This window comes from Rhinoraja longicauda, chromosome 12 (genome assembly GCF_053455715.1).
Source record: "Rhinoraja longicauda isolate Sanriku21f chromosome 12, sRhiLon1.1, whole genome shotgun sequence".
In the NCBI taxonomy this organism is placed as follows: domain Eukaryota; kingdom Metazoa; phylum Chordata; class Chondrichthyes; order Rajiformes; family Arhynchobatidae; genus Rhinoraja; species Rhinoraja longicauda.
In genome coordinates, this window is record NC_135964.1 from 34931505 (window position 1) to 35219862 (window position 288358).

The 288358-nt window shown below is 40.9% G+C and overlaps 4 protein-coding genes across 9 annotated transcripts in view; 2 read left to right on the top strand and 2 right to left on the bottom strand.

The window, feature by feature from the left end:
• Positions 1-6650: 6650 nt before the first annotated feature.
• Positions 6651-19201, top strand: LOC144598896 (eukaryotic translation initiation factor 1A, X-chromosomal). Its single transcript, XM_078409466.1, has 7 exons — positions 6651-6807; positions 14090-14173; positions 15488-15591; positions 16655-16705; positions 17761-17842; positions 17931-18022; positions 18936-19201. Exons 1-7 carry the CDS (start codon positions 6792-6794, stop codon positions 18939-18941), a joined length of 435 nt encoding a protein of 144 aa, XP_078265592.1. The 5' UTR covers positions 6651-6791; the 3' UTR covers positions 18942-19201.
• A 358-nt stretch (positions 19202-19559) lies between these two features.
• sh3kbp1 (SH3-domain kinase binding protein 1) lies at positions 19560-164122 on the bottom strand. 3 transcript variants are annotated; one of them, XM_078409464.1, is made up of 19 exons: positions 163843-164122; positions 159919-160076; positions 126667-126790; positions 99044-99150; positions 84237-84366; positions 82386-82588; positions 59001-59076; positions 56588-56682; positions 53918-54019; positions 51857-51908; positions 48089-48187; positions 41638-41803; positions 39629-39720; positions 29609-29718; positions 28613-28759; positions 24150-24385; positions 23065-23128; positions 22766-22827; positions 19560-20042 (listed from the first exon to the last, which is right to left on the bottom strand). In XM_078409464.1, exons 1-18 carry the CDS (start codon positions 163844-163846, stop codon positions 22801-22803), a joined length of 1992 nt encoding a protein of 663 aa, XP_078265590.1. In that variant the 5' UTR covers positions 163847-164122; the 3' UTR covers positions 19560-20042; positions 22766-22800. The 3 variants fall into 3 exon arrangements, with proteins under 3 accessions (XP_078265590.1, XP_078265591.1, XP_078265589.1); XM_078409463.1 differs by lacking the exon at positions 22766-22827 and having other exon boundaries at positions 19565-20042; XM_078409465.1 differs by lacking the exons at positions 22766-22827; positions 48089-48187 and having other exon boundaries at positions 19562-20042.
• A 21010-nt stretch (positions 164123-185132) lies between these two features.
• On the top strand, positions 185133-196360 carry LOC144598558 (retinoschisin-like). Its single transcript, XM_078408737.1, has 6 exons — positions 185133-185185; positions 185575-185600; positions 188542-188653; positions 190106-190247; positions 194800-194995; positions 195542-196360. Exons 1-6 carry the CDS (start codon positions 185140-185142, stop codon positions 195692-195694), a joined length of 675 nt encoding a protein of 224 aa, XP_078264863.1. The 5' UTR covers positions 185133-185139; the 3' UTR covers positions 195695-196360.
• An 8070-nt stretch (positions 196361-204430) lies between these two features.
• The window catches only part of LOC144598897 (cyclin-dependent kinase-like 5), a 97698-nt gene continuing 13770 nt past the window's right edge, over positions 204431-288358 (bottom strand). For 3 of the 4 annotated variants that reach the window (XM_078409467.1, XM_078409469.1, XM_078409468.1), the window contains exons 2-19: positions 282119-282342; positions 279087-279121; positions 270511-270556; positions 259265-259401; positions 257570-257690; positions 254779-254838; positions 241238-241328; positions 238605-238794; positions 232081-232161; positions 231642-231790; positions 229309-230335; positions 224973-225074; positions 223280-223391; positions 223093-223201; positions 217195-217297; positions 210321-210443; positions 208366-208476; positions 204431-207448 (exon numbers count right to left, since the gene is read on the bottom strand). In XM_078409467.1, the coding sequence (XP_078265593.1) occupies positions 207062-207448; positions 208366-208476; positions 210321-210443; positions 217195-217297; positions 223093-223201; positions 223280-223391; positions 224973-225074; positions 229309-230335; positions 231642-231790; positions 232081-232161; positions 238605-238794; positions 241238-241328; positions 254779-254838; positions 257570-257690; positions 259265-259401; positions 270511-270556; positions 279087-279121; positions 282119-282182 (3048 nt within the window). In that variant the 5' untranslated portion in view covers positions 282183-282342 and the 3' untranslated portion in view covers positions 204431-207061. The remainder of the gene's footprint in view (positions 207449-208365; positions 208477-210320; positions 210444-217194; positions 217298-223092; positions 223202-223279; positions 223392-224972; positions 225075-229308; positions 230336-231641; positions 231791-232080; positions 232162-238604; positions 238795-241237; positions 241329-254778; positions 254839-257569; positions 257691-259264; positions 259402-270510; positions 270557-279086; positions 279122-282118; positions 282343-288358) is intronic. The other variant, XM_078409470.1, reaches the window with a different exon arrangement.

Below are 288358 nucleotides of genomic sequence, written 5' to 3' on the forward strand. Positions count from 1 at the left end.
TCCGGCTCTACTTTTAGAATAAGAATATATTTAAGCTATTAACTGATAAAATATTTATTTCCTTTCCCAGCATTTCTGTTCTCCCCTTCCATTAGTTTAACTAACAGCGGTTACGTATCTTTGATATCTTGCGTGGTGTGCTTTATCTGTGTTAATGACATCATTATTTGGCCTCAAACAATCGTTCAAAAAAATGTTGTCTTCAAGGGCTTTTATGAAAAATAACTCTTGCTACCTCAGCAACTTATCACAAGTCTGGCCAAGACTGAACCAAACACAAACTACATAATCCAGACTGAAAAGGCACTGCCGTATGGAGGGAATAGTTATATCTCAAAATTGACATTGCCCTCACCATTGACTTATGAGAAAGACTCGATTTAGCTCATGCTGCTGTCCCATTGGGAAATTGCTGCACAATTGTGGCAAATTGGATACAGAGTTTTTTCATAAATCATGTCATGTTGATGTGGAGGTATTGGGGAAGATTCAGAAAAGATTTAAAGCTCCCTGGATTAGAAGGTATTAGTAATAAAGTAATTTATTCACAAAATGCTGGAGTAACTCAGCAGGTCAGGCAGCATCTCGGGAGAGAAGGAATGGGTGACGTTTCGGGTCGAGACCTTTCTTCAGTAATAAAGTGAGGTTGGTTAAACTTGGATTGTTTTCCCTGGAGCATCAGAAACTGGGGAGACTTAAATAGGTATATAATTAGAAGAGGCATCAATAGAGTAGACAGTCGGAACCTTTTTTCACACTCAGAGTAGAAATGTCAAAGGCTAGAGGGCATAACTTTAAGGTGAGTGGAGCAAAGTTTAAAGATGATGTGCGTGCAGGGTAAGTTTTATTTTAGAGTGGTGGGTCTCTGGAAAATGTTAGCTTCAACTCCACATTCCTACCTGATCCCAACTACACATTCCTACCTGTTCCCCCCTGGTCCTGAAACTATCTTGGCATGTCCTTACAGTTTAAGAGTTTCAACCTTTGAGCTTTCTTGAGATATGTTGAGAATGCCAGTTATTTTTAGCCTGAAAGTGAAGTTGGGTTAGACTTTGTTACTGAGTCATGTTCCTAGCATTGGACAATATGCAAATCTGGATGTAGAAATAAGGAACCGCAGATGGTGATTTACAAAAAAAGACTGTTGGAATAACTCAGCAGATTCAGGCAGCATCTCTGGAAAACATGGATAGGTTATGTTTTGGGTCGGGACCCTTTTTCTGACTGTTTGGGGGGGGTGGAAATAATGCTTGAAGAAGGGAAGGGCAGGACAAAGCAAGGCAAAGTAATAGGTGAATACAGGTGGGGGGGGGGGGGTGGGATTCTGCTGGGCAGATGGTTGGACAACGGCCAGAGACTGAATGACAATAGGTGTGAGACAAGGATTGATGGAGTTACAAATTATGAAAATAGAGCAAGAATTGTAGGTGGGAGCTGGAGAAATAGATGCAAGTCACCTAAACTTGGAGAATTCAATGTTCATACTATTGGGTTGTAAGCCACCCAAGTGGAATATGAAGTGCTGTTCTACCAGTTTCTTTGTTGCCTCACTCTGGCAATGGAGGAGGCCCAGGACAAAGGTCAGTATGGGAATGGGAAGAGAGGGTAAAATGGGTAACAACCGGGAGTTCCAGCAAACCTTGGCAGAGCAAACTCAAGTGTTCGGCGAAACAGTCGCAGAGTCTATGCTTGGTCTCACCGATGTATAGGAGGCTGCATCAGGAACACAGGATGCAGTAGAAGAGGTTACAGGAGATGTTTGTGAACCTCTCTCACCTGGAAAGACTGCTGGGGTCCCTGGATGGAGGTGAGGGGGGAGGAATAGGGACGGTGTTGCATCCCCTGCAATTGATGGGGAAAGTACCACGGGAGGGGCTGGTTTAGGGGGTAAGGGAGAGTTAAGGAGTTGCAGAGGGAGCGATCTCTGCGGAAAGCGGTAGGGATGGGAAGATGTTGAAGGTGGCGGAAATGTGTTGGATGCGGAGGCTGGTGGGTTGAAAGAGGAGGACTATCCTTGTTCTGTCTGGGGGGTGGCAGGGGGAAGGGTGAGAGCAGAACTACGGGACATGGGCGAGGGATCGGTCTATGAAAGCAAGGGGGGAAACAAAATTTACTAAAGCGAGGACATCGTGGATGTTATGGAATAGAAGGTGTCTTGGGAGCAGATGTGGCGGAAATTGAGAGTAGGGTATAACATCTTTGCAAGAGGCTGGGTAGGAGGAGGTGCAATCCAGATAATTGGGGATAAGGGAGAATTGGGGATATGATGACTGTCACTGCAAGTTTTAAATTATGCCAATACACATATTTCCTTTGATATCTATTAAGTAACATTACTAAATTTTGTACCACTAGATATAAGAATGTTCCATTGCATAGAGAATACACAAAAGAGTTATTGCTATGAAACTACAATCATATTGCCAGCAACACTATAAATGAATCCACTGTGTGGAGCTGTGGTTCAGATGGCTTTGCAATATAAGGGAGCAGTGATGGCAAAGACGAGATTATTTCTACCAACTCTGCTAAGCAGTTGTAAGATGTTATCATCTGGTGACCCCTTGCTAACAAGGAGAATGCTAGAAAGAGAGTTGGAATTGTGCTGCTGCATTGATAACTGATAATCCAGTACTCTAACCACCAAGGTAAGTTGCATGCATCTGTTCTGTTCACGGCATGATAACCCGCAGCCTGGTACGTTTACTGGAGGTTATAGGCTATAACATCAATTCCACCTCGGATATGTTGGTGGACAGCAGTCAGGAACTTCTAAGGCTTTTTACTTGGCTCCAGTCTGCCCTCCTACAGAGCTGCAGGGCTGATGACACTCCACCTTAGAGAGCAAAGATTTAAACTTGTCTATGCCAACCGAGATACTCTAAGCTGTCCCATTTGTCCATGTTTGGCCCATATCGCTCTAAACCTTTCCTATCCATGCACCTGTCCAAGTGTCATTTTAAATGCTATTATAGTAACTGACTCAACAACCTTCCCTGGTAGATCGTTCCAATACCTACCACCCTCAGTGGAAAAAGTTGCCCCTTGGGTTCATAAATCTTTCTTCTCTCACCTTAAACATATGTCCTTTTATTTTTAATTCTCCTACCCTGGGAAAAGGTCTCTGTGCATTCACCTTATCTATCCCCCTCATGATTGTACATGGCTCTATAGGATCACCCCTCAGCTTCCTTCATTCCGAGGAATAAAGTCCAATCCTGCCCAACCTCTCCCTACAGCTCAACCACTTGATTCCTGGTACATATATGTACCCTACATACTGGCATCCACATTTAACAGATATCCCTACTCAATTTCCACCAGCACCAACAAGGTTTCATTGCTAGACTGCCAGCATCTTGAAGGGTTTGTTCCTCAGGTTGGGACTCTTTTTCAGACTGATTGGAGAAAACTGGAAAAGAAATGAGAGGATAGGACAAAGTCTGACAAGTGATAGGTGGATGCACGTCAGGACGGTTTGATTGGCAGATGGGTAGAGCAAGTGACAAAGGCTGAAGATGGAAGGATGTCAGAAGGAGCAGGGTGACTGGGCAGGGAAGGAGTGGGAGAAATGGGAGTGCAACGGGGGGGGGGGGGGGGGCATATTATTTAAAGTTGGAGAATTCAATACCTTTTGGCTTGCAAGCTACCAAACCAGAATATGAGGTGCTGTTCCCCCAGTTTGGGTGTGGCCTCATTCCTGCAAATGTGACGACCTGCTGAGCATTTCCAGCATTTTCTGATCTTATTTCAATTGATGGTCGGCACAGATTTGGGAGGTCGTGGAGTGTGTTTCTGCATCTGATAATACAATGGCATAGGGTATGACTTGTTTTCTTCCACAACACGTGGACCTTGTGGATTTAACTCTGTAGTCAGAGGGATTTTGAATAGTGCAACACTTTGAGCACTACGTTGGAATGTTGGCCTTGTTTTTTGCATTCAACCTGGGGGTAGGATTTGAACTCACAAACTGACTTTAAAAGATGGTGAGTGGAAAATTATACCTTGAGTGATAATAGCCTGTTCCTCTGGTAAAATAACCGTTCATTAGTTCAAGGAGCAGAATTAGGGCATTCAGCCCATCATGTCTACTCCACCATTGTTGGATCTATCATGGCTGATCTATCTTTCCCTCTCAACCCCATTCTCCTGCTTTCTCCTCATAACCCCATATACAATTCTTAAAGGATTGGACAGGCTAGATGCTAAAAAAATGTTTCCGATGTTGGGGGAGTCCAGAACCAGGGGTAACAGTTTAAGAATAGGGAGTAGGCCATTTAGGACTGAGATGAGGAAATTTTTCTTCATCCAGAGTTGTGAATCTGGAATTCTCTGCCACAGAAGGCAGTGGAGGCCAATAAGCGAGTTCAGTATCTCAACCGCGCATGCACAGGTCATAGGTCACAGGTCACTTGTGCTAAACATTCTCGCCGGCTGAGCTGCTGCATGTATACCTGTGTTTCATCTGTATTTTCCAGTTTTGCTATTTCGAGGTAAGAAAATACTGCTTTCAAAACTTAATTAGGTGTATTTATGGTTAATTTGTGTAAAACTACGATAATTTTATAGGTTTTATATTGCTTTATGCTTCGGTGAGTGAGCGAGATCGTGACGATTTTCTTTTACATTGTAACTTGTACTGGTATTTAATGGACATGCTTACAGGACCCTATTTGAATTAACATACGATTGACTTTTTAAATTTATTTTGTTTTATATGTTACTGGGCAAAGCCATGAGCATTTGTGCAATTTTGGGCTGTGGGAGTAGCACGTATCACCTGAATAAATGGATGCAGAATGTGTGTGACAGTCACAACTGTCAATTTGCAATGGAAAACTGTTTCTGCCTACCTCCCTTCAATAGACAATAGGTGCAGGAGTAGGCCATTCGGCCCTTCGAGCCAGCACCACCATTCAACGTGATCATGGCTGATCATTCTCAATCAGTACCCCGTTCCTGCCTTCTCCCCATACCCCCTGGCTCTGCTATCCTTAAAGAGCTCTATCTAGCTCTCTCTTGAAAGCATTCAGAGAATTGGCCTCCACTACCTTCTGAGGCAGAGAATTCCACAGATTTACAACTCTGACTGAAAAAGTTTTTCCTTATCTTGTTCTAAATGGCCTATCCCTTATTCTTAAACTGTGGCCCTTGGTTCTGGACTCCCCCAGTTGTCTCTAACGTGTCCAACCCCTTAATAATCTTTTATGTTTCAATAAGATCCCCTCTCATCCTTCTAAATTCCAGTGTATACAAGCCTAGACGCTCCAGTCTTTCAACATACGACAGTCCCCAGGAATTAACTAGGAAAAAAAACTGCAGATGCTGGTTTAAATCGAAGGTGGACACAAAATGCTGGAGTAACTCAGCGGGTCAGGCAGCATCTCGGGAGAGAAGGAATGAGTGACGTTTCGGGTCGAGACCCTTCAGAAGTCTGAAGAAGCGAGATACCGAACTCGCTTATTCTCCAGACTTCTGAAGAAGGGCCTCGATCCGAAAAGAGTCGAGATGCTGCCTGACCCACTGAGTTACTGCCTGACCCGCTGCATAATGCTGAGTTACTCCAGCATTTTGTGTCTACCTTTGATTTAAACCAGCATCTGCAGTTTATTTCCTAGAGTTTGAAGGGAGGTGGGCAGAAACAATTTCCCATTCCAAATTGACACTTGTGGCTGTCACACACATTCTGCATCCACTTATTCAGGTGAAACGTGCTACTCTCACAGCCCAAAATTGCACAAATGCGCATGGCTTTGCCCAGTAACATATAAAACAAAATAAATAACAAAGTCAATCATATGTTAATTCAAATAAGGTCCTGTAAGCATGTCCATTACATATCGGTCACAAGTTACAATGCAAAAGAAAAACGTCACAATCTCGCTCACTCACCGAAGCTTAAAGTAATAAAACCTACAAAATCATAGTAGTCTTGTACAAATTAACCATAAATACACCTAATTAATAAAGCAGTATTTTCTTACCTCGAAGAAGCAAAACTAGAAAATACAGATGAAACGCAGGTCTGTATACTCAGCAGGCGAGAATGTTTAGTACTGCGCATGCACGGTGGAGACACCGAACTCGTGTATTCACTGGATGTTTTCAAGAAAGAGTTAGATTTAGCTCATAGGGCTAAAGGAATCAAGGGATATGGGGAAAAAGCAGGAACGGGGTACTGATTTTAGATGATCAGCCATGATCATATTGGAGGTGCTGGCTCGAAAGGCTGAATAGCCTACTCCTGCACCTATTTTTCTATTAGTAGATCAGTCATGATTGAATGGCGGAGTAGACTTGATGGTCCGAATGGCCTAATTCTACTATCACTTACGATCTTTAGATAGCCCCCACATCCTTATGGTGTATAGAACCTGAAATGTTAATTCTGTTTCTTTCTCCACAAATGCTGACTGGCCTTCTGCGTTATTTTTGCAATTCATTGCAGGCGGAGCTATGTATGATTGTGAAGGGCAGCGCTGTGCACCTCCTTGGCCAAACCCGCGGTGGGTGGGTGGAAGGCGGCGGCGGCGGCGGCGGCAGCAGCAGCCTGAGGTTGTTACTCTGGCTCTCCGGGAAGTGCCGCCCACGAGATACAATTATCGCCGCATTGTCGCCGCAGTGGCCACGTGACTTGACGTCACACGCGGCGCCGCGTTGGTCACGTGATCGACCCCTCCGCGGTTCAGGAGCAGCTTTCAATGAAGTTTTCTTGCGGCGGCGCGTGCGCAGTGCGGGGGTCGCAGAGGCCGGAGTGAGCGCGCAGTCAGAGGCCCGGAGCCGGAGCCATGCCCAAGAATAAAGGTGAGAGCGGCCGCGACGGCTGCCAGCCCGGCCCCCGCGGGAGCGCGAGCGCGACCATTCTGTACCGCAGTGCAATTGTCGGCGGCCCGGTGAGGCGGAGGCCCAGCCGCCCTCCCGTCAACACGTGCGGACCCGGGCAAGGCGAGGCCCGCCGGCTTCACAACGCAGTGCGGCCGACCGGCCTAGCGTAGCCCATCCCATCTGGTCCAGACCCGCCCGGGCCTAGCGTAAATCACCCTGGTCCAGCGGAGCCCACTCGACCTGCCTCGCCCCGGCCCAGAGTAGCCCATCCCACCTCTGTGTAGAGAGTGCAGGAAATAACTGCAGATGCTGGTTTAAATCGAGGTAGACACAAAATGTCGGGGTAACTCAGCGGGACAGGCAGGATCTCTGGAGAGAAGGAATGGGTGACGTTTCGGGTTGAGACCCTTCATTCAGACTGATCTGCGTAGAGAGTACGCAGTGGGCCCGGCCCGGCCTCGATGTTCATCGAAATGTCCGGCTGCAAATAACGGTAGAGCGTGGGTTGAAGGTCTGCCGAGTGCGGAGACTGGATGCTGGGGCAGGTAGGAGGACACGAAGACAAATGCTGCAACAGACCGGATTTGCTTCAGGTCCGAAGTAAAATGATAGATTAGGAGAAACGTCATCGGTGTAGAATTTTGCACATAGGTTGAAAATACGATGTGAGTATTCCCTGTGGCTTTAAACATTTAAAGGAAGTGCAATAAGCAAAGAAGATAAGCAAATGGTAGGTATGCTGGCTTTTATTAGAATATTTGCGTACTGAAATAAAAATACGGTGGGAATGCGCTTAGAGACTCTTACTGCTTTTGTCTCTGCCATTTAATGAATACTTCGCCATAAGTCCAACAGCATGGAAACAGGTCCTTTGGACCAACTGATCAAGATGTCCCATCTGATCAAGATGTTCCATCTCTACTAGTATTGCATGCCTGTGTTCTATTTTCTTCTAAACCTTTCCCATCCATATCTGTCCAAATGTATTTTAAGTTATAGTGCCTGCCTCAACTATCCCCTCTGTGCACCTCAAGTTCCTATTAAATCTTTTCCCTCTCACCTTAAACCTATGACCCCTGGTTCTTGGTTCCCCTACTTGAGGTAAAACATTCTGTTCATCTTCTACCCTATCTATTCTCTTGATGATCTCTGCACTTTTTCTAGCTTAACATTTTCCCTGCAGCAGGATGACCAAAACTGAACACGTCACTTCAAATGTGGCCTTACCAATGCCTTGTGCAATTGTGACCTAACGTCCCAACTTCTATACTCGATACCATGATTAATGAAGGCAAAAGCCTTCTTGATCACCCAATCTACCTGCAACACCACTTTCAAACAACTATGTGCCTGCATTGCTAGATTCCTCTACAACACTCCCCAGAGATCTGCCATTCACTGAAGGTTTGACTTCCCAAAATGCAACACCTCACACTTATCATATCATATCATATATATACAGCCGGAAACAGGCCTTTTCGGCCCTCCAAGTCCGTGCCGCCCAGCGATCCCCGCACATTAACACTATCCTACACCCACTAGGGACAATTTTTACATTTACCCAGCCAATTAACCTACATACCTGTACGTCTTTGGAGACGTCTGTACTTATCTGCATTAAACTCCATTAACCATTCCTCAGCACACTTGCCCAACTGATTTTGAGATCCTGCTGTAATTTGTGATAACCATATTCCCTGTCTAAAATGCAACACACTTTAATGTCATCCGCAAACTTACCTTACGCAATCATGCCTTGTACATTCTCATCCAAATTGTTGATATAAACCACAAGCAGCAATAGGCCCAACACTGATCCCTGAGGCACACCACTAGTCATAGACCTCCAATCTGACAAATAACCTTCCACAAAGACTATTCTCTATGGTTCTGATTACTCAGTACTGATTATCCTAGATCAATCCCTGCCTTTCCAAGTGCTGATGAACCCTGTCTGTCGAGATATCTTTTGAATAATTTCTCTACTGCTGACGTGAAACTCTGGCTGCCCTTCTTGAATAAATGTATTGCTTTTGTTGTCTTCCAATCGTGTGGCCAGAGGAAATTTAAAGAACTCCATTTGGGCCCCAGCAATTTCCCCTCCTAGCCTCTCATACCCACTGCCCTTCTGAAGGATGTCATTGTAATAGCCGATCCCAGCATTCTCTCTATCATCAACAGTTCTCTGGCCACTGGCACTGTTCCAACCTGTTTCAAGCACGCGGTGGTCCAGCCCCTCCTGAAAAAACCTAACCTAGACCCCACCTTGCCTAGCAACTACAGACCCATTTCCAAACTGCCATTCCTGTCAAAAGTCCTTGAAAAGGTAATTCTAAATCAATTACTGCCTTACCTACATCAAAATACCATCCTGGAAAGTTTCCAGTCAGGTTTCAGGGCCCACCACAGCACAGAGTCTGCCCTGTTGAAGGTACACAATGACCTGCTTCTCGTCATCGACACTGCCGACTCTGCAATCTTGCTCCTTCTCGAGCTCAGTGCAGCATTCGATACAGTGGACCACATCATCCTTATTGACCGTCGTACGGGGTTGACGTTGATGGCACTGCCCTCAGCTGGTTCGTTTCCAACCTCAAAAATAGGAGTTTCTCCATCAACATAGGCAATTATTCCTCTTCCCCAGCTAGCCTCCTGCGGGGTTCCACAAGGCTCCTTCTTAGGCCCCATTCTCTTTATATGCTCCCCCTCGGCCAAATCATTCAAAGGCACGGCATTTCTTTCCACTGCTATGCGGATGACACACAGCTTTATCTCCCCCTGAAACCCAACAACCGGTCAAATTTAATCGGCCTCATGCATTGCCTTGAGGACATAAAATGTTGGACGGTACAGAACTTATCAAAAATCTTCTAACCCACCACTCAATCTCCAGGTGCCTCAGGTAGGCCGATTTGGGGCTATTCGCTATCCCGCGGTCTAGGCTTAAGCTCAGGGGTGACCGCGCTTTTGTGGTTGCAGCTCCTAGACTGGAACAGCATCCCTCTCCCCATCAGAACTGCCCCCTCCATCGACTCCTTTAAGTCCAGGCTCAAAACCTATTTCTACTCCCTAGCGTTTGAGGCCCTCTGAGGGGGCGCTGTGAACTGTTTATGTATGTGCTGTTATGTGTTTGTGCCATTGTATGTTCGTTTCTTAGTACCTGAACTGATGTGCAGCACTTTGGTCAACGTGGGTTTTTTAAATATGTGCTATACAAATAAAATTGACTTGACTTGACCCAGGGACACATCAGGCACTGGGGATTGTCTACTTTTATCCTCCTCAGATACCCACCTTCTCCCCTGGTACACTCATGTTATTAATGAAGTTATAAAAAGCCTTGGGATTTTATTTTACCGGACTCACCAAAGCCATTTCATAGCCCCCTTTGGCCCTTCTAATGGCCCGCTTGACTTCTGATATTCTGTTGTTCCTCTTATCAAATATTTTTACGCAATGGCAATCCCAATTAATAGAATCATACAGCATGGAAACAGGCCCTTGTACCCAACTTGTCCATGGCGACCAAGGTGCCCCATCTAAGCTAGTCCCATTTTCTTGTGTTCAGCCTGTATCCTTCTGAACCTTTATCAAGGCTCCCATAATCTCCCTTGCCTCTTTCAACAACCTTAGATAGATAGATCCTATGTATCCTATCCATGTAGCTGCCCAAGTGTCTTTTAAATGCTATTGTAGCACCTCACCCTCACCATAAACCAATGTCCTCAATTTCTTGATTCCCTAGCCTTGGTTAAAAAAAACTGTCTATTCATTTCATGATTTTATGCAATTGTAAGATCACCCGACAGCTTCCTACGCTCCACGGAATAAAGTCCTAGTGCCAAACATTTCCCAATAACTCGCCTTCGAATCCTGGCAACATCCTCATAAATCTTCTCTATACTTTTTATAGCAATGACATTCTTCCTATAGCAGGATGATGAAAACTGAATGCAATACAGTTAACTCTCATTATTGTGGACTTCTTTATAATGGATTTTGGTTATATCTGCCGACACCATCCCCAGCCTGCACGACCACTTCCAGGCCAGGCTGCTGACCTTCACTGCCAGACTGGGCTATGGACGCCATTCCTGGCCGCTACCAGACCGCACCTACTGACCTTCACTGCCAGACTGGACAGCCGACATAAGCCCACACGTCTCCCCGGCTGCATCCAGGCCGGACCGACTGCCGTCACTGCCAACCCTGACCTGCCCGCAGGCTGCGAATAATGACTTCGCCGATCCTCGCTCTCCTCCAGGGCTGGCAACTTACCTGGCTTCTAGGCCCCGTTCCAGACCGAGAGTCTGAAGAAGGGTCTCGAATTCAGCAATTTGTGCCCTTTTGTATATTAACAAGCATCTGCAGTTTGTTTCGACTACTTATAGAATGATAATCCCTTATTCGCATATAGCGAACATCATTAATGCAATAACGGACATCATTTCTCTCCGCTATGATCCATTATAACTAGGGTTTACTGTACACCAAATGTGGCGTCACCAACATCTTGTACAACTATAACATAATGTCCCAACTTGTATGCTCTATACCCTGTGATGAATGCCAATGTACCGAAGGCCATCTTTGCCACCCTATTTACCCAGGATGCCATGTCGGAGAAATATGTATCTGTGCTCCTAGGTGACTTCCCAGGACCTTCTATTCACTTTAAGGGTCCTACCCTGGTTTGTAGATTTCTCAGGTGTATCCATTTGGCTTCATTTGAAATATTTTAAGAGATCCTTGCTCAGCCAGTTTATCACATCACAGTCCCAGCTATTTTTCACGCAGCCTCGGGAAAGCAGCCAATATGATCACTTGCACTCGGTCATTCTTTTTCCCGTCGGACTGAAGATACAAAATCTTCAAAACTGGTACAACCAGATACGGGATCAGCTTCTTCCCTGCTTTTATCAGAACCCCCCCCCCCCCCCCGTGCCCCCATCAGATCCAAAACCTCCATACCCTGCAAGGTTTGTTTGCCAAGTCCTTCCTTCCAATTGAAACCAAGTTTCAATGATGCAACAATGTCATATTTCCTCACACTGATCAATACTATGTTTATCTGCCTTGCAGTTCAGTTTCTTTCATTAAAATGCCAATTAGCATTCCAATCCCCAGCATCTTTCTATGCCCATATCTTTTCTGCGTTATGATCTGACCTGTTTTCAATATTAACTGAACTTCTTCCACCATCTGTATGTCTGCTCTCTGTCACATACCCTTTCCAAAGTTGTTTAAAACTTCCCAGTAAGGACGTCGGACCAATTCTAGTTCCAATTACCCCAGAAATATATACGATCCAAAAAAATGAAAGCCCTCCCTTCTACACCCTCCCTTTAGCCATTCATTCATCTGATCCATCATCTTATTCCTACGCTGTGTACTCGCCTCATGGAATGCCTGTAGTCGGGAGGCCATGCGACTCCCGATGTCGTGAGGTCTTGTGGCAGCAGTAGTTCGAAGAGGCCAGGTAGTCAGCAGCTAGTCCATAGGCAACCAAAATTATGGCCATACCTGTAAACTTCCCTGACAGCTCCTTTCATGCTTCCTTGAAAGTGGTGTCACAGGGCGACAGGGTGGTGAAGAGGGCTTTCGGCAGATTGGCCTTCGTCAGTCAGAGTGTTGAATAGTATAGAAGTTGGAAGGTCATGTTACAGTTGTACAAGGCATTGGTGACCCAAATTTAGAGTATTGTGTTCAGTCTTGGTCACCCTGTTATAGGAAAGATGGTGAGAGAGAATGTAAGAATAGCAGAGGATGGTTTCAATCCATCCCTCTCCTCTGGCTCTCAGTCGAAGAAGGGTCTTGACCCGAAATGTCACCCATTCCTTCTATCCAGAGATGCTGCCTGTCCCGCTGAGTTACTCCAGCATTTTGTGTCTCTCTATAGGAAAGATGTTGTTAAGCTGGAAAGGGTGCTGAGAATATTTACGATGATGTTGCCAGATTCAAGGGCCGAAGCTGTAGGGAGTAGGTCTGAACTTTATTCCTTGGAGAACAGGAGGATGTGGGGTGATCTTACCGAGGTGTGTTAGATCATGAGAGGAATAGATAGGGTAAATGCATCACGTCTTTTACCCAGAGTAGGGGAATCCAGAACCTGTGGACAGAGGTGAGGGGGGAAAGAGTCAATAGGACCCCGAGGAGCAACTGTTTTTTACACAAAGGGTGGCAGGCATATGGAACGAGCTGCCAGAGGTGGTGGTTGAGGCAGGTACTATCACAACATTTAAGAAACATTTTGACAGATACATTGTTAGGATAGGTTCAGAGGGATATGTTCCAAATGCAGGCGAGTGGGACTAGTAGTTGGGACTTGTTGGTTGTCGTGGGCAAGTTGGGCCGAAGGGCCTGTTTACACACTGTATTACAGCCTTTTGACTTTTTGTGGTGCCCTTTTCTAAATGTGGTAATTGATGACGCAGGGAGTTGCGTACATCTAAATATTTCTCTTCAAAATCATTTCAATGAGTAAAATAATTAAAATTATAAATAAATTAAAAATGAAACAAGCCACTTGACTTTTCAGTGAAGATTGGTGACTCCATTCAAATAAGTGGTGTTGTGCAAGTTATTTAACAGAAACAGACACAGGTGACCACCCCACCCCTCCATCCTCCTTTGTTACAGCTGTTTAGGTTACAGAAATTTGCCCATACAGAACTCACTATCCAGTTTATAGAATTTCTAAAGAGGGGGAGGTGGAGTAAATCTTTTTTTCAACTCTCATTTCTTGAACCAAGCACAGATGATGGAAATCATATTATAGGCAATTTTCTAGGAAGGCTACCCCTCGCTTTCTCTACCCCCTCCTACCACTACTGTCTTCTCTGCTCCCTGTATTGTGGGGGAGCCTTTCTGGCTTTATACAGCTCCTTGGCTCAGTAATTACAGGAGGGCTGGGGACACTGCCAAGTGCAGCTACAAATTGGGAGGTTAGATGTGCTGCTGTGTTAACATCTAGCAAGCCCTGCAATCCTGTGTTTCAGCATTTGGAAATAGAAGTTCAGAATGCATTGGAGCACACTACACTTAAATGATGTTACACCATAGAACCATCAATGAGCTGCCAGCATGATCCGTCCCAATATCACATTTTAGAGTCTCTATGGGTTTAATTTGACTTAAAAATACATTAGGGATCATAAATTTTAGCTGTGTCTGTTTTAAGTGAGAGTGTGCAGTGCCAGGCATATGGTTGTAAAGCCAGAATGTCTTATGCATGGACTGATGTGTTATTTATTCAAACCAGGTAAGGGAGGTAAGAACAGGAGACGTGGTAAGAATGAAAATGAGTCTGAGAAACGTGAGCTAGTCTTCAAAGAGGATGGCCAAGGTGAGTGTGATGTACTTCATCCTACTCTTCCCACATCCAGCAATGCTCAGGCAATGTGCCTGTTCTTCGTCTGTGGAGAAAAGTGGTTTTAAATTCAATATTTAGTAGTTCCATCTTTTAAAATATAATTTAGCCTTGCGCAGTTTTAGGCCAGATTTACTCAAGTTATTTTTGAAGATCTTGGTTCCCAGAATTAAAATTGGTTCATCTTGTTTTTTGGATGATAAATCAAAATTACTTGAGATTCTGAGCATATAATTTAACAAATGGTAAATTTAAGCTTTTAATTTAACTTATTTTACATAAGAGGTCATAAGGAATAGTATAATTAGGCCATTTGGCCCATCAAGTCTATTCCGCCATTCAAACATGGTTGATCTATCCCTCCCTCCTAACCCCATTCTCCTGCCTTCTCCCCATAACCTCTGACACCTGTACTAATCAAGAATCTATCTATCTCTGCCATAAAAATATCTCCTGATGGCCTTCTGTGGCAAAGAATTCCACAGATTCACTATCCTCTGACAAGAAATTTCTCATCTCTTTCCTAAAAGGTCTAATTCTAAGGCTATGACCTCCAGTTCTCTCCCACTAATGGAAACATCCTCTCCACATCCACTCTATCCAAGCCTTTCACTATTCTGTATGTTTCAATGAGGTTAAAACAAACAATTACATTTTCAGTGCCACAATGGACATTGAATTCCAGGTTAAACTATTATACCCGCACCTTTGCTTTAAATGAAAAGTCATGTGTACTCTGCACCACTGACTGATAAACAGAGGATAAGCTAAGTCATTGAATTGTGTTTGTTAGTCAAATATCAAATGGGATAGATCTTCTTGTTTCTAAATCATTATCCTCTGTATCATGTGGCCAGTTGCAATGTGACCTCAGTGCAGTCTTCCACTGAAGAGTCTGAGGAATAATGTCTGGTTGGTTATGTGGCCATGCATTACCCGAGGAGTGCATCAGTGCCGCACTGTACCATCTGGCAATGCAACAGAGTCACTGTTAATTTAGGCCACTAGTGTTCTAATATGGACTTTTGTGGGCATACCTTGGTACGGCTTGGCATTGTGACAAGAGATATATGCCCTATTAAAATTCTGACTCCCTCGGTGGATGTAAAAGATCCAACATTATTCAAGCAGTATTAGAGATCTTTAGAGCCACACAGCACAGATATTTTGGTCTGCCATGTCCACACTGACCTTCAATCATTCACTTTTGATGGATGTGATGTTTGATATGTTAATGTTCTATGATTGTTTAATTAAAGTGAATGGTCTCCAATCTGTTTTAATTTGTAGAATATGCCCAGGTGATTAAGATGCTGGGAAATGGGCGCTTGGAAGCCATGTGTTTTGATGGTGCGAAGAGGCTTTGCCATATTCGAGGGAAGCTGAGAAAGAAGGTGATGACCTTTTGAATTTTAGTCCCCATTCCCAGTCAGGTAGTGGTGCGTTTAATTATGCTGAATATTCAATTTAAAAAGTCACAGATGTATCCATAATCCCGTAAGCAGCTTCTGCACTCTTGTTATTTTATGGCATAGTTACAATCTCACACTTAAGAAATTTCAAAATTAATTTTTTTAAAATCTCCTCTGGGCGGCACGATAGCGCAGCGGTAGAGTTGCTGCTTTACAGCGAATGCAGCGCCGGAGACTCAGGTTCGATCCTGACTACGGGTGCTGCACTGTAAGGAGTTTGTACGTTCTCCCCGTGACCTGCGTGGGTTTTCTCCGAGATCTTCGGTTTCCTCCCACTCTCCAAAGACGTACAGGTATGTAGGTTAATTGGCGGGTAAATGTTAAAAAAAAATTGTCCCTAGTGGGTGTAGGATAGTGTTAATGTACAGGGATCACTGGGCGGCACGGACTTGGAGGGCCGAAAAAGGCCTGTTTCTGGCTGTATATATATGATGATATGATATGAAAATGTCAAGATTCCTCCCAAAATTATTCTCTTTTTTATAAGGCTAATATAGGACAGTTAATAAATCACATTATTGTATTTGGGTTCAGCTGGTTATTTTGTCATTCAGAAGCACACGCTGACTCTTATTCCAGTGGATTGTGCGTTTAAGATTCGGCTTGTTTGCATTTCGGACTGACTTATTTTTCCTTTTTTTTTGAGGGGGTGCTTCTTGTTCTGTATGTAATGACACCGTTGCAGTACTTAGAACTTATCACCATCTGTTCATCTTGGTGATGTTAAAATGTATTCCGTAAATTGTTTTCCCCATTTATTCAAGTACACTGCTACCTATTAGTTCCAAGCCAATATTAAATCCATCTGTTAAAGGCAGGCTAACTTTAGAATTATATGGTTGATGTGTGGCTAAGAGGCTCTTGCATTTTGAATGGTTAAATGGCTATTTATCAAGCATGCCTATTGGATAGTGCGGATGCATCTGGATTTTGAATGTAAAATATTAACCAAATCCTGGAATGATTCCATTATAATTTGTTTCAGGTTTGGATAAATACATCAGACATTATATTGGTTGGGCTGAGAGATTACCAGGTGAGAATTTCCCTCTTATTATGAAGTCTTATTAAGGAAAAAAATATTGTATTTACTAACATAGAATATACTGAATGTATTGGGGCCATGTCTTGAATCTCATCAGAAGTTTAACTGTGACTTTCTGAATAAATGAAATTTTAGTTGTAAGTGATGTTCAGTGTGCTCAAGATATTTACTCTGATTGTAAACCATCAAAGTTGTCGAACATGCTTCTGCATTATAAGAATAAAGAAAGGTGATACTTGGGTAACAGGAAAAAGTCAGTAAATTAGACATACCCATAAAACTTTAGTTAATTTAAGTGGTTCAGGAAAAAGAGCCATAAATCCTGCAGCTGTATAAATCCCAATTAATATTCATTCTTTTAATAATGATTTTTAGTAAAGAGGAGCTGCTTTTTTTTTTAAAACCACCCTGCACCTTTCGTGAATGAGCTTAACTTGTTCTGACCTCTGCTCTTGTGCACGAGTTCCCCCTTCTGGTCACTGAGAACCTTAATTTTGCATGGTGTTTCTGATAGCATGTATCTCCCGTTTTGGTTTTGTACTGTCACTTTCCCACTTTTATGAACCTCTCTGCAACAGGGTATAACTGGGTAGATTTCCAGCAATCCTTGTTATGCTTTGGATGCCAGGATAAGGCCTACCTTCCAATAATGCTCCCTGCTTTTGCTGATCAGTAAGAGGCAATGGTGCTGAATCCTGGTTCCAGCAGCATCCAACAGGCAGGTAGGCTCTTGGAGCAGTTTTCCTGAAGCCATAGATGAAATTTGAGTAATGGTTATGCACTTTGTGAACTGGTACCAATGAAAATGAATCATTAATGAATGATTAACTCCTTTTGTATTGCATTTTCCACCAAGTGACCTGTGTGTGTGCAGTTTGCAGAGAGCAGGTTTGAAACTTACTTCGCTGTTGCACAAGGTGTATAAAAATGGAATTGAAGATGCTTGGTTAGCTATGCCTGAAACTGTTAATGTTCTTGAATTGTTGAGTTGCTTGTGTGATACCACATTTTGTTGAAAACAAATTATTTTCTTGCCACCTCCAAAGGATAACAAGGCTGATGTCATCCTGAAATACAATGCGGATGAGGCCAGAAGTTTGAAAGCATATGGTGAACTTCCAGAACATGGTACGGACTACTTTGATAATTAAATTCTCACATATCTAAAATTTCAAACAGAAATTTACTTTTTTTCAATCTTTTCCTTTAATCTCAGCCAAAATCAATGAGACTGATACCTTTGGGCCTGGTGATGATGATGAAATCCAGTTTGATGACATTGGGGATGATGATGAAGACATTGATGATGTGAGTACGAGTTGTCACTGAATAAATGCTAAGATTTTTTAAGAAGCTTGTTTGATGTCAGTTACTCCCTGTTTGCAGTGGCAGCCAAATGCGCTTGGAATGTAAAAGGTGAAACATGCAATTTTTTCTTCCTGCATTTAATTGATAATATAATGGACAGTTAGTGGTTTGCAAGCAGATCATTTGCAACATTTAAATTCTGTCTTGGTCACATTGTGCATGTTACCTTGTTGCATTTCACTTTTGCTACCATGTTTTGGAAGAAGTTGGTATAAATTTAATAATCATGCAGAAGTTAAATTGAGGCCTATAAAAGCTTCCTCCTTTCCAGGAGCAGGCATAAAATGTATGGTTCCTTGCGTCACCATTTAACAAGACCAAACTAATCTTGCCTCAGAATCACTTTCCTGCCCTCAACTCCACATAGACCCAGAATTTGTGTGAATGGATATGAAGAATTCCAAAATTTCACTATGGCATGAGAAGAAATTCTTCTGCTCTTGATTGGCAATCCTTATTCTGGAAGTATGCCCTCCTAATTCTGGATACATCACAAGAGGAAACATTCCCTGTAATTTTTCCTTACTTATTTAAGTCAGGTAATTTTTCATTCTAAATTCAAATTATTGCATACCCAAGCTTTTGTCATTAATAAAACCCTTTGTACCAGAAATCAAACTAGTGGATCTAATAAGAATGTCAGTATACTTCTGAGGCAAGTATATCCTCATGAGATCAAAGGTTGGGCTGTTCAGTGGTATTCTCACCTGTACCTTGCTTAAAACTGGTTGATTGGGAACAAACCTATTTTGAACACTGCAAGTATATCACTGACAAGACAACCAGTGTGTAATATTTGCTTCTGTAGTGTAAATTGGCCAGTGGTTTATAACCTCTTAATATTTTCTTACAGATCTAAATTGGGATTGAATGTGGATTCCAACATTGTACCGAGCTTCCTTTTTGAAGCGAATTCCTTTTTTTGGATTTGGCATCAGCATTTTGTGTGGATGAATTGACTTGTTAATGCCTAATGTATCTTAAATTCATTCTGCAGCAATTTGTTGAAAAATCTATGTTTTAGTGTATTTATATTCTTCCGTCAAAAGTGAATAAAAGGATTTGTTGTGAAGAGTTTGTTAGGAAATGCAACCCTTTCCAATAAAATGTCAAATCTCATGGATCTGGTTTTTGTGTCATTGGTGAGTAATAAAATAAGTTTTCTTTTTGTCAGTATTCTATAATGCTGCTTTGAAATATGGTTTATCTGAGACCTGAGTATTAACAATTGTGTATACTATTTTCTTACACAATCAATAAATCATGAAGTGTAGGGAAAATAGCAATCATTTAGGTTACATCAATTCTTTTTAATAGGAATTGCAATTCTAAATCTATCCGAAATCATTCCTGCACAAGTACATTTGTCAAGGGAGGTGCTGAGGTGAGGAACATTCTTTAAATAGTCTGATACACACCAGATTTAATTCCAAACGTTCATGCAGTTATTTAGTTGAAAGAATGTTTTCACTACACCCACTCGTACATTGGGGGAAGAACCAAAGCACATTGTATGAAAAGAACAAAAATCAGGCACAAACTGGCAATCAAACATTACATTCTTTATTGAAAAATAGCATCAAATAGTTACCAGCATAGGCTTTTATGTGCCTGAATTACTTTGCAAGTGTGTGTTCACACATGCATATATACATACATAATGTATATATAAGCCTCTAGCATTAGCCATTTTGGACATCAGTGCATTTAGTATTGGGAAAACAGTAAAATCATTCTGTGTTTACCATTGTGAACAACAGTTTTTGCATTACAAAACATGAAAACCTGTTATAAAATATGCGGTGGAGGAAGAATAAGTTTAATTAATTTGGCACAAAACTAAATTTGGCTGTGTCATAACTGAAGTCCTGGAACTACCAGAGGTGTAATTGCAGCATTTTGTCCAGGGAATAACCAATCATTTTGATTGAAGTGCTTTCTTAATTCCTTCCACTTCCATCTGTAAATAAGATTGGAAAAAGAGTGGCAGCTAAATCTTGCATTAATGTCATGATCCAAAGTTACCTCTCAAGAACGATATGAGTGCCTGGCCTAATTCCCCCAGATCTGATCACTAACATAATATGTATAGGAAGGAACTGCAGATGCTGGTTTATACAGAAGATAGACAAAAAGCTGCAGTAACTCAGCAGGACAGGCAGCATCTCTGGAGAGAAGGAATGGGTGACGTTTTGGGTAAGTCTGAAGAAGGGTCTTCACCCGAAATGTCACCCATTCCTTCTCTCCGGAGATGCTGCCTGACCTGCTGAGTTACTCAAGATTTTTGTGTCTACTAACATAATTTGTATCAGTTACACACACACACACACAATGTATCGCAAGTCCATGTTTAGGCTAGGATTTCTCCCAGTCTTACATCCTTTAAACCTTTCCAGTACAATAATTGTTGCCCAAAAGAATAAATATTAATGTGTTTCTTGGATTTAATAGTGTTTCTAATTCCCCTAAAAGAAAGCTTCACTCTAATGCTATAAGGTCCTTTCAAAATCAATTGAATCTAGCTTTATATTTCAGGGAATACAAGTTTAGTTCATATAATCTGTTGCAGATGTAGATGTAGGTACACCTATCAAAATAATGTCCATAGACTTTACTGAACAGTTCATTGCTTCATACAGTAATAACACTGGGCAAAACTTTAAAAAGGCCTGAAATTAATGGTAAATCAGGAAAATGGAGTGCAATCTCACTTGGGAAACGAAATAAGTGTTCTCTGCATTGTAGAAATGACAGGTAGGATGCCACTTTGAATAAAATTAGATTTTCAGCTTTAAATTAGAGTGAGGAAAAACAAGACCCCAACCAAATATAGAAAGCTTATAACAATGAAATCTAATGTGTGATAATTAAGTTCATTCACATGGGAAAAGGCAATGAGCTATGAACACAATGTATAGACTAATTTAACAATAGTTCACCTTGACAGATCCATTACTGTAGTGTCCATAAGAATTGATAGCTAGCCTATTACTTTCTAAAAAGATCTCCGATAGTTTGGTCTTGCCCTGTCCACAAACTAGCCAAACTGGCATGGTGTGTTCACTGCTGATGTTCCTCATTATTCAGCTATGGGGAGTTGTGCAAGAGCAGGTCCTTGAGGAAGCATTGCATGTACCATATTTTACAATGTAGGAGGCTCACTGAATCTACACCAGCTTAGAGCAATCCATTCTCCATTAATTCTCCCTGTGACCTATTGCCATCAACACCCCCAGATTGTAATATCCACTTATATACCTGGGGTGATTTACAGTGACCAACATACCACCTCTTATTTTTGGGAAGGAGAACGACACTGGAGCATCCAGGTGAAATCCACAGTCACAGGGACAATGTGCAAACTACACACAAGGCAGCACGAGGTTGGGATGGAATGCAGTTTGCTGGATCTGCATGAGGCAGCAGGTTTACTTGCTGCATTATGCTGCTTGTAGTCTTCACTTTCAAAGACGCAGGCTGATATTGTCAACATGTTGAACCAAAACTTTGAGCACCACCTTGTCACTGGTACAATGCACTTACTGATGGAAAACCCTGCAGACTTTGCTGGATGTGGGAGAAAACAGTATAGGTGGAGTATGTTGAAAACAAAGAGGTCTTGGTTTGCAAAGTATATGCTGCACTTCTTAATGACAGATCATTATAGCAAAATGGAATGTATTTCTTATACTTTGCCCTAAAAGTATTTTGGAATCTGCTTATTATTATTATAAAATTGTGTCATTTAGCTACAGTATTTCCAAACAAAATGTTTTGGAGAGGGTAGTCAAGAGATAATTTTGGCCTGGAGTGGCTATTTTTTGACTTGTTCCATGTGATCTTGTATCTCATTCGGACTCTGATTTAAGGTCTCTTGACTAGGATAGCTATGCAAACAGCAGCAGTGTGGAACTGCCCCCAAACCTTAAGAATCTCAAAACATAACTGTTGAAGCACAGATAAAGAAAGCTAAGGTGGATGGTCAGTCATTTTCCCTGGGTAGGGGCGTGAAAGGTGGAAGATTTAAAGTGGACCCAAGAGACAATTTTTACACACACGGTGACATGTATATGGAGTGAACTGCTAGAAAGGAAGTGGTCGAGGCAGGTACAATTAAAATATTTGGTAGACGTAGATGGGTTTATGGATAGGAAAGGCTTAGAGGATGGGCCAAACGTAAGCAAATGGAATGAGCTCTGGAAGGCATTGTCGTTGACATGGATGTTTTAGGAGGTCTACGGCATAACTGATTCTAAGAAAGAACACTGATGGTTAAGCCACTGTTGGAAATTTGTGGTCACCATACTATCAGAAGGACATAGTGGCACTGGAGAGAATGCAGAGGAGACTCAGCAGAATGTTACTTGTTAGGAGGACTGTTTGGATTTGTTTTCCGGTCTAGCCAGAAGTGGCTTTTGACATGGGGGGAGAGACACACCTAATAACAGTGTACAAAATAATAGGCATTGATATTGTAGTTATGAAGAAACTCTTCTCCATGTCAGAGGGTACAGAAGTGAGAGGTTCAGAGGATAGAGTGGAGCAAGAGGTTTCATGGGTGTTTGGAATCTAGAATGAAGTGCCCTGATACACTCACACCACTAAAATTACCAAGGCCAAGTAGGCTACACAACAAATGCTGGTGAATGGGAATAGTCAACTTGGTCATGTGAGTCAAATTACCTATTTTCGTGTTGGATGGCTCAATGTTCATGACCTCAGGAAGTTACAGAATGTTTTAGACACTGTTTGAAATAATAATAAAAATTACAAATTGATTTTCACTAAGTAAAACCCTAAAAACAAGTGTGCGAATGCCTGCTTTTAGGTATCTGTAAAAGTATAAATAATGTTCAAAATATTAAAATGACATTTCATTCAGTATTATTCATTGATATCTATATATACTCATATTTATGAATTAATATTGTACTTTGATAACAGTGCAATGCATCTCAATACTAATTAAAGATACAACTCACTTGTAATGAAATACGAATCTTCTTTTCTTCATCTAACTCGTTCATCAACTGTGTGATTTCTTTTCTGTCAAAAATTCAGTATTTTACTCAGGTTTGTACATTGCAGGGCTTATTCAATTTAGCAGTAACTTTTTCCCCCACGCAAAACCATTTTCAATAAAAACAGAAAATAATGGGAACGTGGAAAGAAAAGCAATCCACTATTCATATTAGTGTCCAATATAAATAATTCACCAGCCACAAATGTTACTGTATGATGTTTTAACCACACATACTAATCTAGCAGAAACCCTCTTATACATATTCATATATATTCAAGTGTACATTTTACTAAACAATTGCCACAATCCAACAACCAGAAAATATTAAACATTAATCTGATAAATATACAATTGTGAGATTTATAATTTTACCAATATACATTAACAGCTAATATTCTAATAGAGGTGGTGTGGCAGAGTACTGAGAATATGGCTAAAAATACTGTATTGCTCATTATTTAATGTTAAAAGTAATCAACAACACAAATTTAAAGAAAAAAATCAAAATCTTACTATTTTTCCTCTAGAATAACATTACAAATTCACATTATCAGAAACTCAAGATAAAACCCTTGGGCAAATTGCACGTTGCAAGACTGCAGCTTATTGATATAATCCCTTGAGTTACATTTCTCTTAGATGAACAGTATGCGTGCTGCTATGAACTCAGGATGTTTGTTAATTAAATCATTTTATGTTCAGTTTTATGTTAGTAGTGTCATTTAACCAATTATATACAAGGCTGTGGGGAAGATAGATTGGTGAATTATACTGATTAAAACATGAGAAGCTTTGTAATGAAAAAAGGAATCATCGTGTCACATCTTAGCTACTAATTTATCTGAAAATGTGTTATACACTAAAGTCGGGGAGGGTGTCACATAGTTTAATTATTCTTTTAATGGTTTATGAAATGCAAGCAGAGAGGCAATACGAACATTTTTGATTTTAGTAACTAGGATGCTTGCAGATCCTTTCAGTTTAGTCAATGGTTTCCTGCATTTTGAGTGTGTAATTGATACCCAACAGATAAAGACAACTCACTTGTGCTGTGACTTCATCATTTCAATAAAACTTCTCAATTCTTTCACTTGTGCTTTTAATTCATCAATTGGATCTTGATTCTTGTCACTCTTTGGCTTGAGATCAGTACTGTACTGTACCGGCAAGTTTGACCTCTGTCCTCCAGCAGAGGTGAGATTGTGATGGAATGTGTGGATATTACTTCCAGATGGCAAAATTGGAATTCCTGGTTTCGGTGGCAACGTTTTGTCAGATCCCTAGGATAATGTAAGTGTAGAAAGACAATGAATTTTGCCAAGTCAATGCTCTGAAATTGCACAGATCCCAATAGCAAAACATGTCAGGCATGAAACTTTGCAAGATTTACAAAGATATGGATAAGATCCGAATCAAATCAAATATTGAACAGCAGATAGATTGTTTGAAATTAATCCCATTCCTTATGTTTGAAATAAACCCTTAAAAAAACACTAATCTGGCATGACCTTCTGATTTTTCAGTACAAGATTTAGATGTCCAACACCAATTTGTTACCAACTTCTAATTCATAACATTATTTGGTGGAAATGGCAATAGGGTTATGGGATACCTCTTGTAGCAAGATGCTTTCAGAAGACCATACATTTTAGATAGGATCTGAAAGATTAAAATCGGGTATATTTTTAAAAGACAATAGACAATAGGTGCAGGAGTAACTCTTCGAGCCAGCACTACCATTCAATGTGATCATGGCTGATCATTCGCACTCAGTACCCTGTTCCTGCCTTCTCCCCATATCCCTTGACTCCAATATCTTTAAAAGCTCTATCTAGCTCTCTCTTGAAAGCATCCAGAGAATTGGCCTCCACTGCCTTCTGACGCAGAGAATTCCAGATTTACAACTCTGACTGAAAATGTTTTTCCTCATCTCCGTTTTAAATGGCCTACCCCTTATTCTTAAACTGTGGCCCCTGGTTCTGGACTCCCCCAACATTGGGAACATGTCTCTTGCCTCTAACGTGTCCAATCCCTTAATAATCTTATATGTTTCAATAAGATCCCCTCTCATCCTTCTAAATTTCAGTTTATACAAGCCTAGTCGCTCCAGTCTTTCAACATACGACAGTCCCGCCATTCCGGGAATTAACCTAGTGAACCTACGCTCCACGCCCTCCATAGCAAGAATGTCCTTCCTCAAATTTGGAGACCAAAACCGCACATAGTACTCCAGGTGCGGTCTCACTAGTGCCCTGTACAACTGCAGAAGAACCTCCTTGCTCCTATACTCAACTCCTCTTGTCATAAAGGCCAACATTCCATTAGCTTTCTTCACTGCCTGCTGTACCTGCATGCTAACGTTAAGTGACTGATGAACAAGGACACCCAGATCTCTTTGTACTTCCACTTTTCCTAACTTGACACCATTCAGATAATAATCTGCCTTCCTGTTCTTACCACCAAAGTGGATAACCTCATTTATCCACATTAAACTGCATCCGCCATGCATCCGCCCACTCTCACAACCTGTCCAAGTCACCCTGCATCCTCATAGCATCCTCCTCCCAGTTCACACTGCCACCCAGGTTTGTGTCATCTGCAAATTTGCTAATGTTACTTTTAATCCCTTCATCTAAGTCATTAATGTATATTGTAAATAGCTGCGGTCCCAGCACCGAGCCTTGCGGTACCCCACTAGTCACTGCCTGCCATTCTGAAAGGGACGCGTTAATCCCTCCTCTTTGTTTCCTGTCTGCCAACCAATTTTCTATCCATGTCAGCACCCTATCCCCAATATCATGTGCTCTAATCTTGCCCACTAATCTCCTATGTGGGGCCTTATCAAAGGCTTTCTGAAAGTCCAGGTACACTACATCCACTGGCTCTCCCTTGTCCATTTTCCTAGTTACATCCTTAAAAAATTCCAGAAGATTAGTCAAGCATGATTTCCCCTTCGTAAATCCATGCTGACTCGGAACGATCCTGTTACTTCTATCCAAATGTTCCGCAATTTCTTCTTTTATAAATGACTCCAGCATCTTCCCCACCACTGATGTCAGGCTAACTGGTCTATAATTTCCCGTTTTCTCTCTCCCTCCTTTCTTAAAAAGTGGGATACCATTAGCTACCCTCCAATCCACAGGAACTGATCCTGAATCTATAGAACATTGGAAAATGATCAGCAATGCGTCGACGATTTCTAGAGCCACTTCCTTGAATTGTAGTGTTTGTCTCCATCCTTGAGCCGTTTACAGTTACATAAGGGGGCAAAAATGAGTGATCCCTTTAAAAACTAAACCATGTGTTTTCTCCAAACAAAACTATTGTGCTGGTTTTCATTTGAGTCTCCTTTCATGGAACACAGAACAGTACATGACACGAAACCGCAACTGCGGAGACCGCACCTGGAGTACTGTGTGCAGTTTTGGTCTCCAAATTTGAGGAAGGATATTCTTGCCATTGAGGGCGTGCAGCGTAGGTTTACTAGGTTAATTCCCGGAATGGCGGGACTGTCATATGTTGAAAGACTGGAGCGACTAGGTTTGTGTACACTTGAATTTAGAACGATGAGAGGGGATCTTATCGAAACGTATAAGATTATTAAGGGGTTGGACATGTTAGAGGCAGGAAACATGTTCCCAATGTTGGGGGAGTCCAGAACCAGGGGCCACAGTTTAAGAATAAGGGGTAGGCCATTTAGAACAGAGATGAGGAAAAACTTTTTTAGTCAGAGAGTTGTGAATCTGTGGAATTCTCTACCTCAGAGGGCAGTGGAGGCCAATTCTCTGAATACATTCAAGAGAGAGCTAGATAGAGCTCTTAAGGATAGCGGAGTCAGGGGATATGGGGAGAAAGCAGGAACGGGGTACTGATTGAGAATGATCAGCCATGATCACATTGAATGGCGGTGCTGGCTCGAAGGGCTGAATGGCCTACTCCTGCACCTATTGTCTATTGTCTATTGAAAGGACCTGCTGAACATGATGCCAGATTAAACTAATCTGCCTGCAGATGATATATATCCCAACATTTCCTGCATATCTATGTGTATGCATCACTTTGTTTTCTGGAAAGATGGCAGAATATACATTATACATGGTAATAAATACACAAGATGCTCTGTTAGCATCCTTAGGCCACACTCATTTAATTAAAAAATAATACTATATTTACTACAAATTGCAGGGACACAAGATCTGTCATCAGATTTCTGTCCTAAGCATCAAAAGTAAATGAAGGCAGAAATCTAACAGTCACACAGCACAGAAACAGACCTTCCGGCCCAATGTATCCATGCCGACCAAGTTGCTCATCTATGCTAGTCCTCTTTGCCTACATTTGACCCTATCCCCCTAAGGTTTTGCTATCCATGTACCTATCCCAATGTCTTAAACTCTTGATATAGCATCTACCTCAACCACATCCTTTAATCTTTACATGGACTTAAAAGAATTTTTAATAAAGTTCAGTCCCAAATATATTTTACTATTACAGTTTCCTAGTCAAGAAAACTGCATTTGCTCCATCGCATGTTCTAGACATCATCCCTTCACCAATTTCCTTGACGTTTTGGGTCATGACTCTTCTTCAGACTGAGAGTCAGGGAAAGAGAAACAAGAAATATAGACGGTATAGCGAGAGATATCGAACAAATGAATGAAAGATACGCAAAAAAGTAACGATGATCAAGGAACGGTGAAGCCCACAGTGGTCCATTGTTGGCCGTGGGCTAGGTGATAATGAACTATATAGACAATGAAACTCAACAGGCCTACAGTGAAACTAGTATGACGACTTGCCAAACACTTTAACTCCCCTCCCCATTCCCACGCTGACCTTTCTGTCCTAGGCCTCCATTGTCAGAGTGGGGTCAAATGCAAATTGAAGGAACAGCATCTCCTATTTTGCTTGGGCAGCTTACAAATCAGCAGTATGAATATTAATTTATCTAATTTCTAGTATCCCTTGTATCCCCTCTCCATCCCTCCTCCACCCTAGTCGTTGTAGTAGTTTCACCATCATCCTGTTGAGTTTCATATGAGATGAGAAAAAACTTTTTCATCTCAAACTTTTGTAAATTTGTGGAATTCTCTGCCACAGAAGGCAGTAAAGGCCAATTCACTGGATGAATTTAAAAGAGTTTATCAGATAGAGCTCTAGGAGCTAGTGGAATCAAGGGATATGGGAAGAAGGCAGGCAAGGGGTGCTGATTGTGGATGATCAGCCATGATCACAATGAATGGCGGTACTGGCTCAAAGGGCAAAATGGCCTCCTCCTGCACCTATTTTCTATGTCTATGTTTCTAAGTTTATGTTCGTGTCCAGGAAGTACCTTTTGTTCTGTAAAATATTCTCTGTTCACACTACCATTCCTAGCTCCCGCAGTTCACATCAATACTGATATAATCAGATGACTTGTAGAAATATTATTTTGTTCATGTTTTAAAATTCACTATTCCAAAGTGTAGCTGCAAGAAAAACACAGACACACACCTCTGATAACTCACCGGTAACAAAGGAATGGGTCTGTGAGCTTTCTTTATGACTTCTTTTACTCTTGCTGTGTTGGATTCAAATTCAATTCTTTCTTGCTCTTCTCTTTCATCCTCTTGCGAAACTGGCGAGTCCAAGTAATCAGGGCTGGAAAGTGTTGGCTGCAACAAGGGAAAGAAGAAATAGCAAGAATTGGCAGTTGCTCGGGAGCAGCCCCAACAAACAACTTGGGGTAGATCAGAATTGAAAACAAATTTAATCCGGTTATGGTTCCCTGTCCTAAAACTTTAACTCGTGTTTCTCTAGCTAAAGATGAAGCTGACCGACTGAGAATTTTCTGGTTTGTTTTCCAGGTCTGTGGCCACCACATTATTTGCTTTGCTTGGAAATATATCTTTCAAGTAGCTTCATTCATACTGTGGATTCAAAATGTAAATTCCTGTGAAAAATATGCTTCTGCAGATTTATTTTGTATGTGCAGTGCAGCAACAACACTACATTTAAGCACAAAGCAATTAGAGGGCAAGATACATTGGGTGGCAGGTAATGGATACAAAACATTGCTCATATTTTCTATATTCTGCTCTATAGGTGCGAGCTTTAATAGTGTGAAAATAAACATGCGCAAGTTCTAATTCTGTTTCGATTTCACGTTTGTTTATTTCAAGGACAGCATTTAACACCTATCCCTAAGTGGTGAATTGCCAAGCATTTTTAGTTTAGTTTTAGTTTTTTTTTAGTCTAGACACAGCACGGAAACAGCCTCTTCAGTCCACCGTCCGTGCCGATCATCGATCACCCGTTCGCACTAGTTCTATATTATCCCGCTTGTTCATCCATTCCTTACACACTGGGGGCAGTTTATTGAGGCTAATTAACCTATAAACTCGCATGTCCTTGGAATGTGGGAGAAAAACCAGAGCACCCGGAGGAAACCCATGCGGTCACAGGGAGAACATGTAAACTGCATTACAAGACTGCTTGTAACTGTTAATAACGTGACCACGTACTGATGTAAAGACTTGTGATGGTGGTCGCCGTCCACTGGCTTTCGGTCTGGAGGTTGTGGGATGGTTGAGTTTCTCAGTGGAAGCGACTACACTGTCAAAACCTGTTACATCTACAAGACAAAAGAAAGCAGTGCATTATTAGAAATGAATGCTTCAGACAATTTATACATTGTTTTTGAACATGAATAACTGAATAACCGCAAAGTGCTTATTGGCAATCATTGCACCTGATGAAATCAAAAGATAATATTGCTAAGTCTCTGCTCCCTCTCCAGAAGTATAATGAGATCTCTTTCCCACAGCAGTGAAATACCTCATCAAAATCGGTTAATATGCTGATCAGCCAAATCAGGTAGATCACGCTATCTTTGTTCAGAATCTACAATTCCAAATTCTAAGAGGCGACAGTGGCTGATAAGGGAAGTCCAGGACAGTATAAAAATAAAAGCAAAGACATATAACATAGCAAAGATGAGTGAGAAGCCAGGGGATTGGGTAACTTTTAAAGATCAACAGAAGTTAACTAAAAAGGCACTAAGGGGAGGAAAGATGAAGTACGAAGGTAAGCTAGCCAAGAATATAAAGGAGGATAGTACAAGCTTCTTTAGGTATGTGAAGAGGAAAAAATTAATTAAGACAAATGTGCGTCCCTTGAAGACAGAAACAGGTGAATTTATTATGGGAAACAAGGAAATGGCAGACGCGTAGAACAGGTACTTTGGTTCTGTCTTCACTATGGAAGACACGAACAATCTCCCAGATGTACGGGGGACAGAGGACCTAGGGTGATGGAGGAACTGAAGGAAATTCACATTAGTCAGGAAATGGTGTTGGGTAGACTGATGGGACTGAAGGCTGATAAATCCACAGGGCCTGATGGTCTGCATCACAGGATACTCAAGGAGGTGACTCCAGAAATCGTGGACACATTGGTGATCATTTTCCAATGTTCTATAGATTCTGGATCAGTCCCTGTGGATTGGAGGGTAACTAATGTAATCCCACTTTTCAAGAAAGTGGGGGGGAGAGAGAAAGCAGGGAATTATAGACCAGTAGCCTGACATCAGTGGTGGGGAAGATGCTGGAGTCGATTATCAAAGAAGTAATAGCGACGCATTTGGATAGCAGTAACAGGATCGGTCCAAGTCAGCATTGGATTTATGGGGAAATCATACTTGACAAATCTGGCATTTTTTGAGGATGTAACAAGAAAAATGGACAAAAGAGAGCCAATGGATATAGTGCACCTGGACTTTCAGAACGCCTTTGATAAGGCCCCACACAGGAGATTAGCGGACAGAATTAGAGCACATGGAAATGGGGGTAGGGTATTGACATAAATAGAAAATTGGTTGGTAGACAGGAAACAAGGAGAAGGGATTAACGGGTCCCTTTCAGAATGGCAGGCAGTGAATAGTGGGGTGCCGCAAGGCTTGGTGCTGGGACCACAGCTATTTACAATATTAAAGATTTAGATGAAGGAATTAAAAGTAACATTAGCAAATTTGCAGATGACACAAAGCTAGGTGGCAGTGTGAACTGTGAAGAAGATGCTATGAGGATGCAGGGTGACTTGGACAGGCTGGGTGAGTGGGTAGATGCATGGTAGATGCAGTATAATGTGTATAAATGTGAGGTTATCCACTTTGGTGGCAAGAACGGGAAGGCAGATTATTATCTGAATGGTGTCAGATTCGGAAAAGGGGAAGTACAACGAGACCTGGGTGTCCTTGTACATCAGTCACTGAAAGTAAGATGCAGTGAAGAAAGCTAATGACATGTTGGCCTTCATAACGAGAGTTGAGTATAGGAGCAAAGAGGTCTTTCTGCAGTTGTACAGGGCCCTAGTGAGACGACACCTGGAGTATTGTGTGCAGTTTTGGTCTCCTAATTTGAGGAAGGACATTCTTGCTATTGAGGGAGTGCAGCATAGGTTCACGAGGTTAATTCCCGGGATGGCAGCACTGTCATATGATGAAAGAATGGAGCGACTGGGCTTGTATTCACTGGAATTTGGAAGGATGAGAGGGGATCTTATAGAAACATATAAAATTATTAAGGGATTGGACACGCTAGATGCAGGAAACATGTCCCCGATGTTGCGGGAGTCCAGAACCAGGGGTTGCAGTTTAAGAATAAGGGGTAGGCTATTTAGAACTGAGATGAGGAAAAACTTTTCCACACAGAGTTGTGAATTTGTGGAATTCTCTGCCTCAGAAGGCAGTGGAGGTCGATTCACTGGATGCATTCAAAAGAGAGTTAGATAGAGCTCAGGGCTAGCGGAATCAAGTGGTATGGGGAGAAGGCAGGAACGGGGTACTGATTGTGGATGATCAGCCATGATCACATTGAATGGTGGTGCTGGCTCAAAGGGCCGAATGGCCTACTCCTGCACCTATTGTCTATGTATCTATGCATCATTTTCACTTTGAGCAGCTACAGATTTGTCAACATAATTGCACATAAATGACATGGCTGATGGGCAGCCAATTTCCAACCACACCCAAGTTACCATTCCACAGAGGTATGGCTGAATGCACATGGAAAAGCACAAAGTAACAGATGCTTGAAATCAAAAAGAAAAACAGAAAATGCCAGGAATATGCCAAAAACAGATTTAATGGTTCAGGACATGGCTGGTTTTCCTTTTCACGGAAGCTGCCTGACCTGCGTGTATCCCCAATATTTGATGTTTTTAGCAGTGATAGTCCACTTCACACTGCTATCAAACATTAAAACTACCCCCATCCAGTAACTGTTCAAAGCGGTCATTTATTCTTTAAAAAACTTATGTAGAAAAGTATATTATTTTGCAACTTGATGAAAAGCCCTTTACAGAATCACAAAATGGCACCAGGGAAGATGACATTTGACTTTGAGTCGAAACAAGCTCTATGTTGGAGTAATCAAGGGTGTCCCACACCTCACACTTTTCTTTTCAAATCCATTCTTTTCAAATATTCACCCAGCCCCCTTTTGAATGCAACAATGGAATTGGTACCCCAGTAGAAAATTCCAAATCCTAACCATTTACTGTGTAATCATATTTTTTCATGTGTCACTTGATTTAGCACACAAGGCAAGGTATATATTTTGATCTTTGGTGGGTATCCCCTAAATAATTGTTCACATTATATTCAACGGGTGAAAGTGAAGATCAAGCAAACAGAAACCAAAACTGTTACCAATGATAAAAATCATGTTGTTTCAGACTCAATGCAAAATAATCTAGAATGATTCTCAAAATTATCTAAAATGAAACAAGGAATTAGGTGCTTCCGTTAACTGCTGGGAAAAAAAATCAGAGAATACGTTATTGTTCTGTTCACGGTAGATAAATCAGATTAGAAGTATTCAAAATTACGTAACGTTTTGAAAGAGCAAATCAGAAGAAACTTGTTTCTTTTGCAAATGGTTATAAATTGCTTGGCTTTTAAACAGCAGTAATGGAGAGTTTTTTGCCCCAGATGTTAGTTTGAGGGTGCGATTGTACAGAGGAGCTTCACTAACATATTGCCTGGGTTTAGTTATGGGGAGAGATTGAAAACGTGGACCTGATTCCCTGCAGCTAAAGAGGCTGAAGGGTGACCTGACAGAAATATATAAAATGAGAGACATTAATAGGGTAATCAAAATCTTTTTCTCCTCGGATAAGAGTTTAAAAAAACAAGGATATATTTAAAGATGAGAGAAAGTACATTTGTTGGGGATCTGGGGGGTTGATATCTGTATATCTGCTATCCGCCACCGGGAAGTGGTGCAATTAGTTCCAATCACTACGTTGAAGAAGGCATTTAGATGTTTATAGTTAAATAGGCAAGGCATCGAGGAAACATTCCTAATGTGCATCAATGTAGATAAGAACAAAAAATTGGCATGGACACGGTGAACTTAAAGGCCTCTTTCTTGCCTTATGACTCTGACTCAATTACTCCAACGTGTAATTTACCAATACTATTGTGCAAAGAAGATAATATTTTTTCACTGAAACAATCTGATCAAGACAAAACATGCAAGAAAAGTTGGACAAATAAAGGCGTAGGTAAAAATGGAAGCGCACCATAGATCAAGTTAAATGCACCATTTTAGCAAAGGTTCAATAATGACACTGCAACATTGAAATTTCCACACTGTGCACATGCATAACTATTCCTTGAGTTAACTTGTATATCTCAGATTAACCTCAGCTGGCAGGTTTAAAATGACAGAATAATTCTCTATTTGGCATCCTTTTGTGATTAAACCATCTTTAATGCTGTGAGTAATTGCTGGAAAATGTATGGAGAATAATTGTATTACAGACCGAAACAAGAGATGTAGATATAGTTAGGGTGTTCTAACAAATAAGTAGGCTCTCTGAGAATAAGAAGTTCCAATGGAAAGATTATAAAGCAGAAAGATGTTTCAGCTGAACCAATAAGCAAATCACCAGCAAATAAAATACCAACAAAGAACTGAAGTATACTTAGACGTTAGGCTGGATCATGCTGATGTGCAGTCTGAAGTTCCACAGAGAACAACCAGTCAGCCGCAGTGAATGCGTCTGGACTTCCACATCCAAGTGCTACAACACACATCACATCCAACCTCGTGTTCTGCCGCAGGAGTCAGCACCAAGTCCAACAACATATCCTCATCATACTGAGCCGAGGGTTCAGGTACACCTCAGATCAGCTTTACACCATCCATGGCTGGGGTATCCAATGCAATGCCATTCATTAAAAATGTAAGTGAGGCTGAGTGTTTAAAGCCTTTAATGAATTTACATAAGGAAAGTGTTTTTGGATACACTTTGCAATTCTAAAATAATCTTTATATTACTTAAAATATTTAACTACCTGAATAAATATCAACATTTCTAAATATTACACGTCATCCAAGAGATTTAGAGATACTGGAAATAGATCAGAAGGCCATCAACATGGTCTAGAGGCATGGGGTTCAGGATCTGCTGCCTACTTTGTTCCTGACATTCATGGGCCTCTCCTGCTCAAAGAACTGCTACGACAGTAATACCATCAGCACATTGGGAGCTATGTGGCACAAAGGGTAGGTGCAGCCTGAGGGATCCTACATGAAGCAAACGGGAGATGTATGCCGTTTTCCTTTTCTTAAAACAATCAAATATTACAAATCTCCCACTTAATTTCCTCACCAATTTTCCTTTCTCATGAGTAAATGAAGTTCTTGGATACAAGGACTCAGCACTGCTTCTACTTTTCCATGACATAGCATAATATCAGGAGACAATGGAACTGCAAGGAAGCACCATTTAACTAAACATTGATGATGGGGGTTTGATTGGGTGATTGTTTGACTTGAATGCCGCGGTCTTGGCCTTCATCTGGAAATAGACCTCACTGTTTGTCCATGGCTTCCGGTTGTAGAACTGGAGAAATTGGAGAATTCAATGTTCATACTATTGTAAGCTATCCAAGTGGAAAATAAAGTGCGCCCCTAATTACAGCAGTGGCTGAAAAATACTTAACTGGCTGCCAAATGCTTTATGGTCGTGAAAGGTGCTAGAAAATGAAAGTCCATCGTTTCATGAGGAAAGTGTAATTGGCATAATTAGATGATCTGAAAAGAACAATCGCCACAACTCGCATAGAGAAAAAAGCACAGCAACAATGCACCATGGTGGTTGGCAGGAAGATTATCAAACAAATTATTACAGTAGACATGGTCAGGGACAATTTCTACAGGGGTTCTTAAAAGAGAAAGGAGGATTTGTGCTTTAGGGAGGAGATTTCAGACCTTTGCCCTTGATAACTGGAAGCATGGCTACCATTAGTGAGGCAATTGAAGGTAGATATGCAACATGGCTAGAGATTGTGTAGATCCTGGAAGAATTTTAGTCAATTTCCAATCAAGGTATTGCTTCACTGGACGTCAATGCAAGCCAGTGAGGACTGGATTGATAAGGATCCTTAATGAAAACTTTGATATAAAAACTAGGTTTTCTGATGAATTGGCAGTTTATGAATAAAAGCCCACCAAATGTACATTGGAATAGTTAAGTTAATAGATGTAAGAGGGCTTCACACAGATGAGTGGAGGTGGGGTTGTGCAATATAAGAGTGATGGAAATAGATGCCCAAAGTGCCGGACAGTGGTTAGTGCAGGTGTGTAGTCCAAAAATCCTCACAAAAATATTTCAATTTTAGAAGCTCAATTTTAGAAGATACCAGAGCAAGGATGGAGTCAGCGGCTAAGGAACAGAATAGTAGAAACATGAGCCATTCCAATATTTAGTTAGGAGGAAAATTTCACTTATCTAATACTGAAGACTGGGCTGACAATTTAGCAACAGGATGTGAGGGTAAAGGGAATTACAAAGAGAGAAACATGCTTTACAAAGGTCTGAACCTTCATGAGAAAATAGTCGATTATACTTCTATAGTATAACTCACTTACATCATTGCTCAATAGAGTTTAATCAGAAAACCGATCACTGTAAGCGATCAAGAAATTAAGTGTCTTTTTTTACAAAGGTTGCCTTTTCATTTCTGGATCCTCATGAATTTGACACACTGAATGGAAATGAGTAGTATAAGATAGCAGATGTGGCTGATGTATCTGGATAAGTGCAATGTCTCAAGTGTACAATTTGCACATTTCCACAAAATTCAGTTATGCATGTGTAGCTAGCAGATGGTGAGGGTCACTCATGAGATTTGTTTCAGTCAGGTTTGGAATGGAATTACTGGATGGGTCCACTTGGTCTGGTATAATACTTTAGCTCTTCCCTCAAATTTTCCCTGCCATTTACTACAATCTAATCTGGCCCCAAATTCACCTCCCAACCTCACCAGATATCCACCATACCTGATTATGACTCCAACCATGCCATGCCATGCCACACCCCACCCTCCCCCTCTTACAGCCAATTATAACCAAACACCCCCAACACTTGATCCTGACCTTGCTAATTGACATTTACACCTCTCACCAGTGAAAATGTTAATTAGCAAGAAGACATTTCTCCCACTCCCAGGCCTCTTCATCACAGTGCCTTCCACAGTTTTTGCTCTATTGCAACACAAATAAAGTAAAACATTTGAACATCGTGCACAAAGCTTCCAAGCAAATGGCATGTACCTTTAAAGGCCAGTGTCGAAGAATTTCTAGGCAAGCATTTTTGCAACAGAATAACTCTTTCCACACCCATTAAAAAACCTTGAAGCTGACCCAATTACTTTCAAAACAGTTATATTAAAACTTGTAACAGTTCATTGTTACTGTAGAATAACTGGAATAGTTAGACATTCCTAATTTGACATTTGATTGCACTGAGATCTGTCTAGAAACTACTCATTGCGATAAATGGAAAGCGAAGAAGCAGAAATAACTCAAGATCTCGAATGGCTGTCAAGAGGAAGTCAGTCTTACCCTCAAAGGGCATGGAAGTGGAGTTACCCATGGTAAATAGAAGTGAGAGCTAAAAGGCTTACAAGGAGTGATGGGAAAGGAAAGCAAAGTCGTCACATGAAAGGAACGTCTGAAAACAATGAGAACAGAACATAAAGTTACTGAAGCAGTTTTGACATTTAAATGTGTATTTGTTATATCGCTACAAAATTCATGCTTAATGTTAAAGTTTATCATTTCATAACTCAAAATATTTACCAAACAAAATGGAAAAATTGATAGATTTCTCTAACTCTCAAACTAACCATTTAATTAAATTAAATAAAAATTGTGTATTTGGCCTGGTTTTGCAAATTTGTATTTTAATTCCTCTCTGAAGCGAATAGAGCGACTTCTCACCATATTGTGTAATGTTGACTAAAACAATTGTAGAATCACCAATTTTTACAAGTTAGTCAGGGAAATTTGAAATCTTAACAGTGAAAACATTAAAACTGTAGTGTTTACAGAATGTTTTGTAGATTATATTTAAATTGTTCTCAGCTGGATTAATGGCTGGATTAAAACCAACTTTCTAGCCACATGTTGTGAATGAAACCATTTAAAGTCATAAATATAATAAAGTTGATAAACACCTTCCTTAAATTTCATTTAAACAGAGGACAATATCATTTTGAATCTGTAATCTAATTTATTTTTAAAAACAATCCTGCTTCACCTCTTAGACCATGTTAGCTACTATTCACTCGATTCTTCCTCTTCTTTCGTATGTCAACTACAACAATCAAAAGTGGCAATTGGTGCTCACTCGATTCTAAGGCCATGCAAGTAACAAATTTCTAGGATTGAGACTGAAAGTTGAGCAATAAACTCTACACAGGCTAATTAAGGTATCTCCAATTTTTCATATTTTCAGAATTGCAATTATGGCTGGAGAATTGGGAGGGACTATCCCATCCCCCACTTCTGTACTATCTCATCCGTTATAGTGGCGTACAGAAAGATGAGAAGGTTTGATAGCTCTCTTCAGCAATTGTAATGTTAATGAGTTATGGATGGAAATTCTACTGTCTATTCTGCCACTGGCCGAAGCTTCTATACTGAGAAGACATTGATTTAAAATAACTGACAAAGAGGAAATGAAAGGAAAGGACGCACAATATTGTTATAGCCTGGATTCCACTGGCTGAAGGGGTAGTGTCAGGAATTTAAAGGGACACAAGACATTTTAATATGCCCACACTTACTTCCGTGACTGACAATGATTACTGGAGAAGGGTGTGGTTGCTAGACCCCTCTGTACCACATTCCCAGCTGGTGGGAATAGATTCTATAATAATTCTAAAAGGAATGTATATTCTGCAAGTAATTGTTCTTTCTGCAAGGAACAATTACTTGCAGAAATCGGTGAAAGAACAGAGTAGAATTAATTGTTTTGTTTGTTCAAAGAATTTGTACAGGCATAATAGGCCAATGCTACAAGGCCACCTTCTGCACTGCACATATCTATTATTCTGTATAATAATGGCTCTAAAGTTCTTAAAATAAAACATGTTTTAAAACACTAGAGTCAGGAATAAATGTGTAGCAAATTGGTCTAAGGCTGGATTAAAAATCTACTATTTATTATCCATCAAATACCATGCTACAGCAGTCACAAGGAAATGAGTGAGAGTGATAAAAGTTGCTGTATATGTGAAGGATCACAATTTATCACTATTTTGAAAGAAAAAAGATTTTTCTCTACAACTAGTTTACGGATGTTTTACCTATTAGATCTATTTAAACTTAATACTATGTAAATTTCTATTAACAGTTAAATTCACTTATTGTTTGCAGTACTTAGCTATAAATAGTCTCAATGCTTCTTGAGGCAAAACCCAACTAATTTTAAGAATAATATTTAAAATCTGGTGTTTTGTTAACCAATGATCTAACAGCAGTAAAAGAAAATCAATAGTAAGTTGAAAAGAATATAACTTGATTAAATAAAAAAGATTTAACATTAAAAATGTTTATAAAGAGACTAAAAACTTACTAACTTCACTTTAAAAGAATTATGAAGAATTTCTCAGTGCTGATAGAAAAACGAACAACGGCAACCAATGCATTCATTACATTATAATAGTTTCTTGAACTCACCGATGCATGCGAGATATACTGACCACTCCAAGGGACTGCAGCTTCTCCCAGAATATTAACATGTCATTGTACTGTTACTTTACTTATATGAATTTTAATTCTAGTGCACATAAAGAACTCCCATAGTTAAATAAATCTTATTACAAACACAAAGAATAAAATCGGTAAAGTTCAAATTAACTATATTGCTACAAGACACAAATTTGAGCTACTTGCTTTTCTGTGGTGAGTCGTTGTCATAAGCCATTTTGCAGTGCAGAACTAATCTGCTTACTTTACAAATATGCAGCTCCTTTGAAACAAAGCTTTCTGACTTGAATGTTCACTATTGTTTGTAATAAATCCCATTTGGAGTAAAGGTCCATTATCAAAATACGTACTGTGTATTGGTTCACTGCTGCAGATCAATATGTCGATGTGTGTTATGATGCAGTGTGCAGTTTCACCATAATGCAGCTATTTATAGATAATTAGAAACAGCAGCTGAACAGGACGGTGACTTCTTACCAATGTCATTGGTCTTTTCCAAGGTCTCTCTCTCCGATGTGCTGAGAAAAAAAGCTGGAGATCCTAATTCTGCCTTTAGGTCACTGTCAGACCTGCCCAAATAAACAACATCATGCACATAATTACTTTAATTAATTCAAGTTATGCATACTAAAGATCTACAGTGACACCTTTGTAGAATGTCAAAACGCAAAAGCGTATTTATTCAAACGTAAGCAATTCAGCCTTTCTAAAATACTTTTAGAAATGAGACATTCATGGCAGCATAGAGGTTTTTAATTATTGTCACATTGTTTGGTTACTATCAATAGTGTAGGTTCAATAATTATTTAGAAAACCTACAAACAAAACCACCAGATTTCCACAATTGACCAATTTTACTACGTCTGCTTGGATTATGCCCGGACATTTATTTCCGCTAAATACATGATTGCTAAGAATGATGATTGACATGATTGTCAGGTGCTATGATTGCTATAATTGTCACCTGCTAAGAATTTTGTTTAAAATCACTGTTCAATACATATAAGTCATTAAGTGCAGAAAGAACATGCAAGTAATCCTGACATAAGTCCTCCTAAAAACCATTTGGGTACTATCACTTTAATAAAAATTAATTTGTCCAACAGAGATCACTGACTCATCCCAGAAGTGGGCTGATCCACACCAGTTTAGCCATTTGTGTGAACTTGTCATAATGAACTTTACAATTGGCAGACTTCAGTCCATTGGAATTGGTAGCATTTCCTTCACCCCGTCTCTCCACACTGGTGCTCCTCAGGGTTGTGGGCTCACTCCCTTGCTCTAATCTCTGTACACTTGACCAGGTGGCCAAGTACCATGCCAACTCGATCTTTAAATTTGCCCACAATACCACTGTTGTCAGGTAGATCAATGGTGAAAACTGTTTTCATATTACACTATAATGTTTGCACCATTACATGTTTTGCAATCAGTGTTGATTTTATTGTTGTACACATTGTATTTAGTGTTTACTCCATGAGCTTCAAACAAACTAGCACATTGTAGTATGATGTATACAACAATAAACTAATCTATACATAGCTGCACAAGGCAGCTAGATGCAGTCGATTTTTGTTCAACTTAAACACCATTGAAGTGCAACGGAATATAGATTAAAAAAAAGATTTTATATTTTAAGTGTTTTAAAAATAATTATACAAACTGAGATGAATGAGAGGATTAAGCATTGTGCATTTGTTGATCAAAGGTATGTAAAAACGAAAAGACAAGCGAGGAGATAATATAAAGAGGAAATAAGGAAAAGACAAAAAAAAGGAAGAAATACATTATTATAGCGTCAAACAACACAAACACAGGCCTTTCAGTCCATGTTGATCATCAAGTGCCTATCCAACGTTTACTACATTTAGTCAATCGTCTATGCCTTGGGACTCAAGTAGTTGTCTAGATACTTTAATGTACTGGGCGTATTTGTTTATACCATATACTCAGACACAGAAAAAGACTCAAACAAAAGTAAATGGAAACTATCTATTTCCCAATAGGCAATCAAAGCTGCAGGGTGACCAAGAGACGGAGCCAAAAGTACAAATTCGACACTTAGAAGGGTACTCAAAAGGAATACAAGGTCACATGATTATCAAAGGGTTAGGTCCACAGTGAGAAATCACTTTGGCAAGCCAGGTCAGGATTTAAAATCTATTTGGATGGAACTACGAAATTAAAATAGACCATAAAATCTTGTGAGAATTACAGGTCACCAAGTAGCAGATATTGGGCAGAGAATAAATCAGAAAATTAGAGATGCATGTATCATCTATTAATCAGGGGAAACTATTTAATCTACACAGAGATTGAACAAGTGAAATTAGGAGCAACAAAGTGAAGAATGAAATCAAGGAATGCTTTAGAGATAGTGTTCTCGATCTACAGAAAATGTTATTTTTAAATTTTGTATTGTTCTGTATTACAACAAACCGATATTAAACAAGAAGTGCAAATTGTTAAAAGCTGGCAAAAAATACCTGGTATGAGCTGCAGGTGCCGCTGGTCTTTCTGGCCTCTTGGGAGGCAATGCATTTGGTCTGTTCAAAGAATTAGTCTTGGGAGGCAAAGGTTTCTTCGGTGGTATTGCAGGTACTGAGGGTTTGCACAGTTCTACGGATTTCTGATCTCTCTCTGGCTTTTCTTCTGAAATATGTAAACATTAGGGCATTTTATTGCCTAACAATATTCACAACACTGAAGAATTTCTTCCCTTATAAAACATTAAAATTCATAAATATATCTTGATAAAAGATATCTGACATGTTCAGTATAATCTCGGTTCAAGCCAGCTTCTTAAATAATCTAACAGCTGTCCAAAGTGGCATTTACTTACAATGACTTTCACACAGTTAAGCACGAGGAACGGCACTATTAAAGCCTTAAGGAAAAAGCATTTACTTTATACCATAAGTATATTTTGAAATTCCCAGCTGTTCTTTCCTTAAATATTAGACTAGAATATTCTGCTCAAAATAGGCAACTACAAAAATGCTGCTCGACATAGAAGTTGGCAAAGTTATAAAGCTTCAGCGACTTATAAAAGATGACGATTGACAGCAGTTTGCCTGAAAATGTTAATAACATGTGACGAATTTTGTGTTGCCCAAGTAGAACACAAAAATAGCCCATGAAAGAATTTATGCTGACTGGTCCCATTGACTTATTAATTAAAAACAAACATACATCTTCCCAAATGGTAACTTCCCAATTTCAATTGTGTAACAAAAAAAACAAATGCAACTCACAGTATTTGTCCATGAAAAAAAATAGAAAGCAATTCTGACTTTGAAGTCCACAAGGCCATTCAATATTATCATTGGTATTCCTCTATCTCAAAGCCATATTGCTGCTCACTTTCCATACCCTTGATGCTTTTTATGTCTTGAAATCCACTTTCTTAAATTAATTCAGCGACTCGGCCTACACACCTTTCTATGGTAGAGAATCCTAAGGTTCATCACCCACTTGAGTGAAGAAATATCTCCTCAATTCAGTCCAAAACGTATCCTGAGACTATGATATTTTGTTCCAAATTCCCAGCAAGCAAACACATCCTTCATATATGTAATTTGCCTAACTTCGTCAGAACATTGTACACTTATTGTACACTTCATTAAGAGATCCTCTAATTATTCTGAACTAATGAATATAGACCTGGTCATAGAATCTCTTATAATCACAATCTCGTCATTCTGGGAATCAATCTGGAGAGCATTAGTAGCACAACCTCTATGGCGAATATTTACTTTCTGGGACAATCAAACTAAAACTGCACACAATACTTTTGGTGTGGTCTCACTACTATAGCAAACCATCCTTACTTCTACTCTCAAGAACTCTTGCAACGAAGGCCAATATACCATTTACTCCTTTAACTACTTGCTGCATTTACATGTGGCTTTCAGTGACTGATATAGAAGGACATCTGGAACCCTTTGTAAATGAACATTTAATACATTTAATGTCTGAAGAATAGCCCTGACCCAAAATGTTACCTATCCATGTTCTCCAGGGATGCTGCCTGACCACTGAGTTATTTGAGCATTTTGTGTTTTATTTAATACTCTCTTTTTTTTCAACACTTCATATTTAGGAGACTTTTAACTTTAGGAGAGCTCCCCCCACTCACCATCAACAACACCACAGTCACATCTGTGGAGTCATTTAAGTTCCTTGGAACCATCATCTCCAGGGACCTTAAATGGGAGGCCACTATCGACTCCACAGTCAAAAAGGCCCAACAGAGGATGTACTTCCTGCGGCAACTGAGGAAACACAATCTGCCACAGGCAATGATGGTCCAGTTTTATACTGCCATCATAGAGTCTGTCTTCACCTTCTCCATCATGGTCTGGTTTTGCTCAGCCACCAAGCATGACATCTGATGGCTGCATTGCATCGTTCGATCAGCCGAGAAGGTTGTTGGCTGCAACCTTCCCCCCATTGACAAACTGTACACTGGAAGGGCCAGGAAGCGAGTGGGTAAGATCATCTTTGACCCCTCTCAGCCTGGCCACAAACTCTTTGAAGCACTTCCCTCTGGAAGGCGACTCCAGACTGTCAAAGCCACCACGGGCAGACATATAAACAGTTTTTTTCCACGAGCAGTAGCTCTACTCAACAACCAAAAGTCTGTAGCCTCTTTTTGCTCTGGTATTTTATTTCATTCTTCACATGTTTAAATTATAATGTTTTATTCTTAATTGTTTACTGTATGTCGTGTTTTTACTTGCGAGCAAAGCACCAAGGCAAATTCCTAGTATGTATACATACTTGGCTAATAAAATTTATTCAATTTAATTCAATTCAATTCAATTCAATTTATTCACACCTTTCTTTTGGCCCATCAAGTCTTGGCTTGGGTTTGCATTCATCCAAGCAGCAGAATGTAATTCATCTGCTTTTCCATATATACTCTTTTTCAAATCATGTTTAAGTATCTTGTAAAAATATTTATCAAGAGTCAATAATGTTTTATTGTCATATGTCCCAGATAGAACAATGAAATTCTTACAATGGGTTAATCATTGTAAATTAAAGAAATACGCTAGAATCTTCCAACATTGCTAATACCATAATACCATAATTGGTACAAATATAACACAATGCAACGAAACTAGGGTTACAGTGCCCTCCATAATGTTTGGGACAAAGACCCATCATTTATTTATTTGCCTCTGTACTCCATAATTTGAGATATGTAATAGAAAAAAAATCACATGTGGCTAAAGTGCACATTGTCAGATTTTATTAAAGGCCATTTTTATACATTTTGGTTTCACCATGTGGAAATTACAGCTGTGTTTATACACAGGGCACCATAATGTTTCGGACACATGGCTTCACAGGCGTTTGTAATTGCTCAAGTGTGTGTAATTGCCTCCTTAATGCAGGTATAAGGGAGCTCTCAGCACTTAGTCTTTCCTCCAGTCTTTCCATCACCTATGGAAACTTTTATTACTGTTTATCAACATGAGGACCAAAGTTGTGTCAATGAAAGTCAAAGAAGCCATTATGAGACTGAGAAACAAGAATAAAGATGTTAGAGACATCAGCCAAACATTAGGCTTACCATAACTATTTAGTTCAACTATTTAGAACATCATTAAGAAGAAAGAGAGCACTGGTGAGCATACTAATCGCAAAGGGACTGGCAGGCCAAGAAAGACCTCCACAGCTGATGACAGAGGAATTCTCTCTATAATAAAGAAAAATCCCCAAACACCTGTCCGATAGATCAGAAACACTCTTCAGGAGTCAGGTGTGGATTTGTCAATGACCACTGTCCACTGAAGACTTCATGAACAGAAATACAGAGGCTACAATGCAAGATGCAAACCACTGGTTAGTTGCAAAAATAGGATGGCCAGGTTACAGTTTGCCAAGAAGTACTTAAAAGAACAACCACAGTTCTGGAAAAAGGTCTTGTGGACAGATGAGACGAAGATTAACTTATATCAGAGTGATGGCAAGAGCAAAGTATGGAGGAGAGATGGAACTGCCCAAGATCCAAAGCATACCACCTCATCTGTGAAACACGGTGGTGGGGGTGTTATGGCCTGGGCATGTATGGTTGCTGAAGGTACTGGCTCACTTATCGTCATTGATGATACAACTGCTGATGGTAGTAGCATAATGAATTCTGAAGTGTAGACACATCCTATCTGCTCAAGTTCAAACAACTGCATCAAAACTCATTGGCCGGCAGTTCATTCTGCAGCAAGACAATGATCCCAAACATAATGCTAAAGCAACAAAGGAGTTTTTCAAAGCTAAAAAATTGTTAATTCTTGAGTGACCAAGTACCCCTTATAATGTAAGGAATGGGTACTGGATCTCAGGAAGGTTAGATTGACCTTGGAGAGGGTGAAGCACAGATTCATCAAAATGATACCAGGGATAAAGTCTTAGATTACCAGGTGAACTTGTGCAGACCACATTTAAGTTTATAAGATTAAAGGATGATCTAACCGGGATGATTAAAATAATTAAATCTTGATAAGTACAGGTGTCAGAGGTTATGGGGAGAAGGCAGGAGAATGAGATTAGGAGAGAGAGATAAATCAGCCATGATTGATTGGCAGAGTAGACGATGGGCCGAATGGCTTAATTCTGCTCCTATTACATGATCTAAATGAGTGAACAAGATAAACAGAGAGTTAGGTAGGAAAGAAAACTGCAGATGCTGGTTTAAATCGAAGGTATACATAAAATGCTGGAGTAACTCAGCGGGTGAGGCAGCATCTCTGGAGAAGGAATGGGTGACATTTCGGGTTGAGACCCTTCTTCAGACTGATGTCAGGGGATGGGGTGGGACAAAGATAGGATGTAGTAAGAGACAGGAACACTGGTGGGAGAGCTGGGAAGGGGGAGGGGATAGAGAGGGAAAGTAGGGACTATCTGAAGTCAGAGAAGTCAATGTTGATACCGCTGGGGTGTAAAATACCCAAGCGAAATATGAGGTGCTGTTCCTCCAATTTGCGCTGGGCCTTACTCTGGCAATGGAGGAGATCCAGGGCAGAAAGGTCAGACTGGGAATGGGAGGGGGAGTTAAAGTGCTGAGCCATCGGAAAATCAGGTTGGTTAAGACGGACTGAGCGGAGATGTTCAGCAAAACGATTGCCAAGCCTGCGCTTGGTCTCGCCGATGTAGAGAAGTTGACACCTGGAACAGCGGATACAGTAGATGAGGTTGGAGGAGGTGCAGGTGAACCTCTGCCTCACCTGGAAAGACTGTTTGGGTCCTTGGATGGAGTCGAGGGGGGAGGTAAAGGGACAGGTGTTGCATCTCCTGCAGTTGCAGGGGAAAGTACTTGGGGAGGGGGTGGTTTGGGTGGGAAGGGATGAGTAGACACATGGCAAGTATTGGGGTTGGGGTCGGATGAGGGCAGGTGAGTAGATGGAGGCCGAGGCGATGTCTGGTGGGGGAAAGGTGGATGTTCAGAGATGAGGGGGCATGAGGACTATTGTATGGGTGGGGAGTAGCTGGGGGCATCTGGCTAAAGGGGGAAGGGGAAGACCCAGTGGAATCCCTACTGAGGTTCCCTGTAGGAGGGGGGGAGCAGTAGGACCCAGCACAGTCAGACTACGTGGTATTGGACTCTGCCTCGTGGGGACTGAGGGCCCGGGGTTGAACCTGGGACTCAGGTAAGGCTGGTGGGCGGCGTGGTGAGGGTCGGCAGAGTCGGTGGTAGAGGCTAACTAACGCAAGGTAGCATTTTTCTTTCTCCCTATCCTGCCCCTCCCAACAAAGTGGAAATCTGAAACAATAGTTACAGTTAGTTCTATAATGTGATAGTTATGTTCTTAAGAAACTCTACTTTATAAAAAATCGTGTTATAAAAACAATTATGTTAACAGAGAAAAGAGAGAATTTCAGACTCAGAATAGCAAAGTTATATTTGCCACAGGATTTTTGTAAATTTATTTTTGTAACTACAAGTTAAAGATACCACAGGCTGCAATTTATTTAGTAGCGTATCATTGCACAGATGTTAAAATAGTTCCCTAAACTATTCTTTTACCTGACAACTTTTATTCTGCTTGTCTATTTCTGATCAAAATCATGTCTTACCCAATTCAGCCCTTGTAAACAAATAGTGTTCCCTAATTTATCAATTGCATTTTATCAGATTAACATTATGGAAATATGCGTTGCAGCAGAACTACCTGTATTGAATTTGAGTTAAATGAACATTCTTATTTTATGAATACAAACACCTGCACATTCACTGTGTCAGTCTTTTTCATTTACAGAATCAATACCGTGATAAAATGAATTTTTTTTTTGTCCTATACTTAGGAAATTCAATGTCCAGGCACAAAAAAAACAAAGAGGCAACACACATTATTTTGAGACTCTGCTCCTATAAAAAAAAACAGGGTTCCCTGGAAAATACTACAGGATGCGACTGAGACCGCAGCTGTAACATGTTCATTTGCTGTATTGAAGGACCTAAGGGCCTTTTGCCCAAGCATATTATATTACACAACCAATAACTGAGCAGCCCAGACCATATTCAAGGTATTTACTAGACGAAGAACAACAGCGTCAGTCAATTTTAACAAAACTCCTTAGAGTTTTTGGATGTTCTTTAAGGCTGAAGTCCCTCCTGACTAAAGATGAGCACATCATCAGAAAACAACATTGATAGTTGCACAGAGACTTAACTGCCATTCAGAATACTTCAATCATTGCGTTCACCATGCAATTCAAACCGGCTCTAATCCTGCAGCCACAGACTATTTGGCAGGTCGTGCCTCAATTTCTCCTGGGCCTGTGCCCCTGGTGCACTAGATCATGCAAGAGGTCACAACGGGAAAGGAATATGCCACTACCTATGAAAGGAGCAGTCCATGTGTCAGACATGAACTTAACATATAAAGAGATTAATCGGTCACCCCCTGGGGAAGGTAGCAGTTTTCATACCTCTGTCCTCTATCCTTGTTGGCAAAGACTCTGGTCTTTCTGGGGGTACTCTTTTTACTTCATTCTTTTTGTCCACAAACGAACCATCAAATTTGGGTCCTAACAAACCAAAATGTGATGTACTATTAAGAAAACTACAGAAATAAAGATCTTACAAAAGAAACATACGTGTCTATTCACAGAATAGTGCTTGGCAGTACAGTAGCCTTCAAATAATGCCGGCTGGCCAACAAAATCTCCCACTGAACAAGTTTTTCTTCAGTTCTATAGAAGTCTGTAGGCAAAGATTACCACCAGAAAAGAAAGGAGACTGTTGAATTGTAATGTTTCAGGTCAAGAGCCTTTTTCAGATGGAGGAGGGGGGGCGGGAGTTGAATAGGTGAGGTGTTGATGGACAAAAAAATGGCAAGGGATAGGTGAATAAATGTGGGGGAAGGGAGTGGTGGAATGACAATAGACAATAGATGCAAGAGTAGGCCATTCGGCCCTTCGAGCCAGCACCGGCATTCAATGTGATCATGGCTGATCATCCACAATCAGTACCCCATTCCTGCCCTCTCCCCATACCTCCCAACTCCGCTATCATTAAGAGCTCTATCTAACTCTCTCTTGAAAGCAACCAGAGAATTGGCCTCCACTGCCTTTTGAGGAAGAAAATTTCACAGATTTACAACTCTCTGAGTGAAAAAGTTTTTCCTCATCTCCGTTCTAAATGGCCTACAACTTATTCTTAAACTGTGGCGCTGGTGGACACCCCAAACATTGGGAGCATGTTTCCTGCCTCTAGTGTGTCCAATCCCTTATTAATCTTATATGTTTCAATAAGATCCCCTCCCAAATACACAAGCCCAGTCGCTCCAGTCTTTCAACATACGCCATTGTCCCGCCATTCCAGGAATTAACCTAGTGAACCTACGCTGCACTTCCTCAATAGCAAGAATATCCTTCCTCAAATGTGGAGACCAAAACTGCACACAGTACTCCAGGTGTGGTCTCACTAGGGCCCTGTACAACTGCAGAAGGACCTCTTTGCTCCTATACTCAACTCCTCTTCTCATGAAGGCCAACATGCCATTAACTTTCTTCATTGCCTGCTGTACCTGCATGCTAACTTTAAGTGACTGATGACACCCAAATCTCTTTGTACTTCCCCTTTTCCTAACTTGACGCCATTCAGATAATTTGACACCATTCATCTGCCTCCCTGTTCTTGCCACCAAAGTGGATAACCTCACATTTATCCACATTAAACTGCATCAGCCCACTCACACAACCTGTCCGTCACCCTGCATCCTCATAGCATCCTCCTCACAGTTCACACTGCCACCCAGTTTGTGTCATCTGTAAATTTGCTAATGTTACTTTTAATCCCTTCATCTAAGTCATTAATGTATATTGTAAATAGCTGCGGTCCCCGCATCGAGCCTTGCGGTACCCCACTAGTCACTGCCTGCCATTCTGAATGGGATCCGTTATTCCCTACTCTTTGTTTCCTGTCTGCCAGTCAATTTTCTATCCATGTCAGTACCCTACCCCCAATACCATGTGCTCTAATTTTGCCCACTAATCACCTATGTGGGACCTTATCAAAGGCTTTCTGAACATCCAGGTATACTACATCCACCGGCTCTCCCTTGTCCATTTTCCAAGGTACATCCTCAAAACATTCCAGAAGATTAGTCAAGCATGATTTCCCCTTCATAAATCCATGCTGACTCAGAACAATCATGTTACTGCTATCCAAATGTTCTACAATTTCTTCTTTTATAATTGACTCCAACATCTTCCCCACCACTGAAGTCAGGCTAACTGGTCTATAATTTCCAGTTTTCTCTCACCCTCTTTTCTTAAAAAGTGGGATAACATTAGCTACCCTCCAATCCACGGGAACTGATCCTGAATCTATAGAACATGGAAAAATGATCACCAAAAAGTCCACGATTTCGAGAGCCACTTCCTTAAGGACCCTGGGATGCAGACCATCAGGCACTGGGGATTTATCAGCCTTCAGGCCCATCAGTCTACCTAACACCATTTCCTGCCTAATGTGAATTTCCTTCAGTTTCTCCGTCACCCTAGGACCTCTGTCCAATAGTACATCTGGGAGATTGTTTGTGTCTTCCTTAGTGAAGACAGATCCAAAGTACCTGTTCAACTCGTCTGCCATTTCCTTGTTCCCAATAATAAATTCACCTGCTTCTGTCTTCAAGGGACCCACATTTGTCTTTACTATTTTTTTCCTCTTCACATACCTAAAGAAGCTTTTACTATCCTCCTTTATATTCTTGGCTAACTTACCTTCGTACCTCATTTTTTCTCCCGGTATTGCCTTTTTAGTTATCTTCTGTTGCTCTTTAAAAGAGTCCCAAACCTCTGGCTTCCCGCTCATATTTGCTATGTTATACCTCTTCTCTTTTATTTTTATACTGTCCTTGACTTCCCTTGTCAGCCACAGTCCACTACTCCCCTTAGAATCTTTCCTCCTCTTTGGAATGAACTGATCCTGCACCTTCTGTATTATTCCTAGAAATACCTGCCATTGTTGTGCCACTGTCTTCCCTGCTAGGGTCTCTTTCCTGTCAACTTTGGCCAACTCCTCCCTCATGTTTCCATTGTCCCCCTTGCTCAACTGCAATACTGACACTTCCGATTTTCCCTTCTCCCTCTCAAATTGTAGATTAAAACGTATCATATTATGATCACTACCTCCTAATAGCTCTTATACCTTCCACATAAAAACTCCTTTAGTGCAGCACATTCGTAACTTTATATCTTCTGAATGGTAGATGGGTGGAGTAAATAACAAAGGCTAGAGATGAAAGGGAGACAATAGGGTGCCAGATAAGGAGAGAAGAGAAGAGGTAACATATAAAGCCTATGGATGGGATATGAATGGAAGGGTTCGAGGTGATGAGGAGGGAATAAAAGGGAAATATGGAATATAGGGATGAGAAATGAGCATATGGACGAAGTGAAAGGAGTTGGGTGATTAGGTGGTGGAAGATGGTAGGAGAAATGTGTGTGAAAGAGAAGTGGCTAGAGGGATAACATTCATGCAGTTGAGTTGTAGACTACCCAAGTGGAATATGAGGTGCTGTTCCTCCAGTTATCATGTGGTTTCATTCTGACAATTGAGGAAGTCGTTGACAGGAAAGTCGATATAGGAATGGATAGTGGAGTTAAAATGACAACCACAGTTCTCAGGTGCAGGATGCAGCAGCAATAGTTGATATGGCAGAGAAAGAAATGAGGAATGGTGCCGGGGTATATTTGGAACAAGGAATATTCAATGTAACTAAAAGATAGGCATAACTAGGGCCCATGTGAGACCCCGATAAGAATAATGTGATTAGGTTGCCAGTGTTTAGTGGACCCATTTATCCCCAGAGCCAGAGATTCGACATCCCAGCTATACGCTGGTGAATTATAAATAATTATCAGCTTGCCAGTGATTAAACTTCAGTCATACATTTTTTTTAAAATAAATCACAAATAATCTATTAATTTGCAAATCTTTTATATCAACCATCAAGCAATTTAATATACGATAAAGAGAGAACCCGAATAGTCTACAACAAAGCAATTGTAATTATACGCTGGTATCTTAAAATTAAATTTAGTGTCGCAATGCTTATAAATTAAAGGATAGTTCCATGGATCATAACTTAGGTGTAATTGATCAAGAACCTGATATAATGGGAACAAATGGTACACTGTATTTAACTGAACTTGACTGAATTATAATAACATATAACTAATAAAAATTACCTGGTGATGGTTTCACACCTGGAGCTGATGGAGGCGGAGGTTTCTTAGGTCGCTAAGAAACACAATAAGCAAGTTAATAGAGACAAGCTCACATTCATTTCAGAACTACAATACCCACACCGCTGTATCCAAAGACCAGTAGATAATGACTCACTGGAACCACTGTTACCGTAACACAGAAGATGCAACATTATGACTAGACCAGCATAAATATTTATAAAATGCACAAGTGGCAAACAAGTGTTCAATACTCCCTCTCAAAAATGCCTCAATTTGGAAAAAAGGTCCAAAATCTAATTATGGGTTCACCTCGTGTAATCTGTGAACGCAATACACAAACAGTAACTACACTGTGGGAATGTTCGAGTATGTAGTCGGGGATTAAGTTTAATACATTGTGCACAGATTATCTTCTTACAAAAGGAAACCATGAGCTGCATAAATCCACGTATTATTTCATTCGTATTGTGTCAATGGATAAAAGAGCATCCAAGATATATTCACTAGTTTGCTGAGTTACTTAGATATAACATGCTCCGTCTCTTCAAACATCAGAATACCTAAAGATGTGCATTATTGAAATCTTGCCAGGCTGAGAACATCAAAATTTCCACTCTGCCTGCTCCCTAGCTGGGCGAGATTATGAAGGTGTTAACTGGTTGCCTTTTTTGGTACCCTTGCTCCTCCAAAATAAAGCCAACTTGAAATGGATATTATAGGGAGGCTTTGGGGGAAATGGTTAATACAGAAACACTTGCAAATCATGCCTCAAAAACAAATTATTTATGTTTGAACTTTTGGTTTAACATCATAGCGTTGTACAATAAATGTTGACTAGATGTTATAGTTGATATAGTTTTCAGTCTCAGTAGGGCAAATCGGTCTGACAAACAGTTCAGCAAAATTCTTTCTCCAGCGCTTTGTTTTTTGCTTAAGCTTGCAGCACCTGCAGTGTCTCCATTGTGAAGCCATTGACTTAATTCTTTACTGCATTCTTCTCGGTCAAATGTACAACCCCCGTGGACAAAAGATTCAGATTATAGCTTTTGTTTCCTTGATATACGTGTACACCTTCTTTAACAATGTCCCTCTGCTTTACCTTTGGGTATTTTGGGTATATTTTGTTAATTCAATTTTGAATCTCAATTGTTTAGTTATTTAGCACCTTGTGCCTCAGTTACCAAAGTCAGCAGCAGCCATAAAACCAACCTGCTGAGTTGGATTCAAATATTTTGGGTCTTGGCCAACCTTTACACAATATCTTTGGGATCATTGCCATTATAATATCTGAAGTTCTCTTTCCCATAATTTAATGCCTGACAACAATGAACAAAGTGACAAACAATGGACATTTTAGACCAGGATTACTCCCATTTATTAAAACACAGTAAACTAATTGTAGTGCAACAAACAGCTTTTCTCAACCATGTGTGAGGGAGAAAGTACATTCAGATACATTAAAGCAACAAATTAGTTACAGGGACTTGATTATAATGATATTTCTGCCCTCACCATCACAAAACTTTAATTACATGAGATGATTACATTAAGCCTCAATTTCTTGCTTGGGGCGCATCGCCAGAGACCTGAGTTCGATCCTGACTACAGATGCTGTATATACAAGTTTGTACGTTCTCCCCGTGGGATTTCTCTGGGTGCTCCGGTTTCCTCCCACACTCCAAAGACGTAGAGGTTTGTAGGTTCATTAGCTTCAGTAAAAATTGTAAATTGTCCCTAGTGTGTGTGTAGGATAGTATTTATGGACGGGGATCGCTGGTCAGCACGGACTCGGTAGGCCGAAGAGCCTGTTTCCGCGCTATATCGCTAAACTAAACTAAACGAACATGAACCCTATGAACATGAACAAATAATATCATCCTAATACATCCTCAAAATTTGAAGGGGAAGATTCTATTCACAGCAGTGATGAATTTAATATGTGGTCTTTTGGGAAGAGTTTAGTAGCACAGCTCCAAATGTTTATGCTGACTTTCTGAAAAATAAACTAAGTTGCCACTGCTGCCCGAATCCAAAGTTTCAAAATTTCAGAAAGCCACTTACCTCTTTTTCAACATCAGGGGGCAGAAGCTTGACAAAATTATCTGGAAAAACTCCCCATTTACCATTGATTTCTCCTTCCCACCAACCGGCATCTGCACATTCCTATCAAAAAGAAATAAAGAACTGAAACTAGATCCAGCAATTCTCATCATCTTTTAGTACACAAAAGATTTCCAACCCTCCGAGAGTGATGAGAGATTTTCTGCGATCAGAGTCATCAGTCTGTAAGATCGGTGCTTTAAATGCCTTGCAGTACACCTCTGCTCTCACCAGCAATTCTCAGAGCCAAGAGAAGCACAAACATCATCAGTCTGAAGAAGGGTCTCGACCCGAAACATCACCCATTCCTTTTCTCCTGAGATGCTGCCTGACCTACTGAGTTACTCCAGCATTTTGTGAAATAAATACTTTCGATTTGTATTAGCATCTGCAGTTATTTTCTTACACAAACATCAAGGTAGTGAGTATTAGTGGCACAGAGAGCAGTAGTTAGTTTGAGGGAATGGCGGTGCTGGCTCGAAGGGCTGAATGGCCTACTCCTGCACCTATTGTCTATTGTCTATTGAAAGCAAAATCTTGGATCCGAGTGCAAGTGAACTATTATCTACACTGATGGCAAATGTAACAATTCTCAGGGTGGGAGGGAGAAAACTTATTGCTATGCAACCACAGCTTACTTTGTGGTAGAGTCAGTTAATTACCTTCAAGAGAAATATACATGGAATATTTGGGTGGGGTAGGGAAAATCATATTCAGGGAAATAAAGTTACAGATACTGGCAGAAATTGACCTTTGCCTGGGCTAAACTAAGTCTGAGTCCAGAAAGAAGACTCCTGCCCCCCCCCCCCCCCCCCCCACCGCCACTTCTTTATACCCCCACTCCCCTCCCTTGAACCCTGGCTGACCTTGCACTGGTTTCTCCCCTCCCCCTACATTACTTACATCTGCTACACCGTTCGCAACTTTTCTATCCCCAAGCTTTACAAATCGTAACTTTATACTTATGGGCTGACAACTGTTTTTTTCTTCTCTGGCCTTTATCCAACAATCTGCCATTTAAACTCCCCTCACGTGTTTACCTATTACTGGCCATGCTTTGTCCTGCCCCTCCTCTCTCCCAGCTTTCGTTTCCGCAACCCCTCTCCGCATTTAGTCTGAGGAAGGGTCCTGACCCAAAACATCTCCCATTCATGGTCTCCAGAGAAGTTGTGTGATCCACTACCCGATGCACTACAGCATTCTATGGCTTTCTTTGAGATTTAGCTATTGATCTTCAACATTTTCAAGGAATTGTTCCATATAAAAACTCCTTTAGTACAGCACATTCGTAACTTTACATCTTCTGAATTATTAGATGTTATCTTATTAATGCCATGTCACATATTTAATTCATATTTTCTTTAAATGTTTATATTGTAGAAAAATAAATTATCCAGTGAAGCTTGAGTTTAAAAGGATTGTGGAGGACTGGGGCTTGGCGAGTAGATGGGGAAATGTGGAAAACGAAATTTGAAGATTCAATGGAACCTTTTAAAATCCATCAGTTTGGGCGGCTGGACGTACAATTACCTCTTTTCTTGGTTTCACCACAGCTGACAGTGAATCGTTGTGATTTCTGAACAGTCAGGCAGCGGATTGTCAGAGTTATATAAGAAAATAACTGCAGATGCTGGTACAAATCGATTTATTCACAAAATGCTGGAGTAACTCAGCAGGTCAGGCAGCATCTCGGGAGAGAAGGAATGGGTGACGTTTCGGGTCGAGACCCTTCTTCAGACTGAGTTAACAGTCAGAGTTATATAGTACCAATCCCAATAATTTGCATGCAAGGTGAGAGAGCTTTGCTTGAATACACAGATGCCACTGCATACGTATATTAAAGGCTTTAAGGAACTTGCATAAGGTCCATGATTATCCCTCAAGAACAATTTTGCAATGAAAATGAATTCTGTAGTGGACAAATAAAATAAACTACATTTTCAAATTCAGGGCACAACTCTTTCCACATCGGGATCTTTAATGCTGACAAAAAAAAGCACTGGCCTTCTAGAAAAAGATATATAACATAATGGGCTGCCTACTGTCATATGGTTAAATAACATTCTGTGTCAATGACAAATTTATATCCAGAAATAAAAGGAGATAACCAAACTTGACAATGTCAGGCTAAATTGACAAGAAATTGAATATTTTTTCAATGAACCTTTACTATATACCAATAAACCATTTTTTAAAATGAGGATACATTGGAGGATATATTTATTTAATTGGCATTTAGTATTTCATGCTCAAACATACTTGCTCTCGAACAGATCCATTTCAAATGATGGTTACGAGTCAGTTAAGAATATGGAGTAACAAATAAGCTAGAATGGACAAGGACAGCATTTTCTCTTTCCCAAAGCACAGATAGCTTTTTACAACAATCCACTTATTTCAAGATCATAGATTCTCATTCAAATAATTTATTCCAGTTGAAGTTAATTAATCAAAATTAATGTTTTTCCAGCTGACATGGTGGTAATCAGTCCAGGTCTCTACGTTACCAGCACAGTAACAGAAATTCTATGCTCTTAACACTTCTCCCAACTATCTATCTGACCAAACAAAGGATAGAAAGAAAAAAATAGATTTAGGTTATAAATGTTAAATAAATAAATATCCTCATACCTTGTTTATAATAGTTACAATCTCTCCTTCTTTGATTGTCAGCTCATCTTCATTCTGTGCTTCATATGGAAATAACACTTTGCAATATTCCTTACCTTAAACCAAAAGTAACAGTGAATCAGTAAATCTATCAGCTTGTTAAGATAATGACATATTCAATTTTTTCCTCCAATATTTCATTTGCTATGCGTGACTGATGGATTACTGATGGTAACAGCTGAGATCCTCCATCGTTGGAAGCGGTAGAGCATAATAAGTGATAGGATAGTCCAGGACTAAAATTCTGAAGAAGGGTCTCAACCCAAAATGTCACTCATTCCTTCTCTCCAGAGATGCTGCCTGTCCCGCTGAGTTACTACAGCTTTTTGTGTCTATCTTTGGTTTAAACCAACATCTGCAGTTCCGTCCTGCACATTAAAGTCACTTACCTTGAGGCAAGAATTTCAACTTTTTCTGTCTCCATAAATGCTCGATCGCAATAATTTAATTAAGACAAGAATTATAAAAATATTCAGTGAGAAAATTAAACCAAGCATACAGTATTGGTACAAAACATTATACTGAGCAACGGCACATTCATTGAATAGTCTAGACAAAAAAAACATCAAGGTTTGATATGCTAAAGAACTTATTTGAACCAACATTGAATTTAACTTTGCATCTTTTGGAAGCTTTTCTTTCCATAATTATGAATTTGCATCATCACTGTTATATTGCCGAGACAAGGCAATTAATTGATAGGTGATCTAGCAGAAATTTTCAAAACGTTGAAAAGTTTAAAGTAGATACAGCGGGGATATTTCCGCTTGTGGAGTAAAGCAAAAAATGGAGCCCATAAGGAATACAACAAGGAATTTAGAAAAAAAAGTCCTTCTGCTAAGAGGAGAAAGTAGAATGCACTATCTCAAGGAGTGATTAAAATGAATAGTGGATAAGCACGTGTTGGAGGAATAGCGTGAGGAATAATAGATGAGGAAGATAAAAGGAGGTTTAGTGGATAGTGGCATGGATTGTTTGAACTAAAAGGATGCATTGCTACTAAGATACACAGCCCAAAACACGCATGGCGGTAAATTGCTTTTAAGAATAAATTCTGCTATCGAGTTAAAGTTTAACATGGGGAACTAAACCATCAACACAATCCTTCAATAAAATTATGTCAACAAAAGGTCATCCAATTTTAAACTACCCAACTGCAGATGGGAACACTTCAATTAGATCATCTGCAAATCCATGTTCAAAGCTTGTGATTTGGCGGGGTTTATACATGAAACCATTAAGAAAACTCCACAAGTTTAATGATTTTGGCTTTTCACCAAATGCTTTTAAAATTAGAATTTACTAGACCAAGTGGCCCGTTGGGCCAAAACCACTCCTGCATTGATGCAGCACCCTCTACTCCCCTACTCCCCCCACTGCTCACCCCTCCCTCCCCACTCCACCCTCCCCTCTCCCTCCCTTCTCCCTCTCCCCTCCCCTTACCTCCCTCCCCTCCCTCGGCCCCTATGCCGCCTAACGGAGGTTGCATAGCAACCCGCTTCCCAGCCCGGGTGGCCACCATCAGTGGAGCAGGGGCAGGGGGGGGGGGAGTCCTGTCCCGACCCGTTCCAGTGCGGGGATGTTCAGTGCGGTGGGTAGACTGAGGCGGCTCTCCCACTGACATCCCTCGGGTCAATGCCGCTGGACTCTCTCTCCCCCCCCCCCCCCGCTTCCCGGCCCAAACGGCCGCCGATGCCGCTGGACTCTGGGCGGTGTGGGGAAGGCGCTGAGCCGGGCGGGGAGAGGAGGAGAGACAGGGGGAGCTGAGGGCAGGTGCAATGCCAGGCCTCAGCTTCCACCTACGCCCGGCCTCACCGCCACTGCTGCTACTGCCAACTTTCCCCTTGGCCCACATCAGGCTCGCAGTTTACCCGGTAACGACCAGGCCCAGGCTCCGGTTGTTTTCCCCAGCACCAGGCCTGGCTCTCCCGCCCCCAAGAGACAGGCGGCCGAGCCCTGCTCAACGGGCCCCAACTGCGCTGGCACGGACGTGTTTGTTCTGCGCATGCGCGGATGCGGTGGCCATCTTACGTAAGTACCAGATCAACGGAACCTCACCTGCGCATGCGCGGTTTTATAAACTTTTAAATGTGAATAACTAAAAATATAACGCCAATTTCAATTAAATTTCTTCCATTAGCACCAAAGGGACGACGGTGAGTAAGGTGGGCCTAAAATTGGCGCGCTACCGTGTACCGTTTTGGGCTGTAGTTCAGGAACAAACAAACAATCAAACAAACAGAGTTTTAGTATATAGATTTTTCAAAAAATTTTAGGATTTGAAAAGTTATGAATTGACAACATGTTAGCTGAAACATTTCTCATTACATTATCGACAGGAAAATAGAATGTAATTCTCTATTATTACACTTACCCTTGGGTTTGGTGTCTGGATCAAATTTTGTTGGCTCCTGAGAAGATGCAACAACTGGTACTTTCTTTGCAGAAGGCTGAGAAAAATAAATTTCACATAAATCACTCTCATGGTTAACAATTTTTTTATTATCCACCTCCAGTTTCCTTTCATCTTTGATTATTCTCAAGCTGAACTTAATAGGTACAGTACAAAATCAAGAGAAAGATTGTGCACTGCCTGATTTCACAGAAGATTATTGCACTGACCCATCATTCTGATGTTCATTAATCTATTTCCAACTTTTTGCTCCAACGGACCAACACATCATTACCTTCATATGTTTGTACACTCATTTCAATATATTATTATTCAACCTGTATTTTTACAACCCTTTGAAATGTTGTTATTTTAAGCTGAATGTGCAAAAAAAACATTCCCAATATTCTGTGAGTTCTCATATCTGTCACTGCAGGAGTTGCAGTCAGAGTGTTTCCAATACTTTCATGCATCTTAAAGTCTGGTTAATTGTTTGAACTTATACAATTTAATGAAATACCTGTATATTACATCAGTAAGGAAGTAGAGCAACATATATTAGTTGGAGAAGAGAGTAAAGTGAGTATTAATTCAATGTAAAATTGCAACCAGTACCTTTTGGAAAAAATAACTTTTTCGGCTGTTTCTGTAGAAGGCAGGTGTCAGGGGCTATGGGGAGAAGGCAGGAGAATGGGGTTGAGGGAAAGAAGAATCAGCCATGATTGAATGGCAGAGTAGACTTGATGGGCTGAATGGCCTAAGTCTGCTCCAATCACTAATGAACGAATGAACTTATTACGATTGGTCAGCATGGTTTTGTAGGTAGGACATCATGTCTCACAAATCTGATTGTGTTTTCATCATCCATTAAAAGGATGATGAAAGCATAGCCACAGACATGGCATGAATGGAGTTCAGCATGCATTTGAGAAGGTTCTGCAAGGATGGCTGCTCTGAAAGGTCACATCGCATGGGAGGTTGTTTGTCAGATTGGAGGCTTATGACTAGTGGTGTGCCTCAGGGATCAGTGTTGGAGCCATTGCTGCTTGTGGTTTATATCAACGATGTGGATGAGAATGTACAAGGCATGATTAGTAAGTTTGCAGATGACCTTAAAGCATGTGGTATTTTAGACAGCGAAGATGGTTACCAAAAATTACAGCAGGATTTTGATCAGTTGGGCAAGTGCGCTGAGGAATGGTTAATGGAGTTTAATGCAGATAAATGTGAGGTGTTGCATTTTGGGAAGTCAAACCAGGGCAGGTCCTTCATAGTGAATGGCAGGGCTCTGGGGAGTGTTGTAAAGGGATCTTGCAGTGCAGGAGCATAGTTCTTTGAAAGTGGTGTTGTAGGTAGATTGGGTGATCAAGAAGGCTTTTAGCACATTGACTTTAATTAATCATGGTATTGAGTATAGAAGTTGGGACATTTGGTCACAGTTGGCAAGGCATAGGTAAGGCCACATTTTAAGTAATGCATTCAGTTTTGGTCATCTGCTACAGGAAAGATGTTAAGCTAGGCAATGTGCAGCGATCATCAAGAGAATAGATAGGGTAGATGAACAGAGTGTTTTACCCAGAGTAGGGGAACCAAGAACCGGAAGACATAAGTTTAAGGTGAGAGAGAAACAATTTAATAGGAACTTGAGGTGCACAGAGGATGGTGAATGTATAGAATGAGCTGCCTGAGGGGATAGTTGAGGCACGTACTATAACAACTGGTTAAAGACACAATAAGGTCGATGGGTTACAATGTGGAAACATGAGGCGATTCAAATGAATAGAAAACCCAGAAATTTTCAGTACTTTTTTGAAGTAGTGAGAGATTGAAAAATGATATTCAAAGAGATCTGTATGTTCTTGTATTCAACCACTGAATGGTAATATATACCTACAGCAGGTAATTGGGGAGGCAAATAGTACATTGGCTTTTATTACAAGAGGATTTGAGTTCACGAGTAAAGATGCTTTACTGCATACTACACAACTGGAAAACTGTGTGCAATTTACCTAATAAAAACTCCACAGGCCACGATGAAGACTCACCAGATTGTTTCCTTGAATCTGGAAACAATTCACGAAACTGGTCTGTCATACGAGAGGAAATCAAGTAGTCTAGGCCTAAATTCTCTTGAATTCAGGTGATTTAAAATTCTTAGAGAACTTTACAGAATAAATGTGAGGATATTGTTTTCCCTGGCTAAAATATCTAAATTTCACAAAATACAAAGTAGTTCATTACTGGGCCGAAATGAAGAGATAATGTTTTTACTCAATAAGTCGTTAATGTCTGGAATTCTCTTTCTCCTAACAGGCTGGAGGCATCATTCCTGTTTGCACTCAAAACCAAGATCGGCAGCTTGCCAGATATTAATTAAATTGTGATAAGGAAATGGGTAATGGACATCCAGCCATAACCTTGTAGAATGATGGAGCAGACTCAAGGGTATAAATAAACATAATCCTGCTCCTATTTAATATGTTATATTCCAATTTTAAGAGTCTATGAGAAGAATGATCCATGGCCAACCAGAGAATAATAACAAACTTAAAGTCATAAAATACTGAGGTAGGCTAAGATTTTAGAAATTAAAGGGTGATTAAAAAAATAATACTCAGAGATTAGGCTCGGAAGAAATAAAAATAAATGATAGGAATTCTAAAAATATATGAAAAGGATAACAGTACCTAGGTAAACATTGGTCCCTCTAACAAGAGTCATGAATGAATAATTGGAAATATGGATAGGAAGGAGACTTTGAGCAAATATATTATATTTATCTTTATGGTCGTAGTTACAAAAAGTATTCCCATAATAGTTTAAATTTAAAAATCCAGGTAAAAGTGGAAGGAACTTAAAACAAACTGCTATTACAAGTAAAGAAAATAGGCAACAACCAACGGGCTGACATATGCCCTGGACCTTCAAGGACAACATAGTCTTAAAAGGAACTGCAGTGATGATGCTGGTTGAACACAGTAGGCACAATTTTTGTGTCTTTATTTGATGGATATGTCTGCATATAAGTTGTTTAGTGAAGATTTGCTAGGTTGGCACTAGAAATTAAAGGGTTCTCTTATGGGAAAGGAAAATAGAAAAAAGCAGGAGTAACTCAGCGGACCAGGCAGCATCTGGAGAGAAGGAATGGCTGACGTTTCGGGTCGAGACCCTTCTTCAGACATGAGAAAGGATTGACCCTAAACATTGCAAGTTTGAAGTATAGAAGATGATCTTTTTGAAATGCAAGATTCTACAGGGGACTTGACAGAACAAATGCAGAGATGTGTCCCCTTGAACAAGATGCCGGTGATTGTGAAATCTAGAACGTGAGAGCATAATTTTAGAATGAGCTCCCTAGTTAAGATGGATGAACAAGAATTTCCTCTCTAAGCATCTATTTTAGAGAGCTGCGGGAGGCCAAATCATTGAATACATTCAAGACAAAGGCGAACATTTTTGATCCATAGCCGAGATAAGGATTGTGGGGAAGAGGTACATGTGAACCAATACAAAACTCGGATCAGCCATTAGCGTATTTAATAGCACAGCAACCTGCGGGGTTTTAGAGTCCACTCCTGTTCGTAATAAGGCCGTTTTATTTAAGAAGTTACAATTGAAAATAAAAGTAAAAACGTGTCAGGAAGCATACCTCAACGTTTTCAAATTATGGAGAGATGATCATTAATGGCATGGCTGAAGTTGAACTGTCCTGAGGAATTGACAGTGAAGCCCTTGGATTGAGATAATTGATTACTAAGAGCCAAACCATTTTTCTCGATAAATGGTTGTAGCCAAATGTTTGTAGCCAAATGTTTTCCTTAATTCTATCAGCTTCAGTTTAATCACAGCTTATTGATGCCACATTTAATAAGATGTTTCCTTATTTCACCTCACCATTGTGATTCAGGACTTTTTTCCGAGTTTGGATCAAACTCAGATGAGGCCTGGAGCTGAATAGTTCTGTCAAAAGATAGACACAAAAAGCTGGTTTAAACCAGCATCTGCAGTTCCATCCTATAGCTACCTCTACTGCCAGTTATTCAATCATAGCATCCATATCATCCAACTGTGTCTCTTTGTTCAATACCTTTGCCTCCATGTCCTATCTCCGACTAAAATGTGATGGTGATCAATAATGAAAGAGTCACTGAAGAAACTGTGATTGGTATCATCATACTCAATATAGGCACAAAGTGCTGGGGTAACTCAATGGGTCAGGCAGCATCTCTGGAGAAAAAAGGATGGTTGATATTTCAGGTTGGGATCCTTCTTCAGACTGAAGAAGGGTTCCGACCCAAAACGTCACCCGCATTTGGAGTATTGTGCAGTTCTGCTTGACCCATTACAGGAAGGATGTGGAAGCTTAGGAGATGATGCAGAAGATGTTTATCAGAATATAGACTCAAAAAGCTGGAGTAACTCAGCGGGACGGGCAGCATCTCTGGAGAGAAGGAATGGGTGAAATTTCGGGTCGAGACTCTTCTTTAGACAGGGTCTCGAAGATGGGTCTTGAACTGAAAAGTCACCCATTTCTTCTCTCCAGAGATGCTGCCTGTCCCGCTGAGTTACTCCAGCTTTTTGTGTCTATCTTCACTTTAAACAAGCATCTGCAGTTCCTTCCTACACATGTTTAACAGAATGCTCCCTGGATTAACGGGTATTAGTTATAAGGAAAGGTTGGACAAAAGGATTGTTTTCTCTGGAGTGTTGGAGGTTGACGGAAGACTTTATAGGAGTATATAAAATTATGAGAGGCATAAATAGAGTAGATAGTCAGAACTTGTTTTCCAGGGTGGAAATGTTAAAGACTAACGGGCACAGCTTTAAGGTCAGAGGAGGAAAGTTTAAAGATGATACGCAGAGCATGTTTTTCTTTTACACAGAGAGTGTGGGTACTTAGAATGTGCTGCCAGGGTTGGTGGTGGAAGCAGAGGTGGAGCTTAAGAAGCTTTTATGTAGACACATTGGTCACATGCAGGCAGAGGGGATTCATTTAATTTGGCATCATGTTGGCACAAATACTGTGGGCCAAAGAACCTGTTGATGTGCTGTTTCATTCTATTTTCTAATTTAATTGCAAATGCCTAAGAACCACAACCTGGCCAAGAAGTGGAGACAAAGCAGACAATGAAGAAAAGCACATACTATCGATCTAATTCAAACTCGCAGCCACCAACAAAGATGCTGACGTTGTAGATAAATTAGATTCCAGGCCAGAAGCAGGAGCTGCTTGTGGTAAGACACCCAACTTTACTGTTATACAGCCTGGGCAGAAGGCAGGGTTAGTGTATATGTCAGCTTTTCCAAAGGAGAGGTTACACACATTCAACTACCGGGTATTCAAATGAGAACGTCAATGCATTACTTGCATTTAATGACTGTGCAGTTACATAGTTGGTACATTAAACACAGAGTTGTAAGAACTTCCCCTATATCAATCAACTAAGATGGATCTGGCATCAACTATGACCTTGTGCATAGTTTGAAGCATAGAAGTGGCAGCAAACGATGTCACAGCTTCCACTTCAGCACAAACAGCTGCTCCCTACTGAACAAGGCGATGCAGCAAGATCTGAAACAGGCCTTCTGGATCATCCTCCATCACATCTGCAATTCCCATACACTGAAGGTGAACAGTCTTTCTAATTCTAACTACTCAGGTCTCACTATAACAGAGCACTATGATAGGCAAGGCCACAGTAGAGAAACACAAATAGGATAAGCAAGGATAATTATATGCGTTTTTCTTTTGTATGCAAAATGGCACGATTTAATTTATTAATTCCTGGCTTGGAATATGGTGCCCTTTGTTATTGTATTCTGGCAAAAGAGATGCTGACTGGGAACTGACAGAGGGAACGCAGCATGTGTGACTGTGGGTGAATGGGCAATTGGGGTTTTATTTACTGGTAAATCACTTGAATTAGCTCATAGACAGCTCAGATTTTTTATTTAAATCGGACTGATACCCCTTCACTGCTTTCCTCGTGATCCTTTCCCTCTCCAACTTCATCCGCTTCATCTATAGAATTACCATTTCCCTGTATGCCTATCAACATAAAACATAACCTGTGAATGCACTAAAGCAGCATTTCTCAACCGAGGTTCCGAGGAACCCTAGGGTTCCTCGAGAGGCTGCTAGGGGTTCCGAGAGAAATTAGTGTTTGTGTGTTTATTGCATTTGGACTGGCCAACTCCAGCACTTGTCTATCTTCGAAACTAGGAGGTTAGCTAGTGATGGTATAGGAACCAATTTTAATGACAGCATCTTCAGTGACGGCATTCCCTGAGGTGCCACGCGGCGAAGGCCTTCCCGAGGTGCTACGGCCGCGGTGCGGTGCCTGCCCAGAAGTCAAGTCAAGTCAAGTCAATTTTATTTGTATAGCACACTTAAAAACAACCCACGTTGACCAAAGTGCTGTACATCAGTTCAGGTACTAAGAACGAACATACAATGGCACACAAACATAACAGAACATACATAAACAATTCACAGCACCCCCTCAAACGCTAGGAAGTAGAAATAGGTTTTGAGCCTGGACTTAAAGGAGTCGATGGAGGGGGCAGTTCTGATGGGGAGAGGGATGCTGTTCCACAGTCTAGGAGATGCAACCGCAAAAGCACGGTCACCCCTGAGCTTAAGCCTAGACCGCGGGATAGTCAGTAGCCCCAAGTCGGCCGACTTGAGGGACCTGGAGATAGAGTGGTGGGTTAGAAGATTTTTGATATGGGGGGGGGGGGGGGGGCAAGCCTGTTTAGGGCTTTGTATGTGAATAGGAAGAGCTTGAAGTTGATTCTATACTGTACTGGGAGCCAGTGGAGAGAGGCCAGAATCGGGGTGATGTGGTCCCTTTTACGGGTACTCGTCAGGAGTCTCGCTGCGGCGTTTTGGACCAATTGCAGGCGGGACAGGGATGATTGGTTGATCCCAGTGTATAGGGAGTTGCAGTAGTCTAGGCGGGAGGAAATGAATGCGTGGATGATTTTTTCAATGTCGTCAAATTGGAGCAATGGTTTGATTTTAGCTATGGTATGAAGCTGGAAGAAGCTGGCTTTTACCACAGCGTTGACTTCCTTGTCAAACTTTAATGCAGGGACCTGCCCAAAGACTCGGCGATCGACGGGACCAGGGAGGAGCTGGAGACTTCAGGTGCCAGCAGTGGGCCGGTAGGAGGGTGAATCAGGGTAATGCCTCCAGCACCTCCAAGGTAGGTAGCAGGAGGCGCCCTTGGGACATAAAAATGGCCGGGAGAGGGGAGGAGAGGAGAGGGACGTCGGTTCGCGGGAACTGCTCCCGTATATCAAGCACACGGGCCAACCGGACTTTGAATAATAGTGGTAAAAATGGCGGTGCCCGCATGTGCAATACAAGAATTTTTTTGCCCATCATTTAAAGGATGTTATATGAATTTAAAAAATTTAAGTATGTTTATGTTTATTTTTGTTAGTTTATGAAAAGTTTGTATTTCTGTATGTTTTTGTTAGTTTATGAAAAGTTTATGTTCAAGCAAGTTTGATTTGTTTTTTTTTGCATTGTCAATCAACTTGAGAAAAACATAAGTTATTTTTTGCTTAAACCAGTTATCAGAAAAATATATTATGTTTGCCTTATGAACTTTAAGTTTATGAAAGAGAAAGAGATTAATAAAGATATATAATAATTTTTATGTAGGGGTTCCCTGAGACATGAAAATTATTTCAAGGGTTCCGCAAGGGTACAAAGGTTGAGAAACGATGCACTAAAGTGATACTACTTATTGTTCAAGGTGTGAATTCAGGAGTTCTAGTCAACAAAACATCCAGCACGTAGCATTCCAGGGCATGAGAGAAATTTCCTACATGGCAAAGGATGTGTATTATACAGAAATAAGGCGTCTTGCTGTGCCTCCCTTTACTAAAAGAAATTAAGTCCAACCACTCATTCATGGCAACAGTTAATACCAATAATTAACTCTGAGCTATTTTACTGGGTTAATTGATAAAACTATTTTATGAATTTAATAAATCACATTCGAATGCTGATCTAAAACCTGGCCTTTGTAATTAATACAGCTAGCACTCCATGTGACATATTTTCAATTGAAACCACACCGAATTCTGTTTTACCTGGAAATGTTTTTTTTAATTCAAAACCAAAATTTAGTACAGCCATTGGTCAAAATGGGATAATTTCCCTTGTGCAGTGTGTGTATTGAACCAAGACAAAAAGACAATTGCACACAATATTGATGCAACAGTTCAAGACAATCTGTTATTTGGTACTTAATCAATGTTTAAAAGATTATGTTTTAAAAATAAAAAGGACATTCTCCAAAAATGTGAAGTTAGCAATAACATAAATGCTCACAAGCTTTACAAACTAAGGAGCATTTTCCAATAGTTATTTTGTTTTTAAATTCTTTCATTGTTGAACAACCTTGAAGCAGGACAGAGATTTACAACCATTTAAAACAACTCTAGTTTGCCGAAAGTGTAAAAGGACGTCCCTCGTACGCAGAGTCTTTTACTGAATAGGTTTATTAATTGCACTACACACATTATGCCCTAGCTGTCCGTGGTCATCACTGGAACTAGAGAGCGAGCTGGGGGTGGGGAAGCTACAATTATACAAGAGACCATGGGGAGTGGTTAGTAGTGGTGAGGTCACTATGTTAAAGGAACATGCACTGATCTACATCCTTCCTCTTGGAAACAAGAGCGACCACGGCTCATACGCTAGACTTAAACTATAAGCAGGGAGCAGATAGAATGCAGCACAACACAGACTACTCGTACCCACCGTACCGGACAGGCGGCTTGACCAGTCGCCCAGAGCGGGTGCGCAACCCCCCATCCCCTTCGGTCGAAGGAAGAGCAGGGACGGGTGCGGGTACCGAGGCAGGGGAACCAGGGGAAGGAGGAGAACGGGGCGGCGATACCCGCAAACGCGCAGGCGAAGGAGGGGAAGGGGGCTGGGGCGAGCCGGGCACAGACAGCCGAGACGGCGAAGGTTGGGGCACGCGAGGATGGACGGGAGCAGGAGGCACATCAGGCACCGGGGACTGGACGGGAGGTGAATACGGGACCGCGGGAGGCGGTGCAGGCTCGTTGACCAGCATCAGGTGCTGGCGGGTACGACGGTACACGGTGCCCTCGTAATTAACCAGGTACGACCGTGGAGAGTCAGCATTGCCGACGACCACGGCCAGCCGGTGGTGACCCGAGGCGGACTCCATCCGGACAACCTGGCCAGCGAACAGAGGGGGAAGGGGACGGGACGATTTGTCAAAGGAGCGCTTCTGAACGACTTGCTTTTCGATGATGCGCGCCTTGACAGCGGCAGGGCTGCGAGCCGTTGGTTTCAGGGATTGCTGGGAGACGGGGATGGGGGGTCTAGTGGTGCGGGACATGAGGCGCTGGGCAGGGGAACCGAGCGCGGGGTCCCGGGAGATGTTGCGGAGGTTGAGGAGGGCAAGGTACAAGTCAGAACTGGCAAGCCGACAACGTTCCATCAGTTCCTTCGCGCTGCGGACAGCGCGCTCTGCAAGTCCATTGCTTTGCGGGTACTCGGGGCTGCTGGTGATGTGGCGAAAGTTCCACAGGGTGGCGAAAGCGGCAAACTCCGCGCTGGTAAACTGGCTGCCGTTGTCGGACTGGAGAGATGCCGGGGAACCAAAGGTAGAGAAGTGGCGGCGAAGCTTCCCGATGACGGCAGCAGACGTGAGGGACGGCAGCAGGTCCACCTCGAACCAGCTGGAGTAGGAGTCCACCAGGACCAGGTAGTGTTTGCCACGCCACTCGAAAATGTCGGCGGCAACAGCCATCCACGGCAACTCGGGAGCCGGCTGCTGCAGGAGAGGCTGGCGCTGCTGATGAGGTAGTAGGCGGTTGCAGGCAGCGCAGGCGGAGACCCTGTCCCGGATGTCCTGAACCATGCCAGGCCAGTAAAATTGTGCTTGGGCCTGGGATAAAGTGGCCTCCACCCCGGGGTGTCCGTTGTGGGCAGTCTGAAAGTAGTGATCTCGCAGCGCGGCCGGCACCACGACCTTGTGACCCTTCACCACCACGCCCTCGTGCAGCACCAGTTCATCCCGAACCAGGAAGTAGGGCACGGCACCAGCCGGCAGGGAAGACCGTCGGTCAGGCCAGCCACGGCGGATGACGCTCTCAAGCTGTTGCAGGGCAGGATCAGCGGCAGTGTGTGTGACCAGGGACTGCATCTGCCAAGATGGAACGATGTTGACGTTCAACACCATCAGGTCAGCCGATTCGTACGGATGGCGGGAAATGGAAGGTAGTGGGGCACGGGACAAAGTGTCTGCCACGAACATCTCCTTGCCCTTGCGGTACACGATATCGAAGGTAAAGCGCTGAAGCTGCATCATCATTCGCTGCAAACGGGACGAGGCTGCGTGGATGGGCTTGTTCAAAATAGAGACCAGCGGTTGGTGGTCAGTTTCGATGGTGAAGGTGTTGCCCAGAACGTAGTCTTTGAATTTGGAGCACGCGAATACCACGGCGAGGAGCTCCTTTTCAATCTGGGCGTAGCGCTGTTCAGCAGGGGTCATTGTGCGAGAGGCATAGGAGACGGGCAGCTGCCGGTCGTCATAGAGCTGCAGGCAGGCAGCACCAAGGCCGAACCGAGATGCATCGCAGGTGAGGACGATTGGCCTGTTCAGGTCGAAAAACTGCAAAGTGGGGGTCCGTGCGAGTCTGGACTTCAGGGCCACGAAGGTCGACTGGTGGTGCGGGAGCCAGACCCAGGCATAGTCCTTCTTGGCCAGCTCCCTCAGGGGGGCACTCAGTTCGCTGAGGTCGGGTATGAACTTGCCTAAGTAGTTGACCATGCCCAGAAAGCGCTGCAGGCCGGGCACGTCAGTGGGAGCGGGCATTTCGGTGATCGCCGCCGTCTTCTCGGGGTCTGGCTTCAGGCCCCCCGCCGTGAAAACATGGCCAACGTAGGTGACTTCCTCAACGCGGAATCGACACTTCCGTTGATTAAGTTTGAGATTGATCTCACGAGCCCTGTCCAGGACTTGGCGGAGGTGTCGGTCGTGCTCAGCGACGTCCCTCCCGTACACCAGGATGTCATCCACAATGATGGCGCACGGCAACCCGGCAAACAGCTGCTCCATTGTACGCTGGAAAACCTCGCTTGCTGAGTTGATCCCAAAAGGCATGCGGAGGAAACGGAACCTGCCAAAAGGTGTGCTGAAGGTGGTCAGGAAGGAGGAACGTGCATCCAAAGGGATCTGCCAAAAGGAGCTCTTGGCATCTAGGACCGAGAAAACTGTGGCTGGACCGACCTGTGCCGCGACGTCCTCCACCGTCCGCATGGGGTAGTGCGGGCGTTTGATAGCCAGGTTCAGGTCTTTTGGGTTGATGCAGATCCTGATCTCGCTCGCATCTTTCTTGGCAGCGACCACCATGGTGGAGACCCACTGGGTGGGGGCACTCACCTCCTTGAGGATGCCCATGTCCACCATGCCACGTAGTGTGGACTCCACGCGGCCCTTCATGGCAAAAGACACACGGTGGGCCGGTCTAACCACCGGGTTGACCCCCGGGTCAACAACGATCTTGTAGGCACAGGGCAGCTTCCCCAGGACGTCATCAAATCGGTCGGGATACTCGATCAGGGGGTCCATGGGGGCCTGCACCAGGTGGATGTCGTGGTGGAATGAAACCAAGCCAAAGTCCTGGCATGCACGGGCGCCCAGCAGGGTGACGTTGTCAGATGCTAGCAGGAGGAACGTGAGGGGCCGAGAGGTCTCCAGAACAGTACAGATAACCGTTGCCTTCCCCACGGCAACCAGAACACCTCCCCCATAGGCATGAAGGCGGGAGTCGTCAGGAGTAACCCTCTCCCCCGAGCTTATCTGCTCGAAGAGGCCAACAGACATAACATTTGCAAAAGCACCAGTATCGACCTTCGCAGGGAAGGAGTGTCCATTGACAGTAACATGCACGGAAGGATCCGTTATCAACGCAGGTGCACCCAAAAGCGAAAACACTGTATCTGGATCGGGGAGTTCCTCGTGTTGGTACTGGGAACCGGTTGCGCTATCACTGTTCGCAAGGTTGTTTAGACTCCTTCTAGGAGCAGGGACAGGTCTCCCACGAGAACGACAAGCTGCAGAAAAATGGTTCAGTTTCCCGCAGGAATTACAAGTTTTGCCCTGCGCTGGGCAAACGTTAAACTGGTGTGACGAGAAGTTGCAGTTTGGGCATCGGCGAGGGGTGACCGTAGTGGGCGCGGAGGGGGCGACCCTGGCCGGCGGGGCATTTAGCCGCCGGCGGCCGGTGAAATTTATGTCATGGGACGCCGGCCGAGATACTGAGGCAACAGCAGAGGCCATGCGTGCGGCATGTACGGCGTCCTTTAGCGACAGGTCAGGCTTCATCAGGAGCTCGTCACGCAGCTTGGAGTTTAGGAGACCGTTGACCAGGACGTCCCTGATCATCTCGTCGGGTGTGATCGTTTCAAGGCGGCACCGCCGAGCCATATGCCTCAAAGAAGCAATGAAGGCGTCAACGTGCTCCCCTGGAGTCTGACGACGCGTGAAAAAGTTAAAACGCTCAATAATGTTATTGGTGGGTATATCACACAGGGCAGTGAACTTGGCCATGAGACATGCCGGGTCGTTGCGGTCCTCCGGAGGGACGAAATCGAACGAAGCATAGCGTTCCATTGCCTCCGGACCAGCCAGGTTGAGGAGCAGGTGAGCCTGTACCGCAGGATTTGCATCAGGATGGGCAATCGCGATATAGTGTTCGTAGTCCCGCTGGAAGACAGTCCAGCGGTGCACTATGTCCCCATCAAAAACGAGCGTGTCCGGACGACGACACGAGGGAGCCATGGCAAAGTGGAAGGAGGGGACACAACTGGGAGGAACAAATAATAAAATAAAACCGATCAACAGGAGACGCAAGTCTACCGCTCTGACACCATGTAAAAGGACGTCCCTCGTACGCAGAGTCTTTTACTGAATAGGTTTATTAATTGCACTACACACATTATGCCCTAGCTGTCCGTGGTCATCACTGGAACTAGAGAGCGAGCTGGGGGTGGGGAAGCTACAATTATACAAGAGACCATGGGGAGTGGTTAGTAGTGGTGAGGTCACTATGTTAAAGGAACATGCACTGATCTACAGAAAGGAAGTTGGCTATTTTATTGAAAATCTGATTTTGCTGCTCCCCAATTATAGGAACTGCTGAAGAAATTAACTAATTGCTTATTTTAAAAGTAATATGCGATAAAAGGAAAATGCTGACAAAGTTTTGCATAGATGTCTCCTGGTTGACTTCTTTAAAAAAAAGACCTATAAAAGTCTTTCATCTGCAAAACATGAGAAGCACTGTGGGCCTACAACCATTGTGAAATATTTCCTTGCACTTCTGCAGGCCAGCTAAAAACAGATAAGGAAATGTAATTTATATTTAGTTGCAGAATTTGCAATAGTTTCTATGCATTTTGTGAACCTGGAATCAAATAACACCAGTTCAAAATTAGTTAACACCAGGACATAACAAAAGAATTACAATAAGCAAGCTCTATAATATTCAGCCATACAGTAATTAAAATAACTTTAATCTCGCTAAAACGCAGTCAACACATTTTCAATTGCTTAAAACCAGTCACTAACATACTACACAAATGAAGGGTTGGAAAGATCAAAAGATTGATCTATTGCTGACGTACTAGGATTGAAGGAAAGAGAAAACTTAATTGCAATTAAAGACTGCATTATTTGATGATTTAATCTAATAATGTTGTAAATAATAACAACAACCAGTTCAAAATTTTGAATTAAAGCAAAAGGAGTGCCGGTAACTAGAACCAAAGCATGACTGGGAAACAGTAATCAAATGAAACGTTGTTAGACAAAACATTCATTACATTCTGGCTCAGCTCATCTTCCCCATTACTGACCCGAATGCTGTGACCAAAGATATGAGGAACTCAAATCTAGTTCATACAAGGTAACTACAGAAGATAGAGATCAAATAATTAAGACATTAGACATTCATTACGATTACCTTCATAACAGCAATGTACTGTCTTGTGACTAAGTGAAAGATCACCCACTTCTCGGTCATAAGTTGCTTAAGTGTAAAACTTCACTCGCCTGTCTCATTCTGAAACCAGATAGGTCTTGAATATTTTTGGCAGTGGGAAGGGTTAGTCTGATTTATCACCCAAACTAGCAAAAATGTCATAGTGGTACATTCATTTCATAGTCAATCACCATATTTTGGAGTAACAAAGTTGCACATAAGCCTCGTCTTTTTAATAAAGTGACATAAATTGTAATTAAAGTAAAAGTACGCTGCATAAAGCCTAACTATAGTTTTAGGGCATATAATTGCAAAATATTCTTATCTAGCAGTTCCTAACCCATCTGAAAAAAAGGATTCAAATTCCAAATTGCTTCCTTAATAGACAATCTAAACTATATATAGGCAATCTAAACTATATATAGGCATCATGAAAAAATGCACATCATCAGAATGTTTCCACTGCGGCGAAGACTGTGGCTGCTGACAAGTACAAACTAGAGCATTTCTGTTTACATAATATACATGGGTGGACTTGTTCTTGTAAATTAAAAGGTTTTTGCAATAGCTTTAAACTTCAATGGTAACAACAGTTCTTCAAAAAAGTACGAATATGGATAGAACAAAAGGAATCTTAAGGAGCTTAAAAATAGAGGCTGAATAGAGCTCCCGAAACAAAACCATGCATTGTAATTATTATTTTTCAATATCTTGTCTTTCATTTTGTGCAATCTGGATACCCTTTAATCAATTTGCTTTTGGAAAAAAATCTGAACAGTAGTAAAGATTAAAGTAAAATTGAATATTTTCAAATTCCCAGAATATCATAATAAAAGCACTGAAAGGCGTCAATTGAAAGAACACTGAAAATAAATATTAAATATTTTTTGGAATTCAAACTTGCACTTGACTAAAGTGGAAAAGGAAAATGAAGTACGGTACACAAGGAAATTATTAAATCACACAAATAGACAGTCACCATACGATGTCTGTCAGACTCGACACCTTGCTTGACAATGGAAACTGTGGATGGCAATTGATCTAAGAGGCAATAGACAATAGACAATAGGTGCAGGAGTACGCCATTCAGCCCTTCGAGCCAGCACCGCCATTCAATGCGATCATGGCTGATCACTCTCAATCAGTACCCCGTTCCTGCCTTCTCCCCATACCCCCTCACTCCGCTATCCTTAAGAGCTCTATCCAGCTCTCTCTTGAAAGCATCCAACGAACTGGCCTCCACTGCCTTCTGAGGCAGAGAATTCCACACCTTCACCACTCTCTGACTGAAAAAGTTCTTCCTCATCTCCGTTCTAAATGGCCTACCCCTTATTCTTAAACTGTGGCCCCTTGTTCTGGACTCCCCCAACATTGGGAACATGTTTCCTGCCTCTAATGTGTCCAATCCCCTAATTATCTTATATGTTTCAATAAGATCCCCCCTCATCCTTCTAAATTCCAGTGTATACAAGCCTAATTGCTCCAGCCTTTCAACATACGACAGTCCCGCCATTCCGGGAATCAACCTAGTGAACCTACGCTGCCCACATCTTTAATTGCCCATTTCCCTTTATACATTGTGGGAAGAGATTGTGGTGTGCATAAGGGAAGCAGGGCAGTTGAAGGCAAGGTTGTGTATGGTAATGTGGTGCAGAAAGGCATGAATAGCGGGTTTGGTGCAGAGGGTGCGGCATCATCATCATCATCATCATATATACACAGCCGGAAACAGGCCTTTTCGGCCCACCAAGTCCGTGCCGCCCAGCAAGGAACATCGGCAGGGAAATGAAGGTTTTGACAGGCAAAAAAAAGGGGAATGAGGATAGCAAACTTGTAGGAATTGGTAAGGGGAAGAGAAGGACATGTGCGCTGCCCTAGCAGCTGCGGCTTGCCTGCAGTCCGTTTGTCTTTTGTGTTTTTTTGTTGTTTTTATTTTTATTGGTCTTATTGTTGGACTGTGGGTAATTTTTCATTTCACTGCACATTTATGTGTATGTGAGAAATACATTATAATAATAATAATACATTACATTTATATAGCGCTTTTCATATACTCAAAGACGCTTTACAGGGATTTAGAGAACATAGGGAAGTGAATAAATAGATAAATAAGTAAACGAACAGAGAAAGAAGACAGAGGGTGGGGTGACCTTCAGTGGTTGAAGGCAGTACTGAATAGGTGAGACTTCAGTGATGTTTTGAATGTGGTGAGTGTGGAGGAGTCTCTGACGGTTTGAGGTAGTGAGTTCCATAGGGTGGGAGCAGCGATGGAGAAAGCCCTGTCCCCCCAGGATCTGAGTTTGGTCCGGATGTGGGGAGATAGGAGATTAGCAGCAGCAGAGCGGAGGGTGCAGGTGGGAGTGTGCCTGTGGAGGAGGTCGGTCAGGTAGGATGGGGCCAGGTTATGGAGGGCTTTGTAGGTCATGAGGAGGATTTTGTACTGGATTCTCTGGGGGATGGGGAGCCAGTGGAGTTTGTAAAGGACGGGGGTGATATGGTCACGGATCGGGGTGTGGGTGAGTAGACGGGCAGCGGAGTTTTGAATGTATTGAAGTTTACTGATGATTTTTGAGGGTGCGCCATAGAGGAGGCTGTTGCAGTAGTCCAGACGGGAGGTGATGAAGGCGTGGATGAGGGTTTCTGCAGCTGTGGAGGAAAGGCATGGACGGAGACGGGCAATGTTTTTGAGGTGGAAGAAGGCTGTCTTTGTGATGTGTTTGATGTGTTTGTCGAAGGAGAGGGTTTGATCAAAGATGATTCCAAGATTCCGGATGTGAGGGGAGGTGGATACTGGGAGACCATCAATGTTGAGGATGAAGTTTTGGGTGGATTTGGTGAGCGTTTCTGGACCAATGATGATGATTTCAGATTTGTTGCAATTGAGTTTGAGGAAATTTGATTGAAGCCAAGATTTTATTTCAGTGATGCAGTTTGTCAGTGTAGAGTGTGTGGTGGGGGAGATTGACTTGGTGGAGATGAGGAGCTGGATATCATCGGCGAAGCAGTGGAAGTTGAGACCATGACGGCGGATTAATTGACCAAGGGGGAACAGGTAGAGGATGAAGAGGAGGGGGCCAAGGACTGAGCCTTGGGGGACACCTTGGGGGAGGGGAGCGGTGGGGGATTTACAGTTGTTAATGGCGATGAACTGGTGTCTGTCAGAGAGGTAAGATTTGAACCAGGATAGGGCTGTGCCGGTGATGTTAAAGGAGGTTTCAAGTCGGGTGAGGAGAATGGAGTGATTTATGGTGTCAAAGGCGGCGCTGAGGTCAAGTAGGATGAGGATGTTGAGGTTGCCAGCGTCGGAGGAGAGGAGAATGTCGTTTGTGATTTTGAGGAGCGCAGTTTCAGTACAGTGGTTGGAGCGGAATCCGGATTGGAAATTGACTATTGACATTGACTATTGACTATTGAGGATGGTGTCTATGAAGGTGGCTGTTGGCATGGAAGGGGTGCAGAGGAGGACAACCTGGGCAAGCAAGGGAGTGTGCATGTGCGAAAATAATCTTGCACAGGTAATTGACAACAGAGAGCATGGTGTTGGATAGGGGAGAGCAATGCAAAGTGGTTCAGAGTGAGAGGAAAATGAAGGAATATGGTAGAGGCAGTGGGATGTAAAACAGGAGAGGGAATGTGAAAATATCAAAAGAGAATAATGTTAAGACAGGAGGGAAAAAGAAAAGAAAAACATAGCTATGCAAGGAGAAATAAAGGAACGACAACCAGATCTAACTAATGGAGATTTATTTTTTACTAATCACCCTTTATCTATATTATTATATACAATTAAAATAAGTTATCACACAATGTATCACAGGTTTATAATGTGAATATTTTTGTTAAATTGGTCCATGCTGGATTTAGAGTAACATGGTTTTATTTAATTTGATGGTATTCAACTCCTGGCATCATAAACAAAATACTAAATTTAGTTTAGTTAAGAGCTACAGCACGGAAACAGGCCCTTCGGCCCACCGAGTCCACACCAACCAGCAATCCCCGCACACTAACAATATCTTACACACACCAGGGACAATTTACACTTATATCAAGCCAATTAACCTACAAACCTGTGCTGTCTTTGGAGTGTGGGAGGAAACAGATTGTCTTGAAGAAAACACACGTGGTCACGGTGAGAACGTACAAACTCCGTGCAGACAGCACCCATCGTCAAGATCGAACCCGGGTCTCCGGCACTGCAAGCGCTGTAAAGCAACAACTCTACCGTTGCACCACCGTGCCCCTTAAATCATACTGAAAATCCAATATCATTGCTTTTTTAAATTCAGTTAAATTAAAATCACAGCTGGTGTCCCTTGATCCAAGATGAAAATAATTTCTTGATCTGATTGATGAAGATTTGCTTTTGGTAATTACATTTCTGAATGCAGGAGTCCTTTCACAGTCCTTTCACAGTTGCAATGATGACATTTATGAAAGAGAATGTCAAATGTCTTTAATAAATTAATTGACAAATCGAACAAAGTCAATGTCATAATCTGCTCATGATTTTGACAATCGAAGTGATACTGGACACGAAATTCAATTTACACAACAACAGGTTATTGGTTCTGCAACATTAGGAAAATCTTTTAAGTTAAATTGGAGTTTTAAGTTAGTGTAGGAAAATAACTGCAGATGCTGGTACAAATCGAAGGTATTTATTCACAAAATGCTAGAGTAACTCAGCAGGTCAGGCAGCATCTCAGGAGAGAAGGAATGGGTGACGTTTCGGGTCGAGACCCTTCTTCAGACTGATGTCAGGGGGCGGGACAAAGGAAGGATATAGGTGGAGACAGGAAGATAGAGGGAGAACTGGGAAGGGGGAGGGGAGGAGAGGGACAGAGGAACTATCTAAAGTTGGAGAAGTCAATGTTCATACCGCTGGGCTGCAAGCTGCCCAAGCGAAATATGAGGTGCTGTTCCTCCAATTTCCGATGGGCCTTCTCTTTTAAGTTAAATGAGTTACTTAAACTATTTTACGTTAAATGGGTTACTCAGTCCAATCAGTTTGATATATACAAATACATTAACATTTTAATGTTATTCCATTTTTTGCTTGTTATTTATTGCAACTAAAAACTTCCATAACGCTGAAAACTTCAATGGGAGTTTGAATATTAAAATCACATTCATTAGCTTAAAATTCAAGCTTCCAATGATATTCTGGCTGTGCTCCAGATGTGCTGGCTCTGGAGAGGGTCCACAGGAAGTTTACAAGAATGATCCCAGGAATGAGTAGGTTAACCTATGATGAGCATTTGTCGGCACTGGGCCTGTACTCGATGCAGTTTAGAAGAATGAGTGGGGACGTCATTGAAACATACTGAATGGTGAAAGGCTTGGATAGAGTGGATGTGGAGAGGATGTCTTTCCACTAGTGGGAGAGAACTAGAGGTCATAGCCTCAGAATTAAAGGATGTTCTTTTAGGAAGGAGAAGAGGAGAAATTTCTTTAGTCAGAGGGTGGTGAATTTCTTTAGTCAGAGGGTGGTGAATCTGTGGATTTTTTTGCCACAGAAGGCTGTGGAGGTCAAGTCAGTGGATATTTTTAAGGCAGAGATAGATAGATTCTTGATTAGTACAGGTGTCAGAGGTTATGGGGAGAAAGCAGGAGAATGAGGTTAGGAGGAAGAGATAGATCGACCATGATTGAATGACGGAGTAGACTTGATGGGCCGAATGGCTGAATTCTATGTCTCTCACTTATGACCTTATGACCTAATATTCATTTGCAATGAAGTGCAGAAACATCCATTAACCAGTATTCAAGCAGCATAATAAAATGTCTATTTCTTTATTGCTTTGAAACATAGTCATTGATGTTTTCAGAATAAGCTGCCACAGTTTAATTACTAGAGCTAAAAGTAGTTTTATTGCCAAAAGCAAGAAGGAATAACCAACCAGATATATATAATCACTAAAAGTGCAATAAACAAACTATGCTGAACCATTTAATAATTTCACATTGGTAAGTTTCTAAGGATGTTAAATTATCAACAGGAAAGAGACTTTTTTTTAAAAAGTGGCCAATATATCAGAGCATTTTTGTAAAATTACAATCATTCCCTAAACCAGTGCTTTTTAACTGGTGAATGGTTCACCCAAGGATGAATGAAACTAGAGGGGTGCATGAAGGGTGAATCCTTGATATATATAAAATGATACACAAGGGAGAATAAGACGAAAATTACCACAAAAAAAAAATCAGAAAATTTTGTCGCGGGTGAATGAACTTTTGTGATAAAGACTCCAGGATGAATGAGTTTAAGAAGCACTGCCCTAAACCAATAACCATTCAAATCCTGTCATTTCGATTTGGGTTTGTTACCAGTTTATTGGCATGGTAACTTTGGCTGCTGCAATTCAGGAACCAATATAAAAAAACTGCAAATAATGTGAATGTAAATGGTTATATTACTTATGCATATGATTTCTTGACTTTTCATATTAACTTTGCCAATACCGTTGGTTTATGCAGATATAACTAGTTTAAGAAGTGAAAATTTGGAAATATGGCCACTATCATCCTTGTAAAATAATCCCAGTAACAATTCTAGAAAAGAATATGCTTATATAAAAGCTATCCAAATGTACAATGCAATGTTAGTGATAATAAATCAAAAGAGAATAAGAAAATGAAATATTAGACACTTTAGTACTTCAAAGATAAAGTCTGTTCATTTCTTGTAGTCAATTTTAAACTCTTACTTTTGCTTATCCTAATTTTCTGGTTGTCTTCATCGTCTATGAACACTCATGATTTACTTCAAGTGAAATTCCCTATTGCTAAAAATGGTTTCAAGAACCTCGGCTTTATCTTCAAAGTCAAGCTTTTCTTAACTTCTCAGTTACTTTCCACTCACTAAATTGGCTCTGCCTAAGAGTTGTATATTATTCTCAAACGCCTCATGCATTGTTCCCTCTCTGGAACAGGATTTTGAAAAAAGTGACTCCTATCTCTACTGGAAAGCCTGCAATAGCCCTTTCTCTTTCTCGATTTTGAATTAATATTAATACCATGTTTTTCTGGTGCATTTATGTTCCACTGTGCTCAACATGTTGTTTTGCATGCCGGCTGTTCTGCTCAATATGAGCAAGACTCGTTACATACTCTAACCCATCCTTTCCCAAGCTATCTAACTGGGAACTTGAAGCTCACCAACTTCTTTTTGTTTTCAATATTCTCACTCTTAATTTGAAAGAGAGATGCAGAATTCATTAAACTAATTACAAAGTGCAAATAATTTCAGAATTTTTTTGCACAAACTAAAATCAACAAATGCTGTCACAGACTCACTTGCATGTCAGGCATTCGCAAAACTGTGCATATATCAAGCAAAAAACAAAAGGCTAAAGGAACAGCAGGTCAGTCAGCATTTGTAAGGGGAATGGACAGGACCTTTTGGGTCTGAGACCCTTCTTCAGACTGATGAACAAGAGGATGGGGCAAAGCTTGGAAAGTGAAAGGTAGATACAGATGAGGTTGGTGGTTGGTTGGCAGATGGGTGGAGTAAGTGACAAAGGGTAGTGGTGAAAAGGAGACAAAAGGGCGTCCAATAGGGAAAGGAATGGAGTGTAAAGCCAGAGGGAGGAAAACGGGTAAAAGGTGATGGCGGGATATGGAAAGAAAGGGGATAAAATGGAAATATGGAACTTGGAGATGGGAGATGAATATACAGAGGAGGAGAAAGGAGCAGGATGACTATGGAGGTGGAAATGTTGGGCAAAATGTCTGACAGAAAGGACAGACTGAGAGTGGGAGGGGGAGTTGAAGTGCTCAGCCACCGGGAGATCAGGTTGGTTAAGGTGGACTGAGCGAAGGTGTTGAGCGAAACGATCACCGAGCCTTTGTTTGGTTTCGCCGATGTAAAGAAGTTGACACTACACAGCTGTAACTTGCATATGTAAAAGTTTGTTTGTGTAAATATGGAAGACATTTAATGTTTTTTAAAGCCATGTCTCTCATGTTTAAACCAGGAGGTGCTTGTTTAATAAAATCTCCAGTGTGGGAACCCCCCCCCCCATGTCCCCCCCACCTATCACTTGCCAGGCTTTGCCCCCATCTCACCTCTTTTCCAGCTCTCTGCCCCCTATTCCAACAGTCTGAAGTAGAGTCCAACCCATAACATCATTTGTCCATTCTCTCCACAGAGGCAGCCTGACCCACTGAGTTCCTCCAGTCTTTTGTTTTTTGCTTAAGATTCCAGCATTTGAAGTCTCATGTCTCCTATGGATATACCAACATCCTTTGTGAAAAAGTGTCAACATCCTTCGACACTTTTGGAGACAACGAACTAAAACTGCCATGAAAGCATCAGTAGCGCAAGCAATTTAAGGCTGTAGCCAATATTCACCAGATGCTTAGGTCACTCAGACAGATAACAAACTAATTATCTACATTTAAGCATGGAGAGACATGGTTACCAAAAGTATGAAACGCCCTGCACATTTACATATACAAGACCAAACTAATTTCCAGCAAAAACATAAACATTTATTCAAAATAATACTTCTTTATTTGAAGGTCATGCAATACTTTACTTTCATACCAGATTTTACGAATGCAAGTTCTAGTTGCGTAGCTGATTGAATACACATGCTTTAGATAAAAGTTCATAATTTGAAATGAAATCTTTTAAAAAACAGAGTCCAGAACCTTCAATTAAGGCTCCTCAGTTGAAAAGAAATGTAACATTTGTTGGTTTCTCAGCTCTCATGGGGTATTGCCGAATAGGCATTCATTGTTTAATTTTCTTCATCACGAGACACAGTGCAGATGTGAACACAAATACTGAAGGGCCAACAACGCCTACACATCACTGAGAAACATTTAACAACCACACAAAATATTCCACACAGCATATTCTGGTCAGCAAAGACCAACAGATTCTGCAATAACCATACACAGAAAAGGCAAAAAAACATTTCCATAGAAATATAAACAAATACTAGTGTATCAAAACAATAAATGAATAAAATAATAGAAAGACAATGAACAATCAGCTTCTGATAGAAGATAGTTTAAGGTGAAATTCGTCTGACAAATACACTCAAGCAAAATTGACCTATCTTTTCTCTCATTTCAAGAAAAGAAGCTTAATTTAGATCATGTATTTATCATTCTTGGGGCATCTTAAAATGTTTTTCAGCAAACCATGTCTTTTAACTTTTGTACAATCAGATCCACCTATCTCAGGCGTAACTTCAACTCACAAAAATAAACTTTTATAGCAAGTAGCAGCACCCAATTTTTTTTTCACAAAATACATTGAATTCAGTTACAATGTGTAGGTTTGTTGAATAATATAAGAAATAGAGGTTTTACCTTATCAATAGTGCTGTTATCAAGCTCAATTTCCATGGATCTTGGCCTTAGTTTGATAGGTTTATCCTTAAAAATGTCTCCAAACCCAAATCCTTTAATCTTTTTTGGCTGAATTTCAGTTGCTATCGCACCATTTGATCCTTCCACTGTTCCACTAGTTGCATCTGTAATATCGTGTTCAGGACTTCCTCTGTCCTTAACGTCTTAAAACAAAGTACATTTCAATAAGGCAGGGAATTTAATTGAGGCTCTTTTTTACTCGGATAAAACATCCACATCCACATGCTGAACCTCATATTTTCATGGAACATTGTAATTTAGGGCATCAGATTCCCTCCACAATCTGAGAAACCGCAGCAGACATACACCATGTCAAAGTCCTACTCCCAATGGGTCACTTGAAGAGTGCATCCTGTTTACTGCTGAACCAACAAGAGTAGCCAAGGAGCACCAGAAATTAGACCATTGACAGAATCCACATACCAATTCTCCTCTTGCTTCCCACCTCCCTTCATCTCGTTACCTCTTCTGATCAACAATTTACAGATGATGTAAGCATATGCCATTACTCCCACCTCTGCCACACCATTCACCATCCATTCCTGGGCTTCTGGAATCCTAGCCATATATTTTCTCCTTACAAAATGGCAAAACAAATCCAGACATTGGTTTTATTTTTGCTGCATCACTGTTCAACCAATCAATTGATTTGCCATTAGAGGCCAAAAGGTCAGATATAGACATTGTAGAGATTAAATGAGGGGCAGATGGAAGGCAGCCAAACACGAGTGAGACACAGGCAGCTAAAAGGATAGGAAAGTGCCAGCTAACTGGAGGCCAAGGTCACAGACAAGGAATATTCAGGTGAGGACTTCAATGAGGAAGCTTGCAGATGAAAAAGAGTTACTTTCCATTTGCAGGATGCAGGCATCACTGGCAAGGCCAGCATTTGTTACCCATTGTTAACCACTGATTAGCGGAGCAAATTCACGGGAAGAATGAGAAACTTTTTCCACTCCAGAACCAGACACTCAAACTTCAATCACCTAGCTGCAGCATGCAGGCAACACTTTCATTTGAGGACATAAAGCGGTACAACACCAAATATGTATCAACAACATTATCACTGAAGCCTACAGAAGAATAGGCCCTGCACTAATATTTGTAAAAAAATACATTAGTCCCCCAAAAAGGAATCACTTCATCCACTAATCTATTCCTGCTAATTAGGTAGCCCAGACTCATTTTGCTCTTGCCAACATGGTGCAGTCCAAAACCAGGTTTTCTAAACACAAACATACTAGAAATATTTCTCTATGGACACCAAAGCGGAATGGGGCAGTAAAGTCAGCAGCCTCTACCTGCCATTATGCATTGGTGCACTAGGAAAAACAAAGACATGTCAAAAGCAGTCACAAACAGGTGATCAGTTGATGTCTACATAAGAAAATTGCTTCCTGGAAGATCTTTGTTATGAGCCACTCAGTGAAGATCCTTCGCTTCCTCATCTCTCCATCTAACCAACCCAAACACCCGCCCCCCCCCCCACTCACACCCCACATACACAAACTCCCTTCTCCTAATTCTAGCTGGCTACATTGCTCTAGCTTTGTCAGCCATGCTGCATTGCTCGTAAAATAGTAATCAAAGCATCATGGATGGGAGCAACAGGCTTTGGTCAGAGCTTTTCTTTCTTCCACTGCACAATTCAGTTTGGTCACTTCCCATTCTTCTAAACTGCAGAGAATGAAGGTCAATCTAGTGGAAGATGTCCCTGTATCACAAACCCAGCAAACCAACAAAACAATCTGGTGAACCTTTGCTGCATTCTCTCTTTTTTTCTGAACATACTTGCTTTTGATGTGGTATCCTCTTGAGTGTTGACCACTTCCTCTGGTTCTTCTGGAAGTTGCTTGATAAAATTCGAGGGAAACATTCCAGTTTTGCCATTGAGGACACCTTCCCACCAACCTTCCTCAACCTTAAAAATAATACAAAATACATTGTCAACTGAAACATAAATGAAAAACATTAAATGATGGAAAGGCAGTTTACATTAAACCAAATGGCTTTAAAACTCACAGTTATGAGCCACTCAGTGAGGATCCTTCGCTTCTTCATCTCTCCATCTAACCAACCCCAACACCCCCCCCCCCCCCCCCACCCCACATACACAAACTCCCTTCTCCCAATTCTAGCTAGCTACATTCAAACTTAGAGAGATTGTTTTCCAAAATGCCATGAACAAAGTACAAAGATTAGAATCCAGCATACATTGAAAAGTACTTTAAACTTTTCCAGAACAGAATCAACTATTGGTGTTAAAACATTCAGTTGTATTAAAAATCAATGTTATCACTATTAATTGACATGTACCCAAGTGTATTTGGGAAGAGTGGATTACAAGAAGTTTTTTTATTGAAATCCAAGATCATGTAAATAATTAACATGTCCAAAAAATGGTAAAGTAGGAATGAAAATCGAGGCAGAAATGTTGCAGCCTATATACTTCTAGCACTATGCCTTTAACCAAAGAGGAATGGAAAATTATGGTCAGAGCCTCCACTGTTTCCGCTCTTGCTTTTCTTTAACAGTGAGGAACACAATTTCTCCAGCCTGGTGATTTAACCACTTAATTATACTCTTTGATGTTTCCTCTCCTAGACAATAGACAGTAGGTGCAGGAGTAGGCCATTCGGCCCAGCACTGCCATTCAATGTGATCATGGCTGATCATTCTCAATCAGTACCCCGTTCCTGCCTTCTCCCCATACCCCCTGACTCCACTATCCTTAAGAGCTCTATCTAGCTCTCTCTTGAATGCATTCAGAGAATTGGCCTCCACTGCCTTCTGAGGCAGAGAATTCCACAGATTCACAACTCTCTGACTGAAAAAGTTTTTCCTCATCTCCGTTCTAAATGGCCTACCCCTTATTCTTAAACTGTGGTCCCTTGTTCTGGACTCCCCCAACATTGGGAACATGTTTCCTGCCTCTAACGTGTCCAACCCCTTAATAATCTTATACGTTTCGATAAGATCCCTTCTCATCCTTCTAAATTCCAGTGTATACAAGCCTAATCGCTCCAGTCTTTCAACCTCTGACAGTCTTGCCATTCCGGGAATTAACCTAGTAAACCTACGTTGCACGCCCTCAATAGCAAGAATATCCTTCCTCAAATTTGGAGAATTATTTCCAATATTTCAAAATTTGTTCTCAATTACAATGCCTGCAGAATCTTTGTTTTATGATGAGGTACACAAAGTATTAATTTACAATCAGTCCTTCTGCCTAGGTTAGCTGTCAATATGCTCCACATTTACTTTTGTTATCTTCTTCCCCTTTAAAAATGTTTGAAATATTATTTTCAAAAATTATCTTTTTTGCCTTTTCTTTTGAATTTCACTCCTGCAATTTCTGTACTTATCTGGAATTTCTGCATTGTTCAGCTGTCATTGGCGTAAGCTTTCCGTTTTTTGGTTTATTCCACCATGTAAACTTCTTGATATCCAGTGAACTGCGTGCAAATTTGCCTCTGGTTAGCTGCTGTCTATGTAATCTTTTTCCCGTCATGTGTTGGCGTCTCACTATCTGTAGATCCCGTTTCTATCTAGCCCCCTAATTTAGCTTCAGTGTCACTATCTGAGCTGGTCATTCCAAATGTAAAATTTAGTGAGGCATGCCTTAATCTTAATCATTCTACATCAGTTCTGAAGAGGAAGAAAACATGCACTGAATTCTCAAAAATGCTCACTACTTCCAGTGCACCTTTGTTAAATTATATCTTAGCAAACTAAATTGTAACTACCACAAAATGGTTTTCCACTGCTATTGCTCCTGCATGTTCTGCATTCTTCATGTCCGTATGTAGTAGATAACATTAGGGTAGTTAAAACCCCTACTTCTATCACTTCCTTGAATTCATACTCGCATCCTCTTACATCCTTTCAAAATCACTTCCTTCCAGGTCAGCCACTAGAAAAAATGATGAATGAGTAACCTAGTCCACTCATTAATACACATGACCCAGCAAAGCCTTTACTATTTCCCATCATAAGCATATCTCTGCATGCTCTGTTCTTCAGTAATTTAAGTACATTTGGTGCACAAACTATTTACCCAATGGGCATCGAATCTGACCAGAGCAGCAAATCTGGCCAGACACCTTAAAAATGCTATCAGGTCTACATTCTCGACCCACTAAAACTACCCACTAATACAGGATCTTACAAAAACACAAAGATAACCATCGGCTTTCTTAACCCAGAATCCACCTCCTGAAAATCTTTCTCCCTGTTCTTTCCACCCAAAAAAAACTATTTTACAGACTTGTATCATCAATGTTAAAATCATTTGGCCAACCACCCCTTCTCAAACCTACCCTCTTTCAGCAAAATTAATCTCTCAATTCTAAACTCTACTCTCCTAATAATGAACCAAACATGTCTTTACCTTCTCCAACAATTCCTCATGCCTTCTCCTTCCCCATCTTACACACCAGGCTCACTATCTCTTCTGACTGCAAACCTTCATATCCAACCTATCTGCCTGCCTGTCAAGGTGGATGGCATCAAAAAGTGTCCCTTTCCAAAGGCCCGCGCACTCTAAAATCTGGAATCATAAAATACGATAATAGAAAATATACAATATTTAGCCTATGGCTAGGGCAATGAATTTTTGTTTGCACTCTTATTATACTTAGAATCTGGGAAAGCAAAACCATAAAACAATAAGTTTCATACTGGTGAAACCAATGTTAGAACGCCTTTCCAGCTCTTGTATAGCAAAATAGCTTTCACGCGGTTGAATAGTCCTTTTGATTTACAAACTGTAAATTAATCATCTGACACTTGAGCATTCAATTGACTACATTTAAAGTGTGGCTTCTTTTGACTGCAGACTCACTGGGAGACCAATCTTATTCATACTTCAAAACCATTCCAACTCACAATGAACTAACTGACACCCTAACAGTCTAATAGTCACCCTAACAGTCTGTTAACTTGCTTACTCAATTCACTAACTTCATACTTCAAAACCATTCCAACTCACAATGAACTAACTGACACCCTAACAGTCTAATAGACACCCTAACAGTCTGTTAACTTGCTTACTCAATTCACTAACGTTTCCCATGAATTGACCAGTAAGAGGTCATTCAAAGCCAAAAATAACTTCCTAGAGTGCAATGGCATTGATTGGTATCAATGACGATCTTTGGCAATAAGGCCAAAGATACTTGTACCACATTTAGTTTATTTTTCCCTTAGCAATTTTTGGCACTAACATTTACTTAAATATTACACAAATAGGCAGATAGAATATATCATGTCCAGCCCAATAGTTTGTATTCAAACATAATAACTATTCTTAAGGGTCTCGACCCGAAACGTCACCCATTCCTTCTCTCCTGAGATGCTGCCTGACCTGCTGAGTTACTCCAGCATTTTGTGAGTCAAAAGTAGAAGGTTGGTTTTATGATTGGAGGTCTGTGACCAACAGTGTGCCTTGTGGTCATTGCTGGGTCCACTGCAGTTTGTTATACACATTAACGATTTGGATGACAGCAAAGTTAACATTGTTAGTAAATTTGGAGATGATAATAAAATAGGTAGTATAGCAGACTGTGAGGAGGATTACCCAAGTTGATGACAAAATCTACATCAGTTGAGAAGGTGGGCCAAGGAATGGCAAATGGAATTTAACTCTGACAAGAATGAGGCGTTGCCCATTGGTGTGTTAACAAGGGAGAATTTACACAGTAAATGCTGGAGGCCTGGAGAAAGTTGCAAATCAGAGAGATCTGGCAGTACAGATGCATGGTTCCCTAAAAGTGGCGAGTCGGTGTAAAGTGTGGCGAAGAAGGCATTTGACTCATTTGCCTTATTGGGAAGTGCATTGAGTACAAACAAAGTGAGGACATCATGATGCAGCTGTATAGGTCATAGCACTTGAGGATCAGTGTCCAGTTCTGGTCACCCAGCTATAGGAAGGATATGATTAAGTTTGCGCGCTTGTCCCAGCTAAAACATGGTCTACGAAGAGCCATGGTGATCTCAGGCTTCTTCCTGCAGTTCACCCTTGCCTCAAGAGGAGGCGCTGGTATCTTAGGTTTTATCCTGGTGGCTCAGCTTTGGCTTGAAAGGCGACGCTGGTGGTCTCCGGATTATCCTGGCGCCAGTCTTTGTGTGGTCCCTTGTTGTCTGCGTGCCAGAAGAGTTTCTAGCATCTCAGGCTTTCCACCGCCACTCAGTCTTAGCCTCAACTGAGGTGCCGGGTGTCTAGAGTTTCTTCCCAATCTTGACCATACAGTGGCACTGGTGGTCTCGGGTTTGTTTCAGTGGCTCAGTTTTCCATGACAGCTAGGAGGGAGGTGCCCCAATTTGACCCTTCCTCTCTCTTCCTTCTTTCTCTCCCGCTTATTCTCTCATCTTCTCCCCTCTGGCTAGGTTTTATAGGGAGTAGGCTGACATGGTTCAAGTGGCCAACCGATATCAGCTAATTGGATTTGGTTGCTACCAATAATGCTGGGAATTGGCTTTTCCTGGTCAGTCAGCCAATGATAGGGATCAGAGCGACATCCAAGGGAGATGGCGCTTAGATTCTAGAATGAGCTGCCAGAGGAAGCTATTTATGCGGATACAGTTATGACTTTTAAAATATATTTGGGCAAATATAAGAAAAGGAAGTGTTGGGAGTGAAAACAATCAATGCAGGCAATGGGCAACTTAGTTGGCATTGACAAGCTAGGTTGAAGGGCTTGTTTCCGTCCTGTACAGCTCCATCACTCTCATGACCTGCACACCACAGCACACTAACAGGAAATGAGCTGGATGTCAGATGTTCGTGCGTCTGATCTAATATTCACAACAGTGAGCCCTGAAGCCTTCAGCAACAACCTGCTTCATGGAGCCACAAGTTTAGTCTCTGACTTAACTTTATGTCAGCCAGATGTGGTCATGTAATATAGCCCTATTCATTTGAATGAGATAACTACCCTTAATTAAAAATGACTTAACAAGTAGCTTTTGGTTTCGATTTTTTAATCTCTATATATATACTTTAAATTATTTTATCACAGCTTAATATGTTTATTTTTACATTATTTAAGTTGTTTTGAAATATCTTTCATTGTATGGGTTGACAAACTGCATTAGGGCACTGCTGGGGCAGGGACTCAAAACACAAATCTGTAAATTGAATCGTCAGTCACTCATCTTGGATTAAGGCCTTGAGCTTGTTATGAATGTATTAGCATTGGTATTGGTTTATTATTGACAAGTATACCATGATACAGTGAAAAACCTTGTTTGCATGCTATCCTTTGCAGATATGAGTTTAAAGGCCTCAATGAGTTAAGTGGCAATCGAACTACAATCTTAGGTTCTGTACTCCGATACCAGTGGGAAGAAGCTGTTCCCAGGTCTGGTAGTACATGCTCTCAAACTTTTGCCAGACTGGAGAAGGGAATAGAGGGAATTACTGGGTTGTAAATGGTCCTTTGATTATGTTGGCTGCTTTCCTGAGGCAGCTTGAAGTGTAGATAGAATCAATAGTGGGAAAGGGCTTGGGGGTGGAGGAAGGAAAAGGTTGTTTTGTGTGATGGACTGGGCTATATCGACAAGTCTCTGAAATTCCTTGTGGTCTAGAGCAGAGCTCTTCCCAAACCAAGCTACGATGCATCCTTATAGAATGATTTCCACAGTGCATCTTCAGAAGTTGGCAAGAGTCACTGGAGACATGCTGAACCTATTAGTCTTCTCAGAAAGTAGAGGCATTGGAGTGATTTCTTGGTCATGAATGTTGGTCCAGGACAAATTGTTGGTGATATTTATGGCTCGGAACTTGAAGCTCTCGACCAACTACACTCGGCATCATTGATGCTGACTAGGTTGTATACACCACCTCGTTTCCTGAAGTCAATGATTAGCCCCTTGAAACACTTCACGAAGGTGGATGCCAGAGCCACTGGAGTGTAGTCATTAAGACACACTCCCTTACTTTTCTTTGGCAACAGGATGATAGTGGTCTTCTTAAAGAAGATAGAAATTTCAAAATGGACGAGGAAGAGGTTAAAGATGTCTGTAAATACTTCTCCCATAGGTCCAGGCATTTCTGATGATGTGGCTGGGGACTCCGTACGGGGTCATTTGATTTCCACGAGTTTACTCTGGCCAGCTGATTTGACATCTGCAACAATGACTCTAGGGACAGGCACACCAAGGGTAATGAAGCAGTGAAACATATCAGCCCTTCACTAGAGCACTTTGATTCAGAGCATAGCCTCATCCAACTCAGTTTCCAGCAAGAACCATTGAGAAATTTGAATACTAACAGATGCACATTGTTTTCTTATGCTCTATACAGAGAGATTAATTATACCACTCTGACGTTATTTTCTTGGATTGGATCAGAAAATTCCCTTCAGGGATTTATTCCTGGTTTGTGAGACTAAATTCCATAATAGGCACTATACTTACTATATGATTTTAATGGATAAGCATAAAAGTACTATTGTGACAGTTTTATGTAAAGATAAAATGTCTCTACATAAAAAGTGTTCTGTTTAAAAGTACAACACAAAATATTTTATCCATTTTAATTTTAAATATTAATTTTTCCTTTTGTTTACCCTCATGCTCCATGATCCTCCATAAATTTATGCTCATCAACAGCTGCCTTGAAAGGGATATGAATGTATATTATGTTAATTAAAATCTGCTTCCCCCTTCACTTACAATATTGGAAGTCAGTTGAAAAATAAATGACACTATTCCAATTCTGCAACTCCATGGCAATGCGCATTAATCTCAGTTACAAACAATGCATTAGCATTTTAATTGTGACCTTAAACTATAAGATTTAGTTGAAAAAAGCATCTGGTTCACTAAAGTCCTTCAGGGAAGGAAATCTGCTGTCCCTACACTGTCTGGCCTCAAAATGTGTGTGTATGACCTCCAGCTCGCTGAAATAGCTTAGCAAGCTGCTCAGTTCAGAAGCAATTTCGTTTTTCCTGGAAATTAGTCATGGCAGATCGTTTCCTTCCTCAAAATTAGTAGAACCAAAATTGTTCCACAGTCTAAATCCTGAAATTGGAAACATATTGAGTAAAGGGAACACAAAATTATTCTTTACGTTGTTGTATATAGATGATCTTTAGATCTTACACAATTTGTCGACTGCACAAAATTTTACACATTTAAAGACCAATTACAATTGAGAGTTGGAAAGAAAAGTATACATTACTAACTCAAACTTCATGGTGAGTAATTCTACCGTTGTGCACATTAAGACTTGCATCAGTTTTACTAAAAATAATCCAGTAGTCTGAATTTTGGAGTTTGGATCAAAGATCAGAGATCAGAGATTTGTTGTGTCATCATATATTACTATGGTAATACTAGATTTTCTCCAAGTTCGCTGAAAAGAGATTTGCTCGAAAGGACTTTAAAAGCAATGAATGCAGAAAAAGCCATTAGCAGTAACCAAGAAATATTTTGCAGCAGTGATGGAGTTCCAAATGGAATAAAATCTACTTTTACAACTGTAATTCCCACCTGCTCTCCAAACATTATCCAATCCACTTTCCGCACTGCCCTTCCACTAAATAACACATAATAATAAAACTGGTTACAGAAGGGATGCTGGAAGAGTAGTGTTTCAGTACAGAGCTTCTAGATTTTTTGATTCTATGTCCATCTATGACATAAATGAATTCTTATTTTTGAAATTGAAGCTTTTAGGTATGTCTGAGCGTCCTTCCTTTATTCAAATGCATTGGGTTTATTTGATTCCTTGCTGCAAGCATTTTATTTAATACTACTCCCAGTTGAGATTACGTCACAAAGAGGCATAATATCACTACTCTCGCAAAACCTTTCACAAAGCTCAGTGGAATCCAAAACCCAGTTCCAGCCTTTACTTTAAAACTTTATTTTGGCAATACTGTGTGTCATGATATGAATCCAAAACAAATCTAATAACTAAAGACTGAAAACAGATGGGCAAGCTTAACTCAGTGTTGGAATGATCACGAGATCACTGGACAAAACAGCCCATGATCAAAGACAAATTAAACTAAAACTAAATTGGCAAGCTCCCTCAAATATCCCATGGGGAGGTAGGGGCTGATAAAAATAACAAGCCATACTTTAATATAGCAGATTTTCTTTCAGGTCATCTTTACTCTTCAAATTTCTGTAAATGCAGGATGGAAACAATGCCACAGAGGAAACATTCATCTGTAATCGAAGTAAACACGCTATTCAACTGTTATCTCCTTAACCAGATCACACTGAAGGCTTGAGAAATTAGCAGTACAAGAACTTAAATTATTTTTTTAATTATTTAACTTCAAATTATTATTTCACGGCCCTTGTGGAAATGCAATTCCACCTCCTATCATGTTGTGCGTAAATAACAGTGCTGTTAGGGATAGATTCAGAACAATTCAAAACTCAACTGTAAGAAGCTGAGTCACCAGCAGCAAAACTGTACTAACATTCTCCTCAACCTAGCAGAGCTGGTCCTCACCCTTCTCCTTCGACTCTTCCCACTTCCTCCAAATCAAAGGCATAGCTAAACCTGCCTCTTTGTAGGGTACGTTGGACAATCTTTGTTCCAGGCGTTCAGTGGCCCTATCCCTGAACTCTATTTCCATTACATTGACGACTGCAACGGTGGTGCACCCATGCAGAACTCATGGACTTTATTAACTTCACCACCAATTTCCATCCTGAACTCAAATTCACTTGGACCATCCCCGACACCTCCCTCCCCTTTCTTGATCTCACCGTCTCCATCACAGGTGATAGACTATCGACTGACATCTATTACAAACCCACTGACTCCCATGCTATCTCAACTACACTTCTTCCCACCCTGCTTCCTGCAAAGACTATCCCATACCCCCAATTCTTCTGTCTACACTGCACTGCCCCCAAGATAAGGTGTTCCGTACCAGGATATCCAAGATGTCGTCATTCTTTAGGGAATGGGGATTCTTCTCTTCGATCATTGATGAGGCCCTCACAAGTGTCTCCTCGGTACCCTGCAGCTCTGCCCTTGCTCCCCCTCCCTTAGAGACAACAGGGACAGTCCCCCAAGTCCTTACCTTTCACCCCATTAGCCATCGCATACAACATATAATCCTCAGACATTTTGGCCACCTCCAACGGGATCCCACCACGAGTTACACTTCCCATCTCCACCCTTTTCCACCTTCTGCAGCGATCGTTCCCTCCGCAACTCCTGGTTAACTCATCCCTTCCCACCCAAACCACCCCATCCCCAAGTACCTTCCCCTGCAACCGCAGGAGATGCAACACCTGTCCCTATACCTCCTAACTCGACTCTGTCCAGGGACCCTGACAATCCTTTCAGGTTAGGCAGAAGTTGACTTGCACCTCCTCCAACCTCATCTACTGTATCCATTGTTCAAGATGTGGAGTCTTGTACATCGGCGAGACTAAACATAGACTGGGTGATCGTTTCATTGAACACCTTCGCTCAGTCTGCCTGAACCTACCTGATCTCTCTGTTCCCTTCCCATTCCCACACTGACCTTTCTGTCCTAGGCCTCCTCCATTGTCAGAGTGAGGCTAATCGCAAATTGGAGGAACAGCTTCTCATATTTCGTCTGAGCAGCTTACAACCCAATGATATGAATATTGATTTCTCCAACTTCAAGTAACCTCTACACTCCCTCTCTCTCTCCACCCCTTCCCCCACCAGGTTCCCGTTCTCACATAGCCGCTAGCAATGGTCTGTTTCCTTTAACATCATTGCTTTTTTGCATATCTATCATTCATTTGTTCTATATCTCTCTACATCACTGTCAATATCTCTCGTTTCTCTTTCCCTTGACTAGTCTGAAGAAGGGTCTTAACCCGAAACCTCACCCATTCCTTCTCTTCAGAGATACTGCCGGACCCGCTTAGTTACTCCAGCATTTTGTGTCTACCTTCGGTTTAAATCAGCATCTGCAGTCCCTTCCTACACTGTATTACATCACAATCTGTAACCTAGTTGTTTGCCATACCATTGTCTCTAGGATTCAGCATTTCCATGGTAATAGCAGACTAATGGATGTGCCACTCACAATGCAATCAAAGGTATTTTCAGTGCAAAGGCAGGCGATTCCTCTTTTTTTTTAACATAAACTATGTGTTCGTCACTCCTACAATGGACATTTTAAATGAGCACTAACGACAGGAGAGTCAAGAAGGTTTCTTGCTTTCCTGTTAGTTACTTTTTCAAACATAAACATGTATGGTATGCCATCTATGACTCAGCCAGCACAAACAACATCACAATCATAATCAAACTTTATTAGCCAAGTATGTTTTGTAACATACGAGGAGTTTCATTTGCCATACAGTCATACCAATAAAAAGCAACAGAATACACAAAATACATTTTAACATAAACATCCACCACAGCGACTCCTCTACATTCCTCACTGTGATGGAAGGCAAAAAAAAGTCAAATTTCTTGCCTTCTTTGTTCTCCCGCAGTCGGGGACCTGGAGCCTTCCGTTGAGGAGACGATCTTACTCCCGTAGCCGGCAGCGTTTGGGCCCTCGCGTTGGGGCTGTCAAGCTCCTGCATCGGGGGGGAATCTCAGCTCCCCCCCGCCAGGCCATCAGACCCCGGTGGGGGCTGATGGAAAACCTTCTGTGATTTGGAGCACCCGACCTCGGTCTCTACCGAAGACTGCGGGCTCCTCGATGTTAAAGTCCGCAGGCCGCAGTTGGAGCGTCGATCCCAGGCAAGGGATCGCGCACTCTGATGGTAAGTCTATAGCCCCGCGGTGGGGCTCAAAGTCAGTCCCGCGCAAGGCCTCCAGCTCCATGATGTTAGGCCGCCGAGCGACCTGAAATACGATCCGGAAAACAATCGTATCGCCGGCAAGGTAAGAGATTGAAAAACAGTTTCCCCCGATCCCCTCCCCCACCCCCCACATAAAACAAACCAGAGAACATTAACATAAACATTTAAAACATACTAAAAATAACAAAAAAGACGAAAAAACAGACTGTTGGCGAGGTTGTCATCGCTGACGGCGCCACCCGGTGGTATCGCAAACAAACCAATACTGAGTGATTGATACGGTCCCTCAACCAGAATAACTTCTCTCAATGCTTTTTCTAGATGGTATTTAGTACGGAATAATTATTATTCAGCTTAGGGAGCGTGGTAAATGATAATCAGGAAAGTTGTTTGCTTATGCTTGAATTGATGCCAAGATACTTTTAGAGTAATTACTTTAAAGTAACAGGATCACCCTTGATTGCGTAGAACTGTAACACCGCCTCTGGTGGATTTGATGAAAAGTCATGATTCAGGACCAGAACCAGGACTTGAAAACGTATAATTGTATGTGTATGACCATACAAAATTGATGCTCGACCAACCTCAGAGAAAATTCAACCATTATGCAAAAGTCACCAAATGTTCGTGAAGAGGACTTCTTTGTAGGATTGTTTGGCATGGGTTACACTTTTGTGATGGAGTAATATGGCTTTCATTTGGTTCCAGTCTCATTGTGAAGTACGGATGCAAGTTAACTGGAAAGATTTCACTATACTTGAAAAAAAATGAAGGATTAGAAAAATCAAGAGATTTTTGCAATGAAGGAGAGAGGCTATGTTAGGTAGGGTGAGATTGCATTTTAAAATTCATCCTACAGAAAACAAACCTTTCAGTCGATGAGTTGCAAATCAGCTGTTCCATGTATATAATGGGGAGGAAATAATCTAATATTCTAGGTCAATACTTGCTTGGAGGCCACTTTCAAATCAGCACTTAGATCTGTGCGATTCACTAGCACACAAATGCAGCTGAACATGGGTATTGATGTTAAGTGGCTTATTTAATGCAACTTACATAGAATTACATGGCACATCAAAAACTGCTTCCAGGAAATCAGAGGCAATCTTCCTTACTGAATGCGTCATTAACTAATGAGATACAAATAGAATCAAATATTGTACATCAGTATATATCCACTTGCCATAAGTATACATCCACCTTCCAACTTTATGATGGAAGAAAGGTTGATTAAGTTGATGAAGGTAATTGAACCAAAGGCTTATTGAAGGCTGCCTTGAAGTAAGGGCTGCTACTCTACGTCCGGAAATCAACTTTGTTGTCCACATTTTGAACAAATCTGTAATAGCTCTGTGGTTGAACGATCGAGGTAGAAAGCAATTGAGAAGGTTGTTACTAAGTGTGACGCGATAGTATTGTGACTATACAATCCATCACTTTGCTGATCATTGAAGATTATAACTCAGAGTGGAGTTGTTCAGCTTTTTGTGGACTAGGTTTTCTGAATATTTTTCCACTCTTGTACAGTAGATGCCAATGTTGGGGCTGTACAGGGGAAAAACTTGTCGTGAATCATGACTAATATTGTAGCAGAAGTGTTCATGCCTAAGCCGGGGTGTTTCATTGAACAGCAACCATTCAACCATTCCTCAATTTCAGTGAACCAAATCAAATTGGCTACTGGCAAATTTCTGTGACATAGGAAGGAGACATTGATGCTAAGCACTTCCTGCTGAAGATCTATTCTATACTGACATTGAGGTGCTCTAATCAAAACTTTCTATTAGCCTGTTTAATTGCTCACCACCATTCATACCTAATATATAATTGCAGAGATTTGGGCTGATGTACTGATGTTTAGCAATATACAATATAAATTGGCAAAATGGATTAAAAACTGGCTTAGTGATAGAAGGCAGAGGGTGATGGTAGAAGGTTGCTTCTGTGACTGGAGGCCGGTGTCCAGTGGGGTGCCGTAGGGATCGGTGTTGGGTCCCTTACTGTTTGTAATCTACATTAATGATCTGGATGTCAACGTACAGGGCATGATCAGCAAGTTTGCAGATGACACAAAGTTAGGGGGGGTGGTGAATAGCGAGGAAGGGATCTGCAAGCTGCAGGAAGATATAGATGAGATGGTCAGATGGGCGGAGCAGTGGCAGATGGAATTTAATCCTGAAAAGTGCGAGGTGATGCACTTTGGCAGGAATAACTTGGAGAGGGAGTACACCATGAATGGAAGGACCCTAGGGAAGACAGGGGTACAGAGGGACCTTGGAGTGCAGGTACACAAGTCCTTCAAGGCAGCAGGTCAGGGTGGTCAAAAAGGCATATGGGGTACTGGCCTTCATTAGCCGGGGCATCGAATATAAAAGTTGGGGGGTAATGATGGAATTGTACAGAACACTGGTGAGGCCACAGCTGGAGTATTGTGTACAGTTCTGGTCACCACATTATAGAAAGGATGTGATAGCTTTGGAGAGGGTGCAGAGGAGATTCACCAGGATGCTGCCAGGGATGAAGGGCCTCGGCTATGAGGAGAGACTGAGCATACTGGGGTTGTTTTCCCTGGAGCAGAGAAGGCTGAGAGGGGACATGATCGAGGTGTACAAGATCATGAGGGGCATAGATAAGGTAGATGGCGGGGAACTTCTTCCACTGGTGGAAGGTTCAACAACGAGGGGACATAGATACAGGGTAAGGGGAGGGAGGTTTCGGGGGGATGTGAGAAAGAACTTTTTCACCCAGAGGGTGGTTGGAGTCTGGAACTCACTGCCTGGGGTGGTGGTGGAGGCGGGAACACTCACAACGTTTAAGAGGCATTTGGATGGGCACTTGAAATGCTACAACATTCAGGGCTACGGTCCAAATGCGGGAAAATGGGATTAAAATTAGACTGTGTTTTGGTAATGGGCGGCGCGGACACGATGGGCCGAAGGGCCTCTTTCTGTGCTGTAGGACTCTATGACTCTAAAACTATTATAATTGTAATGCATATAATCCGGTAATTTCAGTTATGCCTTCTTACTGTAATGGCTTGACGTCAAGGGCAGAAATAAGGATATGCCTTCCAATAATATTATAGATTGTGTGGAATATACAAGCATCCCACCTATCGCAATCCCATTTAGCTTCAATTCATCAGAACACTCTTGGCACTCCAGTCCTGTTTAATTCCATACCCTGCTGTCTAAACTCAGTCTGGATATTGTGGTGCAGGAAACCGGGGTGCCATAAAAATGGCATGATGCCCTGCCCTCCCCACTGTGTACCGCTGTGCCAAGAACCTGCCCATTGCCAGTGCTCTTGAGGCAATGATTCACCTCCAATTCAGAATGGAAAGGCTGCTGAATTGTACTCTCAGATTTTGTGAAGATTCTTTCAACACCCTCCCAGTCCCCCCTCCCCAAATTACTCAATTAAATTTTCACATCAATCTCAATCAAATAACTTTATCCTTACACTCAAGGAATAAGGATTCAAATATTTTAGATTTAGCATCAATTTGCTGAAACTCCAGCCTCGATATAGCCTTCCTGAAATGCGAATTACATCTGGCATTCAAGCTTTCTCATTAAGATCTTTTTGTACTGCAGCGTAACATGCCAGACTGCCTGAACATTCCATTTGTGCCATCTTTTTATTTTACATGCTTATCACTTGCTCAGAATAATTTTTGAAACTGAACCCATGTCTCTCTGCTCCACACTCCCCTTCTTCTCAAACTTGGCAAATTTCCAAACTGGATGTTCGTACAATAATTCCAGATAAATAGTTCTTTCATAATGCTTATGATCGTTTTACACCACTATTTATATCCAGATACTTACTTCACCCAATACTTCAACGATTTCACCAATTTTCAGCTCCAACTCATCTTCATTCTGAGGAGCGTAACTAAATGCCACTTGACATCGTCTTGATCTAATTTTTTCAGCTGTGAAAATAAAAATAGCATTTTAAGCAATTTTGTACAAGACTGAAGTGGGCTTTTATAAGAGTAAAATAAGTATATGGTTCTGACCACACAAACCGTGTATAGAGTGTACGTCTACAAGTGATACATCAATTCTATTCCAATGTCACAGAAATAATGTCGAGAAAGAAATTTGGGAAGATTTTCTGCGAAACAAATATTTGCAATGGATTTCATTTAATTTCTATTTCACTATTTCTGAGTAGTTTTACATATGAATACCATACATATCAGGAATGGAGTGCTTTAATTACAAGGGGAGATTAAATATGATGGGTTTGCTCTCACAGGAGTGCAGGAGGCTGACGGGTGAGTTGATAGAGCTTTATCAGATTATGAGGCAATGACACAACATATTCCCAGAGTAGGGGAATCTAAAACTAAACAGTCTAGGTTTAAGGTGAGTGAGAGAAATTTAAAGGGGATCAAATGAACATGTTTTCACACAGAGAGTGGTGTTTATTTAGAACAAGATGCCAGAGGAGGTGGTGGAGCAAAAACAATTCTAATGTATAAAAGACTCTTTGACAGGACTGGATACGGGCCTAGTGCAGGCAAATGGAATTAGCGTAAATGGGCATCTCATTTGCCATGTAAAATTGGGCTTTACGGCTCTATAACTTTCAGACTCCTTTTGAACTAAAAGCACAAAGTACAAAGCTGAACACTTTGTCCATTCTGATTTGTCACTGACATCAGAATAGAACTCAAACAATTAAACTATTGTATTAAATTAATGCACAATAAATTAAACTTGTAACTGTTGCTGAATCCTTGAAATACTCAAAAGAGAACAAAAATAATTTTCTTGTACCATTTATAATGATCGGCACAAAATTTAGTGAAGTTAACATTGATCCAATTCATCAGTTCTTTTGATAAATGTCTTTAAGCAGGACACAAAATGTGAATGGCAATCAAATATTCTTAAATTGATGCATGTAAAAAAGCTTTAGCAATTATTATGCATGATACAAACATGCCATCAGATTCTCAATCATTTTCATGATTATTATTTTTTTTAAATAAAATGACTTATTTTCCCCCTTGTAAATTTTCCTTGGTTGTTTACTGTAGTCAGTACCTGACCCTTCAGTCTTTATAAAACAACTTCGAGAAGATGACAATTCTAATTCTTATTTATCATCAAACAATGATAAAAATGGTGTGACAACGATATTTTAGGATCACTGTCAATCACAGGATGAGATGATTTGTACAGATTCTCCATGCACCACAAAAAGAAACAAGAAAAAAATAAGTATTTTCTGACTACGTTGGCCATGATTCAGTGAGATGACTTGGCAAAATCAGAGGTTTAAGTTCCACTCCAGATACTTGAACACAAAATGTAGACCAACATTTCACTGCTTTACTCAGTGCTAAACAGTCAGGGGCTCCACTGTTAGCATTCAGACAAGATGGGGAATTTTACCCTGGAAGTTTTCAGATGTTCATCTCTAAACCAATATCATTAAAACAAAATAGATTATTTGGTCAAAAGCACATTGCTTTCTGTCTAATTTAGTACCTCACATTCTTTCTAATTCAAATATGCTGTGATCCATGCAAAGGATGCAAAATGTTGTGTTATATATTGAAAAGAATAAACAATTACAGTTCACTGTTCTAGAACCTTACACTTTCAGCATATGTTCAGAGTGTTACATTGCAAAACATAGTTTCATTTTTTTACTCCTCTACCCAGCCCACAGATAAAAGTCAAAGAAAGGTATCTGGCATTTGTCATAGGAATGCTATGAATCACTTTTCAACTGTGATGTAAATAAAACACAATCTAAATATACTCCTTTTCAGGGGAGTGATACGATAGTGGCATTAAAGAGATTTTTGGATAGGCACATGAATATAGTTTATGTTCAGGCAGATTAGTGTTGGTCTTGGCATCATGTGAATGGCAATCAAATGGCCTTTCTCGTCGGGGCGATCAAGTTCCTGCATCGGAGGGCGATCTCAGCTCCCCCGCGCCAGCGATCTACCCCAGCGGGGCTTGTCAAACCTTGTGCAGCTTTTGGAGGTCCCAACCAGTCTCAACCAGAGACTGCGAGCTCTTTGATATTAAATCCGCAGGCCGCTTTGGAGCATTGATCCCAGGCAAGGAATCACATGCTCTGATGGTAAGTCCACGGCCTCACGAAGGGGCGCAATGTCAGTCCCAGGCAAGACCTCCATCTCCACGATGTTAGGCCGCAGAGCGACCGGAGATACGATCCCGAAAGCAATCACATCTCCGGCATGGTAAGAGATTGAAAAAAGGTTTCCCCCGAACCCCTCCCCCACATAAAACAAACCAGAGAACATTTACACAAACCTTTAAAACTTACCAAAAATAACAAAAAGAGTTTGAAAAAGACAGATAGACTGTAGGCGAGGCAGCCATCGTGCGGTGACCCCTGGTGGTATGATGAAACTTAGTTCAGCTAAAATTGTACAAAGTCCTGTTTGAATCAAGGTAAATCTGTGGCCATGAAAATAACAAAGTCAAACCAAATACCAGTACACCAGGATATAGGGATAAACATGCTATCAGAGGTCAGCAAAAAATACTGGACAATATTTGTGCCCTGCCCTATACTTCACCGAGACCTGGCTGCGTAAGTCGACCCCAGACAACGCGCTGCAACTGGCTGGCTTTCAATTACGCGAGGCAGAGGTAGCGGGGAAAATCAAGAGGAGGTGGAATATGTTTCTATACTAACCAGGACTGGTGCAGCGACATCACGGTATTGTCTCAACTTCTGTTCCCCCAATCTAGAATCTTTCTTTATCGATTGCAAACCCTTTTATTCTCCGAGGGAATTTACCTTTTATTCTCGCTGGAGTGTACATTCTCCCCCAAGTCTGCATATGTGAGGTGCAAACGCAACTCGCTGACTAGGTATTGAGGGTAGAGAGTGACTTCTGGACTTCATGGTCATTATTTTGGGGACTTTAACAAGACTAACCTCAGTCGTGAGCTCCCAAAATACAGACTTCATGTTACCTGCCCCACCAGAGGGGAGATAACACTTGATCACTGTTACACTTCAATCAAGAATGCATATCGCTCTGTTCCCCGGGCGACTCTGGGTATCTCTGATCATTGTTTAGTTCACCTTATTTCGACCTACAGACAGAAACTAAAATCTGCTAAGCCTGTGGTCAGAACAAAGAAAAGGTGGACAAGCGAGGGGATTGAAAAACTACAGTCCTGCTTTGACTGCACTGATTGATATGTGTTCAGGGAAGCAACCACAAGCCTCGATGAGTACACAGACACTGTGACATCCTATGTCAGCTTTTGCGAGGACAGTTGCAGTCCCAATAAGACCCGGATCTGGTTTAACAACGACATGCCCTGGTTCACAGCAGAACTTAGACAGCTCCGCCAGTCAAAAGATAAGGCCTACAGGAGCGGGGATGCAGACCTCTACAGGCAGGCCAAGTACAAGCTGAGAAGAGGAAGAGCTGCTAAGGAAAGGTACTCTGAGAGGTTGAGGAGCAAGTTCTCAGCTAATGACTTCTTCAGTTTGGAAGGGCTTGCAAGAAATCACCAGCTACAAGAGGAAAACCACCCGCTCCTTGGACAATCGTCAGCTGACCAATGACCTGAACTGGTTCTACTGTAGGTTCGAGAAACAGAAACAACCCTGGGACCCCCTCCCCCCTCATCACCACTACACACCTCGCAGCCTGACTCCGTTCCGCAAAGACTGGACCCTTCCCCACCCACTCCACCCCAATCACCACACCTACTCACAGCCCGACTCCAGTTTGCAAAGACTGGCCCCTTCCCCCCTTCCCCCCCCCCCCCCACCCCCCCCCACCCCCCACCCCCAGCCCCACCCCTCTGCAATCACCACTTCACACCCACTTACAGCCTGACTCCAGTCTGCAAAGACTGAGCCCTCATTCACTACACACCCCCTCCTTGCTGCCCAACATCAGTCTGGCCACTTCTCCATCTCCAATAGAAATTGAGGAGGTGGAGAGGCTATTCAGGAGACGGAAAAGCCGGAAATCTCCAGGACCGGACAATGTTTCCCCCGCTACCCTCAAACTCTGTTCCGAACAACTGCCACCGGTCCATTTGACACCAGGGACATTTTCAACCAGTCCCTGCAAACCTGTGCTGTCCCTGCCTGCTTCAAAGTCTCCACTATTGTCCCTGTACCCAAAAGGTCAAGGATCACTGGTCTTAATGCCTGTCGCACTGACCTCTGGTCATGAAGACCTTTGAAAGACATGCTGGCCCAGCTGAAAAACATCACAAACCCCCTGCTGGACCCTCTGCAGTTTGTATACTGAGCCAACAAATCGGTGGATGACGCAGTCAACCTAGACCTGCACTTCATCCTCCAGCACCTAGACCGCAAGGGGACCTATGCAAGGATTTTGTTTGTGGACTTTAGCTCTGCATTTAACACCATTGTGCCAGAACTACTACACTCGAAACTATCCAAGTTGACTGTGCCTGAACCCCTCTATCAGTGGATCATCAACTTCCTGACAGACAGGAAGCAGCATGTGAGGCTGGGAAACCACCTCCACAGACTCCTCTGTCAAGCTTCTCAAGTTTGCGGATGACACAACCCTGATTGGACTGATCCAGGATGGGGAGGAATCTGCCTGCAGACATAAAGTGACACAGCTGGCATCCTGGTGCCTTCGTAACAACCTGGATCTCAATGCTCTTAAGACAGTGGAACTGATTGTAGACTTTAGGAGAGCTCCCCCTCCCCTGCCCCCACTCACCATCAACAACACTACAGTGACATCTGTGGAGTCATTTAAGTTCCTTGGAACCATCATCTCCAAGGACCTTAAATTGGGGGCCACTATTGACTCCACAGTCAAAAAGGCCCAACAGAGGATGTACTTCCTGCGGCAGCTGAGAAAACACAATCTGCCACAGGCAATATGGTCCAATTCCATATTGCCATCATAGAATCTGTCCTCACCTTCTCCATCATTGTCTGGTTTGGCTCAGCTACCATGCACGACATCTGGAGGCTGCAACGAATCGTTCGATCAGTTGAGAAGGTTGTTGGCTGCAACCTTCCCCCCACTGATGAACTGTACACTGCAAGGGTCAGGAAGCAAGTGGGCAAGATCATCTATGACCCCTCTCACCCTGGCCACAAACTCTTTGAAGCACTTCTCTCTGGAAGGTAACTCCGGACTGTCAAAGCCGCCACAGCCGGACATAAAAACAGCTTTTTTTCCGCGAGTAGTAGCTCTACTCAATAACCAAAAGTCTGTAGTCTCTTTTTGCTCTGGTTTATTTCACTCACATGTTTAAACTGTAATGTTGTATTCTTAATGTTTTAATGCTTTAAGCTTTATTCTAAATTGTTTACTGTAAGTTCGTGTTGTTACTTGCGAGCGGAGCACCAAGGCACATTCCTTGTATGTGTACATACTTGGCCAATAAACTTATTCATTCATTCATACATTCATTCATTCATTCATTCATCCTAATCAATGGCTCTCCGTGGAGGAAAGGAATGTTTGGCGTTTTGACTTGGCATTTAAGAAGCTTTTAGATAGGCATATGAATAACCAGGGAATTAAGGGAAATGGATCATTTGCAGGCAAAGGAGATTAGGTTAACTTGGCATGTTCAGCACACACATTGTGGACCGAAAGGCCTATTCCTTTGCTTTATGTATGGAGGCACAAAGATCAACAGCTACCCAGACAAGTGAAAATTAAAAATAAAAGATGATAAAAATCTAAAGTAAAAACAGGGTGAAAATAGGATGATCATGGGGATAAGTTGTAAACAAGTTATCTGGTCAACGGGTGATTGGGAGCAGTTAGAACGCGAGAACATAGATATTTGGATGTTGTAAAACACAAACCAGGACAAGCCCAGCACGTCAGGCTGAGCATAATCTCCCTACCCACAGAGAGAGAAAAAAAAGGGGGAAAATTACAAGATGAGTTCATATTACGAATGGATGACTGATACCCTCTGACGGACTGCTCAGTGGCCTCCTGTTCTATCATAGCGAGGCCAACACAATGTTGAGGACCAAACTTGTGTGCCATTTGGGCACATTGCAGCCATCTGAACTTGATATTGATTTCTATAAAAGTACACAGTGCTGGAGTAACTCAGCGGGTGATGGAGCATCTCTAGACAACAAGGATAGATGATGTTTGAGGTTGACACCCTTAGATTCATAGTCAAACAGCGTGGAAACAGGCCCTTCGGTCCATCTTGCCCAAGCAACCAACATGCCAAATCTAAACTAGTCCCACTTGCCTGCTTTTGGCCCATATCCCTCTCAACCTATCCTATCCATGTACCTTAACGCTTCTTAAACTTTGCAATAGTACCTGCTTCAACTACCTCCTCCGGCAGCTTATTCCATACACCCACCACCCTGAACAACCTCTACCAATAGCTCAGGCCTTCAAATCCAGGCAACTCTTTGTAAACCTTAACCACATCTTTCCTTTAACATGTTGACCACAACTGAACACAAAACTCTAAATGTGGCCTCACCAACATCATATATAACTGCGACATGACCTCACAATTTCTATCCTCTAACTGATGAGGGCCAATGTGCCGAATGCCTTCTTGACCACCCTATCTGCCTGTGATATCACTTTCCAGGAACTATGAACCTGCACTCAATTTCTCTGCTCCACAATACTTCCCAGAGCCCTACCGTTTACTGTATATGTTCTGCCCATGTTAGACTTCCCAAAAACCAACACCTCACATTTCTCTGTATTAAATTCCATCAACCATTCCGCAGCCCACCTGCCCAACCGATCAGGATCCTGCTGTAATCTTTGATAACCATCTTCACTATTTACAACACCACCCATTTTAGTGTCATCTGCAAACTTGCTAATCATGCCATGTACGTTCTCATCCAAATCATTGATATAGATGATAAATGGCAATGGGCCCAGCACCGAACCCTGAAACACCACAGGCCTCCAGTCTGCAACACACTCCGTTCCCTTCCAGGAGCCAATTTTCAATCCATCCATCTTCAGGCTGAAGAAGAAACCTGGATGAGGAGAGAGGCAGGATCCAGTGTGGCAGGCGAGGACACAGCCAAGAGCCCAGGCACAATTAGCCAATTTTTAAATCAAAAATCCTTGGTTTGATCCTGGAGCCTTCTGGTGCCAGAGCTAATTAGTTAAATTCACTTACGCAAGCACCCAGCTTTAATTTAACCAGTAGAATGATTCAATAGTGTTCAAATCATTATATTTTTAAACACAAAGGTTGATTTCTTAGACTCATTAACAGGTTAGAGATGTTTCTATGGGAGACTTCCATAAATCAGTTGGGTAAACAGAAGAATAAATGGATCGAAAATATAGGATTTGCTGAGTAAAATTAGCTCATGACACAGCTGGCAGGAGTTTTTGGTCTCTTCCACCATAATACTAAATTGAGATTCCAAAACAACACCTCGGTGCTTCTTTGCATAATTCCTTATAATACACCACAATTTTCATGTCAGAATATGATGGGACAGCAAGTTTTTCCTGCAAAGGCACATAACTCCCTGTTGCAAATCTCAATTGGAAGCCACTGGAGAATTAAAACAGGTGAATGATACCCAGATGCACAAAATATTCTTGCTCTGCATGCCTGGTGATTCCGGTTATTTACACTGAGCATCCAAAATGGAAAACGCTCCACTTGAAGAAAAACATTACTTGTTTTATTAAAATTATCACAAAGTTTGATATAAAAAAGCAGAACGAAAAGCAGCAGCAGTTACAGGTCTCAGACAGAACACATTTTAACTGCTGCATATTATTCAGCGTTACTTTTAATTTGTTGAATTATCAAATTATTTATCAAATCGACAACAGCAAAGGGATACATTTTCATTTTTTCCTACATAGCTAGGAAACCTAGGACTCATGGGATCCAATGAGCAGCACAAACTTCCCTATATTTTCCCTGACTCGTGGGAAATCTGCCAGCAGAATTCTACCGATTTAATGGAAGAAAACAATTAGAAAAAAAATGGTAATTTTCTTCCAAGACCATACAATACATTTAATAACATGTATTTATGTTTAAACATTTTTAAAAAAATATTGATAATATTAATAGTTTGTGTTTTTTATTTTCATGGATCATTTGTATTTTTAGATGTTTGTGGACAAAGACATTAAAAACATTTAATCGATTTGACAGCCGTTAAGTGTGGGGGCATGATCTCACCAGCTGTTAAGTTACTGCAAGGAGATGAGCCACACATGGAGGGACTCTGCGCTGCACTTGGCCTTGAACAGTTCAGCTTTCAGCAAAATAAGGAATGCACAAGAGAGGCATTTCGAGATTTCAAGTGGTAACTCCAGGGATTAGAGCTCAACAGTCGCCAATAGTAGTGGGAAATTAAAAATCTCAAGGAACCTGAATTAGTAAACCACAATTCTCAGAAGGTTATGAAAATGGAGATTACAGATATATTCAGGGGCAAGGACATGCAGAGTTTTTGAAAACAAGAATGTGGTTGGTGAATGAGGCTTGAAATGAGTTAACGATCAAGTGGTCGAGATTCAGTTTGCTCAGAGAGGAAATTAGTTTTTAAGCAACAAATGAGCCAAGGGAATAATGTTGTTGAGACAATATCACAAAGATTAATGTAGCGACAATATCTTTGGGCAATTGTGGGAATTCATAAAGTCTTAAGTGTACTAACAGTTTTGAAGCATTGATAATCTCTACATTTAAAAAATCCTAATAGTTAATTTAAAGTCTCTAAATTAGATTATCTTCAAAAATCAAGGAGAGAGTGGGTGAACAGCTTTTTTCCGAGAAAGCTTTTTTGGAAATTCGGCAGTTGAAAAAAAAGACGTTTACAATTCAGAGGTACCCTATTTTCAAAAGTGAGAAATGGGACATTTAATAAGCAGGTGTTTGATTGCACCAGTGAGAGGCGCTGAGGCCAAAAAAAATAGAGAAGGTGTGGAACTGTGGGGGATTATTTTTATCTTAAAACATCAGGGCGAGATGGAATCTAACTCAAGTTATTAACACAGGTAACAGAGGAGAGTGGGGAACTCTTGACCAAGAGCTTGCAACTTCTCAAGCCACAGGTGAGGTCCCGGAGCTACTTTGCTCCTTTGTTTAAGAAGGGAAGTAAAGATAATCCAGGGAATTATAGGCCAGTGAACCTCACATCAGCGGTGGTGAAGCTATTGGAAGGGATTCTTCTGAATAGGATTTCATCGCATTTGGAACAGAATGGGTTATTTAGGTACAGTCAGCGTGGTTTAATACACAGATTATGATTTACTAATTTGATTGAGTTTTTAGATGAGCTGACAAAAATGATTGATGAGGATAGGGCAGTGGATGTTGTGTACCTGGATTTTAGTAAGGCTTTTGATAAAGTACCCCATGGTGGGCTGATCCAGAAGATTTCGATTCACAGTGACTTGGTTGTATTTGTTCAGGACTGGCTTATTGATACAAAACTGAAAGTGATGGTGGAAGGACAATATTCAGGCTGGAGGTCTGTGACAAGTGGAGTTCCAGAGAGATCTATGCTGGGACCTTTGTTGTTTGTGATATATATATATATATATAAATGATTTGGATGTAAACAGATATGTGTTGGTTTGTAAGTTTGCAGGTGACACCAAGATTGCTGAGGTCGCAGACTGTGAGGAAGGCTATCAAACTACAGAAATGGGCGGAGAAATGGCAGATGGAGTTTAATATACCTTTCGCTTCTTGTTGTCGACTAATACCACACAGTGGCAAGTGGGAATTCTTCCCCCACCCACCCAACCTCCTCCTTTCTGGCACCTCAGTAATGATTTCTCTGGGCCTTCCCCTTCCCACTCTTTCACCAGGTTACCCTGACCACCCCTATCCATACACTAGTCCCCCCCCCCCCCCCCGTCCCCCACCCCTCTCTGAACATCCACAATCCCTCCACAGGACCTTGTCTTAATCTCCATCCACTCCTCTGCCCTCCTCTGAAAGCAGTCTGAATGGTTTCGAAACATCACTCATTCCTTTTCACCAGAGATGCTGTCTGACCCACTGAGTTACTTCAGCTTTTTGTGCCTATCTGATGGGACAAACAGATAGCTAATTTATGAGGTTTGCTCTTTCCTCCATTTACAATGGCTTCCGTCCGAGTGCTCTCAACACATGCATTAGAGATTCTCAATATTATATTATCCTAAATGCTCTTTCTCCACTTTGAGCAGTCAGTGGCCAGAAGGTACAAGGCGTTACATTTTCTTATGATGCAGAAAATCCATTCTACTGAACTCATCTATGTTAGCTCACAAGAGTAATTCCATTCACCTTTTCTCTTAAATGCCCATTTGAACTCCTTTGATTATCCAATCACTCACCTGCATGAAGGACATTTAACAAGTCAATTAACTTAATAAATCTCACATCTTTGGAATGCTGGAGAAAACCAAAACCCTAAGGAGAAACCCAGCAGTTATTGGGAAAACATCCAAACTCCATTTGAACAACTTGAAAGGTGACGATCAAATCTAGGTCTCTAAGGCAACAGCACTATCTGTCTTGCCATTGTGTTACCTCAGTGACAAAGGCTTCGAACACACCCTTGAATGGTTTTGTCTGTTCACCCAGTAACCTTTTTGAATGACAAAACTAGAAATTTTGTGTCTCGTTCAATTTTATGCAAAAAACAGCAAAACGGAGCACTGGCTTCGGGACATTTTCCCGTAAGTTAACTGTTAAAAAAAGCACTCCATCCAGTACTTGGTCTCTTTCATTGTTTGCCCATTTCAAATATATTTTCTCCAAGATACGAATATCCACTTATCATGCTTGTGTACTAGCAACTTTCCAGTTTTATTTCGAGATACAATATTCCAAACTACTTAACAAATAGAGAATAGTCCAAAATCAAATTCTAATCTTGTGCATTTATATATTATAGAATAGGACTTTAAAGAAAGCATAATAAGGCACCTATTACAGGTCTAGTCAGTCAATTTAAATGTACAAAGATTGTATATTCTTCCCATCTAAAAGAGATTTTATGATGCAGACAAAGCATTAACAATATCTTCTGCCACATTTAACCCCTTCAGAATTTTGGACAGCAGAAGGGGTTATTTTATTTCAAATTCAGAAAGCAAGTTCTCCAATAATAGTTCCACTGAAAAGCAATGACTGTCCTTTATATCATAAATCAGGGAAGGCTCTCCTTGGTACAGAGCTGGAGCCATCACAATTATATTGCAAGACACATCTGCAGTCTATTCAATTTCTTTGTTGAATGCAAAACAGTTTCATTGTATTTCTTTATTCTAGGCCATATCTATCCACAGTAAAGAACAATAGATTAATGTAAAAACTAATTCCATCTGTTTTTTGACATTTCCTGATTTTCATGTCAACTACATATAATTTGTTGCCATAGAAAAAATCTTCAGATTTTAACTTACTGAGAAGCTCCTCCTTTCATCATTAAGTTTTCTCCCTTTTCCATAAGGGGGTTTTATCATTCAGCAATTACGTGACTGGATTTACAAATTAGAGACGTAAAAGCCTGAGAATGCAGATACAAATCCCATTTTGGCAGTGCAGTTTCAAAATGAAGGTGCTTTCTGTGAAAGTGATCAAGAAAGATGTTGGTCTGAAATTTAAAAAATAGGATTCCAAATGACTTTATGAAATGTGCCATCATTACCCAGAGTGGTCTATGTTACAACAGTGACAATACTTTAAAAATCCTTAATTTTTTGTTTGATGCTTCAGGATACGCCAAATGTATACACAGAGTATCTTGCCCAGAGTAGATGAATTGAGGACCAGAGGCCATAGGTTTACGGTGAAGAGAGAAAGAGGGGTAACTTTTTCATACAAAGGGTGGTGGGTGTATGGAACAAGCTGCCAGAGGAGGTTGTTTAGGCAGGGACTATCCCAACATTTAAGAAGCAGTTAGACAGGTGCATGGATAGGACAGATTTCCACACTGTATCACTCTATGACTGTGACTCTATGTATAAAAGTGTGATAAGGACATGAAGAGTCAATGAAGAGCCGAGGCTGAGGCCTACAGAAAAGTCAACCATCCCTTCCCCAGGTACTTTCCCTTACAACTGCAGGAGATGTACAACTGTCCCTGTACTTCCTCCCTCACTTTCAGCCAGGCACACCAAGTAGTACTTCCAGGTGAGACAGAGGTTCATATGCACCTACTCTAAGCTCATCTTGCTGGTATAACCTGCTTCCCTAGCCAATTCAGAATAAAATTCCTTACCAAGAAGGATATTAGCAAACCAGATAGATTCACCATAATTAGAACCACTAAAACAATTAATGTATGTTCCAAATGAATACAAAGTATACATCAAAAATTTCTAACCAGAAATAAGAAGCAAAGTAATTGTGTACTTCCTCACCTTTACTCTCATCATGTACTCTGTATTTGGTTATTTCTTGACCCAATATGTTTGGAGAGAAGTTCCAAAATCATCCCTGTCCTAACCTTCTAACTACCTAGAATACAGTGTTGAAGTTACTCAGAGGGTTAGGCAGCATATTTGGAAGACATGGACAGTCGACTTTCAATCAAAATCATTCTTCTAGATTGAATCTTCAACTAGATGAAAGGTCTTGAGCCGAAACAACGACCACTTATTTCCCTCTACAGATGCTGCCTGAACCTCTGAGTTTTTTCAGCTGTTCTCCTTTTTTATTATTACAATTGATGTTTTGTTCCTTGTTTACACATGTTCTGATGGTTGAACTTGTGCTTAGTCATTGAATTTGCTCCCACTGCTGGCTCTCAGCAGTATGTTTTTATACGTTCACATCTATTTATATCAAAACAATTAATTGCTTTGATTGCATTATTTTGTCATACTAGATTATGATGTGAAAGATCTAAAATCCTCTCAAACATTATTGATGTGGAGTACAGAGTGATGCAAGTCATTTATCAATACCGTGTACTTCGATGACATAGTGGTTTGAAGCCTACAGAAACTGTTTAAACATTAATTCACAGTTGTTCTATGGGGAGAAAACAGATGGAGATAAACAGACACTCCAATTTGCTACATTACTGTATTTAAAAATAGACATAATTTTGCGACCGCAGTTTGCGGACTTTTGATTGTAATGTAGACACCAGAGTCATAGTCATAATCATAATAATCATACTTTATTAGCCAAGTATGTTTTGCAACATACGAGGAATTCGATTTGCCATACAGTCATGCCAATAAAAAGCAACAAGACACACAAAATACATTTTAACATGAACATCCACCACAGTGATGACTCCTTCCTCACTGTGATGGAAGGCAAAAAAAAAAGCTAAATCTCTTCCCTTCTTTGTTCTCCTGCTGTCGGGGGCCTCATGCCTTCAGTTGACGGGACGATCTTGGCTCCCATAGCCGGCGGTCGGGCCCTCTGCATCGGGGCGATCAAGCTCCCGCATCGGGAGGACCTCAACTCCCCACGCCGGGCAACCGGACCCCGGGTCGGGGCTGGTCGATCCTCCTGCGACTTTGGAGCTTCATGACATCAGTCTCTATCCGAGACTGCGAGCTCCTTGATGTTGAAATCTACAGGCCGCGGTTGGTGCGTCGATCCCAGGCAAGGGGTCGCAAGCTCGTATGGTAAATCCACGGCCCTGTGGTGGGCCTCAAAGTCAGTCTTGAGCAAGGCCACCAGCTCCATGGTTAGGCCGTAGAGTGACCGGAGATACGATCCGGAATTTTTTTTTGAATCGCCTCTCCAGCAAGGTAAGAGATTGAAAAACAGTTCCCCCCGACCCCCTCCCCCACCCCCCACATAAAACAAACCAGAGAACATTAACACCATTTTTTTTAAACACACGAAAAATAACAAAAAAGACGAAAACAGACAGACCATTGGCGAGGATGCCATCGCTGACGTTGCCACCCGGTGGAATGAGACTAAAATAGCTTTGTGTCACTGTGCTGCTCTTCCCCATAGAAAATGCTAAAATAATTTTTATTAGAGTCTACAATCTAAATATTAATATGAATGGTAAAAATAGATTACTCAACCAGGTGCAAATATTAGGAAATTGATTTATTTATTTAATATGCATTAATGATAAATAATGATCTTATTCAATAGTTACTTTATTTTAAAGATACTACTTGAGAAACACTCATTAAAGCTCAAGCAAAACAAATGTTGCTGTTTGTATTAGCAAGTGCAGATGCAAATTTTAAGAATAATGACTTTGAGCAATTCTATTTCATAACACTCAGACTGACAAGCATTTAAGCCTGATAAAAACTAATTTTCAGTATTGCAGGATGTCATTATATCAGAAGGGCAGGTCAAGAAAAAAATGGTTTTTGAACTATGTTAGGAGTTTAGTCACACTTAAAATCTTCTGTGCATTCTTTACTAATACTCATTTCATTAAATGTGATTTTTGAGTAACATGGGTATCCTGTGCAGCAAGATTATTAGCTGTAGGGGTAGATGGAACAATACTAGTAGCAGAACAAAAACTAAAATGAACCAAGGCGCACATCAGAGTGTGCAAACAAAATTTGGCACATTGCCAAAAATAAGTTAGGATAAAAGTTAATGACAAAGCTTGGTCGTGATGATAGATGAAGAAACATTTTGGAGGATGGGCAGAGGGTTGTAGAAGAAAAAATCCCTGAACACTGGCAACTGAATGCATGTCTGCCTACAGTGGAGAAATGAAAAACAGTGATGATGTAGGAGGCATAATCACATTTGGAGAAAGAGGCAAGCCCATTTCCAATCCTATTACACCAATCAGTCTAAGGTCAAGACTGTTCTCTTGAGCCCTATTTCCAAGATTGTCTATCTGAAATCAGCTGTTAACTAACTTTTTGTCTGAAATAACAGTATTGTTGGCAGTTATACCTTTAAGCAGCCATCCTGGATTTCCAGGCAGTCAGTCTAATGCTCCAAATTGACCTAATTTGATAATGGAGGGCAAGAGTAACACTTAGCCTCTCCTGTGATTCATTACAATATGCATCATCAATTAATGCTTAATTACGAGAGGACACATTCAATTTGAAATGTTCACAATAATTCAATTTTAATGATTCCATATGAATGATAATGATCAATGCTTCAAATATTTTGCATATAAAGAAAAGTGAAATTGCATTTGTGTACCATCTCCCCGAATACAAGGACATTATGGGAGTGTTTCCAGAGTCTTTTGATGTGCAGCCACATAGGAAAACACAACAAATTATTTGTACACTGCAAAATCTCTCAAGGAAGATAATACATTTTCTCTTTGTTGGTCAAGAGATGAATACTGGTCAGAATATCATAACTTGCCCACTCTTCTAAGTGAAAACCATTGTAGCGTTCACATCTATTCAAGGGGTCAGATGACCCCTGAGCTAAACATCTCATCTCAAAGACAACTCATAATCTTGCTTACAAACTCTCGATACCACATTGAAACATCCAATGATAAATGGAAATGCAATCCTGGTAAGTTATTTTTAACTTGCTTATTGCAAACTCACATGAGAGTCTATGCTTTTCAACAATGCTTACTCTATCTGTTTACCCATTTATTCCACTTCCATTCGTGACTCCAGTATAAAAAGCTCCCCCGACTGGAGCTTTGATTCCCCCGTGCAGAGTTATCATGTTGTTCTTGAGTTGGTCGTCCGAGATATATCTAAATCCAGCTTCCTTCCACCCCTGCCTACTTCCGACTGGAGCCTAGATTCCCCTGTGCATAGTTATCTCATTGTTTTTTTGTTGGTCGTATGGGACATGTCTAAACCCGGCTTCCTTCCTCCCCTGCCAACATTTGATTGGAGCTTTGATTCTCCCACACAGAGTTATCATGTTAGTCAAATCGCAAATCACTTTATGCTGCCTCACTTTGTGGTCCCGTTATTATTTTTTTGGAAAAGATAAGAATCCTAAATGAAAGAGTGCGATAACAAAGCAGCATTTTGCAGGTTGGCATTAAGTGGAGTATTCTTATATAAGCAGGGGAACCGCAGATGCTGGTTTACAAAAACAGTGCTGAAGTAATTTACCAGATCAGGCAGCATCTCATGGAGGACATACATAAGTGATGTTTCAGCGCAGGACCCTTCTTCAGACTGATTATAGTTGGGAGGGGGGGGGTGGGTTGGTGGGTGGATAAAGCTGGAAAGAGGTGGTGACGGGACAAATCCTGGCAAGTGATAGGTGAATACAGGCAAGGGGGGGGGGTTAATGCCAGATGGTTAGACAAAGACTAGAGATAAAAAAGGAGACAAAGGGTGAAAGAAATGGGTGTACACCTAAGTGGGGTACAGGGAAGGGAGGGGAAATAAGGGAGATACCAAAATCAAAAATCTGCCAATCAAAAACTCCCATCACCTGCACTTGTCACTTACCAGGCTGTGTTCCCGCCCCTTTTTTCATCTTTCCCTCTCCTACTAATTTCAGAATGATTAAGTTTCAGGTTCTGGACTCAATAGTGCTGTGGAATATTCAAGAGTTATAGAATTATGTGGATAGGAGATATTTATTAAAATAATATGGGGAAAACAACCCATATTAACAGGTTAACTTGCAAGAGTATTTTAAGGCTATTGAAATCAGTCATCAGGTGTAGGTCTTTCTGAGCTGTGCCATCAAGGACAACAGATGAATGAGTCTGTTAGTTGACCCTCATTGAAACCTCCATGATGAGATCAGACAGGCATTGTAAAGGTATATCCCTGCTCTTTAATGCATAGTTTATCAGATCATTTAACATTCTGTTGTTTGTGTATCCAGGGAACCATTCCTCAACACTGTAACAAACTACATATATTTTGGGTGTCTGGGTTCAGTCCTCAGAAGCTTCTAGACCATCCATATAAATTACTTTGACCCAGCAAAGTAACATTAAGAGGTGTCGTGGCAACTACAGTGTACTCCCATTGTTAACTCTGCAGTTACCTGACTACAAGCAAAATGTTAAAGCTAAGTATTGTTGTCTTTTTATGCCATGGAAGCTGTAGTTAATTATTTATTGTTGACTTTGAGTTCAAAAAATATAAAGACTTGAAGTACTTTGAGTTACTATATTCTAGAGGTCGCCAAGAAAATGTTTTTCTCGTGATAAATAAAGACATTTATATCAACCAGCTTCAACCACCAAGTGGCTTAGTTCAGAAGTCACAACAAAAGGAAAATGTTTCTTTAAAAAAGTGTACTTTTGTACGTGTACAAAACATTAATTGCAAAATCTGCATAGATGTTCGGCATTGCAGGACTTGCTGCAGTTCTGTTCCTATGGTGTTATGGTAGAGACAAGCATTTATTGCTCATTTCCAGTCTAAGTGAACATGTTATTTCCATAGAGCCTATCTGATGAAGGGTTTTGAACCTGAACTGTTTAGTTTCACTTTCCACAGATGCTGCTTGACCTTGCTAAAGTGCATTTCACATGTTGTGTTTTATTTCATATTTTCAACAACTTCTATATGACATTATGGATTTGGTATATGCTATTGAATAAGATCACAAATTCATAATGCAGCATCTCAACTTAGATGTTGAAAGGAATTTTGTTGCATGTCAGTGCAAACATCCATTGTGGGCCAGTAGTAAGTGGGTCGATGTTTATAATGGTTACGAAAATCTCCTCCTACAAAGACCTTTCCCAACCCAGTCTGATCATCTATCTATCTATCTTCTATATATATATATTCCTAAAACTCTCTGTCCGTGTGTTTGTGCGCACCATAACTCTGGTGCTTCGCACAGCTTAAACGGTACACCACAGCGCCACAATTTTTGCACCACCTTACTCACCATTACCCTGGGCATAATCTCTAACAACTCTCATTCAAGTTGAAGCTAGATTTTTAAAGCTACAGACATTTTAAAGTTTAAAAAATCTTTTTCTATCCCATTTCCCTTTGTTCGACATCATTTGCTCCTCACTCGCCAAAACAAAATGGCTGCCAGCAACGGGTCGCCCGCCCGCACTCAGTCGTCTCCTCTCCCCTCGTACCTCTCCCTTCTCGCCTGTCGCCCGGCCTCGGGGGAGACTCGCACGTCGGCAGTCAGTGTTGAACGCTCGGCCAGTGGTAAGTGCCTTTCGCAGCCAACGGCTCCACAGAGGGGAGTGGGCGATGCGGCCGAGTGGGTGGAGGGGAGGGTGGGGGTAGGGGGGGAGTGGGGAAAGAGAGAGTGAGGGTGGGGTGAGGAATGGGTGGGGGAGAGTGGGGGAGGAGGGGGTGGGGGGAGGGGGGACAGTGGGGGCAGGAGAGAGTGGGGGTGGGGAGAGTGGGGGAGGAGAGAGTGGGGTGGGGGAGGAGAAAGTGGGGGTGGGGAGGAGAGAGTGGGGGTGGGGGAGGAGAGAGTGGGGGTGGGGGAGGGGGAGGGGAGGGGGGAATAGGGGTGGGGAGGGGGGAATGGGGTGGAGGCAGGGCTGGTGGAGTGGGGGTGGGGCAGGGGAGGGACAAGTGGGGGTGGAGAAGGGGGGGATGGAGTGGGTCAGTGGGGGGAGGAGGGGATATAAGGGGGATTGAGTGGGGGGGGGGGGGGTTGAGGGTGCTACACCAATACAGGAGAGGCTCTGTGTCCAGGGCTCCCTCACTCACACTCTCTCCCCTTCCTTGTCCCCCCTCTATGAGGAATGGGCCCAACGGGTCCACTTGGTCTAGTTTATTTTAAAAGTGCCACAGGCATTAGTAGCAACCTAGTATACACAAAGCAGAAATTAAGTTAAACAGAACAAGATATGATTCTTTTCTCTTTGATTTTAATTTATCTATAGAAGTTTGTATTCCCTTATTTCTTGAAAAAGGTTTACAACAAAATGCATGTATACAACATCTAATCTTCAAAAAGCAGTTCCATCAAAACCGCAATGAAAATTTTTAACCGCCTTTAATACCAACTGAAAACAGGCAACATACTCAAGGACCTATTCAACCTGGTCATTCCACCTATTCCCCTCTCCTGCCAGGCAGAAGATACAAAATCTGAAAAGAACATAGCACCAGACTCGGGAATCAGCCCTCCCATAAGCTGGGGTACAGTCCTGATCTTCGAACCTACCCCATCACGGACATTGAACTTCTTCTCTGGAACACCACAATGTTGTAATACTATATTCTGCACTCTGGTATTTTTCTCTTTGCAATACCTGTTGTATTTGTGTATAGGTTGATTGTACTCATGTGTAGTATAATCTGAAATAATTGGATAGGCTACCAACAAAAGCTTTTCAATTGCACTGCACGTGATAATAATAAATGAATACCGTCTTCTTTCCAATAAAAGGCATTTAAAATGATACTAGACCAAGTGGACCTGTTGGGCCCAAACCACTCCTGCATTGGTGCAGCACCCTCTCTTCCTCCCCTCCCCCCTTCCCCACCTCCTCCCGCTTCCCCCTTCCCCTCCACTCCCATCCCATCCCCCCCCCCCCCCCCCCATCACGCACCATTTTGGCTGTAGTTCAGGAACAAACAAACGAGAGTTTTAGTATATAGATATAATCTATTTTTTCCATATACCCTGGCATTGATAGTTGCAGCTGGTAGTTTATCCTATCAATGTAACCAGTGTGATGACAAGTGCAAATATAATCTTGTTATATATTCTCCTTCCAATTGCTGCACTTGCAACCATTCCTTTCACCTCACACCAAAATACAACACAAAAATGTAGCGTTTTCTACCTGAAAGTTTTCTAATCCATCCAAAAGACCTAATATTTTAAATCCCAACAGTTCTTTAGATGGGACTGAGATATTCATGCAAAAGTTTTGCACAATTACCCCGTTTTTAAAAAATCCCTCAAATTATTTTAAAATATAGATCTTTGTTCTTTGCAGACATTTAATTCAAGCACAGAACACAAAAAAAATTAAGTTGTATGTTTAGCACTACTAACATCAAATCGTACTATCATCATTCCAAGGAATGTCCAGCAACTTTAATCAAAAGACAACGAGAAAGATTAAAATTAATGATCTTCATGAACAAATGCAAAACTTGTTGAAATGGGATGAAATAACAGTAAAATGCTTTGTAGCTCATGCCAGCATATAGAACAAAAGACCTGTAACAAAAATAAATGTGCGTTCTTCACAGGCAGATTCAAACAAAATTATAATCTGGAATATGTAAATGACAGATATTAATAACCACTCAGTGCTTGCATTCACAGTAAAAGACAGAGCAAAAAGGAAAATTGCAATGTGTTAACAACCATTGCCCTCCAAAGTGCGAGGAGCTTTAAATTTCTGGAAAAGCAAATGGTTCCTAAAGCTAGCCAATCCCCTGGATTTGATGGCCTGCATCAAAAGGTATAAACCAAAAAGTGGTTCTGCAAAGAAAGCCAAGATCTTCCAGCTTTCAAATTCCCAGAATGGTTATTGTGGAATGAAAGGTATCAAATGTAATCGCACTGCTCAAAAAAGAAAACTGGAAACGGTTAGGCCAGTAATTCTATCATCAGCAGTGGAGAAAATGCGAGAATATATTATCAAGTATGAGATAACAGGGCACTTAAAAATCTGAAAAAGGTTGGCGAGAATAGTGATTTTACGATTGGGAGAGCACACTTGAGAAGTATGTAATCAATTTCGTAGGATTTAATAACAGTAGGACATACACGGAGAAATTAATAAATATGCACCTTTGGTTCTTCAAAGCCAAGCCTTAAGGAAACAATTTAACAATATTAGGGGCTTACAGTAATTAATATGATTGAGGATGATTGCTAGGCAGAAATTAACAGTGCTCACGGAACTTTTGGAACATCACTAGGATCACTATTTAGAGTTCAGCAATTTAAAAGCTACTCGACCAAGTAGACCCGTTGGACCCATTCCTCGTAGAGGGGGGACAGGGAAGGGTGGAGGGTGTCGTCACTGAATGAGCCCTTTTCCCCCTCCCCCTTTCCTGATCCCCACCTCCCTCCCCCCCACCCCCACTTTCCCCTCCCTACCCCACCCCCACTTTCACCTCCCTCTCCCCACCCTCACTTTCACCTCCCTCTCCCCACCCCCACTTTCCCCACCCCCACTTTCACCTCCCTCTCCCCACCCCCACTTTCTCCTCCCTCCCCCTACCCCCACTATCCCCTCCCTCCCCCACCCCCACTTTCCTCTCCCTCCCCCCACCCCCACACTCTCCTGCGCCCCACTGTCCCCCTTCCCCCCCACCCCTCCCCCCACCTCCCCCACTCTCCCCGACCCCCACTCTCCCCTCCCCCCTCCCCCCGTTTTGGCTGTGCGAACCATAAAAGTTATGCTGTGGTCAAACACACATAGATTAACTGAAGATCTTACCCCATTCTCCAAACCCCAAAAGATGTATCAATGCTATTTGGAATTCCCAGCAGTTGGATACATTGCAGGGATGTTGGAAAATGCGCCGAGGCATTTTGGAATGATGAATGAGAATGCAAATTATAAATGAAATCTTATGACAGAATGTTGTGGGACAAAGGGATGTTCTGCATGAAACAATGGCATGCGGATACAGCAAGTAATTAGGAAGGCAAATGGAATGTTATTTATTTTCTGGAAGTCTTTGTAATATGAAGTCAGTTTTATGGGGTGCTGGTGATTCAATATGTAAAGTGCCACATACCGTATTTAATATTAACCATATTTAAGGAGGGATATAGTTGCAATGGAGGCAGTGCATTGGGTTGATTCCTGCAACACACCAAGAAAGGTTGAACAGGTCAGGCCCATAATTAAAGTTCAGAAGAATGAGGTGATCTTATTGAAACATTAAAGATTCTCCTAGAAGTATTACGTAAATATGATGGGACATAATTTCAGAGTATGTATTTTCCCATTTATGGAGTATGTCAAGAGGAATGTCTTATTTTAAGAGTATTGTGACTCTTTCAAATTATCTAATCTAGTGACCTGTGCAGGCAGAGTCATTGAATACAAGGCATGCATTTGAACTACAACAGAGGCAAGTATGAGGAAAGACTGAGAACGTTCTTATGAGACAAAGGTTGGATCAACATTGTTGTATGTAACCTAAACATAGCACAAAAAGTAAGGAAATTTGTGTTTGGTAGATTATTTCTTTGTTGTAACAATGCTTCTTGGCAATAAATCTTATACCGTTGGAAAGCCTGTTTATTTCCCTTTTAAATGGTGCCACATTTGCAAGGAACATACATTTATGGGATGAGCAGCAGAGCTGAGTATGTGAGTTGCGCCCATGAAAAATCTGCCAAATCTTCTCTGCCAATGCCAAACAGCTTATTCTGCCATTGACTCTTGTTCGGTGTTGTTTGGTAGATTGGATGATTGAAGTCTGAAGAAACAAGACATATTGGGAATTTAACAATTTATTCATTTAATAAACAGGAGCCTCAGTAGCGTGTGGAAGAACCATACACAGCCACAACAGCCTGGCACCTCCTCCTCATGCTGGTCACCAGCCTGGTCACACACTGTTGTGGGATGGCATCCCATTCTTCAACCAGCATTTGTCGCAAGTCAACCAACGTGGTTGTGTTGGTCACTCTGGCACGAACAGCACGCCCAAGCTGATCCCACAAGTGTTCAATGGGGTTGACGTTAGGACTGCTGGCAGGCCATTCCATCCTCTCCACTCCCAAATTCTGGAGGTAGTCTCTGAGAAACCCTGCTCTGTGGGGGCGAGCATTGTCATCTTGGAGGATAGAGTTCGGTCCCAGACTGTGGAGATATGGGATTGCCACTGGTTGCAGAATCTCATCTCGATATCTCTCTGCATTGAGATTGCCTCCAATGATGACAAGTCTCGTTTTTCCAGTGAGGGAGATGCCGCCCCACACCATCACACTGCCTCCACCAAAAGATGTTACTCTATCGGTGCAGCAATCAGCATAGCGTTCTCCGCGTCTTCTCCACACTTTGACCCTATGATCCAACTGCCGTAGGCAGAATCTGGACTCATCGCTGAACATAACGTTCCTCCACATGTTCAGGTTCCAGTGCATGTGTTGCCGACACCAGCGCAAATGGGCCTGACGGTGAAGGGCAGTCATGGCAGGCCTCCTGGCAGCCCTATGAGACCGGAGATCGGCTGCGTGCAGTCTGTTCCGAATTGTCTCGGCAGAGAGCCGTCGGCCATATTGTCCTGCAAATCTTGACTGCAAATCTGTAGAAGACAGCCTACGGTTCCTAAGTGCTGACAGGGTGAGGAAATGGTCTTCTTCGGGTGTCGTCTTCTTGGGACGCCCACTTCGCGGCCTGTCTCTGACATCCCCCGTTATATGGAACTTGGCCTTCACTTTGGAGATGGTACTAGGGCTCACTCCAAATAATGCCGCAACTTGGTTTTGCGGAACACCAGCTTGAAGTTGCCCTATCGCACGGGCCCTATCCAGATCAGTCAAACGTGGCATGCCAATTCTTGGAGCAGACACCTACTGACCACTGTAGCAGGGCCCATGCTCACAGATGCTGCCAATCAGGCACCTGATTGTCAGCACCTGGGGGTACCAGAAGCTCAAAACAAGAGTCAATAGCAACAGCAGAATAAGCTGTTTGGCATTGGCAGAGAAGATTTGGCAAATTTTTCATGGGCGCAACCCATATACTCAGCTCTGCTGCTCATCCCATAAATGCATGTTCCTTACAAATGTGGCACCATTTAAAAGGGAAATAAACAGGCTTTCCAACGGTATAAGATTTATTGCCAAGAAGCATTGTTACAACAAAGAAATAATCTACTTTTTGTGCTGTTTATAAACACCAACCCCCTCCCCTTTTTCTTCCTCTGCCCTCCCTGTGCCCCACCTGAATGTGCACCCATCTTCTCTCCCTTCACATTTTGCACCTCTTCTATCTTTATCTTACCTTCTCAGACCTTTTCATCTCAGGCCCTTATCCAATCACTTGCCAATTAAAATCTCCCCTCACCTGTATCCACCGATTCCTTGCCAGAAGTTATCCCACCCCCATCTCTCTTTGAGCTTTCTTCCACCTTTTACAATTAGTCTGAAGAAGGGTCCTGACCCCAACATCCATGTTCACAGATGTCACCCAACCCGCTGTTACTCCAGCACTTTATGTCTTTTATTGTAAACCAGCATCTGCAGTTCCTGAGTCACCATTTGATTTAGTTCTTAATTTGTTTGGAGGATCAATTTTAGTCAGTCTATCTACTCACGAAAGAGTGCCATAGAACATTTATATCCACTTGAAAAAATAGATTAAAATCTTTAAAGTTTTCAGCCAAAATATGAAAAAAAAACACAAAAATGTACTCTCTCAACACTACAATGTTGTTTCAACCTAGGCAGTAAACTGAAGGCCCAAAGCAGAATGAAACCTATGCCAGTCAATCTCAAAAATATTGTGCAATGAATCACAATGACATAAAGTACATTTGTTTCCTCCCACGCTGGAAAAAAAGCTGCACAAAATAATCTAAGTAAATATAACCGCTGGATTTGTTCTGAAACAAACTAAGTACCAATTTAAATAGAAATTACATTAATTCATTTAGAGAAAATGTTCTCTATCATCAAATTTCAAGGATATTCTTCCAATCAAGTCAAATACATATTTCTAATACATGGTTTCTTATAAAAGGGCAGAAACATCCAATTAGCTTCCAGTTCAACAATTGTTTCTGATAAAAGAAATTATCAACGATTCTGTTTCTCTCTCTTCAAGTCTGATCTGCTGATTATTTTCAACATTTGCATTACTTTACTTTTACATTTAACCTTTCAATTCTAGACTTCTGATTTACACAATTAAATCAGCTATTTGAACATTATCACATTGACAATGTTCTTGACCTCTTACACCATTTCCAATGAGCTTTCATTCAGAAAAGGTAGTAGTTGTGGTTCCTTTAAACTATTTTTCAAATTACCCAACTAGTCGGCAAAAGGGACATATTCTTTCCATACAATACCTAGCAAACCAGAAATTTCATCCCAAATTAAGCCATTATCTTCCAAATGGGAATAAATCCTATCCTGAAGAATTATCTCCAATAGTTTCCCCACTATTGATGTGAGGCTCACCACCCTATAATTCCCTGGATTCTCTCTACCCCCATTCTCAAAGAAAGGAACAACATTAGCTACTCTCCATTCCTCTGGGACATCAACTGTGGCTAGAGAAGACACAAAGATCTTCATCAAGGCTTCTGCAATCTCCTCTCTTACCTTTCTCAATAACATGTGATAAACCCCATTAAGTCCAGAACAAGGGGCCACAGTTTAAGAATAAGGGGTAGGCCATTTAGAACGGAGATGAGGAAGAACTTTTTCAGTCAGAGAGTGGTGAAGGTGTGGAATTCTCTGCCTCAGAAGGCAGTGGAGGCCAGTTCGTTGGATGCTTTCAAGAGAGAGCTGGATAGCGCTCTTAAGGATAGCGGAGTGAGGGGGTATGGGGAGAAGGCAGGAACAGGGTACTGATTGAGAGTGATCAGCCATGATCGCATTGAATGGCAGTGCTGGCTCGAAGGGCTGAATGGCCTACTCCTGCACCTATTGTCTATTGTCCTGGGGATTTATCCATCTAAATGCTCTTCAAGAGCCCGAAACCTCCTCCTATTTAATCTCAGACTGCCCTTGCATGTTAGTATTCTCTTAAACTGCTCTTGTATATTAGTATTCTCATCAAACTGCCCTTGCATATTAGTATTTTCAGAAAGGTTAAAAAAAATAACAAGAATTAGCGGATATATTCCACTTTTACCAAAGTGATTAAATGCTCCACTGTGTGTCATTCGCAAACAAAATTTCCACATAGAGTACTCCCAGCATTCAGTGTATGTTTTAAAATACTCAGTAGGGACAGACAATGTACAATGTTGTGGCATCTATAGTTTAATTAGGAAATTCTTCACACCTTTCACAGAATAAATGCATGTCCTACAACTCTTTTTGATGAAGGTGGAATGTTTGAGATCATACCTGCAGTTACAAGCAATTGTATTTTTTCTAACTTTTGGGGAACTGATTTTGTTTTCAAAGAAATGAGTGCAAGATGTACAGGCTCTCTTGTGTTTTGTGACTAAATTAAACTTGCAGAAACTAGAAAACCTCTAAGCAAGTGAAAATATTAGTCCAGTTATGGATACATCATATCCTATTTCATTGGAAATTAATTTAATTTTGTTTTAATGCAATGGCATTCTTATTCAAATCACCTAAATATCTCTGTAGTTAATATGAAAGTAATACAGATGTATTTGCACTGGAATTTAAGTCTCTGTAGTAGTAGCTCCATGTATCACAACGAATATTTAGGTCAATTGATTCAAAATCAAGATATAATGCAGACAATTAAGAAGACGAGTGAGACAAATGTTACCAGAAAAGCAAAGCATCCTTTCAGATGCTGATTCATCCATGATGAGTGTCCACTATGTTCTGGTTTTGATTCTCATTTCCATCATTCATGTCCATGTTTTGATTATAGAGTGCTACCATTTTACTGTAGCTAATTGATGTGGACCATTGTCACATCCTGACATTCATAGCATACCATCAAAAGCCAGCTCAACAGCAAATGTCAATATATTACTTTGAAGCATGATTAATTAATTCAACAAATTTCAATTTATTTTCCTCTTGGAACATAATCTTTAGGCTGCCAGCATAATCAAGGACCAGTCTCACGCTGGACACATCCTTCTCTCCCCTCAGGCAAGAGATACAGAAATGTGAAAATGCATACCTCCAGATTCAGAGACAGTTTCTTCCCAGTTGTTAGAAGGCAACTGAACACTCCTCTCATCAGCTAGAGAGGGTCCTAACCTCCCATCTACGTCATTGGAGACTTTTGAACTGTCTTTAATCAGACTTTATCTTGCATGACGTATTGTACCATTTATCTGTGCACTGTGGACAACTTGATTATAATCATGTATAGTCTTTTCTTAGACTGGATAGCATGCAAACAAAAATTTTCACTGTAGTTCAGTGCACGTGACAATAATAAACTAAATTCAACCAAATCATTATATTCCCTTGTACTGCAGTCCTCAGGAAAAATCATTTTCACCAAAGATCCTTACAGCAGATGATCTGATCATATTTTGATTTATTTATTTTATAATGTCATTTGATGTCATCTGAGCGATGAGTACATGGGTAAATCCATTCTTGTTGCATATAGGCACTGCCTGGCTATTTGGGACTTACCAATCAATGTCTGTATATTGTCTAGTCTTGCTGTGTGTGGATATGGACTTCTTCACACCGAGAAATGAAAGTACTGAAGCATCATTCAATCATCAATGAACAACCTTCTGATCTCATGATGGGAGGCATTCTTTGATGCTCGTTGTAGAGTTGTGGCTTTTCTGGAGGTTATGTTTACTGCACTACAACCAGCACGTTCTATGTTAAATACAATGCGAAGTGAATCAAACTGGCCAATATGCTTTCTGCAACAGTGGGGATCTTAGGAGGAATCACTCAACACTTCTGGCTGAACACGAATACAAATGCTTCAATGTTGGCTTTACTCAGAAATATGCACATCCCAGATTTACCTCTTCCACGACTTTTAAGTGAAGTTTCACTTGAAGACATCGGGCTGCCATTGGAGATCTCGCCACCACTCGCCTCTGTAGGTTTCTTGGGTTGGTTTTCTTTCTTTGCATCTTTCTTTAATTCCTACAAGAAACAAAAAACATTTGTATTGCACTGGAACTTATACAAATGGTCACTATGACATTAAATAAAGTCAAACTTTAAGCAAACTCTCCTAATTAACAAATTTTCAATGTGATAACTATTCAGAACAATTCAGAAAAAATATCTTTTTGTTTTTAACATACAAAAAAGACACATTTGTTTTAAAAGCAATGTGACTGTTCAGAATATGGAAATTAATGTCACCCACCATCATTTCATGAGACTATTATGTGTCTTTTAGTTGTAGTAGTTCTTGGCTCATTTAAGGCAAATATAATTTATCAACTTCTATACAATCATTTTGGAACAGATTTCTCTACATTTGGGCAGCACAGTGGTTCAATTGTGGGTTCTGCTGTCTCAGCTCCAGCAACCTACATTAGATTCTGATGCCTAAAGCTGACTGCACACTCCCCACTTTTCCACCCATATTCCAAAAATGGAGACCCATCACATTGTTGAATGTAGATTACAAGATCCTGTCTAAGGCCATCGCCAACCGGGTCAAGTCTGCTCTGGGACAGGTGATCCACCCGGACCAAACCTGTGCTGTACCTGGCAGGAAAATCTCAGACAGCCTGGTGCTGCTGAGAGATACCATTGCCTACGTGCAGGACAGACGGGTGGATGCCTGCCTGGTCAGCTTGGACCAGGAGAAGGCCTTCGACAGGATATCGCACACGTACATGAGGGACGTGCTCTCCAAAATGGGCTTTGGGGAGGGAATCAGGAAGTGGATACAACTGCTCTACACCGATATCTGTAGTGCAGTCCAAATTAATGGGTGGGAATCAGACAGCTTCCCCGTCAGGTCTGGAGTCAGGCAGGGTTGCCCTCTCTCCCCTGTCTTGTTCGTCTGTTGCATTGAACCCTTTGCCGAATCCATCAGGAAGGATGCGAGCATAAGAGGAGTGACATTACCAGGCAGTGGGCGCACTCAGGTCAAGGCCTCCCTGTACATGGACGATGTCGCCGTCTTCTGCTCGGATCCAGGGTCGGTCCGCAGACTGATCAGCGTCTGCGACCAGTTTGAGTTGGCCACGGGGGCCAGGGTAAACCGCAGGAAGAGCGAGGCCATGCTCTTTGGCAACTGGCCTGACTGATCTTCCATCCCCTTCACCATCAAGCCTGACTTCCTGAAGGTGCTGGGGATCTGGTTCGGGAAGGCTGAGGCATGTAACAAGAATTGGCTGGAGCGGATAGTCAAGGTGGGGAAGAAGCTGGAGCTGTGGAAGCAGCGCTCCCTCTCCATCACGGGAAAAAACCTGGTCATCAGGTGTGAGGTGCTCTCGGGGCTGCTGTACTTGGCGCAAGTGTGGCCCGTCCCTCTCTCCCACGCCAAGGGGATCACCCGGGCCGTCTTCCGCTTCATCTGGGGGTCGGCGATGGACCGGGTGCGACGAGCCACAATGCACAAGTCGGCAGACAACGGGGGTAAAAGCGTGCCCAACGTCGCCCTCATTCTGATGGCCACCTTCGTGTGTGGCTGCATCAGGCGGAGCATAGAGCCAAGGCACGTGGGCACCAAATGCCACTACCTGCTGAGGTTCTACCTGTCCCCGGTGTTGCGAAGGATGGGCCTGGCGCAGATGCCACGCAATGTGCCAGTCAGCTGGACATTGCCGAACCATCTGTCGTTTGTGGACAGGTTCTTCCGGACCAACACCTTTGACCACAAGTCTATCGGGCTGTGGTCAGCACGGAACATCCTGCAGGCACTGCAGGGGAATGACTCCATGGATCCTGTGGCGTGGTTCCCAGAGCAGACCGCCCAGCTTGTCTGGCAAAATGCCTCATCGCCAGAACTCACCAACAAGCACCAAGACCTGGCTTGGCTGGCGGTGAGGGGAGCCCTCCCAGTCAGATCCTTCCTGCACCGCCGGAACCTCACTACCAACGCTAAGGCCCTGTGGGGGAGGACCACAGTCTAGGGTCCTTCCGCTGCTGGACATGGGGGGGCAGGGTGTGGTGGAGAGAGACGCCCCTCCAAACAAGGGATACTGGGTAAATGTCTAAATGTAAGTAAATGTCTAAGTGAATGTCTGTATCAAATGTAACCTCCGGAAATGTCGGATGGGCTTGTTTAAAAATATGTTTTGTGAATGATATTTATTATTTGAATAAAGTATTTTTTGATATAAAAAAAATAAAAAATAAAAATAAAAAATATTCCAAAAATGCACCAGCTGGTAGATTAATTGGCTACTGCAAATTACCCTTTGAATAGATAGATCAGTGGTAGGAGAATCAAGGGAGTTGATGAGCATGTGAGAGAAAACAGAGGAAAATAAGAGGGGAAATTGTACTCAAAGCAGATTTATCTATTAAGGTCAATCATGGCACTGATAAAAATCACAACCACTTATATCAATAATCTGATGAAGATACCCATCAGTCCTTCCTTCTTTCCCCCCCTTTCATACGCATAACATACTCACTCATCAAATTGAATGAGTGGATCCACAAATCCTTAGATAAACACTGTCTGGCAACTTTCTTCTCCAAGTTAGACATTTGAATGCTCCAGTCCCACTCAACAAAAGAGCATAAGATTAAATAAATCCTTGGATGTAAACCATAGCCAGAATTGGTCACTCAAGCTGTGGTTATACTACAGTTAAATTTAGAAAAAGGTTTACTATAAGAGAATTCTCCATATATATTACCAGCTTCCACCATTGGGAGATGAATAGCAAGGTATTAAGCAATACCCAAGCTTCTTCTCCCTTACTCGGTAGCAAAGTAAGATGCATTCAAAGATGGAAATACTCAATAGAAAACTGAAGTAATGGTCCCAAACATCCACTTATAAAGCATCAGTTGCACATCAATCTGCTAAATTTTATCCATTTAAATGTGAAAGCCCAGCAGCCCCGATTTTTAAATGTTCACCATTTTAGTGTGGATTTTGCACCATAGGAAATGAGTACCTACCAAGATTTTCTAAATGATTCTGTAATCTGCATAATCAGAAAAAAACATCTTGAGGTTTCGCTTGTATGTCAGTGAATAAAATTATGGGATCCATTCCCAACCCAAGTGAAACCAGGAAATAACTTTAATTAATTCCAGTCTGGCAAAAAAGAAACTGCTACATTGGACCTTGTATTGAATCAAAAGTTAAATATGGTATTGTCATATATTTAGGTCAGAGTTCAGTCAACCAATCTGCTATCAGATAGAAGTCCTGCCGGCTATGTAAAACTTGGTTCCAGAGAAGAAAACTGTTCTGGTTGCTGCTGGAATTCGTACAAGAGACTAAGAATACATTATGAGTCATCTAGCCTCAAAATGAGGGAGTACACTGCACAGCTGGATTTCCAATGAAGGAAAGATGTTAACCAGATGGTAAAGCATGACATTTTCTGCATCCTCAGTGAAAACCCAGCCTTCAGGAGGAAGTTCAATAAATGCACTAAATGCAATAAATGCACAGGTAACAGAGCTCCTTGAATACAAGCCCGAGAAGCTTCCATCCACTTTCCAAAACGAATAAAGTATGCTTTGGTAGGTTTTCAAAAATCCTGTTGACATAAAATGGATAACTATTGATAACGTTAACATTTTGCAAGCATCAGGCAATTGAGTCATAGAATCATATAGCATAAAAATAAAGCCTTTAGGTTCAATTTATTTATACCAACAAAGATGCCCCATCCAAACTAATCACATTTCCCTGCATCTGGCACATCCTATCCATGTACCTGTCTAAATATATTTTATGTTGTTATTGCACCTGCCTCAAATACACCCTTGACAAGTTCCATATAGCCATCACCTTGTGTGGAAAACATTCATACTAAATATTTTCCTTCTCACCTTAAACGTATACCTTCTCCCTATATAGTCCCATGATTTAAAAAAAATCTCTATAAGTTACCCCTCCAAAGAATAAAGTCAGTCTGCTCAACCTCTCCCGATAGCTTAGGCCCTATATTCCTGGGAACATCCTCATTAATCTTCTCTGCACCTTTTCCAGTTTAATGGCATCTTTCCTGTAGCCAGGTGATCAAAACCGAACACAAAATTCTAATTGCAACCTCACCAAAGTCTCCTACAACTCTAACAGAACATCCAAATGCCCATCATGCCAAAAGCCTTCTTTACCACCCTATTACCACTTTCAGGGAATTGTGTACATACTCCTAGATATCTATGCTCTACAACACTCCTTTCGGCCTTAGCATTCACTCTGAATGTCCTGCCCTGATTTGACTTCCCAAAATGTAACACCTCATACTTATCTTAATTATACTGCATTTGCCCTTACTTGCTCCACTACCCACTACATTAGCCATCCTCCAGTCTTTTTTTCTTCTCTAGCTTCCCATAGCATCCTTGGATATCCCTGATATGGTTCAAGAGATTTCATTATCTTCATATAATTTAGAACATCCAGCACTTTCTTGATTGTAATAAAGACTGTTTTCTACACATTGCCATTAACTTCCCCAAGTTCCTCTGTGTTCATGTCTTTCTCTACATTAAAAATTGTGGAGAAATATTCATTCAAGGATCTTTCCCATCTCCTACAGCTCCACACAGAAATAGCCATTTGTTTCTGAGGGACACTACTCTCTCCCTTGTTATCCTCAGTACTTTAACATACTTTTGACATCTCTTTGTATTTTCCTTAATCTTATCTACCAGAGTTATCGTATGTCCACATTTCCCCTTCTGATTTCCTTAAATATGCTCCTCAGTTCCCTGTACTCCTTCGATATATTTGATCCCAGCTGCCTACACCTGACCCGTGGGCCCTTCTTTTTTATGAGCCTCAATTTCTCTCATCATCCAGGGCTACCTGCCTTACGCTTCACTCTGATAGGAATACACATACATTGAACTCTCGTCAACACACTTTTAAAATCATCACACTTTCCAGACATCTCTTTGCTCTCAAAAAATCCTCCCCAATCAACTTTTGCAAGATTATACCCAATGCCATCAAAGTTAGCCTTGCCCTAATTTAGAACTTTAACATGCACTATCCTTTCCACAACTATTTTAAAGCTAATAGCACTGTGTCACTGGTCCTATAGAGCTCACTCACTAAATCTTCAGTCACATGCCCTGTCCAATTCTATTCAGAGTAGGTCAAGCTTTGCTCTCTCCCTTGTAGGGTTTTCTACATATTGCCCAAGAAAACTTTCCTGAACATACTTGACAAATTCTATTCCACCGAAGCCCTCAGCACAAAGCAGTATATATATTGGGAAAATTAAAATCCTATTTGAGGGTCTAAGAAACAATCCCAATAAGACGGTCATCCCCTTTTTATTTCTCAGCTTCACTCATATAGCCTAACTGAACAATCCTTCAGTAATGTCATCTTGCATAACTCCGATGATGTTCTCCTTAAATCAATAATGCACCTCACCTTTCTCTTTTACCTTCATCTCTTTCTCACCTGTAGCATCTGTACCAAGTAACAATAAACTGTCAGTCCTGTCCATCCCGTAGCCAGGTTTCTGTAAAGGCTAAAACTTCCCAATCCAACAAACGTCCATGCCCTGAGTTCATCCACCTTTCCCATAAGACCACGAGCACTGAAATTACTGCAATTTAACATAACTATCTTTCCTCTCTCCCTGCATGCTCCTTAATTTGGACTTTTATCTAATTTTGGGTTACTCTACAGATTTGTCATTGACCTGCATTGTTTGGGTTTTTTCTTGCCCCCACACAAATGTAGGTTGTTAAGTGCTCTCTGTTCTAATAGGATGGCACAGCCATAATTGTCGAGCCCATGACCAGTGTTCAATTTTGGAATTGTGAATGATTCCATTATCCAATGCCTTGCATCCTATAAGGTTTTATTCCAGAATTCATTTATAATTAGTAAAAATGTCTAATTTAGCCCACAACTTTAAAAGCACAATGTCCAAAATGTGATATTCTTTAAAAATTTCTATTTTTCTTGTTCACAAAAAAAGATTTTCTTTCACCCATAAATGATACCCTAATTATTTCCCTATGTATGTTAATGTTAATGAATAGGTGCACCTGTATTCTTTCTTCAGAGGCTAAAGAGGCAAACATAAGTGCAGCATTCCCTGGCCTGGATTATGTGCTCAATTCTCGAGTGTAGCTTGAACTGACAACCTTTTTTAAATCACAAGACACATGGCATTAGTCTGAATAGGAAAATAAGATTAATCTAGCACCAGTCCCAGAATAACTGTATTTGTGCTTTCATTTGCTATAATGCACAATAGGACAGATTCTTTGGTAAATGTTAGACAGAAGATTTATGAATAGTTTTGGTTGTGGTATCTCAGGGAGAACGTGCTTGCCTTAGGAGGCAATGTAATAAACAATTTAGTACATCCTGGGAAGAGAGGGATGTCCCATAAGGAGCGATACAATTTGTTTTTTTAAGGAGGGCAGAGGACTCAACAGCACAAATTCTGATAGGCCATTTTTTCCAGTGGAGTGACCAGATCTAGTTGAAGTTAAAGGTTTGGCTATAATGAATGGACACAAGGAAACACTCAAGGGGCTGTGAATCTTTGGAATTTTCCCAACTAAAGAGGACTTTGATCGCTCCATTGATGAATATATTTTTTGGGCAATAAGAGAATCATGAGATATGGAGATGAGGCAGTTAATCATTAATCTCAGTTTGCTTTCCTATGATTTTGAATGATACAACAAGCATGAGGAGCTTGCACATATTTCTTATGACAGCATTTCTCCTTGAGGCAAACATTCATGATTGGTCACTTGTTAACTATCATCATGAAGTGTGCAAGACAAGGCAATTACCTTCCCCTCTGAATCCTTGTGTTGTATTTGTGGCATTCTCTACTGGACATCAATAAGCCATTTCAGAACATTTTATAATATCAATTTCCATATTTTCTGGATAACACATAATGGAAAACATCTGGCACATAAATCTGCCAGGCATTAAACACCAAACGTTCTATTCCAACTACAATGCAATCAATTCAATTACTCAACTGAGCTCCATTGCATCATACACAGCATGATAAATGGGCTCACGTGGTAAAAATAGAGCAAAAATCACCATCAAGAATGTAAACCTCTTTAGTTGTCAAACATTCAATTCTCAATTAGAGTGATTTTCTATGAAACAATACTTTTAATACAGAAATTAATTCAATTTGAAAATTCTTTATGGGATAACTTTTGATAGATCAAAATTAATTCATCAGGGTGCTCTATCCATCAGTGACCAAAGGACAAAAATAACAGGAAAACAAAAATATATTTGAATAATCATTCTACCTATCAAATAAAGGGAAAATGGTACTTAGCTTGTTCACTCCCACCAATCCAGTCACCTGCCAGCATTTATCTCACACAGCAAGTAGACCAATTAAGCAAGGCAGACAGCAGCTAGACCAGGATGCAGGCTCAATCCTTCTCTAGTTTTCTCCCACATTCCAAAGACATGCTGTTAGGTAATTGGCCACTGTAAATTACTCCTTCACCCCAGTTAAAGGCCCAAAGAATAAAAGATTTTGTGAATGTGTGAACACAAATAAATTTCAAATGGTACAGAAAAATAAAGGGGAGAGAGAACAGGATGCTTCCCAAATGGCTTCCTACAGTTTAGTTACCAGTACAAAAAAAAACAGAAAAAAAGTGCATGCAAAAAACCCAGAGCTACACATAATCTCTCTATGCCTTAACAATGACTAGTAAATAATTTAAGTGCACATGTACATAAGAATGGCATCTTTAATAAAAAAGTAAATTTTTCTAAATTCATCATCATCAAATTCATCCCAGCTTAAAAATCACAACTGAATAATTATTTAATGCTTAAATCTCTTTTAATCTGCACAATATTAATATACGATATTTTCAGATATTATAGTCTATAATGGCAGTGAAAGGAAAGAAAATAAATAAGTAGAACAGGTGTCTGTTTTACCAATTCCATTTACATTCTATATTCCACATTAATCACCCACATTTGTAGATTGTCTGCCTTTGTTCACTAGACAACCAGTTGCTCCCAACATAGGCTAGCCATTCTTCTAATATGAACTTACAGTCCCGCAAGTAGAATTTATACACAGTCATATGAATTATTGGGGTAAAGATACTGCCGGAGCAAACCTATTTTGAGCATGTCATCCTTTTCAACCTCTCACCCATATAAATTCTTCATTCCCTAATAACTATAAGCCAAGTACAAGCATGTATATGTATACATGTAGATTTACAAATATAGATGTTTGTATATGTACATGCATACACATGCATGTTTGTTTGGCATGATCATGCTCACGCGTACACACACACAAGAGCACACAGGCACCCGCCAGGATAATCCAGGGGCCGCCAGAGCCACCTCTTCAAGCCCAAAGCTGAGCCGCCAGGATAAACCAGACATTGTCACAATAAACCTGAGGCCACCAGAGCCTCATTTCGAGGTAAGCGTGAACTACAGAGAGAGCCTTAAGTTGCCACCCCTCCTCCTTTGAAGACCAGGACTGAACTGCCAGGAAAAGGGAAATCGGCAGGATCACCGCAAGTGCACCCTAATGACGAGGCTCAGTGGCCCCGTGCTGTCATGGACTTACTTACCACTGTAAATAAAATATATCATGCAAGTTTACCCTACTGCGAGTGTCAATGAGGTCACTGCTGAACATGACGCCACACTTAAAAATCCTTGGCCAACAAGTAGCCTTGTGTATCTGACCCAGGTAAATGCAGGATAACAATATTTCAAATTAAATAAAGAGGATTAGTGGTAACAACTTGGTTACCGAGATCAAGCCCATCATTTCAGCTTCTTCTGCCACATCCCTTTCCTGCCAAAACCCAAAGTAGCTCATGCCCTGAATTTTTACCTTTCTCTATCTCATGTTCTTTCACATGGGTCGCACTGTGGTGCAGCTGGTAGAACTGCTGCCTCAAAGCAGCAGAAATCGGGGTTCAATCCTGACGTCAGGGACACTCTGCATAGAGTTTGCACGTTCTCCCTGTGACGTTGTGGGTTTCTTCCCACATCCCAATGACATGCTGGTTTGTAGGTTAATTGGCCTCTGTAAATTGCTGGTAGTGTGTAAGGAGTGGAACCAAAAGTAGTATAACATGGATCTAGTTTAAACAGAATTATTGTACTTTTCAGAACCAAGCCAAAGTGCAATAGATCAGTACTCAAATCATCATCACAAATGTCATCACTGCATAATTGTCCAAGTGGTTAATAACAGGAAATATAGCTTTTGACATCAGAGAATTGGTTGACACATTGAAAAGCATTGCACTCATGTGTGAGTTATTATCAAAACACTGATCAGATATATCCGAGGACATTGCGGGAAACTAGAGCGGAAATTGCAGGAGCCCTGGTTGAAATTTATGAGTCGTCCTTAAATACAGGAGAGGTGCCGGAAGACTGGAGGGCGGCAAATGTTGTGCCTCTTTTCAAGAAGGGCTGTGGGGAAAATGCTGGGGATTCTCGGGCGGTGAGCTTAACGTCTGTAGTTGGAAAGTTACTCAAGAGTTTTCTAAGGGATAGGTTATACAGGCATTTGGATGGGCAGGGCTGATTAGGGACAGTCAGCATGATTTTGTACGTGGGAGGCCATGTCTCACAAATCTGATTGATTTTTTTGAAGACTTGACCAAAAAGGTCAATGAGGGCAGAGCTGTAGATGTTGTGTACATGGATTTCAGTAAGACATTCAACAGGTTTCCGCATGGTAGGCTGTTCTGGGAGGTTAGCTTGCATGGGGATCCAAGGAGAGATAGCTGAAAGGATGGCAAATTGGCTCCATGGAAGGCAGTAGAGGATGACAGTGGAAGGTTGCTTCTTGGACTGGAGGCCTGTGACTAGTGATGTGCCTCAGGGTTTGGTGCTGGGCCCCTTACTGTTTGTCATCTACATCAATGATTTGGATGAGAACATACAGGGTAAGATTAGCAAGTTTGCTGATGACACAAAAGTGATTGGTTTTGCAGATAGTAAAGATGGTTGTGAAAGATTGCAGCAGGATCTGGATCGATTGGCCAGGTGGGCTGAGGAATGGTTGATGGAATTTAATATAGAGAAGTGTGAGGGGTTGCATTTTGGGACATCTAACAAGGGCAGGACCTACACAGTAAATGGTAGGCCTCTGGGGAGTGATGTAGAGCAGAGGGATCTAGGAGTGCAGGTGCATTGTTCCTTGAAGGTTAAGTCACAGGTAGATAAGGTGGTCAAAAAGGCTTTTGGCACATTGGGCTTCATCAGTCAGAGTATTGAGTATAGAAGTTGGAAGGTCATGTTGCAGTTGTATAAGATGTTGGTGAGACAAAATGTTGTGTTCAGTTCTGGGCACCATGTTATAGGAAAGATATTGTCAAGCTTGAAAGGGTTCAGAAAAGATTTACGAGGATGTTGCCAAGACTAGAGGGCATGAGCTATAGGGAGAGTTTGAGTAGGCTGGGTCTCTATTCCGAGCGCAGGAGGATGAGTGGTGATCTTATAGAGGTGTACAAAATCATGAGAGGAATAGATCGGGTAGATGCACTGAGTATCTTGCCCAGAGTAAGGGAATCAAGGACCCGAGGACATAGGTTCAAGGTGAAGGGGAAAAGATTTAGTAGGAATTCGAGGGGTAACTTTTTCACACAGAGGGTGGTGGGTGCATGGAACAAGCTGCCAGAGGAGGTAGTTGAGGCTGGGACTATCCCATTGTTTAAGAAGCAATGGGCAGGTACATGGATAGGACAGGTTTGGAGGGATATGGACCAGAAGCAGGCAGGTGGGACTCGTGTAGCTGGGACATGTTGGCCAGTGTGGGCAAGTTGGGCCGAAGGGCCTATTTCCACTGTATCACTCTAAAACACATGTTCGGGATGATTTTGTTGTATCACTCTAAAATCCAACAGATTTGAAATGGAATGGGAGTACAGACAAGCAAGCAAAACTACACTATATATTTCAGATTATTTGTTACAAGCTGCATAGTTTTGTTTGTGTGCAAGGTTTTGATGCACAGAAGTGCTGAAAACTGCCAACCACATTTCACCCTCTGTGAGAGTCAATCTTCTTGCAAGAAACAAACCGTGCAAATAGCTAAAATTGCAGAGCACATTTCTTTCTGAAGTTTGCATTGTTATAGAATAGTTTTCAGTTTTACTAGAAAATTCTTATAACCACCTACTAGAAATAGCAGAAAGAGAACTCGCAAGTAGAATGAAGTTCAAAGTTCAAAGTTCAAAAACACTTTATTTGTCCCCGTGGGGCAATTTACAAAGGCACGTAGAGTAGTACAAAAACTATTAGGGGGGGGGGGTGTTTAGCAGGGTGAGCAGCGGGACAGGGGTGGTTGGGAGTTGGAGCTGAACAGCCTTGGGGACAAAGGTTGCCCTTCTCCTCTGTGTCCTACAGACAATTATAATTTCATTTTTTTAAAAGACACAAAGTGCTGGAGTTATTCAGCAGGTCAGGCAGCTTCCTTGGAGAACATGGATCGGTGACATTTTGAATCAGGACTCTTTTTCAGACTGATTGAAGGGGGGTTAGGGAAATGAAAGCTGGATGAGAGGAAAGCCAGTATAAAGCGTGACAGGTAATAGGTGAACACAGGTGAGGAGGGTTTTTATAGGCAGATGGTTGGACAAAGGCCAGAGATGAAAAAACGGAAGAAGTTAGACAAAAGAATTGAAGAGTTGCAAATTGTACGGTGGCTCCTGTACATTGGCGAGACCTAGCGCAGACTTGGCGACTGTTGTGTGTTCAGTCCACCGTGTCCTACCCTGGTTGCTAACCAGTTTAAATCCTCTTCCCATTCAGATTTTTCTGTCCCGGGCCTCCTCCATTGCCAATGGGAGGCCACATGCAAACTGGGGGATCAGCACTTCATATTCTGAAGAATATCTTCGCAGTCTGAAGAAGGATCTCCCATTCCTTCTCTCCAGAGATACAAACTATCCCACTGAGTTACTCCAGCAGTTTGTGTCTACCTTATATTCTATTTGGGTTGCTTATAAACCAACGGTATGAACATTGAATTCTCCAATTTTAGGTAACCCCTACAACCTCCTTCTCCCGCCTTTTCTCCCAATGCCCTCCTACTCTCTAACCCCCCACCCCTACTGGCCCACACTTGATAAAGAATATTAATGACCTACCAAGTGTTTTTATGCTATTTTCACATCATGTCTATAACGATCAAGTACCTCCAATCAAACTATGGGAAATCACTGTTTACAATGGTATCCACAATCCAATACGGTCTACCCTCATTATTGCAGACCTCTTTATAACGGATTTCGGTTATAGCAGATGAAATCTGTTGTAACCAAGGCATCTATATGCATTGGGAACAGAGTTTGGTGTTTCACTACTAGGTGGTTGGAACAAAACTTGTCTCAGACCGTGTTTACCTTTCCTGCTTACTGTCTTGTTTAGTATAATTTTATTGGCTGCTTTTCCAATACTGTAGCAAAGTAACTGCAGATGCTGGTACAAATCGAAGGTATCACAAAATGCTGGAGTAACTCAGCAGGTCAGGCAGCATTTCTTCTCTCCAGAGATGCTGGCCTGACCTGCTGAGTTACTCCAGCATTTTGTGATACTTCCAATGCTGTACATATTTATTCCCCTTAATAGACACCATTACCCCCCCCCCCCCCCCCCCATGGTCCATTACCACGAGGGTTATCTGTATATGCATTTGTTTCCTTCATTAAAATTAATGGGACTTCAGCCTTGCTCAGAACGACAACAGAAAATGGCAATAACTCTAATTCAGTCCAAAGTTCAGTCCACGTACTGGATATACTGGAGCGTCTCCGATCCAAATAAGCCAGGTAAGCCCCAGGATGCTGCAGGGCTTCCTCCTTGACCAGCTCAGTCCATGAACCAACATCCCTCTCCTTGCCCGACCGCCTTTGTGTCCTGCGGGTGCCTCCTGCAACCGACCATTAAGGCGCTAGAGGCAACACAGTACTGTACAGTACTCCCTCTTCTGAGCCGAGTTGGGCGGCTTTTGAGCTTCCCTTGCAGGCAGTGACACGCTGTGTCCTTTTATGCGGCGGTGAGCTAGGCCTGCAGCCATATGTGGCCGCAGGTGGCCCGCCGGGTCCTTCTTTGTGAGCGGCCCTTCAAGTCAGTCTTTGTTGGACTTCACGGCGCATCCTGGGAGCCTTCTGCCATACCGTCACAATGCATCCCGAGCGCAATCTTCAGCAGGAGAGCCTAACCACTTATCCTTGACAGCATACTCTATTATCTGTTTGACTGGCAACCCAATGCATTTGTTCTCTCTACCACTAGCAAACAGTGGTAACAGTATACGATTTACAAAAAAGTACTGAAACTACTCAGTTAGGTTGCTCTGACAGCTTCCCACAAATCCATAATATCTACCACCAGACGGGATAAGTGTTTTAGGTGTATAGGAACGTAACCAACTGCCTGGTCCCTCCAAGCGGTGCATCATCCTGACTTGAAAATACATGAATGACTTCAATGACTTCATTGTCACTCAGTCTAAGTTCCACAACACTCTATGCATCAGTACTGTGGAAATACTGTTTCTTCGCCAGAAATTCTGCAATGGTTCAAGACAACACTTCACTGCCACATTCTCAAGGACTATTTGGGATGGACAATAAATGTTGGGCTTGCAAGTGATCGCCAGATCTCAAAATATTTTTGTAGGGAACTCCCTTTAGACACTGATATTTTTACCTAACTTTTCCCCACTCACGAGCACAATATAATCTACAGCATGTCCATGAAAGAGGCTGCCTCACAAGAAGGTGAGAAGAAAAAGCTACCAACTTTCTTGGAAAAGCAATAATGCAAAACCCCAAAAAGATAAGCCACTTTATTTTAAATTAACTCTATTGCTGGCGGTCTGCAGATGTTTTGAATAGAAAAATCTGGCATTAACTGGAATAGAAAAATCATCTCTCTAAATTGGTAAACACAAGCACTGAAAGTCAGTTAGCAACTTGCAACTGACGTTTTCTTACCACATCCTTTCTGACTGCAGTTGCAAATGTTATTTCATTTTAAAAATCCACACGAGCAAGTAGGAAAGTACAAAATACCAGAGTCCAATAAAATTCATAGATCAAGCCCATATTCAATAATTATGCCAAATAGACATTACACATTGCTGTACGGCAGTACATATTCCGTAACATGAAGTGAGAGGGTGGAAAATGTATTAAAAGTTGCAAGAATCTTAGCCGGAATTATGCACAGCAAACATTTAAACACCTCCAACATTATTAAAATGAACAAAAGAGAAAAATATCAATAAGGAAGAACAATGCAGAAAAAAATCTTTAAACTCACCCCTGCTGTTAGCTTGATTATAATAAATTCTTTAAGAGAAATTACATCACGATGACTTTGGGGTCAGCAATCTGAAAGCTGATCAAACTTCAAGATGTTTGTAGCAAAAATACTCAATTTAAAACACATGTTTATTCCATGTGTTCAGGAAAGCTATACTGCGCACTGGGGACCAGTGGATGCTAACCTGAGTTATTCTATCACACTTGAGGATTGACCATGAGGAATTAGTTTAGCGCTTGTACATTGATACAAATTGAACAAAAATATTTCTAATACCAACAACACTATTTCCTATAAAATATTTTCCAGTTGATTGTGCAAATTTATTGGATTTTTCTTCTTGCACACTACTTTCAACGAATGGCTTTTTCAAACTCCATTCCCATTCCTACCTGCAACCCATCACAATTTCTACAATAGCATCAATGTAAAAAATTGTCACAATGACAATTTTGGAAATACTGAAAAATTCAGAGGTTTTTTGAACATTTAAATAACTTAGTTTTGAGAATGAGTTGCAATTATAACAGCAATACACCAGAACCTTTTATAAATTATTTAAAATGAAGACGATATGCAAGCTGCACCCTTGGCTTTGTATCCATTGATCAGTATCTATTTTGAAAAGTTCAACTGACATTCAGACCTCCCATTTTAAAATATATCGCAGAGCGACGGGAGAAGCCGGCGGTGGTCGAGCAGGAAGTGGAAAAGTCACTGCCGACAGCAAGAAACAGCAGCAGGTGAAAAGAAAGAGAACCCCACAATGACAGAGCGCATCCTGTCTTTGGCAGTGGCCCAAAGAAACACCATCTCAAGGGGCTACAACGTGAACCGCAACAAGAGCCATGTCACCAGACCGTGCAGTGAGCATAGAAGGGCTCGCCGGTGCACCTTGCGAGTTGGGGGTGGGGACAGCACCCGGGGCTCTAAACAGCCAGGAAGATGGTTCGAGCTGGGGTGGCATTGGCAGCTCCATCCGCTATATCCGAAATTCGTTATAGTGATCCTTTAAAACGAGAGTTTTCTGTACAGAAACTTGAAGAATTTTTGTTTGCCTGATGTACAGTACCTATCATGCATCCAACCTCTAAACAAAGTCCTATCTCTGCCAAAGCCTTTTTACTGTCAATTTGCAGGTTACGTTTTCTAAGTATGATCCATAAAGTTTACAAATGAGTCAATAGAAATGTTTATGACAACTGAAGATATATATCATATCATATCATATATATACAGCCGGAAACAGGCCTTTTCGGCCCACCAAGTCCGTGCCGCCCAGCAATCCCCGCACATTAACACTATCCTACACCCACTAGGGACAATTTTTACATTTACCCAGCCAATTAACCTACATACATATAAGGCTGCTCTCAGTTGGTGGTGTTTGGGGGAAGTTGCCTGTATTGTTTTAATAATTAAAGCATAACTGGATATGTTAAGCAATGAAAATGTTACAATTAATGGTGAAATTATGTTTCGATATAGTCCCCAATCTTTATCAAGTCTCTGGGATTTATGAAGGCTGATAAAAGATTCAAGTAAGCAAAGAGACCAAAATGTCCCTGGGCTTTAAAAAACATTAATGCTTTGTCTTGTGCTTGCGATCTGAAAGTAAATCATTTAACAAAGTCTTATTTTTGCCTTCAAAAGTGACTAAAAATATCATTTTCGGTTGTGCTTGCTTAAAAGGGAGCATATTCCAGGCAAGCAACTCACAATATTTTGATTATAAAAATGGCTCTCTATCCATGCCCCCGGTGTGCTTTGCTGCACTCTTCTTGGACCAAGGTTGATCTCCTGTCTTGATCACAGAGTCCCACACCAAGCCTGGAAGTTAGACTATGATAGTTTACATTTCAGCTAGATGTACAGTAGAGACACCAAACCTGTTCTAACACAACTGTGTCAAGTCTGAAGGCTTGATGTCCAAACACCCTTTTCCTTCAGTGACCAGAGGTTGTGGTGGTGCATTGAAAATATGGTGAATCCTATTAAGTATTTCTGCATTGACTAAGACGTGGCTCCAAAGATATGAGAAATGGTCCACATTCTTTAGGATATTTCTATGAATCCTCAATGTCAAAGGACAGTGTTGTACAGTGGTTTGAGGCCCTTTGATTTGCAGATGTTGAATGCAAGGCGCAACCTTCTATATGCATCGATCATGGCATGAAATCCGACCCTGATTACTGAGATTCAGGTGAACTTGGCTCTGGAATATCATCACCATGGTTGAACAGTTTATCATTATCCTGAAGATTAGACCCATTCCAACTGGAATTTGTTGGAAGCAAGGTGCAGTCATGAAGCAAGAAAGATTGGAAAAAATGTCAGGCAATTACTCAATTCTGGTCATTGGTCCTCAATGAAATTGGTTTTGTGGCAGACGCATTAGTTAGGATCACGGCTGCATGCTATCATGAAGATATAGAGATCAATTTCCGTGGCAGCTCAATTTGAAAAGAATCCTCCATAGTCCCTCCCAGTTGTTGGAATCAAAGATTTGAGTGAGATTCAAAAAGTCCATAATTATATGTCCTTTCTGCTCACTGCATTTCTTTGAATGTGTTAAAGATCATGTCTACTGTGCCTCTTAATGGACAGAATCCACATTATGATTTTTGAAGTTGATCTTTGGTCACTGGTTAAGTGGCTGAGAAGGACCATATCGATTATTTTTGTCGGGGCAGATAGCAGGGAGAGCATATTCTAGTTATCTCAATCTAACTTGTTTCCTTTCTTGAAAATCATCACTATTAAAGCATTTGAGTTACCTTGTTATATTTTCATCTACCCAAATGTGGATGATCAGATTCAGGATGAATGACCAATGGTTTTAACTTCTAAATTTTAGAACTTCAGCTGGGTGCCATCTGCGCCCATGGTTTTCTTGTCTTTTAGTGGGAATATGGCCCTTTCAAATTCTTGTTAGTCAGGAGTGGCAGCAATCTAACTTTACCATAGTTAGATTGCTTTATAGCAGCTTGTCACCATATGCAGAGAGCCCTATCGCTGAACACTGCATATTTGCTTTTAAAAAAAAATCAAGTCAACCACAATTCCATGATTGAGAAAAGCCATAACAATCCAAATCCAGATTTGACATCTACAAAAATGTTCCTTGATGTGCTTAACAGTTATTTTTCAACTGTTGAACCGATTATGATGTAGGGAAACTACAGCAGGTCATGATTGGCAACCTTGCTCTCAATGTCAGTTAGACCCTGGAGCTGATCGTTGACTTTAGAAGAAGGCCAAGAAGCCATAAACCTGTCTTAGACTCTCTTTCAGTCCGAGAGTTGTGAATCTGTGGAATTCTCTGCCTCAGAAGGCAGTGGAGGCCAATTCTCCGAATGCATTCAAGAGAGAGCTAGATAGAGCTCTTAAGGATAGCGGAGTCAGGGGGTATAGGGAGAAGGCAGGAACGGGGTACTGATTGAGAATGATCAGCCATGATCACATTGAATGGCGGTGCTGGCTCGAAGGGCCGAATGGCCTCCTCCTGCACCTATTGTTTATTGTCTATAATAAACAATAGACACTAGGTGCAGGAGTAGGCCATTTGGCCCTTTGAACCAGCACCACCATTCAATATGATCATGGCTGATCATTCACAATCAGTACCCCGTTCCTGCCTTCTCCCCATACCCCCTGACTCTGGATAAATGTGAGGTTATCCAGTTTGGTGGTAAGAATAGGAAGGCAGATTATTATCTGAATAGTGTCAAGTTAGGAAAAGGGGACGGGACGTACAATGTAATCTGGGTGTCTGCAAATTTGCTAATGTTATTTTTAATCCCTTCATCCAAGTCATTAATGTATATTGTAACTAGTTGCGGTCCTAGCACCGAGCCTTGCGATACCCCACTAGTCACTGCCTGCCATTCTGAATGGGACCCATTTATCCCCACCCTTTGCTTTCTGTCTGCCAACCAATTTTCTATCCATGTCAGTACCCTCCTCCCAATACCATGAGCTCTAATATTATCCACTGATCTCCTATCGTCTTCATTGACGAGTCGGTGTTGAAGAGTCAACTTTAATTTCTTGGCATTGCATATCTCTGAAGTGAGCCCAGCACATTGATGCAAACATCAAGAAAGCCCATCAATGCATCTACTTCCTTGGAAGATTGTGGAAATACAATACAGTATGTTGATAAATACTTTCTTGAACTTTTACAGGTACGGTAGAGAGCATATTGACTGGTTGCATCTCAGCCTGGTTCTGCAAAGCGAATACCCAGGAACATATATTACGAAAGGTGGTGGACACTGCCCAGGCTATCACAGGTATTCACCCCTCCACCATAGCAGGGATCTATAGGAGGCACTGTCCAAAAAGGCAGTTAGCATCATCAAGGACCCCCACCACCCTGGCCACGTTCTCATTTCACTCCTGCCATTGGAAATAATGTATAGGTGTCTGAAAATTGTGATCCAGGTTCAGGATCATTTTCACCCCAACAACCATCATAAACCACGAACTGCCTTGGTTATACTATAAACTTCATGTTTTTGTTTTGAACTAATAGTTTTTTCAATTTATTGGACTTTCCTTTGTTTATGATATTTTCTGAGTACTGTGTTTACAGACCTATTATGGTGCTGCAAATAAGAATTTGATTGTTCCATTTCCAGTATATATGTCAATTAAACACTTGATTCTTGACTCTTGAACATCCTCTCCCATGTCATCATGACCAAGTATCAAAATTCTGATCACATTCAAACTGCTCAAGGAAGGCCACATCATCCCTATCCTTGCTTGACACAAAACGCCAAAAACAGTCACTTTATTCATAGTTCTTGATACGCCAAGAGATATCCATCAGGACAGAAGCCATTCTCGGTGTCTCTGAAAAAATGTAATAAGCTCCATGACTCATTGGAATCCTATTCCTATATCTAGACAGCACAGTGCACCTTAGGTTTCTTTGCATACAACCTCCATGTGCTCCAGTCAATTAGTGGAAAGAGCACACAACTTCACAAAAAAGCTTACCCTACCCCAATTACGCGGCAGAATCGATGGATTTCATACAAGGCTGATGCCACCTTGCTATCCACAGAAATGAAATGAAATGAAAGCTAGTCATTCACAAAGACTGCCAGACACATTTTTACCAATTTCGCATGCTGAAATTGTACTAATGTTTAAGATCTTCCTTAGCAGCCTTATTCAATGGGAAGGCATTAAATTAAACAGAGAAACATAGAAAATAGGTGCAGGAGGCCATTTGGCCCTTCGAGCGAGATCATGGCTGATCATCCACAATCAGTAACCTGCGCCTGCCTTCTCCCCATATCCCTCGATTCCACTAGCCCCCAGACCTTTATCTATCTATCCAGAGCTCAATCTATCTAAATTCTTTCTCATTTTTTTCCTTATGATTCAGTATATTGACAAAATAAATGTGGGGCAGGGAAGAAAACATGACAAAGATTAACGAGAAACTGTGGGACCCAGTAAAGACTCCATATGTAACAAAATTACTTTGAGATGAAATATTTAAAACCCATAGGGAAAATTCCAGAGCTAATGCAGAAACGGATAATTTTCAACTCTCAACTCACAGCCACACAATGCAAAACCAACTATTAATAGGAGCAAATGTTACTAAGTACTAATGTGCATTTGCTCTTAAAAGCAGGAAAGACCAGTGATGCAACAGCACATACAGATTGTTAACTTCCCCATAATTTAACCTCACCTTCCCAATCCTTCTTATAGGTTCCACCTCTGTACGTAAAGTCTATGCCACAAAAGTCAACACCAAATTTCCAATTAAACCCTGCAAGCAACCCAAATATTCTTCCCAACAACCCTCAGGCTCTTGGACACTAACATCAGCAACTATGATCTTCTATGGATTGCATCTTTGGTTGCACTATAGACTTCTGTTTTTGCAGTATTATGGTTACTTAGTATTGAGGTTATTAATTTTGGATGTATAATTGTCACAAGTATGGAGGTACAATGAAAAGCTTTGTTTTGTATGCTATCCAAACATATCAGATAATACTGTACATAAATACAATCAGTTCAAACTAATAGGGAGGGCAAAGGGGAAGATACAGATTGTAGAATATAGCTCTTAGCATTGTAGTGCATCAGTTCCTTACACAAAGTCCAATGTCCAAATTGGGGTAGAGGTTAATCAGACAGTATCCTTGCTTATAGAAGGACCATTCAGAAGCCTGATAACTGAGGGAAAGAAACTGTTCAAGCCCAGTTCAGTAGTGTCATCTGCAAACCTGTAAATTGAGTTAGAGCTGAATTTGGCTGCACAGTTGTGAGTGTATTGGGAGTATAGTAGGAAATTGAGAATGCATCCTTGTGAGAATTGTTGTAGAGGTGGCGTTGTTACCTACCCTTACTTGCTGTGATCTGTGGATCAGAAATTTTATGTATTTTCAATTATTATATATTTTCTGTGTGCTATTACATTTACAGGCCTATGAAATTGTAGCAAGTAAGAATTTTATTGTTCTGTGCTTTAGTATAACCAGACTGTTTTTGTTTTCTACTCTGATGCTGTGCTGACATTAATAGCTCTCAACCCACAACAGGAGCACATGCATAAATTTGGCAGATTCATCTGGATAGTAGCTAGCGAACCAAAATTTACCAATGAACAGGTTTAGCAAGGTAACAGATTTCTCCAAAGATGTGACTTTTTGAAAGCATATCCACAAGCTCATACTATCAAATATAATTTGCACCATTACTCCAGTGAAAAGAATAAATAGACAATAGGTGCAGAAGTAGGCCATTCGCCCCTTCGAGCCAGCACCACCATTCAATGTGATCATGGCTGATCATTCTCAACCAGTACCCCGTTCCTGCCTTTTCCCCATACCCCCTGACTCCGATATCCTTAAGGGCTCTATCCAGCTCTGTCTTGAAAGCATCCAGAGAATTGGCCTCCACTGCCTTCTGAGGCAGAGAATTCCACAGATTTACAACTCTCTGACTGAAAAAGCTTTTCCTCATCTCCGTTCTAAATGGCCTACCCCTTATTCTTAAACTGTGGCCCCTGGTTCTGGACTCCCCCAACATTGGGAACATGTTTCCTGCCTCTAACATGACCAGCCCCTTAATAATCTTATATGTTTCAATAAGATCCCCTCTCATCCTTCTAAATTCCAGTGTATACAAGCCTAGTCGCTCCAGTCTTTCAACATATGACAGTCCCACCATTCCAGGAATTAACCTAGTAAACCTACGCTGCACGCCCTCAATAGCAAGAATATCCTTCCTCAAATTTGGAGACCAAAACTGTACACAGTACTCCAGGTGCGGTCTCACTAGGGCCCTGTACAACTGCAGAAGGATCTCTTTGCTCCTATACTCAACTCCTTTTGTTATGAAGGCCAACATTCCATTGGCTTTCTTCACTGCCTGCTGCAAAATAATAATTAATAAATTGAGTTACTTCACTGCTAAAGATTCATTTTGTGAATTAAAGCCGATCAAACGCATAAATATTTTTCAATTTAAGGTTTAATTTGTATTACCTGACAATTCAATTCCAACTTTCATATTATATGCCTTCTTTAAAATAGAAAAACAATTGCAACATTTTATTTTTTGGCATAAAAAATATAATTAAAGGTGATAAGCCTCTTATGTATATAAAGTGCTGGCCATCAAGCTAGCTAATAATAAGCTGGCTAATAAGATATAACAACTTTTTATATCATAAAATACTTGGGACTAAATAGTTAAAAGTGATGTGAACACCTTTGATTTGTAAAGGAAAAAATATAACCTCCGCCGGGAAAAAAAGATGGGAACAAGAGAAAACATCAAACTCCAAGATACAGTAAAAGGAAACTGATCATCAATCTCACAAATGTGGTCCTGTTTATAATCAGAAAGGTATTACAAAAGATGTCAGGAATGTAAACGCATTAAAACGGTGTGCCCAAAGTAATTGATTCTGATACAATTTTTTTCTAATCTACTTTCTTTTCTCCTTCCCAAAACTTGGAAGGAGTTGAGACGCAAGCGACTACAGGTGCTGGAATCTGGATCAACAACAATCTGCTGGAGGAACTCAGCAGGTTGAGCAGCATCTTTGTGCAGAAAGGAATGTTTGACATTTCAGGTCAAAATCGTGCATCATGCAGGGTTTTGACCCAAAACATCAACCTTTCTCCTCGCTGTTCAACCCATTGAGTTCCTTCAGCAGATTACTTGGAAAAAGTAAATGTTGCAAAAAAGCTGATCACAATTAATTTTCATCCATATTTCTGTTTCAGACGTTATTTTTATGTATTTATACACTGCATTTAACTTGTGAAAATGCCCCAAGCCATATTAATGCATTAATGCATTGTAAGATTGAAGTCTTGAGTTATAGCTCAGTCAAGGAGGGGCATTTTAAGACAATTCTTAATGGGGAGAAAAGAGAAAAGATAGTATCTACATCACTGAGGATGCAGCCTTCATTGCGATATAAAGGGGATGCCAGAGTTCACAGAGGGTTGTAATACTGAAGGAAACAATAGAACAGATGAATCGACAATAAAATATGTACATGAAAATGGAGATATAAAAACCAAAGTGTTGACTGAACAGAGAGCAACATGAACCAGGACATGGATAATAAATGATGATAGTATATTTTTGAAAATGGTGATTTAATGACCATGTGCTTATTTGAACTGAACATGGCACACTGACCTCATATGGTCTGTCAGAATCAAGTTAGGATGTGACAAGGGAATGGATAATGGTTTTAGCAGTGGCTATATTGAGGGAGGGGAAGTGGCTGATGTACAACTTGGTGTTCAATTGGCTAATTAATAATAAGCCAACAGTACACATGGCAGTGCTCTACTATTCAAACCATTTCCTTGCTGTTCGATCTTCAGAAAGTCAATAAAAACAAGGAACTGCAGATGCTTGTTAATACACAAAAGGACACATGCTGGATTAACTCAGCAGGTCAGGCAGCATCTCAGGAGAACATGGATCGGTGACATTTCAGCTCGAGACCCTTCTTCAGTAGGACTTCAATAGAAATTCAATAGGGATCAGGTCAATCAGCTTATCTTATGTTCAAAACATATGAAACAATATTTCTGGAGAAAACATGCTATAGATGCAATTCCAGCAAGAGACCATAGCACACCATGCCACAATAAACCATCAGAGTTTAGAATAATGTTCAAACAAGTGTCCATATTTGTCTTTTAGTGAACTCTTCGGGTGACTTACTTCCTCGAGTTTTTTGAGATGGCTAATGAGATCACTATTTTATTGCCCATTCCTAATTATCCATGAAAAGGTGGTGATGACCTTCTTTCTTGAACCATGCAGTCTCTGTGGTAATGGTACTTCCAGTTTGTTAGATAGCAAATACCAAGAATCAGACCTAGCAAAGGAACAGCAGTATACTTCCAAGTCATAATAGTGTGCAACCTCGAGAATTTGGAACTGGCAAGCTTCCCATGTAAAAGCTCCCCTTGACGTCATTCAATCTTCCTGTTGAACATAAACAGAACTCTCCCCTTCATTTAATCGCTGGAGCAGTATCCAAGTGTTATCGCTCCCTTTTTATGTTTTTATATACTTTTCCATCAACTAAAACATTCTAAAGTACATTTATCGAAATCATATGCAATCTGATTATATCCACGCAATTTCTTCATCACATTAAACAGCATACCAAGGTTTTAGAAAAGTTAACCGCTATGTATTACAATATTAATCTTTATTAAGCAGTAATACAGTCATATAGTTTGTGTCTTTATTAAGCCATTATCATTCTGAAATTCCCTCTCAATTGAACAAATATACTACCAGCTTGTGTTGCCATTTTAAGACATGACACAAACCTATCTCTTGCCCTGTTCCATACAATTGAAGAATTCCCAAGTCCAGAAATATTCAACCCAACTACAGAAATATCTCTTCATCACAGTTCAATACATTTATCCAAAGACCATGCCACCCAGGTCAAGATTCTGCAGCTAGAGGAAAAAGCCTTTTGACATCTCACTAGGCAAAGTTCATAGAATTATAAACCACAATGGGATTGCTCTAATTTCTTCTAAATGCCACAAACACATTTTAGCTTAATTCAGGTTAATTCAGCTCACTTGAAAACCTTATCCCTCGAATCCAACTGAAGAACCCCAGCAGAATTTCCCCCAAAGTATAATTTTCCCTTGGTATGAAGTTTAAAACAGCTGTTTTCAGTCCAAATGACTTTACAGCTATAGCAAGACTTCCATATTCTTGATTCCCAATCTCCTGGCAATAATCATAATTATAACCATACTTTATTAGCCAAGTATGTTTTGCAACACACGAGGAATTTGATTTGCCATACAGTCATACCAATAAAAAAACAAAAAAACACACAAAATACATTTTAACATAAAAAATCCACCACAGCGACTCCTCCACATTCCTCACTGTGATGGAAGGCGAAAAAAAGTTCAAACTTCTTCCTTTCTTTGTCCTCCCGCGGTCGGGGGTCACGAGCCTTCCGTTGACTGGACAATCTTGGCTCCCATAGCCGGCGGCGTTTGGGCCCTCTGCATCAGGGTAATCAAGCGCCGGGCGATCTGACCCAGGGTCAGGACTGGTCGAACTTTCTACGACTTGGAGCTTCCCGACATCGGTCTCTACCTGAGACGGCGAGCTCCTCGACGTTGAAATCCGCAGGCCACAGTTGAAGCGCCGATCCCAGGCAAGGAATCGCAGGTTCCGACGGTACGTCCACGGCCCCGTGGTGGGGCTCAAAGTCAGTCTCGAGCAAGACCTCCAGCTCCATGATGTTAGGCCGCAGAGCGACTGAAGATACGATCCGGAAAACAATCGCAGCTCCGACAAGGTAAAAGATTGAAAAAAGTTTCTCCCGACCCCCTCCCCCACATAAAACAAACCGGAGAACATTCACACATACTTTTAAAACTCACTAAAAACAACAAAAAAAGACAAAAAGACAGACAGACAGTTGGCGAGGCTGCCATCGCTGATGGCACCACCCGGTGGTATGCCAATATACCACTTGCCTTACTAAAATGTATCCCGTACCTGCACATCAATCTTCTACATTTCAGGAACAGATTGCAAAATCCAACTGACCAACAACAATAAGCACATTTTTAACAAACTGAAAATATCTCTGTACTTCTATCATTACCATCAAAATGAACACCTCACATTTCTCTGCACTGGATCCCATTTACCATTTTATTGCCTATTCACAGCCTCCATTTTGTCCAAGCACTGGTGCGTTTAAGGCATCCTGATCTCACTGGTCAGGCTCAACCCCAGTCTTGGTTCGTGATTTTGATCAGCTGTCATTCAGCTCAGTAACCTTTCTTCTTACAATAACACCCCTGAAGTGCTTTCGGACATTATCCCACATTAAATGTGATATATAAATGACAGCACAAGGCCCAGTTAAAACTGGCAAGTATACGAAAGCCAAAATGGTTTGCAATGGAATTATATTTGCAATATGTGTCTTGCATTCTAAATGTTATACCCAATCAGCACAAGTTCAACTTGGCAGTTTCAGACGTGTTACAGTATGTGGTAGAAGGCCAAAACGTATACATTGCATTAACTGAGAGTAGTGCAGTTTATTTGAAATTAAACAGGAAACAAACTTGAGGAAGAAAGTGGGTAGAACCTAGGCTCATTTTATCTCTTGCTACTTTTGTGCAATCCATGGCACTGTGCACTGGCACCAATGAGAAGTCAATCAGAGAAGCAAATGCAAATATCAGAGTAGCTAAATGGCTACATTAAAGTTAACATAACTCCCATCAGTCACTTTCACAAACACAATCACAAACAACCCATTAGTCACTTTCATTATGCATTTAAACTCAGTGAACTACACGACCTGTGATGTATATCCAGTTATGTAGTAGAAAAAAAGTTTTAAAAATAGAAGTCAGTAGGTGCATTTTATAGTCACTGGGAATGCAGGGGCACCATTAAAAACTTTAAGAATACAGATGCTTGTAACCAAACAATACATAGAAAATAAGTGCAGGAGAAGGCCATTCGGCCCTTCGAGCCTGCACCGCCATTCAATATGATCATGGCTGATCATCCAACTCAGTATCCCGTACCTGCCTTCTCTCCATACCCCCTGATCCCTTTAGCCACAAGGGCCACATCTAACTCCCTCTTAAATATAGCCAATGAACTGGCCTCAACTACCTTCTGTGGCAGAGAATTCCACAGATTCACCACTCTCTGTGTGAAAAAAAACTTTCTCATCTCGGTCCTAAAAGACTTCCCCCTTATCCTTAAACTGTGACCCCTTGTTCTGGACTTCCCCAACATCGGGAACAATCTTCCTGCATCTAGCATGTCCAACCCCTTAAGAATTTTGTAAGTTTCTATAAGATCCCCCCTCAATCTTCTAAATTCTAGCGAGTACAAACCGAGTCTATCCAGTCTTTCTTCATATGAAAGTCCTGCCATCCCAGGAATCAACCTGGTGAACCTTCTCTGTACTCCCTCTATGGCAAGAATGTCTTTCCTCAGATTAGGAGACCAAAACTGTACGCAATACTCCAGGTGTGGTCTCACCAATGCCCTGTACAACTGCAGCAGAACCTCCCTGCTCCTATACTCAAATCCCCTCGCTATGAATGCCAACATACCATTCGCTTTCTTCACTGCCTGCTGCACCTGCATGCCTACTTTCAATGACTGGTGTACCACGACACCCAGGTCTCGTTGCATCTCCCCTTCTCCTAATCGGCCACCATTCAGGTAATAGGCTGCTTTCCTGTTCTTGCCACCAAAGTGGATAACCTCACATTTATCCACATTATACTGCATCTGCCATGCCTTTGCCCACTCACCTAACCTATCCAAGTCACGTTGCAGCCTCCTAGCATCCTCCTCACAGCTAACACTGCCCCCCAGCTTCGTGTCATCCGCAAACTTGGAGATGTTGCATTCAATTCCCTCGTCCAAATCATTAATATATATTGTAAATAGCTGGGGTCCCAGCACTGAGCCTTGCGGTATCCCACTAGTCACTGCCTGCCATTCCGAAAAGGACCCGTTTATTCCTACTCTTTGCTTCCTGTCTGCCAGTCAGTTCTCTATCCACATCAATATTGAACCCACAATACCGTGTGCTTTAAGTTTGCATACTAATCTCTTATGTGGGACCTTGTCAAAAGCCTTCTGGAAGTCCAGATATAACACATCCACTGGTTCTCCCTTATCCACTCTACTAGTTACATCCTCGAAAAATTCTATAAGATTCGTCAGACATGATTTACCTTTCATAAATCCATGCTGACTTTGTCCAATGATTTCACCACTTTCCAAATGTCAAGTCAAGTCAATTTTATTTGTATAGCACATTTAAAAACAACCCACGTTGACCAAAGTGCTGTACATCTGATTAGGTACTAAGGAAAAAAATGAAACATACAGTAGCACACAAATAGTTCACAGCGCCTCCTCAATGAGCCTCAAACGCTAGGGATGTGCTGCTATCCCATCTTTAATAACTGACTCTAGCATTTTCCCCATTACCGATGTTAGACTAACTGGTCTGTAATTCCCTGTTTTCTCTCTCCCTCCCTTTTTGAAAAGTGGGGTTACATTAGCTACCCTCCAATCCTCAGGAACTACTCCAGAATCCAAAGAGTTTTGAAAAATTATCACTAATGCATCCACTATTTCTGGGGCTACCTCCTTAAGCACTCTGGGATGCAGCCTATCTGGCCCAGGGGATTTATCGGCCTTTAATCCATTCAATTTACCTAACACCACTTCCCGACTAACCTGGATTTCACTCAGTTCCTCCCTCTCATTTGACCCCCGGTCCCATGCTATTTCCGGCAGATTATTTATGTCTTCCTTAGTGAAGACAGAACCAAAGTAGTTATTCAATTGGTCTGCCATGTCCTTGTTCCCCATGATCAATTCACCTGTTTCTGACTGCAAGGGACCTACATTTGTTTTAACTAATCTTTTTCTCTTCACATATCTATAAAAGCTTTTGCAGTCAGTTTTTATGTTCCCTGCCAGTTTTCTTTCATAATCTATTTTCCCTTTCCTAATTAAGCCCTTTGTCCTCCTCTGCTGGACTCTGAATTTCTCCCAGTCCTCTGGTAGGCTGCTTTTTCTTGCTAATTTGTACGCTTCATCTTTTATTTGATACTATCCCTAATCTCCCTTGTTAGCCACGGATGCACTACCTTCCCTGATTTATTCTTTTGCCAAACTGGGATGAACAATTGTTGTAGTTCATCCATGCGGTCTTTAAATGCCTTCCATTGCATATCCACCGTCAACCCTTTAAGAATCAATTGCCAGTCTATCTTGCCCAATTCACGTCTCATGCCCCCAAAGTTACCTTTCCTTAAGTTCAGAACCGTTGTTTCTGAATTAACTAAGTCACTCTCCATCCTAATGAAGAACTCAACCATATTATGGTCACTCTTGCCCAAGGGGCCACGCACATCAAGACTGCGAACTAACCCTTCCTCATTACTCAATACCCAGTCTAGAATAGCCTGCTCTCTCGTTGGTTCCTCTACATGTTGGCTTAGAAAACTATCCCGTATACATTCCAAGAAATCCTCTTCCTCAGCACCTCTGCCAATTTGATTCACCCAATCTATATGTAGATTGAAGTCACCCATTATAACTGTTTTACCTTTGTTGCACGCATTTCTAATTTCCTGTTTGATGCCATCCCCAATACAACACTTGCGCCTGCCTCCAAGAACTCTACAACAAGGATTACGTCCTTCAACCTTGGACTTTTTTCCTTGGCCAAATCAATACAATTGCTTGTAGCTATTGATCATAACATCGTATGATATTGGCAATTTTATCCTTATTTCTATTCTTGTGTGAAAAACACCTCCTTTGGATGACAGTTTGATGGAATCCAAACTTCCCCAATCCTCTTTGCTGACAAGAACTCTTCGCAGAGTAATTGTGAGGGGAAGCAGTTGCAAGAACTGAGCCTATATTGAGATTGTGCAATCGTTAGTTTAAAGAGACCTGTAAACTGTACTCAATACTTGTCTGTGACACATTCACAAGGCCGAGGACACCTGCCCAAAACGTTAAATCAAAAAGAAAAACAGCTATCTTTATATCAAAAACCTTCATGTAAATGGCAAATGCCTGTGAATCATAGTTAAAGCAGTCAACTGAGGATGCTTTCTTGTAAGATTAGGAAAGACTAGACCAAGTGGACCCGTTGGGCCCAAACCTCTCCTGCATTGGTTCAGCATCCTCTCCTCCCCCTCTCCCTCTCATCCACACCCCCTCCTCCCCACTCCACCCCCCCTCCCCCACTTGATCCCCTCTGAACCCCCCTTATCCCTTCTTCTTCCCCTTCATCCACTCCATCCCTCCTCAAACCCCCTTATCCCTCCCCTCCCCTTACCCCCCTCCCTCACCCACTCCATCCCCCCCTCAACCCCCAAAACTCTCCTGCATTGGTCTAGTACCCTCCCCTCCCCCCTCACCCACTCCATCCCCCCTCAACCCCCCTTGTCCCCCCCTCCTCCCTCCCCACTCATCCACTCCATCCGCCCCTCAACCCCCTCCTCGCCACACACCCTCCCCTCCACTCCTAGGGGCACTCTGGCACTCCCCCCACCACTCACGAGTTGTAGTCCGGTGAAGGTCTGGATCGCTGGGGCCAGACGGGAGCGGGAACGGGAACTACACCTCCCGGCGGGCAGCACGGTGGGGGGAGGCGCGCACACGATGGCGGAGCGGGAGGAGGAGGAGAAGAAGGAGAGCGGATGCAGGTGCTGGAGGAGACGGAGGCCATCGGTTGAAGCGGGCGCTGGAGGAGACGGAGGGGAACGATGACGTCAGTTGAAGCAGACGCTGGAGAAGACGGAGGGGAACGGAACCCGTCATTGGCCGCCACTCCCGTAACTTTGGCGGGTCTCATTATGACGTCGAACGCGGGTGACGGCCAGGGGAGATGGAAAAGTGATTTTTTTAAATTTACAAAGTGATTTTGAAAGTTTAAAAAGTGAAAAACTTTTAAAATATAACAATCATTTGAACCCTAGGTCAATGGTGAGTACGGTGAGTGTAAAATTGTTGCGCTGTCGTGTACCGTTTTGGCTGTATTTCCAGAACAAATGCGGGAGAGTCCTGTCCCATCCCAGTGCGGGGATGTTCAGTGGTAGACAGCAGCGGCTCTCCCACTGTTGCTGAGCCGCTGGACTCTGGGCGGCATGGGGAAGGCGCTGAGCCGGCCGGGCAGAGGAGGGGGACGGGGGAGCCGAGGGAAGGCCCAGCGCCAGGCCCAGGCCTCGACCAACGCCTGGCCTCATCGCCGCCGCTGCTGTCTTTTCCCTTGGCCCATCGCAGGATCGCAGTTACACGGTCATGTCCAGGCCCAGGCTCCAGCTGCTTCCCCCGGTACCAGGCCGAGCCCTGCTCAACGGGCCCCTGCGCAGGCGCGGACACGTTTATTCTGCGCATGAGCGGATGCAGCGGCGATCTTACTTAAGTACCAGATCAACGGAGCCCCAACTGCGCATGCGCTTTTTTTAAACTTTAAAATATGAATAACTTAAAAAATATAACACTGATTTCAATGAAACCTCTTCCATAGGACCCCGGTAAGGTGGGCCTTAAATTGGCGCGATATCATGTACTGTTTTGGCTGTAGTTCAGGAAGAAGCGAACAAACGAGAGTTTTAGTATATAGTATAGAAGAGAGTAAGATTCACTCTAATTTATGGTGCTGATTCATAAAGAACCATTCAAACAATTGATTTTTTTTTTAACTGAGAAGAAATGTAGATCACATTTAGGCATGGGAGGAAAAATACTACCCATTCTTTAAAGTGACACAAGGCACGGAGAAATAAGCAGGCCACCTAAATTGCAATGAGCCATCGAGTATGGGAGTGGATTTGATTACAAAAAAAGGCAAACAAATGTAGACACCAATTGGCAATGGATCTCAAAAAGTCAGGTAAACAATTGTACACACGTGGTTTTAAAAATGGAAAAATAACCTTAGACAGCATCCTCAGGAGTAATACTTTATAACTCTCAAATGTTCACTTTTGCACAGAAATTTGCTACTGCCTTGAAGGAAATATCTACTTTGAAACAAAGTAAAAACTTATGACACCTATTGGCCTTCTCCCTTCGGCTTCATTAAAACATTATCAATACAGTATCTAAAGATTGTGGCAGGTTATGCTGTGAATCAAAATAAATTGAAATCTTGTTTTGCTTTTTCTTGTTGTGCTATCTGTATGCATTTTATAAAACGGCAAAATTCCGACCATAGTGGACTCCATAATTTTTCTGCCTCAGCATCAACTACCCAAGACTATAATTTTCTTTTCCAATTTCTGCTTTTCATTTAACAAAATAATTTGGGTGAATTGAAATAAATCAGTATCAGGAACCAGTGTCATTAAAATAATGCAATCAATCTGGAAAAATACAGTGACAAAAAAATTTCACATCAAATATTCAAATTTGCACATTGCACTTCCTATTGCATATTCCCCATTTGACAAGTTCTTGAGAAGATAACCGCAATGATTACCGCATCCATTAAAGAACAGCAAATTAACAATAAAAGTTCAGGAACCAGATTCAGTACTTTCATCACTGATCTAATTGAAAAATCGGATTACTAAGCATATACCAATAAAGACACACACGATGTCTTTGACCTTCATGGCTCAACAGTTCTATTGCATTTAAACAATTTGGGATATTTTTTTTATATTAAGGTCAACATGCACAAACTATTTGATTGTACCATAACAAAAGCTGTAAAATGTTTACTTTTAAGTTTTAAATAATGATGTTTTACATAAAAGATATTGCACCCAAATTGCAACAACATGCTGAAACAGAACCTTACAAAATGAATGCATTATTTTCCTGACAGTAAGTCATTTTCAATAAAGCTGAAATCAATCAGGCATGCAATTATTTACCACAACTTCCCATCTTCAGCAGTGCAGATGTTGGTAGCAACTTGATGTTTTTGGTGTTCAAAAAGGTGTTCCACACAAGTCAGCAACATACACAAGATGGTTTTTTTCCTAATCAGATGTGCAGCACTTTGGTCAACGTGGGTTGTTTTTAAATGTGCTATACAAATAAAATTGACTTGACTTGACTTGACTTAAGTTTAAGAATATGTAACACTGAAAGAATACCACTTTGAAAATTCGGCATTAAAACCAATCCTAATGGCAAGTATAGATATAGAGACTTCTGTTTTGAAAAGTTAATTCATTTTTACTCAGAAAATTTAAGAATGCCAGAGAAAACCTGGAAGGGAGAAAGGAGCAAATAAAAATGACAGTGCGATTTCACTTCAAATAGATATTAAAACCTCCAAGCGAATTCACAGAAAATCTCTTTTAGCTATTTTGTCACAATACCCAAAAGCTTCACAATCAAACTCTTCATCTACCTACTTAGAAAAGTAATCTTCATGACAATTATCTTAAAAATATCCTGTTACGGTCATACAGAAAATTGAGAGACTCTTGGAAGAAAATGGTAACAAAGAAAAAATTAGTGATGCATTTAGATCCATCTGTTAAACATACAAACATTAAAAGCAAAGAAGCAGCAGATGCAACCAGCCTTGATCATGGGGATGGAGAATTTATATTGTCATTAGATTATGATCAATTATGATCAACACGCTGAAACACTCCGTGGCAAATTATTTTTGTAATCAAAGATCACATCAGGTTTTTCTACAAAAATATTCTACTTGTGCTAACATTAAATATTTCATAATGAGGGCAACTGATTTATGGAATATTGTACTCACTCTTACAAAGTTGTCAGGGAACAAACCTCTTCTGCCATCGAGCTCACCCTCCCACCATCCTCCATCATCTTTCTTGATGTTAGTAACAATATCTCCCACAGAGATGGTCAGCTCATCATCGTGCTGAGCTTTATAAGCAAACTCAACAACTGCTTCCACTAAAAGAAAAGAAAATATGTTACTTCACCTGTGAAACCTTTAATGTGTATCAACATTACCAAAATCTTCCTCAGAGAAGTTCTCTTTTAATCAGTCACAAATTTAGCGGTATGCCAATAAAACAATGTTCTACAAGATTTCATTCAAAATGAGTCACAAATCAAGAATTTTTGAATACCGCAAACTCAGTTTGTGTAAAAATGTTATGCATAGCATGCAGCTTCATATATACAGTAGATAGCAACCTGCATAAACAGTACACCAGTAAAAAAAAAATCATACAATAACTGAACAAAAATTTATGCTCCCTTTTTGCATGCTTAGCTGAATTGTCATTAATACAGGTGAATCATAAGCTTTACTTCAACATAAAACAAATGCCAACATCTCCCCTTTGCCAAAGTAGTAAAGCTGAAAATGTTTTTAAACCCCTTAGGCCCCAAACTGAATCCAATCCAAACCAACAGAACACATCAGCTCCTGGGCCAGGTCAGTTAGCTGAAGCATTGTTTATAGTCAGGCAGTGGCAATGGGTGGCTCATCAATGATTATTGATAAAAATGTATCTGAGTATTGATTATTGTTTATTTATTTGTTGTGTTATTGTTTTAATGTGCCAATAAAACTGCAGCATGTAAGAATTTAATTGCTCCATTGGTGCATGTGACAATTAAACATGCTTGATTCAAAAGCTATTCAACACATATAGAACTGATCAGTCTGACTCAAAATATTGTCTGTCCCTCCATAGATGTTGCCTGACCTGCTGAGTTTCTCCAATAGTTTTTTTTGCTCAATACCCCAGCATTTGCAGTCTCTTGTGCCTGAATTAAAAATAGATATACTGTATAGGAGGTTGATCAAAGGTGTACACATTCTCTAAATGTTTAAATTAATTCCAAAGGAGAAAACAGTGCCAAAATGTTTGAGAAAGTTCCAAATGTGTTGTGAGACTGTTTGGCATATGGTTTCCAATCTTCCAGATTGTCCTAAAAAGCTGCCTAATATTCAATTAGTTTAGGGAAGATTTTTCTTAAACTAAGTTTCCTTTCAACATATTATCATTTATTGTCAATGGGGATAGAAAATTGAATTGACAGTTAAGAATCTTCAATCAGGCAACAGAGTTGTTTTGTTTTCCAATTCTGAAGGGAAAGCAATCCTTTGCAAGGAAGGGCATAACACGTTGCCTGACCTATGGCAAAATTAAGTGGATAAGGTAGTCAATCACACAGGAACTGTAAGAAAAAACCCCACCAAGAATAGATAGCCCCTAGTCAGCACTTTGTTCAGACCTGCATTCTGAAATATCAAATCAAAACAATAAAATGTGATTTGACGTAAAAGGATGTTTTCTGCTTTTAAGTAAGTAGCACTACAATGGAAAATCATTCCATCAGCAGACTATGGTCACAGAGCTAAAAACAATTCAACAACAAATTTATAATTTTATCCAAATTATAAAATTGGCCACCAAGAATACCAAAAGAGCAAATTGAATTTGAGAAAAGACAAACTTTGTAGCAGCATAGTTTCTAAAACAACAAATTCTACATTTTAAAAGTACTGCTGTACATCTAGACACAGCACTACCATCGCACAATGCTGATTGCTTTTGCATGACCAATGTCTGACTTTCACACTTCAGTCTGCAGAAATTACTCTCCAAATGCAGGTCAAGCACAGGAAAGCTTGAGAAAAAGTCCCCCTATTTGCACATGCATATTACAAAACACAAATTATAAATACTGCACACGTTTAATAAAGTAAGATTAACAAATATTGATATGCACAAAAAAAAGCTGCAAAAATATTCAAAAGGCACTCTCCATTTTATGGTTTCAAATTATAATTCTGTTATGTGGTGCAGTCTGAGGTTAGCTAGCTACTTTGCAAATCTGATAGATAGCTATACAGCTTTTTGTCTAATGCATAAGTAAAGGGATACAGTGTGGTCAATGGCAATGCAAAAAAGGTCAGATTAATCAAGAACAGAGCAAAATAAAAGCATTCACAAATTCACCCAAGACACCGTAATAATATCCTTAAACAACCAATGGAACAACTTCCCAAAATACACTTTGAATTCAGAGGTAGGTACTCCTGCCCTTTGCATACATTTTGGTTTCATGCTTACATGGTTTAGTTCTGCTTACATTTCACCTCACCAAACAAAAGTTGAGAAAAAAATAGATTATAACATCAGAACTAGTTACCCAAATTTCCAATCAATGGAAATGAAATAAGTGAGTAATGAAAGCTAATAATTTTAGCTGTGTAAAGTACACAATGTAGAGTACAACTGTGAAAATGCAATCATTTGCAAACATCTTGATAACACTTATTACTGATCAATTCCACAAGACCAATAATTTTCCATGCAAATTTAAAAACATATAAATAAATAATGGGCAGTACAGTGGCACAGTTTTTTCGAGTCATTGCCTCATTGCCCCAGAGACTTGGGTTCAATCCAAACATTGGTTCTAGATGCCCATAGTTTGCACATTCTTCCAGTGACTAGATGATTTTTCTCCAAATGCTCCAGTTTCCTTCTACATCCCAAAGACATACAGATTTGTAGGTTAACTGGCCATTATAAATTGCCCATATAGTGTAGGCGATTGGTAGAATCTTGGGAGAGTTGATAAAGGGATTGGTGAAAATTGACTCAGTAGGCCAATTGCTGGTCTGTATCTATATAACTCTACGGCCTTCATGCAACTAACTCCTTTCACAACGACTGCACATTCCAAGAAACTTTACTACCAATTAATTAATTTTGGGAAGTTTTATGTCCATTTGAAATGGAAGACTGGAACTTGGTATAACATCTTATTCATAAAAAGTAACATACAAAAAAAAGAAAATACACTCACTACTGGAATGTCAGACTAGGATGATGCACTCAAATTTCCAGGGTGCAACTTTAATTTATAATCAGCTGAACCAAGAGCAAAGATTTACATGCAATTGATGCATGCAATTGGTGCACAATATTAAACATGGTTTTATTAGTTGTTTTAATCAGCAATAACTGTTTTGAATTATTAAATGCCACTGCACACTATAGGGTTAATAAACTAAAATAACATTGATCAAATGTATTTAACTTCGCGCTGTACGAGAGCCTGACAATAGGGACATCGCCAATAGTTATGAACAAGGATTCCTTCAGAATCCAACAAAAAGGAACGTTTATCGTGCAGGGGGGATAAAACTAAATCAGCTACAAAAGAGTAGGGGAGAAAAGGTTTGGTATGATATTTGGATGACTGTCCAACATTACACATATGATAGTATAGTAAAATGATTTGGGATGTCATGCAAAATGCTTTCGAACATAATCGCTCCATTGTATATAGCAGTTTATATACAGCCTGCTGCAAAGCTTGGACAATCTCAAAAATCCGGATTCTTTACTGGTGCACACTCTCGAGATATAGCCACGCCATGTCAGTCTATTGGCTTCGAGTAATCCTCGCCTCGCTTACGGTTGATGAGGAAAGAGGTGAAACATCTCGCCCGTTATACAATGATACGCACTGAAGTGACCAGGGTTGGGCAGAGGGAGGATGCAGATGGGATGGTGCTGCGGTGTTCCCACCGCTGTAAACGTGTCAGGCGGGGGCGCGCGAATGCACGCGCGCTGGCGGGGTGGGATGGGGAGGGATGGGGTGGGATATCTTAGCCCAGGCCAGGCAAAAGCTCGTCGCTCCCTCTCCCTTTCACACACGCACACAACAATCTCTCTCTCTCTCTCACCCATTTATGTTGACTGTCTGGTCTCCGGCTGCCGATCGCCTCCGAACTCGAATGAAGAGTTGGACCAGGAGGAGACGCTGGAGCTCAAGTGGCCCACCTCCCGTCGGCTTGCTGACACCTCACTCCAGCTCCAGCACTGCTCCGGACATTTTTGTCTGCTCCTTTTTCCGTCGTCAGCCCGCCAGCTAGTGTTGTGTGATGCGGGCTGCTGTGAATGCACTCGCCAGCGGACAGATTTGTGTTGGTGGCAGAGGGGAAGGAGGAAGGAAGAAGGGAGGGGGGGTTGGGGAGGGGGTGGGAGGCCTGGAGGAAGTGGGTGGGACCTCTGGCTGATGAGAGTCGGATATCGCGATGCTTGTCCCGCTCCATGATAACCATGGCGACCCGATGCCGAGCTTCCCCGTGGGGCCGGTGTCGCGGCCGCCATCTTGTCCTTGACTGAATGCCAAGCTGGCGGGTGGAAGCTGTAACGGCGCTGCCTGGGCTTTCCAAACAACTCGAAAAGTAACGGTGCCCGTTGGACTGAATGGAAATCTTGGGGGCTTTCAAAATATGCGTTTATTTCCAGTGTAGGAAGGAACTGCAGAAGCTGGATTACACCGAAGATAGACACAAGAAGTCAAGATACTGGAGTAACACACCGGTACTGGCAGCATCTCTGGCTATTTTGCCCTGCGGCTACCACGCAGATTAAAGTAATCGGAGACGTGCCTTGACCCACGTCCAATGTAAGATGTGCAGGAAGGAACTGCCGATGCTGGTTTTCACCGAAGATAGACACATGTTTGTCAAGCTAATTTCCTGATCTCTTTTGGTAATGGCCGTGACATTCTACATTTGGTGTCAATCTGCGGATCCACCTTGGCTCTGAGCAGAAGAATGCCACATCGTCCATGTACAGGGAGGGTTTGATCTGAGTGCCCCCATTGCCTGGAAACTTCATCACTCTTATACTCTTGTACCTCCTGATGGATTCAGCAAAGGGTTCTATACCCAACGCAAACAAGACAAGGGAGAATGTGCAACTCAGCCTGACTCCAGACCTGATAGGGAAGCTATCCATTTCCTACCCATTTTTATGGACTGCATTACAGATATTTGTGTAGAGCAGTTGGATCTATTTCCTGATTCTATCGTCAGAGCCCATTTGGAGAGCACATCCATCATGTACATATGTGATATCCTGTTGAAGGCGTCCTCCTGATCCACGCTGACCAGGCAGGTATCCACTATGTTCTGCACCTGGGCAGTGGTAGCCCTGAGCAGCATAAAAATGCCTGGTATTTTCCTGACAGATTTGGTCTGATCACCTTTCCCACATCAGACTTGACCAGTTGGCGATGGCCTTGGACAGGATTTTAAAGTCCACATTTAGTAATGGGATGTGGGTCTCTGATGTCATCATTTTCCCCCTTTTGTTTGCAAATGAGGATGGTGACGCATTTCCTCATGAAGTCCGACATACTGCCGGCCAGAAGCAGAGCATTGTACACTTCCAGCAGGTCCAAGCTCACCCAGTCTCACAGGTACAACTCAGCCGGCAAGCCATCACTTCCAGGATAGACACAAAAAGCTAGAGTAACTCAACGGGACAGGCAACATCTCTGGAAAGTATGGGTGGCATTGTTTGAGCAGTCTAGCTCCATCTGGTTCTTTGGCTGAAGAAGGGTCTTGACCTGAAAAGTCACCCATTCCTTCTCTCCAGAGATGCTGCCTGTCCCGCTGAGCTACTCCAGCTTTTTGTGTCTATCTTCGGTTTAAACCAGCATCTGCAGTTCCTTCTTACACATCACTTCCAGGAGTTTTATTCGAGTCAAAGAACCAGGTGGAGCTAGTCAGCTCCAACAAGGTCAGTGGTTGGCCCAGACTCTCTCGCTTGCTCTCCTCCAAAACCATGATAGAGGACAATCAGTTCTGGGAGGCTATACTGCTGTGGCCTTTCTGTAATTGTAGCATATCACAGCATGATTTGGGAACAGCTCCATCCTAGACTGCAAAAAATTGCAGAGAATGGTGGACGCTGCCCAGACCATCACACAGACCAACCTTCTGTTGACTACAACATTTACACTTCACGCTGCCTCAGCAAGGCCACCAGCATCATCAAGGATGAGTCTCACCTCTTCTCAAAGTGTGAAAATGCACACCTCCAGATTTAGGGATAGTTTCTTCACAGCTGTTATCAGGCAACTGAACCATCCTATGAACACCTAGAGAGCTGTCCTGAGATACCATCTACTAAGCAATAGCTATGTACCTAAGAAACCTCGCATTATAAAAGATCACAATATAAAAAACAACTCTGTCAATGGGGAAAAGGGGGGTTAGGGAATAGAATTTTTCAGACTGACAATAACAATGTTTTTTCTCATAGGATATTCAAAAATAAAGATCTTTTTAATAATTAAGTTTATTATTGTTACTGCAAGTTAACAAAACTAAAGGCTGTACATTGTTTAATAGAGTACCATTCACAGCTGTCAACAGAAGCGATTGCAGTTTGCAAAGACGTACAGGTATGTAGGTTAATTGGCTGGGTAAATGTAAAAATTGTCCCTAGTGGGTGTAGGATAGTGTTAATGTACGGGGATCGCTGGGCGGCACGGACTTGGAGGGCCGAAAAGGCCTGTTTCCGGCTGTATATATATGATATATGATAGCAAACTAACCTTTAACTCCCAGCACTAGTGCAAAATATTTATAGCCGTCCGCATTCGTGTAACCATAATGCACAACAATGTTTATTTATGTTTTCCAAGTCTCACATTACTAATGATGTAAGAAAAGTTGCAGGAATGTACCGGTCAAAACTATATTTCAGGAAGGCAGAGGCACTTGTCAAACTGTACGAAAATAAATATGTATAAAACAATGTCAGTGTTTAATGGCTGACATTCAGTTGATATAAAATGAAATATTTAGGGCCAAAGAATTTTAAAAATAATAATTTTATTATAGTATGTTACACAAAATTTTATATTTGCAGCCACTGTTGAAATAAAAATGGTGGATAAAAATGAAATTCACCTCACCAATTCTATTGTGATTGCAGTAGCAAAGACAACAACAGCACATTCTGTGGTGGAGCAAACCAACACTTTCAATAACTTCTGGACTTCCATATTTAACTGTGCAGCTGCAGATAGCAGAAGTTGCATTTTTACCAAGATGCTGCAGTCAATTTAGAGTTTTGCTGTCATTAATATTGCAAATTGCAGGTCATTAGATAGTTTCTAGTTAAGGTAGCCTCCAACTATAGTATTATTGTTGAGGGCTTTCACCCAAGAGAGCTGTGAAGTCTCTACAGCTGAATATTTTCAGAACAGAGTTTGATATATTTTTGTATATATAAAAAATCATCAGAAATGAGTTAAGTTTAGAAACATAAGAACATTATAAAAAGGAACAGGAGTAGTACAATTGGCTCTTCGTGAATGCTCCATCGTTCAATAAGATCAGTGCTGATCCAGTTTTGATCTCAACACTGCTGTCCTGATCTCTCCCCAAACCCGTTGACTTCCTTGTAGTTCGAATGTCTGTCATGTCTGCCTTGAATCTCCTTTGCAGCTCAATTGGGTAGGTTACGCTAAAGAGTCTAAGGAGTGGCACAGTGGCGCAGCGGTAGAGTTGCTATCTTAAAATGCCAGAGATGTGGGTTGAATCCTTACAATGGATGCTGTTTATGTGGAGTTTGTACGTTCTCCCTGTGATGCGCGGGTTTTCTCCGCCTGCTCTAGTTTCCTCCCACATTCCAAAGACGTACAGGTTTCATAGGTTAATTGGCTTCTTTAAATTATCCTTTGTGTATAGGATAGAACTAGTGCACGGGTGATTGTTGGTCGGTGCAGACTCAGTGGGCTTAAGGGTCTGTTTCCATGCTATAATAAGGGGTAGGCCATTTAGAACGGAAATTAGGAAAAACGTTTTCAGTCAGGGAGTTGTAAATCTGTGGAATTCTCTGCCTCAGAAGGCAGTGGAGTCCAATTCTCTGGATGCTTTCAAGAGAGAGATAGAGCACTTAATGATAGCGGAGTCAGGGGGTGTAGGGAGAAGGCAAGAATGGGGTACTGATTGTGAATGATCAGCCATGATCACATTGATTGGTGGTGCTGGCTCGAAGGGCCGAATGGCCTACTCCTGCACCTATTGTCTATCTCTAACACTAAAAACCACGTCATAACCCTCTGAGAGGAAATCCCACTTCATCTCTGTCTTAAATGGGTGATTCCTTATCCTGAAATATGTTCTGAATATTCCAGGAGGGGAAATATCATCACGGCATTCTCTCTGCCTTTCTGGCAACTCCCATGAATGATTTAGCTTTAATTAAAAAAATTATGCCCTCTTGAGTTGAATACCTCCCGCCAAAAGAAATAACCTTGGGAAAGCTTGGTAAGATTACAATGATGAAGCTTATCTGCAGAAATTATTAGCAATAGCTAATGCAAAGTTCACCAAATATTAAATTTGAGGATCAAAAGTAGGAGCTTAAATGTTGTTGAACAGATGGGTACTTGCCAAAGTATTGGGCCAAATGCGGGCGGGTCTCACTGCTAATTCCTAAGATTTTGAAAGTACCTATGTAGTTTAATTAGAACAGCGGGTTTTTACTAGGGCCATTTACAAAAAGGAAATGAACTGGAGTTGGAAAGATAATGAAATTGGTGTGTTTACCACATTAGAGAAAAATAAATCATTTTTCACAATCTCGCCACCCAAATTCGGGATTCATCTATGATCCTTAAATCATCTAAACCTTGCAGATGATTTAAATCAAATTTTGCTTCTTTGAGAAATAATTAAGAAATTAAGAAGTAAATTTATATTGACTTTTTCATTTCCTTCCTTTTTTGGATTACTTAAGGTTCGACTTGAATATGACATGTCAACTTGGAAGTAGAAAGTGGAAATGTTCCTGATTATTAATTCTAATTCCCAAAATATAGATTGGCATAATACAATTTTTGAAAATCAAAATGGAAAGCTACAAAAATAAGAATGAAAGGAAAGCCTTCATTCAGGGTATTGCGTACAGAAGCTGGGATGTAATGTTACAGCTGTACAAGGTGCTGGTGAGGCCACAATGAGGAGTATATTCAGTTTTGGTCACCCTGCTATAGGAAATTAAGCTGGAAAGAGTGCAGAAGATATATGAGGATTATGCCAGGACTTTAGGGCTGAGTTATAGGGAGAGGTTGGTCAGTCTAGGACTGTATTCCTTGGAACGTAGGAGGACGAGAGGTGTTCTTATGGAGGTGTATATGATCATGAGGGGAATAGATGGGGTAGATGCACAATTATCTAGGGGAATCAAGAACCTGAGGACATAGGTTTAAGGTAAGAAGGGAAAGATTTAATGGGAACCTGAGGGGGATTTCTTTCACACAGAGGGTGGTGGGTATGGAATGAGCTGCCGGAGGAGGTAGTTGAGGCAGAAACTCTAACAACATTTAACAGATATTTTGGACAGGTACATGGATAGGAAAGGTTTAGAGAGATATGGGCCAAATGCAGGCAGGTGGGACTAGTGTAGATGAAGCATCTTAGTCAACAAGGGCAAGCTGGGCCAAAGAGTCTGTTTTCATGCTATTTGACTCTAAAAGACAAGAATACATTGTCATACTCAGGTTGTGTGCTTGTCATAGAGTTGCTCATTGACTATGAAGGAAGTTTGATGTTGGAACGTTCTTATCTATTTGAATCATTGGTCTATGTACAGTTAGGCTTTTTTTGCTGTTTTTATTTTTCACCACAAAAATAGACAAACATGTTGCTTCCTAATTTTTTATTTTTACAGTTAGACAGTTAAAGTTGAAGCAGTTTGAAAACTACACATCAACTCCTTTTTTAATTACAATTTTAAACTAGGCTAAAGTTGCATTAAACAGAATTTCAAGTGACTGGATATAACGACGTCACAGAAAAATCACTCCCTACTAAAAGAGTAATTTAAATTATTATTAACAACAAAGTACTTAACCATTTTTATAGTTTTAGGCCTCAAAAAGTTGCACTGATAAATTTACTGATTCAAAATATTTTACCTTGAAATGTAAAAGATTTGGTGTACCAGAAAAATCAAAATTTCATGGATAGGGATTACATTGTGTGCATGGACATAGTTTTGTTTAGTTTAATTTAGAGCTACAACGTGGAAACAGGCCTTTCGGCCCAGCAAGTCCGCGCCGACCAGCAAGCCGTGCACACCAACACTATCCTCCACACACTGTCATGACTGTCATGATGATGAGTCATGATGTTGATATGCAAATATCGTGACCTGGGTATCAGGTGACCGGAGAGTGGGGGAGTGTGCTTGCTGTGTATGCTGGATGATGCAAGACCTGGAAAGTGGTAGTCAGTAGAAGAAATAAACAAAGAGACTAAGTAATGTAATTCCCACGGCTTCATTATTACACATCTGAGACGGAGATGTGACATTGGCGACGAGGATATTTTGGATATTCTGGATATTTTGGATATTCTGGATATTTTGGATATTCTGGATATTTTGGATTCTGAATCCGAGACTACCTGCTGGAAAAAAAAGGTTAGAAAAGGGTCGTAATGGCAGTCGCTGGAGCTGATTTCTTAGCACTTCGCGGAGTTCCACACTTTGATCCGACGGGTGATGCGAGTACTGTCAGCGTGAAATGGAAAGCTTGGCTGGAGGAATTTGAGGCCTACGCCAACAGTCGCGGGCTCTTTTTGATGAGAGTATGCCGGCACAGAAGGCACAGCGGAGAGCGTTGCTTCTCTTCACTGCGGGGCCAGCAGTTCGAGAAATGTTTAAAACACTCCCTGACACCGGAATGAAGGATGACTATAAGAAAGCCGTTGATGCATTGAACAGTCATTATGTGGTGGTACCTAATGCTACATTTCAACGCATTTATTCCGCAAAACAACACAGGAAGAGGGCGAAACTGTTGCTCAATTTGTGACGAGACTCAGACAGGTGTCTGTAGGATGCAAATATGTGGCTGCTGATGTGGAAAACCAGATATTGGATCAGGTTGTCCAGCATTGCAGGTCAGACAAGCTCAGGAGAAGGCTGCTAGAAAAAGGCGGTGAGTTAAACTTAAATGATGCTTTGTCGATTGCGGCAGCATTGGAAGCTGTTGAGGGTCAGTTTCACAGCATGAAATTGAAAGATTCCAAGACTGGGCAAGTTAATTGGTTGTCCCAAGGGAGACAAAGAAGTAAGCCTGAACGTGAGATTGAATGTTACAGGTGTGGCAACATGGGTCACGTAGGGAAAGATGCATGTTGTCCAGCAAAAGGTAGAACACGTAGGAAATGTGGAGGCAAAGATCATTTTGCAAAGAAATGTAAAAGTAAGGCCAGGGACAATACAAAGGATTACAAAAGTGAATCTTCCAAGGCAAGGGAGAAAGTGAAGTCCAGTGACAAGATAGACAGAGCGTGGCAGAAAAAGAAGAGTCACGTCCGTCACGTAGAAGATGATTTCGGAAGTGATGGGGACGGTGAGCATGCTATTAAAAGGGATTATCAGTTTGCATTTAATGATAGCCATCTGGGAAAAGGTGCAGTGATCATCGGAGGTGTTACAGTGCCAGTGATTGTAGATTCTGGTAGCGACAGCAACGTAATTGACAGATCACTGTGGGAATGCTTGAAACAGCAGAAAATCAAGTGCACGTTAAGGAGGTGTAGTAGGAAGTTATATCCATACACCGCAACTGAACCGTTGCAGACCATAACATAACACAGCTAACGTAGAAGTCGGAGATAGAAAAGCTGTTGCAGAATTCGTGGTGATAGAGGAGAAGGGAGAACCCCTGCTCAGCAGAAATACAGCTCGAGAGCTGGGAATGCTTCACATCGGAGTGCATGTCAATTCAGTGCAGTCATATGATGACATGAAGCAGGAATTTCACTCAGTATTCCAAGGAGTTGGAAAATTGAAAGGCCGGCAAGTGAAGTTAGCCATTGATGTAACTGTTAAGCCAATAGCACAACCAGTGCGGAGTACGTCATTTGGACTTCATGGAAAAGTAGAAACTAAAATCAAGGAGTTGATTGATCAGGACATTATAGAGCCAGTTGAACATTCAACACCATGGGTGAATCCAGTAGTGATAGTGCCGAAACCCAATAATGATATCAGACTGTGCGTGGACATGAGGAGAGCAAATGAAGCAATAATCAGAGAAAGACACCCAATTCTGACGATCGAGGAAGTTCTACAAGAATTATCAACCAGTAAAGTGTTCTCCAAAGTTGATCTCAAGTGGGGATATCATCAATTGGAATTACATCCAGATTCAAGAGAGGTGACAACACTTGTCACTCACTGCGGATTGTACCGGTACAAAAGACTGATGTTTGGAATCAATGCTGCCCCTGAGATCTATCAGTATGAAATCCACAGAGTGATTCAAGGGGTACCTGGAGCAGCAAACATATCAGATGACATCATCGTCCATGCATCAATTCGTGAAGAGCATGACAGGAGATTGAAGCTAGTGTTGACTAGACTTCAAAAAGCAGGTCTCACTGTGAATGAAGACAAGTGCAAGTTTGGCGTCTCTGAGATGGATTTCATGGGACACAGACTCACAAGTGAAGGGCTGAACCCGGCAAAGGCTAAAGTAAAAGCTGTTGCAGGTGCACGCGAACCTCAGAATGCAACCGAGATGAGGAGCTTTCTAGGACTGGTCAATTACTGTGCAAAGTTTATCCCAAATTTTGCTACACTGGCAGATCCGCTGAGAAAGTTGACCAGGAAAGACATACCGTTCCATTTTGGAAATGAACAGAGACAGGCTTTCAATACCTTGAAACAGAGCCTAATGAGTGCAGAAACCCTTGGATATTATGATCCAGCTGCACCAACAAAAGTCATAGCAGATGCTAGTCCAGTTGGTTTGGGGGCAGTGCTGGTACAGACACATGCCGATGGACCCAGAATCATAGAATATGCCAGTCGATCTTTAACCAGCGTGGAAAGAAGGTATTCTCAAACGGAGAAAAACGCACTGGGACTAGTGTGGGCCTGTGAAAGGTTCCATGCTTACTTGTACGGCATTAAATTTGAACGTTACAGATCACAAGCCGCTGGAAGTGATCTATTCAACAAGGTCCAAGCCCTGTGCCAGAATAGAACGCTGGGTGCTGAGACTCCAACAGTACAAGTACAAAGTAGTCAAAGTAGTCCACATTGCTGGAAAAGCAAGCACAGGTTGTGACAGAGATGCTGAAAGAATTGTCAGGACTTGCCATTAATGCCAAATCACAAGCAGGAGCAACCCACCAGAACCAATTAGAAGTACAAAGTTGCCAACAGGACCATGGGTCGACGTAGTTGTTGACTTTCTGGGACCACTTCCAACAGGTGAATCAATTATGGTAGTGATAGACTACTACAGCAGATACTATGAATATGCGGTGATGAAGTCAACTACAGCAGAAAAGACTGTACAGGCATTAGCAGAGATTTTCGTCAGACATGGGTTGCCTGTTACATTGTACTCTGACAATGGACCACAGTTTGTGTCCGAGATGTTTGCTGAGTACATGAGGACCACAGGTATTCATCATCATAGAGTGACTCCTAAATGGCCACAAGCTAATGGAAGTAGAGAGACAAAACCAGTCCATAGAGAAGAGGATACGAATCGCCCATGCCGAAGGGAAAAATTGGAAGGAGGCGCTGCTAGCAATACGTAGCTGTATATCGAGCGATCACTCACTCAACAACAGGGAAAAGCCCTGCAGAAGCCTTGTTTGGAAGGAAAATTCGCACTAAAATGCCAGAAGTACGAGTGATCACGGAAGACCAGGAGCTGAGAGACCGTGATGCCGAAAAGAAAGGAGTGGCAAAATGGTATGCCGACTTGAAACGAGGAGCCACGTACTCAGAAATAATGCCTGGTGATGACGTACTTGTGAGACGAGTTGATGTTGGTAAGATGGACACTCCTTACCATTGCCAGTCATACAATGTTGTATCGAGGAGCGGTAGCAGGGTGACAGTCAAGTCTCCAGAAGGTGTTATGTACAAAAGGATTGTATCGAATGCAAAAAAGTACATGTCGAGAGATACTCGAATCGAGGGCCAAAGTCCACCGAGATTTACCGATTCAGAGGGACCAGAAGACATCCCTGAGGTGAGGACCAGTGCTTCTGAGCCAACCAGGATGCCTGAGGTAGTGACCAGAGTTCCAGAGGCAGCACGCTGCGATGCAGGTGGTGAGCAGAGACAGCGTTTGGAGGACAACTCCTTAGCAGATTCAACAGACTCTGATGTTCTTGTGCCAGCTGGTAGACCACAACGTGAAAGGAGAGTTCCCAAAAGATACGACGATTTTGTGTTATAGACTATAGTTATAGTTTGTTTAGTAATTATATGATATTTGTTTAGAGGCAAAGGAAACTTACAAGTTATTATTTGTATGTTTGTATTAAGGGGAAAGAACACAGTAATTGTAATTTAAAGTTTAATTCTGGTAAAGGTCATGATGATGAGTCATGATGTTGATATGCAAATATCGTGACGTGTGTATCAGGTGACCATGGAGCGAGGGAGTGTGCTTGCTGTGTATGCTGGATAATGCAAGACCTGGAAAGTGGTAGTCAGTAGAAGAAATAAACATAGAGACTAAGTAATGTAATTCCCACGGATTGTGTCTGCTTCATTATTACACAGTCAATTAACTTACAAACCTGTATGTCTTTGGAGTGTGGGAGGGATCCGAACCTCCTGGAGAAAACCCACTTAGGTCACTCTCTCCCCTGCGGACTTCAGGCACAGCTCTGCAAGCTCCTATCTACAGAAGTTCTCTGACGACTCTGCCATCGTCGACCTCATCACAGGCGACGATGACAGGGTGTACAGAGAACTGATCAAGGAGTTTATGGACTGGTACCAGCGGAACCGCCTCCGGATCAACGCGGGGAAAACCAGGGAGATGGTGGTAGATTTCCGCAGGCACAGCCAGGTCCCCCCGACACCGGTGAACATCCAGAGAAAGGACATCGGGAGGGTGGACTCTTATAAGTACCTGGGTGTTTACCTCAATAATAAATTGGACTGGACCGAAAACACCAATGCGCTATACAAAAAGGGCCAGAACAGACTTTATCTGCTAAGGACTCAGGTCCTTTGGAGTGCAGGGGGCACTCCTAAGGACATTCTACAACACAGTGGTTGCATCAGCCATTTTCTATGGAGTGGTCTGCTGGAGCAGCAGTATCTCAGCGGCGGAAGGGAAGAGACTTGACAAGCTGGTCAGGAAGGCCAGCTCTGTCCTGGGTTGCCCCCTTGACTCAGTACAGGCGGTGGGAGATAGGAGGATGATGGCAAAGTTAACATCGCTGCTGGACAACGACTCCCACCCCATGCAGGACACTATCACTGCCCTGAGTAGCTCCTTCAGTGACAGACTCCATCACCCCAAGTGCGTGAAGGAGAGATATAGGAGGTCCTTCCTTCCCGCTGCTGTGAGACTGCACAACCAGCACTGCTCCCAGCAGACGAGTCAATAGTAACAGCTAAGGAATATAATTTATCCTTGTCTTTACTTTTATTTATAATGAATGATCTCTTGCTATCCACTTTGCTGCTGTAACACTGTAAATTTCCACGGTGTGGGACGAATAAACAAATATATTATTAGGTCACAGGGAGCACGTACAAACTCCATACAGACAGACGGCACCCATACTCAGGATTGAACCTGGGTCTCAGTTCAGTTTAGTTTGTCGCATGTACTGAGGTACAGTGAAAAGCTTTAGTTGTGTGCTGACCAGACAGTGGGAAGACAATACATGATTACAATTAAGCCATTCACCGTGTACAGATACATGATAAGGGAAACGTTTAGCGTAAGACAAAGCCAGTAAAGTCTGATCAAAGGTAGTCCGAGAGTCACTAATTTGGCACACTTTGGCTCTCTGGCACTGTAAGGCAGCTCCTCTACCACTGTGCCACACTGGTTCTCAATGTCATCTCAAGGACTCGTTCTCTACTTTGAGTGGTAATGGAACAAAGGTTCCCAGGGAATCAATGGTGACGTTGCATTTCTTCAAGGAGACTTTCAGTATGTTTTTGAATCTTTTCCACTGACTTGGAAATATCTTCCCACAGAATGGACTATGAATGGATTTTGCAGAGGCAATATTGATGATATCTTTCCACTACCTAAATATGCTTGGTGTAGGTAATCCAGTTCACTTATCCATATTGAACAGCAGGGATAACTGCTGACCAGTAAACCATAAGTTTACTGTCAACTCTGAGGCCTTGATCTTTAAATATCTTTTTCCTCAGTCAGCCAAAGGTTGGATCATAGAAAACTATGGATTTCATCATCAATGCAATCCTTCATCAAAAGGCAGTTCCCTCGTCAGATGGCAAGCAGACCATATTTTTCAGCAGGTAGACATAAAATGCTGGAGTAACTCAGTGGGTCAGGCAGCATCTCAGGAGAGAAGGAATGGGTGACGTTTCGGGTCGAGACCCTTCTTCAGACTGATGTTTGGGGAGGCGGCGGGACAAAGATAGGATGTAGTCAGAGACAGGAAGACTAGTATGAGAACTGGGAAAGGGGATGGGATAGAGAGGGGAAGCAGGGACTACCTGAAGTGGGAGGTCAATGTTCAAACCGCTGGGCTGTCAACTGCCCAAGTGAAATATGAGGTGCTGTTCCTCCAATTTGCGCTGGGCCTCACTCTGACAATGGAGGAGGCCCAGGACAGAAAGGTCAGAATGGGAATGGGAGGGAGAGTTGAAGTGCTGAGCCACCAGGAGATCAGGTTGGTTGGGACGGACTGAGCGGAGGTGTTCAGCGAAACAATCGCCGAGCCCGCGCTTGGTCTCACCAATGTAGAGAAGTTGACATCTGGAACAGGTGAGGTAAAGGGACAGGTGTTGCAAATCCTGTGGTTGCAGGGGAAAGTACCTGGGGAGAGGGCAGTTTGGGTGGGAAGGGACAAGTGGACTAGGGAGTTTCGGTGGGAACGGTCTCTGCGGAAAGCAGAAAGGGGTGGAGATGGGAAGATGTGGCCAGTGATGGGATCGCGTTGGAGGTGGCGGAAATGTTGGAGGATAATTTGTTGTATGCGATGGCTGATGGGGTGGAAGCTGAGGACAAGGGGGACTCTCCTTGTTACGAATAGGGGGAGGGGGAGCAAGAGCGGCGCTGCGGGATATTGAGGAGACCCTAGTGAGAGCCTCATCTATAATGGAAGAGGGGAACCCCTGTTTCCTAAAGAATGAGGACATCTCCGATGCCCTAGAATGGAACACCTCATCCTGGGCGCAGATGTGGCGTAGACGGAGGAATTGGGAGTAGGGGTTAGAGTTTTTACAGGAAACAGGGTGGGAAGAAGTGTAGTCAAGATAGCTATGGGCGTCAGTGGGTTTGTAGTAGATGTTGATCATTAGTCAGTCACTAGTTGGTCACTAGGCTCGGCGATCGTTTCACTGAACACCTCCGCTCAGTCCGTCCCAACCAACCTGATCTCTTGGTGGCTCAGCACTTCAACTCTCCCTCCCATTCCCAATCTGACCTTTCTGTCCTGGGCCTCCTCCATTGTCAGAGTGAGGCCCAGCGCAAATTGGAGGAACAGCACCTCATATTTCGTTTGGGCCGTTTACACCCCAGCGGTTTGAACATTGACTTCTCCCACTTCAGGTAGTCCCTGCTTCCCCTCTCTATCCCCTCCCCATTCCCAGTTCTCCTACTAGTCTTCCTGACTCCGACTACATCCTATCTTTGTCCCGTCCCCTCCCCTGACATCATCTGAAGAAGGGTCTCGACCTGAAACATCACCCATTCCTTCTCTCCTGAGATGCTGCCTGACCCGCTGAGTTACTCCAGCATTTTGTGTCTACCTTTGATTTAAACCAGCATCTGCAGTTTTTTTTCCTACATATTTTTCAGCATTTCGCTGTTAACCTTTCTTTCCAAATAGCAGCGTGATACAGTCGGAGCAGTTTGGTAGAGAATCTTTATCTTGCAGATGTTGAGTACAAGGCCCATAAGGCCTTCTATGTATAAGACCCATGATTTCACATACTTAAGTGAAAGCACCTTAACTGGTGCTTTCAAATACTTCAATGTGGAGGCAACAAACACAAGCCTCATCTGCAAACTGCAGTTTAACCACTGATTCAGGTAGCCTTGATTCTAGTTACCAAAGGTTGAACAATTTCCCTTTCTGATAATGCTCTGATAATTATGTCCAATCTCACAGGAAGTTTGATGGGGCTGATGTGCAACACTGTGCCAAGAAAGTTTGAGACAAATACAAGGGTAGTGATACAGCCTTGTTTGATACAAATCATTATTTAGAATGGCTCAATTATAGATGTGTTGAATGATTAGTAACATAGCTTGCATGTTTACACGGAGGAATTGTTAAATTTAAAAAAATTTGGGCAGCAGCCGAATTCGTGAAGGATGATCCATAGTCAAAGGTTTTAATCAAGCCGAAAAATATAATTTTGGTGTATTTTGCTTGGTGTTGTTTTGCAGTGAAAATCACATCCACTGTAACTCTAAGTTGATGGAATCAGACTGCAATTCAGGGAGCAGCTCTTCAATTAGTAATCTGTCAGCAGAAATACACAAATATTGTAATTGTCTATTAAGTGTGTTTCATGTTGATTCCCTGAAATCTTTTCTGATTCATTTTCAGAACTGCACTATTTCTATAGTCTGAACATTTATCCAGTTATTCAAATGTAGAAGTACTTATACCCTTGGAGAAATTTTATTTGAAACACTGTTCCTATTTTGTACATAAAATAATTCCTCTGCTGTATTTATTAGGTGTGCTCAGTAGTATGAGTTTGTAGCTATGCAGTTAAAATATTAAAAACCTATTTTGACATTTAGCATCTATTGACAATATAGTGACTTATTCTGGAGCGATCCTATTACAGAGCAATGAATAACAATAGTGTTGTTGTTTTGTTGTTGGAAAAGTAATTCAGAGAATGTTCCTTTATTTGCTTCTGCATTTATGCATTGTCACACCATCACAATGAAAAGTGGAGCCAATCATTTGAAAAAAGCTTTGATGGTCTTATTTTTGATCTACATTGTAATTCAGGTGTTCTGGATGATACATTCCGTGAAAAATCCCTGCTTTGCATTTGTTGTAAGTAATAGTTAACTGCTTTAATTTTCAGAATTGAGGAATTCAGATACACAGACCTACTCTCGAGGAGAACTTTATATCTTCGCAACTGTTTGTGTACAGGAATATCTTAATCTCTCTACCAAATTCATTATATTAAATGTTCTACCTATAGCTGGTCATAGAGTCTTACAGCATAGAAATAGGCACTTCGGCCCAACTTGTCCAAGCTGACCAAGATCCCAAAAAGGAGGAAAGATTCTAAGGGGAGTAAGAAGCACCCGTGGCTGACAAGGGCAGTCAAGGACAGCATAAAAATAAAAGAGAAGAAGTATATCATAGCAAAGAAGAGTGGGAAGCCAGAGGATTGGGAATCTTTTAAAGAGCAACAGAAGATAACTAAAAAGGCAATACGGGGAGAAAAGATGAGGTACGAGGGTAAACTAGCCAATAATATAAAGGAGGATAGTAAAAGCTTTTGTAGGTATGTGAAGAAGAAAAAAATAGTCAAGGCAAATGTGGGTCCCTTGAAGTCGGAAGCAGGGGAATTTATTATGGGGAACAAGGAAATGGCAGACGAGTTGAACTGGTACTTTGGATCTGTCTTCACTAAGGAAGATACAAACAATCTCCCAGATGTTCTAGTGGCCAGAGATCCTACGGTGACGGAGGAACTGAAGGAGATTCACATTAGGCAGGTAATGGTGTTGGGTAGACTGATGGCACTGAAGGCTGATAAATCCCCAGGGCCTGATGGTCTGCATCGCAGGATACTTAAGGAGGTGGCTCTAGAAATTGTGGATGCATTGGTGATCATTTTCCAATGTTCTATAGATTCAGGATCAGTTCCTGTGGATTGGAGGGTAGCTAATATTATCCCACTTTTTAAGAAAGGAGGGAGAGAGAAAAGGGGAAATTATAGACCAGTTAGTCTGACATCAGTGATGGGGAAGATGCTGGAGTCAATTATAAAAGACAAAATTTCGGAGCATTTGGATAGCAGTAACAGGATCGTTCCGAGTCAGCATGGATTTACGAAGGGGAAATCATGCTTGACTAATCTTCTGCAATTTTTTGAGGATGTAACTAGGAAAATTGACAGGGAGAGCCGGTGGATGTGGTGTGCCTTGACTTTCAAAAAGCCTTCGACAAGGTCCCAGATAGGAGATTAGTGGGCAAAATTAGAGCACATGGTATTGGGGGTAGGGTACTGACATGGATAGAAAATTGGTTGACAGACAGAAAGTAAAGAGTGGGGATAAATGGGTCCCTTTCAGAATGGCTGACAGTGACTAGTGGGGTACCGCAAGGTTCGGTGCTGGGACCGCAGCTATTTACAATGACTTGGATGAAGGGACTAAAAGTACCATTAGCAAATTTGCAGATGATACAAAGCTGGGTGGTAGTGTGAGCTGTGGGGAAGATGTTATGAGGTTGCAGGGTGTGGAGGAGGAGCCAGCGCTGCCCTCACAGCTGCGGCTTGCCTGCAGTCCGTTTGTCTTTTGTGTTTTTTGTTGGTTTTGTCTGAATTGTAGTTTTGATATGATGTAGTGTTTGCGGCTGTGAGGGGGGGGTGGGGGGACTGTAAAAGTGTCTCTCCCGAACGGAGACCCGACCTTTGTTTCTGTGTCATGTCTCCGTTCCCGCTGTGGCCTACCACCGGCCATGCACCTGGAGCTGGCGGCCTCCGGCTGGGACCACCTGGGCTCTGGTTCACAGAGCCCGCGGCTCGGACTCACCACCTGCGGCGCTGGCTGCCTTCGGAACCTGCGGGAGCGGCTGCGACTCGTCTCCGGAGGCTTCAGTGTGGGCCGCCTGGACGTCGGAAGCCCGCAGGCCCCTGGGTGGGGGCCGACATCGGGAGCTCCGGCAGCGGCAGCGTCTTTGCCCTCCCCGAATCGTGGGGCTTGGGTCGGCCCGCTGTAGACCTTTCACCGTCCGGCGCGGCCTGAAATAGGCCGCGGGATTTTCTCCGCCCGGCGGGGGCTTCAATGTTGGGAGCCCCGACCGCCCCGACGTGGCAACTCCAACAGCCTGTCCGTGGGGGAAGACGGCAGGGAAGAGAAAAGACATTCTGGCCTTCCATCACAGTTAGGAGAGGAGACTCACTGTGATGGATGTTTCTTTTTGTTTGGTATTAGTTTATGACTGTATGTGTTATTGCATTTTTATTGATTATTCTTATTGGTATTGTTGAACTGCGGGTAATTTTTCATTTCACTACACATTTATGTGTATGTGACAAATAAACGACTATTGACTATTGGACTTGGACAGGTTGTGCGAGTGGGCGGATGCATGGCAGATGCAGTTTAATATGGATAAGTGTGAGGTTATCCACTTTGGTGGTAAGAATAAGAATGCAGATTATTATCTGAATGGTGTCAAGTTAGGAAAAGGGGATGTACAATGAGATCTGGGTGTCCTAGTGCATCAGTCACTGAAAGGAAGCATGCAGGTACAGCAGGCAGTGAAGAAAGCCAATGGAATGTTGGCCTTCATAACAAGAGGAGTTGAGTATAGGAGCAAAGAGGTCCTTCTGCAGTTATACAGGGCCCAGTGAGACCGCACCTGGAGTACTGTGTGCAGTTTTGGTCTCCAAATTTGAGGTTGGATATTCTTGCAATTGAGGGCGTGCAGCGTAGGTTTAATAGGTTAATTCCCGGAATGGCGACACTGTCATATGTTGAAAGACTAGAGCGGCTTGGCTTGTATACACTGGAATTTAGAAGGATGAGAGGGGATCTTATCGAAACATATATGATTTTTAAGGGGTTGGACACGTTAGAGGCAGGAAACATGTTCCAATGTTGGGGGAGTCCAGAACCAGGGGAAACAGTTTAAGAATAAGGGGTAAGCCATTTAGAACGGAGATGAGGAAAAACTTTTTCAGTCAGAGAGTTGTAAATCTGTGGAATTCACTGCCTCAGAAGGCAGTGGAGGCCAATTCTCTGAATGCATTCAAGAGAGAGCTAGATAGAACGCTTAAGGATAGCAGAGTCAGGGGGTATGGGGAGAAGGCAGGAACGGGGTACTGATTGAGAATGATCAGCCATGATCACATTGAATGGTGGTGCTTTCATGAAGGGCCGAATGGCCTACACCTGCACTTATTGTCTATTGTCTATTGTCTAAGATGCCCAACCAAGCAAGTCGAACTTGGTTGCATCCGAGAAATTTCTTATCATTGAAGGTGGTGGGCATCTAGAACTCATTCTCTGGAGGATGAAATCCTCATCATATTTGAAAAGAACTTGAATATTCATAGTGTATAATCCACAAACGACAACAAAAGCAGTGAAATTTGATCAGGCAATTTAACTCTTTTTTGATTAGGCACATCATCATACTTGTCAAGACTTTCAGGTTAACCTTGTTTTTTTTTACAATTTTGCTGCCTTAAGTATAGTAAGGTGAACATTTTGCAGAAAATCACACCAGTGTGCAACCATCAGTTTTGCTGCTGCTCCCTCTCTCCTCATTGCGAGAATCCTCCAAATGCTACATTTTTTTTATTTGTTCGTGACCATCTCCTTCTATGCTATACAGTCATCTCTTTTGTTCTGTAAACTCTCCTGCATATCATTAAATAAACCCTTTTGTTCCTTCTTGTTTCCTCTGGATCTTAAAACTTGTTTTATCACTATTGCAAGTTTCGATGTAAGGTAATTGATGTGTGATATTCACTCTTATTTTCCCCCATTTATGCTGCCTGACAAGCCTGGATTTTGGGCATCAATTTAAAATTGCCATTAAGTAAATTTGGAAAGACAAAATTTCCTTGCACAGACCATTGTGCATTTGTGGCAGTATGGAATGACAAAGCAGTTGAATATTAAACCATTACATATCATTTACTTTGTGGGAAAACATCAAGAGAACTATTATGAGTTTTGTATTAATCTAACAAAAAGCTGACAAAACGATGAGTAAATAGACTCTTACTTGACTCTATGAGACGTTAAGCAAATGAAATTGAGGAGTTTTAGGTACTTAGTATGGAACAGAATACAGACAATCGAGTTTTACAGGCAATGGAATTTTTAGCTTCTAACAAAAACATAGATAAAGGCAATGGCAGTGGACAAAGTTAAGTGCAGTGACAGGAAACGGTTCTGACCATCTACCCTATCTATGCCAGTCATAATTTTATATACTTCTATCAGGTTTCCCCTCAATTTCTGTTGTTCCAGAGAAATCCATCCAAGTCTGGCCAGCCTCTCCTGTAGCTAATACCCCCTAATCCAGGCATCATTCTGCTAAACCTCCTCTGCATCCTTACCAAAGCCTCCACATCTTTCTGTATTAGGGTGACTGGAACTGCATGCAATACTCTAAATGAAGCATGACCAAATCCTATAAAACTGCCTCATGACTTCCTGTCTCTTATACACAATGCCTTGACCAATGAAGGTAAGCATTCCATATGCCTTCTTTACCATTCTATTGACTTGTGTCACCATTTTCAGGGTGTTATGGAACAGAAAACGAGGGGAAACCTGATAGAAGTATATAAAATTATGCAGGCGATAGGATAGGGTCTCGACCCGAAACGTCACCCATTCCTTCTCTCCCGAGATGCTGTCTGACCTGCTGAGTTACTCCAGCATTTTGTGAATAAATCGATTTGTACCAGCATCTGCTGTTATTTTCTTATACAGATAGGATAGATAGTCAGAATCTTTTTTTCAGGGTGGAAATATTAAATACTGGAAGGCTTAGCTTTAAGCTGAAAGGGCAAAATTTAAAGAAGATGTGCAGGGCAAATCTTATTTTACACAGAGTGTTGTGGGTGCCTGGGACGTCCTGCTAGGGATTGTGGTGGAGGTAGATAAGATAATGATGTTTAAGAGCCCTTGGTAGGCACATGGACATGCAGAAAATGGAGGAATATGGATCATGTGTAGGCAGATATTAGTTTTGCTTGGCATCACATTCAGCACAGATATTAATGATAGAAGACAGGGTTGTGGTGACGGGGCGATATTCTGTGCTGTACTGTTCTCCTTTTTATGTTAAACAAATTAGCCACGTTAGATTCATTCTGTGCAAACAGGTTAGGAACAATAGAAGATGGACACAAAATGCTGGAGTACCTTAGTGGGACAGGCAGCGTCTCTGGATAAAAGGAATGGGTGATGTTTTGGGTGGGGACCCTTCTTCAGACAATCTTCGATGTAAACCAGCATCTGCAATTCCTTCCTACACATAAGAACTGAACAAGACGGGACTGTTTAGTTAATTAAAATTGTATTTCATTCACTGATATCAAAGAGAACTAATACTATTGCAGTGCTTGTGGAATTGGTGACGGTGTGACTCTATACAGTCAATGCCTATGATTAATATTTACAGAAGTTAAAATCAGAATCAGGATAGGAACCCTAGGATTTCCTAGGGTAACTGCATAAACAAAAATGTGTCAGAAAGCCTTTTAATGACTGAAATCATTTGAGAACAAATGCATTGTACACCATCTGGGATTCAGTCCACACCAGGGACTTAAGCACATAATCCGGGCTAACAACCTGAGAGTATTTTATCTTCCGGATGAGATATTAAACTAAGGCCCATTTCTATCTCTGTCATTGCAAAAGATTCCACAACACGATTTCAAAGAGTCCAGGAGAGTTATCCTATGTGACCCATTCAATATTTATTCTGCATTTAACATGAAAAAATAGGAGGTCCAATAATTTTTACATTTCTAATTTAGGCATCTTATTGTGTGCAGACAATAAGTTCTGAAGAAGGGTCTCGACCCGAAACGTCATCCATTCCTTCTCTCCTGAGATGCTGCCTGACCTGCTGAGTTACTCCAGCATTTTGTGAAATAAATACCTTCGATTTGTACTAGCATCTGCAGTTATTTTCTTCCACCACTTATTGTGTGCAGATTTCAATATTGCCATGTTGCTTCATTGCAGCATGTTGAATTGGTTGTCAAGTATTTCAGGCATCCTCGGATACTGAAAGGTGCCAAAGAAATTGTAACAGTGCTGTAATTTTCCTTCTCATTAATCTTTTCTGTGAGCCTCAAAAAAGACTAAATAATGAAATAAGGACAAGGAGCTAAGAAGCAATAAGGGTTAAGATTCTTATGAAGTACGCTGACGTGGAGAATTAAGATAATCCTTCCAGATCTAGAGCAGTGCTTCAATTTGCTGTGTGCATAATCTTGAAAAGATGAAGGTAGAAAGCATCCTGTTTTCCATTCTGTTCTTGTCTGAAGGTATGTTGACCACTTTCTACTAAGATAAGTTCATCAAAAACTGTTCAAAATATCAGAATTTATCAATTATATTTTTACCCATTTAGTATTTTTTGATACATAAGTGCGAGTGTCCCATTACGTTCTTCGAGTTACTTCCAAGATGTGATATTTCTTCAGTGACTTCAGTGATTAGATCTCCAGGATTCATTACTGAAAATATGTACAAGTTCCAATTAGTGAGGAAAAACCTTACAAAATAGTATGTAATAGACTAGTTCAATGTCCTATCTGATTTGTCATTTTATTAAAATATTAAATAAAAGTAATTGCATTTGTGTTTGAGAAAATATTAGATTCTGTCTTTTGATCTATCTTTTTCAATTCTTCTCAAAATCCACCTGGAAAAGCTTTCTCAACTCTTTCTGCCACTGAGGTATGGGGTTCAGCATAATGTTAGCAAAATGTTAAAGTATTGTTTATCTTAAGCAAATGTTTTGATGTAATCCTTGTGTGCAAAATTTGCCATTAGAAGATTATCCTTCAAAAGCATTGTTTTGGCCATTATTTCTTAAAATAGGCAAACTAATTAAATAATCATCTAAAATTATTTAATTCTTATATAGTTTAGTATAGATTAGAGGGAAGATGTTTTAAATACTGGATCAATTGGTAATTGAGAACAAAATAGTAATTATAACCAACCATTATATCTTGTTAATTTCATTTGGTCCAACAGAAGGATTTATTCACTGTGTTGGTTGGGGGATAAATAAGTTATTTTTAAAAAGGCTTATTTAAACATGATCCCACACCTGATAATCTATGTATTATCACATGAGCGTGTAAAGATTTGATTAATTTAGTTTTTTACAAAACATTCCATTTTCATTATTCTGCTTAATCAGTCTTGTCGTGTTGTTTAGGCTAAGATTATATAGGATTATTTCATACTATGCACTACATACCACAGTGAAACATGCTTTTCAGCCCAAATTGTCCTTTCTAGTGTGTATGCTTCATTTGAATCTTCTTTTCTAATCCCGATCTATCAGCATAACCCCATCAGTTCATAGCTCCTCTTTACCTTTCCAATTATTTTTTTGCCATTTCAACTAATTATTCATGTTGTCTTTTTGTTTCTAAATCTGCTGTCTACACACAATGCATGTCTCTTATTGATTATGCTCCTTCATGATTGTCATGTGGCTTTATTCAACTGTGAAGTCCCATGATCATTTTGTTTGTTTTTTGAATTGTGGAATTGAATTTTTCTTGTTGACTGCTAATTTAAATGTTTACCATTGCTATCCCATAATATTGTTTGCCAGCATTGTTCCCATTATACTCTCATAATCAGCTTTCCTCCAATCAATCAATGTGTTTTTGTCATACATATATCTTAATCTAGTATTATCCTGAAGCATTTTAAATTATGACCACTTGTCCAGATGTTCCCCGCTTTACTTTTATTTGCATTATTTCATTAAAGCAAATGCATCCTGTTGGGACCTACTGCAGTTCCCTATTGGATTGAAAAGGAACTAGAATATAATGTTCAAATTCCATTCCTTTATTCCTTTTGTGTACTTCTTTACATTTACTGACAGGGTAGTTGAAATCCCTGAAGATTATTATTCTATTTTCTTTACTCATTTCCTAATTCATCTGCATTTCTCTGTCGTTATTACGTATCTGTAATCTCTATGCCAGTCTGATTGCTCCTGTAACATATTTTATTCTACCCACTTGGATTCTATTTTTGTTTCCCAATAGTGGTATTTCTTTATTCTACTGTTTTTATTAATCTCTGATAAGTATCACAACTCAGGCATCATCTACACTGCATTCATGATAACATTGTCCAAAATCCCTCCTCTCCTTTAAGTTTCAAAGTGTCTCTAATTTTTATTCTATCTTTGATTTTGAATAGAGATTCAAGATGGAGATATCTCCTGTACATGTATTTGCCCGAGATAGTATCAGCATTCACAGACTCCTGCATAATAACTTGCCCTGTTATATCTTACATTGCTATTTTATTTATCTAATTGGGTGGACTTTATTTAACAATTATTTATTGTTATATTTCAATAATTTAAAGTAAGCTTTAAATTTATTTCAATATATTAGACAGTTTCCTGGTATTAGTTTAAATAATTTCTCCAGCTTAGAGACCAAACTTAAACACTCACCAAACAATCCACGCACATTGTTCTGTGTTATCATTTAGTCATAAAATCTTAGCATACAAACAAGCCTTTTGACCTATAATGTCCATGCCAGCCAGCATGCCTATTTACACTAATCCCACTTGCCTGCATTAATGTGCCCCTCATTGAAGCACCTGTTCAGATGCCTTTTAAATGCAGTTGCTGTTCCTGACTCCACCGCCTCCTCGGGCAGCTCAATCCAGAGATAAACTAAGTATAATTTACCCCTCAGTTCCCCTTTAAATTCCCTTCTCTCACCTTCAGCTTATGCTACTTTAGAAACCGTTAGCACGAGAAACAGACGTTGGCTATATACCCTATATATGCTCTCTTAGGACTGCTGTAATGTTTCCCCTAAACAATACTACAATTCCCTCCTTTCTTACCTCCACCTCTGCCATGCTGGAAGCATTGATACCCTGGAATATTGAGCAGACACTCCTGTCCATCCCTCAAGCATGTTTTTGTAATCACTGTCATATTACAATGCCCTGTACCAATCTATGCTCTGAATTCATCTCTTACCTGCGAGGCCTCTTGCATTAAAGTAAATGAAGTTTAGCCTATCAGATCTTCCATGCTCCCTGTCTTAACCCTGTCTGTCCCGCCCACTGGAATGGCTTCTACTAACCTTCATATTTGCTTCAACTTTGTCCTCACTTCCTAAGAGATTCTCTGATAGGACTATTTATATATTGTTTCCGAAAATTTTCTTATAAAGCCACCTTGTAATCAACACTATTCCCCCAAATGTTTTGTGCTATAATGCTGCTGGTATCCCTTCTCATTCTCCTGGTCTTTACACTTAGCCTCTCATTTTTGCTCCTCCACCTTTTCTTTCGACCTCTTGCAATTATGTCCTTGCCTTCCTATGACATCACACTTCAGTTTTAGTCGTCCATTATTTACCCTTTATGACTTTTCTTCCTGCTCTCTAAACACAAGTTTCTCATTTTTTTAGAAACATATCGGGGTTATTCTTTCTTCCCTCTTTGTTTGATCCCCCCTCTTTGCTAAACTCCCAAATTTCATAATCTATTGCAGCAGGACCCTGTGTTGAAAGTATTTTACAAAAACAATGTTTAGGATGTTCAAAGCAAATTAACTACATAAATCATCCAGCGGCGTTCACGGCCTAAGATTCATGTACTTTATGAATGACAGGGAGAAAAGGAAGATCAGTCGTGTAACAAGACTTGCAAATGTAATTGCAATGTTGAACCTAACAGAACTGAGAGAATGGTACAAGGACCATCAGTTCTAGACTGTATGCCAGGTAAGAATTACTATTGCCAGTTTAACATGGTTTTAAAAGGCACAGTTCAATTTTGGGGAGTATTCTTGAAGATCTAGCTGAACTTTACTCTGAAAACAAGCAATTTCATAATGCAACTGTGTAATCAAATTAAATATTGATTCCTAGAAAAAATCTGACGATTTGAATGGATTATTTGGCTGGCCTGTTACACAGAACTGACCATTGGCATCTATCACTACATTTTATTTAAATGTAGTGATGATAGGAAAAGTGGTCTAGATCACCAGTTAATCTTCTCTAAATGCGATCTTCAGATACATATTGATCATCATTGAAGATTAAATAGATTATCTGTCACTGCCACCCGCACAAGTGAAACAGCACTGATCAAAATTAACAAGCTTCAGATTCTCCGTAAATTTGTAAGAGCAATTCGGTCCAGACAACATTAGGTTATCCAGGGACATTCAGATAAGGACGAGCTCTTATGTCTCATGTGAAAGGGATGCTGCAAGATTTGTCAAAAAAGATATTCCCAATTGAATCCTCAGCAACACAACTCACTGGTGACCTTCAATACAATTGCACAATCTTTTTATTAACTTGGCCTAAGTCAGACAGATCCAGGTGCTTGGCTGGTTGCGAATTGGTTTTGGTGGGGATAAAATAAAGAAATTAAAGTTGAAAGCAAAGAGGATGTGGTGTTGAAAACTGTTCAAAAGAAAAGCTGAACTTCATGTATCAACCCAAGTTTAAAAATACTGGCTCAGGCCATCACTGGTGTGAACACAGACTTGCTGCAGGAGGAAAAGAGCCAAAAACAATGGTGAGAAAGGAGGTCTAGTGAAGATAATATTACAAAGAGAGAACTGAGAATTAATTTCTGGTCTTGTTAAAGATCTTGGGATTAAACTACACCAATGGCTCTTGTTCAAACTGTAAATGTCAAATGTTCCTGCTAGTCATTTCTGCTTCACTTTTGCTTAAGTAGTTCTTTTCTTTCACCTTTGTTGGATTCCCATCAACCTTTTTGAAGGATGGAAAAAATGGTGGAAAACTTTCACAGCCCACCTAAGGTGCCCTGACCCAATGTTATTTTATTTTTCCCACCAACATTCTCTTTTTTCCCCAGTAATCTCTGAGTTTACTACATCGGGTTTTATCTGATTTTCAATATTGCATCAGTGGTGATCGTACCTTCAATGGTTTGATCCTTTTGCTTGTGTAAACATCCTGACTCTATATCCTACTTCTTTGACCAAACCTTTGGCTGGTCATCTATCCTGCAATATCCATGTTTGGCTTGTTATCAAATTTTGTGTGTTATTGTATCTTTTGGCCACTTTTGTACAAATACAAGATATTGTTGAAACATTACCTACCTGCAAATGAGTTAATTTACATTAAGAATCAGGACAACATTGCAAGAAAAAAAACTTTCACTACTTATAAATTACTTTGGTTTTACAGAGTGTCCTTATCACCGAGCACTTGGGTTTGAATCTGGACTTGTTACAAAAGATCAGATAAGCTGTTCCAATGAAGATCATTACACAGGATGGTATTCTTCGTGGATGTCAAACAAAGCAAGAATGAACAGCCAGGGTTTTGGGTAAGTAATCACGTGACAGAATCTTGCATCATCCTATTCAATCTTTGCTTTAATATTGTTGGAAATTTAGGAAATTTCTCTCCATTTAATTGCAGTTTTTGTTCTAATTCATCATGAAGTGAAATGGAAATTTCCCAATTGAAAATGAAAACCATGAAATACAGTAATTTGGCTCATCAAATTCACTCATTTCATTGACAGTTTTAAAACATGGTAAACGAACTATTTTTTGCACGATGTTTTATAAAATGTACTACTTTTATGAATACACAATTTCAGATGGTATAAGACTTGGAAATAATACTATGCATTTTTCTTATGTACAGCCTTAACAAACCTGTACAATATTCCTTTGCTAGTTGCCTTGGTTGAGAGGGTGGACCCATTGGTTAGGGTCTTAAGCTGGTTCAGTTTGTGAAATAAACCGCACAGCTGTTATTGCACAGATTTTTAACCCGAGGTCTGCTCAAATGATGGTAATCTTCGTCAATTTCCTGATGAACAATTTCCCATGAGCTAAATTGGATATCTAGGTAAAATAAGTACAAGGATTCTAATGTGTGATTAACCAGCAACTATTACTTTTGATGCAAACAGTTGACTATCTTTTTGCAGCCAGATCATTTAATTGATGACTGGGTGAATAAACAGTGTGAACTGCACTATTTAGTGTTTTAACTTCTCAGCAAGCAGATAAATTTGTTTAATGTGTGGGAACAACTGCAGATGCTGATTTAAATTGAAGGTAGACACAAAATGCTGGAGTAACTCAGCGGAACAGGCAACATCTCTGGAGAGAAGGAATGGGTAATGTTTCCGGTCGAGACCCTTCTTCAGACTGATGTCAGGGGAGTGGGCGGGACAGAGATAGAATGTAGTCGGAGACAGTAAGACTGGTGGGAGAACTGGGAATGGGAGGTGATGAAAAGAAAGGGAAAGCAAGGGCTATTTGAAGTTAGAGAAGTCAATGTTCATACCACTGGGGTGTAAGCTACCCAAGCGAAATATGTGGCGTTGTTTCCCCAATTTGGGCTGGGCCTCACTCTGACAATGGAGGAGGCCCAGAACAGAAAGGTCAGATTGGGAATGGGAGTGGAAAGTTAAAGTGCTGAGCAACCGGGAGATAAGGTAGGTTGAGGTGGACTGAACGGAGGTGTTCAGTGAAACGATCGCCGAGCCTGCGCTTGGTCTCGCCGATATACAGAAGTTGACACCTGGAACAGTGCATACAGTAGATGAGGTTGGAGGACGTGCAAGTTAACTTCTGCCTCACCTGAAAAGTCTGTCGGTGTCCTTGGATGAGGTTGAGGGGGGAGGTAAAGGGACAGGTGTTGCATCTCTTGTGGTTGCAGGGGAAAGTACCTGGGGAGGGGGTGATTTGGGTGGGAAGGGACGAGTTGACCAGGGAGCTGAGGAGCGAATGGTCTGAGGAGATGGGAAGATGTGGCTAGTAGTGGGATCCCGTTGGAGGTGGTGAAAGTATTGGAGAATTATATGCTGTCTGCGACAGCTGATGGGATGGAAGGAGAGGACAAGGGCGACTCTGACCTTGTTGTAAATGGGGGAAGGGGAGCAAGAGCGGAGCTGCGGGATATCGGGGAGACCGTAGTGAGAGCCTCATCTATAATGAAAGAGGGGAACTCCCATTTCCTAAAGAATGAGGACATCTCCGATGATCTAGTATGGAAAACCTCATCCTGTGTGCAGATGCAGCGTATACGGATGAATTGGGAGTAGGGGATAGAGTCTTTACAGGAAGCAGGGTGGGAAGAAGTGTAGTCTAGATAGCTATGGGAGTCAGTAGGTTTGTAGTAGATGTCGGTCAATTGTCTGTCTCCTGCGATGGAGACGGTGAGATCCAGACGGTAAAAAGATATCAGAGATGGTCCAAGTGAATTTTAGTGCAGGATGGAAATTAGTCATGAAGTTGATGAAGTCAGTGAGTTTTGCATAGGTGCAGAATGCAGCACGGATGCAGTCAGCAATGTAGCGGAGGTAGAGTTTGGGGATAGGGCCAGTGTACGCCTGGAACAGTGATTGTTCGACATACCCTACAAAGAGGCAGGCAGAGCATCGGCAATACCAAGCACAGGCTCGGCGATCGTTTCCCTGAACACCTCCGCTCAGTCTGCCTTAACCTACATGATCTCCCGGTTGTTCCACACTTTAACTCCCCCTCCCACTCTGACCTGGGCCTCCTCCATTGTCAGAGGTCAGGCGCAAATTGGAGGAACAGCACCTCATATTTCATATGGGTAGCTTACACCCCAGCGGTATGAACATTGATTTCTCTAACTTCAAATAGCCCTTGCTTTCCCTCTCTCCATCCCCTCCCCCTTCCCCCACCAGTCTTACTGTCATCGACTACATTCTATCTCTGCCCAACCCACTCCCGATATCTGTCTGAAGAAGGGTCTCGACCCAAAATGTCACCCATACCTTCTCTCCAGAGATGCTTGCTGTCCCGCTGAGTTATTCCAGCATTTTGTGTCAACTCCCAATTTGTTTAATGGTGATCATTGTGGCTACAGCAGATGCTGGCAGGCAACCTGGAACTCATTCTGAAAAACATTCAAGAATGGCACATTAGCAGAGATAGCCCATGTTTGCCCTTCAGTACTTCTATCATCATTCCATTCTAATAATGACGCACAACATTTGTGGTAGATGCCAATGATCAGTTGTGTGTAACAGACCAACCAAATAGTCTATTCAAGACATTATGTTTTTTCTTGGAATCAATAATTACGTCATTGCATTGTGAAATAGCTCCATGTTTTTACTGATACCCCAAACTGGTGGTCTTATTGTAGGAGATACAAAGTTGGAGAGACATTCTGTTTTTACAGTGGACCAAGCAGCATTCGATACACATCTTCAGGCCCAGCTGCTGATGCCATCCCTAGCTGCTTCCAGGCCAGTCCTAGACTTTCACCTCCAGTCCGGGCTGCTGACACCGTCTTCAGCCTGCACCACCTCCCCGGCTGCTTCCAGGATGGGTCACCAACACCATCCCAGGCCACTTCCGGGCCGGACCTACTGTCCTATGCCAGGCCTGGCTGCCAAAGCTGGCCCACACCGTCTCCCCAGCACATTCCAGGCTAGACCTATTGTCCATCACCGCTAGCCCAGTTTCCTCAGCCCCTTCCAGGCCGTGCTTGCTGCCGCCACCGCCAACCTGCCGCCCACGGGCCGGAACCATAACTCCATTGATTCTCACCTCTCCCCCAACCGCTAGCACACCGGGGCCATTCACTCACCTGGATTCCAGGCCCAGTTCCAAACCAAGTCTGAAGAATAGTCTTGCCCCATAACGTCATCTATCCATGTTCTCCAGCGATGCTGCATGAGGTGCTGAGTAACTCCAGCACTTTGTTCCCATCTTGTGTATTAATCAGCATTGGTAGTTCTTTGTTTCTGCTACTTATACGATGCTCTATTATTCGGTAATCCCTTATAGCAATCAGCAGAAACAGACACTATTCACCCTCCCCGCCCCCATGGTTTGTTATGAGTTTTTTACTGTATTTTGTACTTGTTCAAACAGCAATGGATATTCCCATTTCAAGATCTCCTTGAACACACTAAACCTATGTAATCAGCAAATGAAGTGATCTTCCAAAGTAAAAACACATCATCCAGAATTAATTATTTCATACATAAAACTTACATTTTTCTTCAGAACTTCGCTCTATCTTTCTATGATCCTTATTACTTCTCCAAATCAGCAAGGCCTCATCTCTTGGCATTTTCTTCCTTTTGTGGCCGCACCTACCTGCCTCTTGGGTGTTAGTGATTTGGTTTCAGATCCTTGCTGAACAATTGTGGACACAGAAACTTGGCTCACCCCAACCACATTTGAGATCTCTCCCTGTAATTTTGAAATGTTTGCCTCTTTGGAGTGATACTCATTTTGTCAATTGGTTCACATCCAATTTATGAATTGCTTGAGTTCTTCTCAAATGATGATAAAACGATGGACAGATGATGCAATGCAAGTGTAAGGTTTTTTTTGTCTTTCATTTATTTTGAATACCAGTTTTAAAAATAAGAACAAATGGTGGATAAAGAAGCTCATCATATGAAAAAATGGCAAAATCAGTCCAAATTCAATTAATTTCCACAAAGATGGATAGGATGGGCTCAAGCAATAATTTGGATTTGTTAATCTAAGTATGTTAAATTGTTGTGGGGCATTTTTGTTATATAGTTTAATTTTTAATTTTTAGAAAATTATGCTTAGTTTGGAGCATGTTGCTGATGATTAGAAAGGCCTTGAGCAGTGCAGGGCCTGGTCAATCAGTTGGGCACCAGCCTGCCAGTGAAGGGTTGTAGCCCAAGTCCCATTCGAGGTGACAGTCGATTCAGCAGGCAAATAAATGTAGAACAATGAACTTTTAAAGAATATTCCAAGCCATCATGTCTGCTGCTTATATCCCTGGTCTTTGTCCAAACATCTGTTAATCAAAAAAATGTATCCACTTGCCAGGCTTGTTCTATCTTTCAATATATATTTTTCTCCCATAGATTTCATTCTTCTTCAATGTTACAGGTGTGCATGGTTATCAATGTACCAGGACAATCAGCAATGGCTTCAGATTGATCTTAAAAAAATCGGAGTTATTTCTGGGATCATTACACAAGGACGATGTGATGCTGATGAATGGATGACAAAGTACAGCATACAGTATAGATCTGGTGAAACCTTCAACTGGGTTTACTATAAAGATCAGACAGGAAACAATCGAGTAAGTACTGGAACATGGTCCAGCAATACGCCAGGGGATATACTTCACTTTAATAACCTCACCATTATCAAACCCCTTCATCTCTCCTCTCACTTGCTCCATATTCTCCTCCGGCTCTACAAATCTGCCATCATACCCATTTTTCTTCGTTTTTGTATTTTTGATCATTTTCATTGTTGAATGCTCCATTATCAGTGACTGTCTTTAGCTATCAAGCCCTATGCGTTGGCATCCCTTACCCCAAACTTTTCTAAATTCTTTCAAGGCACTTTAAATTTGCCTTTTTTGATCCTTTGAGTCATTTTGGAATGTTCTATATTAAAAGGTGATATAAATGAAACAAACCATGGTTGCTGATGACAATTACTGTTATCCCCTTAACAGCTTAGAAGTACTAACATTACATATGGCAAGGAAACAAGGTTCACCCACTGGGTACTTGTTTACCAGAAAGAGTTCTCCTGGAAGGTATATCCATGCGAGAAAGCTTGGATTTCAATTATTGTTTTAGTTCAACTTTATAGGATTATTTTTTCTCTCCCCTAGGTGTTTTATGGAAATTCAGACAGATCGTCTTCAGTGCAGAATTTCCTGCGTCCTCCAATTGTAGCTCGATACATCAGAATGATACCGTTGGGGTGGCATGTTCGGATTGCTATCAGGATGGAACTACTTGAATGCCTGAACAAATGTCAGTAATAACATTTACAAAATAGAAGAAATGGCATATTAAGAACAAAATGGACTTTGCTCAAAATTAACAATTAAATGAACATGATTTCTATTTATCCTTATTTTAAAACAATCTATGCTTATGACTCAGTCAGTTTTAATCCAGTGTAGTTACATTTACTATGGTACGTAATAAATTGTACAATCAAATTAAAATTAATTTCTACTAATTTCATTCTAGTCATAAGATCATAAGTGATAGGAGAAGAATTACACCATTTAGCTCATCAAATCTACTCCACCATTCAATCATGGCTGATCTATCTCTCCCTCCTAATCCCATTCTCCGGCTGTCTCCCCATTACCTGATGCCTGTACAAATCAAGAATCTATCTCTCTCTGGCTTAAATATATCCACTGACTTGGCCTCCCAGCCTTCTGTGGCAAAGAATTCCACAGATTCACCACCCTTTCACTAAAGAAATTCCTCCTCATTTCCTTCCTAAATGAACATCCATTAATTCTGAGGCCATGATCTCTAGTCCTGGACTCTACAACTAGTGGAAACATCCTCTCCACATCCACACATCCACTATTCTGTACATTTCAATGAGGTCCCACCTCATTCTTCTAAACTCCAGCAAGTACAGGCCCAGTGCCATCAAACGCTCATCACAATGTTCACCTACTCATTCCTGGGATCATTCTTGTAATCCTCTTATGGACTTTCTCCAGAGCCAGCATATCCCTCAGATATAGTGCCCAAAATTGCTCACAATATTCCAAATGCGGCCTGACCAGCACCTTGTGGAGCCTCAGCATTACATCCCTGTTTTTGCATGCACGCCCTCTTGAAATAAATTGCATTTGTTTTCTATACTACCAATTCAACTTGAAGATTATTTTGGGGAATCCTGTACCAGCACTCCCAAGTCCCTTGCCACTCCAATTTCTGGATTATCTCTCCATTTAGAAAATAATCTACGCCTTTATTCCTACTACCAAAATGCATGACTTCACACTTTGTTACACTATAAAAACATAGAAAATAAGTGCAGGAGTAGGCCTTTGAGCCAGCACCGCCATTCAATATGATCATGGCTGATCATCCAGAATCAGTGCCCCGTTCCTGCTTTCTCCCCTTATCCCTTGATTCCATTAGCCCTAAGAGCTATATCCAACTCTCAGTCGATTCATTCTTTCATCATATGTCAATCCCACCACCCACAATTAACCTGGTGAACCTACGTTGCACTCCCTCAATAATAAGAATGTCCTTCCTCAAATTAGCAGACCAAAACTCCAAACAATACTCTAGGTGCGGTCTCACCAGGGCCCTGTACAACTGCAGTAGGACCTCTTTGCTCCTATTCTCAAATCCTATTGCTATGAAGATCAACATCCCCTTGCTTTCTTCACTGCCTGCTCTACCTGCATGCTTACTTTCATTCCATCTGCCACATCTCTGCCCACTCTCCCAACCTATCCAAGTCCTTCCGCAAAGTCCCTGCTTTCTCCTCACTACCTGCCCCTCCACCTATTTTCGTATCATCCACAAACTTGGCCACAAAGCCTTCAATCCCATCATCCAAATCATTAATATATAACATGAAGATTTGCACCGTCAAGTACCTTGCCTTTTCAACCTTCAGGATAACCTTGACCTTTCAAAGAATTAAAGGATTCATAGACTGGTACAATAGGAAAAAGTATATGATATTAATAAATCAATATATTAATCTTTTCATTTTTGGAAAATCCAAAGTATATTAATAAACCAATAAACTATTTTTGTAAAAACTAAGGTTAAAATATAATCCAGGAAAAATAGCATGCCATTTAAAAATACTTTGTTTCTTTTGAATAATTTATTGGTTATTAAATTAATGGAAATGAGGAAGACAGTTTGGGCAAAATATTTTGCAGGCAGGTAGTGAGATTAAAAATATTACCAACCCAACTTCAGCCTCTGCTTTGCCTATCTGTACAGTATCTTTCATCCGGGGAAGTGATTTCAGCCATTTTGGTTTTAGGTGAGGCATTTGCTCCATCTTCTCTCCCTAAAGAACTGTTTTTTCAATTCATGGCTTAAGTCACAAATTATTATATATTTTTTAAACTACATTTAACATTTTTTCTACCATTTTATGCTCATCATCCACATCTTCATCTGCATTCTTTAAAATTTAGAACTTTCAGTCAACAGAGCAGATTTTAGTGCACACCAGAAATGTCTACGGCACCGTTCTCTGCAGTCTCTGCGTAATCTGCTCGTGGTATTCTGATGTAGTATTACAATTTACTAAATTTAATAAATAAACTATTCAACAAATAATCTAATGTGTATAGAAAATCAATGTCCGCTAGAGGTTCGTTAAAGACAATTTACAGACTAAGAATAATTTTTAAATATGACATTGCCCAATCCTGATCTTTTAGTATAGTTGAGGAATGTGCTTAGCCATATTGAAAAATAGTGGAATCACACGTTAATATGGAACTGGTATTAACAAACATATTGGTCATTCACAACAATCTGATGCCTTCATTTTTTCCCCCAAACTAGTAGTTTCACTTTTTAAAAAAAATGGAATTCAATTTTTTAAACTGTCGTGGTTAATCTTTAACTCACCCTTTGTATTGTATTGTTCATGCAGTTCGCCAGGTCCAATAAGATTCTTATTACACCAACATAAGATCACATTATTTAGGTGATTTTATTCAATGTGCCATTAGGCTATATTGTCAACAGTGAATCGGGGTTGATCTGATAAGAGGGACACAAGAGAAACTGCAGATGCTGGAATCTTGAGCAAAGCAAAAAGTGCTGGAGGAACTCAGCAGATCAGGCTGCATTTAAGGAGGGAATAGACAGGCAAGGTTTTGGGACGGAACCCTTCTTCGGACAAAAGTTGTTTGATTTAGCAATTTGTTGGAATTGCATAATTATACAACTTTTGTCCGAAGGATTAAAAAACAAGAAAAAACAGTAGTGTATTATGCATTGTAGATCAAGTGTTTAACATGCATATAAAAAGCGTGATGGACCTGTTGAAAATAGACCTCAAAGATGTATCTGTACTTGATCACTAAATAGTTAGTTACTGCCTTTAATATGGAAAAGCAATTTGCATCATATGGGGGATATGCAAATCAACAATCGCCTTTGCCTTGTGCTTTCACTCTTGCATCACTCCTACAAACTTCTAAATTATAAAGGCCATCTTTTCCCTCTAAATGCATATTGCTGCTTGTTCACATGTGAAATTACGTAAACAATATATTTTTGATATGAATTGGTTTCCAGCCAAATTAACATAAACTTCAATTCAACCAGAAGAAACAATGGAATTTAATATCAATTAAATTTTCAGTTACTGAATAATTATAATTATAAGATAAAAGGAAACAAAAGTATGTAAGTCAATTCTATTTCAATCACATACCCTATAAGGCAGATTCTTTCTTGTAACACACAATTTATCTTTATACATTACACTCTCACTATTAAAATTAAATGTATATACAGTATTGAAAAAGGAATGCTTGATATTTTAGTGCAAAAATTTGCATTTTTATAAAGGTGTGTTTTACAAGTTCCATTCAAAAATACATTGTGCTTAGTAAAAATTAACCAATTTCATGCCAATATTCAGTGACAACATTATGATTTAAATTTTACAACATAGTTGTACATACAGATGGGAATCACACCATAAAGGTTCAATATACAAACATATAAATGTTATATAAACAATTTACAAATGCTTTATATCTTGCATCAATTATTTAAAGGGAATAACAAACAAGAATGCGACTATGTGACATATATGCACATCGCCATATAGAATTCCAAATACAGGACTTTTGAGTTCACTGATAACTGAATTCTTGAAAACATTTGCAGTTTTTCTTTTTAAAAAATCTGCCTAAAATATAATTTAAGTAATGACTATAGGCATTAAACACTTTAGAGAATTACATATACACCTTAATGCAACTTTTGTTTCCATATTCTTTGTACATCTGGATATTATCTAAACAGAAAAATATTAAATAGCAATTTATGATTATTTGATTTTCCCTATATCATAATCCTGGTAGCAATTTCTAACCTGTGTACTATTAACGTCTAAGAGATAATACACTTGTCACCCATACAAATCTGGTAAGAAGTACTTGGATCTGCATGCATGAAACACATTCTTTCAGAGACAGAAATGTAGATATACACTAATTATACTTGCTGGTTTATATTCTGCTGAATTATTTAGACCCTGGGTTAACGCTGCATCAATTACTATTGTATAAAAGCTGTTTTAAAAATGTGGCATAAAAATCTCTGCATATTGGTTGTTTTGTGCAACAACTTTTTTGTTTAAGTTTTAGCTCTGAAAACTTACCTTTCCATATAACATTTAATAAGAAAAAGTGTACAGATGTAAAAAAAATTGTAATGTGACAGCAACAATACATTTTTTTAAACTTAAAATTCTGCAGAATATAAAAGCAATCTATTTCAAAGGAAATGCCAAATGTACATTTTAACTGTTTGTGATCTTGAAGTTCTGTAACTCATCTCGTTAATACTGAAAAGGACCAGTAAAAAACTGTATACAGCAACACCTATTCAGGCGCTGGATTTTTCTAAGTTCTATTTAGAAAAGACCAACATTGAAGAATTCATAGTTTCTTGAACATTAAAATAAGCATATTTCAAAATGTGAATTAGTACAAACACTTGTTCACACGGAACCTTTCACCAATGGCATGGCAGAAGCCATTCAACACTTGAATTACAATGTCTGTACTGAAAATTCTACCTTTTAGTAAATAAAATATATTCTTAAATTTTAACTTGGTCTCTGCACAGAAGAAATATTGAAAGTTAAGCTCAATGAAAACCTGGAGTATTTTTCCAACTCATGGAAAAATCAAGTAAAAATCTTTACAGAGCAGAAAGAACATAAATATATGTGGCAATGTTGATAGCCACATATTAGTTGATGGCAAACACAAAACAATCACAAATCAATCTTTCCTAGAAAAGATCTTGATTCTGAAGTTGTGGAAATCTTTCAAATAAAAATAAGGCAAGATACTGTTGAAAGAAATCATGCACTGTTGTGCAAATTTAACTGTAAACCAACAAGGCACTATTTTCAAGGAACAGTACATGTGTGAAACTATTAGTTAAACATGTTTCTTGAAGAAAATATCTGGACAAATTGTGATACAGCAAATTTTGTGTTTTGCTGTACTGAAGCTTTGGAACACAAATGTAAATATTTTAAACCTGAACTACTTAAAAGTAGCTGGAAAAATATATATTTATTTATATTTATATATTAAAAAATATAAATATATATTTATTATATAAATATAAAAAATATATATTAAAAAAAAATCTTTATTCTGAGATAAAGTTCATTTGCAAGATAAGGATCAAAATTAAATTCAAAATCAAGTCTCATTTGCAATTGCCTGTGATCAATATGGCATATCACTATTAGTCATTTCTTTTAAAAAAAGGATGGTAATGTAATTATTCTGACAATGTTGACTTTTGACAGAAATCCATATTTGTTTCAAGTTTGGTAAATATTTAGGCTTATTGATGAATTATCACTTCTTGCCAATGGACGAGTCCAGGAATTATATTATGCTTTTTGATCATGGGTGATGAAATCTTGTTATTCATCATGACTAAACAATGAAATCTATGATCTCAAGTGTGCATACGCATGATCCCAAGTTGCCAATATTGGTTTCAGTTCAACAGGTATCTCAACTATTAAAGCTTTTGTTTTTGTGCTACTTCTATTAATGCAAATGCTTGATTTTGATCTGTTCAGCTGCATAGACATTTTACATAAGGGCAAATGCCCTTAAAAAAAAAAAATGGCAAACTAACTGGCCTCGTGGACCAATGGAAATTTGTCATGTTTCCAACATTTTGTGAATTCATGAAATAAAAGAAGCAAATGGGAATATATAGTGAAGTCTGAAGAAGGGTCTCGACCCAAAGGGTCTCAATTCTTTCTCTCCAGAGATGCTGCCTGTCCCGCTGAGTTACTCCAGCATTTTGTGCCTACCTATTAAAACAATGAGTTGGATAAGTTGAAATAAAATTGGCTTTGTCACAGAAGACAGGATAGTGGTAGATTTTTGGGGGGGCTGGTGGTCTGTGACCAGTGGTGTGTCGCAAGGACAAGTGTAGAACGTCTATTGTTTGAACAACATGAATCATTTGGATGAAAATATGTGATCTGATTAATAAGTCTGCAAATGACTTGGAAAGTTGTGGATAGAAAGAAAGGTTATCAAAGAATACAAAAGGATGCTGATCAATTGGAAATTTGGGCAGAGAAATGGTGGGAGTTTAATGGACAAGAAGTAATGCACTTTAGGAAGTGAATGGATAGGGAAAAATATACTGGAAATAGCAGGACCCTAAGGAGCATTGGTGTACAGAAAGGGATCTTAGAGTGCAAGTCTATATCTCCCTATAAGTGCTTGCCTTGATCAATCAGAGAATTGAGTATACATGTTGACAAGTCACTTTGCAGCTGTATAAAGATTTGGAGTACTGTATGCAGTTCAGGTCACCACACTATTGTAAGGATGTGGAGGCTTTGGAGACGGTGCAGAAGAGGTTCATCAGGATCTTGCCTAGATTGGAGACTTGACTACAAGGAAATATAAGACAATAACTGCAGATGCTGGTACAAATCGAAGGTATTTATTCACAAAATGCTGGAGTAACTCAGCAGGTCAGGCAGCATCTCAGGAGAGAAGGAATGGGTGACTTTTCGGGTCGAGACCCTTCTTCAGACTGATGTCAGGGGGGCGGGACAAAGGAAGGATATAAGAAGATAACTGCAGATGCTGGTACAAATCGAAGGTATTTATTCACAAAATGCTGGAGTAACTCAGCAGGTCAGGCAGCATCTCGGGAGAGAAGGAATGGGTGACGTTTCGGGTCGAGACTCTTCTTCAGACTGATGTCAGGGGGGCGGGACAAAGGACAAACTGCCCAGGCGAAATATGAGGTGCTGTTCCTCCAATTTCCGGTGGGTCTCACTATGGCACTGGAGGAGGCCCATGACAGAAAGGTCAGACTGGGAATGGGGAATTGAAGTGTTCGGCCACCGGGAGATCAGTTTGGTTAATGCGGACCGAGCCCAGGTGTTCAGCGAAGCGATCGCCGAGCCTGCGCTTGGTTTCGCCGATGTAAATAAGTTGACATCTAGAGCAGCGGATGCAATAGATGAGGTTGGAGGAGGTGCAGGTGAACCTTTGTCTCACCTGGAATGACTGTTTGGGTCCTTGGATGGAGTTGAGGGGGGAGGTAAAGGGACAGGTGTTGCATCTCGTGCAGTTGCAGGGGAAAGTGCCCAGGGTTGGGGTTGTTTGGGTAGGAAGGGACGAGTGGACCACAGAGTTACGGAGGGAACGGTCTCTGCGGAACGCAGAGAGGGGAGGGGATGGGAAGATATGGCCAGTGGTGGGGTCCCGTTGTAGGTGACGCAAAAGGTTGGTGGATGATTTGTTGGATCCGCTGGCTGGTGGGGTGGAAGGTGAGAACGAGGGGGAATTCTGTCCTTGTTGCGAGTGGGGGGAGGGGGAGCAAGAGCGGAGCTGCGGGATATAGAAGAGACCCTAGTGAGGGCCTCATCTATAATGGAGGATGGGAAGCCCCGTTTCCTTTAGAACGAGGACATCTCTGAAGCCCTAGTGTGAAACACCTCATCCCGGGCGCAGATGCGGCGTAGACGGAGGAATTGGGAGTAGGGGATAGACTTTTTGCAGGGGACCGGGTGGGAAGAAGTGTAGTCCAGATAGCTGTGCGAGTCAGTGGGTTTATAGTAAATGTCCGTCACTAGTCTGTCTCCTGTGATGGAGATGGTGAGGTCCAGAAATGGGAGGGAGATGTCGGAGATAGTCCAGGTATATTTAAGGGCAGGATGGAAATTGGAGGTGAAGTGTATGAAGTTAGTGAGTTCTGCAAGGGTACAAGAGGTAGCACCAATGCAGTCGTCGATGTAGCGGAGGTAGAGTTCGGGGATGGGGCTGGTGTACGCCCGGAACAGGGATTGTTCAACGTACCCGACAAAGAGGCAGGCGTAGCTAGGGCCCATGCGAGTGCCCATAGCTACGCCTCTGGTTTGGAGGAAGTGGGAGGAGTCAAAGGAGAAGTTGTTGAGGGTAAGAACCAGCTCTGCTAGGCAGAGGAGAGTGTTGGTAGGTGGGGATTGGCTGATTCTGCAGTCGAGGAAGAAACGGAGGGCTTCGAGACCATCCTTGTGGGGGATGGAAGTGTAGAGTGACTGGACATCCATGGTAAAGATGAGGGAGTGGGGGCCTGGGAACCGGATGTTATCGAGGAGATGGAGAGCGTGTGAGGTGTCTTGGACGTAGGTGGGGAGGGATTTAACCAGGGGGGGATAGGATGGAGTCGAGGTAGGTGGAGATAAGTTCGGTGGGGCATGAGCAGGCAGAGACAATGGGTCTGCCGGGACAGTTCTGTTTATGATAAGGAAGGATATAGGTGGAGACAGGAAGATAGAGGGAGATCTGGGAAGGAGGAGGGGAAGAGATATAGTTCCTCTGTCCCTCTCTTCCCCTCCTCCTTCCCAGATCTCCCTCTATCTTCCTGTCTCCACCTATATCCTTCATTTGTCCTGCTGCCCTGACATCAGTCTGAAGAAGGGTCTCGACCCGAAACGTCACCCATTCCTTCTCTCCTGAGATGCTGCCTGACCTGCTGAGTTACTCCAGCATTTTGTGACTACAAGGAAACATCATATATAATGGAAATTAGTTTTAAGGTGAGAGGGGGAAAGTTTAAAAGAGATTTCAAGGCAATTTTATTTTATCTACATAGAGTAGTAGTTGGTGCCTGGAATGCATTGTCAGCGGAGATGGAGGTAACAGATATGATAGCAACTTATAAAAGGCATAAAGACAGACACATGAGCAGACAGTGAATAGAAAGATCCGGACCAATATGAGACAGATAGGATTAGTTTAAACTGGCAGCATTATCATTGCAGACACTGTGGGCCAAGAAGCTTGTTCCTGTGCTACTTTTTTATACACAGACCTTTGACTGTGTTTACATTTACATTGAAAGGCAAGCAGAATATTTTAAACAGAAAAATCTAATGTGAAATATAAATTGTTAAATTCTGCCCGAGATCAGAATATTGGCTTGTGAAAATTACAGAAGAAAACTTGGACAATTTCCTCCAGAACTGCTATTTTTGGATTGCATGTGACCTGGCTCTATTTCTCTTTTTGAAAAACTAATGCTAATGTGAAATCTTGTGCAAGACCAACATTTTATTTTCAGGAAACACTGAAAATGTTTAGCTCTTAAAAAGAAAAAGAATATTGACATTTGCCATTCATGAGCCATTATCAGAACTGATCTATAGCTTATATCAACCATTTTTTGTTTTCATTTCAAATTTCTAGCATGCATTTTGCTTTTGGTTGATCCTTTTACCCATCACTTTCTCCCAAAACACTTTTTGTCCATAGAATCACTGTACAAGAGTTCAACAATGAAAAACAGCAAGCACTGGATAAAACATGAACCAAAAAAAATGTAGGTGTTTAACATGAAAAATAAGATGGATATCTTGGATGTTCCCACATAAGAGAACACAATCTTTAGCATGATCAATTTAAAGGACAATTACAATCTAGAAAATGTACAATTTCGATACTAAATGTTTTCATGCCAGGAACGGCTACAAGCTTTTATCGAGTGTGGATCAAAGCCTGCTGGGCTTGTCATCCATTTCCACCACAGTTCACTCGACATTTTTATACTCTGGTGAAGCATCACATCTCCAGCATAAAAGTCACTTTTTGGTCAACCAGTAAGAAAGCATAATGATCAGAATCAGCATGATACTGAAAAACTACCAAGCAGTAAGAAACCGTTTGTAGAAATTACATTCCCATGAACTCCACAGCAAACCTCCAATGAAAGATGTCCATACTGAAAAGAGGGAAGATGAGAACTTCACATTTTATCCTTTTGGTAGCACAGTGATAATCAACTAAGCGAAATGTGCCGCTGGAAAAGGTTGTATAATTTTGTTTCTGGCTCATGACCCACTAAAATTATCCAAGACTATCATCAACAGAAGACAGTGACACTCAAGCAACCAAAATATGCAATAATAATGTAATTACATCCACATGAGGAAACAAAATATATATAACTGCACTGGTACATAATCAAGAATCAATTATTTGACGATGGTAAGTGCCAAAGCAGGTTTAGTACAATTATACAACAAAATTCAGAAGTGGTAAATATAATGAGCGTAACAAACTTATGTGGGGAAAGAACAGAAGTTAGAATTTCTTTTAAAAAGTTGCAATCTTTAAACTGAAACATTTTTTTTCATCCAAGACCCCAAAGCTAGAGATCGGGATGTGGTGAAATCCAGCTGTATTCTTGCAATTTAGATAATCATTGCATCTTATGTATGATTTTTTAAATTTTCTATACAATATATATATATATATATATATATATATAAATACATATATATATATATGTAGTTCACTGTTCAGCACAAAATGAAAAAAAAACCTTCATCCAGAAGAGTTTTATTCACCTGGTTCAAGCCAAATGGATTGAAGCTTTTTAAGTATGATCTAAATGAATGAAAATATCATCTCAGTTGCATAATCTGCAAAATAATAGGCTCAATCATCTGTAACACATCATTGGTTGAAATGGTGTTAGTTTTGCATTTCCAGTTTATGAAAGTGCAATTTGGACCAATGGAATTTGAGTTAACTCTATATATCATTTTCATAAAGTACTTTGTATAGATTTTATATTACATACCAAAAATAAAATCCTTTTATCAAACTTTGACAAGCTGCTAATTGCGCACACCAAATATAATTACTAGTATATTTGCTGAAATGCCACTATCTATATGCTGAAATATAACGCAAGTGATGATTGTTATGACGAATAAGTACCAAATGCCAGGAAACATCAGCAGCTTGTGAATAAACTGTACATTAGTACATTGTAACATTGTGAAAACATGGATCCCAAGATAATCTCCAATAATTTCTCCCCAATAATATACAAATATATTTCCTATAACTACAAATTGTTTAACTGATACACAATAATTGCACACCATATGAATTGTGAGCATTATTAGAAATCATTATATACACATCATTTCTGCACAGCTGTTTAGTAGTTTCTTGAAAAACTTCAATTTAAAATAATTCTGCTCATCACTGGTGCATTGGTTGGGAGTATTTTGACTTTAAACATTACTCTAGTAATGTTTATTACAGGTTATTCATCTAAAATAATACTAATCACTTTTTTTTTTTTAAGAACTACAGTGCTGTTTCTTTTAAATCATTTAGATTTGGCATTCTGGGACGTGCTGTTCTAGTTATATGTATAGAATGACCATTCTGACTTGTCTTGGAGATTATCTGGTCAGAGTTAATAGCTCCATCAATACCAGTCCTGCCACTTGGTATCACATGCCAAATTGGCTCCATTTGGCCAGGAAGTTGGAAATTTGGCCGAGGTTTTGCCTGGGAATCTTGTCGTATTGTGCTGTTATGAGTCTGTCCTGTTGCACGGTGGCGGCCCTCACTGCGAGTCGATTTGGCTGGCTGACTTGGCAAAGCTTGAAATCGCACGTCTGAGGAAGTAGAGTGACTTAATGAAGTCGGGAGCTGCAAGAACTTTCGCAGAGATTTCAAGGGGTGTTTCTGTTGAAGATTTTTTTAAAACACATTGATGAATAACTAACCCAACAATTTTTCCACAAAGCATAAAATCATGGCCTACAAAGTAGCTGTAATGTGGCATTGTTAAGAGACAACCAAACAATCCATCACTGAGGCAATAATTACACTCAATCAGTTCACATGCTGCCAGCAGATTTCTGAAACAGGCATTCTACTCCAAGATCTGTCACATGAAGAGAATATCCAATGAACTGAAGAAAATATTGAAAAATATTTTCAAAGCCACCTTGAAAACATGCACCATCCCCACAGACTCCTGATCCAAAGTGGAGACAAATAATTTGAAATCGTATTGAGAGCCTTGAGTCCATTCATTGGGAGTATACGTAATCCCAGTTTAAATGCACAAGAACCACACCTTCTCAAACAACCCATTCACTCACCTGAAGATAGACCCAAAATGCTGGAGTAACTCAACAGGTCAGGCAGCAGCTCTGGAGAAAATGGACATGCGACATTTTAAGTTGGGCCCTTTCTTCAGAAACAGGATTCTGACCTGAAAAGCATTCTCCAGCATTTTGTGTCTATCTCTGATATAAACCAGCATCTGCAGTTCCTTTTTATTTCACTCTCCCATCCTGTCAGGTACCTCTTGCTCCAAATATGGACGAGTCTGCAATTTCTGCAATGGCCATTGCAGTCATTTTAGAACTCACAATACTGGTATGAAAGCAAGTCAATTACAATGTAAAAGTCTAAGAAAGGAAAAAGTAACATTAGCACAAAACTACTTTTCAGGAAGAGAACAATTATTTGCATTGGAACTTACGGCAAAAGCTAATTCCATTTGGTTCAAATTACCTCACTGAACAATAGTGATTGCACATCAAAAATATTTCACTGGCTGTGAAACAGTCCAAGACTCCTGAGAAAAATACCTGAGACTGATCATCCATCATTTTGTCCATGGACCAATCATTGCCTCTGTTTTGACAAGACTGTAGAGTTTTCTGTAATGCCTGCCGATCATGGCCATCACTGCTAGGCATCTAAGAATAAAGAGTTTGCATTACCACAGGAACTTTGCACATAATAAGAACATGTTCTTGGATTTCAACTTTGCTAATGACATGCATTCTTTAAAGTTTAGCTCGATCACAGCCTGGAAACAGAGTGAATAGGATTTTGGTAATGTAGCAAATATATATGTAGCCGGAAGTCAAGATGGAATGTCAAAATTAGACTGAATGAAAGATTACATAGCTTTGTCCAAACATGTTCCTCTATGGTGCCTATCAGAGGAAGTATACAATATATATTTATATGAAGCGTTATTTGTAAGATTTATTGTTTTCTATAATTGCATAATCTAAAAATGCTAATTTCAAAAAGAGACTTAATTCTTTGTTCTTCCAAGGTAATATAGAATTAAATATTTTTTTTGTTACGGATCAGTGATCAGAAAATCTGATCCTTTTCTCAAATTATTTTAGAACCAAATAGACTACTAAGTAGTTACCCTGTTCTAAAACTCAGATCACATAAGTGCTTCAATACTAATACAGATCAGCAAGTAAAGATTTGGAGTAGATTTAATAACATTTGAAGAAGCTCATTTGCAAAAGTGCTAATCTTGACAATAGCAGACTCTCTGTGGCATGGATTTCTCCTTTCCTAATTTTATGTTCATTGTGGCACAAGTTACAGGGGATCTTTGGAGTCAAGTAATAACGATGCTATTACAGGATGAGCAACACTGAAGAATTCTTTAATCAATCTTTAATTGATAGTTTGAAATCATTTACAGAGCACAAAATAAAGATTGGGACATGTGTACAATTATAGTAGAAGCTATCATAAATCAATTTAAAGAGTTTTACATATTCAAAATTATTGCATTTTGAAATATTCTTTGGAGAATTCAGTTAACAATTAATATTTTTGGGAAAAAATATTAAGTAATAATTATGTCTTTGGAGAGGTCACTAAAAAGTCTAATTTTATTCATTCAACAAGGACAATTTTTAAGGGATTTTACAAAAAGCATGGTTCAATAAAGTTCTTGTCAAAAAATGATTTAGAGAAAGGTTCATCTGTAACGACTTCAAAACTACAAGCTTTAGAAAAGCATGGGATTACTGAGAGCCGTTATCTGGAATGGTACCTTTACCCACGAATGCCTTCTTCAAAAATTGATGACAGCTCTACGCTGCAATGGCAGCAGACAAGGGTCTTGTGTTATTGCTTTGGAAATTTTGGCAATTGTGCAGAACATTCACTTATCAAAATCTGTATTCTACTACAAATATTTCAAGAAAATCTATGTTTTTGCTATGAATGAACTTTTATACAAGGGACAGATTAGTAGCAACATGTCTGCTACCTTGTGCAAACAAACATTATTTATATCTAAACCATGAGGCTATAATAACATGAACAGTTAAAAGCACAGCTTTTCATGTGGTCTAGTTTACAAATGGATTTTTTTGGTCTATTTGTGAAATGGTCAGAAACGAATCTACTTGAAAAATGTCAGATTGTTTTCCTCTAAGAAGCACCATAGCCAAGACATATAATTCAGCATTTCCCAATTACATGCAGTTGTGTTTTTGTTACTGCTTCCCAAATTTGAAACCTTCTGATTCTTGTACATGCTATTAGTTCAATGGCAGCAAAAACAAAAAGCTCATTTTCACCGATAAATTAAAAGTATCCAGTTATTCACAAAAATTAAGTTCCTATCTGCATTCCCCGTGTTATTTATGAGAATACAGAGGAAGACCCAAGCTTAAATCCATTTCAAAGAAATGTATATTCAATATGTGCATGCTCTAGCTGTTATGGCACTGAGGTATTATAGCTTGTTAGGAATACAGTATTTAAAAATGAATACCATGGGAAGATTGACTACAGGAGGTTGTCTTGAGGAACAGATATTTTTTAAATGGCTCTTTGCACTAAAAAGAGGAAAGAGGGATTTTCTGATACTTGGATTTGCTCCATCGTTGTTTTCTGTCTGTAATATAAGATATAAATATACCAAGTGCACACACATTCTCGTCAACTTCCAGTATAGTCCCTGATGGACTCTTCGGAAGTGATGACCACAACATACAAGATTATAACACACATGTTGATATATTTCTTTGCTTTGACTAAAGTTTCTATTTTGCCAATAAGCAGTAGGTACATACAGAATATTTTTCTTTCAGTGCAATTTTTAAAGTGGCAAATTCAAATCACCAATCATAGTTGTATCTACTTGCACTCATTTAGAGAGATTCAACCCTGATATAACAACAGTACCAACTTGGTCACATAAATTCCTTGAATTCATGAGAACAAAATAAAAAAAAGTTCTGGTGAAACTTAGCAGGCCAGGCAGCATCTGTGGAGAAAAAAAGAACAGACAGTGTTTTGGGTTGGGTCCCTTTTTCAGACTGATGGATTAGAGAGAAGGTTGTGAAAGAGGCAAAAGGAAGGGATGGGGCAAGAACTGACAAGTCGTAGGTAAATTCAGACAAGGAGCAAATTCAGATGATTAGTGACATTCAGAATTGGAAATGGATAGAAGAGAACAAGGCGTGATGGGGGAAGGGGATAAAAAAAAAGAAAATGTTGGGAGGAGGGTTGGGTAGATGAGCTAATGGGGCAGGGGGAAAGAACTGGGCAACAGGAATATGGGGAGTGGAAAGAAGGGTGTGGGGGGTGAGAGGGGGAAACTGGGTAGATGAGAAGTGGGGGGCTATAAACTTCCCAAGTCTAATATGAGGTGCTGTTCTTCCAGTTTGCAATATGCCCTCACTTTGGCTGTGTAGGAGGCTGTGGATGAGGTTGGCATGGAAAATAAATTAAAATGGCTAGCAGCAAGCCCTGGTAGATGGAGCGTAAGCGTTCAGCTAAATGGTTGACTAATCTCCACTTAGTCTTGCTGATACAGAGAAGGCCATTTCATGAGGACCAAATGCAATAGATGACGTTGGACGAGGTGCAAGTAAACCTCTGTCTTACCTGCAAGGCCTGTCCCAAGCCCCTTCCGCAGAGACCTCTCGTTCAGCAACTCCCATTTTTGCTCATTCCTCCCCACCCACCCCTCACTTCACCACATAACTTCCCCTGCAAGGAGATGCATCACCTGTCCCTATACCTCCCTCCGGTGAACAAAACTGAACACAATACTCACCTGTCTGCCAATCATCGCTCCACATCTGAATTCACCTGAATTCATCTGAATCACCTGCCGGTTCTTGCCTCACTCCTTCCTCCCATCACTGTCAGTTTTTCTCCTCCACTCCATCAGTTGGAAGGGTCACAATCCAAAAAGTTGCCTGTCCTTTTCCCTTCACTGATGCTGCCTGGACTCCCAGCACCTAATTTTTTGCTCAAGATTCCAGCATCTGTCGTCTGTTATGTTTTAATTGAGGACAACATGGAACTAGAACATAGAACAGTACAGCACCAAAACAAACCCTTCAGCCCGTAATGTCTGTGCTGACCATGATGCCAACCAACCTTACTGCCAGCACATAATTCATATCCCTCCATTCCATGCAAATCCAAATGCCTATCCAAAAGCCTCTTCTCTGCTACTATCATATCTGCCTCAATGACAATGGATACAGTGTTCCAAGTACTCACCCATCTTCTGTACAATAAACTTGTCCTGCACATCTACTTAAAATTTGCCCCTCTCCCTTCCAGAATATAATATTTTCATCCTGGGTAAAAGGATTTGACTGCCTATCCTATCTATTCTTCTCATAATTTTACATACTTCTGGTGGGTTTCCCCGCAATCTCTGACATTCCAGAGAAAACAATCCCAGTCTGCCCAGCCTCTCCCAGTAGCTAATACCCCCAAATCCAGGCATCATTCTGGATCATTTGGATGAGTACACGGCAAGATTAGCAAGTTTGCAGATGATGCAAAAGTGGGTGATAGTGCAGATAGTGAAGATGGTTATGAAAATTTGCAACCAGATCTTAATTCCTCAGCCCACCTGACCAATAGCCAGGTGGGCTGAGGAATGGTTGATCGAATATAATACAGGGAAATGTGACGTGTTGCATTCTGGGAAGTCTAATATGGGCAGGACCTACACAGTGATGGTAGGGTTCTAGGAAGTGTTGTCGAGCAGAGGGCTCTAGGAATGCAGGTGCATAGTTCCCTGAAGGTGGTTGGAGTCACAGGTGGATAAGGTGGTCAAAAAGGCACTTGGCACATTGGCCTTCAACAATCAGCATATTGAGTATTGAAGTTGGGAGGTCATGGTGTAGTTGTATAAGACATTGGTGAAGCCACATTTATAGTATTGTGTTCAGTTCTGGGCACCATGTTATAGGAAAGATGTTGTCAAGTTGGAAAGATTTACAAGGATGTTGCCAGGGCTAGAGGGTCTGAGCTATAGGGAGAGGTTGAGTAGGTTGGGATTCTATTCCTTGGAGTGCAGGAGGATGAGGGGTGATCTTATTCAGGTGAATAAAATCATGAGAGGAATAGATTGGGTAGATGCAGAGTCTCTTGCCCAGAGTAGGTGAATGAAGAACCAGAGGACATAGGTTTAAGGTGAAGAGGAAAAGATTTAATAGGAATCCAAGGGATAACTTTTTCACACAAAGTTTGGTGGGTGTATGGAACAAGCTGCCAGAGGAGGTAGTTGAGACAGGGATTATCCCAACATTTAAGAAACAGTTATACAGGTACATGGATTGGACAGGTTTGGAGGGATGTGGACCAAACGCAGGCAGGTGGGACTAATGTAACTGGGACATGTTGGACGGTGTGGGCAAGTTGGGCCGAGGCCTGTTTCCACACTGTATCACTCTATGACTCTTAACACAATTGTTACTTTGCTGAAACTTTAAGCACAGTATAAAAAGAAGAAAAGATGTGGGACAAGAGTTGGAAAGTGAAAGGTGGATGCAGGTGAGGAGGGGTTGATCTGGCAGACAAAGTCAGATGGGGAAGGGCAGTGGCAAGAGGCTGGGATGCAGTAGTGAAGAGAACACAGGACTGCAGATTATGGAATCTAATAAGAAGGGGCTCAGCCTGAAATATCAACTGATCATTTCCCTCTACCGATGCGGCTTGACCTGCTGCGTTCCTCCAGCAGTTTGTTTTTTGCTCCAAATTCCCTGAAAGTAGCATCACAGGCGGACAGGGTAGTAAAGAAAGCTTTTGGTACACTGCCCTTCATCATTAAGGGCACTGAGTACAGAAATTTTGAGATTATATTGCAACTGTATAAGACATTGGTGAAGCCACACTTGGAAGTATTGTGTTTAGGTTTCATCACCCAGCTATCGGAAAGATGCCATTCTGCTGGAAAGAGTAAAATAAAGATTTACCAGGATCTTGCCAGGACTCCACGAACTGAGTTACAGATGCTCCCCTGCTTACGATGCTTCAACTTACTATATTTCGTATTTGCGATGGTGCAAACGGCAGCGACCCGTAGCGAGCCGCAGCTCGCTTCCGGCCACGTGATCAGGTGTATTAAATGCATTTCGACCTATGATATTTTTGGTTTCCGATGGGTTTCTCAGAACGTAACCCCATCGTAAGTTGAGGAGCACCTGCATAAGGAGAGGTGGGACATGCTAGGATTTTATTCCTCTGACTATAGGAGACTGAGGGGTGATCTGAGAGAAGTGCATAATATTATGATGAACTCAATGGAGGAAGTCAAGGACTAATGTCAGCATAGGAATGGAAAGGGGAATTAAAATTGTGAGCTTCTGGGATCTGGCAGGCCTTGGGCTTGCCAATGTGAAAGAGGCCACGTCAGGAACACCAAGTACAGTAGATGAGGTTAAAAGAGGTACATGTGTTTCACCTGGAAGTGTTGTAGGGGTCCCTGGAAGGAGGTAGGAGGGGATTGTTTAGGTGGGAAGGGATGAGTGAACCAAGGAGTTGCTTAGAGTGCGGTCTCTGTGGAAATCGGGTAGGAGTGTTTTTGGCAAAACGGTCACCTAGTCCTTGTGTCTGCACTGTTGTCACATAAGTTATTTGACAAGGGAAATGGCTCATTAACTCCAACCTGACTAAAGCATTGTCAGCAAATATTTTTTCAAATTGCAGTTTAACACTGTCCTGATGGTTACATAGGTTTAAAATCAATACCAGACTAATTCATACCATCCAAATACTATTACTCCTAAATGCTATGTGTCATTGGAAGACTGTGCAGTTAAGCGTTGTGGGTGCAACTCATTTCACAACAAAACTTGGAAGCTTTTATTGGGTCAATCTTCAGGTGTGGGGAACAGTTATGGGGCTGTTTAAACAAATGAAATTTCACAGTCTTTTCATGAAGTACAAAAAGATCTATGACAATCAATTCTATAAAAATTCACTACAAAAACACTTGTTCGTGCTGAAAAGAAAAGATACATGGTTAAGAACAGTAAAGAAAATGAGAGCAGTTAGGATTTATAAAAATCACCAAACTAAAATGGTAGCAAAAAAACATAAAAATTCTAAATTAGAAAATGTCTTGCAGCATTTGATTCTACCCGTTTGGAAAAAAACAGCTTCTTATTTATAAATGAAGGTTGAATAATTGTATATGTACTAACATTCAGCAGCAGTGTCAAGTACATTCTCACAGGAGAGAAGGGTAGGGAGACAAAGTCAGAGTTCCACAGATGGCTAAGGCAGAAAGTAAAATAGTGTGTAAAAAGGCCTAATTGTTAACATATGAGAGAACCAGGTTGATTACAGAAAGTTTGGAAACGATCTAAACAAAATGGAATGTTGGAAAAGAGCCTGAGGGAAGACTGGCAGCAAACATTCGGAATCTAAATACCTTCTGTATGCCTGTGAACAGAAAAGGGGGTGCAAGTTGACATTGGGCTGATCAGCAACCAAAAAGTCTACTCATACTGAGGGCACTAAATGAGTACACAATGAATAAAGGACACAATGTAAACTGAGGACACAATTCCAAAAGGGATAAGAACAGAAAAACATGGGGCAACATTGAATGTGGCAGGGTAGTGTAAAAAAATGATTAAAATGCAGCTGGGATTCTGGTTTTTATAAGCAGAGTCACAGAGTACAAGGTTGTTGGATAGGATTTTCACTATATATGGTAGGGCCCTGGGGAATGCTGGAGGACAGAGGGACCTGGGAGAACAAGTATGTGGTTCCCTGAAAGTGGTGACTCAAGAAGACAGTGATAAAGAAAGCTTTTAGCACGCACGCCTCCATCAGTGAGGACAGTGAGTGCAGACGTTAGAGTTGTAAGATCACATTTGGAATACTGTGTTCAGTTTTGGTCCTCCTGTTATAAAAATTGGTGCAGCCACAATTTAGAGTATTTTCCAGTTCTGAACACTGCATCTTAGGAAAAATATGAAGTATTTACATAGGATTTACCAAAATAATTTCAAAGAGCGGATTCTTTACTTATGTGGATAGATTGGAAAATTTCACGTTGTTCTTCTTGGAACAAAATAAATTTGCAAGGACCGAGAAGGATCAAGGCTGGGTAACAGTGTTCTCATTGACAGAGGGTTCAAGAGCCAAATACAGATGATTGGCAAAAGTTCCAAGAGTAAAATAGGAAACATTATTTTACATTGCGAGTGGCCTACTCTAAGGCTGTCTGGGGTAATAGCAGAGGTGGATTTAATCGTAGTTTAAAAAGGAACTGGATAAGTATCCTAAGGTGATAGGATGGGGGAGTAGGACTAGCTCGATTTCACTTTAAAATGAGCAAATACAGACTTGCTAGGCCAAATGTAACCATTCAAGAGTGTTTTATTGTCATATGTCCCAGACAGAACAATGAAATTCTAACAATATGATAAACATCTGGGATTTGTATAAACTCTTGGCTCCAAGAAAATGTGAAAGCACAAAATTATGTTTAAAAAGAAAAAAGGTTTTATTTAATATTTCACTAACATTCATCAATAAGACATAAATCAGCAGTTTGACAGTCTTTCATGTCATACTGAGGAGCTTTTTACTGAGGACAAAACCCTGCGCCACCAACAGTACTTGCTCCACAGCAAGGATCCATCATGTTATAAATGCCTTCCATTTCTCTCCAAGGAACTAGATTTCAAACATAATTTAATACTTCTACTCAAAAAGTAGATTTTGTATCATATGAAAATGGAAACTCCTTTCCGATTATAATTTTACAGAATTTTTAAACAAATTCAACCTGGAAAGAAGTTTTACTTAGTCATCTTTGACTGCCAATATAATTCATATGGAATATCTTATTTTCATGTGAATATAATTACTTGGATAAGAAAATGCATTAATTTTTAAAAAACAAGTTTCCCAAAAAAGGACTGCTGTAACCAGATTCTCTTTTGCAAACAACCTCATATCTTTACCAAAACATACTGCCCAAGGGGAACCCTGAAAATAAGTGTAAAATATTCGAGTACCACAACTAGGTATGAAGATCAAGTCATTTGGTGATTATGTATATTAAAGTAATCAAATATAACTATTTAACTATAAACTGGTTCTCTGCTAATATGTTTGAAGAGCTTGAGGGAAATGCATAAAACAGATAGTTCTACTACCTTCACTGCTTTATCAAGGATGTTATAGATAAAGACCTTAGCATTTAATTTGTCCCCTTGGCTATGTAATTAATTATTTTTCTTCAGACCTGCCAGGAAACAATTAGATCTAAACAAACAAAATAAACACAGCAAATATATTTTAAGAAAGAGTAATCTATAAGCCATCCCAACTTGACAATCCATTATAAATAATCATAAACAGAAAGTAAAACTTACAGTTTGCGATTTCTTCTTTTTCTTTTTTATTGCCCTGAAGAAACCTTTCCCCTTCTCCTTAGTTTGCTCTGGAGGGTTTATGTTAAGATTTTCTGTACTTTTCCTGAAAAGAGGAATAATATTAATTTTCAGCATAACAATTAATTAGAGTTCAAGAATAAATGATGGAATCCATTCTGAAGAATTGAATGACACAAAATTCTGCACATTTATTGACATCAGATTATTAATATATTCTAAGGTAGACATATGTTCTACTTGTCAGCCTTCCTTGTTCTACTCTCTATATATTTGTAGACACCCACCATCTAATTGTATCATTCCAAAATTCTGGTAGAGCTACCATGACTCCTAGTCAACCAATAGTTTCATTATAAAAGCCTCATCCTTGTTTTCTAACTCCCTTCTTAACCCTGTCCTAACCAATCTCTGAAACTCCATTAGCCCAATAAGGATACGCACATTTCTCCAGCATCAACAATTTTATTTCCCCCACCACTGGAAGCAGTGTCATTGGCTCCAAGGACCCCAAGCTCTGGAATTCCTTTCCACTTCTTCCAATGACACATCTCTCCTTGAAACCCACACCTCCAGCCACGTTTTGGGTATCTGCGCTAATATCTCAATAGAAAGTTACTTTCAAATTCTGATAAAATTGCCATGATTGCTTGCTACTTTTAATGACACTACACAAGTACAAGTATTAATTGTTTTCCTAGTTCATCACATCACTAAATTGTACAACTTTCCTGCCTTAAAATCAAATGACTTCTCATTGATTTGGATACATTTTAGGTCAGTTGATAAGTGGATCACACTGTTGGAGCTTCTTTCCCAAAGTAATCTATTATTTCTTTTCAAAATAATGGATGCTGGAATTACATCATACAGCTCAGCATAATGCTTTATTCACTTTCGTGATGAAGGGAAATTTGCGCACACCTATTTTGTATCTAAAATGAATAGAATGTAGTTGTTATCTTTCACTAATCAATGAAAATACAGAAAAAGTGGGATTCTAAAAAGAAACAAGGACGTTTACATAAGTAGACTGAAATGACACAGACGGGTGCAAAATCCAATATAAGGAGGCAGAAGTTATCTCCTTGTATTCCAGGTTCAAAGGTTAACATTCCAATCCACGGTTAAATAACATGTGACATTACCAAGAGCGGTTCTGGCCACTAGTTCTACACAGGATTCAGAGAGAGAGCATGGGATATTTACCAATAGTAAAAAGGCTCAAGTACAGGAAGAATTGTTATTAAGATTATATTCGTTGGAATTGAACATTAAGAATTGATTTGATTGAGATGTCAAAGAAATAATTAAAACTGCAAAAATGTTTGACTAGAACCAATGGTGACACAAGGGATTCATTTTTCATGCAACTAATGGTCATGACCTGGAAATCATACCCGAATGCGTATAATGGATAATTGAGGAAGTAAAACAATTGCAGTGCTGTAAGAAAGTGATTGATCAGATTTTTCTTTCAGTCAGAATAATCTTGTTTCATTTTGTAATGATTCTACAAATCAAAGTGAAGTTATTTTTACATACAAAAAGTGGTAGACGTTTAGAACTTCTGTAAAAAGCAATTGATGCAAGTTCAAAGGAAAATAATTTAAATCTATTGGGATTGGTTTATTATTGTCATGTGTATCCAGATACAGTGAAAAACGTGGTTTTGCATACTTTCCAGGCATATCATACCATGCACAAGTACAACTGATAGTGTAAAAGAGAAAATAAATAAAAGTGTAAAATGCATAAAATAAAATGCATGGGATTAATAGTGACTTGGTCATATGGACTAAGAACTGGCTTATTGAGAGAAGACAGAGTTGTCGTGGAAGGACAATATTCAGGTTGTAGGTTTGAGACCCAGTGGGGCTACACAGACTCCAAGATTGCCGGGGTCGCAGACTGTGAGAAAGGCTGTCAAAGTACACAGCAGAATAAAGATCAGTTATAGAAATGGGTGGAGAAATGACAGATGGAGTTTAATCCGAGCAAGAGTGAGGTGTTGTGCTTCGGGAGGTCAAATCAAGGGGAAAATAAACAATAATGGCATGACCCTTAACAGCATTCATGTACAGAGGGATCTTGGGATCCAAGTCCATAACTCCCTGAAAATGGCAACATAAGTAGATAGAGTGATATAAAGGCATATGGTATGTGTTGCTTTCATAGCACTGGACATTGACAGGATGTCATGATGCAGCATTATAGGATTTGGTTATGCCACATTTGGAGTATTGTGCATTGCTCTGGCCGTCCCATAAAAGGAAGGATGCAGAGGCTTTGCAAAGGATGCAGAGGTTTACAATAATGATGCCTGGATTTGTGGGTAAAAGCTACAGGGAGAGTTGGACAGATCTAGATTGTTTTCTTTGGAATACCAGAAATTACAGCGAGACCTGATACGTATAGAAAATTATATGAGGGATAGTCAGAATCTTTTTCCCAGGATTTGAAAATCTAGAGGGCATAGATTTAAGGTGAGAGGGGCAAAGTTTAATGGTGATATCTGTGGCAATTTTTTTTTTCTTTACACAGAGGATGGTGAGTACCTGAATGTGCTGCCCAGGTGGTGGTTGAAGCAGATATGTTAGTGGAATTAAAAAGACCTGGATAAGCATTTGGATGTGCAGGGAATGGAGGGATATGTGTTAAATACAGGTAGATAAGTGATGGGTTGGTATCAGGTTCAGCACAGACATCGTGTTCTTGTGCTCTATTATGTTCTATTAAAGAGAGAAGTGCAGATAGAAAAGTGTGAGAGCTGCAACAAGGTAGATTGGAAGGTCAGGATTATAGCCTTAGCACACGAGAGGTTCGTTCAAGAGTCGTAAATCTGGCAGCACTGGCTTTCAAACTTTTGTATCTACTGCCCAATAGAAGAGGGAAGAAGAGAAAATGACTGGGGTGCGAATGGCCTACTCCTGCACCTTTTGTCTATTGGTTCTTGGTTATGTTGGTTGCTTTTCTGAAGCAGCATGAAGTGTAGATGGAGTTCATGAGGGGTGGGGAGGTGGGGGAGGGGTAAGAGTGGTTTGCATGATGAATTGGACTGCATCCATGATTCTCTCCAGCGACTTGTTCTTTTGGCAAAGCAGCTGCCATACCAAGCTACGATACATCCAGATAGAGTGCTTTCTATGGTACATCTGTACAAATTGGTAAGAATCATTGGAGACATGTCGAATTTCCTTTGTCTTCTGAGGAAATAGAGGTTTGGGTGTACTTTCTTTGTTGCATTGCCAATGTGGTTGGACCAAATCGAACTGTTAATAATACTTAAAACTAGGAACATGAAGTTCTTGACCTTCTCCACTCTAGCACTATTGATGATGACTGGCATGTAATCCACCCTGCTTCCTGAGGTTGGTGATCAGCTTCTTTGTTTTGCTGACATTGAGGGTGAGAACGTTGTCTTGACTCCATGTGACACAGCTCCCCATGTCCCTCAAGGTGCTAAATGCTATTCCTAATCCTAAATTTATTAAAAATAATAGCCTTAGATTCTCAAAATCTTTACTTAATGTTTTTAATCATAGAAACATGGAACATAGGTGCAGGAGGAGGCCATTTGGCCCTTCGAGCCAGCACCGCGATTCATTGTGATCATGACTGATCATCTACAATCAGTAACCTGTGCCTGCCTTCTCCCCATATCCCTTAATGCCACTAGCCCCTAGAGCTTCATCTAATTCTCTTTTAAATTCATCCAGTGAATTGGCCTCCACTGCCTTCTGCGGCAGAGAATTCCACAAATTCACAACTCTCGAGTGAAAAAGTTTCTTCTCACCTCAGTTTTAAATGGCCTCCCCTTTATTCTTAGACAGTGGCCCCTGGTTCTGGACTCCCCCAACATTGGGAACATTTTTCCTGCATCTAGCTTGACTAGTCCTTTTATAATTTTATACGTCTCTATAAGAACTCCTCTCATCCTTCTAAACTCCAGTGAATACAAGCCCAGACTTTTCAATCTTTCCTCATATGACAGTCCCTCCATCCCGGGGATTAACCTCGTGAACCTATGCTGCACTGCCTCAATAGCAAGGACGTCCTTCCTCAAATTAGGAGACCAAAACTGCACACAGTTCTTCCTTAATGAAGACAGATCCGAAGTACCTGTTCAACTATTCCGCTAGTTCTTTGTTACCCATAATAATTTCACCCGTTTCTGCCTTCAAGGGACCCACATTTGTCTTTACTAATCTTTTTCTCTTAACATACCTAAAGAAGCTTTTACTGTCCTTCTTTATATTCTTGGCCAGCTTCGCTTCGAACCTCATCTTTTCAGCCCGTATTGCCCTTTTTGCTATCTTCTCTTGTCCTTTGAAAGTTGCCCACTCCTCTGGCACCCCGCTACTCTTTGCTATGTTATACATCTTTTCTTTTAGTTTTCTTCCATCCCTAACCTCCCTGGTCAGCCACAGTTGCCTATTACTCTCCTCAGAATCTTTCGTCTTCTTTAGAATGAAATGATCCTGCATCTTCTGGATTATGCCCAGAAATTCCTGCCATTGCTGTTCCACCGTCATTCCTGCTAGGATCCTTTTCCATTCGACCTTGGCCAGCTCCTCTCTCATGCCTTCATATTCCCCTTTGTTCAACTGCAACACTGACATTCCGGGTTTCACCATCTCCCTCTCAAATTGCAGATTAAAACTAATCATATTATGGTCACTACCTCCAAGCGGTTCCTTTACCTTGAGTTCCCTTATTAAATATGGTTCATTGGACAACACTAAATCCAGAATTGCCTTCTCTCTGGTAGGCTCTAGTACAAGCTGCTCTAGGAATCCATCTCGGAAGAACTCGACAAACTTGGGGTCCAGAACCAACCTGATTTTTCCAGTCTATTTGCATATTGAAATCCCCCATATTGCCAATTTTAACTCCTGATGCAACATACACCCTATATCCATGCGACTGTTTGGGGATCTGTACATAACTCCCATTAGTGTCTTCTTACCTTTACAATTCCTCAACTATATCCACAGTGACTACATCATCAGTCCCTATGTCACCCCTCGCAAGGGACTGAATTCCACCCCTCACCAACAGAGCTACCCCACCTCCTCTGCCCACCTGCCTGTCCTTTCGTTTGGATGTATAACCCTGACTATTCAGTTCCCAGTCTTGATCCTTCTGCAGCCACTTCTCTGAAATCCCCACAATGTCATATCTACCAATCTCTAACTGAGCCTCAAGCTCATCCACTTTACTTCTTATACTTCGCGCATTCATATGGAGTACTTTTAATCCTTTGCTCATCTCAGCTTCCACATCGATTCCTATTACACCTGGCCATTCTCTCCTATTCCTTTGTGAGCTTTCTGTCCCGTTAATTCTGGGGCGTTTTCTTAATTTTTCCTATACACTCTTTCCCTTTAACTCCATCCTTGTCCACCCCATTTGAAACCCTCTCCTCCCCATTATTTAGTTTAAATAGAATAATCTATTTAAATGCATACCTATATTCTAAAAGTAAATGTATATCATCAGCCAATCCAGTAGAAAGATTTTTAATGTGAAAACAAATGTAATTTCTGAACATTGTTATTGAGCATTTTATTTTTGAGGACTATAACCCTTTTTTGACCCATATCTAAACAGATAAAGTCACATTTAATTTCACAGTGCATATAATGTAATACCTATAGCTGATTCAATACATGCAAATATGTGCTGGGCATAACTGACTTCTGAATTCAGCTGGAGTCAACTTAACTAAAGGATACAATTTCTCCTCATACAGATTTCACAAATCCATTATATGTGGTTTAAGGATGCAACTGCAGTTACTTTTGCTGTCTCAGAAACTTCTTTCAAAGTTATTTTACTGAAGCAAGAAAACATAAGAAAAGATGACTGTTTTCTTACCAAAGGTCCATAGCAGTATGTCTTTTTGAATGCTTTGATTGAATGTTACTAGTCATTGGCACATTAATTGGTCCTCTCTCACTGAATGTGCCCTCCAATGAAGAATAATCTAAACAAACAATAAATATTAAATTCTGCTTCATCATATTACTATCAACTTCAACAGATCAATGGGTTCTAAATTTACCTTCATAATAACTTCGCACTCGTCTATCTCTGGGCACTGTGTCCGAAAATACACATTTATTTTCTTTAGTGGAAATTCCATCTTCCAAATGTATGTCATGATAACCTCCAGGCTAAAATGTAAACAAATAACTGCATTTCTAAATTTGTTTATGATAAGTGAAAATCTAAATAACATGTAGCTTGTAGCTATGGTAACACTAAGTATTTAAAAAATATTTCTTACGAATCCATTTTAAGATAACTGCATTAACTATTTAATAATCACCTCATTCAAAAGGCTTCCCAAGAATAAGTCACAACAGGTGTGCATGCATCTTTAACATTGCACGTCAGGAATATAGTTTCCTAATGATGTGAATATTCAAAATAAACGACATCAATTTGAATGCAGAAGTATCATGTGGAAAGCAAAACAATAGCCTCAAATTGCTACATATTTATTAAGCGTTTCAATAACAATACAACATTGGCATGCTTATAATATTGTAGTCTGTTCCATTCACATGAATGTAGTTCTTGAAATAATTTCTCTGGAAGCCTCCAAAAGAAACATTAGATTGGAAGTCAAAAAACTGCAATTGCTGTTAAACTGAAACAAAAACACAAAATGCTGCTAACAACAGAGGAAGATCCCAAACCTGGGGTGTTGGCTGTTTCTCTTTTCATAACTGATGCCAAGAAGTTTCTAGAAATTTCTGGGGTGTTTTTTTAAAGATTATTAGAATTTTCCAGAATATATCAAATGCATACTCCAGGATGTTGCTCAGTGAAATTATTCTAGTTTATAAAGTTGGCCATTTTCTTTGAGAATGTTTTCAAAGCACCCTCGGTTAACTTCTTGGCAGTGAACATGCTATTACTGAGGTCCTACCAATTTATGCCTTTGTCCCAGCACAGACACATCCTGTGACTATCCTAATATTCTGAGTTCTATGTTACCTATTCTACGAGACAACGGGATATCACTTCTCTCACTCTAAACATATTTAAGGACTCATAGTCATAGAAAATTACATACCTCATTAACATCGTGTTACTATTCTGTCGGGACCTCTAGTCACAAGTCCAGGAATTCTCAACACTCATATCAAGTTACTTCCCGCCTTAGTAAGTTCAGGAATATACATTACTAAATACTAAACTAACTATCCTAACGCAAGTGATAAAAAACAAAATTCAAAGATTTTCCTCAGTTACTACTGGTGCTACCAAATATCTGTGGGCCATGAGTAGCTTTATCAAGGACATTTTAGGTTTCAAGAGTACTAATGAATATGATTGCCATTCCCCTCCATAAACTATGAAATATACAAACCTCTATTCTAATATGGTAAATTGCTACTTATTTCTTGATTAATTACCATTCTTAGTGTTTGAACACAGTTGAGCTTGGCTCAAAGATGGTGGCCACACTATTGAAATGTAGATATTTGAGGGAACATATCAAAGTCCACAGGTGGAAAAATTGTGATGAAATTCACTCAGATAACTTTTTTTTTTTAAAGGATTAATGGATCTCCCATGGCATTACAAACAGCTTAGTCAGAAAACATTTTTCCCCCGAAATATTCTGTACATAAAATACATTTTAACTTCATGCTTCACAGAGAAAGCAGGAAATTGATATTTATTGAAAAAATGCACCACTCCCAAGCTCTGAGTTAAAGTAATGAAAATTAATTAGGTCTCACCTCAATCTGATGTTGATGACTGTGAAACGATACTGTATTGTCCCTGGTAGAATCTTTGATAGGCGGTCTGCTATGCTTTCCATCAGTTAAGGACTGCTCCATCTGAAAGTATGATACAGAAATTATCTCAACAGCAAGAATAGAATTAAGAAGGGCATATGCAAAACGAACTTAATTCAGTTTCTGAAAAAACTGAGCACACTTGAGGAAGATAAAGACGTGTCAATGACTTACAACACACAGGAAGCATTCAGAAATTATAGCATATTAAAATAGAAAAAAAACATGTACTGCGTGCAATTCTAGTAACCCCATGAGAGAAAGGATGTGGACGCTTTGGAGAAGGCGTAGAAGAAGTTTACCAGAATGCTGCCCGGATTAGAGGTTATCAGCTATATTGAGAGGTTGGACTAACTTGGATTGTTTTCTCTTGAGCATCGGAGTAGCGGGGAGCCCAGAAAGAAAAGAATACAATAATGAGAGAGTCAGAACCTTTGTCTAAGAATGAAAATATCATAGAAGGTGAGAAGGACAAACTTTAAAGGAGATAAGCGGGGCAAAGTTTTTTTTTAGAGTGGCAAATGCCTGGAATACACTGCTGTGGGTGTTGGTGGAGGTGTATATGATAGCAGCATTCATGAGGCTTTTAGACAGGCACATGGAATGTAAGGAATGGAGGGATTATGGATCACATGCAGGCAGAGGAGATTAGTTTAATTTGCCACAGATATTGCGGATCGAAAGGCCTGTTCCTACGCTATACTTTTCTATACATCGTAATCCATGATGGAATTGCCGGCTTATGACAACTTCCTGTGATATTTAATTATCCTTTAACTTTTCATTTTTATAAAATGCTATTATGGATTCTGTAATAATTTATTAATATATTTAAAATCCCAAGTATTTGAATCTGTCAGTATATCTTAATAGAATCATAATTGTAAATTTCAATCCAGGTTCCACCAGAAACTAAGAATAACTGTGATCTATTCTTTGATTATATAATCTTAATTTAAAATACTGCCCTTGATAGTATTTAAAATGTTTGGTGATACAATGGCTGTGCAAGCAACATGCCTGAAATGTATTTGATATTATGCTCTCTATGCTATATTCAAAGAACCTAATACTAATATTGCTCTCTGGGAATCTCACATCTAATCATAACAAGCATCAGCAATACCAAATTTTCCTGACTGTCACTTTTTTGTCCAAACTACCATACTTCCTCTTATAACTGACAGGTATTGTCCAGAAAGCGACAGTAATGTACCGCATTACATGCAATCTTGAAATCTATTAACACATCAACTTTATTCCATTTGTACCTTCAATTTCCAACTTTCTTGAAAAACTTTTCGAATTCTTAGAAAAGAAAGCTGGTTATATTGGTTACCGAGCATTTTTATATTCTTACTTTAGCTTCAATAAAGGGTCTGGGGTGTTGATCTCTTTACCACAGAATGCTGCGAGGTCTGCCACATGCTTCCAGCAATTACACACTTGACAATCTTATAATCAGCTGAAAGACCACGGAATGGTTCAGGTCTTTCCATTCAGAAAGGAAAAGATACAAAATGTAAAATAATGAAAATCTCACCTTTCAAAATGTGCAGATTTTTCATACACAGCAATAAAATTAATTTCAGAAAATATCTTGGAGTAACCTTATAAAGGATACAGTTTGTCTTCTATGCAACCACAGACAACTTTGGGTTTAAATTCTGAAGTGCTCAAAGCATTGGCATATGGTTTCTCGTAATGAAAAGGAATTATATTTTGAGAGGGAAAACAAGAAATGCCCAAGCACTAAAAATGTTGTTCAGAGGATGAAAGCAGAACTTGGTCTTGTACAAGGCCACCAATCAATGTCTCGGCCTAACTGAATACTGAACAAGGACATCACCAATGCCTGCTTCAGCAACTCAATGAACACATGAGATTTTGCAGGAGAGAGACTAAAATAGGCCAATGGATGAGCTATAAGGTTGGACTGGTGAAACTGTGCTGGTCTCAAGGAAAAAAAAGCTTGAGAACAAATTTAATTGAGATGTACAAGAGGATATCCAGTTTAAACAATAGAAATAGTGAATTAAATGTTCCTATTAGCATTTGATAATTCAGAGACAAGTGGTACAGATTAAACAATTTGGGCAGAAGTTACAAAAGGGTTGTGAGGAAACAAGTTTCAATTAAAATACAGAGTGTGGTATTAATCCAATGTTTGAGGAAGGGTGGAAATATAATCAATCAGTGCGATCAAATGGCTTTTGAATAGGCATTGAGAGAGAATAATTTGCTGAAAAAGATTTAGAGAATGGATTTAAAGAGATCGCTCTGTCAGTAGTGGGCACAGACTCATTGGACAATACCCTTTTCCGATACAATAATAATTTTATGATTCTAGTCAAAAGAAGAAATTAATTGTAAATTCAACAACTGGATTTCCAAGTGTTCAGAGTCCAACAAATGTACTGGGTTGTAATCAATTGTAAGAGAATTAACTGTACTAGATCACTATTTTGTACATTTAAAAAAAGGTGGACAAGATGCAAAAGGACTTCAGATGATCCATCACATGGTGGATTTATCCATCATCTTTTCCAAAGGTGTAAAATAACACCATACTTTGTAATCCATCCACCAATTTGCCTCATTACCGTTATTATCTGAGCAAGAAATCGAACAAATAATGTTGATAAACACAAGGATGATGTGCGTGAGAATGTTTATGTCATGTTGGGAAATCAAGCAGAACAACATGCCCTAAGCCAAAGACAACACGATTAGAAATGTTCAGATTTTTTGTGTACCTTTATGTTTGTCCAAAGAAAAATACTTTAGAGAAGTATGAAGTTTCTAACAACTAATATTGGTGCAAGATACTCAAAGTGGAGAAGACAGAATAAACTAACCGTTAGTTAAAAAAAAAATTGAAACAAAAAAAACAACAGATCAGGTACTTGCTCAGAAACAAATTATAGAATACAGAATTAGGCACTGAAAAAGTGTACATCGAAGCAAAAGTTAATAATCATACAATGAATTCTACGAAGCTGATCTCATCTGTGAAGGGAAACAGGCCCTTCGGCTCACTGAGTCTGCTCCGACCAATGATCCACGTACACTAACACTATCCTATACACTAAGGATAATTTTACCGAAGCCAATTAACCTATAAACCTGTACATCTATGGAGTGAGGGAGGAAACTGGAGCTCCTGGAGAAAACCCACGTAGGTCACAGGGAGAACATACAAACTCCTTAATGAAATAAATATTACATTGTTTCAATTTAAACTCAGAACTTCCACTGCTCACAAGTGTAACATTCCAGTGACAAAAATGGTTACTGTATCTTGAGCGTGCCTGCCTGCTCCACAGTAACTGCCATTACCAAATATCCCCAATCAGAAAGAACAACAGCTATCTATCTATCTATGGAATGTATTAAATGTTTCACAAAACACACAAAAAGCTCACAATTTCTCAAATGGACATATTTACTTTTAAAAAACAATGGAAAAAAGAGAGCTTTTAAAACAATGAGTTAGCTTCATGAAATCAACCTACTTTAACCCAATTTTTTTTTTAGTTCACTTCTGACGTCATCAATATGCCTTGAGTTGATAACCTAATCCAAATAGTCAAATGACCTCTTATGCCCAGTAATGACTCAAATGCTGGAAAAGGAACTGCCACATGGCAATTAGCTCATCTAAACTAATGCTTGCTTCAGCAGTTGAGTTCCACAGTTTCTAATTGCAATCTAAGCACAGCCCAGAAATTGAGTAGAGTTTTGGATCAGAACGGTATTTTCTTATCCTATTTCACTCAACATCAGTGCTCAATTGTTTCATCTCATCCTTTCATTTTGTCATAAAGAAAAACTTGCTGCCAAGTTGAGTCCTTTCATCTGGAGAATATATAAATATCTCTGCACATTTCCAAAGCAATTATTTAATAATTTACGCTTTCAGCTGCATATTGTTTCTATCAGCCAAGAACTATTTCACTAAATTAAGAATTCATTTTGTAATTTTGAGAAGAGGCAGATTGTATTAACCATTCACAATATTAAATCAAGTCCAAGTAAAGCAGCAACCAATGATACCATAAAGTGGGATCTGAAAATAAAATCCCTATATGTCACCAATCTAATTACAGAAGATTGCTATGTTACCAAGTGGTAGCATGTGATTCTTTGGTAAGTAGAATTATAATGAATCTGAAAAATCTGAATCGTTTCAACTGCGTCATTACTTACAATTAAAAATTGACCAAAACAAGTGTTATTCTGATTCAAAAGTCAGCAGAGCAAAGTTAACACTGACCCCAGGAGTTTCAGCAAAGTCCTCACGAGAGGAGCCCAAAGAACCTCTATTGAGAGTCGTCCGAGCATGTTGCATTTGTGGAGATAACATCTGTAAACTATTTGTCCTAGTAGGCAGTCCTTGCCCCACACTTCCAGAGCTAATTTCAGACACTTGTTTCCTTGGAATATACAGAGAATGTCTTTGTGCACGTGATTTGGCATAAGGACTGGGGTAATTTAGGTCAAAAGGAAAGGATTCATGAGGAGCAGATGCTGAATGCGAATGCCCCCCTTCAAGGTGGCTAGCAGGAACCTTTAGTTCATCATCGTTTGTAGAGTGTCTTATGGATGGTTTGCGAGTTTCCAGACCTTTACTCGTAGCTGGAGGATTCTGTGCTGGCCTGTTCTCATTAGGTCCAGTTGATAGTGTATTGTTTGAAGCATTGAGCTCCAAGCAGCTTGAAGGAAAATATCTGGATGCCTGATCCTCCCCATGCACTTTCATTTCATTAAGGTTTCCAACTGACCTTGAATCACTCAATGTCCTGTAAGATTTGGATGGTGTTAAAACAGGTGTGTTCTTTGACTGTTGCGACACAGAACCTTGTACTGGTTCAATGTAACTGTGACGGGTAGGCTTTTCAGCTGGCAAGGTTCCAGTTTTATTTTGTGGCATTTCTACAAATGAGTGCCGATTCTGTTGTGATTTCGTATTAGGTTTTAAATATTTTGCACCTGGACCTTCTGCAATCTTCTGATCAGCCTGGAAATCAGTTTTAGTCTTTGTATGTGCTTCCTTGGAGGCTAGGCGTGGACTAGGAAGAAGTGGTAAATTAGTGTTGGTAAAATCCTTGCTAACAGAGAGATTTTGTTTGGTATGTTGATAGTCAGGTGAAGGAATAAGGGCAGGGCTGCGTGGGGCAGAACTTTCACAGGAAAGACCATCAGGCTGATTGATGTCATCTCCTCGTTTAATATTGACACTTAAATTTTGATCTCGGCTATCTGATCGAATAGACATCGATGTACTTTTGCTGCCATGATTTCTGAAAAACAAAAATAACATTTTAATTACTGAAAATAATATTTTAAAGTGTGTATATATTGAATAATATTTTATCCTATATATATATACATACTGAAGAAGGGTCTGAAGAAAGGTCTCAACCCAAAATGACACCCATTCCTTCTCTCCAGAGATGCTGCCTGTCCCGCTGAGTTACTCCAGCATTTGGTGTCTATCTTTGGTTTAAACTAGTATCTCCAGTTCCTTCCCACACACAATATTTTATCTGTTCTTACCCATGATCTGATTTTAGCAGAACTACTCCAATAATAATTTGTATTTATCCGGAATGCAGCTAAACTTTCCCTAATAAAAGAATTATTCAAACATACACTGATGCAATGTTAAAATGAGGTAACAAGGAAAATAAACTTTTGGTTAAAAAGATAGATGTGGAGAAAGATAGGTGGAGATGCTGAGAAGGAATTACAGTGTTCAATTACTTTTAATTTATTCACGACCAAAATCATACAGGACTCCTAGTAATCATTGGCCTTGCCAGCATTTACTTCCGATCCCTAACTGTCCATAAATTAAAGTTAGTGAAGAGTCAATCAAATCACTGTGGGTATGGCAAAAGATTTTCTTTCAGATTAGATTAGATACTTTTATTGTCACATGTGACAAGTCACAGTGAGATACTTTGTTTTGCATACCTAGGCATACAAAGAGTCATGTAAAGAGTGCCGACAAAGTTATAAAGTACCCCTATTTTTGCCCCAGTAGCCCCCCCCCCCTCCACCCCCCTCAGTTCTTCGGTTTTTTAGTTTTTTGTACACCAGATTTAATTAACGTTAAATATCGCAGTTGCTGCAGTGGAATTTGAACCAGCATTTCTTTTTCAATAGACCAGCCTCTGGATATTAACTTAACCACTACTGAATATCCTATCAGTGAGAACTGACGTTAATGCCATACCTTCCTGTTCTTAAATTGAAAACCAGTTCTGCAATCAAATGCAGTACAGTTCAGGAGGTGTAGGGAAGCTTGAATGTTGAAGAAAGAAGGACCAACAAGATTTCTGAGAAAAAAAAGTCTGAGGGAATTTGCATTCATGAACAGTTTACAGTAGTTGGTTTAATAGGGAAATGTGGGAGTAGGTTGTGATGCTGGAAGAGGGCGATGAACAGCTATCATAATCTTTGATATTGAAAATAATCCCAACAGTGGCAGGAAACTTTGGCAGAGGAGAAGTGGTGGCAACATTGAGATGGTCTCGAAAACATTATTAACAATTAGCACATTAGATGCAAATTTGCATTTTTAAAACAAAGTATTGCTTTTACCTATTTTCTGCATGATGAGGTTTCCTTTTAGTTACCCGTGTTGGGGAAGCGCCACTAGACCTATCCAAAAGTCTCTGGGTCTGGAAGGCAGTGTGGTTCAAGCACTGTTCTGTTAGGTATCTTTCAGATGGATTCAGTTTCAGCAAATTCTTTGAAGGAAAAAAACAAAACTGACAATACATGTTTATTCACATGGAATAATCTAGCCAGTTAACATTTTTAATCAGAACTATCAGAAGATGTCTCATTTTAATTGAAAAATACACACCACTCACAAGAGGTCCTCAGAGAAGATCATCTTTGGGATTATCCATTGAGAATGGAAATAAATTATGATAAATGTCTGGGTCAAATTTCTTGGAACCATAATGCTTTTGGATCGGCCAGAACTTTACAAGCTGTCAAAAAGTCAAATGAATGCTATATTATAATTTCATACCTTCATGAGGTCCAGCATAACTCCACTAATAACACCCAGGTATCTTCTTTCCAGAGTTTGAGGGTGATTAACAGCAGGAAACTATATGCAGAAAGGTTAAACAAAATCATATTTTTGCAAGAGAAACATAGGGTGCATAAAGATCTTATTAAAAGTAGTTCATAGTATTTCATATTTTTTTGTTAACATTGATGTTACACACAGTTAATAATTAAGAATTTTTTCTTTTATATTTTGTGTTAAAAAGTATCAACTACATAATTTGTTTACAGGTCGACCCCAATTTACTATCTCTCAACTTATGCACAGCCTGTACATAAGAACAAGTGTTTGGGAGACCAGCAGACAGATTTGCTAACTGTTGAGGTTGGGTTTTCTTGACAAGAGCTGGAATTTTTCCACATTGAACCCAAGAAGAATTGGTAACTATTTGGTGAATCCTATCTAGAGACACACCTTCTGGGCTAGCAGCAGTGTCCTTTTTCAAATTGTAAATCTATATACTAAAACTCTCGTTTGTTTGTTTATTTGTGATCAAACTACAGCCAAAATGGTAGACGATAGCGCAACAATTTTAGGCCCACCTTACTCACCGCTGTCGCTTTAATGGTAAAGCAAGTAGTTTTATTGAAATCGGTGTTATATTTTTTAAGTTATTCACATTTTAAAGTTTAAATCTATCTCCTAGGGAGGGGGGGGGGAGGAGGGAGGATAAGGGGGGTTGAGGGGGAAGGGGAAGTGGGAAGGGGAGTGGGAGTAGGAGAAGGGGAAGGAGAGGGTGCTACACCAATGCAGGAGAAGTTTGGGCCCAACGGGTCCACTTGGTCTAGTAGCATTTAAAATTTAATCTGCAGTATAATCTGTTAAAAGAATATCATCAGCTCCAGATAGATTTGTGTTCAATTTGTTAAAATCATCTTTAATATAAGAATGGCAAAGTAAGATTTAAAATGCTTCTTCAATCCATCTATTCCTTTGAGATAACCCACCTCTGCAGGCATCTTCTTTTAAGGGGGAATCTTGGTTCATGTCTTGCGAACCGTTCAGGTTACGAACAGTTCTCAGAAACGGAACCTTGTGATAACCCAGGAGGACCTATAGAGAGTCAAACTTAAACATAGTTATACACTGGTCGAAATGTTCCATGTATACAGGAGTAGTGGTTGTTTTGCTAACTAAAGACATGTTATATGCTCCAGAATCATTCCAAATCATTTTACCTGAATAATTCATACCACTGTTTAATCTGGACTTGACCATACAGATGAAGTTGTTCAGTTCAATGGAATTATGTAATCATTTAATAACATTTTCTAATAGCATATACACTGTAATTTATATTGGGGGTATTGAGATATATAATTAATAATGCAGCAAGAAATGATAACCTCTGTTATGCAGCAACCTCTCATATTTCACAGCCACATTACTGTTGGTAAAACAGAGAGACTGAGATCATTTCCACACCTAATTGCATCTTCAACTATCATATATACAGTGCATTCAGAAAGTATTCAGACCCCTTCACCTTTTCCCTTTTCCGCATTTTACTGTTACAGCCTCATTTTAAAATGGATTAAATTCATTTTTTATCATCAATCTGCACACAATACCCCCATAATATAAAAGCAAAAACAGGTGTTTAGAAATTTTTGCAAAGTAATTAAAAAGAAATAACTGGAATATCACATTTACATAAGTATTCAGACCCTTTGCTATGACACTCAAAATTGAGCTCATGTTCATCCTGTTTCCATTGATTATCCTTGAGATGTTTCTACAACTTGATTGGAGTCCACCGGTGGTAAATTAAATTGATTGGACATGATTTGGAAAGGCACACAGCTGTCTATATAAGGTCCCACAGTTGACAGTGCATGTCAGAGGAAAAACTAAGCCATGAAGACGAAGGAATTGTCTGTAGACCTCCGAGACAGGATTGTGTCGAGACACAGATCTGGGGAAGGGTATAAAACAATTTCTGCGGCATTGCAGGTCCCAAAGAGCACAGTGGCCTCCATCATTCTTAAATGAACTTTGGACCACCAGGACTCTGTTCAGTTTGGCCAGGCGGCCAGCTCTATGAAATCGGGGGAGAACGGCCTTGGTGAGGGAGGTGACCAAGAACCCGATGGTCACTCTGACAGAGCTCCAGAGTTCCTCTGTGAAGATGGGAGAACCTTCCAGAAGGACAACTATATCTGTGGCACTACACCAATCAGGCCTTTATGGAAGAGTGGCCAGAAGGAAGCCACTCCTCAGTAAAAGGCACATGACAACCTGCTTGGAGTTTGCCAAAAGGCACCTAAAGGACTCTCAGACCATGAGAAACAAGATTCTCTGGTCTGATGAAACCAAGATTGAACTCTCTGGCCTGAATGCTAAGCGGCACCACTCATCACCTGGCCAATACCATATCTGCGGTGAAGCATGGTGGTGGCAACATCATGCTGTGGGGATGTTTTTCAGCGGCAGGAACTGGGAGACTAGTCAGGACTGAGGGAAAGATGAACAGAGCAAAGTACACCGAGATCCTTGATGAAAACCTGCTCCAGATTGTTCTGGACCTGACTTGGTCGGAGGTTCACCTTCCAACAGGACAACGACCCTAAGCACACAGTCAAGACAACGCAGGAGTGGCTTCATGACAAGTCTGTGAATGTCTTTGAATGGCCCAGTCAGAGCCCGGACTTGAACCCGATCGAATATCCCTGGAGGGACCTGAAAATAGCTGTGCATCGATGCTCCCCATCCAACCTGACAGAGCTTGAGAGGATGTGCAGAGAAGAATGTGAGAAATTACCCAAATACAGGCATGCCAAGCTTGCAGCGTCATACCCAAGAAGACAGGTCCCTTGAAGACAGAAGCAGGGGAATTTATTATGGGGAACAAAGAAATGGCAGACGAGTTAAACCGTTACTTTGGATCTGTCTTCACTGAGGAAGATACACACAATCTCCCAAATGTTCTAGGGGCCGGAGAACCTAGGGTGATGGAGGAACTGAAGGAAATCCACATTAGGCAGGAAATGGTTTTGGGTAGACTGATGGGACTGAAGGCTGATAAATCCCCAGGGCCTGATGGTCTGCATCCCAGAGTACTTAAGGAGGTGGCTCTAGAAATAGTGGAAGCATTGGAGATCATTTTTCAATGTTCTATAGATTCAGGATCAGTTCCTGTGGATTGGAGGATAGCAAATGTTATCCCACTTTTTAAGAAAGGAGGGAGAGAGAAAACGGGTAATTATAGACCAGTTAGTCTGACATCAGTGGTGGGGAAGATGCTGGAGTCAATTATAAAAGACGAAATTGCTGAGCATTTGGATAGCAGTAACGGGATCATTCCGAGTCAGCATGGATTTACGAAGGGGAAATCATGCTTGACAAATCTACTGGAATTTTTTGAGGATGTAACTAGGAAAATTGACAAGGGAGAGTCAGTGGATGTGGTGTACCTCGACTTTCAGAAAGCCTTCGACAAGGTCCCACATAGGAGATTAGTGGGCAAAATTAGGGCACATGGTATTGGGGGTAGGGTACTGACATGGATAGAAAATTGGTTGACAGACAGAAAGCAAAGAGTGGGGATAAATGGGTCCCTTTCGGAATGGCAGGCAGTGACCAGTGGGGTACCGCAAGGTTCGGTGCTGGGACCCCAGCTATTTACGATATACATTAATGACTTAGACGAAGGGATTAAAAGTACCATTAGCAAATTTGCAGATGATACTAAGTTGGGGGGTAGTGTGAATTGTGAGGAAGATGCAATAAGGCTGCAGGGTGACTTGGACAGGTTGTGTGAGTGGGCGGATACATGGCAGATGCAGTTTAATGTAGGTAAGTGTGAGGTTATTCACTTTGGAAGTAAGAATAGAAAGGCAGATTATTATCTGAATGGTGTCAAGTTAGGAGGAGGGGGAGTTCAACGAGATCTGGGTGTCCTAGTGCATCAGTCAATGAAAGGAAGCATGCAGGTTCAGCAGGCAGTGAAGAAAGCCAATGGAATGTTGGCCTTCGTAACAAGAGGAGTTGAGTATAGGAGCAAAGAGGTCCTTCTACAGTTGTACCGGGCCCTGGTGAGACCGCACCTGGAGTACTGTGTGCAGTTTTGGTCTCCAAATTTGAGGAAGGATATTCTTGCTATGGAGGGCGTGCAGCGTAGGTTCACTAGGTTAATTCCCGGAATGGCGGGACTGTCGTATGTTGAAAGGCTGGAGCGATTGGGCTTGTATACACTGGAATTTAGAAGGATGAGGGGGGATCTTATTGAAACATATAAGATAATTAGGGGATTGGACACATTAGAGGCAGATAACATGTTCCCAATGTTGGGGGAGTCCAGAACAAGGGGCCACAGTTTGAGAATAAGGGGTAGGCCATTTAGAACGGAGATGAGGAAGAACTTTTTCAGTCAGAGGGTGGTGAAGGTGTGGAATTCTCTGCCTCAGAAGGCAGTGGAGGCCAGTTCGTTGGATGCTTTCAAGAGAGAGCTGGATAGAGCTCTTAAGGATAGCGGAGTGAGGGGGTATGGGGAGAAGGCAGGAACGGGGTACTGATTGAGAGTGATCAGCCATGATCGCATTGAATGGCGGTGCTGGCTCGAAGGGCTGAATGGCCTACTCCTGCACCTATTGTCTATTGTCTATTGTCTATTGTCTAAGACTTGAGGCTGTAATCGCTGCCAAAGGTGCCTCAACAAAGTACTGCGTAAAGGGTCTGAATACTTATGTAAATGTGATAGTTCAGTTATTTATTTTAATTACTTTGCTAACATTTCTAAATACCTGTTTTTGCTTTTTTATTACGGGGTATTGTGTGTAGATTTATGATTAAAAAAATGAATTAAATCCATTCTAAAATAAGGCTGTAACGTAGCAAAATGTGGAAAAGGTGATGCCCAGCTCAAATTGGAAGAACGCCTCATATTTCACTTGGGTAGCTTACACTCCAGCGGTATGAATACTGACTTCTCTATCTTCGTAACCCTTGCTTTCCCTCTCTCTCCATCCTTCCCCAGTTCTCCTACCAGTCTGACTGCACCCCTGATTACATTGTATCACTGTTTGCTTTGTTGTCACCTACTCCAAGCTGACAATGGTCTATTCTACATTTTCCTTGATCATCTTTTTTGATCTCTTACACTTCCTTATCTCTGTAACTCCCTCTCCCCTGACGCTCAGTCGGAAGGAGGGTCTCGACCCGAAACATCACCCATTCTTTCTCTCCAGAGATGAAGATTTTTCCCACTGAGTTAGTCCAGCATTTGTGTCTATCTTCGCTGAATTCATATGGTTGATGGAAGTTGGTAGCTTGTGTGTCTCTCAAAATAACAAGGCCTGCCTTGGTCAGTGAGTTTCATAACTCATTGTTTGCTCAACATGGCTGGATTCTGTGGTATGTACCAAATACTTTCATCCCCTTTGTTTACATTGTTACAATTATCACAACGAGAAAAAGGTATATTGTAATTTATTCCATTTCATGGCAGATTGGAATGAAAGCAGTTTAAAGTATGATTTACAGAACTGAAATATTTGCTAAAATGGCTTAATAGGTGCTTTGACTATCACTCCCCACAAAGCAGAACTGTTAAGTATTGGCAATATCATTCTTTAAAACTAGCATTATTATGGGACAGGGCTTTCTCCATCGCTGCTCCCACCCTATGGAACTCACTACCCCAAACCGTTAGAGACTCCTCCACACTCACCACATTCAAAACATCACTGAAGTCTCACCTGTTCAGTACTGCCTTCAACCACTGAAGGTCACCTCACCTTCTGTCTCCTTTCTCTGTTCATTTATTTATTTACTTATTTATCTATTTATTAATTTCCCTATGTTCTCAAAATCTCTGTAAAGCGTCTTTGAGTATATGAAAAGCGCTATATAAATAAAATGCATTATTATTATTATTATTATTATTTTTGTGGTGCAAATTATTAGGCAGTAAATGACAAAGTGAGTTCATAATTTTTGCTTGAAATGTCAATTGTCTGTCTTACATGGGCTCCTTTCAGAATAAAAACCTGAGTTTTTGGGTTGCGTTGCACTTTTAGCAAGTAGCGTAGGTTTTTCAAAACTGCAATATCTGGATATAACAATTTAAAAAATTGTTTCTAATGCTCCCTTCCAGAAAAAAATATTTTTTTGTGTGGAATATCTTTTTGATGATGACAATGATGGAATCAGCAATAAAAAAAACTTGAATGAGATGGGTGCAGTAAATGCACCATTTAGTAAGTAACTAAAACCAATGGAGCAAAAAACATTTAATTGTAATTATTTTAACTAGCGACACTCCTTACGATTAGTGATCCCAATGACTTGTTCAGACAAATATATTTGTACAGTTTTGATAAAATACCAAGACCAATGAACATAATCCAAGCTTAGTGAGAAAACTGCAACCTAAAGTATTTGATCAAAAGAGTTTAACATATAGCCTTAAAAAGGTAATTTTGCAAAAAATTCACACTAGGTCTTGAATCTTAGTTTGATTTTTAAAAAATTGAACACTATACCCGTAGTCCGTGAAAACGAGGATTACTGTAAAACAGCTTCATCTGCTCAGATGGCAGAGGTCCTAATACTCTCTGAATTGTGTAAAGTTGATCTATTTCACTCTCTCCTGGAAAAAGTGGTTGTCCATCACTTAGCTCCCCAAGAATGCAGCCCACAGACCACATGTCAACAGCCTTTCCATATGGAGCTCTGCAAAAGTAGAGTGGAAATATAAAGTAACAAAATAATTTCTTTTGTGTCAACATTACAAACGCATAGCATTCCCTTTGATTTCTTTGAAAGGAACAATAGGTGGAGCAAAGAGAATGTCTCTGAGCAGCTGCAGAACATTCTCAAGGTGACGGTGAGCAACCGGAGGTCATTGTGCATGTTAGCACAAACGACAAACGAATCAACGAATGTCAGCCTTTGCATCTTAGTCGGCTCAAGTCTCTGGTGAAACTCAAACCTCGTATTAGCTCAAACTGAAAGAACTGGACAGGAGGAAAGTGCCACGTCCTTGACGTGTTCTTGCACCAAATCCTGATAGTCAAAGTTGACTTTTAACTATTGCGCGGTGGCCAGTTGGTTTCTGAAGGAGGTTATGGGGAGAAGGCAGGAGAATGGGGTTAGGAGGGAGAGATAGATCAGCCATGATCGAATGGCGGAGTAGACCCAATAGGCCGAATGGCCTAATTCTGCTCTTTATCACTTATGACCATTTATAACAAAGGTAGGGAAAGGGATGAAGTCCTGTGGAGTGAATATAGGGAATTCGGCAAAACATTAAAACTCAGGAAACTGAAGGGAGTAATAATATCTGGATTACTCCTGGTGCCACGTGCTAATAAGGTTAGGAAAAGGACGATAGGACCGATAAATGCCTGGCTCAGGAGTTAGTGCAGGGGAAGGGGTTCAGATTTTTAGACCATTGGGATCTCATCTAGGGCAGTGGTGACCTATACATGAGGGTCAAGTTGGATCCGAATTGGAGGGGGACCAATATCCTTGCAGGGAAAGACACAAAGTACTGGAATAACACAGCAAGTCAGGCAGCATCCTTGAAGAACATGGATAGGTGATGTTTCAGGTCGGGATCCTTTCTCAGATTCTCCAAAAAAAGACACAAAGTGATGAATCCTTACAGAAGGTTCGCTAGTGCAACTTGAGGAGGGGGGAGGTTAAAGTAGAGAGGTGGGGGGTGGCGAGAATCAGAGTAGCAGGTCAGAAATTGGAAAGAGTGATGGGAAGGTAGAGGTTAAGAATAATGTCTCAAAGGACAGGCAGGGAGATATGAAGGATTATAGTGAAGCCAATGGGCAGAAGTGTATTTTTTTCAATGCAAGGAGTATTGTGAAGAAAGCAGATGAACTTAGAGCCTGGATCGGTGCTTGGGACTGTGATGCGGGGCCATTGCGAAAACGTGGTTGCGAAAGGGATATGGTTGTTAGGGTCGTGGACTGTGAGAAAGGCTATCAAAGTAGACAGCAGGATATAGATCATCTGCAGAAATGGACGGAGAAATGTCAGATGGAGTTTAATCCAAGCAAGTGCGAGGCATTGCACTTTGGAAGGTAGAAGGTGAGGGGAAAATATACAATTAATTGCAGGACCCATTATAACAATGATGTACAGGAGGATCTTGAAGTCCAAGTCCATAACTCCCTCAAAGTGGCAACACAAGTAGGTAGAGTGGTAAAGAAGGTATATGGTATGCTTGCCTTCATTGGCCGGGGCATTGAGTATAAGACTCAGGAAGTCATGATGGAGTTTTATTGGACTTTGGTTAGGCTACATTTGTAGCTGATGCATTACCATGTCGAGAATTATATTCTGCACCCTTTAACTTCCCTTTTGCTCTATCTATTGTACTGGAGTTTGAACTAATTGTAGCTATGTATGACATATCTGATCAGCTTGGATAGCATGCAAAACAAAGCTTTTTGCTATATCTTTGCAAAGGTGACAGTAATAAACCTAAACCAAAACTTTAAATTAAATGCAGGGACTCACTAAACCAACTGTAAGACGACTTTCATATTTGCCGACTGCTGGGTGTGAAAAATATGGTAAGGTACTTCATAAATTGCTATTGTTTCATGAGACCTCATGAATTAACACCCAATTGCCATAAAATATCAATGAGCTAGATATAAAATCAGATTGTAATTTTCTATCAAACATCTTTCCAGGAAAACAAATGACCAAGGTGAAGAATTACAGATAGCATTAGAAATTGTCCATCAGTAGATTCATCTGTTGAAAGCCTCATGGAGCTTTGCTCCAATATAAAATATTACACTGTTTCTTCACAAAATCATATTATGCTTCCATCTTTTGTCAAAATTATTTTAAAAATAAATGTTACCCCAATTACTTGCAAAGTTTACCTGAACAACTGTATATAGTATATTCTTTTCTTAGAGTACTTGCTTAGCTAGAGCAAAGCAGACACATCCTGTAAGTGAACATTTTACACTAATAGTTGTGTCCATATTACTATTTAGGTACCAAAAAAAATTAGCTTTCTGATATACCATTCCTCAAAATATTTCCTATATTTAAATTTTTGGCCGTTTGTACTTAACAAATCCATTGAAACAATACTTGGCAATAAGCGAGTGAATGATAATTGTATAGCAGCTCAACTTACCCAAGCAGTAATTCAGGTGAACGATACCACCTAGTGGCCACATATTCTGTGTAATTTGCATTGCTGCCCTCTGACAAGTCTCGGGCAAATCCTGTTATTGCAACAAAATAAAATATATGTTATATATCAACACAGTCTTCAAATCTTGATAATAATTAAAGAACAAGGAACATTTTCAAGATTAAATATAACAGTTATTTTCTCAAAATAGAATTCAGGTTTGTTACTAGGATTCCAATAGAACGTAAAAGTGAAAAGGTGCCAAAATAATGACAGATTACCTACTTGTAATAGCCCTCAAGACCGACAGATGTGATGGAATAACAAGGACTACGGAAATACCTGTACAAATCAGTCTTTTATCTAATAATGGCACAGTGCTGCAGGTTAATCGACCAGACAGTGGGAAGCATAACAAAGGAAGACCAAAAAGTATAAAGAAACTACAGTGCCCTCCATAATGTTTGGGACAAAGACCCGTCATTTATTTATTTGCCTCTGTACTCCACAATTCGAGATTTGTAATAGAAAAAATCACATGTGGTTAAAGTGCACATTGTCAGATTTTAATACAGGCCATTTTTATACCTTTTAGTTTCACCATGTAGAAATTACAGCTGTGTTTATACATAGTCCCCCCATTTCAGGGCACCATAATGTTTGGGACATGGCTTCATAGGCGTTTGTAATTGCTCAAGTGTACTTAATTGCCTCCTTAATGCAGGTATAAGAGAGCTCTCAGCACCAAATCTTTCCTCCATTCTTTCCATCACCTTTGGAAACCTTTATTGCTGTTTATCAACATGAGGACCAAAGTTGTGCCAATGAAAGTCAAAGAAGCCATTATGAGACTGAGAAACAAGAATAAAACTGTTAGAGACATCAGCCAAACATTAGGCTTACCAAAATCAACTGTTTGGAACATCATTAAGAAGAATGGGAACACTGGTGAGCTTACTAATCACAAACGGACTGACAGGCCAAGGAAGACCTCCACAGCTGATGACAGAAGAATTCTCTCTATAATAAAGAAAAATCCCCAAACACCTGTCCGACAGATCAGAAACACTCTTCGGGAGTCAGGTGTGGATTTGTCAATGACTACTGTCCGCAGACGACTTCTTGAACAGAAATACATTGCAATACATTGCTATATTGCAATATGCAAACCACTGGTTAGACACAAAAATAGGGTGGCCGGGTTACAGTTTGCCAAGAAGTACTAAAAAGAGCAACCACAGTTCTAGAAAAAGGTCTTGTGGACAGATGAGACGAAAATTAACTTATATCAGAGTGATGGCAAGAGCAAAGTATGGAGAGAAGGAACTGCCCAAGATCCAAAGCATACCACATCATCTGTGAAACACGGTGGTGGGTGTGTTATGGCCTGGCATGTATGGCTGCTGAAGGTACTGGCTCACTTATCTTAATTGATGATACAACTGCTGATGGTAGTAGAATAATGAATTCTGAAGAGTATAGACACATCCTATCTGCTCAAGTTCAAACAAATACCTCAAAAGTCATTAGCCGGCAGTTCATTCTACAGCAAGACAATGATCCCAAACATACTGCTAAAGCAACAAAGGAGTTTTTCAAAGCTAAAAAATGGTCAATTCTTGAGTGGCCAAGTCAATCACCCGATCTAAACCCAATTGAGCATACCTTTTGTATGCTGAAGAGAAAACCGAAGGAGACTAGTCCACAAAACAAGCATAAGCTAAAGATGGCTGCAATACAGCCCTGGCAGAGCATCACCAGAGAAGACACCCAGCAACTGGTGATGTCCATGAATCGAAGACTTCAAGCAGTCATTGCATGCAAAGGATATGCAACAAAATACTAAACAAGACTACTTTCATTTACATGCCACAGCCAGACATAAAAACAGCTTTTATCCACGAGTGATAGTTCTACTCAATAACCAGTCTGTAGTCTCTTTTTTGCTCTGGTTTATTTTCACCCACATGTTTAGACCGTAATGGTGTATCCTTATTGTTTTGATGTGTTATGCTTTATTCTTAATTGTTAACTGTATGTTTGTGTTATCATTTGTGAGTGGAGCACCAAGGCACATTCCTTGTATACGCATACTTGGCCAATAAACTTATTCATCATATTCATATGAAATTGCAGTGTCCCAAACACTATAGTGCCCTGAAATGGGGGGACTATGTATAAACACTGCTGTAATTTCTGCATGGTGAAACCAAAATGTATAAAAGTGGCCTTTATTAAAATCTGAAAATGTGCACTTTACTCCACAATTTGAGATTTGTAATAGAAAAAATAATATGTGGTTAAAGAGGCAAATTAATAAATGATGGGTTTTTGTCTGAAACATTATGGAGGGCACTGAATATACAATTGCAAATTCACACAGTGTAAATCTTGAAATAGTTAATTATGTTCACCAGTCTGCAATAAGGGGGTTTTGATTGAAACCACAAAGGACTCGGGGCCACATTGACTTTGCAAAATAATCAAGCAAATACCTTAATAAAACCTAAAAAAAATACAAAGTGCAGGAGTACCTCAGCAGGTTAGGAAGGCGATGTTTCGGATTAGGACTAGAAACATTATCTATCCATGTTCTCCAGAGATGCTGCCTGACCTGCTGAGTTACTCCAGTACTTTGTGTCTTTTTTTGTAAGCCAGCATCTGCAGTTCCTTGTTTCTAATAAAACCTAACACGTGGTTTTAAGTTCAATTCAGGATCAGTTCAACTTGGTTGCAGAGGATACCTGGCCTTTCTGGGATAGACCCAGGTAAAACATCTATTCTTTCAAGGTAAGCAATGAGAGAAAATTGACAAAGAAGTAAGCTACAGCACTTTATGCTTCTTTAAGGACTTCACATTTCCTAATATTAAATTATTTTGGGAAGAAGCCAGGAAAAAATGGGCTTTAGATGAAAAGTTAGTGAATTAACTTCAATCTCTGCTCTATGGCAGCACTGTATGAATTTCTTATGCACTCATGCTGCCTGGCACAGCATGATATTTTCTTAATAAATTAGCAATCTTACTCTTTCTCTCCTTGGCGAATTCAGGGGTCCAAGTTTCGAGATGTACAGATAGTACTGAATGGCTTCCTGGATAATGCCTGGGCTAAAAGCCGTCTAGAATTTACCAAGTCTGAAACTGAGTACAGTATTGACACATGCCAAATTAAATGTATTCAGGCAGAGATGAAAACTGAATGATTGAAGAGGAAGTAAATCCACATATTAAGTTACTGCAAAGCATTTTATATGAGATATACTATGTCACAAAGAAAACATAATATCTTCACACAGAGAGTGGTGAGTCTGTGGAATTCTCTGCCACAGAAGGTAGTTGAGGCCAGTTCATTGGCTATATTTAAGAGGGAGTTAGATGTGGCCCTTTTTGCTAAAGGGATCAGGGGGTATGGAGAGAAGGCAGGTACAGGTTACTGAGCTGGATGATCAGCCATGATCATATTGAATGGCGGTGCAGGCTCGAAGGGCCGAATGGCCTACTCCTGCACCTATTTTCTATGTTTCTATGTTTCTATGCCATATCTTCCAATAATCAGCTGACAGTTATCATTATAAATGCTGAAACTTACAGCCTTTTTAAATCTAGAGTTATTTATGAAAATCACACTCAACTTCAACCATCCCTCACCCAGAGAGTTGTGAATTTGTGGAATTCCCTGCCACAGAAGGCAGTGGAGGCCAATTCACTGGATGCATTTAAAAGGGAGTTAGAGCTCTTAGGGCTATCGGAATCAAGGGGTACAGGGAGAAGGCAGGCACGGGTTACTGATTGTGGATGATCAGCCATGATCACAATGAATGGCAGTGCTGGCTCGAAGGGCCGAATGGCCTCCTCCTGCACCTATTTTCTATGTTTCAATGTTTCTAATTTGCTGAAACACTGTGTGGTGCTGAAGTTGACAACAGTGGGCCAACAGAAACCATTATCCCTGGATCTGGCAGAAGGAAGGGACCATCTAGCAAGGAAAGGGCTATGAGTTTCTGTTGCAGGCTAGGCAGCTTCGGCACGTCAGCACATTTGGTCTGCTAAATAGCAGGGCACATTGCTTTGTAAAGCCTTGCCATGCAGGTTCTGAAAACAATAATTAATAGACAATAGGTGCAGGAGTAGGCCATTCGGCCCTTCGAGTCAGCACCACCATTCAATGTGATCATGGCTGATCATTCTCAATCAGTACCCCGTTCCTGCCTTCTCCCCATACCCCCTGACTCTGCTATCCTTAAGAGCTCTATCTAGCTCTCTCTTGAATGCATTCAGAGAATTGGCCTCCACTGCCCTCTGAGGCAGAGAATTCCACAGATTCACAACTCTCTGACTGAAAAAGTTTTTCCTCATCTCCGTTCTAATTGGCCTACCGCTTATTCTTAAACTGTGGCCCCTGGTTCTGGACTCCCCCAACATTGGGAACATGTTTCCTGCCTCTAACGTGTCCAACCCCTTAATAGTCTTATATATTTCAATAAGATCCCCTCTCATCCTTCTAAATTCTAGTGTATACAAGCCTAGTCGCACTAGTCTTTCAAAATATGACAGTCCCGCCATTCTGGGAATTAACCTAGTAAACCTACGCTGCACGCCCTCAATAGCAAGAATATCCTTCCTCATATTTGGAAATCAAAACTGCACAGTACTCCAGGTGCGGTCTCACTAGGGCCCTGTACAACTGCAGAAGGGCCTCTTTGCTCCTATACTCAACTCCTCTTGTTATGAAGGCCAACATTCCATTGGCTTTCTTCACTGCCTGCTGTACCTGCATACTTCCTTTCAGTGACTGATGCACTAGGACACCCAGATCTCGTTGTACGTCCCCTTTTCCTAACTTGACATCATTCAGATAATAATCCGCCTTCCTATTCTTACCACCAAAGTGGATAACCTCACACTTATCCACATTAAACTGCATCTGCCATGCATCCGCCCACTCACACAACCTGTCCAAGTCACCCTGCAACCTCATAGCATCTTCCTCACAGTTCACACTACCACCCAGCTTTGTATCATCTGCAAATTTGCTAATAGTACTTTTAATCCCTTCATCTAAGTCATTAATGTATATTGTAAATAGCTGCGGTCCCAGCACCGAGCCTTGCTAGTCACTGCCTGCCATTCTGAAAGGGACCCATTTATCCCCACTCTTTGCTTTCTGTCTGACAACCAATTTTCTATCCATGTCAGTACCCTACCCCCAATACCATGTGCTCTAATTTTGCCCACTAATCTCCTATGTGGGACTTTGTCGAAGGCTTTCTGAAAGTCGAGGTACACCACATCCACCGGCTCTCCCCTGTCAATTTTCCTAGTTACATCCTCAAAAAAATCCAGAAGGTTAGTCAAGCATGATTTCCCCTTCGTAAATCCATGCTGACTCGGAACGATCCTGTTACTGCTATCCAAATGCTCCGCAATTTCGTCTTTAATAATTGACTCCAGCATCTTCCTCACCACTGATGTCAGACTAACTGGTCTATAATTTCCCGTTTTCTCTCTCCCTCCTTTCTTAAAAAGTGGGATAACACTAGCTATCCTCCAATGCACAGGAACTGATCCTGAATCTATAGAACATTGGAAAATGATTACCAATGCATCCACAATTTCTAGAGCCACCTCCTTACGTACCCTGGGATGCAGACCATCAGGCCCTGGGGATTCAGTCAGTCAGTCCCATCAGTCTACCCAACACCATTTCCTGCCTAATGTGGATTTCCTTCAGTTCCTCCGTCACCCTAGGATCTCTGGCCACTAGAACATCTGGGAGATTGTTTGTATCTTCCTTAGTGAAGACAGAACCAAAGTACCAGTTCAACTCGTCTGCCATTTCCTTGTTCCCCATAATAAATTCCCCTGCTTCTGTCTTCAAGGGACCCACATTTGCCTTGACTATTTTTCCTCCTCTTCACTAATGATTGAATTGTATATAATTCTGGCTGCAGGTACACATAAGCAAATGGAACTGAATGGTATTTCAGCCATGTCAGTTATGATCATCTGCACTCAGGATATACCGATAATCCTTCAATTAAGAGGTGCAAGAAAAACATTATATCCTTCCCAACTTTCTCGTCTCTCTCCCTTCCATCCCCCCTCCCATACAGCCTATCAGGTATCTTCAATCCTTTTGTTCTCCAGTCTCTCCCCAGTATTCCCCTTCTGCCCCTGTAGAAGCCATGCAATAGTTAGAGACTGCCAGCAACTTATGGTCAGATAAGCCCGGCACATACTGATAAGCCAGGGGCCTGACAGCTGTCAGAAGAGTGATCTCAGTGACATGTAACTGAAGAGCTCTAGCCACTTTCTGGTCATTGGAAGGTCTGACTCTAAGCTATGCAGCATCTTTCATAACAGCATATTGGTCCAAGAGGCTTGAAAACATCCGGGACAACAACAAAATTGAATCAAGGTCTCAAATTTATCAGACTTTATACCCAATTCAAAATTAATGGAATTGCGTTTTTCCCCAAATATAACAAATGCTCCACACCAAAAAGTGGTTTGAAAGCATTATTGTGTAATTGACTTAGTTTGAACACACATCAAGAACAATGATCTTCTCGCAGTGATACTGAAATGTATATTCTTTACTTCACCACATATTATTCTGCCACATTGAGATATCTTACCTTTGGACAAGATGGTAAAGTATAGTTTTTCTGTTTGCATTGAAGCACATAAGTGTTTTAACAGCACTATATGCATAAAAAACACCTGAGTTATTCCTCTGACAATTCATCTAAAATAAAATATGTGATAGCTTTTTACTTATTGCTTGTCTGATCTACTGTGTGTTTTGAGCATTTTCTGTTCTTCACATTTCCAATGTCTGCAGTAATATAGGTCGATAACAGAGAAGACGTCTAAAAATAGAGTGTATGCTGAAAGCACAAAGACACTGTGAATAGGAGAGAAAGTGTAAGTAGGCAAGTATTGCAAAAATCATGTTTTATCAAAATGAAGCATCTCCCTCAGTCCACTTAAATTTAGTAATTGAAACTGGACTTCAGCCTAAAAGGCAAATGAATGCTGATATTTATGGCAGCCAGGTTTTTGTCAAGAGCAAAGTGAATTACTTCACAGAATAAGGTGTGAATAAAAAGATTTCTTAAATAGAAACTTGGTGGGTGTACAAATCAATGTACAAAGAGAAGGAAGAGGTGGTAAATAAACCAAGGAAGCTTAAGCAAGAATCATTTATTTAACCACCATTTTAATACTCAATATTGTACGTTCCCAAATTTCTATATTTTAACAAGTGGGAATTTAGACTAGAGACTAAGATTAAAATAGTTGCTGTTCCTTTGGATGGATAAAAATTAAGAAAGCATTTAGAAAATTCTAATTAAATCCTTTATAACTATAATTAAAAATGAATCTGTTTTGAGATCACAAAAAATATTTCCGTAAAGGATGCTGTGAACAGAACAGGATGTCAGGGACAGGGAACATGGAAATATTCTCTGATTCGCAAGACATGGTAAGCTGCATTCCCCAAAGGTCAGTACTGGAGCCAGAGCTTTACTTGTTGTATAACAAAGTCTTGGATGAACCAATGGAAAAAAATATGCGCAAAAGTCTGGGTAAGTTAGATAAGTTACTCAATGGAGCAAAACATTTACAAAAGAGACAGAGGCAGATTAAATGATTGGACAAAATTATTTCAGAATGCAGATTGTGAGATCATCCATTCTGAATCTAAGACAGGTCTGAATAAATTCTTAATAAGAATGGATGTGGAACTGTGCCCAAAGAGTACCAACGCATACAAAAGTTACTACAATCCAGAATATGAAAAAGAAAAATATATTTTAAAATGAAATGCTCAGCTTTAATTCACGGGGGCTGAAATATAAGGGAACGTAATTCAAGTTTCACTAGTACAGAATCTTCTTTCCATCTGGAATACCTCTTGAAATGTACACAAAGACATGGAACAATGCAGCTTAGGAACATGCTCTTTCGACCAAGAGATCTGTGCTTACTGCGACACCAATTTTTAACAAATCCCATCATCTCTCCTTCCATCCCCTGCTTGTTCATGCACTTGTCAAAATGTTGCTATAGTTTTTGCTTCTGTCACGTCCCCTCATGGCGCGTTTCAGGCACCCACCACTGTGTGTAAGAAAAACTTACCTCCCAAATCGACTTTCTATATCTCACCTTAATTCTCTACCCTCTAGTATTTGATATTTCCATCTTGAGAAAAAGATTTAGACTATTCTATCCTATCTAAGCCTCTCATCATTTTATATGCTTCCTTCATTTCACTTCTTAGCCTCCGATGTACCAGTGAAAACAATCCAGGTTTGTCTATCCTTTTCTTATAGCTGATCCAGGCAACAACCTAGTGAAGGCACATGGAACTGCAGAACTTCTGAAAAAGGGTTCAAACCTGGAACGCCACCTTCCATTTCCTCCACAGATGTTACCTGGCCCACTGAGTATCTCCAGGACTTTGTATCTGACTCAACATACTGGGATACCCCTTTTGCAGCCTCTCTAAAGGCAGCTTATCCTTCCCATAATGTGGCGACCAGAACTGCACATAATTTTCCTAATGTGGCATACCTAACATTTTCTATACCTGCACACAAAACTTGCCAACTTTTATACTTAATGCCTCCACTGATAAAGAGCAAGTATGCCGGATACATTCTTTACCCTCCACTTTCAGGGAGCAATGCATGTGCACCCCCAAATCCCTCTACAGTAAATGGTAGGGCTGTTAGGAACATTGATTAATATACTTTTCTCTTACAGTTGGCCTCCAAACATATCACACTGTGTGTGTACTAAGCTCCACGTGCGCATGGATTTTACGTGCATTGCTCTTGTTTGAGAGTGAGGTGGTAGTTGCGAATACACGAAATACAATAGAGTTGCATCAATGTGATGCAAAGTTTAAAGATTAAATTATAAGCCAAGGTTGTGTAAATTTGGATTTTGTTTCCTTGAGTTTAAAGGGTTAAAAGATAATCACATCATGGTATACAAAATGGTAAGGAGTTTGAAAAGGTAGAAACATTTTGAATGAGGAAAATCCAGACAAGAGGGAGTAACCTTAACAAGGATTTTTTTGTTGTTGTTAAAAACAAGAGCTAGGCAATTCAGTAGAGAAATCAGAAATAACGTTTTCAAACAAACATGGTATAAATCTAGAATTTCAACCCCAGAACTCCAAATATGTCAAATTAATTTTTAAAGCCTGAAATTGATAGTTTTTTAAAAATATGCATATCCAGAATTGTAGAACAAAAATATCTAAATGGAGACAAAAGGCTGCAGATGTTGGAATTTTGAGCAAAAATAACAGTGCTGGAGGAAATCAGCAGGCTATGCAAAATCTACAGAGGGAAATGGACAGACGACGTTTCAGGTCAGGATGCTTCTTCAGACTGATAGAGGGAAGAAAGCTGGCAATGAGAGGCCAGGGAAAGGGGTGGGCAAAAACTTGAAAGTCTTGGTGGATACAGGCGAAGAGGGATGATTAGCAGATGGGTGGAGATAGTAACAAAGGCTACATTTGAAAAGAAGCCAAAAGGGTGCCAGATAAGGGAGGAAGAGGAGTGAAATGAAAAGCTGGTGAAATGAAGAGTGGGTGGAAGAGGACATAGAATAGGGAATGGAAGGAGAATAACAGGAATAAATATGGGAGGAGGGAGGGGTGGAAGTTAAGCAAAAGATGGAGATGAATGGAATTGGGTGACAGGGCAGAGGGGGAAGGTGTGCTCATCAGGAATGGGGGGGGCAAAACTGGCAGACGAGAGGGATGGGGGATTAAGGGATTTAGCTTGAATTGGAGAATTCAATGTTCATGTCATTGGGTTGTAGGCTATCAAAGCAGAATATGAGGGGCTGTTCTTTCAGTTCAACTGTGGCCTCATTCTATCAGCGGAGGAGGCTGAGAGCAGAAAAATCAGTATGGGAAAGAGAAGGGTAGTTAAAATAGCTGGCAATTGGGAGCTCCGACAGACCTTGGTGGACAGAGCACATGTTTCGGCGAAGCAGTTGCCTAGTCTACATTTGGTCTCGACAATGTAGAGTAGGCCACATCGGGAGCACTGAATATAATAGACGAGGTTGACAGAGTTGCAAGTAAATCTCTGTCTCACCTGGAAAGATTATTGGGAGTGGTGCAGGGATAGGTGTTGCAACTCCTGTGGTTGCAGTGCAAAGGTAAAAAGGGGAAGGGTTGGGAAGGGAGGGATGAGCAAACCAAGGAGTTGAAGAGAGACATTTCTGTGGAAAGTGGTAGGAACAAGAAGATGTCACAGAAAACAGGCCATTGTGAAAAATTGTAACTGGTGGGATGTCACAATGCTGGGGCCTCTTTGATTTATAATTTAAATTTATAAAGAAGCAGAAGTATTGTAGCAAGGGCAGCTGCTGATACAAAGATTGGTTGAAAATTTAAGTTGTGAGGAGGACACAGGTTAAGTGGACAAAGCAATTGCAGATAGAATGGAGAAATATGACATTATCCATTTTAGTAGGAAGGTAGAAAAGTAATCTATTACTTTTAAATGGTTTGAGGTTATTGCATGCTGGTGTTCAGAGATGACATTCTGTGCCATCAATTTCCCAATTGAAAAACGCTGATGTGTTTCTTCTCAATTTTTCTTTCAAACTAGATTTGCATAATTACACATTTTATTAGCATAGTTATGTGTTAATCCCTTTTGAACATCTGTGGAAATTGTTAATAGCATGCTTTAATTGTATGAGCCCCAGAATGTGCTGTCCCCCTTCCCCCCCACCCAACTCTCTCCTCCCCCAGCCCGACTTTCACTCTCCCCCACCCCCCCTTTCCCCATCACCCCCTCTCTCTCCTCCCCCACTTTCCTCCCCCCACCCTCACCAACCCCCACCCACTTGGCCCCCACGTCCACTCCCCTCCGTGGAGCCGTTGGCGGCGAAAGGCACTTACTCACTTATGTGAGGGGGGAGAGGAAAGGGGAGAGGAAGGCACTGAGCGCTGCACTCCCGTCAGTCGGGCGGGTGGCGGGAGCGGGAGAGGCGACGACACCTCCCGACGGTCAGCGCGGCCCGATCTGAGGAATGTCCGGCGCGAGGCATGCCGGGACAGGCGGCGGTGCTCCGGGGGGGCATCAGTTAAAGGGCCGGGGGGGGGGGGAGCGCATTAGTTAAAGGTCTGGGGGGGAGCGCATTAGTTAAAGGTCCGGGGGGGGGGGGGGGGGGGGGGGGGAGAGCGCATTAGTTAAAGGTCCGGGGGGGGGGGGGGAGTGATCTGTTGAAGACGTGTGGGTCGCATTGCATTGTGACGTCACACACTGAATACCGGCGGGGGGCGGGCGCAAGCTGATCTCACAGGCGCTCGGGTCCCATTGTGACGTCAAACACTGAAGCCCTTCAAGAAATGGGTTAGAAATGAAAATTTGAAACTTTAAAATCTCTCTAGCTTTAAAAATGCAGCTTCAATTTGAATGAGAGTGGTTTTATTATATGGCCAGGATAGTGGTGAGTATGGTGGTGCAAAAAGTGTGGCGCTATGGTGTACCGTTTTGGCTGTGCGAGTGACGAAAGTTAAGCTGCACACATACACACATAAACACGGACACAGAGTTTTAGTAATATAATAATATATATATATAATAGATAGAAACATAGAAAATAGGTGCAGGAGTAGGCCATTCGGCCCTTCGAGCCTGCACCGCCATTCAATATGATCATGGCTGATCATCCAGCTCAGTAACCTGTACCTGCCTTCTCTCCATACCCCCTGATCCCTTTAGCCACAAGGGCCACATCTAACTCCCTCTTAAATATAGCCAATGAACTGGCCTCAACTATCTTCCGTGGCAGAGAATTCCACAGACTCGCCACTCTCTGTGTGAAGAAATGTTTTCTCATCTCGGTCCTAAAAGACTTCCCCCTTATCCTTAAGCTGTGACCCCTAGTTCTGGACTTCCCCAACATCGGGAACAATCTTCCCGCATCTAGCCTCTCCATCCCCTTAAGAATTTTATATGTTTCTATAAGATCCCCCTCAGTCTTCTAAATTCCAGCGAGTATAAGCCTAGTCTATCCAGTCTTTCTTCATATGAAAGTCCTGCCATCCCAGGGATCAATCTGGTGAACCTTCTCTGTACTCCCTCTAAGGCTAGAATGTCTTTCCTCAGATTAGGAGACCAAAACTGTACACAATACTCCAGGTGCAGTCTCACCAAGGCCCTGTACAACTGTAGCAGAACCTCCCTGCTCCTATACTCAAATCCTCTTGCTATGAATGCTAACATACCATTCACTTTCTTCACCGCCTCCTGCACCTGCACGCTTGCTTTCAATGACTGGTGCACCATGACACCCAGGTCACGTTGCATCTCCCCTTTTCCTAATTGGCCACCATTCAGGTAATACTCTGCTATCCTGTTCTTGCCGCCAAAGTGGATAACCTCACATTTATCCACATCATATTGCATCTGCCATGCATTTGCCCACTCGCCTAATCTATCCAAGTCACTCTGTAGCCTCCTAGCATCCTCCTCGCAGCTAACACTGCCACCCAGCTTCACGTCATCCGCAAACTTAGAGATGTTGCATTCAATTCCCTCGTCCAAATCATTAATATATATTGTAAATAACTGGGGTCCCAGCACTGAGCCTTGCGGTACCCCACTAGTCACTGCCTGCCATTCCGAAAAGGACCCGTTTATTCCTACTCTTTGCTTCCTGTCCGCCAACCAATTCTCTATCCACCTCAACACTGAACTCCCAATACCTATATATATATATATATATATAGATATATATAGATAAGTACATGGCTGGTTTGATGTTGGCCTTAACTCTATTTTCTTGAGTTTTCTTCATATAATTTTATTCCTTGCAAGCCTTAAAACAAATCTCAGCTTTGAATATACTTATTGGCCCAGCTAGCCTAAGTACTTTGCATTAAAAAAAAAGGATGTCCTGTTATTTAAGGAGAGAATGCCCGTTAAAATTTGAAAACGCAATTTTATTTTAATCTACATCAATTCAATTTATTGAATCTAGAAACAAGCAGGCCATCCAATATAAATTACTTAAACTCCTTTGACTAAAAATTCCTCTTAGATTGGTGAATCATATTTGATTTCAATCAAGGTAATCAAGTTGTATAAATATACAAATTTCCCATGGATTAAAGTTCTGCAGTGCACAAAAACAGTTGACAAAATTTACAACTGTCAAATATATAACTTATCTAACCTAACATCTAACCTTGCTTTCTTTCTTTCCTGTATCAAAAATATCTGAACAAGTTTTTAGTCATTTGTTTCATTATCTCCTTAAAAAACAGGGCGTCCATTTTTAATGCAAAGTGCTTAGGCACCCTTTGTCGTCTTAGACACACAATGGAAGCTGTGGCTTATTTACGATCCAAAATATCATTACCTGAATAATAAGTAAGCACTCTTTGACAAATAAACTTGACTTGACTATCCTAAACTTAAACAACTCTTTGAGCCAGAGTTGTGGTTTTACATTGAACATTTTACATTGTACAAAAAAGAAATTTATGACTTACCAAAATCACACAGCTTCAACATGTCATTGTGGCTGATTAGAAGGTTTTCTGGTTTGATATCTAAAACAAAACAGTTAGTTAACTTGGTCTTTTAGAAGGGTATAATTTGACTGACATTTCTTAAAAAACACCCCAAAACATTGTGCAGGATAATTTGCCCTCTTTTATGTAGAATACATTAAAAAATAGGGCTTGAATTAATCAATATTTATTTTTGATTTGTGTCACGAAGATAACTAAAATTAAAATAAAATCATTGGAAGTCAGTATGGAATTACTGCTTGGAAAACACAGGTAATTTTGGTTATCAAAAAGGATACATTACAAGTAAATTGATAATGCCAGAGAAACAGCAAATTTTAATTGTCTATTGTAACCTACTTAATTTGCAGGAAGGAACTGCAGATGCTGGTTTAAACCGAAGATAGACACAAAAAGTTGGAGTAACTCAGCAGGACAGGCAGCATCTCTGGAGAGAAGGAATGGATGACGTTTTGGGTCAAGACACTTCTTAAGACTGGTTAGGGATAAGGGAATCGAGAGGTATAGACAGTGATGTGGAGAGATAAAGAACAATGAATGAAAGATATGCAATTAGGTAAAGCTGATAAAGGAAACAGGCCATTTTAAGCTGTTTGTAGGGTGAAAATGATTCTCAGTCCACTTTCATTTCACTGCACATCGTGTATGTGCATGTGACAAATAAACTTGACTTGACTATCCTAAACTTAAAAAACTATTAATCACTGGAAAATATCCAAGTGTCAACAAATTTTAAATATAAAATAAACATTCAATTTTTAACATGTACTAACATGCAAAATAATAAAAGGAATGTGATGAAACAGTCAGCACTTAGAGTACATTGCTTCAGAGCAATTCATCAGGGCGTCATGGTGGCGCAGTGGTAGAGTATCTGTCTTACAGCGCCAAAGACCAGGATTTGATCTTGACTGTGGTGTTGTCTGCATAGAATTGTCTGTATAGAATTTGTATGTTCTCCCAGTGATTTAAACCAATAAAATGGGTTTTCCCCAGTTGCTCTGGTTTCCTCCCACACTCCAAAGATATACAGGTTGGTAGGTTGATTGGGTTCGGTAAACACTGTAAATTGTCCCTAGAGTGTAGGATAGTGCTAACGTATGGGGATCGCTGATCGGCGCGGACCTGGTGGGCCAAAGGACCTGTTTTTGCGCTGTATGTCTAAACCAAACATACCATAGTGCCGGTGCCAAAAAAAGCAAAGATCACCAGCCTGAATGACTACCGTCCGGTTGCCCTAGCTCCTATAGTCATGAAGTGCTTTGAAAGGCTGGACCTCTCACACATCAAATCCAGCATCCCTGACTCACTGGACCCACATCACTTTGCATACAGGGCAAACAGATCCACAGAGGACGCCATCTCTCTGGCTCTTCACACTGTCCTGACTCACCTGGAGAGACAGGGCACGTACGTGATGACACTAGTCATTGACTATAGCTCTGCCTTCAACACGGTCATCCCCACCAAGCTCATCACCAAACTCCACCAACTAGGCCTCAGCTCGTCGTTATGCGACTGGATCCTGGACTTCCTGCTGGAGCGACCGCAGGCAGTGAGAATGGGCCCGCACCTGTCCTCCACTATCACCCTGAGTACCGGCACACCACAGGGCTGTATTCTGAGCCCCATGCTCTACTCCCTCTTCACACACGACTGTATTCCTGCATTCGACACCAACACCATTGTCAAGTTTGCAGACGACAACGGTGATCGGGCTGATCACCAACGGTGATGAAACAAAATACAGAGTGGAGGTGCAGAACCTGGCTGACAGGTGCTCTGATAACAACCTGTCCCTAAATACCACCAAGACCAAGGAGCTGATCATCAACTTCCGTAGGTCCCACAACGGGGAATACGCCCCGATCTTTATCAACGGGGACAGTGTGGAGGGAGTGTCCAGCTTCAAGTTTCTGGGCACTCATATTTCGGAGGACCTAACACTGCTGGGCTGGTCAAGAAGGCACAGCAACGACTGTTCTACCCAAGAACACTGAAAAGGTCTGGTCTACCCCAACAGCTGCTGACGACCTTCTACCGCTGCACTATAAAGAACATCCTAACACATGGCATCCCTGTGTGGTATCTCAGCTGCACGGAGGCAGAGAGGAAAGCTCTTCAGCGGGTAGTCCATAGAGCTCAGAGGACCATCGGAACACAGCTACCAGCCTTGGAGGGCATCTACAACACACGATGCCTCAGAAAAGCCACCAGCATCCACAAAGACTCTTCACACCCTTGCAACAGTCTGTTCGAACTTCTACCATCAGGCAGATGATACAAGGCCTTCTACGCCTGCACCTCCAGACTCAGGAACAGCTTCATCCCCAGGGCCATAGCTGCTATGAACCGGTCCTGCTGAGCCGGATGGTCACATCGCACAGTGAACCGGCACAGATCTACTTGCACTTTATTCTGTTTTAAAACTGTTCTAATTTGTTTCATTGGGTTGTTTAAATTAATACTGACTAGCTAATTAATTTATTGCATCGTATGGGAGGCGCATTCCCAATCTCGTTGTATCCCTGTACAATGACAATAAAGATATATTGTATTGTATTGTATTGGCGGTTCAACCAGAGAAAAACAAAAAAAATAGCTATTGGCAAATAAGTTTCTAATTATGACTTTTCTCTCATTACCAGCACAAAGGTGTGCATATTCAAGTTCTTTGCCAAATGTAAACAAGATGGGAACAAAATGTGGTTACACTTATTGTCGTTGAAACAAAGGACTCCACAGTTACCTCGATGAACAATATCATTCCTGTGGCACCAGTGAATTGCTTTGATTAGCTGATAGATATAGTTCCGCATTTTTTCAGGTTGAACACCATTTGGCATTTCTTCAAGTAATTCAAGCATATTCTGGAATCGACAACAGAAAAAACGTTAATTCTATATCATCATGCAGAATTTTACTTTGCACAGTAGACATGCAGCACTGCATATCCTATAAAATATAAAAGCACAAACTTGCATTTTAAAAATACAGCACAGTACTTCCTTTTTTAAAGTGCTAAAAACAAGCATGAGCACAAAGGTCTCTTCATTCATATTTTCACCAAATTAAACATATTATTTTAAGTCATATTTTAAGTAATATTTTAAGTAATATCAGTATTCCTGGACAATCATTAATTCAAAATAAAACTGAAGCATTTCACTCAAAGATCACATATTCCAAATATTTTTTGTCCTCTTTTTAACCTATTCTAAACTAATATCTTGTATTTAGCATTCAATCACTTGGAACAATGAAATACAATGGCTAAGAGGCTGTTTGTTATGTTGACCTGAACAACAGAGTAAAGGAAGAAGGGTCCCGATCCAAAACATTACCCATCCATTTTTTCCAGAGATGCTGCCTGACCTGCTGAGTTACTCCAGTGCTATGTGTCTATCTTCAGAGTAATTTTAGGCAACCTAGGGTTATGCAATTCTTGTCTCTTTGTCATCCTCAATTTAAATTGCTCCTTCACTTGAGGTTCCACCGTCAGCTGCCTAGACTTAAAAGTTCTGGAATTTCCTATTTAAGGCTCTATACTTCTCTTACAAGGATTTTTAATACCTAACATATTTGGCAAAGTTTTGGTATTTTATGGGACTTGATAACACTCTTGTGATATCTGTGAATTACTATCATTTATCCAGTTCCTACTTGACGACATTGACAATTTCTAATAATTTTCATTGAGTAGTAAATACTTGCACATTCATTTCTTCATCTCAACCCAAAGAAAACAAAAGACTTGATCTCCATTGGCACTTTGGATGCCATTTTCAATATAATTTCCAGTAGAGCAAGTCGCATTCTGCAGAGTTGACAAGGGTGTGCTGGCTCTGGAGAGAGTCCAGAGGAGGTTTACAAGGATAATCCCAGGAATGAGTAGGTTAACATATGATAAGTTTGTGATGGCACTGAGCCTGCTGTACTCACTAGAGAAGAATGAGGGGGGACCTCATTGAAATATCCAGAATAGCGATAGAGTAGATGTGGAGAGGATTTCCATAGTGGGAAAGTCTAGGACTAGTCATAGCCTCAGAATTAAAGGCCGTTCTATTGGGAAGGAGATGAGGAGGAATTTCTTGTCAAAGGGTGGTGAATCTGTGGAATTATTTGCCACAGAAGGCTGTAGAGGCCAAGTCAGTGGATATATTTAAGGCAGAGAGAAATAGATTCTTGTTTAGTACAGGTGTCAGAGGTTATGAGGAGAAGGCAGGAGAATGGGGTTAATAGGGTGAGATAGATCGGCCATGATTAAATGGTGGAGTAGACTTGATGGGCCGAATAACCTAATTCTACACCTATCACATGATCTTATGAACCGTGTTAAACAATGTGGTTACATATCAAGCAATTGAGTAAAACTTGAAGGAAGAGCCAGCTCTGAAATCAGGCAGAAAATCATTAGTTCAGAAATTGTTTTCGTATCACTGACCTTTTCTACATATTCAAAGACTAAATATAGCTTTCCTCTTCTTCGAAAAGCTTCCTTAAGTTCAACAATATTTTCTTGCTTTAGAGTACGAAGCATTTTCAGCTCCCTCAATGTCGTTTCCTTAACTTCTTCATTTTCTGGGAATAAACACATTAAATATAATTAAATAATATATATTTTGTTTCCTTTCAAAAATATTTACAAAACCTCATGTTTGCCATTTTCTCTAAATGAACCATTGTTCATTTGTTTGATGATTGGGTCCCAGTGAATCAGAAGGGAATAATTGTTCATTAATTTAAACAATTGGTTGCCTTAAACTGTTTTTTTCTTCCTTTCAAAATTGCACTTCCATCGCCTTCATTCAAAGTAGAAAGGGAATTCTAAGAAAATCCATTTCCCTTAGTAATGCCAAAATAATGACACTGCTGTCGAATATACAATTTCTTGAATTTATTCAGTTTGATTAAAAAGATTAAACTTCATGAGCCATGAAGTTTGGGTTATTCCTCCTGCCACAACTACTGGTAATGCAATGGACAGGAATGTAAGCTTGTGACAAGAAAATAAAACTGACAAATTAGTTCCTAGAATTGATTTATTTCCAGAATCACATGAATCCTGGAGAACAGCAAAGGTTAGTGAAGCGTATTGACTGACGTAGTTGTGAGAAAACAATGACATTTCCTAAAAGAGATAACATAGAACAGAGAATACTATTGCACAGGAATAGGGCCTTCGGTCAATGTCCGTGCCAAACATGATGCTGGGTTAAACTAATCTCTTCTGCCTGCATGTGATCCACACTCATGTGATAGAGCAGAATTAGGCCATTTGGCCCATCAAGTCTTCTGCCATTCAATCATGGCTGATCTATCTTTCCCTCTCAATCCCATTCTCCTGCCTTCTGTCCATAACCCCTGACACCCATATTAATCAAGTTCTTCTTTTCCCTGCATATCCACGTGAAAATTCTGGCATATTAAAAACTGGTCCTGAGCAAATTTTATGGACAATTGACTACTATTCCTAATAATCCATTAACACAACTTCAATTCACTTTTTTTTAAATGAAAGTTACACAGTAAAAAAATAAATGTTCCCATTAACACAATAAATGTCAAGGGTCCAAGGTAACTCTATTCGTCAAGGCGAGCTGGAGCACCAAGTTGCTAGTCATTATAATATCTCTTCCCATTCCCATGCTGACCTTGGCCACTTCATTGCCAGAGTGAGGCCATGTGCAAATTCCACATTTTATTCCACAGTATGAACATTGAATTTTCTAATTTTAAGTAATACCCCCTAATTCACCTCTCTTTCCCTTGCCTCTGCACACCCTTTTTTCCCCACCATCTCCCACCACCTTAGTCATCCTGCTCCTTTAGACCCCTGTATGCTCAATTTACATCCTGGGTCCCATGTTTATTTTTTCCCACCCCCATATCCCTCCCTCCAGCTTTACTTTTCACACCTTTCCTTATCTGACATCTTTGTGTCTCCTTTTCAACTCCAGCCTTTGTCCCTTACTCCACCCTTGTGCCAATCACTTCATCTCACATGCATCCACCTATCATTTGCCAGGCTTTTCCCATCCAACTCTCTCCACACCCACCCCATCAATCTAAAGAGTCTCTGCCAGAAACATCATCTGTCCATTCACTCCACAGATGCTGCCTGACCTACTGAGTTCCCTTCTGATTCACTGGGGCCCTATTATTATCCATGCTCCATTCTGACTCACTGTAGCCCTAATTTCTGCACTCCCATCTCATTCACTGTGGACAAGTGCAAAACGGTCATCTACACTATGCTTGGTCTCGCTGATGTCAAGGACCCAGATCAGGAGCACCAAATACAATAGACTTCATTTTCCCACTTGGGTAGCTTACAACCCACATACATCAACATTTAATTCCTCACTTTCAAGTAATACCCCATCAGTCTTTCTTCCCCCCCCCCCCCCCCCTCATATGTTTAAATAAGGTCACCAATCATTCTTCTAAACTACAAGGAATACCGATCCAAACTATTTCATTTCTCATGGTGGGCCAACCCTGCCATCCAGGAATTGACCCGGTGAATCTCCTTTGTAACTTCCAGTTATTATATTGCTTTTTAGGTAAGGGGAACAAAACTGTACTCAGTAATTCATGTGAGGCCTCGCCAACACATCGCAACAAAAACTCAATTTTTCAACTTCAATCCCTTTGCCAAAATGCCATTTGCTATATTAAATGCTTGTTGGACCTGCCTGCTAGCTTTTTATCATTCATACACTAGAATGCCAGAATCCCTCTGTACCTCATTCACTTGCAGTCTTTTCCATTATGATAATAACCTGCTTTTTGTTTTCTTTAACTGAAGTCATCATCTCATACTTCCCTGTATTAAACACCATTCGCCAGGTTTTCGCCTATGCCTATTCACTTAATCTATATCCCATTGTAGAATGCCATATCCTTATCACATTATGCCCTTCCATTTATTTTCATATCAGAAACAAATTAAAAAAACTTAAATTCTGCTCCTTCCTTCAGGTCATTTAATGTAAATAGTGAACAATTGCCGACTAATCCCTGCAGTACTCCACTAGTTATCTCCTTCCAGTCTGAAAATAATCCATTTATTTCAACTCTGTTTTCTAAGTGACAGCCAGCTTTCAATCCGTTCTCACACATTTCCTTCAATATCTTAGGCTTTCAATGAATGCACCAGTCTCCCACGTAGTACCTTGTCAACTGGCTTTTGGAAACTTAAGTATACCATATAGACAATAGATAATAGGTGCAGGAGTAGGCCATTTGGCCCTTCAAGCCAGCACCACCATTCACCGTGATCATGGCTGATCATCCACAATCAGCACCCCGTTCCTGCCTTCTCCCCATATCCCTTGACTCCGCTATCATTAAGAGCTCTATCTAACTCTCTCTTGAAAGCATCCAGGGAATTGGCCTCCACTGCCTTCTGAGGCAGAGAATTCCACAGATTTACAACTCTCTGACTGAAAAAGGTTTTCCTCATCTCCGTTCTAAATGACCTACCCCTTATTCTTAAATTGTGGCTCCTGGTTCGGGACTTCCCCAACATCGGGAACATGTTTCCTGCCTCTAGCGTGTCCAATCCCTAATAATCTTATATGCTTTAATAAGATCCCCTCCTCCTTCTAAATGCCAGAGTATACAAGCCCAGTCGCTCCAGTCTGTTAACATATGACAGTCCTGCCATTCCGGGAATTAACCTCAAGAACCTACGCTGCACTCCCTCAATAGTAAAAATGTCCTTCCTCAAATTTGGAGACCAAAACTGCACACAATACTCCAGGTGCGGTCTCACTGAGGCCGTACAATTGCAGAAGGACCTCTTTGCTCCTATACTCAACTCCTCTTGTTATGAAGGCCAACATTCCATTAGCTTTCTTCGCTGCCTGCTGCACCTGCATGCTTACTTACTGATGAACTAGGACACCCAGATCTCATTGTACTTCCCCTTTTCTTAACTTGACACCATTCAGATAATAATCTGCTTTCCTGTTCTTACCACCAAAGTGGATAACCTCACATTTATCCACATTAAACTGCATCTGCCATGCATCTGCCCACTCACACAACCTGTCCAAGTCAACATGCATCCTCATAGCATCCTACTCACACTTCACACTGCCACCCAGCTTTGTGTCATCTGCAAATTTGCTAATGTCACTTTTAATCCCTTTATCCAAGTCATTAATGTATATTGTAAATAGCTGCGGTCCCAGCACCGAGCCTTGCGATACCCCACTAGTCACTGCCTGCCATTCTGAAAGGGACGCATTTATCCCTACTCTTTGTTTCCTGTCTGCCAACCAGTTTTCTATCCATGTCAGTACCCTACCCCCAATACCATGTGCTCTAATTTTGCCCACTAATCTCCTATATGAACCTTATCAAAGGCTTTCTGAAAGTCCAGGTACACTACATTCACTGGCTCTCCCTTGTCCATTTTCCAAGTTACATCCTCAAAAAATTCCACTAGATTAGTCAAGCATGATTTCGCCTTCATAAATCCGTGCTGACTCGGAACAATCCTATCCAAATGTTCTGCAATTTCTTCTTTTATAATTGACTCTAACATCTTCCCCACCACTGATGTCAGGCTAACTGGGCTATAATTTCCAGTTTTCTATCTCCCTTATCTATAGATTTCCCTCTATAAAGCCTGTTCCTCAAAGAATTCAGGTAAATTTGTCAGCGTGATTTACCCTTCATGAAACCATATTGGCGGGTTTTAATTCTATCCACCTTTTCTAAATGATGAACAAATTCCTTTTTGATCAGTGATTATAGCATTTTGCCTACAATAGATGATAAATAAGCTGTCTGCAAAACATTCTTTCTGCTTTTCTCCTTCACGTTGTATCTTTTCCAATCTTCGAGTTTAGCAAATTACAAAATAACTTCAACCAATAGGTCCACTATCTCCACAACCACTTCTTTTGAAACCCAAGCACATGTCTTTTCAGTGCTGCCACTGTGTCCACCTTTCACCCTGAGTTTTCCCAATACTTTTATTCTTGGGATATTTATAAATGCTACCATGTTATTTGAAATTAGCCTTTATAATATATTTGGGATATAAGCAATGTCTTCCACAGTGAAAATTGATACAAAAAATTATTTAACATATCTTCCATTCCTTGTTTGCTATTATTAATTCACCGGACGTTCTCTAGAGGCACTGCATTTACCTGAGCTGCCTTCTTCCTATTTATATATTAATAGAAACTTTTATTGGTTGTTTTTATACTACATGCAGGTATTCTCTTGAAATTTATTTTCTGTTTATAAGCTGTTGAAACCAAAAAAAGTTTCCAATCCTTCACTCACCAGCTTGCTCTTCGAGGTCTACATTTCAATTTAACATGATCCTTTGTCTCCATCGTTAACCACAGATTTTGCCTCTTTCTCATGGAAACCCTCTATCTAATTGGGTAAACTTTCCTCGGTTTTAAAAATTAACTGTTTGAATATCTGACACTGTTCCTCTACTGATCTGTCTCTTACCCTGTTTACCCAGGCCACCTTAGACAATTTCTCCTTCCATCCATTATAATTACCCTTATTTAAGAAAAAAACACTGGTTATCGACTGGTGCAAACTGCATTATGGTCACTGCCCCCGAAGGGATCTAACCGTAAGATCTCTTATTAAGATCAAAATGCGGGCGCTGCCCTAGCAGCTGCGGCTTACCTGCTGTCCGTTTGTCTTTGTGTTTTTGTTGTTTTTTTTGTCTTAATTGTAGATGTGATGTCGTGTTTTTGTGGTTGTGTACTATGTGTGTGTGTGTGTGTGTGGGGGGGAGGGGGGGAACTGTAAAATTGTAAATTTGTCCCTTCCGAACGGAGACCCGACCTTTGTGTTCTGGGTTGGGTCTCCGTTCCTGCTGCGGCCTACCATCGGCCAAACTCCTGGAGCTGGCGGCCTCCAGGGCTCTGGTTCACAGAGCCCGCGGACCGGACTCACCATCAGCGGAGCCGGCTGTCCTCGGAGGCTGCGGGAGCGGCTGCGACTCGCCTTAGGCTCGGGCCGCGTGGATGCGGACATCGGGTGCTCCGGCAGCGGCAGCGAGTTCGCCCGCCCCTGATCGCGGGGCTTGGGTCGGCCCGCTGCGGACATTTCATCGTCCGGCGCGACCTGAAATAGGCCGCGGGATTTTTCTCTGCTCAGCGGGGGCTTCAATGTCGGGAGCTACGACCGCCCCAACGTGCAGCGGCAGCGTGTTCGTCCGCCCCGGATCGCGGGGCTTGGGACGGCCCGCTGCGGACCTTTCGCTGTCCGGCGCGGCCTGGAACGTGGCAACGACACCAGCCTGACCGCGGGAGAAGACGGCAGGGGAAGAGAAAATACATTTTGGCCTTCCATCACAGTGAGGAGGGGACTGGAGGAGACTCACTGTGATGGATGTTTCTTTTTTTTTGTGTTGGTTGGGGTTGTGTAATTTGCTTATTTTACTGCTTTTATTGTTGGACTGTGGGTGACTAAATTTCGTCCAAAAAACTTGTTTTTTGGATGACAAATAAAGATATCCTGAATCCTAATTGTTCATCATTACTTGATGTTTGTAATGTACTGTTCAAAAAAGTGATTCCTGACGCATTCCACAAATTTTTCTGATGCCTTTGGCAGTTTGGTTCATCCAATCAATATGTTGATTAAAATCTCTCATAATAATCGCGATCCCCCTCAAACATGCCCTTGGTATTTCCCCATTAATGCTCTGACCTACTGAGACGTCATATTATGAGTGTCTACAGACTTCTCCCTTTCCCTTGCCCTGCTATTCATGAATCTAACTCAAACTCAAATTTTACATCACTATGATTTTGAAGAAAAGCCCTGTCCCAAAACATTGTCTGTCCATTCCCTCCACATATGCTGCCTGACCAACTGAGTTCCTCCAGCGCTTTGAGTTTTTCTGTTCAAGATTCCAGCGTCAGGAGATTCCTATGTCTCCACATTACTATCCATCGTTTTTATATTACAACTCACACTGCTCTGGTATTTCCTTAACAAACAATGCCACTACACACCTTTCCATTTTGGGCTATTCTTTTGCACACATGCACTTGATGACAAACATGAAGAAGATTAATATCATAATGAAATTTAATATACAGTAGTCACACCAACTCCCCAACACTCCCAATTTAGTGGTTAGACAAGATTATTGCCACTCCACAAACCGAGCCACCATTTCTTCTATCTTTGCATTACTTCCAGGAGATTGGAAACCATACTTCGGAAGGAAGAATACCAACTTGGAGATTGTCCATAGGCCACCCTAACATGTAAACAAACTATTGTAAACAATTGTCCTACCAATGTGTGTATTTGATATCCACAATAAAATTCTGGCTGAAATCCATAGAACTCTGCCAATAAAAAAAATGATTCACTGCTGCCACTGTCATATACTGAAGTCTGAAACAACATTCTTGATGACTCATTCATCAATCCCCTCCACAAATCATCCATGCAGGCCATTTATTATAACAGAGAAATTCTCCCATGTAAAGCAACATTACAATTTTAAAGTTGTTTTTCTTAATATGGTTCAAGTCTAACCCCCAAAGGTATAGAGCCAAATAAACTGTTGCTATATCTTCACATACATTTAACTAGACAAGCAGAAACATGCTCAGAATAGACAATAGACAATTGGTTGCAGGAGTAGGCCATTCGGCCCTTCAAGCCAGCACCGCCATTCACTGTGATCATGGCTCATCATCCACAATCAGTACCCTGATCCTGCCTTCTCCCCATATCCCTTGACTCTGCTATCTTTAAAAGCTCTATCTAACTCTCTTTTGAAAGCATCCAGAGAATCGGCTTCCACTGCCTTCTGAGGCAGAGAATTCCACAGATTCACAACTCTCTGGGTGATAAGGTTTTTCCTCATAGAAACATAGAACATAGAAACATAAAAATAGGTGCAGGAGTAGGCCATTCGGCCCTTCGAGCCTGCACCGCCATTCAATATGATCATGGCTGATCATCCAGCTCAGTAACCTGTACCTGCCTTCTCTCCATACCCCCTGATCCCTTTAGCCATAAGGGCCACATCTTACTCCCTCTTAAATATAGCCAATGAACTGGCCTCAACTATCTTCCGTGGCAGAGAATTCCACAGACTCACCACTCTCTGTGTGAAGAAATGTTTTCTCATCTCGGTCCTAAAAGACTTCCCCCTTATCCTTAAGCTGTGACCCCTGGTTCTGGACTTCCCCAACATCAGGAACAATCTTCCCGCATCTAGCCTCTCCAACCCCTTAAGAATTTTATATGTTTCAATAAGATCCCCCCTCAGTCTTCTAAATTCCAGCGAGTATAAGCCTAGTCTATCTAGTCTTTCTTCATATGAAAGTCCTGCCATCCCAGGGATCAATCTGGTGAACCTTCTCTGTACTCCCTCTAAGGCTAGAATGTCTTTCCTCAGATTTCTTCAGATTGTTCTAAATGGCCTACCCCGTTCTAAATGGCCTACCCCTTATTCTTAAACTGTGGCCCCTGGTTCTGCACTCCCCTAACATCGGGAACATACTTCCTACCTCTCGCGTGTCCAATCCCTTAATAATCTTATGTTTCAATAAGGTCCCCTCTCATCCTTCTAAATTCCAGTGTATACAAGCCCAGTCGCTCCATTCTTTCAACATATGACAGTTCAGGCATCCCAGGAATTAACCGTGTGAACCTCCGCCACACTCCCTCAATAGCAAGAATGTCGTTCCTCAAATTTGGAGACCAAAACTGCATACAATACTCCAGGTGTGGACTCACCAGGGCCCTGTACAACTGCAGAAGGACCTCTTTGCTCCTATACTTGGATCTTGGATGTATCAGAGCATTCAGTCAGGAGTTGGCCAGGCAGTTTAGATTTAGATTTAAATTTAGAGATACAGCGCGGAAACAGGCCCCTCGGCTCACCGAGTCCGCGCCACGCACGCACGCACGCACACACGCACACGGGACAATTTTTTAAAAAACATTTACCCAGTCAATTAACCTACATACCTGTACGGCTTTGGAGTGTGGGAGGAAACCAAAGATCTCGGAGGAAACCCATGCAGGTCACGGGGAGAACGTACAAACTCCGTACAGACGGCGCCCTTAGTAAGGATCGAACCTGAGTCTCCGGCGCTGCATTCGCTGTAAGGCAGCAACTCTACCGCTGCGCCACCGTGCCGCCCTTCTTTCAGCTTGTTCCACCATTCAATTAGATTACTGTTGATCTATAAAATTATTTCATATATCTCCAATATACCAAAAATATGCATCACTTAAAAAATTTTGAAAGGAAAGAATTCCAGATTTCCACTATTTTTGTGAAGCAGGGCAGCACGGTGGCGCAGCGGTAGAGTTGCTGCCTTACAGCCCTTGCAGTGCCGTTAATCCGGGTTCGATCCCGACTACAGGTGCTGTCTGTACGGAGTTTGTACGTTCTCCCTGTGACCTGTGTGGGTTTTCCTCCGAGACCTTCGGTTTCCTCCCACACCAAAGGTGGACAGGTAAATTGGCTTGGTCAATGTAAAAATTATCCCTACTGTGTGTGTAGGATAGTATTAACCTATCGGATTATCGGGGATCGCTGGTCGGCATGGACCCGGTGGGCTGAAGGGCTTGTTTCCACGCTGTATCTCTAAACAAAACTATTTCATGTTTTCATCCCAAATTGTTTAGCTCAAATATTTAAAGTTTTGTCTTCCTGTCTTATAATGCCTTGCAACAAAAACAATTTATTTGCATCGGTTTAATATAAACCATTCATCATTTAAAAAAATGTGTGCTAACATATTGAAAAAACATTTGAGAATTTGGGGAAATCAAAGAAATCCCCTAACTGCATCACAAGGCACCCTACAATAAACTAAACCTGTACCATCCAATGAATGAAATCTACTGCTCATTTGTAAGGTATCCATGTCCCACCCCATTCCTCAACACTCAGAGGATTTGTTTTAAGTGTGCAAGACTCTTTCAAATGTAAGCCATTTGGATCAAGGGAAAATGAATAGCCTCCAAGATTAGGATATCAAAAACAGATGCATCATTCAAGCCAAAATATATAGGTAACACCAAGAGAAAGGACAAAAATAGCAATTAAGTTTAAGCAGATCTAGAACTGTATTGGAACATGCAAAATTCACCTCAAACGTACTTATATTTCATTTGGTCATGCATGGAAGAATGCAACCAGAAAGATTATCCCCACTGGCTGTACACCCATCCACCTTCCTTAAAACACTTGACCAATTTCACACATTTTGCTCATCTATGACAAAACCTCCCATTCACATCTTTGCTAACTGAAGACTCGATTATTCCACATGATAGACTCAGCAAATATAAGATCATCCAAACACTACGGTTGGCCACCAGCTATTTCAAGCCAAAGAGCCATTCATGTTTTTACCCATGTGCTATATTGACTCTCAGCTTGAGAATGGTTCATTTTAAAATTCATATCATAATTTCAAATCCTCACAGGCACTGCCCCTCTTTATTTTTGAATTCTCTCCTATACTTAGAGCCCTACAAGAAAGCAAAGCTCTTAGTTTGGACCTTTTTGCGAGAATTGCTTTACACTATTAGTAGTCACACTTCCAGATGCTTTAGTATCAAACTCTGGAATTTCCTCCCTAATCTACCAATTTACTTTTATTCCTTTAGTGCCTTTAAATTCCTTATTTTTGACCAAGCCGAGTATATGTCTAAATACCTTTTGCTGCTTGGAACCATGTTTTGTATGCAAATGCTATTTCAAAACATTTTGCAAAATTAAAAAATGCCTTATAAATTCAAGTTGTTCTTAATAATAACAACACTGCAGGGTAATTATTTTCTAACAATGCTGCACAACCATAATAGGTTGGCAAGTACAATCCATGTTGTGCAAATCACCTATATTATTACTTTAATAGTTTTTTAGAACTGATAAAGAGAAAATATGAGGTGCCACTTGTGTATTATCATACCAAACCACGCATGTTTAATCCTTATCTCATTTAGGATTGTGTACATGCTTCTTAACAATTTGAAGCCTGGTTGTTGAGTTGTAGGGTCAGATGTACGATGTTTGTTTGCAAAGATGTTTTCTTTTTATGCTTCGTCTACAATTCCTGAATGTTGTGGATTGGAAAGTGCCAGGTTAGTGTCCAAAAGGGGTTTTGATAAATCGTACAAGTCTCTATGAATGAGAGGTCCATGTTAATCCTCATTCCTGAGGGGGGATTTTGCATTGGTGAATTTGGTATGACTATGTGAGGGCCAGACTCAAGCACAATATTCCAGTTAATCAAGCATTCTTAATAGGTTAGACTTCAACTTCTTGGAAAGGTTTTGCCCGTGGTGGATACATCACTTGTGAATGTATTACAATGTATTGGTGCAAGGAAACCTCTAGTTAATTATATACAATCCAAGCTTCACCTCATGAAATAGCAGTGTTTTGTGCAGAGAAAAGGGAGCCACACCATAATGGAAAATGAAGAAAATTAGCTCAGGCGTTATTGTTAATTTTGTTTTGGTTAACGGCACTAGGTTGTTAATGTAAAGCCATAAATCAGGATTTAAGTACAGAAGGATTTAAATTACAAGTCTGCAATTGATTTTATTTGCAATATACTTTCCATGATACACAAATGACCACTAGTTATAACTGTACATGATCATGAAACAATAGTCATTGTGAATAACTCAGTTCTTACTTACCTTCACTATCCTTGAACTTCTTGATAGCCACAATTTCATTGGTTTCCTGCAATAAATGAACAGTATTAGCGTAAAATAAAATTACATAATAAATGTTTTAAAAAGCATTATGCCATCATCTAATATTGGAATACTAAGCTTTAAAAGTTTTCAAAGAAAATTAAGTCACTTTCTTGGTAAGGAAATGGAAAATACACAAAAACTCAAAAGTTTCAAAAGTTAAAAATACTTGTTCCAAAGAGTAGTGGTGTACCGTAAGCACCATCCGTGTGTGCCATATAGTATAATAAAAATACAATAGTCAATGACACGTCACAGTGCTTAGCACAGGGAGAAGAATGACTCATGGCAAATGGGCCCAAACAATAAGTTTATCAATGGAAACAAATACAAATTTGATAAAAAGGCCTAAAAGCTAATTTAATGGTACAAATAATAAAGAAAACTGTTGAAAGAAATAAATCTAAATCATACCTAAAAGAACAATTTCAAGGACTAGAGAAAGTACATAAATAAATAGGTTAATGGAATGGTGTGGGAATACAGAGCTATTATTGATGAACATTAAAAAGCTTGGATCATTGTGTTACCTGGGTAACGTTTACCTGGGTACAATAATTAAAAGACATCAAATTATACTAAATGCATTAAAAAATACTAAACTATAAAATCTTTCAGAAAAGATTATGGAGGACAAAAAATGGTGAAAAATAGAGGGAGAATAACCACACAATCTAACCATCCTTTGGCAATATCATCTAATATTTGAAGTAGCATTGCAAATTAAGACTAACAAATAAATTATCTTTCATTGATATGGTAAAGCATGAATAAAAAAATGGTGTTAATAGTCAATAATATGAACAGAGGTGTCAAAGAGCTTATCCAAAGATTTAGATGTTTTAAGGAAGGGTTTAAAGAAGTAAAAGAAGAAAAAAAGCAGCTAGCTTTGAAGCAATAAAGGCTTCAGGGATGAAGGTGGTTGACGATTTCTGGCAACATCCTCATAAATCTCTGCACTCTTTCCATTTTAATGACTTCCTTCCTATCGCAGGACGAAAACAACTGAGCACAATATCCCAAATGCGGCCTGACCAACGTCCTGTACAACTGTTATATTACAATTGTACAAGCCTCCACACCAATTCCCTCCACAGATGCTGCCTGACCCACTCAAGGGCAGGTTCCATGTTGGGTTATTCTTAGTCACGTATGTGACCAGAAATGTGGAAAGTTGTGGAATACATCTCTTCTAATTCTGAAAGCATTACAGGTATATTGTTTTGTACTGTACATATGACTTATATATGTCAAAGCTTATCAAGTGAAATTTTGATGTTATGCTGACAATGTTTGTTTAGGGTCAGAGGTCAAATGTGACTGGTCACGTGTGCAGTCATGTGAGGTCACACACGTGACCAGTCATATTTGACTTCTGACCCTAAACAAACATTGTCAGCATAAGATATAAAAATTTCACATGATAAACTTCGACATAAGTCATATATACAGTACAAAACAATGTACCTGTAATGCTTTCAGAATTAGAAGAGATGTATTCCATAATTTTTCAAGTCTTTGGTCACACACGTGACTAAAAATTACCATGATGAACATGACACCCAGTGCAAATCACATCAACCGTGCATTTTGTGGGAATAATTCTCCTAGCTGAACCTTCAATGCCCAGAATGACAAAAAAGAACAGATTGCAAATCCAGATTGTCCTGCCAAATAGGCTGATGGTGACAGGCGGCTGATGATATTTAATGTCAAAGTGTGGTTGAAAGAACAAGGGGACATAGTTCTGAGAATCGTGCATGTTTGAACTGCACATGCAAATGCCTAGCTTTCTTGAAAGTGGCAGGGCACGTCGAGAAAGTGATCAATAAAGCAGATTGGATCTATGAATAAGCAGAGAGTACAGAAGTAAGAACTTACAATGAACCCATACAAGGCACAACTGAAGCAATGCATCCAAGTATAACTTTGATAACAATGATGTGAAGGCCTGCAGGAGAATTCAAAAGGGACTTCGTAGAATGGTTCCAAGGATGAGAGATTCTAATATAGTACAAGGTCATGATTAGTTTAGACAGGTCAATAGAAATATGTTGTCATGAGCACAACACCAGATTGTAAAATAGACCCTGGAACAGAATGTGAAATGGAAAAAGATGGATGGAGAAAAGGTGGACGGAGAAAAAAAAAATCAAGAATGTTCTCAATATATCTTGGGGGGGGGGGGGGTGCGGAGAGAGAATATCAGGCCCATGACCACTCAAAGTGGAGGAGGAATGTTAAGGATAGCATTGATAACATCAAGCCATCGGTCAGAACTACGCAGATGGCCAATGTAAGTGGAGGAAAGCGTGCATCACCTCATAAACGACCCACCCACTAACTCCTCCAAGCACAACTTGTCTCACGAATCATCTCAGAATCCACAAAACTGTAGTAGTAGTCATCAGAACCCCAGCAACTGCACGAGAGGAAGAATAAGACAACTACTCAGTGTCAATGAAAGACACAAAGTACTTGAGTAATTTAATGGGTCAGGCAGCATCACTGGAGAACATCAATAGGTGATATTTTGGGTCAGGACCCTACTTCAGACTGATTGTGGCGGGAGGGGAGAGGGGAGGTAGGAGAAAGCTGTTAAGAAAGGTGGGCCCCCACCACTCTTCCAGCTTTCTACCTACCACCACTACCACAATCAGCCTTAAAAAGGGTCCGCACTTGATCTTATCTAGGCTCAGAGATGCTGCCTGACCCGCTGAGTTATTCAATAATCTTCCATCTTTTTTTTAATAAACCATAATCTGCAGTTCCTTGCGTCTCCTTCCTGTCAATAAATGTGTCAAATTCAAAACAAGGCTTCAAAATAACCTATTCTCAGGTGCATTATATATTTCAGCACAACAATCTGTTACAGGTTAAATAATTGTTGAAATATTTAATGTACATTTATGTGTCATGGTATAAGAAAATAACTGCAGATGCTGGTACAAATCGATTTATTCACAAAATGCTGGAGTAACTCAGCAGGTCAGGCAGCATCTCGGGAGAGAAGGAATGGGTGACGTTTCGGGTCGAGACCCTTCTTCAGACGTGTGTCTTGGATTCCTTTTGAATTATTTTTCTTCCCTGAATGATCCAAAGCAACAAACTGAAGGCGAAGAATACCTCATACATGATGTTAATGTACAATAGTCATAAATTCTTGTTTGGAAATTGGCAAGCTTGCTAATTACAGCACCATTCATGCGCTATTTGCAATAAAACAAATACAAAAGACACAATAAAAATTCAACTTCCTCAAAGTTACAACATCCACCTATAACCTTGTGATAGCAGACACCTATGGCCCAACACATCCACAAGGTATCCATGAGCAATCAAAGAAAGGTCATCATTTTTTAGTAATTGTCTTTAGAACGAATTGGAGGTGAATTATGACCACCTCTGAGATCTTCAACACCTCCAGTTTAAATTCCATTTGGAATATTTTGGAGGACCAAGAACCAAGAACACTCCAAGAAATGATATACTATTTTTGTATGCAGGTCTTTATTAATCTGGTGGATTACGGAAAAGGAGTGAGTCTCTGTTCGAGTTTGGAAATCAGTTTATCCAATTAGAAATTCTGACTATTAATGCTAATGTTTACCACTGGCTTCCAAGCAACAAGCTGTAATTCTTGCTCCAAAAAATATAAATTCAATTTTGCTACTTGGCGATATTGTGTTCAATACACATAACATCTCCACTCTTTCTGTAAAATACAAAATCCCATACAATGTACACCAATGTATAGCCTTAAGTGTATGAATACTGAAATCTGACAGAAAACAGCCATCTTTCCGGAAAGCTACTATGCTGTTTTGATGAATTACAAATGAATATGTAAAAGTATTCAGTGAATAATTACAGAAAATATCCAATTGAATAACCTGATTTCCATACTTGAATAGTCTGGTCCCTCATTGACAATACATCACCTACTTTTGGAGTATCAAGCTACATGGAAACCAGAATTTATCGAGAAGTGTTTCAATAATTGTTTATATAATGATGAAAGTTTATGAAATTAAGGACATAGAAAACAGTATAAGAAACAAGTTATACAATCCCTAAAACCACAGTACTCCAATCTCCCAGATGTTCTAGTGGCCAGAGATCCTAGGGTGACGGAGGAACTGAAGGAAATCCACATTAGGCAGGAAATGGTGTTGGGTAGACTGATGGGACTGAAGGCTGATAAATCCCCAGGGCCTGATGGTCTGCATCCCAGAGTACTTAAGGAGGTGGCGTTAGAAATTGTGGACACATTGGTGATCATTTTCCAATGTTCTATAGATTCAGGATCAGTTCCTGTGGATTGGAGGGTAGCTAATGTTGTCCCACTTTTTAAGAAAGGAGGGGGAGAGAAAACGGGAAATTATAGACCAGTTAGTCTGACATCAGTAGAGGGGAAGATGCTGGAGTCAATTATAAAAGACGAAATTGCGGAGCATTTGGATATTAGTAACAGGATTGTTCCGAGTCAGCATGGATTTACGAAGAGGAAATCATGCTTGACTAATCTTCTGGAATTCTTTGAGGATGTAACTAGGAAAATTGACTATGAGAAGGCATAAAGGCTGCAAAGGAATGTGGGCCAGTTAAATTTTTAGGCAAGGTGGCAGAATCTAAATTTCATTGTTGAATTGTGAAACAAGAAAAGCATTTTCAATCAATGACCTTTTTGTGATGCAACAGAATCTTCACTTCTTATGAACCATCAACAACCTGTGCACTCTCCACAGATATTGTCTGGCCTGCTGAATATTTTCAGTATTTTCTGTTTTTCCCTGTGCCCCATCCTGGTGCGCAACCATCTGTTCCACTATCCCAGCCGCTTACATCTGCTGCCGCCTGATCCGCTGTTACTCCAGCACTTCTTTTTGTAAACCAGCATCTGCGTGTCTACATTTTCCTGCTCAAACAATGTTGAGTGGCTGGTTACTGACTGGAAGACAACTCAACAACTGACAATCCCTAATGTGCCTCTGCCCACAGAGCTTCCGTTTGCGCTGGTCATATTGTATGCTTGTGTTTGCGTCAATTCTATATAAAAATCCATGATGACAAAATAATTATATCTTTCACAGTAAAATGTACTGTTCATCTTCCCAGTCAGAAAGAATATCTCACACTTGCTACTCAAGCCAAACATACATTTATGGAACCCTGTCGTTCTGCTCTTGCAGACCTCCCAAAATTCAGAATTTTACACCAAATTCATAATATGGCGCGTAATGCAACTTTCAGCAAAATAACTATGCACGCCAAATGTGCATATGCGTTGCGCTACCCCACTCCCCCCGCCCTCCCCCTCCCTTCATCCACCCCCCCCCCCCCACTCCCCCCACAGGGCCGGGCGAGCAGTGGGGCCGGGCCAGCAGCGAGGCCAGTGCGCGGGGCGGGGCCAGGCCAGCGGCAGTGTTCACAGGAAATAACTCAAACTAAAATTAAATCCAACCATTACGGCCAACCTCAAATCCACCTCTGGGCCAAATCAGACACCCACTGTCCATCTTCAGTTGCTAGGCAGCTTGAATTCTTCAAATAACATTAACTGGATATATGCATTTTTTGTACTTAATTTTCGTTTAAAATGCCTGTTTTCGATATGTTATGTAAGTTTTAGTAACACATCACATTTTAATAAACAAGATTCCCTTGGGAATTCAGTAGAATTGGACTTGCAGATTTCATGAATGATTGAATGTTACTCTTGTTAATACCCAAGCACTCTTTGACTTTTTGATTAATTTCCCCCTTGTAGTAATATAATAAATATTCCAGTGAAGCCAGTGAGTTTAAAGGCAGCAGGAAATTTATAAGCACTCACGACCATTGCACCGGCCACAAACCTACCCAGTTATGGCGTTCCACAACTCAACCCAGATTCCAATTGCAGGCTTGGCCCACAATCTTGATCCCAGTCCATGCTGCATTCAGTCTCTGGCCAGACATTCTGTTCGCACGCTGAACCTCTGGTTCACATTGTGAACTAACGATCATTTGGAATTCCAAACTATTGGAGTTTTACTCTAATGTAGGAAAATAAATTAGGTAATCAGCTCTGGGAGAAAAAACTGAGTCTTTTTCTTTAAATGGCGAATGATTAAAATGCATTGGTGTTCAGAGAGACCTAGGTGCACTTTTAAACAATCAATGAAGATTGATAGAGGTACAGCAGGTAAATCGGAGGGCAAGCAGTTTGCCAGCATTTATTGCAAAAGGATCAGAGTATAATAATAAAAATCTTATTGCTATTTTCTCAGGCCTTGGTGAAGTCCACACCTGGAGTTAAGTACACAGTAAGGAAGGATATATTAGTCTTAAAGGGAGGATTCAAATTAAATATTTCCGAGATGGTTGGATTTGTGATTGGAGGAGAGATTAAACAGAATGGGCCTATACTCCCTCGTTTAGGAAAATGAGAGGTTAAACACATTTTTATGGGGTTTTGCAGGGTTAGCTCCAAGGATGGTGTTTTGCTGGGTTGGAGACCTAGCTTAAAATAAGGGTTCAGTTGCTCAAAAATGAGCAGCTCTATAGGGAACTGCTAGCTGAGTGCAGTGCAAGGGGTCAGCACATGTTTGATGTCCAAATCTCCACAGAGAAAAACAGAAAGGTGTATGGCAAGTGCACATTACCTCCTGCTCCATTGCAGAATGTGTCAATGATTGAGAAGCAGCATGCATTTCGGATCCAGCCCTTCAGTTTACACTATCCATGGCTGGCATAAGGATTGAGTATCCGTGCCTTTATTAACGATTTTTTTTAAAAAATGCAGACAAGTTTTATATTTTTAAAGTATTTTGATGGATATTTATATTTTCCAAATCCAATTTTATTATTTATTTATTTTAGTTAATTAAATACACCATAATAAGATCTAATATCTGCTGCCTAATTCTACTCATATCCCACTTCAATATGTGGGATAGCCATTGAATCAGAGTCGATCATTCCTGCAGAGCTGATAAAAGTGCAGCCATGAGAAAAGAATAATCTCGCCCATTATTTCTACCATTTAACCATTTCTTGCTTTCGACTTAGGCACAAAATTAATTATTCTAGTCTGACCTTTTTGTATTTTTAGCTGCTCATTTAGTAAGAAACAGAACAAAGTGAGGCACACTCACCAACACTGACACCTTTTCCAGCTCTGACATGTTCCTCTTTTAAAACATTAACAACCGCCACCCCCCTTCACTCCAGAGTTGCTGCCTAACCCAAGTACTTACCACATTACCTATTTTTGTTTCACAATTCAAGCTATTGCAAATTCTTTGTTGCACTATAAAACTTTGTATCTTCATTGATGAAACACATATAATCATTACAAATCAATCATCATTTGATCTAAAAATATGAATTGTTGTCATGATCAGCATGCTGAAAATCTCAGCAGTCAGAACACATAAGGTTATTGAATGGAGACCAGAGGTTCTTGTGTTGAGTAGAGCTAAAGATCCTTCTACCTCCTCAGGGAAATGATATCGGTTGCTAGCAGGCTTACACCACAGCATCAATTTCATGAAGAACAACCAAGCCATACCACATGCAGCCCACACAGCAACAGAATTTGCAGCCATAAATGATTTAAATACAAAACAGTGGCAAAGCTTAATGCCCTTTTCATATGTCTTATGAACTACTACGAAACACTACCATATGCATCAAGCAGGTTTAACAGGTTTACATCATGGTGCAAAACACTAACACAACACAATTACATTAAGAGACATAATGACTCAGATCCAGTCCCAGATCTCTACCCTATACCTCCACAACCCACTTTCTCATCCCAGTGCTGCAGAACATGAAATGGCATGTCTAAGAATTCCAAGGTGCTTATGGGAAGAATAGAACTAGGTAACGGTACATGAGCATGCCGTGCAACCAATTCAATAAATTAATATGAAGATAAAGATTACCAAAAATTAAGAGCTAACCTGTATTGCAACAATTACAATGAGAGAATCGGACCCGTGTATGCCAAGTACTTTGCTGATACCAACCACGTTTAAAAATAATCCTCCATTTCTGAAATGTATTTTCCTTTCCAGAGAAAGGAAAAGGTATACCGAATAACCAATATGCCAGAGATAACTTCCTGCACCCCCTCCTTAAATGACACACGTAGACTAAAAATAATCCCTACTTTTTAAGACAAAATGTCAAAAAAGGTAGCATTGAAAACAATGGGTAAATGTAGTCATGATTTCAATATTATTTCTTAGTTTCAAAGTTCCCGTATTACCCATGGAAGACTTTGCAGATTTTATTGTCCGATTTGTTTATGTATCAAAATTTTGGTCAATGTAGTATGATAAAAAGTAGATAATCAGATATTAATCCTGTGAAAATTTAATTAATGCTCATCAAGGAAAGGTATCAATCAACATAATTACATTATTACAGGTTAGGTACATCAATTACTGGGGTTGAAGAAGGAAACTTGAAATCCATACATGCTTTTTTTTCTGTTGAGATAGACAAATCTAAAATCCACTGACCTTGTGCCTGCATTTTAGTACCACCCCATAGGCTCCTGCAAAAGAAGAAAAACAATTATACTTCAGAAGATTCAAATAAATTATCCCAAATATTTATTTCCATCCCTCTCCCTGCTATCCAGGATTCTTCACTCTCAGAACATCTACTCATTGCCAGGATACAATTCCTTTTTCATTGATCATGTTCCAACACTGCCCAAATGAGGAGCAGACTAAACCATGAGCGTCAAATGCAGCCTTTCCAATGAGTGTCAGAACTGGCTTAATTTGGTGAAATATCATCAATAAGTAACATTTTTCTTTCTTCAAACATACTGCTTCATTTTCTGATTATTTCCAATAATCCCTTTTCACATTTCCAGTTAATAGTGTTCCCCTTTACACTATCTTCTTTCATTTACCTCAGTTTATGACTTCTCCGAACAGATCACTTGCAACAAAGAAGCCATCATCATCCTCCTTCTGCCAGCATTTAACCCTATTTGTGTCACCTTTTCTCTAGAGTTCAATCCTCAGACATTCTCTTTGGTCTCTAAACCTTTCTACTTTGCAATTTTAAAAATGCTATTTTCTCACTTTGCTTAGTTCTGACAAAAGGTAATTAACCCAAAATGTTTATCTCTCCAGTTAGACAATTTTCCAGACATAATATTTTTTCTGTTATTATGAGGGATCTAGCCTGAGAGGTCACTGGTATTGCTTAGATCGCAGGTGAACCGCACAAAGTAATCTCAGTACACTAGAAATGATTTCTCAAAAAAGGTTTTAAAACAGTTTAAGACCATCGTATTTACTCAATAACAAAATAAAGTTCAAATTTAATTTTGGATTCAAATATTACATTTCTGAATAAGGTACAGAATTTGCAAGAGTGGAACATCTCACAGTGTAACCCGCATTCTCCAATTGCGAGGACTGCAAGCTGTTACTGCCACAGGTATACCATTGATTTGTTGGCACCCTTGATTCCAGAGACTTGCCGGATGATCAATTTTGCCGGACCAACAGAGGTCATGTAATAATAAATCAACAATACACTTCTGACCCACTAATTATACCCCTCCTGTGCCTCTAAAGCGCCATGGACTGCTAGAAACTTAAATAAAGAGCAAGCAATTAACAAAAAGTAAACAATGAACTATTTCAGGATGGAGACAAGTATCCTGAAAGAGCATGCGCCACACGCAGTGCTCATCGTTTTTCTGGATTAAAGGAGGTGCTGGACCATCAGTTGCTGAAAAATTGGTGGAGGACTTGTACAGCATATTCAAAATTGCGAAGATGAGACTTTGGAGAGCAGCCTACATCCTCAGCAATGAAGTTTAGGTATAAAGAAAATAGTAGAGAAGTAGCAGAATGGAATCATTTGAAATGGAATCAAATTACATAAAGAAACATTTAGAAAGGAGAAATGAAAATTGAGTTAAGAAACAACAGGAAAACAAATAAAAACTAGCACAAAATAATAGCTCTGTATATACAAAAAAACTGTTATTTCAGTCGTCAAAGGCCAATTCCTCATTAAGGGCATTCCATGGAGGAAACAGTTTCTCGCCATCTACTCTGTTTATCCTTCTCAGAATCTTAAATAAGAACAGAAAAAACTAGAAATATTCAGCAGGTCAGGAAACATATAAAATAGAGGGTCTCAGATCTGAAATGTTTCTCTTTCCACAAATATGCAGGAAGCTGCCTCACCTGATGAATGTTTCCAGCATTCCAGTTTTTATTTCTGGCCTTTTTGATTTGCTGCTTAGAACCATGCATATCTTGATGAGATCTGTCTTTTCAACTCCTAAGGGGTTTGCCAACATTTCTGAATCTTCATCTGAAATCTTGCTCATGCGTGGAATCAATCATGTAAATGAACGGCACATGAAGTTGAAGGCCAGTTTATCTTTTCTCACACACAACAAAACTTTATACAATACTACAAGTGCAGACAAATTCAATAAGACTTCCTTATTTTTGTTCCTCAATTTGTTTGTAATGGGACTCCTCATCCCTTCCACCCAAACCACCCCCTCCCCAGGTACTTTCCCCTGCAACCCCAGGAGATGCAACACCTGTCCCTTTACTTCCCCCCTCGACTCCATCCAAGGACCCAAACAGTCTTTCCAGGTGAGGCAGAGGTTCACCTGCACCTCTTCCAACCTCATCTATTGTATCCGCTGTTCCAGGTGTCACCTTCTCTACATTGGCAAGACCAAATGCAGGCTCAGTGATCATTTCGCTCAACATCTTCGCTCAGTCCGCCTTAACCAACCTGATCTCCCGGTGGCTCAGCACTTCAGCTCCCCCTCCCATTCCCAGTCTGACTTTTCTGTCATGGGCCTCCTCCATTGTCATAGTGAGGCCCAGCGCAAATTGGAGGAACAGCATCTCGTATTTCGCTTGGGCAGTTTACACCCCAGCAGTATGAACATTGACTTCTCTAACTTCAGATAGTTCCTCTGTCCCGCTCTTTCCTCTCCCCCTTCCCACAAGTTCTCCCACAAGTCTTCCTGTCTCCTACTACATCCTATCTTTGTCCCGCCCCCTCCCCTGACATCAGTCTGAAGAAGCGTCTCGACCCAAAACGTCACCCATTTCTTATCTCCCGAGATGCTGCCTGACCTGTCGTGTTACTCCAGCATTTTGTGTCCACCTTCGATTTATCCAGCATCTGCAGGGTTTTTTTCCTACACAACTGCTGAAAATGAGCACCTGTGCAGAGCAATTAGATAAACCTAGCCACAGTAATTAGATGTAGCTTATGGGTGCTTCGTTCAACACCACAAATACAGCATCATCTTGAATAATTTTTTTAAATCCTGATTTTGGGAGCGTAATGGCACAGCTGCACAAATTATCCTGCAACTTGAGATTATGTGTGCCATCGTTTCTCCTTGGAAAAAAAATGATCCTTTGTTCTTAAAATACAAGATAATGTCGATATTATTTTTGCAGCAAAATCTGGACCAATGGTTTCATCCGGGCCACATAATATCAGATGAACGCTTGTTCATTTCAGCTGAGGCTCTACAACTTACCTTCACCTACAATTCTAAGGACTTCAAATTTATTCATCACATCACCAATGTCAGGAATCTTCATGAAGACAAATTTATCTGAAAAATGTGATCCCAAATCACATCATAGTTACGAAAATTAACTTTGCAGGCAAGTTTTGTAACATGTCCATAATAGCAGAAGTTCCAACAAAACAACTTCATATCCTCCGTACTTGTCCAAATCTAGTCACAATGCTGTCCATCTGAAAAATAAATAACGTGTAATTATTAATTCGGAAACTCTTACTGGGACACAAAATTCTATTATAAGGAAAAGGTTTTTATCTCTGCTACTCTCCGCTTGATGCAAGATAATATTTCAAATCATATTGAAACATTGTGAGCTGCCAACAAAACGGAAAATAATATCATTTAATTTGACATCTACATCAAAGTGCTGAGATTACCTGAAATTCTTACATTTTTGACTGAAGATGTGTTCCCAATGCGTAATTAACTGTTATTCTATCGTACTGTATGGAGAAGAGTGAAGATGAATAAATGACACTTTCTCACATGTGACAAGTCACAGTGAGATTCCTTGTTTTGCATACCCAAGGTATGCAAAATGTCACCATATAAAGGGTGCTGACAAAGTTACAAAGTATTCAATTTTAACACAAAGTATTCCATTTGTGGTCCCCCTTAGTTCTCGGCAGTTCCCCCATGCCAGGTAACTTTGAGGGCATGAGACGTGAATTGGCCAAGATAGACTGCCAATTGATTCTTAAAGGGTTGATGGTGGATATGCAATGGAAGGCATTTAAAGACCGCATAGATGAACTACAACAATTGTTCATCCCAGTTTGGCAAAAGAATAAATCAGGGAAGGTAGTGCATCCGTGGCTAACAAGGGAGATTAGGGATAGTATCAAAACAAAAGATGAAGCATACAAATTAGCAAGAAAAAGCAGCCTACCAGAAGACTGGGAGAAATTCAGAGTCCAGCAGAGGAGGACAAAGGGCTTAATTAGGAAAGGGAAAATAGATTATGAAAGAAAACTGGCAGGGAACATAAAAACTGACTGCAAAAGATTTTATAGATATGTGAAGAGAAAAAGATTAGTTAAAACAAATGTAGGTCCCTCCCTTGCAGTCAGAAACAGGTGAATTGATCATGGGGAACAAGGACATGGCAGACCAATTGAATAACTACTTTGGTTCTGTCGTCACTAAGGAAGACATAAATAATCTGCCGGAAATAGCAGGGGGACTGGAGGAACTGAGTGAAATCCAGGTTAGTCGGGAAGTGGTGTTAGGTAAATTGAATGGATTAAAGGCCGATAAATCCCCAGGGCCAGATAGGCTGCATCCCAGAGTGCTTAAGGAGGTAGCCCCAGAAATAGTGGATGCATTAGTGATAAATGCCAAGATAGACTGGCAATTGATTCTTAAAGGGTTGACGGTGGATATGCAATGGAAGGCATTTAAAGACCGCATGGATGAACTACAACAATTGTTCATCCCAATTTGGCAAAAGAATAAATCAGGGAAGATAGTGCATCCCTGATTCTGGAGTAGTTCCTTTGGATTCTGGAGTAGTTCCTGAGGATTGGAGGGTAGCTAATGTAACCCCACTTTTCAAAAAGGGAGGGAGAGAGAAAACGGGGAATTACAGATTAGTTAGTCTAACATCGGTAGTGGGGAAAATGCTAGAGTCAGTTATTAAAGATGGGATAGCGGCACATTTGGAAAGTGGTGAAATCATTGGACAAAGTCAGCATGGATTTATGAAAGGTAAATCATGTCTGACGAATCTTATAGAATTTTTCGAGGATGTAACTAGTAGAGTGGATAAGGGAGAACCAGTGGATGTGTTATATCTGGACTTCCAGAGGGCTTTCGACAAGGTCCCACATAAGAGATTAGCATGCAAACTTAAAGCACACGGTATTGTGTGTTCAGTATTGATGTGGATAGAGAACTGGCTGGCAGACAGGAAGCAAAGAGTAGGAATAAACGGGTCCTTTTCAGAATGGCAGGCAGTGACTAGTGGGGTACCGCAAGGCTCAGTGCTGGGACCCCAGCTATTTACAATATATATTAATGATTCGGACGAGGGAATTGAATGCAACATCTCCAAGTTTGCGGATGACACGAAGCTGGGGGGGCAGTGCTGGCTGTGAGGATGCTAGGAGGCTGCAATGTGACTTGGATAGGTTAGGTGAGTGGGCAAAGGCATGGCAGATGCAGTATAATGTGGATAAATGTGAGGTTATCCACTTTGGTGGCAAGAACAGGAAAGCAGACTATTATCTGAATGGTGGCCGATTAGGAGAAGGGGAGATGCAACGAGACCTGGGTGTCGTGGTACACCAGTCATTGAAAGTAGGCATGCAGGTGCAGCAGGCAGTGAAGAAAGCGAATGGTATGTTGGCATTCATAGCAAGGGGATTTGAATATAGGAGCAGGGAGGTTCTGCTGCAGTTGTACAGGGCATTGGTGAGACCACACCTGGAGTATTGCGTACAGTTTTGGTCTCCTAATCTGAGGAAAGATATTCTTACCATAGAGGGAGTACAGAGAAGGTTCACCAGATTGATTCCTGGGATGGCAGGACTTTCATATGAAGAAAGATTGGATGGACTCGGCTTGTATTCGCTGGAATTTAGAAGATTGAGGGGCGATCTTATAGAAACTTACAAAATTCTTAAGGGGTTGGACTGGCTAGATGCAGGAAGATTGTTCCCGATGTTGGGGAAGTCCAGAACAAGGGGTCACAGTTTAAGGATAAGGGGGAAGTCTTTTAGGACCGAGATGAGAACGTTTTTTTTCACACAAAGAGTGGTGAATCTGTGGAATTCTCTGCCACAGAAGGTAGTTGAGGCCAGTTCATTGGCTATATTTAAGAGGGAGTTGGATGTGGCCCTTGTGGCTAAAGGGATCAGGGGGTATGGAGAGAAGGCAGGTACGGGATACTGAGTTGGATGATCAGCCATGATCATATTGAATGGCAGTGCAGGCTCGAAGGGTCGAATGGCCTACTCCTGCACCTATTTTCTATGTTTCTATGTTTCTAGGTCTCCTTTGTTCGCCTTCCTGGCAGTTCCCCCATGCCAAGTCCTTTGTTGTCCCTCTCGGCAGTCCCCCCTTCGCTGAGTCCCCCTTTGTTGATGGCGGCACTGCCCTAGCAGCTGCGGCTCACCTGCGGTCCATTTGTTTTTGTGTTTTTGTTGGGTTTTTTTTTGGTCTTAATTGTAGTTGTGATGTGGTGTTTTTGTGTTTGTGTACTATGTGTGTATGTGGGGGGGAGGGGGAAACTGTAACATTGTAAATATGTGTCCCTTCCAAACGGAGACCCGACCTTTGTGTTCTGGGTGTTGTCTCCGTTCCTGCTGCGGCCTACCATCGGCCCAACTCCTGGAGCTAACGGCCTCCAGGGCTCTGGTTCGCAGAGCCCGCGGATCGGACTTACCACCACCGGAGCCGGCCGTCTTCGGAGGCTGCGGGAGCGGCTGCGACTCGCCTTAGGCTCGGGCCGCGTGGATGCCGACATCGGGAGCTCCGGCAGCGGCAGCGGGTTCGCCCGCCCCGAATCGCGGGGCTTGGGTCGCGGACATTTCACCGTCCGGCGCGGCCTAAGATATGCCGCGGGATATTTCTCTGCTGGGCGGGGGCTTCAATGTCGGGAGCCACGACCGCCCCGACGTGCAGCAACAGCGGCAGCAGCGTGTTCGCCCGCTCCGGATCGGACTTATCATCGGCGGAGCCGGCCGTCTTCGGAGGCTGCGGGAGCGGCTGCGACGCGACGCGCATTAGGCTTGGCCCGCTGTGGACGGTCCGGTGCGGCCTGCAACCACAACAACCTGACTGCGGGCGAGGACAGCGGGAGAAGGGAAAGACATTGTGGCCTTCCATCACAGTGAGGAGAGGACTGGAGGAGACTCACTGTGATGGATGTTTCTTTGATGGATGTTTCTTTTTTTGTGTGTTTTTGGGGTTGGGTGGTTTGAGTGCCTGTTTGATGCTTTTATTGTTGGACTGTGTTTTTGGGGGGTTTTTTGGGGTTGTGTAATTTGAATGCCTGTTTAGCGCTTTTATTGTTGGACTGTGTTTTTGGGGGTTTTGGGGTTGTGTGATTTGAATGCCTATTTAATGCTTTTATTGTTGGACTGTGTTTTTGGGGGTTTTTGGGGTTGGGTAATTTGGGTGCCTGTTTAGTGCTTTTATTGTTGGACTGTGTTTTTGGGGGGTTTTTTGGGGGTGTAATTTTGATGCTTATTTAATGCTTTTGTTGTTGGACTGTGGGTGATTGAATTAACATTTTGTTCAAGATGGCCGCGTCGTTGTGTTTGGCTACCTGCCACTGTATGTTTCTTTTTTTTCCTGGTCAGATGTGCAGCACTTTGGTCAACGTGGGTTGTTTTTAAATGTGCTATACAAATAAATTGACTTGACTTGACTTGACTTGTTATAGGCCTCCAGCACCCATGTGGCCCGTCTGACCTCCGGCACCCACCGACGACCCATTCTCGACTGCCAGTGCCTGTGGGCTCGACCACCTTCGCCCGCCCTCGTCCTCATCCTTGGCAGTCGGCGCCATCCTCAACCTTGACCCCCGACCTCTTACTCGACTTCGACTGCCGGCCCGACTTCGACCGCTGGGGCAGAGCTTTTCCAATATCCATCACACAAAATAACCTCCAAAGTACACCAATTTCCAATTGTTTAACTACAGTATTGAAAGCATGATTCACCAGGGTTTGAGTGCAATGGAGGGGAGGGAAGTCCCCAAAAGTTTTAACTTAAATTTATAATGTCATTTGAATCTGAATTACTGCCATACAATATAATGTTTTCCCATAGGGATCTACTGATTTCTGCATTTTAATTGATACTAGAGCAAGTGGACCCCGTTGTCGAGCAAGGTGGTCGAGCCCACAGGCACTGGCAAGTGGACCCGTTGGGCCCAAACCTCTCCTGCATGGTGCAGCACCCTGTCCTCCCCCCCTCCCCTCAACCCCCCCTCCCCTCTCCCTTCTCCCCCACTCCCCCTCCTTCCCCCCTCCCTTCCTCCTCCCCCCCTTTTAAACTTAAAAATGTGAATAACTTAAAAAGATATTACACCGATTTCAATAAAACTACTTGCATTATCACTAAAGTGACAATGGTGAGTAAGGTGGGCCTAAAATTGTCGTGCTATCGTGTACCGTTTTGGCTGAAGTTCAGTCACAAACAAGATAACAAACGAGTTTTAGTATATAGATTATGAACAAAAAAAATATTTCTGCAGATAACATGACATCTTGCAACATCTCCAATGACAAAAGCAACAAAATGTAATCCATTTGGTAAGCCATAAAAACATTTTTAACATAGAGCTGATGATAACCCAATGCTTTTACTTGCCCTTATACTACAGATCTTTTCTTGATAAAGTTTGGGAAACTATCAGTAATATCTAGCACAGGAATTCCAACAGAAATCAAGAATGGGGAAATGACAGTGCCAATCAAGAACCACTCTTTTACAAATGATAGTGTAGATTTTTCCATTTCATAGGATATGTTCATTACAATTATATCACTCCCCAGGATTGAAAGAAAAATCAAGCATTCACTCGGTTTTCTCTAACATATTCTTTGAGCTTAGAAGTTTGGCTGTTCAATTTTTCTGCGTGATCTACGTTATATGTGTTCCACCATTTATGTTTCTCAAAATATTATATTGGGTGCACCACAGCTATTGTAAAAAGCCTCATTAAATAGTTCATGCCTGCCTTTAGCGTAACATCCGGTCAGCTTGGCTTACATAAAATATTGTAGCAATCTCTGGAGATATACACGTTTTTACTTGAAGAATATTAATAGTTTGCCTTTTTTCACTGCTATTATATCCAGCTACTATCCCTTATAATTATGCTGTAGAACATTTCCAAATAGATGCTTGTGATGTTGCAGCTGTTATTGTTTCTTGGTTTTGCATGCACAATTTGGATGCCTGCAAGTAATATTCTCAAAAGACTGATGGAAATTAACTGGAGGCAAATTAAGGAACAACAGAGCCTCCATTTCTACAGCTCCTTTTTGCAAATAAAATATTCTTAATACACATCTTCTATGGCGCAACCAACAATCAAATTATGTTACAAGGAAATATTCATGAAATAACATTTCTACATACATTAAAACTCTCTCTGAACACAGAGCATGGAAATTTACTGCAAGATTTTAAACTTTGGGATTGCTTTACAAAACCTTTGAATTTTATGAGAGTTAC

What these genes read in the sequence shown, in the direction of transcription:
- LOC144598896 (XM_078409466.1), top strand. An exon ending in GAGGGAAGCTGAGAAAGAAG is followed by an intron (nt 15,592 to 16,654) that starts GTGATGACCTTT and finishes AATTTGTTTCAG; the next exon opens with GTTTGGATAAATACATCAGA. An exon ending in TGGTGAACTTCCAGAACATG is followed by an intron (nt 17,843 to 17,930) that starts GTACGGACTACT and finishes CTTTAATCTCAG; the next exon opens with CCAAAATCAATGAGACTGAT.
- sh3kbp1 (XM_078409463.1), bottom strand. An exon ending in TTGTAACTATTATAAACAAG is followed by an intron (nt 54,020 to 56,587) that starts GTATGAGGATAT and finishes TCTTTTTGATAG; the next exon opens with GAATGTGCAGATGCCGGTTG. An exon ending in CCCCTGATGTTGAAAAAGAG is followed by an intron (nt 51,909 to 53,917) that starts GTAAGTGGCTTT and finishes TGTGTTTCTTAG; the next exon opens with CGACCTAAGAAACCTCCGCC.
- LOC144598558 (XM_078408737.1), top strand. Translation starts at nt 185,140, where the DNA reads ATGAAGGTAGAAAGCATCCTGTTTTCCATTCTGTTCTTGTCTGAAG. An exon ending in CAACTCTTTCTGCCACTGAG is followed by an intron (nt 185,601 to 188,541) that starts GTATGGGGTTCA and finishes TATGAATGACAG; the next exon opens with GGAGAAAAGGAAGATCAGTC. An exon ending in AGTTCTAGACTGTATGCCAG is followed by an intron (nt 188,654 to 190,105) that starts GTAAGAATTACT and finishes TTGGTTTTACAG; the next exon opens with AGTGTCCTTATCACCGAGCA.